Raw genomic sequence first — 288,358 nt, 5'->3', positions numbered from 1 at the left:
ATGGACACGAGGGCACATTGCTGGATCATGGTCAACGTGGTGTCCACCAGGACCCCCAGGTCCTTCTCCACTTGCCAACACTATCACCTCCAGTAGTCTGGCCAACACCCTAAAATAAGAGTGAGATTCCTCAACATCAAAATACTCTCTTAAATTAACTAAATAAATATTCAGAGAAATAATATGGGCTTGCTTTATTGGCATCCTGAGTTTTCGTCATTAGGCAAAAGTAAGATAAATATTTTCTGGCTCTTCTAGAGACTGAGCAGGACATAGCCTGAGGCCTAGATCATGGATATCTCCTAAAAATCTCTGTGGATTTGAATCTGTTTTTGTTGTTTTTCTTCCTTCTTATGAAAGATTATCCCTGAACCACAGGGAATTTCTGGATAAAAGAGAACATGTTGCAATACTCACAAGAAAGTCACGGTGGCAACGACTATCATGTATTAGAAGATGGCTCACCAGACTAAAAAGTTGTGCCTCACTCTTCTCCTCACTTCACTTTGATCTCCTACACCAGTGCCATCAGCAATCAGTCCTGAATGTGTATATGGACCCCTCCAATGTCACTCCTCTTGCAGTACTGTGTGAGAATCATCCAGCTTGGGAGCAGAACTGGTGTCTCAGATGCACCACGTGCCCATTTGAAACAGGATCGATCCCACTGACCCCATTGCTGGATCTCTGCAGACCCTCTGAAGAGTAGAAGTAGTATCTGATTGCAAGAGACAGGGTAAAGGTAGGCTCAGGACCACTTCCTACTCATGAATGATCCAAAAGATGCTTTGGCTTCCAAGAGGTGTATTTCAGGACAGGCTGGTCAGGTTTAATGGGGGCCAATCCATCTGATGATGAAGCTGAATTTCTCCTGGACTTTTAGAAAAGCCCATCTGACCATTCCTAAACCTATCAGTCCCTGCTGATTGCTCTGAGTGGTGTCCAAACCAACAAACAAGCTTCTGCTGGAGCTACCTCTGTCTCACCTCAAAACTGGAATCTGATAGATTTCCAGGGGTAATACCACCATGTTCCTTGGTCAACATAGTTTGTCCAAGATTTGTGCTAGCATTGAAGGTGTTCCTTGCTCAGGACTGGGTCCAGTCTGGACTCAGATTCAGTTTTGTTCATTCTGCTGCAATTGCAATGCAGACAGGGGCAGCTCCTGATTTCCCCAGCCAGACTAAGACAGAATGCTTGTTTTACTACGACCTAAACACTCCATAAAAACCCTGTTAGTAACCATGTTATCTTCCTCTGCTAAGGGTCTGTATGGCTGTCTGACAGTCAAAGGGCTTTAACCAAAAAATATATCTAAATGATGTCTCAGCAAAAGTGTGTCCTACGTGTTACTTTTGCAATAACCACTTTAAGGAGAAATCCAATTGCTCTCACATCACAATCTGCCTTCATAATCCTTTTAATGCTCAAAGGTTTTTTTTGTTTTGTTTTGTTTTGTTTTTCCAGTGCCCGGTTTCCTCCCTCACATCCATACATTAAGTCTCCAGGCCATGCTGACCTCTCTCCAGCGTGGTGCTATCTCACATCCACTCCAACCAGTCACATTTCCCAGTTGGGTACACGTCCCAGAGGAGCTGCAAAATGTAGCAGTGGAGAAAATCATGAGCTGGGAAGGTTTCTTAGAGAAAGTTTTATTCCTGTGTCCATCCCTTGAAGAGTCTCCATGGATTTCCTCCATGGAACCATAACCCCATCCCAAACTTCCAGGCTGAAAGAAGACTTTACATCAGCTGCAGCAGGGTAAATCATATGTCTCAGAATTTAACACAGCTGTGTTGGCTTTCAGCTCAGTTTGCTTCATTGCAGTGAGGAACCTTCATAAACCACTAATCTGGGTTCATTGAAGAGGTGAAAGTGGCTTCTCCATGACATTGCTTTAACCATTATCAGGAGTGGACCAAAGATCTCCCAAGGCAGCAGTCCCTGTTTCACTTCTTACTGCCACAGACTGATGCCAAATTTACAGCTTCACTTTGCCTGAGAGGCAGCTGCTTCCAACTACAGTTTTGTCTGGGATAGAGTTAGTTTTTTTCATAGAGGCTATGGTTCATCAAAGTCAGGAGGATTGCTGACGATGAGCCATTCTTCAGTGGACCACCACACAGACATAAGGGACAGTGACATGGGAATTAGGGTGAGCTGGAACCTTCCCTGCCACCAATATAGCCACCAAGCACCACTCTCAGTCCATAAATCCCAGGATCCCATCTTTGCTCTAGGCTGTTCACCCCAACAGACGTTTACCCCTATCAAGCTCTTTCTCCAACAGTTCTCCATTCCTCATTCAATGCTCCAACAATTCTCCATTCCTCATCCCCAGCCACGTTTGCAGAGAGGTGAATAGCCAGGGCCCACGTGTCCTAAAGAAGGCCCAAGATTTTTGTTTAATTTTAGATTTGCAGTGACAACCACAGGAAGTGTAACAAGAACCAGCAAACTTTTCCCAGATGAGGTTTGGTCTGAGATTTAAACAGCTGTGCTAGAGGAAGGTCTCCATTATACGGGGGGATGGATCTGTCTCCAGATGAGAGAAAAACTCATGCTACAATTTATATTTATCCCCAGCCATCCTGCAGATGGATGATTTGGGTGCTAAGCCACGGGCCTTGTGCTGTTCCCATCTCTGCTATCAATACAGACTAATCCTTTGTGGTTTTCCCCAGCTCCCACTAACATAAACACAGAGATTTTCAGGGGGATAACAAGGGGTGTCAGCAACACCGCTGAGCCTCCTTGGAACTTCACTTCCTCAGCAGTACAGCCTGCTGTACTCACAGGGGAGCTTCGTTTGTTATTCCAAGCAAGAAACATTATCTCATCAGAGGGACGGCATGAGCAAAGGCCAAAGTCATCGTGCTCATACAGGTGCCATTAACAAGCACAGACACAAAAATCAATGCAGAACACTTCGTGCCTATAAGTGTCAGGACACGCTGACCCTTGATATCTAACTCACCTTTTAAGACCCTCTCTGCTCCCTACAAATAGAAAAAACTCCCCACAAACTGGATACCCCTTCACACAGCCCTGCTCAAGTGAAACAGCCAACTCTAGAAGAAAACAGGCATGTAGTCACCAATGTCTGTAAGAAGAGAAACAAAGAGACAGAGGCTTGCTTGAAATTAATGTCAGCCCTAAGGGATGGTTCTCCTGTCTCTGTAGTTCAGATTTACTGTAGTGATGCCATGTTTCCCACAGCCTCTTGGAGTCAAAGGGGACACAACTACTAGGAGAGCTTCATTGTCTTAGGAGCTGTAATTAGAGCAGCTACTGATGCTAATCTGACTGTAAAGGACATCAAAACTGCCAGCTGATCACCCCAAGTGCTGCCACAGCACGATACATGAGATTTGCAGCCAAAACTGGATGGTGGTGAATATGTGGCTGAAAATCTGGTTTCAGTATTTTCTTTGTTGTTTTTGTTTTGTTTTGTTTTGTTTTGTTTTGTTTTGTTTTGTTGTTGTTTGTTTGTTTTTGTTTTTGTTTTTGTTTTTGTTTTTTCTGTGGATGGACAGTTTTTCCTTTTCTGTGATAATCTAGTTCTTGAGTAATGCAAGTCCTCCATGGCCTGGGTGACCTCAGGGGTATAACAGTTTGCAGGGACTGGTTGAATTCCAGGATAAATATGTTTCTGATGTTGATGGCAGGTAAGGAAACCAACAGGTGTAAAAGAAAATAATCCCACAGGCACCAGCAGCTGAAGCAGCCCATTGCCCATGAGAAAGTGTTGAGTTCTGGGCTATCCAAACCTTGCAAGCAAAGGTGGGTTGGAGGTGGTCACCAATCATCCTCCCATACATACATGCATCTTCCTTAAACACTGTCTGTTTTTACACTACTCCTTGTGCAAAAGTGGGATTTTATTGACAGTAGAACTATTTGGGCATGAGTCTGATCCTCAGCTTCATTCAGCTTAGATCAATTTATGTCTCCATTTTGGAGCATGAAAACCCCTTTCGTGCAGTGAATCCTGGCTGTTCTGTCAAGGGCTTCTTCTGGATCCTTCAGGAGGCTTTTCCTACAGAATATTTCCGTCCCAAATACTCTTGCAGTATGATCTTTCCATTATTTAATTTATATCCTCTCAAAATCAGCTCTTAAACTTGAGAGCAAATCCCTGACTTTTCCCCCTTTTCCTTTTCTTCCTCATCCCTTCTCATGCCAGGAAAAAGAGGCAATCCCTCGTCTTTCACTCTGAGTACTCATGTTTGCACAGAGTGAAGTGCTCTTTGGATTTCTGTCTCAATGTTTCATAGTTAACCTTTTCTGAGCTAACTGAAAACCTTGAAAAGTATCAAGAGCTTCACAACAAGCAACTGAAAGAAATAAAGCCACCTCCTGACTGCCTTCCATTTTCCGCTGGCGTCCCTGAGATGCAGGTGCAGGCAAAGTGCTGCTTAAAATCCTTCTTTCTCCCTCTCTCCCCTACATTTTTCTACAGTTTTAATTTTGGTGGGTGTCTCCAATGTCCCACTCTTCATCTACAGAGTGTTTATTTCTTTTGCTTTGCTCCAAGTACCACAGACTGCTCAGAAATCTCTCAGAGGAGAATAGTTTAACAGAGCTTTGACTTCGCCCTCAGTGTTGTCAGTGAAGTCTCAGTGCTGAAAAGCAGAAAGGAAAGCAGATAGCCGTGTGCACTTTGTTTAAAGGGAGATATTGATCTGAAGGGTCACAGCTTCTTTTCTGCTCCAGCATCCCATGCACCGGGTCTGGCTGGCCTGCACACCCCTCAGATATGCTGGCATAAATGTCTTGGAGCAAGTAAGCTGCAGGTGAATGCAAATTCCCTGGTCACAGAGTCGCACCAGACCTTCATTCAGAGCAGGAGATAAAATGGATTCTGTTGATAAGACATCAAGAACATCTCTGGACACCTCCTTCAGTGCTAACTTAGGACAAGAAATTGAGATAAAATTAGGGAAACAGTCAAGGAAGGCTCCACTTCAGTCGCAACTCATCATGAGGAAACAGCCCGTTGTCCCAACTCTGGGTTTTCCAATGAACTATCTGTCGTCACCAGGTCACAGGTCTGGGAAATGGATGGACAGTCCTGGGGTGAACTGCCCCACCTTTTATCTAAATCACTTCATAGAGAGCTTGGACATTGGAAGAACTGTGTGGTTTGCTGGGGGACTTCCATTCAGAGACTTTTTCTGGATCTTCCAGCAGAAGAAGCAAATATCTCAATGGGAATGCTACTTGGGTGGCATGAGGAAGATCTGAGAGGAGGACTGAGAAGCAAGGCTTGAAGGGATGAACGGGATTTTGGGGAGATGATATGTACAGGAAGCATTGATGGGATCTGGCAGGATAAAACAGGCTTATGAGCTTGTAAATTATGGTAATCTGAAGTACGGCGAGCAGTCTCCCTTCTCCCTTATTTCCCCACCTGGGAGCTACACACACCTCTGTTGTCCTACCTATGGAAGCAGAAATAAGAATCTGTTGTGTGGACAGGTTGAGGTCCCTCCTCATCAGTCTGAGGCACCCTTCAACCTGCTGCTCTACAAACTGTGACTAGTATGGATTGCAACCAACCCCCAGAAATGGGTGTTGATTCAGAAATTTCCCAACTATTTCCAACATATATATATATATATTTATTTCTCATCTCTGCTCCTCCCTTCTAGGCCCCCATTGAACTCCACCAGAGGCTGCAGTCCATAAGGTCCTGGGTTCACATGGGGACATCATCAGATCAAAGTACTGATTTAGGACCTTCCTAGCTTCCAGCAACATCTCTAAGAGCAAATGCATCATGCTATTTTATCTAACATTCCCTTGGGCTTCTCCCAGCACACTCCTCTTTTACTCAGTGATTGTGTCATAGTGATGACTGTCCCTGTTCAGCCTCACCAAGATCCTGTATTTTTTTTAGCTTGTCCAGAGGCTCACAATACCCACACTTTGCTGAGGAAGAGCTGTGGGCCTCTCCTTTCTCAGGCAGACTAAGATTAAATACTACCATCAGTTATCCCTGCTCTAAGACACCATGAGTACAGACCTGTGTAGCTCTCTTTAGGGTCCACGGTGGTATGTGGATGAAGCTATGATGTGGTTAATGCCTTCAGAACTGTCCCCCACCTTCCTAGAGCTGCTGTTCTGATGAACCTACCATTCACCACCTTCATGCTAAATCTGGGCACTCAAAATTATGCTTGGTATCTTTCTCTGAAGACAAGAATTAATTATAAACTCTCTGTCTCACCTGGAAAAGCAGAGTTTATTTGGTTTCCTTCACAATATTTCATCAGGCTAATATCAATGCAGCCTACCCAAACTCAACCCAAAGGTATGATTAAGCATGTGATGATTAGCAAGTCCAGAGTAGGAGTACAGGAGATTTTTTTGGGCAGACATCTGCTGTGATTCCCTACTTAGGGTCCCCAGCCCATCCCTCAGCCTGCTGTCTCCATGCCTGACTGCTTCCTAAGCCCATCTTTTGTGATGCTAAATAATAGCAGGCCTTGTTCCTTGCCTTGCCTGCTTTTCATCTAAATTAAAACTAAGTTAATCTCATTATCGAGCCCACCCTGGTGCCACCATGTTCTTCAGATACCCCCTAACATCATTAGAAACTTATCCCATGAAAAAAAAAGGCAGGAGGGGGACACATTATTCTATACAGGGACTGAAGAAATATTGCAGGGGTAGGATGTGCTTTGCAGTTGTCTCCATAATCACTCATTTGTGTGCAATTAGTGGCTTTAATCTCCAGCTCATTGCCACTGTAGCAGAATGCAAATCTGAGCGTGGGTACAGTGGATTAGAGGGGGCTCAGTGTTAGCATAAAACAAGAGATTTAGGTGTGTCATCAGTCGGGATGCCCATCGGTGACAGAGCATTGCTGGCAAGTACATTGCTGATGTAGGAAGAGGTCAAACGTGCTACCTGGAAGGGCCAATAGGGTTTCCTACTGTCCTCCCAAGAGATGAGTCTGGGTAAAGGTGTGTAGGGTCATAAGGCACTGAAAGATGGGAGATGGGATTTATTAGGGCTCCTGAGCTCTTAACACAAAAGCAAGGCAATGTTGAATACCAAGGAAAAGGGGGAGAACAGTCAAAAAAAAAGTAAAGGATTTTTTTATACTACTTCTGCAATTTTACTTAGGAAATTAGTTACCCTGATATCTCACTGATCTTCCAGTCTTAATACAGTTTAACTGGTTAAACTTCTGTATGCAGAAGTCATAAATCTTCCTAGACAACTCAGTCCCATGTCTGGATTATCTCAGAGCTAATCAAGCCTCTGACTGATACTTTTCAACAATACCACTCCGTGCACCACTACCAGCTTTCATTCCTTTCCAGCTACCAATTTTACCAAAACTGTAGGAACTTCCCATTTTGAGCAAGTTCTCTGTTGTTCTGTGAGTACAAAAGTTAATTCTAAGAGATAGAAATGACTAAGAGCACAAATGCATGTGTGCACATGTGCTTTCAGAACATGACAGCAAAGGCAGAATCACCTCCTGAAAAATGTTGAAATGGGATTAGATATGGACACAAGAAAAATTATTTGAAGTTTAAAAATGTTATAAGAATAGGAGTATAAGTCCACAGACCTGTGACTTGAGGAATACTCTGAGTATGGGGGATCAGGAGGAAAATCCTTGGGTAATGCTGCCTGTCACCCAGTACAATGTCCAAAACCTTCAGGAATGCCACTGAAGACATGATGGTTGATTGCTTATTGATTATTAATTATCTCTTTCTCTCTAAGACTGGGAAGGTGTTGGGACATAAGTGAGTGGATCAGAGGACAACACCTCTGAGTTTGGGAGTAGGATATTTGGGATTAGGGGTATTTGTGTGATGCCTATCAGGGCAACACAATTTGATCCATCTGATTGCCAAAATATAAAACTTGCCCAAAGTCATATAATCAAACTGTGGTGTCCAGGTGCCCATCTGTTCCTATTATTCCCATCTAATTCATTGATGGCACTTCCAGTCTTGAATTCAACAGTTTCTATCAACAGCTCCTCTGCAACAAGTGCTCTTCTCCTCCTGTCTTTTATCTGGAGAATATTTGTTCCTTCCTATTCATTCAGATAATTTGAGAAAGGTGTTTCTTTCTTCTTATCTAACTAGACTTGGAACAACGTAAAGGAAAATATTTTTCTCTTTCAGGCTCTCCTCCTGAGAGAGGGGTCATTATAGTCATTTGTCTCCAAGTTTCTCATTTTAGTTCAGGCCTGTTTTCATGGTAGCTCTGTCTTTTGTGTCCTTGGGTGAAGAGGAAGGAATAGGTCATGCGTGGGTTTTTTTTGCTGCTTAGAAAAAGCCTGCTGAAGTGAGGCATTTGAGCACTCATCCATTACAACCCAACTTCTTGTTTCCTATCTGATCCTCCCAGCACCCCACATATTGGATTTTTATTATTATTATTATTATTTTTAGGATCTGCTCCCAGGATGTCAAGCGTATTTGTCGCTCAGTGGGACTGCCAGCATCAAGCACTTCAGTATCAATGTTGCTTTGTCTTGGAAGTGCAGCTACACAGGAGTGGAGTGTGTTTTTTATTGAATTTCTGGTTTTGATCTCACAGGCCTTTGTGACGAGGGGAGAGCATGTTGCTTTGACTGAGATCAGAACCACAGCAGCACTTTGTATATTGATTAGCTGAGGGAATTGCTCTGGCTTGGCTTTGTAGCCCATTGTGGAATAGTTTCTAGACAGAAGCTGCATGCAGGTTTGCTGTTTTGGGGAAGTTGGGATAGTGGTAAGCTCAGTTTAACCAGATTTTAAAATTGGCCATCCCCAAAACTTCTTTCCTTAAAATAAAATTAATAGTCTTACCATATTGGGATGTCTTTCTCTGGATTCCATTGATGCTGGCAGCTCACAATCAATCCAGAATTTGGCAGAGGTGGCAGAAAGTTTGGAGGGAAATAAGGCAGGAGCCAAGAGATGATGAAGAGAGAGAAGGACAGTCTGTCTGCGATGGGTTCAAATACTGTTTGAGCAAACAGTGACTAGTGAAGCTGTCAAAACAGGGCTGTAAGTTGAAGGAAGGTCTATCAGTATCAACCCTTTTCCATGCAGAGAGGTGTAATGCAGCCAGGAGTGTATGAACTGTGGGATACCATACGGGGATGTGTTTTACTGGCTGGGGATCTGTAGGGTGTGTGAGTGGGGCTGTATAAGGAGGACACTGCTGAGACACTGTGTGTACACTGTCATGTGGAAAAGTCAAAGAATATGCCTTAGTTTGCAAGCTACGATCATGCTGCTCCTTTCCAGTTCCTCTCCAGGTGCCCCTCCTTTCCGAGACAAAGTATTAAAGCATGGGAGAAGTGATACTTAACATTGAAATTCATCATTAAATCTTCCATTTTTTATTGTCGTAACATTAACCATAATGAACTCTTCTTGCATTGATGTCGATTTGGTGTGTCACTTTCTCTAGCAGTGCTTCATAACTTCGCATTAATTAATGATGACTTACTGCAAATTGTGTTACAGAGCTGATAGCATTTCTGGGTAACTAAGTGTCACCAACTGCAGCCGTCAAACTTGCTGCAGGAGCCAGGCATCGCACAGGATTAATTGCTGTATCGCACAAAGACATCACCTTTGGATCCCCACAGGAGAGGAAGGAAGGTCCATGGCTTAGGATTTTAACTTGGTTCAGTTCTCAACTCTGCAGTCAACCTCCAGCATAACTTTGGACAAATCATTTAAGACATTTGAACCTTTCCATACAGTCACAACTGCAGCTGCATGAGGACTGGGGCAGGCTGAAGCTCCAGGTGGTGACATGATTTGGCCCCAGTCAAGACCTACTCAGCTCCTCTCCATAGCTGGCTGCATTTCAGTGATGTCCAAAAGGTTCCCCCAAGGCTGAAAGGTGTTGTAGACATGAAGGTGTCTCCTCTTCATTGAGCTTTGGCTTCTGGAGGATCTGCCTTGCTTTGCTCTTCAGTGTGTCACTGCCTATGTCCAGATCCATCTGGGTGCAAACCCTCCACTAGTAACTCAGTCAAGGGGGAAGTAAAACCACCACAACATTTTAACATGCTAACATTTTAAATTTCTTAGTGTTGAGACATGTGGCTCAGAAACGATCAGTTACTAGAAGAGAGGCACTGTCAGAGCTGTCCGTCTAGGATGTAAAGTCAGTAGCTTTTACCCATTTAAAAGAACAGCTAAGATGTTAAATACTCTGAGAGATGCCCAGATTCAGCAGAAATGGGAGAACTAAAACAGCTAGGAAAAGACAGACAGATGAAAAGACAGTGAGTTACCAAGTAAAGCAAAAAGAGACGGGGACTGGCAAGGAAAGGCTGAAGGATGCTTGAATGGACAGATCTCCACCAAAGAGCTGCCAAGTATCCTCTGCCTTCACAACCTAGGGATGGGATGAATCACAGAGGAGGGTTTAATATCAGTCAAGTCAAAGAGAAAATGAACTTCAAGATAGACAGGACCAAACACTTGTCCTGGAGTAAAATACTGCAGTGGCTCATAGGAAATGCTTTGAGCAACCACAGGCTCTTCTCCAGGACCTAAAAAGCATGCAGAGAACAGATGCACCAGTGCAAGCAATCCAGCTGAGTGGATAAAGAAACAAAACTCTACCCATGTCAGGTCTTGGTGGTTTTCTGAGCTGCCTGGACCACTGGAAAAGGAGACACGGGAAACTAGCTTCCCAAATCTGTTTCCTTCAGACCCCTGTATCACCACCAGGGTTCAGATCACGCTAACAAAATACAAATTTACTCCAGAGGGAACAAAGTCACATCTGTACATGTTTTGGAAGGAGATGAGGAGAAAGGCTCAGATGCAGATGTTTGCAGTTTCAATAACTGGGGTAAGACTTGGCTCCCAGGTGAAGACACCCACCTGTGTCTTTTTAGACCCCTTTAGATCCTCAAGGAAAGACACTTGTCTATTTAGATGCCTTTTTTTTGAATGCTAGGTCACAGGCCCACGATTGTTCAGGTAACTTGCTCTCCACTGTGAATTCAGCAATTTTCAAAGTTAACCCGGGACTCAGTAACTCCTCACATGCGATAACTTGCCTGGGGCTAAAGGATAAAATAAGAGACACCAGCTTCCAACAGCAATAGGAAAGACCCTAAAAGAAAAGGGTGTACTTGATTATTAATGACAGCACAGTTTAGCAGACCAAACTTGGCACAGTGGGTTCCAGTCCCAATTTTAGCATAGCTGTGTGTTTTAGATATAATATAATGCTAAGCAGATCAGCTTTCCTCAGAGAAAAGACTCAGCCACCCTCTTTGCAAATATTAAAAAATGTAGGCAGAGGCTGGTGTTTAATGAGTTGACTTGTGAGGTACTAAAGCCAGCTACCACCTGTCAGTGTCTTCTGATGTGCTCCTAGACCTTAATTAACAGCTGCCCTTTGTTTCCTTTCTGTCCTCCGCTCCCCAATCCCACCCACCTCCTTCCTCCCCTTCCAGTTTGGGCTCTTTCAGAAGACAGAAAAGGGCCCCAGGGAGATGCTTTCTGAAGTCAATCAGAAATTCATTTCAGGACAGAGCCCAGTCAGAACTTCTCATTTATTCGTCACTGGCTAGTGACTTCTAAACTAATCGGCGGGACAAAAGCAGCCAGCCAAGCATGCAAATCAGATTAACAATTTGCACCTTTGTGAAAGGGATTAGCTGCTCTGCCTGGTGTGGATGCTCTAAGAAATCAATCTGCATCTGTCAAAAACTGTAACCTTACTTGTGTCCCTGACTCCATACTTGGGTTGGTTAAGATAATAATAATTAATTAACAGCCTGCTTTAGATTGCATCTTCTCCCGTATGGGATTAATCTTGTATTTCCTTAGGGAGCTGATTTTCCAGGCTGGCTGCGAATTTATTCTTCACTGCTGTAATACATGATGGTGTTTGCATGCTTTCAGGGTCACAGCTACAGCAGGGAAAGCATAGTGGTTAAAGCAGTGGAGCAGGTTTAGGATTGTGTCCAAATCCCATAAATGCCACATGTGACTTCAGATAAGTCACTTAATCACCCTTTCTCACACCCTATATTTACCAGATCAGTCAAGGCAAGCGGATTTACAAGGATGATTCATCCCCAAAAGGGCCAAGGGACACCGCTTCTATTCCTGACTCCACTCTGAAACTTGGGTAAAGTCATTTAACTGGCACGCCTCGGCTTCCCAGCTGCAGAGGGAGGGCAGCATCCTCTCGGTGCTGAAACACCAACCTCAGTCTTAAACCGAGGTACTCACTCGCAGGCATCCCCAGCCTTCAGCATCCTTTGGAAAGGAGGTGAGCTTGGTGGTCAGTGGCTTTTCAGCGGGGTGTTCAAACAGGGAGGTGTCAGCTGCAGGCTACAGCTTTAAATTGTATTTCCCCAGAGCGATGTTTAGGCAGTGCTCAGGTAGTAGGTAAGCCCTAAGCAGCAAAAGTAGAGACAAACCTAAACTCCTGTAAAACGTAAACAAGCCTTTTTCTTAGAAATTGCCCCCCTTACACATGAGGAAGGAAGGGGTGAATGAAGCTCACGCTAACACTCGCATTGCACTGTCTGGTGCTGCTGCAGAAAACAGCTTCTCCAGGGCCAATTTCCAAATAAAACAACAACCTCTGAGCTCATTAACTGAAGTATTTGGGCAAAGCAACCAACAAAGGTCTCGCAGAACCAATAAGCCCTCTCCTTTTCTGTTTCCCTGTTGACCTTCGCAGACTAATTCCCCCAAAAGGAGGGGAGCTGCTGAAGACAGCAGCCGTGCTTTGAAGGTGAAGGCTCCTTTCTTCCATGCCCTGCTGACATGATAACCTGTCTAAGGCCAGTAAAAGTCATTTTCCACAACACAGCTTCTCATACCTTGGAAAACTTTTCCCCGTGAAGAGCAGGGGAAAGAGGAGAGGCTGGCAGGAGCAGTTTGTGGTGCCTAGCATCTCCCTTCGGGTGTTTCAGGGGTCGGCTCAGCTCTCCTCCTCTGCCTGCCTCCGGTGTGCAGCCAGGCAGAACCAGGCAGCTGCTGGGAGTTACCGGCATGAAGACCTGTCAGAAATACTCTAGCCCTATGACCACGTCTTAATAAAGGAGTTGCTGAAGGGATTTGCATCTCCTGCCTAAATAGGTTGGTGGATGCAGGAGCTAGGGGTGAGGTGGGATGGCAGCATTCAGATGGCTCACTTGAGAGTGGCATTTCCCAAATCCTGTAGAAAAGAGTCAAATATCCCTTTCTCCTCCCATTTTTCTTCTTTTTCCTTCCCAGCTCTCCTAACCTGGCCTACTTCTCTTCCCAGTGAAGCCAGTCCCAGCAACACCCGGGATATGGATTATGGGTCTTGCCATAACCAACAGACATCAAAAAGACCTTGGTCCTTGTCCCACTAAAGATCATCACCATGTAATTCTCCTTTAGCAGAAGTCCCTTACAACACTGCAATAACAGAGTTATTTAAACACATGCACAAAGACTTCATAGAAAGCTCCAGTGATTCAACCCATTTCCTTTGCAATCACAGCCTATGGCTCTTATGGGCTCAAAATAGCCCCCAGTCCTCCAATTGTCATTTCCCTCTGACGTGCTCACGCTTCCTTCTTTTTGCACAGTGCCTGGATTAAAAAAAAATAATAATAAATAAATAAATAAAAGAAGAAGAAGAAGAAGAAGAAGAAGAAGAAGAAGAAGAAGAAGAAGAAGAAGAAGAAGAAGAAGAAGAAGAAGAAGAAGAAGAAGAAGAAAACAGTGTCTGCACAGGGTGTGGGCTGGTCTCCTGGGGCTCAGAAGCCCTGGAGGGAACAATTCCTTGGGTCCCTTCTGCCTCACCTCTCTACTTGGCTCTCTCGGGTTCTGTCTGCACTCACTGTGGTGGTCCAAACATGATGGCCCAGGGTGGTGATCTTTGTCAGGCTTTGAGATGTGTCCTGTGCTTCTTAGGGACATCCCACAGAGGTTTCCAGTTAAGACCTTCTGCCTTGCCATTGCACATGGTGCAGTGCAGGGTGGCAAAGAGATGCTGGGCAGCCTGTTTGGAGATACTCTGGGCAATAGAAATGGTCTTGGTGGTGGGGAGTGGCACTCATCCCCATCAGATTTACCCCATGTCTAATTTAAAACCACTTTGGATGAGGGAAATACTCATCCGACTACATCTCACAAAGGGTGGGCACATCCTTGGTCTCAGCAGTGAGCTTTTTTTTCCAGGTTGTACATAACCCTTGGATTGTCAGCTAATTTTCTGCATATTAATCTTTTCAGCCTCTCCAGGCAAAGTCTTACCCACAGTGCTGGTTAGTTGAGGTGACCAGCTGGAAAGTTATCTCCTAACATGACTTGAACCCTCCGAAATCTTTAGTTTATCCCTTTTCCATGACAGTGTTTCCCAGGGGAAGAGTTGTTCACGCCACCCCTCAAACATGGGAGGATAGAGAGGGAACTTCAGCTCCACATTGCCGCTTTTGGTATGAAACCTGCCATCTCCCATCTCACTCAGACCACTAGTGCCTTTCTGTCCTTTATTTGCTTTCAGTGGAAAGATGCAGGCAGTGCTGCAGTTCAGGCAATACCCCACTGTCACAAGCCCACGGCTTGTATAGCCTTGGGCATGTCTGCTAATGAGGACAAAAGCACTCCTCCCTTGTACCATGGTCTGCTCTCACCATCCTGGGATCAGCGAGTGTCTCTGCTCAGCATACATACACACACAATGCCTGGCACTCGTGTTCCCCTTCAGCTGCAAGAAAACAAAAAAGAGCACTGCAACATGGTGGGCATGGGGTAGAGAGGAGGGAGGAAAACGAGGAGAGCAGAGCTTGTGATGCACGTGTCAGATAAAGTTGTAACTTGGGTTGTATGTCCAGAAAGAGCAGACAAAAGCACAAGGGAAGTCCTGGGAACATTCATATGTCAGGACATCCAGCCCTTCTGACGATTTAGATCTCGACAAGCAAGAAATGACATCTCCCTCGGAGCCAAGTCTTTCTTTGGAGCTCTGGCAGCAGCCCATCAGTGTACATCTATTAAGCAGTTTGTTATTGTGACAGCTGACACGGTGACTGCTCGGTATGAATTGCAATTACTGTCCAAGGATAATGCATTTAAATATTTAAAATATTATTTATTTATTTATTTTTAAATAGGCATCTTTAACTGACAATTCTGCTCAAAGGGCCAGGCCTCCTCCTGGGAGAAAGAGGCTCCTGAGAAGCAAATATCTCTTCTTCCAACAGGGACGTGTGCCCAGACAACAGCAGGGCTGGGCTTTTGTGGGGAAGGATGCTCAGGTGCTAAACAGAGAGGATATTCTTACTTGTTCCTTTGCCAAGCACTAAGAGAAACAGAAGTACTCCTGGAGCAGAGCCATCCCACTCAATAACCCTACAGCCTAACAGGGAATGTCTCCCCCGTATTTTTTCCCCCACACTGAAGAAATCAGACTGTAAAATCTAATAGGTGTTAGAAGGAATTTTGTTGGGGAAAAAAAATAAAAATATGTGAAACTTCTGATTTTGGTGGTTCACATTGTGTTCTCTAGTCCTGAATACACATAAAGGTCCAATCCCCAGACCCCTTCCTATGAACTCTCACTGTGGGGCAGAGAAAGGAAAGGAATTGTAATCCTTGGAATAAAAGAGTCCAAGGGTGTCCCCAGGAGACACCCCAGAAGGTTCCCATATGGTCCAGTAAAAGGCTAGAGCTGATTTCCTGGCAGCAGCCATGGTTTGCAGTTGGAACAAACCTGGCCCAAAATGCCTCGCCGCCCTCCCGCCTGCTGGGTGCAGCTGAGCTGCGATCCTGCCCAGAAGGAGCAGACGCCTGCCTCTAAGCTGGGACCACAAAGAAGCTTTTCCAGAGCCCTGAAGGTGAGCCATGAGCTGGTTTGTCTGCAAATGGTTCTCCAGCAGATGGGAAGGCTTCTCACGTGGAGAAGACTCAAGAGTACAAGGGGAGTGTGGATGTTTCAAGACCTTCTGATGGCTCTCCTTCCTCCAGCAAAGCCACAGCCCAGCTGCTAAATGCACCCTGTGCATTTTCAGAAATAAACAGCACAATCAGCACTTTCTGGTGTCCCAGATCTGAGTTTGCATCTCCAGAATAAGTGGCGAGTCCAGTTTTTAAACAGGACCAAAATGGAAGGTGGTTGTCCCTCCTTCCTGGTGTCCTGGTATGGCCCCAATTTGTGGCACATAGGCTGTTACTGAAGGACAGCAGGAGCACTGAACACGGAGAAAGAAACTGGATTTGCAACTTCTGAGCGGTTTCATCTTGCTCTCTATACAGCTGCAGTTCAGTCTCTCCCCTCGCCCATCTTTGACAATCATGGTGGAGATGGAAAATGGTTGTCCTCTTTAGAGGACCTATGCAGGTCTCATGTCTTACTCTTTTTGCCCTCTTCCTTCCTTCTACATTTAAAATACAATTCCTGGGATAATAATTGCCAGACAGCATGTACACAAAAAGATTTTGTCCTTTGACCTGATACCACAGCTCCTTAAATTCCCTCTGCAACCCTTTTAGTGGCTGGCCAGCCAATTTTAACCTCCTTCTTGTAGCATGCAAAGCCCAGTGCTGTGATTTGTCTCATGGGATGGGATTCATCTCACCTAATGCTAGATGTCTACTATGTTGATTGTCTGCAGCTCAGCTAGTCACCTTCAGCTCCCTTTATAGTTTGCAGAGAGAAATAAGCACTGCCAGGACATGAGTCATCTGACCTCTTTGAGATGTCTACTTTCGGATGAGATTAATCATGCTCTGGAAGCACCTGTTTTTCTCCGGCTAAAGTAGGAGTCTAGACAACCAGCTCGGATGAATTCAACCTCGGTGTCTTTTTCGCTGCTCATCTCCCCAGGATCATTGGCTGTAATGAACCCTCCCGCAATTTTCTCAGCCCTGCTTTAACTGATCTGTACTTTGGCCCATGCTGTGCTTCAGACAGCTAATGATGATAACTATGACCTAATGAGGGCGAGGACTGCTGTTGTCTCTGCAAGAACAGTTCTTGCTTCTGCCCTTGAAAGGAGCTGGGAGAAGGAGCATTAAGGTAGTTGGGAAGGCAGGTGCTCCTGGAAACTAGACAGAGATAGCTTTGGGGGTACTTTTGTGCTTCCCAAATGAGGTAGATCCTGCTCTATCAGTGCAGAGATGTGAGAGAGGGTGGATAACTTCAGGGTATGTTTGAAGTGCAAAACACTGAGGAGTCTGCTAATGCTCTTTCTACTTCTGCTGACCTTGCTGACTTTCAGCCTTTCCAAAGTCAGGGCTCAGACTGGAAATCAGGAGGAAATCCATGGTTCCAGAGCTGAGCGTGTGCCTGGGAACATCTCCATGGATCACACAGTGTCCTGACCATGCCCCATTGCTCTTGGTCTGTTGTACTCCCACTTCCCAGATGTCCTCGTCACAAAGATGAGTCCCTCATCCCATCAGCAGAGAACAGGATTGGCTAATTCTGGTCCACAAAGTCTATCTTTTTTCCCCTTTTCCAGAAGAAACACGGAGGCAAAGCACTACCGAGTAGCACTCAACCCTTTCCTACCTCTACTTGGAGCTGCACTCGCCAGATGAGCATGCTCTATGCTAAATTTACACCACTCATTGCTCTTGCAGCCAGCCATGAATAAGACGATGCATGAACAAGACAAGCTTGAAATTCATGCACACACACACAGAGGAATGCCCTGCTTCTCTCCTGGCATTTGTGATTGTTGCTTCCTGGAGAGGGAAGGAATTTCACCAAAGTGCCTGACAGAGCCTTGTTCTCCACTTGCAAAAGCAAAGCAGCATTTAACTTCAGATGAAATCAGTGAAAAGGAGCACAGGAGTGGGGCCAAGGGTGAGGTGTTTTGTGATATAGTTAAGGTATTCAGTAATTGCAGTGTGTGGGGACAGACAGCATGAGGAAGAAGGTTTCATGTGCACCCAGATTTTAAGTGTTGCTGTTCTTATCAGAACCACTCATCCATTTGGAGCAAAAAAAAAGCAGTGCAGGACAGGCTGCACTCACACAGCATGAACAGAAGCAGGGCTCAAGCCTCTTGCCCAAGAACTAAGGTTTCAAGGCAGCCCTCAGCCATGGCAAACCAATGCCAGTGACTTTGAGTCTCTCCCAGGTGCAATAAAACCCAAGCTAAACCAGCCAGCTCTTGCTGGCCTCTATTTCATTTCACACCTCTTGTTTCAGGCAGAAGGAGGGACATAAAAGTGAAGCGGCAGAGGAAATTTGGAAGATTAGGAAATTTGGAAGAAGGACAATGTGTGATAGAGGAGATCCTGGAAACAGCATGGCCGAGAGCAAATTCTGGACCACGAATTTCTTCTCTGAGCAAGAGGGATCAGACCATCTGGCTGCAGTGGTTTCACTCACTCCTGAAAGAAGCCACAATCCTGAAAAACTACCAAGAGCACAGGAAGGAAGGAAGGATGTTGCCCTCAGAGTCCATTAAAATGACTGTTCTGAAGCCCCATGAAACTGGGCAATTCCCCTCTGTTTCCCTTGGCTCTATCCTTATGTTTCTACACTTAATATTTTAATTGAGGTGTCTTCCCCATGCCAGGAACTCCTGGGAAATTTCTTTGACCTCCCTCGAGGTCAGTTTAAAGATGCTTTTCTCCACCTTTGAGCTCCTGCAGGACAAAAGCTGCAGAGTGGTGGCTGCAGCCAGAAGCATCCAGGTGCATGAAACTGTGCTTCCCAGCACCAGCCTCCTCCTGAATAACCACCCTCGGCAATAACTTCAACCGCATTAATTAGTCACTGTTTACTCGCTCCAGGTCTGGCGTTATCGCTGGAATATGTCTCATCTAAATCTGGTGGCCAAACAAATTAAAACTAATGAGGCCATTAGGGTCATATTAACATACAAGGAAAATGGGAGAGCTTCCGGGGGAGGCTTTATTGCCAGACTGGGCACGTGCTGTGCTGCATGCTGCTGGGAAAGCCTGGTTTCTAAACAATATTGGAGAGAAAAGAAACAGATGAGCTAGATGCGGGATTGAAATAGCACCAAATCTGGGATGCGGCAGGACAAGGCTCCCTGCTGCCTCCTGGGGTGTTTCATAAAGGCAAACGTGGGGGGAGCAGTGGGCTTGGATGAAGAACCAGTGGCAGAGATTTGAGTAAATGGTCAGGGCTTGGCACACAGTACCAGGGGAGGATTCATGTCTCAGCTCCCTGCACAAGTCACTTGACCTCTGCTAGCAAACAGGTTTAGTGCTTCAACAGAGGCTTCAGGTAGAAGATCATCCAATTCCTATGCCTAGTCATCAAGCCAGGGAATGAGATGCAAAGCCAGCCATCCTGTCTCTCTCATACTCTTTTGGCTCCACAGATGCTTGCAGAGCATTTCTGCAGGCACAGAAGCCCACCAGGGTGGAGGAGAGGTCTTAAGTGCAAAGGGGAAGGTGTCTTGGGCTGCACAAATTCTCACAGATGCTAGAAGGGCTGCTGGGATCATGCAGCCATGAAACCACATGCCAGGTGATGGGCACAGAATATCCAGATGGTTATCTGGATATCAGTTGGACAGACATCATAAAGGGTTTTTCTTTTTGCCAGCTTTTGTGAAAAGGAACAAGAGAGAGAAAAAAATTGTCTAAGGGTCAAGATCTGTAAGGATAAAGCCAAGCAAGGTGAGTCTTTAGAAACTTAGACAGCCCTTCCACCTTGGGCAGAGGAAATGATATTTGCAGTTGGCAGACACACAAAGCAGGTTTTATTAATTACTTGTCACACTGCCTCTGGAGGATGGAACGAGGACAGGTGTCTCAATAGGCTCCATGGACCAGCACCAACCCATCCCCAAATCAGACATACACAGGATGGTGGCAGCACCTGGAATAGAAATTGAAGAAGATGAAGAATAAAATCACTGCAAACAACATCTCTGGTCTTTGAGTAAGTGCTGAGAAAATGGACTTGCTGAGGACTGGTCCATCAGCCTAATCCAGGGTGGGGACAGGCTGCAAACGTTCACCACTTGTCCATCTAGCTGATCAGTAACGTGACTTGGTAGAGGAAATGTCAGGTGTTTTAAACACTTTTAGCTTCCCTGAGGGACGTCTACAGAGGCTTAGATGGGGAGGAGGAGATGGAGGCAGCAGCTGTAGGAGTAGGGATTTCTGTTTAAATAGGGTGAAGTTGTCTCTCAGACAAAGGGACACGAGGGTAGGTGGGACTTCAGAGGACCATAACCAAAACCCAAAGCTAACCAACTAGAAGGGGCATCTCAGGACCTGCTCAAGTGTTGCAGTCTCGATAAGGACTTTCAGATACCTCATCATGGAGGTACTCTGCCTGTCTCTGCTCCTCCTTTTCCAGGTGCCAAAGGAACAATTGCTTGGGAGAGGCAGGAGAAAGACTTTTAGGAAAAGTCAGGGTCTTCAGCCAGGCTCAGAAGACAAGAGAAATGTCTTGGCTAATACAAGTGAATTTGGTACCCATGGTAGACTTGCCAAACCTGACAACCACCTGTCTGGGTCTCTGATCCAGTAGCTTGTGACTTGCTTACCAGCAGCATTTGGAGCTGGGTGGCTCCAAACATCTAATTTATTGGACATGGCCATATTTACCACTTGTGAAATATCAGGCAGGAGGATGTTGTTTTCTGAGATGTGTTTATTTTATCACTTTATTTAGCAATGAATTTTCTTCCCATTGTGGAGGTAAGACAAAGAAGTGATTATTTGTACTTCAAGCCAATGATATACCAAACACAGAACATCCCTGGCATCACTTCTGTTTTCTTGGATAGATGAAGGTCACTTTTAGGACCTCTTTCCTCAAGAATGAACTCTTAAATAAGGAGTTTTAAAATCTATTTTGTACAAGTGTTTATACTAAAGAAGACAGAGTTTTTACAGAAATCTCTGGAAAAGAGCACTGGATCATCCCTACTTGTCTTGTTTTCTGGAGATCATCCAAGACTGAGCTAATGCTTACATTTCTTTGCAGTGTTAGAAGGTTTTAAAAGCTTTTTCTTTTTCTTTTTTTTTTCTTCTTCTTTTTTTTTTTTTTTTCTGCTTTCACCACTGCACTTGAAATCTAGGTATTAAAAAGTAATATATACATATATATTATTTTATAATAAAACCACACATAACCTAGGTGCCTGGGTAGCTGAGGTGATGGTGCCTAGGTCACTAAGCTTTTCACCTACATGCTGCCAGCCCAAACTTGGCTTCAGGTGACATAAACAGGAAGGTGTCGCCATCTCATGATACAAGAGTGACATTTTATGGGACACTAACCAGCTCTTAGCATTAATGCTGGTTAGCTCTAAGATGTTAATGGGGTAATAGACATCCAGGAATGAAATTTTATCTCACTAACAGACATAGACTGTGGCTTTAAATCAGCATCAAGGCTTGAAGATGACCCAGTATTAAGGGATGTATTTTCAGTTCTTTCCAGAGATACACATGGGAATATGGGACCTACACATGAAGAAGATGGGTCATTGAGAGAAAAAAAGCCAGCTTCCCCCAGCCTTCAGGATAAGACATTTTTCCAAGACTTTAATTGGGAGAAAAGCAACACAGAGTTTAGAGCATCTGTGAACGTCCTCAAACCCTCCATCTACCCATCCACTCTGCAGCTGCAGAACAATCTCCAGATGCCCTCAGCTTGTTGCATGGTGGAGCTGTGATGAGTGTTTTGTACCTGCCTAATCACCCTGCCCTGGCTCCCTAGCAACTTTAAACGAAAAGGAGGGAAAGAAAAGAAATGCTGTGATGGGACAGAGAGTTAACTTTTAGGGCTGCATAAGGAATAACTGATCTGGATGTCATTGTGCTGCACAAGTGACCTACTTCAGCTTTATCTGGCTTATCTCTGTTTGCATGGGTTTATTGATGGCAGGAGATACTGCTAAGTGAGTGGTGTTTCTGGAATATAAATGAAGGTGGAATGCAGCCCTCCTGCCTGGGCAAACCCTGGCAGAGACCAGGAGCAGTACCTCCACTCAGCTCCTGGCAATTAGTGGGTAGAGCTGGAGCAAGGAGGTGACAGGCAGTGACCACAGCAGTGTTACTGCCACGCTTTCTAATAAGCAGGAAGAAATTCGGCAATGAGCCCAGCAGGCAGGTTCTGAGAGGGTGAAATAGTGATTTAGTCCCTCAGGAAGTCTGGTCCAGCTGGGGTGGAGTTTTCCTCCATCATTCCTTGAATTTCGTTAGGCTGGGAGAGCAGGGGGAGGAAAGACTCGCTGGAAAACAGCAGCTCCAAGTGAAATACTGAATTTTCCTCTCTGGCTTTAAGGCAGGCAGACAGTGGAAGCCCACGGGAATGTTTCTGTCTCCCAGTGCCTGCCACAGATATATTAGCCCCCTGAAGGCATGGTTCTCCATGTGAGCAGGAGGATGTGCTTCTGCCGTGCTCCTCACTCCCTACAAAAGCATCCTTGTCCCCTACTAAACCCCTGAGGTTTAGCACCTAAAAGCACAGGAACTCAGCAACCCCTTGCCTTTCCACAGAGGCTGAATCCCCCAAAGCAGGGAGGCAGCCCCACACTCCAGCCCCCTTTGCAGCCTTCCCAGGCACCGAAGAAGCACCAGGCTGGCCCCATGCTTGTCTCCAGGCTCCTGCTTCTCTCCTGCACAGGGCTGGTGCCACACTTGGCAATAAGCTCCTCAGCTCCTCTTCTTCTCCTTTTTTTCCCTTGCAGGAGACAGTGCCTGCCACACCTGTATTTGCTAATCAGTTCACAGCGTGCTCTGTAATTGCCCACCAGAAAACATGGGTGCAGATGTGGTGGGGAGCCGGGGCGCGCACACGAAATGAGATTCTTGTTTTCCAAACAGAACCAAGATTTAATTACAGCCTCAATGAACGGTTATTAAAACCCTCTTTGCTTTGTTGTTTTTCTTCCCCCATTGTCTCCCAGCCCTGTGCATTATTGAATCATCAGCTCCCGCTGTCTTGTTTGGATGCATTCATAAAAGGAGACAATGCAGAAAACTGCAAACACGGTTTGGACCCAATTGGCACCTTCCCCCTCTCTCCTCTTTTTCTTTCACCACAGATTTTTCCTCTTCTTCTGACAAAAAGAGGTTTCAGAGAGTCATCACCCATCTCTTCTGTCTGGATTTTATTCACAGTCAATAAGGAATTCCCAATCCACGGTACAGGGAGCAGAGACAAGGAGGGGAAAAGGGAAATTGCTGCTGCCTGTAGGGTGAGGTGGGCCCGTGAGATGTGTAGGACACCACCAAGGGGTATTACTTCTGTAGCTCTCTATGATGGGCTGATCTCAGACAGGTCACTAAATTCAGCCCCTGCCATGACCAGTTTCCCAGCCATGTTTGTCCCAAGGGATGTTCCAAGAGCAATGCAAGTTCTCTGAGGCAAGAGAGCATCTTCCTGCTCTGATCAGTACCTGATCCACACAGTCCTGTTCTGTCTGGTGAATAATAACCATAATAACCTCAGCAACCATGGCAGACACCATCTGGGAAGGCTTGGATGTCCTTTTTCCTACCAGCCCTGCTAACTGCAGCAGCTCAAAGAGTCCTAGCTATCTGCAGGAGCAGCTTAGAGCTGCCTTCAGGATTTGTCCTCGCTTGATTTGCGGGGTGAGAGAAAGGACTGGCCCCTCCATTGCACTCCTTGAGGGGGTGAGGGAAATAATATTCATCCCCAGGCTGGAAGCTGGTGGCTGGCAGGGCTCCTGGCATAGCTAGACAGCAGAGCTGCCACCTAGATATCCCCCTAGCCAAATATCAACTCAGGATGCCAGGTACTGATTGTCTCCATGCATGGGAGAATAGACACGAGGATGGGTGCTTTCCTTTCCCCCATTCTCCTGCACCATCCCTGCCCTCCAAAGGGTCCATCCCAGCTGTACCTAAGAGGCAGGAGTTAAATCCTGTCTATATCTAGACTTACTGTGAGGATGTCCAGTGCAGAGGGCACTGAGAAAGGTTTGCTACTACACTAGCATTCCTTAGCCCTCCGTGTTAACCCTGGCCATGCATAAAAAAGGTTAATTGTATGTTTTCCCCCTTTTTCCTCCCCCTCAGTTTTAATTCCTCTATCAGGATTCGCGTAAGTTTAACATATGAACTCGAGGGCTGCTCACATATCTTGGTGTTATCTCTGCCTCCATCGGTGAGGAACCAGCCAGTGCCTAAGCTCTCCTGCTATCTGCTGGGTTTTCATAGCTGATTCCATCTACTTTCTGCATAATCCCTGCTTGTAATTACAAATATCAGGCATGGGGGGCCATCTGTGACCAAACCGCTCTGTTTGCTGACCAGAGCAAGCGGAGATGGCTCCAGCTGTTTGCCAACTCCATTTCACAAATCCAGGGGGCCTAAAATCGTGCATTCACATAGCACCTTAATTCTGTTCTTGCTGAAGGCAGTCTCACAGGGGTGTGTATTGGCACCAGCTCTGGAGTCTGGTTTATAACTGTCTCTGCCAGTTATAAAACCACCAGATGGATGGTTCCTTATCTCTGTTATGCCACGGACCACGATGGGGCCAGTTCTGTACTAGACTGTGTGCAGACACACCAGAACCCATCCCTCCGTCCCTCAGTTCCCAACCTTTTACCAAATGCTGCCAGACTTTTTCTAGTGCTCCCCACACCGTAAACTGCACGCTGGTATCTTTTTCTCCCCATCCTGATACCAAACACTCCCTAAAATTATTCACCAATGGACCATCATGCCTCACTAGCCCCATTTTCCCAGCCATGTCTTGACTTATCTCTGCTTCAATGTCCTGATGGGATGCACAACTCCTACCAATGCTATGGTTTTGCTACCAGAAGAGCTTGTTACCTCTCCATCAGCTGATTGATAAAATAACCATGGGCCAGCAGGAGCTGCTGTGGGGCTACTGGCCATCTAAACCATGCAGCTTTAACAGGTAGGGATGCTGCTCTGAGACAAAATGATCCCCTCATGCAACAGGAGGGGTAAGATTCATCTGAGTACCTTCAGTGTAGACACTGGTGACAGTGTAGACACAGTTTAATTGTTAAGCATCCTGGCACAGATGGAGGGACTTGCTAGCACTCTAGCAAAAAATACCAAGCATGAATCAGACTGGTCCATTTGCCCTCAAGGCTGAAGAGCAATCCCTGGCTCCATTTTGTTTACATAAAAACATAACCTTTGATTCCCTGCAGTCCACGGAGACCTCTCCTGTGCAACATGAGGAATTTACAGTGCACGTTGCCTCATCCTAGAACAAACACCTACTCGTGGCCCAGTGACTCACTCCTTAAATCCTGCTGATGATATTAATTAGATCCCCATTGTGACAACGTAGATGCCAGCTCAAAAAGCACACACGTGGCAGACATTTAAAGAGGTGAATTCCACCTTAGCTCTCGGTCTGAAGTGGCAGCACAAAAGTAGGGTCTTCTTGATATTGCACATCGCAGCGGGGACCTGGTTCTTGCCCCCAAGGGAGGCACAAGGAGACATGGCTTACACTGAACAAAAATTCCCCTTGGTTTTGGATCTGTTGCTCTAAAACAGCAATAAAGAGATGAGAGCATCACTCTGAGCAGTCGCCAGAGATGCTTCCCAAGTATCCCCATAATCTTTCCCCCTCCCTTGCTCCAGAAGTTCTAGTCCTTTATCACACTCATTTCCACCCAGCTATTTATTGTGCAATAACTCAGCACTATTCCTCCTAGGACACCTTTAATAAAAGCCTGTGCTTGCATATTAAATATTAAGTTTATAAGATGTATAATCCTTCTAATTAAGTTGAATTTAATCTAGAGCTCTAAATTAGAAGGAAAGGAGCAGGAAAAATAATAAGAGGAAGAAAAAAAATTAGAAAAGCCAAGTGTGGCACAGCATTTCTCTGTGTGCCAACCACCCTGCTGCTACATTGTCTGTGAGCAAAGAGCGGGTGGCTGGCCACCACTGGGATGAGAGAGGGCAGGAGATCCACATAGCCCTTTGAAGACTCGTTTCATGCCACTCATAGGCAGCACAGACAGGGGTGAGGTGTCCAGCGATCACAGCCCCAGCCTGTGGTTTGGCAGACGTGGTTTGCCTCCTGCTCTACTACAGATTCCCTGCTTGAACCTGGGCATGGCAGCAGGGTCCAGACGCACAAAGGGACTTGGGAGCTCTCTTATTTGAGGCAGTTTAGCTGCCAGTGAAGCCATTGAGAAAGCTCCTGGCTTTGGAAAGTGTAACTCTGTGTGAATTTCCAGCCTTTGTTTTTCATATAAAGGTTGGCTTCCTCATAAAAAACAGAGAAAACCCAATACCAAGGAGTTTATGCTTTGCCTTGGTCCTGTGCTGCGGTGCCTGGCCACAGGGGAGTTCCTCCTGCATCTCTTTCTCTGTGACACCATGAAAGCACCCACATCCCTGGGTGTTAAGTGATGTCCAAACAAATGACGGAGAGCCACACTGCCCTATTACTGATCACAGATAATAAGAAAGATCACCTTTTCAAACCTGCAAAAGTCATGTGTAGCTTCTAAGGGTCTACAGCTTGAAAAGAAATAGGATCGTGCCTGGATTCTTTAGGAATAGGAGCTCCAACTTTTGCCCTTTGGTGTCTGTATGCTCTTCTGATATCCAGAGGAAAATACACGTCTGCAGGGACTGCCATTAGTGAATGACCCTTCTTACTTGCAGAGTACCTTATTTTGTTATGAAAACAAATGAATTTCCCACCTTATCTACCCCGCAGATATCCAACAACCTTTGCTCAAACACATTCCTCACAGATTTAGAGTATTTCTTGAACACATTTCTGAGGCATTTCCATTAAAAATTCCAGCACTACTTAAAAGCAAACTCATAAGGTCTCCATCATTCCTGGCCAGAAATTACAGAGGTATTAGTTATAACCAGACTCTGTAAGTGCCAGTGCACCTCTGCCCAAGTTGAGTACAGCTTTAAAAATGTGGTGACTGGCTGAGAACAAGGGATGGAGAACAAATGGCAGATGAGGCACTGAAATTCACTGTCTGGATTATAAGTGTCCACCAGCACATCTGGTGGAATGTTCTTCTGACCTACTGGCACATCATCTGGAAGAAAAGCCCCGAGGGATGTTCCCAGCACAGCTGGAGGAGTCCTGTGGTATATCGGCAGCACATCTGGAAGACAGATTCCAAGGGATGTGCCCAGCACATCTGGAGGAGGTCACCAGAATGCTTTCAACACATTAGAAAGAAAAGACGATCATGATGCTCCCAGCGTCATCTGGCAGCGTTTAAGGAAAATCCCACCAGGGCACAATGGCACAACTGGAGCCACATTGTACCAAGATGCTCTGAGCCCATCTGGCAGCACTGGAGGAGTTAAGGAGCACAATAACTGGAGTGCTGAGAAAGGAGGAAATGAATGAGCTCTCCCAACAGCTTTATGTTCCTCCCTCCCCACAGGGTGAACAAACCCCATAACTAGAAAGGAGTCAGTGAAACCTCCCTTCATGTTGACTGTATTCCACCCAACTTTTGCTTATGCCTTTTTTTCTGCTGGTAGTAGCCCCTTACAGGGCCAAAAAAGAGACTAACACATTCACTGGCATTTTCTTCAAAGTCCATATTGTATGCATTGCTTTTCACAGGGAATTGGATTTTCAAATTCACAGGCTCTAAAGGTCAAGGATAACAGGCTATCAGCATTTAATATGCATTCCAGGGAAAAGAAAAAAACTATAAAACTGGAAATAAAGGCTGCATGAAAATTCATTTCCAGAAACCCAGATCAAAATATCTCTCTTTCCTCCCTACGAATTGGCATCTGTTCTTTGTTGTTGTGTCTGAAACATATTAAAAGTCTCCTGCCAGCATTGTGGCTAAGTCAACATGTGTAGCACTGATCCCTGACACACAATCCTGAAGGTGATGCAGCAAGGAGGGGAGCAGAAGCCAGCCTTTTTGTTCTGAATCAAAACAACAGCAACAGCGACAAAGATCTCTGTGGCCTTTCATGGCATATATGTGTGTATATTATGTGCTTGCTAGAGTTGCTGAGGTGGGTTAGGATGGAGGAAGAGCAAGGAGCTTTTTGGCATAGATTTCAAACCACTCTGCTCTGATGGGGACTGTGGGGAATAGAGAAAAGGAAGAATATGAAGCCCTAAAGCTGAGAGTGGTCTGGTTTCAGTCATTTTAGCCATTCTCAGGAAGGGCAATCACCTTGAGTTCTTCCATATACCAGGATATGAATCAGACAGGAAAGGGAAAAGGAAGGAATTTTACTCAGAATCTCATATTTGGACTGGATGACAGCCTTCTCCCTCAGTAGGTTCCAGAGTTAACACTTATGTAGTTTGTCATTATCTTACATTCTGCAAAATGTAAGATCTTATAAAAATATCTGAAAATCTTGCTTTTACCAGAAAAATCCGTCACTGCTTTTCCATCAAAGCCCACCCTGTGACAGATTCCTTAACAACAGTTAAACGAGGCCCAGAAGGCCTCGTTTCCCTCAGCATGGAAGCAGGGACACGGGACTCACACATCCAAACACAGATTTTGATACCAGGAATGAAGAAAAGCCAAAGCCCAAGCCCTCCTCACAACTATTATTATAACTACAGGGGTACCACAGGCATTAAACCATCTTGAGCTAAGGGAGAAACAGAGGCAGAAAAAAAAGAACCCAAAATCTTCTAATTCCCCATTCACAGCCTTATCCACTGTGCCCCATGTCCCATAAAGCACTCATCATGAGGAACAACCATTCAAAATGTGCTGGGTCTTAAACACCAATACTTCCCGTACTACTGAATGACTCCCCAGGGCTCAGTGCTTGGTGGAGAGCAGGAGAGGAGGAAACCTTGATTGAGAAGACCTTGCAGTCACCCTACACAGTTAGTGGCAGGGGTGGGATCGATCTGCTTTGGCTCCCTCCATCTGAGCAAAGACGTGCATGGGTATCACCAGCTCTGCTCCAGCACAGGAGCTGAGTTACAGCAGTCGTTGGGTCCTAGAAACAGATTCCTTAGGGGATTTGGGGTTTATTTCTAGATCCCTTGGGATCTCCTCTCTGTTACATTTCATCAAGGCCCCCAGTAGCCTGACAGCACGTGTCCTGATCGCTGCCCATCTGACGGGCTGGAGCCCTGCAGCAAGGCTGTGCAAGGCACAAGGACAAGCTCTCCTACCATCCACAACACTTGTCCATGGGAGTTTCCTTGGGGGCACCTCTGAGGACATCCATCTTCCATGGGGGTGACACTTGGATTTAGTTTTCAAGGGAACTTTGAATCTGTGGAGCCTCACTTGGTCCCCTCCACCTACTGCTTCACCTTCCCTCCTGTCCATGTGGCTCCTCAGAGGGAAGCCAAGGCACTCCTCAGTGTGATCACCCACAGATGCAATCCAGGCTGGTTTGATGACAGCAGCCTCACTAATCCATCATCTCCAGCAGCCTGTACCTCCTTCCCATGGAGAACAGCCCTTCTCCTTTCTGACGCCTCCATGAGTATACATCGCAGGGTGCTCGGAGGTCTCCACATGCCTGCAGGGAAGGGGTTAATATGTTCCTCTCCAAGACGAGAACCAGACACCCCAAATCCATCTCTCCGCAGCTGATACGAATTAAGTTTATTTCTGCAGTGAACTATGGGAGACGCTGGTGGCTGTTAAGGGAGCATTTATGAGGGTGTTTGGAGGAGTTATTAGATTGGAAAGGCTTCTGCTACCCCAAGATCAAGGACTTGGGTGTTCAGAAAGGCTACAGCCCGAAGTACTACCTGGCTTTGAGGGAAGGTGGCGGATACCAAACTGCAGCAATCACGTTAGAAATCAGCAACAGCTCCAAAAAGGGAAGGTCTGCAGAGTCAATTGAGTCAGGTTGTGCAGCACAAGACTCTCCAATGTAGGAAAGAAACACCTGAGAGTTCCTACAGACTGGTCTGGTGGGCGAGCTGAAATAAAATTTGACCCCACCATGCAACAACTAGAAGGTTTCCAGTGAATGGCCTTAACTCAAGCCAAGGGACTCCTTTTTTCATAAAGCCCCAGATTCACCGGAGGAACCTCTCATTTCAGGACATTAGATATTAATAAGTCTGCCAAAGTGCTAGTTATTTTCATCAGCCCTCTTTAATTCGGAAACACACATAGCCTGCTGTTCCATTTCCAGTTAGGCACTCCCTTGAAAGTGTGCCAAATCTGGCTGCATTCAGAGTCAACGTTTCCAGACACTTAGGGATGTTTGGTTCAGGAAAATACAGTTTATTCAGGAAAAGGCATTTCCCTCCCTCGCTCCTTCCACTTGCTTTGAATTCTGCCTGGAGAGATAATTACTGATTGCTTCAGTGGCTGAAGTCAAGAGGCACAAAAAAAAAAAAAAAAAAAAAAAAAAAAAAAAAAAACAGCAGCGAGGGAATGAGTTCAGATCAAATTACCCTGGAAGAAGAGTTTTACTCAGCAGCATCATTGCAAGGCTGAGAGACCCATACTGTGCTACCCAAACACAGACCATGGCTCCAAACTCCAGAAGTAGGGCAGAAGCTAGGGCAGAAAATGGTACCGAATAATATATAAATACCCAAAAGCAGTGCCCGACAGTTTGCTCGTACCCACCACACGTGGGATCCAGGCTCTCATGGACTGAGATTACTGCACCACCAACCCGGGGACATCAGCCTCCTATTTTGTGTCTCAGCCGCTGCCTCCTAGCAATGTGATTATGCCGTACAAAGTCGGGCAGAGCCTCTCTTGAATGCTGAGGGAAGCATTTTGATTCACCGCCTGACAATTTGTCTCCCTGATAAAGCCCCTGCCCTTTCTGCCTACGCAAATTTCGTAGGAAAGCTTCTCCAAAGCCAAGGTCTGGTTGTCGCAGGCTAACACCGCCTTCATCGCCTTAATGCACTTTCAGCATCCTTACCTGGAATGGAAAATTCTAGGAAATACGTTAACAGCTCTGTTTCTTCATCTCCAAGCTTTCTCTAGCCTAGGTCTGCCCAGGCTCCTTCTGTGCATTTTCTCTGTTTGGATCCGCACCCTTTTCTATGTTCTGCCTATGTACACACTCCTCCAAACAGTCCTGACACAATAGGCAGAAAATTTGAAGAGAGAATTTGGGGCATGAATGTAGAACGCTCCGAGGTTGAAATTCAGTAACATAAAAGCAAAAATTTTTGTGGATGTACGAATGAGAACATCTCAGTGTTTCCCAGCAAGCGTGCTTGGTACAGCTAGAAGGAGTACAATTCTTTTCATTTGTCCTGAGGCTGTCCAAGAAAGTGAAGTTGCTTAGTTGGTTTAATTTGCAGCAAGGGTTGCTGACATGAGGGAAATTGTCCTCACAGCCAGGCTGTGAAACACTGGAGGAGGCTTTTGGGGAAAATACCAGCATCTTTTGTGCTGGGAAAGGCTGGCCTATCTGCTAATATCTGCTCAGTCATCAATATTACCTCAGTGGACTCTATCTCACATGCACAGGGAATCGTGATATTTTTCTGGGATTTCTGGGTATTGGCCACGTTCAGCTCTGCCTGGGCTGATGGACAGCCAGAAAAAAATGAAGAACTCCTATGGGCACATCATGCTAGGCAATAGCATAAGGTCTTTTCCTTGCCTGTGTATTCATGAGGCTACCATAGATCTGCTTGGATGATGAGAACAGTGCTAAATATCTCAGTGGCTTCCTGTGATTGCAACCAGGCTTGCTTCACACTGGATATGTTGAGCTAGACACAAACAGTACCTCTGTAGCAGAACACTTCAGGTTACAGCCCCTAAGGCGCTTACCTGGCCCTGGTGTGAAATAGGAAGGAGGATGTCCCTTTGGTTATCTCCTTGTCTTGCCCCCGTGGCCCATTTTCAGGTGGGGAATGCTTCCTGCCACCTTCGTGTGCCAGCTTCTGTGCTTCAAGCTTGCCTGAAACTCCAAATTAATCTCTACTGTTACCGTTATTGCCTTTTGCATGTGCTTTAGGTGAGAGAAAAGGTTTAACCCCTCCTCTCCCTCCTGAAAAGCAGACATCTTCAGTGAAAAGTTGCAGGTTTTACATTGAAGTGTGCTCTTTGGGAAGGACCAACTGGGAAGGACCATGGACATCACAAACCAAAGGTGGATGGGTGGGGAAGCAGGCAGATAGTTGTTTTTTCCATGCTAGACAGAAGTCAGGTCTCTGTTCCCTGCCCAAGCAAGGGCATCCACACAGCTCCCAGCCTTGTGCACCCCATCTGCTTGGAAATGGTCCCCGGAGAAAAGCCTCCTTGCCCTCTCCTTCACTTCACTACCTTCTCATCGTGATACATGGAGCAGAGTGAAACAAAGATTATTTCTCTTGATATTTCCTGAAGAGGAATGAGGCCACAGGGAACAACCATTACCTTATGCACCCCAGGTACTCTGTCTGGATGCTGCTTTAAGCCTTCTTCTTCCCATGCTGGGGATGTCAGAGCTGGTTCCTATCAGATGTAGGACAAAGGACACCAAGAAGACATCATATGAACATTTCACAACTGGCCCTAAACACGCAAACCAGAACCTCTCACCTCCATCAGGCTTCATCACAATCCTTAATTTTGAAGGGAGCACGGATCCTGCCACCTCCTGCTCCACCACGCTTCTGTAGTCTCCCCCATTGCAGAAGGCAAGGGGTAGAGCTATCCTCTGTGCAGCCAGAAGGAGATGGCATTGCCATATTTTGGGGCCAGACAATGCTTGGTAATCCCTCCATAGATGTCTCTCCCCATGGCATCCAGGAGAAGAGCCTCTTTACAGAGTTTTCATTTACGTGGGGAAGCAGAGAATCAAGCAGTAAGAAGTGGTGTTTTCTTGTTTGGGCAATTGGGCTTTTTTCAGTTGCTTTTTTTTTTTTTTTCCTGAGCAATAGCACAGCCACTGCCTGCATACTAAGCACCCTGCAGCACTCTAATTATCCTAGCAGCACACGCAGCCCCTGCTTTTGCTGATGACTGGAGGGAACCACTGGGAAGGCAGGCAGAGATTAGAGAGAGACCATGGGCACTGCGAACAAGACGCAGAAACCAGCCCACCAGGTCAAGCCTGAAAACCCTCAGCAGTGTTGGGCAGAGGCTGAGGTTGAATAGTCATACTGGAAACAGGAGGGTCTTGCCCTGGGTCTGCTCTAATCTGCCTGCACGATGAAGCCAGAGGCTGCATGAATGCTGCAGGCTGGGACAGGAGGAGCCGGGAGGACTGAGATGAGAGCTGGACCAACACTTTTTGATGGTGTCCTCTGTGAGCTGTCTTACGGCACTGTGGTGCTTGGATTTCAGCACAGCACAGACCTCCAAAATGCCCACGGGCACAGGTATTATGGAGCTCTGGGAGCAACAGCCAGGAGCAGGGAATGCTTTGCCAGATTGATAGACCAAAAAAAATAAATAAATAAAAAGTGAAATGGGGCCATTCTCTTCCCTCTTATCTGTTACTCAGCAAAGGCAAACTGGATCTCTGCAGTGAATGTTTCTCATTTAATCTGCTCTGCTTCCTAAAGCTTTAATTAAGGCCCTGCTGGGGTCTCAGAGGATCCTCACAGAAAGTCACCTCAGAAGAGGTCTAATGAATTTCCAGCCTTAGACAAAAAATAATGCTGAAATGAGGGAACTCAGAGCTGAAATCCCACCAGGTTTCAGCCAAAAGAGTAGACAATGGAATCCTTCTTCATAAAAGGATGTATTATGGATGTCTGCCAGAGAAAGCCAGGCCCTGACAGCAAAGGGAGCATGGCCAGAGTCCAGTTCTGTGTGATGGAGGTCTTCAAAATGAAGACAGCCCCTGGCAGAGGCAGACCCAGCCACAGGGGATGAAGGACCCAGTGGAATGGCAGAGTAATTCAAAGCTGGAAAGGACCTTTCAGATCGATGCAATCTGAGATCCTACATCACCCACAGCAGGAAATCATAGTCAGTGCTCTCTGCATAAACTATGTTGATTTCTCCAGAACTTCCTTCTACATCCATTTTTTTGATTAGGGGACAACCCACTGTCCATTTGAGGTGAAGAATCCAGCACCTCCTATTGCAGGTTATTCCAATAGTTAGTTTCAGTCTTTAAATTGATTGCCCTTATTTCTACTTTTTGTTTGTCTACTTACACTTTCCAGGAAGAAGCAAATTTGTTTCAGTGACAAGGGATACAAGCAGGCCACAGCAGCATTTTGTACTATTTATTCATCTATTTAAAGCCTATTATGCCCTTATGTCCCAAGTTTTCTTCCATCTGTGGCTTTGATGACAATAATTAGGGACTGGATGAACCTTGAGATGTGTTATCATTAGTGCCCATCCACAGCCCCACCTGGGCACTTCCAAATTGATTTGCACCTAATCTCCTTTGAGATTTCTCCAGACCTCCCCAGACCATCTATTCCACTGTTACATGAGGAAATATATTCCAGTTCTTGATTTGAAGCTCCCTTGATCTTAATGTACAGCTTCATGCTCCACCCCATAGAGAAAAGTATACTCCTTTCCCCTGCGTTCCAGTCTTGCATGGGCTGAAGAGTGGTGCCATGATTTCCTCCAGTTACTTCCTCAATGAGCAAAACACTCCTACCACCTTTCCTTGCAGAGAGGGAGCCCTCCGATCACTCTTCTCTTCATTCTTTCTTAATGGACCCATCTGGATGTCATAATTAAGCTGAATGGCTTCCCATTGCTCTACTGAGTAGAAGTAGCATTGAGATAAGTAGCCACAAACAAGGCAGCTGTAGTCAAGCTCCCCTCCGTGGAGGCATCAGAAGCCTCTGCTGTCATCTAAGATGCCTCTAACTATTTTAAAACACAAAGAGATGTGCATTTCCATCTTCATAACCAGCCTTGCATGATGCATCCAAGCTACCGTTTATTACACTGGCAAGAGCAATCTACTGCAGTACCAACAAATGTAAAACAGACCATGTTTTCTTTTTTTTTCTTTTCTTTATTCTCTTTTTCCTTTTTTTTCTGTTTTCATTTTTTTCCTTTCCTTTTTTTTTCATAAAAGCAATAAGCTCTGAATAATCTCAACGTCACCATTGACTTTATTGGTTAATCAAAAGCCTTTTTTTTTCCTTCTGAACCTAAGCCAAGCTCTTAACTTCATATTTAATGGGCAGATATTTTCTCCAAATGCTCTTTTTTCATTCTCATAAGCTAACTGCGCTATGGATAATGGCTTCTTTTTCCTGTTGAAGTGGGCTCTTTATCTACCTATAGGTTCCAGCTGATTTAAATCTCTCTTTTTCAAGATGTAAAGACAGACAATTACTTGCAGGAGCCAGCCTACATCTGTCCTGAAGCTCTCTGTCCTGGCTCTCACTAGGGATTTTTAACCCACTGTGTATGAAAATATGGACATTGTTTTTTGTATATGATCATATCTATCTATATGTATATACATGTGTACATATTCTGCTTAACTCCCAGTCTCCCAGTGAATATCCGTCAAACCTTGAATATGCAGAGCCCTCGCATTATCTCAGTAAAGAGTAAAAACCTCAAAATTACCTATCTGATATATCAGTGTGTGTGCCAATAGCAGGGTGGTGGATTCACAGTGCAGCATTTTAGAAGAGGGATAGGACAAAATGGAAGTGCTAAGGAACAGCTCTTCTAGACAGACTTTCCCAGCAGGTGAACTCCTACCCCACTTCTGATGGGCATGAATTATCAGGAAAAAGGGGCTGGCTAAGGGTCCTTCATGCAATTCCACTGGATCGGTCCTTGTGCAGCTTCTTGCATCTGTTCCTTTTGTTCTCTTTTTCCTCTGTCTGGCCAAAGCCACCCACTTATCTGACAAGACACTTAAGAAGATTTGCTGGGACCTTCTTAGCAAGAGAATTCCAATGATAGATCCAACAGTCAAAGACCAGTGTCACTGCCCCATCATCTGGATAGAGAGTATCAGTCCCCAAATCTTCTTCCAGCTTAATCTGGCCAAAACACACATTGGCTCCAAATTGTCCATCTGACTCAGGCTCTCCAAGGCAAGCAGCAAGAATGTCAGCTCTTCAGGTGGTTTCAGAAGTACCCATCTTCTGGACAAAGAAAAATAAATAAATAAATAAATAAATTTAAAAAAAAAAAAAAAAAAAACACTTTACAAATGAATGTTTTTCACTCCAAGCTTGGATTATTTTCATCTCCCATGCTCTTTTTTTCCTGAGCTCATTACTGGCTTGGCTGTTAATCCCTTCTATGGCTCTTTCCTCATCTTCAGGGGAAGTTTAGCAGTCCCTTTGCCTGTGAAAGGGCCTTCAGATCTGGGATCACAAAGCATTAATTATGGATCTGCAGTATCAACTCCGTGCCACTTGTCACATTTGCAAGCTGCAATAAATCAATGGGCAGTTTATGACAACTGCTGGCTGTGATTTAAGGCTTCTTCACAAGGAGGAGTCAGAAAACCTCTGCATGTATTTTGGGAGAGCAGTCTGAAGTGTGGGAGGTCACAGATGGTTTCTGACACCATTATTTGGAAGGGAAGGGCTGGCTTCCCACTAACCAGCTCAGCCCACGTGTGATGCAGTGGTGGGGTTGTCTTGGCACTTGAGCATCCAAGGCCAAGCAGATCTTTGGAGCTGGCAGCCAGACTAGTGCTGCAGTCAGCGTGGCTTGGAGGAGCAACCTGCTGGCCCTGTGAAAGTGAGGTTTCACAAAGCCAGCAGAATTGGTCTCTGAACCTTTTGACCTTGCCCTCATACCACATACATGGTGTCAATCTGTCTCTTTTACAATACACCTGTGTGCCAGTCCATACATCACAGAGAGGAAGAAAATAAACTCAACCAAAAAGAAAGATCCTTTTCTACCAAACTAATGTCTTGAACTGGTTCAGCACAGAGCCAGACAAACATCCACATCAGATCAGAGGAAAGTAAATCAGTACACATATTTTCTCGATTTTATTTTGGTTTAATGTAGTTCTTTTCCAAAGCTGCTAAGAGTGAGCAGACCCTCCTGCCTGGTGATAACTGGTCCCAAAACCCTTCCCCAACTCCAAAACCTTCCTTCTGCCCTCAGGTCTCTAAGGAAGCTCACAGATAATACTGAGGAAGGTTTTACAATACATGTATGCCCAGATAGAAAGCTACTGGCAAAGGCAAGGCCTGAAACCAAGTCTCCTGATTCCCCATCCTCCTCCTCCCAGACAGGTTGTCACAAGGTCCCATGGGGACAGATAAACACAGCAGATCCTCAAAAATAAAAGGACTGTGTGGGGCTTTCTGCTCCTCAGACCAAGGTTGGCAATGGGCAGGCCTACCCAGAGGGCCTGGTGGAGGGTATCCTGTGTAAACCCTTCTTGGGCTGCAGTGCTTGCCCACAGGCCTGTGCAGTAGGACAGTAAGAAAATACTTTATGGGGTTTGTCCCTAAACTGATTCCAGAAGGAAAGCTTCTATCCATGGACACTACAGGAGGTGTAAACCTTCATGGATCTGTGCTCAGCACATACTGAAGTTAGGCCACAGATAGGGTGTTGCTGCCCTCTCCTGCTTCAAACGTGAACCCACTTTTCTCTTTGCTTAAAGCAAAGGTTACAGGTGGAGCCAAGTCACTGGTGTCCTCCCCCCTTAGCTGTGGGGCTCCCAAAATTAACATATATCTGCGGCCTGCTTCACACAAAGCCACCCACTGCTTTACACTTAAGCAGCAGCCCGCAAAAATCAAGGGTCAAGAGGCAGGAACCTCTTGGGCACATCCCCCCAAAAAGGGAGATAAATCCTCCGTGAAAAGCTCTGTTTGGTGGGGCCTTTGCTTGAAGCAAGGAGGGAAGGTCCCTTCTTCTGTCCTGTGCCTGCCTTCACCTCACCTGAGCTTTGTAGTCGCTGGGATGAGGCTCAGTTGTCTCCTGAGCATTGCCAGCCAATGTGCCCCAGGGAAGGATCAGGATCTCTCAGGAAGACGCTGAATTTCTTGGGAGAAGGGAAGCCACCACCCTGTGTTCTCCTGTGCTCTGCTGCAGCACGTTGCTGCCATCGTGAGTTCAGAAGGAGAGACTGTGCAGGGAGGAGAGACACCAAACACCTGGGCAAAGGGGCTAAATGGCTCCCAGAAGCAGGAAAGGGTCAGCATTCTGTTGACTCACAAGGCCTTGCAGAAGCAGAGGGATGAAAGGAACAAATTCCTTGTCCTAAGGAATCGCCCTAAGTCCAAAGGAGTGCAGAGGAAGATCAGCAAATCAGCTTCGCCAGTGTCCCCCCCTAATGCAGGTTCTGAGACACTCTGATTTGGTTAAAACATCTCAAGAAGCAACAGAGGCTGTCCCACAGTCCAGTGGAAACCTCTTGGTAGACGCTCCTCTGGTACCCCACTGTCTCTCCAAGCAGCATATCCTGTCATTTGGGAGGAGAAAATCCCTATGTGGAAGAAACCTTCTCAAACCTCACTCTGTCCTTTCTCTGCCCTTCTTGTCTCTCTCAGATCTCCACACATAAACCATCTCCTCCAGGCCACATTTCGTACTCTTATCCTACATTTGTCATTAATCCCTGCTCTGAGGGCAGAGCCTGTGGTGGAGAATGATGGTCCAGCTCCTGGTCACAGAGGGAAGGATCCAGAGTCTAAAAAAGAGCAATGCATCATAAAGTCCCCTAGTTTAAAAAGACTTTGGGATCAGACCAAAAGAGCAGCAGTGCTGTGTCTGTAAGAGTGAGCTGGAAAGAAAATCAAAATAGCCTGGAGTATTTGTTTCTCCTTTTTATAGCATTGCTTTCATATCTTTGTGTGTTGTTGTTTTTTTTTTTTGCCTTTTTAAACTTGAGGAAGAACAGGATTGTATCAAACTGTTTTTTTGTTTGGGGGAATGTTGCCCTGAAAGACCAAAGGCAGAAGCTCTTGATGCCTACACAGTCCTTAACTCTGGGAGCCAGTGTGCTGGGTTTCCAGCAAAAGTGCTTTTCCTCCCAATCATTCAAGAGGCATTTCTGTTACATGCAGGTAAATGAAGAGTGCAAATTAAACCAGGGCTAAGAAAAATTCTCCATCCCTCAATATTAGTGCCTTCACACTTCTCAGTGTTCAATATCGCAGCCCCATCAGTTTGCCAGTCACCCGTGGTATCTCCCAGGAGTATGAGGCACATACAAGCAGGACAGGAGAGATCAAAATTATTTCTAACACAAAAGGCAAATGGGGAGAAAATCATAACCTTTCACATCAGTCTCAGACATCATAAGAAAGCTGCAGAAGGGATTTAATTCAGTCCTGCTTTTCCTTCAGAAACAACCCTTAAACACAAGAACTACCTGTGCTGATTTACCTGGGAACATCAATTAAGCATACTGATTTGCTGTTTAACCATTAATCCAATTACTTCATTAGACAGAAGCGTTTTAGTGAGGGAGCCTTGGGAGGTTCAATGCAGATAAGTCTGAGAAAGCTCAAATACATTAATGACATGCACTGTATGTTCAGGCGGTAGATGTTGAACAAAAGCCTCTAACCAAAGAGCAGATCCTGACACCAGCACAGAATTGGGTCCGGTACCAACTCACAGCTCTGCAACTTCTATCTGAGCTGAAAAAAGTTTCATAGGGTCTTCCCCTCACCCTACCCCCTGAATATTCACTTTTTCCCCCTGGAGAAGGGAAAAGTAAAATCCCATTCTGGTTCCTACCAAAGCATCATCCCTTATGTGACATTTCCTGGGAAGCTTGAACTTAAAGACAGTGCTCCTGATGGCTCCTTTGGGGTTTTCTGAGAACCCTGCTTCTGGAGTCTTGTGGATATTTTCAGACTTTCAGCTCTTATTTATTTAATTTCAAGTTTATAGCTTTGTGGTTATGGTGAAAGCCTGGAAATGTAGGCATTAAGGGTTAGTGATTATCCATTGATAGTTTGTTGGTTTTCTTTGGAGGGGAGGATGCTGAAAATTTCCTTTTTAGCCAAACATCCTGCTGAGTGCCCGTTCTCACTAAAATCCCAACACCTCACTCAGTTTCTTCCCAACCACACATGAGACCACAGGTCCACTCTCACAAAGGGTCTCCCTGCTCATGCAACTCAGGAGCAACTCCATCAGGCCTTGTGACAAGGAAAGAGCTTGCCTAGAAGCACTAGGGCTTCTTTGACCTCAGGGCAGCCCAGCAGCCTTCTCCCACACTAGACAAAACGCCAGGAGAAATATTGTTGCTATTACAACATGGATCTGGTCTCTCAGCTGTGTCCAACACAGAGTCCCAGAGCCCATGGGGCAAAGGAAAGAGTCTCTAAATGCAGGTGGGAAGGAGGAGCTAGGGTATACGTCTCTGTGTGCACCCCTTTTCAGGGTATGAGACTCAAATGTCTTTGAAAGTCAACCTGAGCAGTTGTTTTGCTCAAGAAGCCAATTTTTCACTCTTGCTTGCACTTTCATAGAGTGTTTGGTCTGTCTCGGCAGAGAGGTTTTATTGCTGAGATGGTTACTCCAGCCTTGTCTCAATTTGCTTTTAGACTAACAAGCAATGTAGCTGCAAATTAAAAAAGATGGAAAACAACAATAACCAAACCTCTGCCTTTCTCCCCATCCCTCCGCCCCTCAAAGAGGACGCTGAAAGATTGAAAAGTGAGTCATTTAAAGATCATTCTAGGTCACAAAGACCTTTTCCTAATGCACTGCAAACAGAGGAAGGAAGGCTTTGTGATTACAGCACTGGGCTGGGACCTGGGTTCAGATCCCCGCTCAGCTACAGGCTCACAGAGTATTTTGCATCTATTAATTACAGAACTCCAGGGGATTAATTTCTACATAAATAGGTAAATGGCTCCCCTCTTTCCTGACTGTCTGTTCTATTTAGATGATCATTCCTTTGGGGAAGAGATTATCTTTCCAGGGAGAGGAGATCACCAGGTACCCATGCTATACCCATCAGCAGGCTGTAAATCACAGCAGCAATCAATAGCAACAGTTGAACTACAAGAGCATGACACACCACTCCCCGGCCCACAACCACAATCCCTTGTAATTTTGGCCAAAAGAGAGCTCACTTTCATGCATTAGCCATTTGTGACTGTGATCACGTTGATTGTACCTGGGATGACTGAAGTATCTATAGGAAGGCTCATTTCTGTAGGAGCACAACCTCTGTACCTAACGGAGGAACGTGCTTTTAGCACAGTCTGTTCTTCAGGCTGGAAACAGAGCTCGAGCAAAGCCCCATTTGGGATTGATTTAGGAGAAGGAGAGACTTTGGTGGTGCAAATGCTGAGTTCAACCAGCTTTCCATCCCTGCAGAACCAAGGGAAGGTTGACAAGCCGAACGCACATGTGCTCTGGCCAAATGGTGATGAGCACAGGATCACCACGATGGCAGCTGAGCGTGAGATGGGTGTGGGCTGCAAGTGGAACTACTTGGGAAAACATGAAAGGGGTTAACAGGTTAATAGACAACAGAGTGGAGGAAAAATATTCGGTGGCTGGGAAAAGCTTCCTAAACAGTCTCTTGGATGCATAACTGTTTTCAAAGGGAAATGCTGGAAGCAGCTGTTCCTGGAGATATTTTCAACTTCGGGGAGGCCAAATGCTATGGGACATGCTGAAGGGAACATTAACATCAGCAGCGAGAGTCGGGTCTTTCCCATGTGTTATTTATCTGCTTTGCCCCTCTCCCACTAACATTTTCTCCCCTTTTTGATTTCAAATGCCGAGACACAGCTGACACCCAGCCGTGTGGAGAAAACTCCACGAGGAGATGTGTTTGACAAACCCTCTAGCCCCTCAGAAATGGTGTTTCCAGAGCCAAGGCAGTATGTGGAGCCTCAGGACAGTGTAATTCATGGGCTGAGCCATGGAGGTTGCTCCTGGATCTACAACCTCAGAAGTTCTCCATATCCAATGGGTGTCATTAGGGAAAAATAATAATAATAATTAAAAAAAAAAAAAAAAAGGCATTTCCCACTCCCTCCCACCTTTGTTTATAATTTCATTGCTTGTCACCTGCTAGATCTCACTGCTGCAGAACACCTGGATGTTGTGGGCTCCCACTGAGGCCAGTGGGAGGCAAAGCTACCTCTCCCTCCAGATGACGATAAAGAAGCACTTAAATTCCTCAGTGAACACTTGTGATTAAAAAAAGTAAAAAAAAAAAAAATGTGACCGCCACTCAAAATGCAATCATGCAGTGAAGTCAGAGCAAGCAGTCAGCGATGTGGCTCAAAAGGTTTCCATGGGAGCTGCCTGCGAACACATGGCTGAGGACACTGCCTCTCAGGCAGAGAAATAAATGAAAGGGCAGAGAAACTGGAGAAATACATCTTCCTCTGAATGTGATCCTGATAAGAGCATAAGAATGCCTATAGCCCCCCATAGAAAGGGAAAGCTGAGAGCAGGGAAAGTAGCTCCTGCAAACATTTGCCCCGTCTTGTGTCTGGGAGGGTGTACACTCAGCGTACATCAAACCCTGTTGTACACCTAACAAACCCTTCTCAGAGTATCCTCTTGGAAAGGGGTGATGGGATTTTGGAGCCTGACTAACTCGTTGGGTCAAAAAGGTGCATTACCAATGGGTAAACTGAGGCACAGAGCACTTAGAACAGGGTCTGGGACAGTGGCAGGGCTAGGACTGGGGATCCACAAGTCTTGGCAACCTGCCCTCATTTCAAGCATCAGCCTCATCCTCCACCAAAGTCTCAGCAGCAAATACAGTCTGCAAATAACAGAGCTTAATGAGACTTTGCAAGATCATCTAAACCATTCTCTCTGCCCAAAGCCAAACCCTCTATATGCCTGTTGTTCTCAGCTACTATCAATAATAGTTGTTTATTTTCAAGAAGCTCCAGTGTTAAAAGCCCTCAATCTGTCTGAATTTTCTTCCCTTGTTCCTGGATTTTAATTAAGTTAGATGAGCAGCAAGCACATTTCCTCTCATCTTTGGCTTTCTCCATTCTGCCTCAGAATAGAAGAAGCAGCCAGAGATGCAGGGCTTTTTAATTGTCCAGAGATGCTGGAGACAAATTGGTTAGTTGTTACTGACTCTCAGTTTCACTGCTGTTGGTTTTTCCTATAGAAGAAAAGGCCATGCCTGAGGAATACTTATGAGTCTGAACAATGAGGAAATGGCTTGTAAAAGTATCTACAGCAAAGCGCACCACAGACATGTCTATTTGCTAAGGAGCAAGACCAAGCTTCTGAATCTCAGAGCCACTGATGTATGCAGTAATAGCGTGAAATCAAGCTCCAGAATAAAATGTGCAGTCAGGCAGAGACCCGAGTGAAATGTCATTGCAGGATACAAATGAAAAATTATCAAAGGATAAAATGAAACCCATCAAAACACAATGTCCTTCAGTTTGTTGTTTTTTATTCTAATTCAGAAACATTTGAGTTTCATCTCCAGCCAGGCCCTAAACAGAGGCAGACTTGTATGTTGCATTTCAGGCATTCTTTCCTCACTCTTTTGTTCTTCATTTTTTTCTTTTTAAGTCAATTTTTAAAGTGAATTCAGAAAAATAAAAAATAAAAAATCCTCTTTTGTTTCTAATCCGAGCAATTTGCCCATTGCCTGCAGGCTCAGCTCCCAAACGGCTGCCTATATTCAGACCCTGCTCTCTGACCTCCCACATAACATGTCCTGATCACTTCACCTCCAACATCTTTTTGTTAAGCCCAGAGCTTGAGCCAGGACAAGAGGATCTGTGCAAGAAAGATACACCAGCTTTCATTCCCAAGAGGAAAATCCACATGGTTCTTATCCTTTCCTTTCTCCTATGCCCTCCATTGGTAAATTGTTTGAAAGAGTAATTGCCACAGATTTAAACATTTACACGTGTTACTCCTTTTGCTGTGGATGCCAGGCACAAGGCTCTGATTACACTTCTGCCTGCTGAATTTCTTAGGAATTTCTTAGGGCTCCCTGTTCTAAGCAATCACTTCCTTGCATCCACAAAGGGGCATGCAGAGAGGAGTGCAGTTGAGTTTTAACCCATTGTGTGGTTACTAAACTGAACTCTGTTGAAAGGCAGAATTTCTAGGACTGGAGACCAGTCTCGTATCGCTAACAGACACTGCCGGATGAATCCCTTGGGCAAGGAGAGGAGAGCTGGTTGTGTTTGACTGACAGACAAGGCAAATTATTTGCTAGAGGTGATTTAGCTAATCGAGGACATTTGGATTATGCAGATGTCCTTCTCCCTGCCTGTGCTAGTCAACCACCTGGGACTTAGGCTCGGCCTGCCAGCAGCCTAGCAGGACATACCTTGAAACATCGGCTTTTGGTGCGGGAAGATAGAGAGATTTGGGGGAAAATTTCCATTGCGGAGTGTGATGAGATTTCCAAGCCCACGGAGAATGAAAGCTCTGTAGCATTCAGCAGTGTGGTTGTTGGGTGGGATGTTGTTTATCGAACTGAGTGAAGCGCACTGTGAACACACCTTGTTTTCGCTATGTCTTGGACCAGTCATACTCATTACAAAAAAAAAAAACCATGGGATTGCCTATGTTGAAGTCAAGGAGATTAGGATATATTGATTTTTTTCTGCAATGAGGTTTTATCCTCTGGGCATCCCAGAAAGCCCCCAAGAGCCGCCTCGTTTTAAACATGCTTCTTTGTATCTCATTTTATCACAGTCATTTCTTAGCTCTGCTGGCTAAGATGTTCATATTTTCTGCTCTTTTTGACCACAGAGATCATTTCCAGCACTTAGTATTGCGTTGCTATGGTTATTTTACTGTTGCAGTTTGCCTTTGTATTTGGTTCAAACCCAAATCCAATTCTTCACATACAACCAAACGTTAACATAAAGATATCAAAATTGTGTTGTTTTTTTTCTAGCCAATATCAAGCACCACATTATCCCTTCTAGGTAACAGGAGAGCTGAAGTGTACCAGTCTACCCTAAATTCAATTCACTCCTATGCAGCAAACTTTGTATTCAGTGAAAACTTAACTGATTAATTATTAGGTAGGAAAAAAAATAGGAAAGATGAATGCTGGCTAAAGCCCACAAAATATATTTCCAAGAGAACATGCTATCACAGGAGAACATAAGATGTATGGTGAACAGTTGCTGCAAAAAGGGTTTGGGGATCAAACTATTTAAACCTCTTTCATTTGGTTGGTTTCCTAATTAACTCAAGTCCCAGCATAGGATATGGAAGAAAGCATTTTTGTCAGAGATTCAAAATGCTGTTTCCTTCTGTTAAGGTGAAAATACATAAAATAACTAACATGATCTAACAAAAATCAGGGGAAAAATGAGGCTTAAGAAACTAAGTGTGAAGGCCAAGAAGGCCAAAAATTAGTCTAAAATAGAAAGTCTAAAAAAAAAAAAAAAAAAAAAAAAGGAACCCTTGAACTGTCTGGCTTAAAATTAAGGACTTAAGTAAATTTAAGAACCTTTAATGTACATCATATTGAAGGGAAGGGAAAGGGAAGGGAAGGGAAGGGAGGGGAAGGGAAGGGAAGGGAAGGGAAGGGAAGGGAAGGGAAGGGAAGGGAAGGGAAGGGAAGGGAAGGGAAGGGAAGGGAAGGGAAGGGAAGGGAAGGGAAGGGAAGGGAAGGGAAGGGAAGGGAAGGGAAGGGAAGGGAATATGGAATCCCCATCTCTTCTCTGATTTGTTTCTGTCTTGTTAATTAACCGTGTCCATCAATCCAACCTGAAGAGGCAACAAAATGCTCACAAAAGTTATATGAATCATGGGAATGGCCTGGAGAAAGAAAAGACATTCTAGCCGTCCCAAGGTATTTTGGTTTTCATACACAAGTAGTAATGCTTATTTTACAACAAGAAAACCAACAGGAACTAAGCAATATTAAGTAGTCTCGAGGGAAAGCATGGTAGCTGTATCTCTGAGAACACCATGTCTGTGCTTAGGGGCACGTTAAACAGAAAATGAGAGCCATGAAGCCCCCTGCCTAACTTCCATGCAAGGCACAATAATAATAAAATAAATGTGGAGAAGTGAGCAAAAGGAAGATTAGAGTGGAAACAGGAATCTGTCTAACCAGTAGGACTGACTGGAAGGTGAGATACAGCAGGTGTTGAAGGAAGGGGTTCGGATGGACATATTGACAACAGATTCATCAGAGGCTAATTTGGAAGTGTAAAAAGCTTGGATGATCTGGGTAGGACCTGTTATCAGTCATGTGTGAGCTGCTTAACTGAGGGACTTCAGTTTCTTCAGCCCAGAGCAGAGCAGGCTGAGGGGAGGCCTCATGGCGGCCTGCAGCTCCCTCACGAGGGGAGCGGAGGGGCAGGCGCTGAGCTCTGCTCTCTGGGGACAGTGACAGGACCTGAGGGAACAGCATGGAGCTGGGACAGGGGAGGGTCAGGCTGGGGGTGAGGGAAAGGTTCTGCACCCAGAGGTGGTCGGGCACTGGGACAGGCTGCCCAGGGATGTGGTCATGGCACCGAGCCTGACAGAGTTCAAGGAGCTTTGAACAATGCTCTCAGACATAGGGTTTGGTTTTGGGTGGTTCTACGTGGAGCCAGGAGTTGAACTCAATGATCCTTGTGGGTCCCTTCCAACTCAGCCTATTCTGTTATTCTATGGTTCTTTGATCCTATGAGAGGCACTCAGGTTGACCCACTCATTGCAGCGTTGCTTCTTTGATCTAACAGTGGGGTTTTTGTTGTTGTTATTTGTTTATTTGTTTGTTTGTTTCAGTCTAGCACTAAACACTCCCCAGAGTTTGAAGGTCTAGAGACATTGTTGGGAAAAATGTCTCAATATCATACTGTCTTTTGTTATCCTACAGAGACCATGTCCTGGCCTGGATTAAGGAACTGAGAGCTCACAGAGTCACAGAACTGTCTGACTGGCTGATTTTGGAAGGCACCTCTGGGTCCATCTGCTCCAACCCCTGCTCCAGCAGGGCCACCCAGAGCAGGGTGACCAAGCCCATGTCCAGTTTTTGCAGGAGGAGCACCCCAGCACCTCTCTGGGCAGCCTGTGCCAGCGCTCCATCACCCACACGACATGGAAGTGCAGCCTGGTGTTCAGACATAATCTCTTGTGTTTCAGCCCTGGGATGTTCAACACCACCACTTCTCATCCCAGCCACCCCGCAAGCCTTAATTTGGGATCCATCTCAGCTCTGGAGCTTTAAAAGAAGGGGAAATGTGCAGGAGGCACACTCAAGGAAGTGCTGCTTTCTTCTTTCCCCCATCTCCCCCTCCTATTTCACAGCCTTAAATACATGCACAAACATCCAACTAATGCATGGGCTTCTCCTGCCCTCAGCTGGCTGCACATTGAAATGCAAAGTGTTCAGTGCTCAAACACTGCTTTTTTTTTTTTTTTTTTTTTTTTTTTTTTTAATGTCATTATGATATATACAGGACTGAGAGGATGTGGTCCTTGAGACTGGTTGTAGGTCTAAATAATTATAATCATTTGGAGAGGATGTTAACAGATAGCTTTTTGTAGAATTTCAATGATATAATAACTTAGGTTTTGCTAATAAAATGAATGAATTCATGTCTTTCTTTCTTTCTTTCTTTCTTTCTTTCTTTCTTTCTTTCTTTCTTTCTTTCTTTCTTTCTTTCTTTCTTTCTTCCTTTCTTCCTTTCTTTCTTTCTTTCTCTTTTTCTCTCTTTCTTTCTTTCTTTTTATTTTTTAATGCAAAAACTACTCTCTGCTATAGCTTTACACATAATGTTGTGTGAAAGAAACCCAGCAAATTGAACAATGTAAAAAGTCACTATCAATCATTACAATGTTTTTAAACACGGTTCATTCATTTTCCATCCAATTCTTAGGGCAAGGTTTCCCCCTGTGCCTTGGTTTCCCTTTTCTGTGAAAGGAAGATATATTACACTTCTTTTTTCAGTGTATTTAGGTAACCAGTGGAGACAAGACCTCTTCATGTTGCTGATCTTTAGGTGGAGAAGCACAGCACTCATCTTCCTGGGAGAGTTTTCAAGAAAACCCGTTTGGATAAGGAGATGAAAGTGCAAACTGTTGCTTAAAGTTACAGGCTCTTGCTGGTGCTCCTGGTGGTCTAGGTCATGACCAATTCTCATCAGATCTTCAGGTGTATCAGTGTGGGCATTCCTCTGGCTGTTTTGGGTCACATTAGCTGATAAAACAGCCACACAACACCCCATTTGTACTGAAGACCCTGCTTGGTAAGTGCACCTAGAATCTGGGACATGCATAAAATCATGTATTCGTAGAATAAAATAGACTGGGAGAAACCTCTGGAGGTCTCCAGCTCAACACAGGGCCAGCTTTGAAGGTACACTAGGTTGCTCATGGCCCCATGCAGTCCAGCTTTAAATAACTTAAAGAATGGAGTTTCTATGAGCAATCTGGCCTCCTGATTTGAGCACCCTCATGGTAATTTTTTTCCTAATATCTCATCAGAGCTTCCTGTTTTCCAACTTGTGTTCATTCCCTCTTGTCCTATTGCTGTGCCCCCTGAAAGAAAATCCTCTTTTATCTTCCCTACAGGGCCCCATTAGGCATTTGCAGATGGCAATAAGCTCTCTTGTGAGCCTTCTCTTCTGCAGAACAGGCAAATCCAGCTCTCAGCCTCTCTATGTACATCATGTGCTCCAGGTCCCTGAACATCCTGGTGGCCCCTGCTGGATTTATTTCAGTTTGTTATTACTTTTCTTGCCCTGACAAGCCCAAACTGGACACAGTCTACAGATACAGTCTCACAAATTTTAAAGAGAGAGAAAGAATCACTTTTCTCAGCCTGTTGGCTGCTCTCTTGTTAGCACAGCACAGAAAATGCAGGTGGCATCAGTGCAGGAAATAGGAGATGGATCTCCTCACTATTTCTTATGCCTCCAGAGCCCAAACCATGTGGTGGCATCTCTCAAAGGCAAAGCACAGAAACCCCACCACACTCATCTCTGCAGGAAATTCAGTTGCATGCTCCCACAGAAAGGACGGCAGAGCGGATGTGCTGCTTGTTATCAGAGACACCAAGTCTCCCTGTTGTCCCATCCCCTTTTCCCATGGTGGGAAAAGCAGTCTGCAGACCTGCAGGAAGGCCCTGGCAATATCTGTTGTATATAGAGGACACTATGACCTCACAGACACAGCATCTGTCTGCACAGGTGTGTCTGTTCCAGGTATAACCTGAAGCTATTTCAGGTCCTGCCATTGGTTCAGTATCTTCAAATATTCTGGCAAAACTCTTGAACCCACAATGAATTGAGTTTACATGGCAAGGTTTTGGTAGCAAGGGGCTGCAGGGGTTTTCTCTGTGAGAAGAATCCAGCAGCTGCCCCATGTCAGATAAGGGCCAGTTTCCAAAGGGACATGCTGCTGCCCAGAGCCGAGCCGATTACTGGTGTTTGTGCCATTGTGAGAGCAAATTTAAGAAAGGAGGGAAAAACAACTGCTGCACAACAGCAGCTGGGAGAGTGAGGAGCCCAAGGTGGGTGCAGCAGGAGGGCAGGAGGTGCTCCAGGCACGCAGCAGCAGTTCCCCTGCAGCCTGTGGAGAGGCTTCTGGTGGAGCAGGCTGTCCCCCTGCACCCATGGGTCCCACATGGAGCAGATCTCCACGCTGCAGCCCATGGAGGAGCCCCCGGTGGAGAAGGTGGATGTGGCCTGGAGGAGGCTGCGGCCCATGGAGAGCCCCCACAGGAGCAGGCCCCAGGCCGGAGCTGCAGCCCATGGAGAGGAGCCCACACAGGAGCAGGGGGCTGGGGGAAGCTGCCGCCCGTGGGGGACCCGTGCTGGAGCAGTTTGCTCCTCCTAATGGATGGATCCTGTAAGACAGAGCCGTGTGGGAGCAGTTCTTGAAGCTCCTGAAGAATCAGTTCAGGAGGAACTCCACATGGAGCAGGGGCAGAGAGGGACCACAAAGGAGAGGCAGATTGAATGCATGTGTTAATGATGAGCTGAGTTCTGTCCATTCCTATGGACTGCATCAACTGGACATCCTCTGGCGCTAACAGAGATCAAACTCAGATTATATGGAAACACCCTGAAGAAGAAGGTCTTCTTCTGTAAGCTGAATTTCAACCACAGCCTGTAAACATCATTTAGGCAACTAAATCTACTCTCCGGTAACTCTTTGAGATGCCCTAGCATACCCAAAACTTTTCTTTGGATGGTGTGGCTGTAATACAGGACCTTGTGATATTCTAAAATTATAAACTTGAGTCAAAAATAAATAAATAAATAAATACATACATACATACATTTTATGTCACCTATGAAGCAGCAATGTAAGGGCAACTGCATCACACCACACAGATTCTTAGTAGGCCAAGAGAGTTGGCTGTAGGACACAGCCCTTGTCCCAAAAGAGAGATCTCAGGAAGAGCAGGTGGATCTGCTCCTGAAAGACTGTCTTTTCTAAGGACTCTCAAACCTTTGCCTTCTCCAGATGTGCACTGGATCCAGGCTTATGCCCAGGCTGGTCTCCCACTTCTACAGAGGAGAATTGATTATTTTTTTTGTCTCCACAGGCCTCAGTTAGTTCAGCCACGGAGGAGTGCCTCTGACGAACTAGTAGCAGCAGACTAGACATAACAACCAAGTCTGTGGGGGTCCCTTAAGCCATGCCTTTAGCTGAGGTGTTGTTTATTCATCTTGTGTTTGCATCTCTGTGAAGGAAAATAAGTATGCTCCCATGCACGAAGTAGCTGAGACCACTCCTTCCAGCTTCTCCATCTGTTACTGTCGCTGTGGAGAAGCTGCTGTGTTAGCATGAAAAGAGCTACAGGTTATAGGCAGGAATGGCTCTCATCAGTTTGCCCACAGTCAGGTGCCAATAGCCCCTCTGACAATACAGCCTGTGGTAATTAACTGCAGTTCTGGAGGTCTCACAGCATAAAGGGGAAAAAAAAAAAAAAAAAAAAAAAAAAGAAAAAAAAAAAAAAAAAAAACAGAGTAGATGTCCCCGGAGGAAGTGTGATAGCAACACATCTGGGGAGAGGCAAAGCCCTTCAGCACCACGAGGAGTCCTCCCTCTCCACCCATCCATGTGGGGTCAAATGCAGAGAGCACGGGCACCAACAGCCAGAATTAGAGGGCAGAAGAAGACAGTGCCTTCATGCTGCCCTGCTTCATGTTGCAGCTGTTATTCAAACAGAAGGAAGTTCATTTTAACATTTCTTAGAGGATGCAGGGAAGAAGAACAGCTCCAGAAAACAAGACCTACAGCTGGAGAGCCTGTCGAGGGCCAGAGGATAAAATGGTAGCAGAGCCGTGACAAACCTGAGTCAGGCTATACACCTGGTACACCAGGACAGTGCTACAAGAGGCATAACAAAGTAATGTTGAATACAAAGGTTGCAAAGAGGGTTCAATATTTTGGGAACACAAGGTGGTACCTTTGACACTTGCTGAGACCTGATCTGCTTTGCTTTGTGAAACTCCTCCAATTTTTTTTTATTTATTTTTTTTTTCCTTTGACAGATACTAACTTGGAAATATGTTGCTTTCCTAGAGAGCGATTGTGTTATGTTTTGGAAAAGGAGATCGTTTCGCTCACCTCTTCAGTCCCTAGTGCTTCTGGGCTGAATGGAGACGTGACCCAGGGAACCCCCCTCCAGACTTTCTCTGTCCCTGGGAATCCTCTAAGCCTGGAAAAGCCAGGCGTTAGAAAGGGATGTTTTGGTAAAACACCACGCGAGGGCAGCCTCTTCCACCTTCCCTTATTAGAAATCCCCCTTCAGCCTCCCAGATCCAGGATAAAGGCTCTTCAGCTTGTTTACGGTCCCTTGCTGATGATACTGTTCCAGCAGTACTGGCTGCTGGATGTTTTTCAACAGGAGATGCACGACTATGGTTCCAATATTTAAAAAGACAATCAGTGTCATCATAGATCTTCCAAAAAGGATGGCTGGACCTATAGCGATATTGCTTAAAGGGGGAGTTCATGAAACCCCATCACCTCAGGCTGTGAACACTGAAAATATCAGGTTAATGCAAACATGGCTAATGTTCTGGCTGCTGGGGTGTCTGCAGTGCTGTGTTCCTGAGCATACCACCTCCAACAGGAACAAGAGAGTCTTCTGGCTCTCACAGCAAGAGCCAGTACCTACAGCAAATAATAAAAGCTGATTTTGTAACCCAGAAGCTGCAGCAGATTTATCAGCTGCTGTTCCCTGCAGTCACCGCTGGATGGGGGGAGAACTTCTTGCTGGAGGGAATGAATTACACTCATGGGTTAAATATTTGCCTTGGCTGGTGTCCTTTTCTGCTGCACCCTGACCCCCGATTTGTGCACTCTCACCCCAGCTGAGGTAAAAGATCTCCCTGATGGAGCAGCAAAAAGACCCAGAGCAGTTCCTTTCAGTGCTCATAACACTGCTGTAACCCTGATGTGTCCAAGCTGGCAGCCCTGAGCAAGGCTGCATGCCTTACTGACGAAATCTCCAGAGAGAGGAGGACTAGCAGTGAACATCATTAAGCAAACTTATTTCTGTGAATGCTCCTTAAAGACTGGTCCCAGATTTCTCCCTGGGGTGCCGTTAAAGAATGTGGTGAAATGCAGAGCTTAAGCTGTGTGTGATTAGCTTCTAGAAGAAATATTCCTTCACCTCTCCAGAGAGAGAGGGTGCCTTTTTTTCCCATGAACTGGGCCTCCATCTACCAAAGCGTGAGGCATCCTCCCATGCTTGCCATGACCCATGCACAGCAGATTTGCCAAAAAAACAAGACCAGACCCTAACCTGATGAACTATCACAGTCCCAGCTGTATCATTTGGCACTGTGTAGGAGCTGAATTTGTGCAGAAAATCAAGCCTTGAGCTTGATTCCCTGGTGTCCCAAATCTACAGACTGTCCCTGCAAGTTAATCAGGAAGATTACTAATTTACACCCACTTTGCTTGAACATGAGCAGTTGGCTGAGAATCAGAGCAGTAGTGAAGCTGGCACCAGCCTTAACATGTTAAGCAAATTAAAAGCTGGAATAAAAATCGTTGTATCTGCCAGAGCGATGCATGGATCCGGAGATGGAGTGTTCTTTTTCTTCATTGGCAAGAAGAAGGGCAAAGAAGAAGTCTCTGTAAACCCAGTGATAACTGCTGTGTGGTTTATTGTGGTGCCAATCGATCCAAATGAGAAAGGAATCATCAGGCACCTGCCACAGACAGATAAACATGCAAAAGAAGAATTGGCAGTTTATTGCAGCGAGATTAATCATTGCCCAGCACCACGTGGAGGGAAAATTATGCATGGTCTAAAAGAAGATTATTGTCAGGCCACCCCAGGAACACATCGTGCAGACTGAAGGAGTTGCTGTCAAAGTCTCTCCTACCTGCTCCCTTCAAGGTTCATAAGGTTAAAACTGGAGGAGCCAACATGTGGAATGATGTCCTGGGCAGGAGTGATGGAGAACTGGTTATTGGCTCTTCCTTTGACCCTCAAATGCAACAGAAGACACCTTGGGTCTCAGCTTACGTACCCATCATCTGGGTGGGAGGACATTTATCAGTCCCAGAGGTAAGCACTGATCCTTATTTCAGCATTATCATGGCAAACTTCTCTTTATGGGAGTTTCCTTTGAGGCTGGGAAAAGACCAGTTGTCATATGAGCAGCAGGAATGTGTTAGCTTTTGTGCAGAAGCACAGCTATTAAACTTAAAGAAAATCAGTCTGGTAATACTGATAATATGACTGCAATGAGTTTTTCTTGAGGAGAAGAAAATAATTCTATGACAAACACAAACAGAATGCGTGCTGTGGCAGAGGAAATCCCTTGAGGGTTTCTGGACACAGCCAGCATGTCAAAAATCTTTGTTTTTTCTCTTTTCTGAATCTTGCTTGAGGCCTAGCTGTGCTCGCAGGAACTGCATCACATCAGTTAGGTTGCACAAATTGGGATAGATCTGCCCCCCAGTGAGGAGATGAACTTACATTCATAGGGGAGAAAAGGAAAGTTGTTGGCCACTACATCACCAGCATGAAGGACGCAGGAGGAAATTCATCAGCCTGCCCAACAGAGCAGCTTCTAGATGTCTTTTTTGAATATTCAGCCCTTTTTCTTGTGCTGTCCCTTCAAGCCTGAGACACCACTGAGGGCTGCTTTCAGCCTACAGCATCGTGATGGGAATTTCTCACAGTGCACCAAGGGCTGGTGCAGAAGTGTCCTTTGACAAAGAGGACACGGGAGTCCTCTGTAGCAGCTCTCTCACTGCTCTTTTCATTTAGGGGACAACAAAACCTCAGGCTTCGCAAAGGTTAATGTTCCTTACGGAGGGATGTCAAGCAGCATGGAGGTCATGAAAGGTGTCTCAAAACCTCTGCAATATCAGAGGAGCTTATTTGAGTCAGGCAAGAGACAAGAAAGCTCAAACCAAGCTGCCCTGTGCGTTACACCTCCCCCTCAACACGTGGCAATCTGAAAGGTCTGAGCTGTTGGTGCTACCCCAGGGTTTCTCTCCTGCATTCGGTGCCTGTAAGATGTCTGTAAGGGGGAGGCGGGGACGGTGGAGTATATTGCTGAGAAGTGATGTGCTGGAAAGCAGAGGGGCTGACCACAGAGGATTGGCACCTGGCTGTTTTCTTTTTCCAGCTCTGAACCATCATATTGAACAAATTCAGTCCAACTTCTTCCATCTATTGCCCTTCCCATAAGCTTTGTTTGACATGACCATGTAATTAAAAGCTTTGGGGATGCTATATATGCCACAAATATACATATGCAGTACCTTAAAGGTGCTGTCACAAGAGCATTAAGTCCCTTGGACAAGAGGATGACGTTGGCTGGTGCCGTTCAAAGGCTTCTCTCCACTCAAAAGTGGGCATCTCACATCAGTAAGTGAAGAACATCCCCTTGCAGTGCCTTTTTATTTCGTGGTGAAAGGCACTTCTAAGGCACATCATATGGTACCTGCTGGCCAGAGAGAGATGCACTCAGCCTCTTGTTCTGCCAGCATGTTGTTCCCAGCAGCAGAGATCAGCTCTGTTCGTGTTTCTGCCCAGCACAATTAATCATGGTGACACGCTTGCCTGGGCAAAGCGCTGCTTAACTTGAAAGTAAAGAAAAACTAAATAAACACACATGTACAGAGAAGTGTAGGCTAAAACAGAGAAAAAGTTTAGCATCTGATCAACAAACAAGACAACACCCTTGATACGGGGGAGACAATCTGTAGGATTTTAAGCTCTTTGGCCTTAAACCCATAAAGTTCCAAACACTGGAGTGAGAAGGAGTTTGTAAGAAGCCCATAAGGTTTTATTTACAGGCCTTGTGTCAAAAGCTGAGAGAGGGATGAAAATAAGAGTGTCTTCTGCAAAGTGTCAGGGCCGGGAGAGGACAGCAATGGGGACAAGAGTGGGCTTTCATCGTATTCTCTACACCTCTGGTGTCTGGGGAAGTTCAGCCAGGGCTGGATTAAGCCCCAGCCAAACCCCATCATGATACCCACACTGTGGGAGTGGTGAGATACCAGCAAGGAGGCAGTTCCACCAGGAAGATGTTGGACATGGGACATTTCCAGCATTTTCTCACCCCTGTGCACCCTGGAGGATGGATATTCAGATGTTTTCATGCTTTTATTTAAAGCAAGCCAAGGCTTCCCTTGTCCCTAGTTTACCATCAAAGAAAAGATGCTCATTTTATCTTCTTCTATAGCCAACACCTTTCTCTTCCCCACACTGGCACCCTGGCCAGGCAGGTGCTGCAAGGAGAAGGCCCCGTGAAGCTGCACTGCTTTAGGAAGTATCTAAAACACCTCTATATCATTTTGATACACCCAAAGATCTGAAGCTATCCTGACCTCATGGGACATAGCCTTCTTTTAGGAGAAGTTGGCTCGTATTCCATGCCAAAGGAGGTGGCAAATGAAGAAAGAAAAAAGTAGTGACTCTGAGAACTCATAAATCACTAAAGTCCTGACAGAGAAAAAAAAAAAAAAAAAAAAAAAAAAAAGGAAAGAAAAAGCCCAACATGGCCTTTTTGGTTTGTAGATAAGCACAAAGTTTGGCAGGAAAGAGATTAGGACTTTTTCCAGTCTACCTCGCAGTCGATAATCCCCACAGCAACGGAGTTGTGGGTTGCAAACAGCAGCACGTGTTCCCCTTGCAGAAAACGGGCAAGAGCAGTGGGGCAGGGGGACGGATGCTGTTTAACTCTGGTTATTTGCTGGCTGTTCCAGGGAAGAAAATAAAAAGTCTTTTCCACCACAGAGACCACTGGGGCCATCCCTAAGGGAAAGCCCTCACTGATCCCTCCGGTACTCTGCAAGCAGGGCTGTCCTCTAGAGGAACATTTTTACTGTCTTTGCTAATTCAAAGCATTTGGGACCCCTGGGATGCTTCTTGGGAAACTCCACCCTCACTCTATCAACTCTTGCCAGCAGCTCGGAGTCGTTATGATTAATGACAGAAGAAAACTGTCAATTGTAGACATGAAGAATTAAGCTGTCACTAACATTTAGAAATCAACATCAGGCCACGATGGGGATGGGGGTGGAAGCGGACGGTTGTACTATATCAGCATCTGCAACCTCTGAGCCTCTCCACAGTTCCTTGCTGAGTTGGCCTCAATCCATCCTGGAAAGAATGCAAAAGAAATAATGGGATGATAATAACTTTTTTTATATCAAAATAAATTTAGAAAAAAAAAGTAATTGTTTTTTTTACAAAGACTTGCCTAGCATCACTGAGGATGCCTGGGTGTCCTGCCAGACACTCAGCTTCTGGCACAGAAGGCTGCAGGTCTCCCATGGGTCTTGTGTCACCTCCACCAGCCTAGGAGGACATCACAGGGACATCTGCAGTGGCATTAGACAGCTACTTTGTGGTAGCATGGTCAAGTCTCTCAACAACATAAAAGGACTGGGGAAGATGGATAAACACAGGTGATAAATTTAAGCTGAGAGAAGTCGAAGGGGATCCAGAGCAAAGCATCCTCACACTCCCTAAAGCACCTCCCCTCTGCCCACCAGTGCTGAGCCTGGCGATGCTGGGAGGTAGAGACAATCCTCTTAAATCAAGCATCAGGATGTGTGCTCAGGGCTGGGAGATAGCAGTGTTAAGACCTTATGATGCCAGGGAGCATCTCACAGAAACAGAGTAAATAAAATGTGAGAAGTGCGGCCAGAACAACAGCAGGAGTTTCTGGTGCAGATACTTCTCACACCTCTGCATGCTTCCCACCCCTACGTTGCACATGGGATGACAAACCCTCCCAAAATCCATCCTGCCCATCCCCAAACACCTTGGGCGTGATGAACTTCCCACCTTCCAACCTTCACCCCATCATTCCTGACATCCCCGACTCATGGAGAGGAAAGGGGAAATGGAGACGGGGAAGTGTACTGGGGACAGGACCTCCCCTTCCACCACGGGGGGTATTTTCCTATCTGAAGCTGATTAGATTTGGGCAGAATGCTTCTTTTCAGAGCACTTCAGTGCTTTTTTTCCCTTCCAGCCATGGTGGGAAGGGGGCTGCTGGAGGTGGCAGCGGTGGCCGCGGTGATGAGGGCAGGCTGCGGGACGTCAGGTCACACTCTGTCCCCAGAGCGATCCCGGCCCGCTGCAAGGCACAGATGGCTCCTTTTCATCTGACCTCATTGTTTAATCTGACCTGATCCAGTGCCGTAATCTAACGGCCATGTTAATCACCACTACGAAGCTGGGATTGTTTTCCCCCGGCTCCACCCCAAATTCCTTCCCCGTGAGGGTAAGGGCACAGCCCAGATGCCATCCATCCAAGGGGACGTCCTCCGCAAACTGCTGCGTGGGAGCTGCTCCCAGCACACAAAGGGGAGATGCTGCTTCCCCCTGCCATCGCCACAGTCTGCAATAAGAGGAAATTTCCATTTCGTGAAATCAGCAAAAAATTCTCATGCAGTTGCTCCAGGAGATGTAACACCCCAGAAACACGTTCCAAGGGTTTCTAAGACCCTCGGGAATTTTTGTTCAATGCTTCTGTAGCATTTTAGAAAGAAATAGGGATTAGAAAGTTACCTTGATCGCAGAACACTTGGGTTTGCCTCTTGACATCTGTGCATGACCTTGGTCAATTCTTTTAGCATTGGTGACAGCACTGAAACTGTAGGCACCAGAAGACTTCCCCATTTCTGTGACTGCATTTTTGCTCCGGTTCTGCTCTGACTCTGTGTTCAGACTAAGGCACAAGTGATCCCCAGCCCACCATGGGAAGGTAACAGACAGCATATCCCCCAGGGAAGATGCAGAGGTCTCCAGTTCCCTGCCTGCAGGTTAGGACCTCAATATCTCAGTTCTCCATGAAAAGGCTCAGCCAAGCCTCTCCAGATTTACATCGATCATTAAAGCAGCAAGGAAAAGATGAGCAGGCACACAGCAAGCACTGAAGAGTCCCAAAAAAATGCACCTGCTTCAGGTCTCAGCCCACACCATAATATTCAATCTGGCATTGCTTGCACCCAGCAAATACATCCATATGCACACACACACACACCATATAGCTCCATATAGCTGTAGGTCAGAGGAGTGCACAGAAAGGATTTATTCCACACACACCCCCTCTGCCCACAACCTCAGAGGGTGGGAAGGGACCTGGAAAGGTCACCGTGTCCATTACGTCCCCCCAGGGCAGGATCAGCTCTCCGATGACCCCGCTGACAGCTGTTTGTGTAACCTGCCCTCAAAGACCTCCTGTAAAGGGAGGCCCACGTCCTCCTCCCAGCTATCTTCTCCTCGTCTCTCTGGGGTATCTCAGAGGATTTTCCCACGCTGTCCGAATTACGCTGCATTATCCCAAGATATGGAAAGCTGCTCTCAGGGAGGGCAGTTGCTGCAGCTCTCTTCCAAGACTGAAGAAGTAGAAACAGTTTGCTAACACCATTGCAGAGAAGGAAAATCTATTCTAGCCTTTGCTTCACATCAGCAAACAGCCCCTAACTCACAACCCTGTCAGCATCTAGGAGAGGACATGGCTCCTCCAGGATCTGTTTGGCAGCAGAAGGCACTCAAGTGGCCCCAGCTCTTGCTCCCCTGAGGTGCAGAGCCTTGTTCCATGCAATAACATAGGGAAAAAAAAAAAGAAAAAAAAAAAAGTGAGAATAAATTCTCTCTGCCTCTAATCTTCCCCTGCCTCAGACTGATCTGGGACGCCCCCTTATTGAGTTGCCTTGTTCTGAACATCTTGCTCTGCTGAGGGCTCCCCACGTATTCTGTTTCGGCAAAATTTGTCTCCAGCCCTCTCCTCATGCCTTGTTGAAAGGGTACCAATAGCTCTGCTCCATGCTTCCATGGGATACAGCCATCAGGTGAACATTACAAGAGCATAACATACAGGGAGAAGTCCAGCTTCATAAACACCTTGGAGCTCTCCATCCTTCCTTCTCCTCCATGGACAATTTACTTTTCTTTAGGATTAAGAAGGTTGGCAGCTAACAATCAAATATTTATGCCTAGATTGATAGCTGTTGGAAAATCCTCTGGTTGGGGTTTGAGATAGCACTGTGATGCTGGAAGAAGCCCCATCTGCAACGTAGAACACCTCCTCTACCCCCAGTCTAAGTTTCACTGCTGCCTATTTTAAGTAGATTGCTAAGACCATGCCCGAGACATTTATTTACCTTCTGGCTGTAAAGCTGTCACATTTCTCTGTTTTTCTCTGTAATCAAGTGTGCTACAACTGCAAGGCAAATCTAGGCATACAGCAACACACCATTATTGCAGCAGCTGAAGCTTTACCACAAAAAGCATACTCATGATCAAATTGAAAGACTTAGCAATACCAATTCTTCTATTTCCTACAGTATTACATTGGCTTCCTTGATGAAAAAATTTTCACTTCAATATTCTCACGGTGAAACTGCTCCCAGACGCCTGAGCTTAGACTGCAAATTTGTCAGAGAAGTCAGTTTCACAGATTCTCCCAGGTGACTTTCTTTAAAGAATGGAAATCCTGGAGGGTTGGTCTGTGGTTGTGGGTTTTGTTTTGTTTCATTCTGTGGTTTTTGTTTTTTTTTTTTTTTCCTGTGTCAAATTCATTTTATTTGATTTGGGAGGGCTGAAAAGCAGAAACAAGATCTCTCAGCGGCCCTATTTTAACCGTGTTATTTAAATGTGCTGTCACATTGGCCTCAGTATTGTTTGAGAGCCTCCTTGGAAGGAGGTGACACCCAGGGAGTGCAGACAGAAGGATAATTCCTTGGTGCAGCGCACCAAAGGATTTAAATGCAAAGTGCTCCTTCGGTTCTGAGGCACCACACCTCTAAATTAAGGTCTGATTAAAGTTTTGGGATTGTTTGTTCATGTACCCATTATTTTACAAGGACTGGTCCTCTGCCAGAGCTGCACCGGTTCCACCCTGAGCATTCGGAGACCTCAAGTCTAGGAGGCCAGGTTCTTTTAAACATGGATGGATTTTATTTGGAGAAGTGGTTTCACAGCCTCTCTTTGCCTCTTAGCCCCGTAGCACAGTTTTTGTGTCTTGAAAAAATCATCTTGGCCAAAACTACATATGTCACAGTACCTGCAATGCCTCTCGGAGTTTGGTTGGAGCCTGGGCTAGGTCTGTGGGACATGGGTATAGCACAAGCTGCAATTCGATATTAACCCATACGAGGAGGAAGATGAGGGCATGAGACCACAAAAGGGATTCCGAAATGGCTGTGCCAGAACCAGTGACTTCTCTGGATCACCATGGAGAATGAAAGCCATCTCGCAGCAGAGACACAAAGATGTACTGGCTGGGATAGATGATCTTAGAAGCCTTTTCCAGCCCAAATGACTCTATGATTCTGTGTCAGAGAGGTGATGGACTGGGAAAGAGTGGCCATGGTGAGTTTGTCTCCATGATCACCAAGCAGAATGCAAATTTTACCTGCTTCGGAAGCCCTCAGAGGACAAAAAACATATTGGGTCCATTCTCTGCAAAAAAGCAAGAGCCAAAATCATCATAAAGCAAGCAAATAGTAAGCAGGAGACAGGAAAAGCAGTCACCCTTGGACACGTAGAGAGATGAGACACAACACTGGTGTAACTGGTTATCCAAAACACCGCATTCTGAACCCAAAAGAAAATCAGAGGAAAAACCCCTGCCTTTCACTGGCTTCTCCCACCTGATTTTGGGTCAGCCTGACACCTCCACACCACCCGGGCACGTTCCCAATGCATGGGCCTGCCCACGTTACATGGATGGCAGCCACAAAACTTCTGCTCCCCATCCTGCACAACATCTGCAGTGGCCTCATATCATCTCCTAACACACAGCAAATGTTTTTCTCCGCTCAGCCTCATCCATCTCGTTGAACTGTATCTGCTCTCGCATTGTGGTGTTTACGTTCTTCAAAGAACCGAAAGCCATTATCCTATCTTCGCCTTAGTCATAGTTTGGCCAGGATTTATATATATATTTCTTTCTCCCTTTATTTTCTAATCTGCTCTCTCAAGTCTCTCCCTTCAGGAGACTGGTCTCACAGGCTGCTTCGGTTTCGCTGTTTATCTTGGATCGGGAACAACTTTTTGAAATCCTAATAACGTCGATTTTGCAAAGCTAGCTGCAAAGCAAAGGACTTTTGCACTCAACAAGCTCACAGGTGGCAAAGTGCCGCGGGACAGCTGTTGAACTGCAAAAGGATTAGCAGAGCTAAGCAGATGCCCTTGAGACATTAAACTCCAGTCCCTTAGGTCTTTCTTCTCAAGAGGAGTGACCCATGTGGGCTTCACTGTCCCTCCCTGATCGAAATTAGCCAGCAGGATCATAGCACAGATCTTGGCAAGAAGCTCCTGTGAAAGCTGCTCCAACAGCACATCGCAGGGCTGTGTAACAGGCAGGGCAGTGCCTGGTCTCTGGGCACCAGGCTGCAGGAAATGGCTTGTCCCTAAGAAATATGCCTTTTTGTGGGGCTACGTGAGATCAGAGTTTAGATAAATGGCACGTCAGACTCTATCCCTTCATCAGCCATCATCATTAACATGCAAACAGGCTGGAAATCAGAGCTCACCCAGGCTGCTGCATCTGGCTACTGGGGCGTCAGAGGGAAAGGAATGCAATAATAATGGGAGAAAAGAAGGAGGGAGCCAGTTCTGCAAGCCTGTCTCTCTGTGTGTGATGTATGGCAGGTCTGATCAGTGACTGGGGGGAATATCATGGGGAAAGGGCTCTTCTTCTCACTTTGGGATAAAGCTAGATCAGACCCCAGGGGAGTTAGTGAAGGTAAACCACTGCCAAAAAGGGCTGGACCACTTGGGGCTTTTTAGGATGCCTGTGGAGTTATTGACATTTTCTGGCTATGCAAAGTGAAAGCTCTTGGTATTCACTGGAACTTCTATCAAGTCTGAAACCAGGGTGAATGGTACCTGTAGGTCCCCCTTCTTACTGCTCTGCTCCTCCACAGCAAAGTTTTTTGGTGGGATCAGCAAGGGGAAGAGGTTTTACAACCTCAATGTGGTTGTGCCATTCAGTCAGGCCATCAGGAGGAAGTATGTGCTTTATGTGTAGGGTTAATTTCAGTGAAAAGAGAGAAACCACAAAGCATTCCTCTAGAGACTGTTTCTCTCCCAACGCATGTAAAAAAAAAAATGGACAAGAGGCCACTCTGATCCTAAAGAAACAACCAGGACATGGTCTTGGGACACCAGGAATCCTGTTCTTGGCTCATCACAGACCTTCATTGAGGCTTTGGCCACCTCCACCTCTCTTCTCCACTTTGCCTGTTGCCCTTGCATCACTACATTAGAAGTTCACAGGAGGGTTTTTTTTTGTGGGTACGTGGAGGTGCCCACACGCGCACAACACACTGAGGCCTCTCGCTACAATGGCAATATAAATTATATTGTGCCAAATTCTTGGAGCAGTGGCATTGGAAGAGTTTCCTCCCTTAGAGGCTTTGCAAAATAGCTACCTGTGAAATTAAATTAAACTTTGCCTCTCTTGGGGTTTAAACATTACATTCCCTCTAGCTTGGGATGAGGGTTTCTTTTTATTATATTACTTTATAGATTAAGACAGCACAGGAAATTAATTACTTTTTTTTTTTTCAGTAAGTCTCTCTTTTTTTTTTTTTTTTTTCTTTCCAGATTCTAGATTTTTCAATTTACAAAAGAGAACTTAGCGGGGACCGTGGGAAATTCCACTTATGTGAGGAATGCAACCCTAAGATCTGGTTCCTGGTACCTGGCCTGTTCTGCTCCTCGGATCTGCTCTGCCTCCCCCAGCTGATAAGAGCACTGCTGGGTCTGCCTGCCACGTCCATTCAATTACTCTTGACGCTGTCTTTTGTCTCCAGTGGATCCTGCACAGACACAAATCAAAGCTGTCACATCCCGAGGAGCCCTGGCTTGGCCTGGAGGGCAGAGATCTCCATTCTGCCCTGTCACAGCCATTTGTTACGTGGCAGGAGAGGTGCAGGGCAGGAATTCAGATGCTGCTTTTGGCTCGTCCTCCGGCCTGGGACAGAAAGCTTGAAGGAAGGGGTTTTGCAGCACTGTATTGACCACAGCTCATCCGGTGGTCCTGAGAGTGCAGCTGGGAGGGGAAGAGCAAAGCATGATTAATATCTACTCGTGGCAGGGGAAGAAGAACAGAAAAATCCTTCTGAATATCTTCATTGTCTTTAAGATCAGCAAATCTTGGGTAGAAAACCCAAAGGAATGCACGCACACAAATACATTCATTTGAGTGTATGCATATATAAATACGCATGTATATACACATATATATAAAAAGAAGTAGTGGAAAAAGGTAGGACTGAAAGCAAATCTTTTCAGAGCTTTAATCCTAGCCTGGTGCCAGCACTGGGGTTGCATGTCCTATCCCCACATCCCCAAACCTCTTCTCTGAGATCCCCCCCTTCTCCAGCCCTTTACAGGTTTTTGATGCAAGCGAAACCAAAAGCACTAAATCCCCTCAGGAAAAAATCCTTCCTCTGCCCTCTGTCTCTCTTTGCCAGAACTTTTTTTCCCCCCCATTTCTTCCTCTTTATGTTATCACCCCAGGCTTGAAACCTTTCTGGGAGCAGCTTTCCCAGTGAGCTCGGTGCCTACCTCCACTGCCCCCTCGATATCTCTCTCCATGAGCAAAGCAGTGAGGGGGATGCACGAGCCAGGAGAAGGCAGCCCTGCTGGAAATTTGGCCAAATTCATCCCTGGCCACTGACAGGCAGGCAGGTACCACCATGTCCCTCAGGTCACTAAGCCATTGCCAATGTTTTCTGCGCAGAGCGGATTCGGGGAGGATCTTTCTGAAGTGCAGAGGGCAGCAGTTTTATCTGTTGCAGCTGGCTATCTTTAGACGATTTTAATAAATCAGGGAGATTAAAAACATTCCTTCCTCCAGCCTCCTCAGAGGTGTTTAACCCCATCAGGCTGGGTGGGGAGGAGGAGGAGGAGAGCTTTTGAAAACCAATTGCATTAAGGATGGAGACCTGGAGGAGTGTGCAGCCAAGTTATCTCCTCTTGAGCAAGTCCTGTGTTAAAGTGATGGTCTCAGCTTCCAAACCACCCCGCAGAGGGGTAACCAGCCTTAAAGAAAACAAAGATTGCAGAAGGTGCCTGTCCTGCCCTGTCTCCGCTGGATCTTACTCTCATTGCACACACTATTAGAGATCTTCCATTTATTTAAGTAGCGTGAATCATTCCAACACCTTCTTCCCTAGACGACACGACACTTACATTTGTTGCTTGATTTCGGCAGTTTTGGAAAGGCAATCTCTCTCCTCAAGGGTCCCAGAGATAACCCTTATCCCCCTATCCAAGGGAGTCCCAGCTAGATGGGCATCCAGCTCCTGTCCTTCTGCACTCCTGACATGTCAGGCACAGCAGACCCCATAGTGCTCTACACAGCAAGCCTGGTGTCCTTCAAAATGACCTGAAAGCCAAAATCTACATTAATCACTGTTGCAGGGATACCTGCAAGCCTCACGAGTCCAAACCTTTTCACCTAGTGGATCAGGACAGAGGCTTTGAGTGAAACACCTCTGTGTTCCCCAGAGAAAGCTGTAGTTTGAGTGATTTGCTGCCAGCAGGGTATTTGCAATAATAACCCACACCAAGGTCCTCCATGAAGCATGACCCTGAGCTTGCCCACCCACCCGTAGGCACTATCTAATCACTCCTAGAGATTATTCCCTAAGGAAATGTGCTTCCCTTCCCAGCAAAGCCTTGTCCATTGACAGAGATGGAGCACTGCCTTTATGGTGGTTTGGGAGGTGCAGAGCTGGCTGCAAAGAGCTCTCACCTTCCTGCCTGAGTCTTTATGGAGAAGAACTTGTCAGTGTAGCATTTTCTTTTCTTGTGCAGAAATCTGGACCTTCACAATCCATTTTCAGTTTTAAAGTGCAGCTCCCACAGGCCACTTTTCTGCTGGGGTCAAGTGTTTCTTCGTGCAATGACAATAATGCCATCTACATTTCTAAATTTACCCTGGATTTTCACAATGAGAACAATTTTCAGAAGCAGTCACTCAGCTAAAATGTGCCAGCAAAAGTATTTCCAAAAAACACATGCACATGGGAAAGAAAGGGCACAGAAATATGGATGGGATCCATGGCTGCATCACACGATCTCCTGGACTAGCTATTGCTGATGGGGGGCCAAAATGCCAGAGACTACAGGTTAAATCCACAGCTATGAATGCCCTAAAGGACACAAAAGCTCCAGACAAACAAGAGCACTGGATATGCAACTATGTCAAAAAGAAAAGTGGGACCTGGGCCAGGGCAGATGCTAGGTAAAGGCAGGATTCCCTCCTCTTTTCCCACAGATCCTCAATCTCTGCTCACAGCACAGTTGGTAAACAATGGGTAAAAGATGGTCTTGAAACCATTAAACACTGAAAAATCACCTGTGATCTCTGCCCACAACAGTCAGACTTTAAAGTAATTCAAACTTTGACTTCACTAGATTTTGCAGTCAGCCTTGCATTTGTTTCATTGTTATTTTCCCCTGAGAAATTCCCATTTCTTCACAAATAAAAACAAAACTTGTACAAGAGCCCCGGGGCTGAAAATGAACAGCAAACATTAACAAATTGCATCAGAATTTTCTGGAAACATCACCCATGGGATTCCTGCCTCACTTTCCCCATTCTCAGATTTCATGAGGCACTATTTCAAACTTCTGATGTTGTCTGGGGGCATGAACCACCTTCTGCTCCCACTTACCCCAACAGGTGATAGAAGGTGAATTAGTCCTTGAGCTCAGGGTGCATTCTGAGTTTAAAATATGGTCCAGGTGCGCATGCCCTGGACTTGTATTTTTTAACTGGCTGTAAAAGGGTATAAAGCCTTGAAGAAGATGCTTTCCTTGTTGCTGCTATCACCATTCTCTATCAGATGGGGTCCTAAGGGGACCTGCAAGGTCTGGAGAGCTGCACTGTTGCAAACACTACTGCAAATGAGTCAATTAAAGGAGTTTACATGATTTTAAAATAAAGGAAGAAAGTAATGATGAAGCTTTACGTCTGTTTTTACTACCCATCGCCCTAGGTTCATACTCAGATACCAACAACATGTCTATGGGGATGGATAGATCCCACTCCTGTTTCAGGTGCTTACCTCCAAGAATGAAAGATGCCCAAGCCAATGCCACAACCACATTTGTGAATGTGGATAAACTGGTAAACAACACATTCTTTGAGTGTAATAAACTGCTTCAACATCCAACGAGGTTGCAGCACGTAAATCCTCACTCTTAAACAGGATATAAGCATAATTTATTTTCCCTGTAGACCTCTAATTCAGATGACTCCTCAACCTGGAACCCAATGTAACTTCTGTTGGTTTTTTTTTTGTAGTGGAAGCTCACATCCTAATTAATTGAAAGAATGAGGAAAAACAGCTGCCTTCTTGAAAAGAGACCCTCCTTACAAGTCTTGTGTTAACAGGAGGAGCAGGAAGATACCAACAGCTGCATGAAATCACTCTAATTAAAAAAGAAAGAAGAAAAAAAAAAGAAAGAAAACTTCCCTGTAAGCAGATAGCTGTGGGCGTCCTGCAGCAGGGAAAGGTTAATTCCAGCCTCATCTCCCAGCTGGCTTCATGAGGACAGAGGTTAAAGCTGAAGCTGTAGGATACACGTCAGCACATCTCAGATCTCTAACTAACAGTCACCCAGACATCCTCCTGGAGTCTGCCCCAACTAAACCTCTTCCTCTTATTTGATAAAGAGAATCCATCTTCCAGCATCTTATAATGGAGTTAAAAATTATTGTTATTAAATATGAATGCTTAAGAGGTTGTATCTCCACTTGAGAATGCTGCCCTTATACCTTAGGAAACTAGTGCTAAGAAGAGAGATCCCGTGGGAGCTACTAGATAGGCAGACTACTGAAAATAACTGGAAAATGGAGAATATCTGGAGTGGGGGATTATATATGCTTGCTCCCCCCTTGGACTCACCCCTTGGGTCCACTTGCAGCCACTCTTCTGCTGGCTTTCCTTCTACAAAAAGGGTCAGGCTGCCCCACAAAAGCCAAATAACCCTTCCTAGAAAGGGGAAAAGCTAGAGGAAGAGGGAAAAATGAAAAAAAAAAAAATAGTTAAAGCTCAAGTGATCCAGGAAATGCCCAAGGAGAAGGTGCTCTGGGTAAAGTCCTGGCAGGAGAAGGGAACAGAAGTCACCTCTGTCATTGCTGGGATCTCCCACCTCAGTTTGCTTGCTTGTGAAGGAGACTTTGTGATTTGTGGTGGCCTTGGAGGATGAAAGTCTAAATAAAAAACTGGGGGAAAAGCACAACCAGGACCTCAGCAAAAAGCTCTGGAGGAACAGCTGTAGCCTGGCTCATCTGATGCACTGCAGAAGAGACAAGGGTTGGAGGATGCTCCAAAGGTTGTTGTGAACATGCCTGTACCCATTTTGGGTACATTGGTACCCCTTTTGGGTGCATTTTGGTACATTGGAGCTTTTACCCTGATATGTGCACCCTTCAGGGTGCTTGAGTCAACTTGGACGTATCAGTGACGGCTAAAATCTCCTGGACTGAAACTTAGGCAACATTCTCTAAATTTTAACAGTGTATAACACAATTCCCCATTCTGTTGGTAATTCCTTGCTGTACTGGGCGTCTTTACTGCCCACAAAACTTGCACCTCATCAGGAAGCCAGGATCCATCCCCTGTTAAAACTTTCTTCCATGCGACTCTTACAAAACCTGCCCTTCTCCCATACTTCACCACGCCAGAAGGCTGCTGTGTTAAAATAGTGATATATCAAAGCAGCAGTGCTCAGGCTGAGGTACCAGGAGGCCAATGCCACTCTGCTGGAAATCCCAGAGCTGTCCTTGAAATGACTGCAAGGAAAGCAAATAAACCAGCCCTTATGCATGCATTCCCCCAAGGTTAGCAGGGACAGGACAGTGCTGGTTCACAGGCAACGGGATGTCCATAAGCAGACCCTGTGCTCATCCTTTGCAGAGGTGGTGTGTGCTTTTTTTTGTTGGTTTTGACATTTGTTGTAGGGTTTTGTTTTTTTTTTTGGTTGGTTGGTTGATTTTGGTTTGAGGTGTTTTGGTGGGTGGTGGGTTTTTTTGATTTGTTGTTATTTTTTTCCCCCAGGAAAATTGAAGTGTTCTTTCATTACCAATCTTAAGAAATGCAATTTAAGTTTGGATTTTGGAAATCGCACCAGAAATGTACAGTATAAAACCACCAGTATTCTGCAGAGAATAGTGCAAGCTATGGGGCGGACTGAGAAAGACATTTACTTAATCCTTGCTAAAGTGCAGAGCACCATAAATCCTGTACCTACTTGAAACTTGATTCCCTTCATGGGAGGTCTGGGCGACCTTTATCTCTGAAGGTTTCCTGTGGGCTTTCAACCTCTTTTGCTTTGAGCTTTGGACAGCACTAGCCAAGGAGTTGATTTTTGCTCCCTCCTAAAAATTTTGTCAGAAATAAACGGGCATTTTAAGTGACATTTTCCTTGGCAAATGTGTGGATGTTTTCTAATGAATGCTTTTGTTGTTTTATTGGTGAAAAGGCTTCATTACAGTGTTTTTTCAGTATGTTTGTGTTTGTTTGCTTATCTTACAAAGGCCCAAGAAAGGGGGGGGGGGGGAGGGAGGGGATTTTTTTTTCACCAAAAAGGCTGAATTCTCTAACTGAAAGCTTTAGGGGTACAAATCCTGATTTCGGAAAAGAACATTTAAAAAGCTGTGGTTGTCATGAAGTGGTTGTGTGCATTCTGTGTGTATGAATGACCAACCAACCACCCTCCATACCTACAGCTGTACTGCTAAACCAAGTTTCTGTGCCTGTGTCTGTAACCTGCCACTTTAACAGACAAATCCAGACACAGCCTGCGAGATGGGTAACCATACGCATCCTCGTGAGTCTTAGTATCCCAACAGCCAGTGGAAATTTGGTGATAATTTAGTGTTTTAGAAACAGCAGCCTTGAAGTCTACCCAGCCACGCTTTCCATGCTCTTGGTCCTCACAGCACATGGCAGGTGACCACAGGGCATCGCCCTTTGACACACAGCTATAACCACAAGGAATGCTTTAATTTGAAGACTTTCTTGAAAGAAGATTTGATTTTTTAGTTTGATTTTTTTTCATTTGTCTCCCCAAGAGAAGAAAACCTGTTGTTAGAGCAAATAATTCAGACCCACACAAGTACTTTTACCAAGTGTGCTTAAGCCCTTCTATAAGGAAAAAAAATATATTTTGAATATGTGCATGGTCCCAAAACAGATGAAGTAGTGTTGTCTTCAGGTTCATGGCTTCACAGGGATGTTTATATCCCTGTTTGAGGTGAGGGAGCAAGGCCAGCCCTTTTGCTTGACAATAAAACCAGGTCTTGGAGGATTCCTTTCTCCACCACTTCAGCCTGTTTACTCCATCAGAGTGAACCAAGGGATGTACACATGGCATTTCTGAGCCTCAGTTCTGTGTCTGGGTCTTCTCTTTCACCCCCCAAAAGGAAGGTAGTACAAAATACAAGGAAGAAGGTCATCCCACCATGACAGCATCACAGGGACAGGAGATCCCAGATGAAGAAACTGTTGGGAAAGACTGTGGGATGAGCCTGGAGTGGGGAACACTACTTTCTCTGTCACTTTATTTTACCCCTCTGAAGATCTGATATCACTACAATGCCATTCACAGGTGTGGTTGGCCCAGAAAGCTAAGGAAGAAGTTAAGAGGGAGTAACCCTTCCGATTCAGTTGTGATTGAGGAAGTCTCCAAAAATAACAGCCTAAATAGGATAAATGGTGAAAAACTGCAAAAGTTATCCCTCTTAGAATTAATTATAAGGGGGGAGAGCAGTGATAAGAGAAGCCCTCTACACTATCATCAGGAAGAACAAGACCTTGAGCATTTAGACATGCTGAAAAGCAATTGCTTCACCAGAGTCATTCCTAGGATCTCTCTCCTAACACCCTGCTCCCTCCTATCTCTTCATTATTCCCATTTGTCTGGTTTGTTATCTCATTTATTATTCAGCTCTATTCAGCGTCTAGACAGCCTGATCTGGTTGGCAGGTCTTGCTGTGCAGGGACTTACACCAGTATTTTGGTGTCCCACCGATGTCTCCTAGAGGACAAACCCAGTCTCCATCTCATCCACTTATACACCCCTGGATGCCCAGAATATGCATCCTTCAGGGCTTGATTCTCTCCCATGAAGGGTGAAGAGCCATGTACTCACTCCTTCAGACAGCATTTCTTTTTTTTTTTTTTTTTTTTTTTCCTGTGTAACTCCCCTTTGGTTAATCTAGCCAGGAGGCCTGACCCCCCACCTTTCCCCTGGATGAAGATGGTCCTTGGGTCATAAAGACCGTGGCAGAAACACAACATCTTCTCCAAGACATTCCAAAAAGCGTGTGGCCTTAACAGAGGACAAGAGAGTTGTGACCTTATGCTCCTTCCTTCCTTCCCCTGGGCAACCTCATCCTGGCCATCCTTAGCCCACCCTGGGTTATCCTCTCCAGTGAAGAGACGTGGCAGATGATGCAGTGTAGGGATGAGTCAAGATACACGGCTCCCTTCCTCCCTCACCCATCCGGGTAAACCTTACCTTGTTATATCACAACCATTTTCAGTTTTCTGTTGAATTCTGAGTCAGTGCTGTTGTTTTTACTCAATATAGGAAATATAAGGGGTGGGCTTGCCTTTTTTCTCATTTAATTGAGCCCCCATTTCCACCAAAGCGAGAAATGAGAACTTGCATCAGACAAGCACACTAATGCAGAACAATAGCAAAGATCAATAAACAGTTCAATCCTTTCTGAGAAAACAAGTGTGAGGCAACCTCCGGGAATCAAATAAAGTACACACACACAAAAACAGCAAAAAAACAGACGCTCTGCATATTAATTCAAGCCAACTGCTTTTCCAAAGTGGAACTTGAAAAACATAAACAAGTTACAACAAAAACAGAGGAAATTGGCTGGCATTTCCCAGTCTTCCTTTCACAGCTTTTGAAGATATTTGATAAGAGATCCTCTTGGTCTTTTGAAGTCAGGGACAGTCCATTTCCAATGCCAATTGCAAGGCAGTCATCATTTTCAAAGGAAATAATGGTTTCCATCACTGCTACATAAAGACCAAATTCCATCTTATGGACCACAGCTCCTCCTCCGGTGGGACAATGCAGATCAGAAGACATCTGAGAGCTCCCAGGCAGAGTTCTTCTGATGAAGGGGTCTAGTTAAAAAACAAGTACCCAGAGGAAATGGATTCAGGTTCTGAGAAAGTGGCCCCTTCTGAAGAGAGCCCTTTTATCATGAACATGACATGTTCAATATTTAGAGCCTTCAATACTTTCAGCCTCAAGTCCCAGTGGCAAAAGAACACATTTTGAGCAGAAGTCTGACTCCTCCATTTGGCTATTTCTATTGATTTTCCTTGGCAGCTATCTGGATATTCCAGGGATTGAGGCCACTGGGACTGGGGCTCAACTCAGCAGTTCCCCAGCTGTAGACAACCTTAAGGCAATCATCTAGACTCCTTGCAAAGAGCAAAATGGGCAAGTCCAGAACACAGTTCTTCTCGTACTACAATGGGTAGCCAAATCTGGGTGGATGAACTGATCCCTAAAAATGTCTGGGTTTGTTCTTTGAGCAGTATGGTAGTGGGGATTAGCAGATTAAACATAGGATTCTGAAGTTAACCCACACAGACCCCTTCCCATTTTCCTACCAAGACTGAAAGCTCTTCGCCTCTGTAGGAGAACTTGGAAGTCACTTGTAAGGCAACCATTGGAGATGCCTATCAAAGAGAACAAGGCAAAATATTTCTTCAGTTTGAAATATTTTCCATTTAAAAAGAAATGTATATCTCAGTTGCTGTTATAAGGGTAAATCTGATGGTTCAGCAGAAATGATGGAGATGACAAGTCACAAGCCTGTAACATAAACTGATGCTCGTGCTTACACGACATCTTGTCAGGAACTGGTCAAAGGACTGGTAAGACTAACAAAGACCTAAAAAAAGAGCCTTCACTGGGGTGAATCATCTGCTTTAATAGGGACACATCCTCCCCAGGGCTACTGGGAGGACCAGTGTTCAGGAATCTTTTATTCTTGGAGGAAGTCATTTCCAAAAAATGTACTAGGAAAAGGTGTGGTCACTACAGCAAGCTATGATGTTATAAAATGGGTATAACACCTTTCTTTAACCCATCAACTGATCTGTGGTAATTAACTACATGAATGTGTAGTCTTACCAAGCCTCTGTTGCAAAAAAAAAAAAGTGTATCAGCCTTTAAAACATCCATCAGGGCTGGCACAGGGCATTAGTATGGGCAGTTACTGGGGCCTCAGCTGACGGGTTATAGCTTGCTAAACCCCAGTCCCTCAGTCACTTCAGTCCCCATGTGTACCTGTCCACCCAACACATCTGAAGAATTCATTTGAGGAAGAAAACTCACTGGGGATGTACAGTTATATGTACTACCCACACTTGATCAGTAGGACACGCAGCACTAGGCACAAAGACATTCTTAATTTTAACTTCAACCTGCTGATATGCACAGAGGAATGGTCTGAGTTAAGGCATTGCTGATAGCTTGCCTACTTGAGATACTACCAGTGCCAACACAGCAGCAAAACCATAGCTGTTAATTGATAAACCCTTACCACTGTGGCATGTGGGCATAGAAGAAATTGTAATATTGAAGAGTACAAGGCTAGCAGCCCTTATGCCACTGGTGCATTGATAAAAGACTGCTGAGCTCTGACTTACATAAACTAATCATTCTTTGTGTGGCTCAGATACATGGGAGGTAAAAGAGAGGCTCTGGATAGAGAAGATGTAGGTTGCAGGCTAGGCAAGCTTTTGGGAGCTGTTTGATCTGGGCTTTGATGCTTTATTGTGCATTTCTCATCTATCTAACTGTACTCGTGTGGCTGTAAAATGCAAGATTCCAAATGAGAGTGTTTTCTTTGTGTGTGAAAGCAAAATAAAAGCAAAGATTGCTGCCCAAAAGCTCCAAAAAATTTTAAAAGATATTATTCATATTCAAGAAGGATTAAAAAGAAAACAATGGCACACCCAGGTATGGTCAATGACGAAGGCAGGAATTGAGACCAGCTTTCCTGACAGAATATGTCTTTATTCTCATGCCCAACCTGGCTGACAGAATCAGAAGCTGGAGGAAGGGGAGGGCTTGCACATTACAGAAATAGGCAGACGTAATTTTTAGGAAGGACACTTGTTTGCATGACTACCACATTTCCTTATCTCATTGACACTTCTGTTCTATGGACATAGTTGTTCACCTCCCCTTCTACTACCAATAACAAAAGCGGTAGAAAACCACTGGCCCTCTTCTTCTGTGTTTCACTGTTTCACATCTCCATCTATTTTCTCTTGACATTTGCTGTGAGTACTGAGTGTACCGTCCAGTCAGAAAGGCAATGTCGTACCGTGATGTACGGCATTTCACTCTGTTACAAGTATGTTTGCTCTGCCAGAGATACAGCCCTGAATTGGGCAAGAAGCAACAAAGAGCCCACAGACGAGGTAATTTATCCTTTCCTCAGACACATCCATGAAAGCAACTTATCTTCCCCTTCATCCACCCAGAGTCAGGATGTGGCTCTTATCTGCCTGTAAAGCAGACAGAATGGAGCGTGTTGCCCTTTAAGGTCATGCTGCTGAAAAAAAAAGAAAAAAAAAAAAAGAAAAGAAAAAAAGAAAAAAAAACTGAGAAACATTTTAATTTTTTTTTTCTCTCTTTTTTTTCTTTTTTTTTTTTTTTTTTTCCTAGCAACCTGCAGTGTTGACCATGCCTATCATCATGGCAATCACTAGGGAATGGGACTTCTGCCTGTCTTTCATCCTCCTCTGGGAGTGCCTATCCCAAGCATTTCAGCTCTGTCTGCAGGCAAACCCACTCAGCTGCCAAGCCAGCACAACATTTTCTGGGGTTCAGCTGTCCAAAGGTTGATGTCCACAAGCCTGCAGTTGAACGAGCCACACTAGACCCCTTTTGTACACACAAAAGAGCCAGCCAATGCAGTCAGTGAATGACAAGGTATGATGCATCCTCTGTTAACAGGAATGTCTAAAGTGGATGTGATTCATCTCATGCCTGCCACTATCTTTCTGTTGACCATAATTGGAGCCTGAGTCCACAGAGGAGAAGTGGCCCCCAGCACAAAAAGGTGCACAGTTCAGTGTATCCACTCTTAAAGCTAGGTCAGATGAATCCCACCCCAGTGACTCAGAGATAAGGAATTGCATTAATATGGGCTTGTGTGGTGAAATATTTCCTTTGTTTTGTTTTCAAATCTGACTCCTGGTCATTTTACTTGATGCTTCCTATGATGCCTGTACTATGAATAATAGTGAGTAATCATTCCCTACTCGCCTTCTCCATTCCTCCTCTATTGCTCTACTGCATGTTAAGACTATCTTAACATGGTTTTAGAACAGAAACTAAGTGATGCCATAAAATATTACAGAGGCACTGCTGCTATACGTAGCTCCACGATGTTACTTTCTGTTTTGTTCATTATTCCCTTCCTGTAATTCCTAACATTCAATTCCCCTGAGCTTTCGCCTGACATTATCATCCACGCTGATGATAAGATCTCTTCTCTGAGAAGAAATAGCTACTCTGGAGACGATCACTGTGTATAAACCTTTAGGGCTGCGTTTCCCACATGAGCATTACTTTGCATTTACTAACACACAGTTTCACCTGTCTCTTTGTTGCACGTTGTCTCAGGAGTTCAAGACTCTCCTGCAGCTCCTGATGGGAATATTAGTTTCGATTATCATGAATAATTCTATGTCATCAGCAAGCTTTACTGCTTCTTTATTGTCAGTCTTTTCCAAATCATTTATGAGTGTGTTAAAGAACACAGACCTCAGCGGAAACCCCTTCAGGACTCTCCTGTCGATGCTTTCCATTATCAAAACAAAGCAATTTGTTGTTTCTTACCTTTCAATCAATTAATAATCCACAAGAGTAATCTATCCCACAATTTCACTGATTTTTTTGTTGAAAAATTTTCTGAGAACACTCCCTTTTCTACTACACCAGCTGGATCATTCTAAACCACATGTTCACAAAGGCCTTGAAAGCTGTTTGATTTGTGGGGAATAATTTCTCTCTAAAAGCAGCATTGCCTCTTCTTTGGTATGTTGCGTTTAGCCCTGAGACTGAGGATGCTCTTCCTCTTTGTAGGGTCCACCAGTGTATCCAATACAGATGTCGGTGCCACTCAGCTGCAGTTTTCTAGACCCTTCATGGTTCCCTTTCAAAAAGGCACAACAAAATGTTATATTTTATACGCTCCTGTAGCCAAGTCTGATATGAGTGACAAGTTGCATACAATGATTAATAATGCAGTGGCTTTGTATCTCCATTTCCACGGGACTCTTGAATCACATTTCCTTTCTTTTCATTGATATTTTAAATATTATTTTACTATTCCTTTTGTTAGAAGTTGTTCCTCTGATTGACCCCTCCTTCTTTCTCCCTAAGATTAGCTCTGATCTAGAAACCATCTTAAGTTACTCCACAGTTCAGATGAGTGGAAAAATCCATCAGACCTTTCTGTACACAGGAGCTCCACCTTCCCGGCACATCCCTTTTACTCCAGTCATGTCCAAGTCCCACAGACTCCCTGGCAGATTATTTCACCAATAACTTTTTGAAAGGTTTTATTACTGTTTCATTCCTTTAGCAAAATGGTTCTCAAAATCTTTTGGAATGGTTTAAGTTTTACATTAAACTACCAGACATTAAGCTCTTTTCATTTATCTTTTCATTTTTTGTCTAAATATTTCTAAAGGTTCTCTTTCACTTAAAATGATCACTTTTACACTTTTGCTAACAGATGACTTATCTATCTAGGTATAGTTCTTTTCAAAACCTTTTTAATATGTGGCATATGTTTATCCCCTGAGACTCCAAGTGGTTATCTTTAAGTACTTGCTATAGCATTTACAGACATTTTGTCCATTTTGCTGTTTCATTTGGTTTTCTTTTTGAAAACTTCCCCATTTTGATTATGTTTAACCCCTTTTAGACTTAAAGTTTCATTAGTAGAATCTTTAACTTTTTTTCTTCTTGCAAGTATTTTAGCTGATGTATGTTGTGTTCTCTATCACAGTGCAGTGTAGGTTGCCTTTGGAAGCTGCTGGAATTCACAGACTTCAGAAACAAGGAAGGAAAAATCCTGCAATCCCCCCCACTATTATTACATTCTTTATATAACTTTTTAACTATTTTTTATACCACTGGTAAGGGGCAGAAAAGAACTGGACTCTGACAGTCATTGACTGGGACATATTTGCAGAGCATCATTCAATCATAGCCTGGAAAGAACCTCTGGATGTCTCTGGTCCAACTTTCTGCTGAAAGCCAGGCTAACTTCAAAGTTAGCTTATGTTGTGCAAAGTCTCCTCCAGTCAAATTTCAAACATCTCTAAGAAAGAGCTTCTACAGCTGTTGCAATACTCAGCCATGGCCATGGTGAAGAATTTCACCTTAAATCCAGTCAGCTTTTCCTTTGCTGCAAGGGTTTGCTCTTCTCTTGTCATCTCACCACAGAAGAAAATGAAGTTGTTCTCCTGTCCTCAGTAAATCACACTGGACGTTTGCAACCATCTTCCTGTCCTTCATGTGCCTGGAAAAGGCTTTCAAGGGAATTTTCTTTATAATTTTCCCAAGGACCAAAATGAGGTTGACTGGCTTTAAATTCCCTGGACCCTTTTACTTCCCCCTTTGAAGTTGGCTTTGATGTTTGCCTTCATAGTCCCATAGTCCCTAGTTTCATCCTCCTCTGCTCTGGGTTGTAGTTCTCTCTCCCTGCTACTAGGCAGGTAGTTCCAGGAGGGGTGAGGAAAGAACTTGCCAGTAATTACTGAGACAAAGAAAGCACTGTGTACTGATTTCCATATAAATAGCCCCGCAGAGTTTTGTGGCAATGGAGGAAGCAGCTGCATCTATAACCTTTTATTGGAGCAGTTTCAATCAGAGACACCCACTTCTAAGGGCAGCTTTTCTGTGCAGTATCATCATTAGAACAGAGTTAAGGGCTACCTGATGATGATATCAGCTGCTTGTTTTGGAGCTAAAGCTGTTTTCCTCAACACATTGTGCGAGGCTGCTTGCTCAGTTAACACTACCCTTTCCCACAGATGCCAGAGGGTTAGCAGAGCTGTGTTACAGACAGCTTCACCAACCAGCCATCCAGCACTGAGTGGAGATAAAGGTGAAGAGCAACCTCTTCATTACCATGGCAGGACAAGGGTTTTCATCCGTGGGTTACCATTTACCCAGGGTTCAGGATCATAACCTAATGTGTAACAAATATATGCTGCCTGGAAAGCTGAGCTGAAAGGATGGAGTAAGGAGTGTTGCTGCTGTCCATGCTCTTTGCAATTTATAGGATCAGATTCTTCAAATCCTGACCATGGTGTAGCTCAGCCTTTAACCCTGATTCATCAAGTACCCAAATGCAAAATCTGGCTCTGCATCTCCAAAGGGTTGCACGTGGTAGGAAGGTTAGGACTGAGCCACGTTTGCTCAGAGAACTATGCCTGGAGCTCCTGGGCACTACCACTAATATGGATCATTGCTAACAAGGACAAGGGTACATTTTTAACCTTCTCTCTTTCCATGGAACTGACCTCCATCCTTTCCCCTGGCCCTAAATCTCCTGCCTTTCACAGGACATGAAAGTTCAGATCTCTCCTGTAGAGGCTCTGGTCTGAATTCAAAGTGCAATCTGCCTCTCACTGCTCTGCCTTGCCACATGCCAGTCTCCCTCCCCTCCTTACACTCCCCATAATTTATGTTCTCCTGCCTCCTTGATGGGATTTTACGTTTAAACAAAGTTCCACCATGTACCAGTTCCTCCTGCTAAGTGAATGTCAGTAGCAGATTGACTCAGCTCCTTGGCATGCAGGTAATTTCTCCAGCTCCCTCCCATGGCATTCCTCCCCAGTGCCTGCATCTGAAGGATTCCCAGTGCAAGCAATTAGATGTCCATGTGTGTCCTAGATAGCTAGAGAGCTTTTATTTGTATTGCACTTAGCCTACAAAGACATAATATGTAGATTTAAAAGAAGTTTTCCAACAGATCTGTCTTGAAAATCTCCTGTTGTCTTGTTAAAAGTTTTAGTCCAAACACCTAATTTGTTTTTCAGTTTTATTCTAGGACTACCTGTGAGCTGGGAACCATCCAGAACTAAATCTACTTGGTGGTAATAGCTGTGTCTTGTATTCAAATAGGAGCTCTACAAGCCCCCGTGTACAGAAGTGCCAAGTCCAATAGACACAGGTAGTTACGGCCAAAAACTAAAGCATGCAAAGAAATGAGGAAGCTTCCCCTGAAGATCAGCAACTGGAAGAAAAATCCAGGAGCCTCAGAGCCTCACCAGGGCCTGGCTGGGACAGGTGATGTACACACGTACCAAAACCACAGCCGTCATCTTCCGTGTTGATACTACTTAAAATAAGCATTCTTCTCTCTGCAGATACCTGTGTGGTGGCCTTTGTAATCCAGAGAAAGACAGAAGTCAAAACCTGTGCACAGCATGACCCTTTTCCCTGCCACCCAACAGCCTCAGAGAGCCCCTCTTTGGCCATGCCAAGCCACTGGCTACCATATGGGGCTTACTCAAGCTCATCTGATAGCCAAGGCTAGGCTGGGTACTTGGCTTGTGGCATATGTATAGCCCTTTCTGCTCCCTTCTCCCAGCAGAGAGATAGGTCCTGGATAATCCTTTATCTCTGACACATGATTCTTTACACTTACGCCGATTAATTTTGAAGATGTCTCTGTGGCTGTTTTGAGCTGCCTCAGCCTTCAAATGAGCGGTTGAGATGAGTTGGAAAAACACCACGGAAGACACTGCCAAAAGGAGTTCAACTTCCCTACAGAGAGAACCGGCCTGGCTTACAAACCTATTTGTTCCAGCTTTCTTTTTTTTTCAACCCCCCCCCCCCAAACATGTGTTCTTCTTATTGCCGTAACTGGAATCAGCTTGTGGAAGGAGAGCCAAGCAGAGTGTCCCAATTAAAGTCATAATTCACTCCACAGGTCTGATGGGTTTGCGTCAGGATTACGAAGGCAAAACCAAGACAGTTACAAATCCATGAAGTAACAGCAGGCTGATAAAAAAGAACGAGGGAGGAGGATCACATTCCTTGCAGCTAGGTAGGCGGGTAGCACGGACGAAAATAAGTACATGTAGTTCTCTGTTCAGTGATGTACACTGAGTTCTCTGAGTTCTTCGTCAAAGCCTGCGTGAGCCTTATCAACTGAACGGGGCCTTCATATCTCCTTGAGAACTTCACTGAGCCAGGTCGTGTCCCTGAGGTTGTAACTGCTCAGTGCCATGACACCAGCCCTCCACCCTCTCTCACTATCTTTGCTGGCTCTAAAGGTCAGCATTGCTCAGCTGGACACCTCCCCACCCCAAAAGCACATAAGAAGAGCTAAAATTGCTTTTTTATTAAATTATTTCAGAAGATAATCGTATGGGTTTCACCCCAAGGTGGTGGCAGCTACAATAGCTACAACCTTGTCCATGTTCTCTCTGCCACCACAATGTCTCAAGCTGTCACTTTATCTTTTGTTTTATTTTCTTTTGTTTTGTTTTGTTTTGCTTTTAAAAAAAAAAAAAAAAAAAAAAAAAAAAGCTCCAGAAGTCTGGGCTTTGAACACCCACAGACTGCCTTTTGTAGGTTGCCTAAGTTATGTTGTATAAGGAGAAGGGACAAAACTGTGGCCTTGCTATAGGCTTACCCAAATGCTGGCAGATCGAGGTGGTCCAATCTAACCACACAGAGACATCCTCCTGCCCCAGGTTCAGCCCTGGTGGAGGGCCCTACAATAACTGCTCAGAGAAAAACCTTCAAGGAAAAAAATAATGGAGGTGTTAAAAAAAAAAAAAAAAAAAAAAAAAAAAAAAAAAAGCATGTTCTATTGATTCATTTCCAAATTGAAGTCTGAAGTGTTAAATTACAAAAATGCCTGTGACATCAGTTGACCTTTCTTAACAGTTTGAAGGGATAAGCAAAAATCCACCTGACTCTAAGAAGTGTTTAGTTTTAAGTCAAAGATGAAGTGACGACTCAACCGGACATGATTTTTGCTTACCTGTCTAATTTTATGAAGACAAAAAACAAGGACAAAACATTTCACTTGGGTTCAGCCCGTACCAGTGTTTTGACTCTGACTTTTTATTTTCTGCGTATAGCTTCTGAGCCAAAAAAGTCTCCCCAGATGAAGAAATAGCACGCATTTTGACACTATGTTTTTCTATTATTCAATGCAGGTTACTAGCTGATAACCACTGGACGCTGTTTCTCTGTTCTTATGGAAATCACATACATTTACATAGCTATTTTTGGTAAATATATGAAAATGGAGACTTTCTTCCCCTGCATCAACAGCAAAATCAGAAATTCCTGCTACGTTTCTGGGACATTTCCCTGTACTCATTCTGCTATGGGATGACCCTCCATGGATGCATCTGCACATAGGGAACCCCCAAGGGCTTCCAGGGAACCAGAAAATCCCCTACATTGACTCCCCTCATGTAATTAAGATGCCCTTAAAAATGTGGATGTGCTTAAGAGCTCTTGGCCATGTCAGTTCTGTATTCCAGGAGGGACCTTGGATCAGTTCTCACATCTCAGCTCAGCCAGGTCCAGCTGCAAAGACGGGATGATTTTCAGGTAATGTTTCAGGTGATGCTTCACACATGCTTTAAACCACTAAACCTGAAGTCTGGGATCAACATTACAAATCTGTGTTCAAATTTTACATCATTAGTCTATCTGGACAGCAGGAACGTCATGCTGGTGCTATCGATCCTTGTCTTCATCCCTTGAATCTCTACAATAAATCACCCACAAGTCTTCCTCCCTGTCTTCTGACTGAATATATGCTTAGTATCCGAGCTATTTTTAAAATATGAATCTCTTGTGAAGGGAAAACTGAGTCTGAAACATGACTGGAGAAGATATGGTCAACTGTTCAGGAAAAAAATGGTGTCTATATGCACATTCACTGCCTCAACTGATGCAGGGCTCTCGGGGAGAGGTATGGAGGAGGCGTGCTATTTGCCTAGAAGAAGCATAACATCAGTGACTATTTGCTTTACCTTTGTACAAACAGGTTCCTGCTCTGAACCTGACTCCTGGTCGCTTTTAGCATCCACCTTGCACTCAGTGTAGACCCAAAACTCACACATTAGCACAGAGGTAATAAGGTGGGACGTGCTTTATGACTAGTCACAAAGAAATATCAAGGCCCTTGGGCTCAGCTTTCCCCATCTGGCGGCTCACAGCCTGTTCCAGCGAGGAGGCAGGTCACTGCAGCACTTGGTGACAATGCTTGGCAGAGCAACATGAAACTGGATCACACCCTCTGAGCTTCCTGCAGCCACTGGCACAAAGCTAGCTCCCCTGCACCAGGGCAGTATAGTTGCTCCTTGAGCCAAGCTTGAATGTTTTTTCTTAAATCCTCCACTTTTCCCACTCCTGGGGAGGACTTTAGGTGTGAAGCAGCAGAACGGTTTGCTGGTTGGGGCAATGATATGGGTATGTTGTCCTTCCATCCCCATGGAAAGAGGTGAGAGAGGATACATCTAGGTTGGTGACTGCGGCACAATGTCACTCCATCGGTTACTGCTTTGCTCTTCTGGTTCCCCAGGTTTTGTCCCTTTCCCCAGAGCTTCTCCATCCATTAGGTCTCTCAGATTCTGTGTCTCATAAAAGGGCAATTTCAGAGACTTGCACACTTGCCATGCTGCTTCCATGAAGCTTTTTGGGTCATCTGATTAATGAGGACAGGTAAAAAACACACTTGGCAGGTCTGTTGAGCTTCTCCAGCTTCAGGTCAGCAAGAGGGCTAACATTCTGGTCATCTCAAGACTAAACATCTCTGTTCCTGATTTACAAACAAGGGGAGGCCAAAGTAGGCATGTGCCTCACCCAGATCCCATCACACATGACAGACCTAGGAGGAAGGCCCACCTTATCCAGCTCCTTGACTCCTTGTCAAACCGCCACTATGCCTTACAAGACCTCCCACCATGTATATTCTAAGTACATGGCCATGTTTTGGACAAAGCTTGATCACACTATTTTTTAACTTCCAAGCTATTTATATGATGTTAACACAGAAATTTACATGTCCCATCCCAGAGAGGAATGGTGGCCTAACAACACCTATCACTTTTTTGTGACCCTCCTTGTTTGTATGGCCAACACAAGAAAAGGGAACCCATGCAGAAAGACCTCAGCTCTTTGGCAGCACTGTGCTTCCTTCTTAACATGTTCCTCAACAATTTATTCAGGCAGTCAAATCATGGGGCTATTATTTGTGTGTAGTAAATGTGATGCCTTGATTTGCCATGCTGTTGTGACTATTATTTCACTAGTCTTCCCCAAAACTTCACTTCTCAGTCTACTTTTTAACCATACTGGTTATGTAAAAATCATTCTATATTTGTGTCCTTGCCTTTGTGTTTCTCAAGAAGTTCCCCTTTCAAAGACAGGATGTACAAGTGGATATAAATTATTTCCTTCTCATGAATCTAATTTTATTTGATTTCATTAATATAAAATTGTAAAAGTGTAGACACATTATCAGAGATCAATGTATTTCTTTTATTTTCATATACTCTTATATTAGGAAGAACATCTTTTCAATTTATTCAAAAAAGAAAACTCTACTGATTACCTTTCAACTTGAAACTTCTTTCAAGCAGCTCGTATCCACTGATTTCCCCTAAAACAAAGGTTTCTTTTAACAAAGCATTTCATTATGTTCTCCAACTCTCAAGAGGATGTGAGTGTATAATGAAAACTCTGGCTAAACAAAAGTTTATTTTTAATAGAAATATCTATAGAAATTATCAAGAAGGATGTTCCTTCAAACGTCACTGCTCTTGCCAAAAATATATCTCAGCTAGCATTGTATGATGCTCTCAAGCCCATGGAAAGATCTGTTGATGAAGACAAACAATGCACTTCACTGTGCTCCCAGGCTGCAAGGCAAGTAGTAACACAGAGGCTGTTAGCTGTGGATGAAGAGGAAAATCGAAAGTCCTGGAACTCATGACAACGAAGAACATGTTGGAACTGATTATAAGATAAAATATTTTAATTCCGATGTTTTGCCAGAATTATGTATGAACACACTCACCATTTCAGGTTCATTAGTTGCTGTGCAACTAGCGAAGCCTCAGCACTAACCTGGGCTATTACTTCTAGGTGGAATCAGGGGATTTGCTGGCCAAAGTCTTCAGTTTATAATTCCCTAGTGCTGTTGGATGATTTTTTTGTTAGGTTTCAAGTTTCTGGGGTAGTAGTTCTACCTCAATATTCTAAATTTGACACTACAAATGTTTTGTTTGGTCATGAAGACCATATGGTGTCTTTTAATTAATCAGGTGGGTTTTCATGACCTTTAAAACAAGCATCCATTGCAAGTGCATAGATACTCAGATAAATATGGCAAGACATAGTACTTTTGAGCCCATTTCTGGAATTTTCTTTCTCTGAATGAGTAGAGGCACAAAGGTTCACTTCATGGTTGCACCAAACATATGCTGAATGAGTTTTGAAGAACATTGCCATTCTGCCCTAGCCAGTAGTGTCAAGCTTCCTGACCCAACAGTCTTTTATTTTAGGATCCACTGTGACAGAAGTCAGTGTGAGTGTGAGGAATTAGAATGCCTCTAAAAGAAGGCTTTGAAAAATAACCTTATTTGCAACAATTCATCACCGTCACTCAAAATGAGTTTCAGTGAGACAAATACTTTAGGACTATCAAGGATTCCTTGCTTGATGTCCTTTAATTTCAATGATGTTTCTAATTTAAGCATATAAAGAGAGTCCTAAATGACAGTGAGTTATCCAAGCACAAGCAGAGGACAAGACACAATGATCCAGTTCTTAGAGGTTTCCTTCACTCTTGTCCTACTTGCCTGGTGAGCTCAAGATATTCTACAAGATGACAGTAGATCAAATGCTTCCTGCAGGTGGAATCACAGCATGCCCTAGAAACATATTTTCAAAGACAATTCATTGTCATAGGGTGTAAATCTCGGGAAAACGGTAGATGTGTTGAGTTTGGGGATTCAGTTGCTCAAACTTCCCTGTGGAGCAGGCAAGAGTAGGGAGCCTGTGAGATTTGACAGACTTCAAATAGTGTTCAAGGCAGATTCCTTTTACCCGGTGATGCAGGAGAAAAACTTTTAGCTATGTATTCCTGCCCAAATTAAGTGGTTTTCAACCTTACAGACCTCCCCAGAGTAAGCTTGGTCAAAACTTTTCATGGATGACTCCAGATTTTTCAGCAGTGTGCTCAGTTTTGCAGTGAGGACAGAGGAGTTTCCCTTTTCTACTTTCACAATTGGCTCAAAGCATAGCCCAACCCCAAGAATGGATGCTTGTCCTTCTTTCCTTTCCTCCCCTCTGCTTCTCTCTCTGTCTCAGTGCTAGTCCAGCCATGACAAGATGAAGCTGCAGCAAAGGTTGAGGGGAGAGTAGTTCTGAAAGTAGTTCTCCAGATAGCACAAGAACATCTGGCTGCTGGATGCATCCAGCCACAGACACACTGGAGCTCTGCACCTCCTGTTTCCCTCTCCTGAGGAACTCAAATCCATGATCTAACCAAATGGTCTTCACAGAACAAAACTGTCCCCCTTAGAGGACCATTTAGTTCAAGCACTCCTTCTCTACAATCCCACTGACAATGGGTGAGAGTTCAGCATATCCAAAGCCAGATAGGTGTTGAAAAGGAAAAGCAAAAGGAGAAAAAAGATTGCTCATATCTACACCAAATAACAAGTCTTGCAAAACAAAAACAAAAACAAAAACAAACAAAAAAAAAACTTCACTGTTGGCTTTTCTCTGCCATGATAACCAGACATCAGATACATCAGGGGCTTGGGGCTATGTAGTAGATTTAGGCTTTGGCACAAGTACCTGCACAAGATCCCATGTAGTTATGCCTCAGTCACCATGCATAGTCTTGGAGAAGAAGGCATCTGGGAGCAAGCTGCCAGAAGTGGAACCACTTCTGTGGGTCATCCCACCCTAATAAAGCATGTGGAAGATTTAGTTCTGTCTATAGCTCAGCAACAGATAGAGAGTGCGCTATCAGCTACAGACTAGGAAATTGCTCCTCCCCGATCTCTTCATTGCTCTGAAGGAGCAAGCTTGAAGCCAGAGGTTTTAAGCAGCATGGAGTGAGTCAGATGTATGGTGTGGACAAGTTAAAGGTAGGGAATTAGGCAATAGGAAGAGGTGGGGCACAAGCAGGGTATGGTGCAGGTGAGCACACAGGTGATAAGCCTGTAAGCATTCAGGAACAGGAGGTACCAGAACCTCAAGGACACTCTGGAGACATTCAGGATCCTTCTGGACCATGACTCAAAGCTTAATCAGGGTCCTTCCAGCTAGACATGGTTGCTCCATCTCTCAATTCCACCGTGAAAACCATCTCACTCTATTACCTAATTGACACCTCTAGAAGGTCCTTGTGACTTACTCCCTTCTTTCTCTTCTCTTCCCACTTCTGACCTCTCCTTCTAGCACTTAGTTTTCCTGCTTCCTCTTCATCAGTTTTATTATACCACTTAGATTACAGCCTCACAAGAAATATTGTCAAGACCTTTCTATTTCCTTGGTCCTACATGATTTGCATGTCTATTGGTTAAAAAAAAAAAAAAAAAAAAAAAAGCCTTGGTCTGGGAAGAATATGGCAGAATGTGTCCCATGTCATACTCACATGCCCTGTATAGATTCTAGGTCTTGCACATCACAAGGTGGATCTCATGTCCCTGGGCACCTCTATTTAGGAAACAGAATCCCAACTTTCTTAACACCTGCATTAAGACAACTGCAATTGCATGCCTCCTTGTGAGCTGGGTATCAAAGCTCGTGTGATAGTCAGCAAAGGCTCAATTCAGTTGTCTAAACATGGAGCTGTAGCACAGAGATACTCTAGGATATCAATATCTGCTCTAAGATGTTCTAAGATACCCACATCTGAGATACAGAAAGCTTGCAGATATATCAGATACCCCACTGAGACAGCCCAGTTGGCCCAACAAATGTATGATTAGGTAAGGGAATCCTTCCTACGGTGGGTGACTGGAGCAGGAGTCTGCAGTAAATACCAGCCTGAGGACCAAGTGGAGTGGCAGATGGAGGACTGCCTGCACCAGCTACGAACTTCTTCACAAAGGGAGCAGATACAGGTCAGGAATACCAGACATTATATGGGATTAGCCTGTGTAGCCGGAGAGCTCCCAAAACAAATCCAGTCTGGATCTCATGGCTCTGCAGGAGGCTGATGCAAAGAAGTGGTTAACGGCGTGATGAGATGTTTGCTGGGAGCACATCCTTGTCCTTCCTTGTCCCCATCCTGCCACGGTCCCCATCCCTCACAACCCATCTCGTAGGCAGCACCTCAACCTAGGGGTCTGGGCTGTGGTGGTGTTTTGCTGCTGTCTGTTAGGCATCAGCAGACCCCAGCCAGCAGCAATGGAAACTAAACATAAACTGGCTCAGGCTCACGGATTTCATTATCGAGCTCAGAAAAGGAAACACCTGGAGCGAGGGGAGGAGGGGCTGAGCCCAGCACGGTGCTTGCAGGGAATACCCGCCCCAGAGGCACCGGTGTTCCCATCACTGCCTCGTAACAAACAACAAATAGATATTGTTTTCCATTCCAGTTGCACGTCCCTGTGCAGTCACTGTCCAGCCTCAAGCCGTAATTCCTGCAGCAAGAGCCAGCCCATCCACCAGCACCAGGCTGCCTGCAGATGCCTTATGCTGCCCATCTCTCCTAGAGGGACTTGGAGAGACTGGGCAAAAAGGATGCACCCTACCCTCCAGCCTAGCATCTTCCATGGGCCAGGATGTCTCTCGCAGAGGATTATGATGGCTTACAAAGTATGGTCCCCCACCCCACCGTTATTTGGGGCAGTGAAGGAGGGACAGCACCCAACACACGGTGGTTGCCTCTTCTCCCCTCCCAGCTCAAGCCACCTCCTCCATTGCCAGCCTCATTGCATCAAAGGGCTCTTTGCTGCTCCTCTTGCTCCTGTTGAGGTCTCTTCTACAAATTATAATTCTATTCCTGCTGAGGTCACTGCTACAAATTATATTTTTATTACTATTTATTATCCCAGGGCAGCACAGAAGTCCCTGTCATCCCCTCCACACACTCCAAGCTCAACCACAAAAATAAATAAATAAATATAAAGATTTTTTTTTCCCTATAAAGAACAGTCCACCTGCTCCAACTTTCATCCCCACCCCGTTTTCTGCCTTTTCCCGGCGTTTGGCCTATTCTCACAGGCAAACATTCACAATGGAAGAGATCAGCGGCAGCGCGGAGGATAACACATGAGCCAGTGTCCATCCAGACAGCTGCTCCTGGCTCCACAAGCAACCCATACAGATTTTGTTTTCCCCTTTCCCTTCACATGCTAATCACCCAGCAGTGATTAGACACCGAGGAAAAGAAATAGAGCGAGGGGCCGAGAGGAATTTTTCAGTGCTAGGCAGCATGCAGGAGAAATAAGGGAAGGAAAAACAAAACAAAGCAGCAAAAAAACAAGACATGCAAGGACTTGAAGAAGCCTCATTCCTTATGGTTAGTCACGTTCACCCCTTTTCAGCTTTCACCCTCAAAGTGGCCAGGCAAGGGGTCTATTGAAGATGCCTGCTTTCTTATTAGTATTCCTCCTTCCCAGCCTGAGGAGGGAAAGTGAGATGCAAGCTGGGTTTGGGGAGGGCGCTGGGAAATTCCTGGCATTTTTCTGCCTTTGTGTCTGGGGGCTGAACTGAAAGGGAGGGATGCAGAGCTGCCAGGGAGGGCAACAGCAGAAAGCCTCCTGCACCCTCCAGCAGAGAAGGATCTAGCAGAACTGAAAGCCTATTTATTCCCTTTGCTAGTCAGCTTTTTTTTTTTTTTAAAAAAAAAAAAGTATAAATTTGGGTTTCTTTTTGGAGGGAGACCTAGCCCTCAAGGGAACTTGGAGGTGTCCCTGCCATCTTCCTTGAAAACACGGACTCCTTCTGATCCCAGTGGGAAAAGTCTGTTCAGATCTTCTCCCTGCATCCCTGGGGGCAGAATCCCTTCAGGTTTTTGTCTGGCCTCACTTTAAAATTTGGGCTCCGCTGGCTCCTCTTTGGACACGACGATACACTGCTTCATTTCACTGTTAGACCCCGGTACCATCACATTCCCCAAGGCACAACAACAACCACGACAACCACAGTGGGTCGGAGCACTGCTCTAAGTCACTACTGTGTCCCCAAAATAACTAGAGGTGGATAATGAGGGAGAGAAGGAATATTCCTGGGGAAGAGCATGAGAATTACAATGACAGGTGAACACCCCAGGAGCTGCAGAGCAAGGGTGTCTATCCAGAGCTTCCTCAGCCCCTGATTGACTTGTCCTCCAAGATTTATTTTTTTTTTAATTTATTTATTCATGCTTTTGGTGTCCAAAGCACGCTGAGGCAGCACCAAGAGCCACACCTCAACTCTGCCCAGCTTTTGTTTGGTGAGAGATGCCGCCCAGCTCCCAGTTATGGGAAGGGGTGAGTGCTCCTGCGTCCTCCCAGCGCCGTATCACTCCGGATGCTGTGACCCAGGGGCCGGTCTCCGGCTCAGCTTTCTCTTTCGCAGACAATGGAGTCCCCGTCTATTCCCTAGGTGGTGCTTACACAGAGGCTGTGCGGGGCTTGTGATTGTTCCTGGTGCTTTTACCTTTTCCAGTCCCATTGTATCCTGTTGAGGTGGGGGGATCAGCATTGTGTGCACCATGCAAGAGGTCAGCGCCCCAGAGATTTACTCAATGCCATGGGGTTCTTTGTTGGTTTGGGCTTTTTTTTTTTTTTTTGGAGTGGTGGGGAAAGAGAGATTGAACTTCATTCTTCTAAAAAAAAAAAAAAACTAACAACAAAAAAAATAACTTTTATTTTACCTTTTTGATTCTGGCTGAGTGCAATGAAGACATTTCACTCATCCTTCTCCAAGGACACAAAGATGTCACTCTGGGAATGGTTAATTTGGGGCCCATGTATAGTTAAGCTGCTTTTTTTCCATGTACAGTCTCTTACACCTTTCAACATCAAACACGTCGCTTTTCCCACTTGCTTGCTCTACACTAAAACATCCTTCTGCAGTATTTCATGCTGAGATTTCAATTGCATAAATCTCAACTGGTTTTATTATTCAGCCCCCTTGCCAGAAAAGACTGACCTGAACGAGACCGAAAAGAAGCTGGGACCTGCCAACATCACATCCCTGCTGGGAAAGTCAGCCATCCATTCCTGCTCTTTCTTCCCCAGCTTTGAATCTCTGATTAACCCATGGAAGTTTGTGAATAATAATGATGATTGATCCAGTTTCTCAGAAACTGGATCAATCCAATCCAATTGGATCAGACCCACGTGATATATGACCCATCTCATATTTTATTTTTATTTTATTTTATTTTATTTTATTTTATTTTATTTTATTTTATTTTATTTTATTTTATTTTATTTTATTTTATTTTATTTTATTTTATTTTATTTTATTTTTGTCTTGTCTTGTCTTGTCTTGTTTATTATTTTATTTGATGGAGCCCAGCAAAAGAGACCAGAAAGCCCACATGACCTCACTGTTGATGTTCACCCTATGTCTTACAATTAGCCATGAGACAGCGATCCCAGAAGAGACCTCCCAGTAGTCCACATGATCCCATGAGAAGCTGAACGTGCCTAACAGCATAAGACCCAGGCACTGAGATACTCCCCTGAACTCTGCTCTGCCCCAAGTGACTCTTCCTGGGGAAGAAATGATGATTTTCCCCACCCAGCCCTACTGCACAACACAGCTCTTGGCCCTTCTCCCCACCTCCATCTGACACCAGGAGGGAAAATGTGTGGGGCTTTGCATCACGGAGACCTATAAACCGTGTCCAAATCTGTCACGTGGAAAGAATTACGATGAGCCAGAGCATCCACACGCCATCTGATAGCTAAAAATAGGGAGCATCCATCTGAAATCACCGAGCCCCGCCTTGGAGCGCCCAGCAGGACGTGTGTTTGTGGCAGCACAATGGAAAATGGTGAGTGCTAAATATAGGGGTGGTTGCTTTTAAGCACAACTAGGTGGGGTGGACAATTGTGCCAGTAGCTCAGCTTTTGGCTAGTAAGCGAGGGATGACTACAGCCAAGAAACTGAGGCAGGAAGAAGTTCCTTTGTCCATGAAGTCTTGCGGGCTAGTACTTTTCCCTCCTGTCTAGAGTAACCTTGAGGAAATGGAGAGTTCCTCATCACCTCTTCCCCCTCTTCTTCCCTACTTCTTTTTTTGCTTTTGACTGTCAGTTCATCATGGTCAGAAGATGCGCAAGCACCAGGGAGTGAGATCCACAGAGAATATCTCTCATTGACAAAATCGCTTACCAAAATCAGAGCTCATCGAAGAGGGAAAACCCTGTGGATAATGCACCGGTTGGGGTTGGAGGCTTTCATTTTCTTTCTCATTATTGCCAGTGATCATTCGTATGCGATCCAAACAAAAATGGCTGCTCCTATGTGCATGGTGTAGGAACCAGGAAAACAGATTCAGACTCAGAGATGTTAGATCAAAAATAGCTGAGAGACCAAAGCTTGTGCTAAGCATCACTGAGACTTGGCTCCGGTTCTCATTTATTTGAGTTTAAGCATTCAACAAAGACAAATAAGTTGGGAACCCCCTCACCTAAATTTGAGGGTGAGCCCAGGCCTGATATATTTTGTTTTGTCATTTGTACCAAATAGTTAATAATATTTATTAGCCTTTTTGTTTTCATCCTTGTCTTCTAGGACTAAGTGTCAGCTGGCCCCTTGCAGGTCTGAATGCTGTTCTGTTCTCCGTTGCATGCAGACACACCAGAGACCAAGAAAGCAGACTTTGAAGAAGACAAACAAAATGTTTTCCACCATAACAGAGAAAACAGTTTTTTGTTTTGTTTTGTTTTTATTCAATATTTGGACTGTAATGTTACAGCATCAACCTCTTTTTTCATCTGGCATCTTGAAAATATCATTAAAGATTCAATATCAAGTTTTGTCATCTACCTTGTGACTTTATTTGCTTTGAAGGAGGTAAGGCTCTTTCTCCAGGGAAGATTCAGAAAGCAGCAGTTGTTTTTACATTTCTTGTTTCAGAGAGGCTTTTGCCCTGCTGTGTAGCAGGCAGTTTGCATTGGTCCATATGGAGCTTTATGCATTAACTAGAGGGGTTCCTGGAGTCCTGGATTTTGTTCCCAACATATTCAAGTCAAAAGGCTGGAAGCTCTTGTAATACCTTCTGACTCTTCCCAGTGCTGCAGCACCCCTCTTGCCCTTGTGAACCCATCAACCTCCTGCCACCCTCCTACCAAGTTTCCAGAGTATTGATATCAGCAGCAGGGCCTCTACACATGTGAATGGATGGATGGACAGCCCTGCCTTCACCAAAGTTATTCAGTGGTCTTCTCAATGCTCAAATCCAATGTCCAGGAGCTTAGAAATATAGAAAAAGAGCTAACTTGTATTTTCTTTGTTAACTTAGGATGCCAAATATCCCCAAATATCAGTGGAAGTTAGTATGCAACCACATTTCAGGGCATGAGAGGTGAGCTGTAGCATTAATCACAGGGAAAAAAAAAAAAAAAAAAAAAGAAAGAAAAAAAAAAATCCATGCTAATCTCTCTCTATTCATCTCACCCAGTACAGCATAAGCTTCTAAGACTGGTGGCACATATCATATCCAGGGGAACCTCTCCATTCCTACAGGCCCTAAAAGGTGGTTATTCTTCACTTGAAGATGGCCAACTACTGGTTGACCTATGGGGCCTTTGCAGTGGGACACACAGCACTTTCTAGTTGGGTGTTGACTGAGACTAAGCCTTCACTTTGAGACCAAGAGTGCAGTATAGATTGCTCTTGGCAAGTCTGGGATCTGGTTCAGATCATCTTTTGGGTTAAATAGCCATCATCTTGTCTTCCCAACTGTCTGTGGATTTGCCAAATCTGTAAGCATGATCACTCATCAGAGCCATGGGATCTCCCCAGCATGTTCACTGATGGTGGTGGGTTTAGTTCTGGCTGATTGCAAGCCTGTTGGGAAGGAACTGCAGGTTATCTTTGAGTGGATTTGTCATTTGTCAGCAGGGGAATAGATCACCCTCAACCTGCTACGGAGTGGCCAAATTTTTGCGTGTCCCTTTGCATCTTTTGCAGATGTTCTCCTAAGTGGACTGTAGCTCACTCACATACAGGATGCAGCAACATAATGTGAACTTCCTCTGGTCCCAGAATTTTCAGCGAAGTGCTCCCCACAACGGGGGCATTCCCACCATGCTTGTTACAGAGCTAGCAAGGTCTCTGGATCAAGTCCAGCCCAGCCCCCCGTTCTTCCCGGAATTTCCTTTTATTGTTAATCTCAACAGCATGAAACATAGACCTCAATGGAGTTTTCCCTTGGACTTTCAACTTTCTAACCAGCAATACTTTTTTTTTTTTTTTTTTTGTGATGTCTGTTCCCTTCCTTGCAAGGAGAGACTCAAGCTGCCTCTTTGGTTAACTACTATTTTAACTGACTCAGGAAAAATATCTCTGCTTTGCTGTGCCCTACCTTGTCCTTGGCACAGATCTAAGTCTTACAAAGCCTTCCATCTCCCTCTCTGCAGTATCTTCAGATCTGCTGCCCTTCTGTACGCATGCACCATTGCACAGGTTGCTTTACACAAATCTCTCTCTCAGATGCAGAAACATGCACAAAGCAGCCACATCTTTCACCTCCAAAAGGCTTAGAAATACAGCAGCCCCAAGAGAAGGGGATGTGTCCCTGGTAATCTCAAGAAATATATCACCCATTTGAGAAGATGCCCCATAGAATCCCCCATGGCTTCCAGCTGCTGCTCCAAAAGGGCACGTGTCTCCTCTGGCTGCTGGGGGATGTGTCAGTCTAGGTGAATATCTAAAAATTGGCAATCTGAGTGACACCCCACCCTTAAGCTCTGCCCCAGAAGTGGTTGCTTTTCAACCAAGGGCAAAGGGCTTCGCTGGGTGTGATGAGCATCCTTCCAGGCTGATCCAATATAACGGCAAGGACTCTGCTTCATGTGGACAGTACATATACTAGGAAAAGGAGACCACAGATTATTGGGCATTTGTAAGATTCTTTGTTTTTCTTCTTTTCCTTTCTACTCTGTCTGTTAGCTCTCCTCCCTTTACTATCTTAGTGGACCTGTGGTCTATCACACTGCAAAGTGGGTGGATGTAAATGTGAGGGTGCATTTGCAGAACTCCCTCCTTCAGGCTTCTCAACCACAGAGGCAAAACTGACATTTTTAGGACAAAGCAGCTCCCCTGACACTGCAGCCTGCATCTGTAAGCTGAATTCCTCTTCTTGCAAACAGCAGAAAACTTAGAGGTGCCTGCTGTAAAAGGCAGGGGAGTATCTGATGTAAAATAGCGAGGTGAAGTGTTGTGAATGCTGCTAATTCTCCCTTTCAGAGCCTGGGAACAGTCACAGAATGCCAGTTCCCCAGGTACCTAATTAGCATCCTTAGACCAGCCAAGAGGACGTGCCTTTATCCTATGCTGGGACAAGGGCAATCTCCAACACTTGTTTGCACAGCATTTAGCAAAAGACAGCTTTGAATCCATTTGAGCTTTCCAAGAGCAGCCCAAAACACAAGAACAAATAATAATAATGCTCCTTAGCTCTGGTATGTCCCATTTCATTGCCAATGTCTGTCTAAAAGAAGCTTTTGGCCCTTTATTTTGCTGGTACAAGGACATAGGCAGACTCCCTCCAGGCTGGCTTGGTCTCAAGAGGGTGAAGTGTTCACACAAGGTGGTCTCCTGGCAAATGATTTCCCAGAGTCTGGGTGGTAGATTTGGAAATGGCTTAAGCTGAGTCAACAGCGACTCCATCAGAGTGCGGTTAAGTCACTGAAGACTTTGAGGAGCCCTTTGAACATGTGGCAGATCCCAAGGGAACAGGATTTTCTGATGCCAGTGGGCTGGGGTCTCAGAGGGGATGGCTACTCCTGGTGGGGCTGAGCAAACCCAGCCCTGCACTAGCCTAGACATCAAAGAGGCTTTTTCCTTACCTCTCCCTCCCTACCATGAGCAGTAGAGGAGGGAAATTCAGAATATGTTGGGTTTGGGGCTCTACTGAAGGATGAGAAAAAGGTTGGACTCAGCTCTGGGGTCCTGTCCCAACCTCCTCTGCTTCTTTCAGCACAAGGTCAGTGCCTGGGACAGTTGGGGTTAACAGCTCTTGCCTAACTTTTCCTAGACATGAGCACCAGGAGGGTCCAGAGGGAAAGTGAGACCCCATATAGGCTGCCAGCACCCATCTGCAGCTGGAAAACATATCACAGACCTTTCATAGGGTGCATCCAGGTCAGCCTTTTGATGGTTATCACTTCAGGCACTGTGCAGAGAGTTGATGACAGGACCTCACATCTTCAAGGTCTTTCCTTTCCCAGTTCCTGGATGGAACTGAGATACCTTTCAATTTGCAGACACTGTACAGAAGTGTCAAAAAGGGTTTGTGTTGATGTTTCTGGTGCACACTGTGCTGGAGTTGGGCACCCCAGGCAGAGCACAGGCCTATAAGAAAGGTGATGGACAATTTGACTGGATTGAGTTTTTCCCATCCTGTAAATAAAGTTGGCAAAGTACACAGTTGCTCAGCTCTGCATGTCACACAGCGTCTGGTCTCAGCAGAAAGACTCCTGCTCAGAAGTCCTACACCAGTATCAAGGTCCAATCAGTCCCCGTGTACTGTCTGCATAAGCAAGATAAATTCAATGAAGACCTGGTTGTTTATTATCCTGTTGCAACGGATACCCATGATATACAGCTTCAGCTCTTCTAGTGTGGAGTTAAGTGTTTTGGACTTACTGTATGATGCAAACAGCAATTTTCCTGTCTCCTCTGCACTTGTACAGGTCGGAAATGAAGAACTGGTATCTCCATTGCTAACAAATTTTGGTGATGCTGCATTAATCTAAAACTGGCTTAATTTCTTCTCCTGCCTCTGAAAGACACTGCCCAAGCCAGTAGTCACCAGCTACTGTTAAGATTCATGCCAGAGAGTGAGCCAGCGTGTCTTGCTGAAGCTGTTTAGTGGTATTGTCCATTAAACATGCCAAATAAAACTGAAACATGCTGTGATTTGTACTTATCTTTCTTAGGCTGAAAAGATTTAAGGAGGTTCTTTGAGCAACCGATGGTCTTCTGTAATTCCCATTACTGCTGATGAGAATGACGCATTTCCACTAACTAGGTGAACGTCCCTTAAATTAATCTTCACTAAAACATGGCAGAGGGGAAATAAAAGGGAGGCAGTGCTTCAATTAGCTGCCAGTTTGGTTTTATTCTTGTCTTTAAATACAGAAGAGCTCCATATAAAATATAAAAAGAAAAAACATTAAAGGAGAATCACAGCCGAGTTTATCCGTAAAAATCTTCAGTTCTTGGAAACAGTGACATTTATTGTATTTACAGCATAGATGTCAAACACAGCCTACTACTGTCTTGTTGATCTTGCTGAGATGTGGGATGCAATTTGCAACTTGCCTTGGGAAACTGAGGCACTGGAAAGCTCCTGGTTAAAAACTGAATTAGCATCAGGATTGGTAATGAGATTTAGGAGCGGGATTCCCCTTATCTGTCTGTAGTAAGTGATTCATCTGACCTAGCTGGGGTTCCTATCAAAGTGGTGACCTCCCCCTTCAAAAAGCACTCCCCTTAGTCTACCAAAAATGCCAGTCCTTCCCTCCTAGGTAGGACCATTTTTCCCCTCAAACAGACTGTGGTCAACAAAACCTGACCCCACACTCCCAAATCTGCGGGGCATCCCATGGCCATTGCCCAGCAGACCACTCTCAACAACAATGAGCATCGGGATTTTCCACAGCAGCCAGCCAACAGCAGGGACACCATCAATCTGAATGGGAGCAGAGCATGGCCAGTGCTGAGTTTTGTCAGAAATCCCCCCCTACCCTTCTGAGAAGAGGGCTGGGGCTTTGTTTTGGTTGAAAAGAGGATGAGTGGATGCAGGATTGTGCTGAATGCCTGGCGGGGCAGCTGGGAGGTGGTTGAGCTGGGCATAAGGAAGCCACATGGTGCAGGACACAGGATTTACACCAGTTCTGATGTCCCAGAGATGAATTTGGGAGGGAGGAAGCCAACTGTGGTGATTCACATCATGGCAATCTGCAGTTTGCAGCACGAATAAGGGGAACAGCTCACAACTTGAGCTGGGAGCATCACCCCCTTGGTTGACATAGGAATAATGAAAGAACCATGAGGTGTTTGATGGCACTGAAGGAGGTGGAGGGGTCAACCACTATTCTGGGGCATAAGGTTTCCATTTAACCCACGCTTTACTCTTTATTTTTCAATCACATATAAATAACCATGAGGGGAATCAGGAGGACATGTCCTGAAATGCTTGCAGTCCAGGACAAGACCAGAAGACAAGCACATAGGACTTGTACAAGGCTACCCAACCCACCCATCCTGACCCCCAGCTCACCATAATTGTCAGCAGCCCTCACTGTCCCCACAAACTTCCAAAAAGCCCTAACCAAGCCCCAGATCCTCTGTGTTATCAATGGATGTTTCATGGAGGAGGTACATAAAGAAAACTCACGTACAGAAAGCTTTCCCCCATCCCTTTCACCATTCCAGGCTTCGAACAGTTCCTCTCATCTCTAATAATTCAATGAGCTTTGTTATGACAGTGCAATGCAGTTAATGGAGAGTGAAATTGAAGAAGAATGTGTGGAAGTTGCAGCTTTTATCTCTAAAACAAATAGTGAATTCCTCAGGGTGGCTGCAGGCCCAAACAATGATCAGGCCTGCTGGGCCTTCGCGTGTTGCCCTGGTAACTCCTGGGCTGTTAGGGGCAAATCCTTCTCAAAGAGGGCATAGAAGGTGGCAAAACCTATGGGAAGAGTTGTGGAGATGATGTTTGGAAAGCCAAGTGGGAAGTCTGAAAGATATTTAGGTTGGAGGAACACCCTGAATGCAATGCAGGACCAGCAGGTCCAGCCCAGAGGACCAGCCTGGAAAAATACCATCAGGTCCAGGGGGTTTGGGCTCCAAGGAGTTTCCCCACTGCAGAAGGAAGAAAGTAATGCCAGTCCATCATTCAGCAAAAGAGGGAAATCCACCTCAAATCTGTTTTGGAGATCTCCACCAGCCCACAGACCTCTGCAGAAAAGGCTAAATAGGAGACTTTGGGGCAGGAGTGATACGATTCTCCTCTCACTCTGGGCTTGAAAAAAAGATGTGCCTTTTTAGCTGGAGATGTGCAGAATGACAGGTTTCCACCAGCAGCTATTTCTAGCAGTGGAAAATGTGTGTAGCTGATTGCCTCTCCCTTCTAATGGGCTGTTTGTTTTTCTGTGACTTTCCCGCATCCATCCACATTCTCTTTTAATAAAAACCATTACGCAAGGTTGGGATGAAAGACAATCCCAGACAGATGCAATATGCAACTTCCAGACATATCTATGAACATTTATTAGTCCTGATGGGGAGAGTTTTGCCTCTCCACATTGCCTTTCCCAATGCCCCCACCATAAAATGACCATGAATGTCCTAAATTGCAGCTCCACATCTCTCCAAATCAGTTGAGACCAAGAACATGCTTCTTTCCATGAAGGCATCTCCAGTACTCAAGATACCTCAAGGCACCTATATCTAATCCATCCCAACCCCATCCCATCAGTAGTCTAACCAGGGCTGCAATGCAGCCTCCAGGGCAGAGAAGGGTGGCCATTTATCCAGGAGCACATCAAAATAATTTTTCTTCACAAAGCCTCAGTGATGTGTGGGCAGGGCTCGGTACTTTCCAAGCACAGAGGGAAGCCTGCCCTGGAAGGTCGTTGGTTTGGATCTCTTTGTGCAGGGCTCACTGAAGTATTTGGAAAGGATTCCAAGAGGAGATGCTAAGCCTCCTGATATATGATCTGGTGTGCAACACGGGCTCCTCCTAAAGTTTGTTTTGTTTTGTTCTTGAGCTGCCTGTGCAGCATTGTTGATGGCAGCACTGCTCTGTGCACCATGTATGGGGCTCAGCCCCAGATTCAGAGTCCTCAGGCTCAATTCAGCTACCTGATAAAGCTTTCTAGGGCCACCTGAAATGCACTATGTGGTCTGAGATAACATCCTGGGGCTGGTTGATGTGACACAGGACATGTGAGACACCTGTACCCCTCTGGACCAGCAGCTGGTGGCTGGGCAAGATGCTTTACCAAGCAGGATGCTTATTTTTAGGCATTTGAATTGAACCCCAAATCAAGGCAGTGACTAGGGTTTAGGGAATGGTCCAGCTGGCTTGGTGTCCTTGTGTCATTCACGAAGACAACAATGGCTCACCTCGTCTAGAGCTGCTCCCTCAGAGGGCTTGGGTTTCACAGAAGCCTCATCCATCCCCATGAAGACATCTCTACCACTTGAGATGACTCCAGGCACCTATGTTTAAGCAACTGCACAAAAGCAATATTTCCTTTTCCATTGATGATAACAGCAGCTCCAAAGCCACTGCAAATGGAGACACCTAAACCACAGACACACAAATGTGGTTGCCATGGTCTGGACCCAGATCTGCCTAGATTACTACTTATGTGCATCTGTGTGCTTCTGGAGCATGTACATTGTAGGAGAGCTCTTAAAATGAACTTCCTCACTTCTTTCTCCTTAAAAAATAAAACAAAATAAAATCAAGAGAATCAGAAATTACACCTGACTGAAAGGCCAAGTCCAATGCAAAGCAGAGGAACAGAAATTATATTGACCTTTAAATATAGAGTCAGAGCTGAGAACTCTGATTTTGTAAGTGTTTTTCTAATATATTAATTGTAAAAGTACTTTTACCTCTTCACTCACATCATTTGGAAAGCCACTGATTGCACTGCAAGTGTTATCCTCTTCTTAACTTTCTCCCAGTTTCTTCTCCCAAGGAAAGATGCATTTTGGTTCATATTGCTGGGCCACATCTAGGCTAAGGAATAGACCTCCCCCCCATGATACTTCTGACTTCCCAACTTCTGAAATACATGAAAATAGCCTCCATTCCCCATTCTGTACACACCACAAAATTTCTCTCCTCCCCCCCCCCTCCCTTTTTTTTTTCTTTTCCTCATGAACAGCCTTTTCCCCTTAATTTGGATATAGCTACAAACTTCACTCCATCAATGGTCCCATTTCCTTGAGGCTGTCTGTCAGGAAGACATCAAGCCATCGGTATTTTTGTCTCTTGCTGGAGGGAGGGTAGATAGTAGTTTGGGATTGCTTTCCTTCCTGAAATGGCCACTACTGATGTTGACCCCAGGAGCCCCAGTGATGTTGTTGACACTGTTACTCATACTGGAGGTATCAGACCAGCATGCTGCTGTTCATCTTCCTATCTTAATCCCAAATTTGAATTCCAAATGTTATTACTTTATGCCCCATTGCACAAGGAAGATAGGTGATGACATTCAATAAAATCGGATTACTGGCAAGTTAAATGATCCTAAGCTGGATTTCAGCCCAAAGATTTTCATGCTGCATAGGCTTTCCTTGGTTATTTTCTGTGAAAAGAAGTAAATATTGCAAGGATGTCTGCAGACGTCAGTCAAATGTTATGACGAATCGGAACACAGCTGAGAAGGAATTACATGGTGGGGAGAATACAAAGCTCTCTCTGGGCATTGATCCCAGAGCTGCAAAGCACAGGAGCATTTCCTACATTATGCTTTCTGCGCCTTTGTCCATTTTACTTCTAAATGACAGAAGAAATGGCTTTTCCCTAGCTTCTGGAGAACCATGAAAGCATCTTACGATTTACCCAATGTGAAGTCTTCCTCCTCCTGAGGCAGTTTCATCCCAGCTTTGTTACATACTTTAAAACAACTGGCTCCTTTTCCTGTTTTTTCATAGACCTAAATAAATATTTAGCTGTGATGCAGGGTTGTTAGGAACCAGGTATACCTGAGCCTGCATGTATTATCACATCAACATCAAGTTTAGAAGACACCTGACTGACTAAGACCTGTGAGAATTTAAATAACAATAATGGTAATAATAAACATTAGGGTAAATTTTTCTCCTTTTAGTGTCTGTTTCTCAAGCAGATGTGCAAACTATTTTTCCAAAAGGTTTCTTTGCACCTCTAAGGCATGCCGTTTGTGTTTGAAGTTGAAAGCCAAAGCCCTCCTGCAATTTCCTAACCATGGGATGCTGGCATTTAGGAAAACCTCTGAAATCGGGAGACCTGTGTTAAAGCTCCCCTTCAGCAGTGCTGCATGGATTTGAGTGTAAAAGTCTTGTTTATGTGTTCCTCTGAAGCATCAGTGCCATTTTGACTCCCTGTGGAAGTGTCCAGGTCCCCAACCTAGCACTTTTTCTGACCTTTTCTCCCAGCTGATCGTTAGGCATCAGAGGAGGATACGTGCAGACACCTAGCTTTGGAAGCAGTCATGCTAAATATCCCTTTCTTTCTTCCTTCAGCTGCTCCATGATTCATAGCCTTGATCTGACACCCTCTTGGTAATTATCCCCTTGGAGCAGAGACGAGAGGCAAATTCTGAGCTGATGCAAGTGGGCAGGAGCCAGTACCCTGCCAAGCAGCAGAAACAGCATGGGTCCTTTCTGCTACCCCCTTTAAAAGGAGGTTTAATCCAGAATTTCTGGATGAAGCAGGTTTTCCAAGAAGTGGAGACCATACTGCTATTTTAGCCACCATGGTTATTGCAAGCAGCCAGGGCTTGCAGAATGGGAGGGCCAAGCTGCCAGGAACAGAAGGAGAGGAGGGTGGAGACCCTCAGGAGATAGCCCAGCTGGCTGTGAAATAACACCCCTCACGGACGGCAGAGCCGTTATAATTTGTGCATCCCGTGATAACCACAAAACCCCCAAAGGAAGCCTCCTGCACAGCACACCCCCTTCCCCTGCAGTGACTGCCATCTCCTCCATGTCCCTTGAGGCAAAAGGCACTCTGAGACCAGCCCCCGCTGAAAAGGGAAAAAAATCTCTGCATAAGTGGCAAAATGCCTGTTCTGATCATTTAAGAGAAATCCTACAGTCCAGATCAGCAACTACAGATGAATGCACCAAATACTCAGGGAATGAGGTTCCCTCCTCCCTGCACAAAGCCAAAGCACCCGCACAGCCCGGATCTGTTGCTGAGGCCAACTAAATGAGTTTCTTCTCCTTTAACTCCCAAAACAACCATTGCAGCAAAAATCCAGTGGCCACTGAAGCCAACCTGATTTTTAGGCAGACCTCTATGTGCCAGCTCTAATTGCAGCCAGAAGCTTTCAGGCCGTTCTGCTTTCCTTCATCTCCCGAGGTCTTTTTTAGCTGCTGCCAAGGGAGCTTTGCTCTGGTCTGTTCTTGCCACTGCACTCACCCAACATGAAGACCCACCACATCTTGAGGGGGTCCCAGTCTCTCAAGCACTATTACCCCAGAACAATGTGCCATGGGTTGTTTTTGCAAGGTATTATGGATGCTGGTTCATTAAAACAAGAGTTTGAGGAGCTCAGCATCACTTTCCTCTGCTCCAGCCTAGGGACACCGTTATACTGATGCAGCTCAGGTTTTTCCCTAGACTGTCTTGTCTTGGCAGTTAACATGGAAATATGCTGATCAGCAGAGCGTGTGTGTGTGGGGGGAAATGTGATCTGTTATTAAAAAGGGAAATATTTTGCAGGGAGAGAAGGAACCACCTCTCTCATACTGGCAGGATTAATAATGTGCAGCCTCACATTCATTCATTTATTGCCACTCCGGTTTCACGGCTTTTAGGTGCCGCATAATGCAGAGTCACAGCAAGAGGAGGTGAGGCTGGGCTGAGGGACATGGAAAGTCTCTCTCCAGGTCTGACCCAGAAGCTAAAATCAGAACAAGGAGCCTCTGCTGGGTGCAGAGCAGGTAGGGAGGGCTGAACAAGCTCGCCCAAGCCCCGTCAGAAGCCTTCTCAAGGTGACCTTGCAACAAAAAGAAAGTTAATTTTTAACCAAAGCCATCAAGAAAACCAAATTTGGAGAGTCCATTTGGGTGCAAGGGCTATTTTTACCACTTTTGGGTCCGGGCTGGGAAGGCTCATGGTTTAGCAGGATCTGCCAGTGCAAGGGGGAGGATTCGGTGCAAAGCTCCGAGCTTATTTTTAGTCTCCTCCTAGCTGCAGTGAGCACTCCTTGCCTGAACACCAGATAAAAAACTTTCAGCACCGTTCCCTCTTGCCACAAAAAGTGCAAAGATTTGATAAGAATTCAGTCTGTGTTACACCGTGGTGGTGGGGTGCTGACCCCCACCAGGGCAATGCCCCCCCCCCGAGCCAGCCCCTGCATTGCGCATCCCTTTTGATTCCCCATCGCCCACTCCAGGTGGGAGGTGACCTGAGAAGAGGAAACGGAAATTTTGCACCATGGGGGCATGGATGGCAGAGGCAATATACCCAAACAGAGAAAATCCCAAATTCAGCCCCCTCCAGGTAAGAATCCTAAATCAAACCTTATTTAGATTATAATCTCCACCTAGATGGGAATCCAGAATCAATCCCCAAACTCCCATTCAGATGGAAATCCCAAATCCACCCGCAAATGCACAACCAGATGAAAACCCCAAATCGACACCAACTCCCTCTTCCAGATGCAAATCCCAAATCCCCTTCCCAAACTCTCATCCCTATGAAAACTCCAAATCAATCCCCGTCCATATGAAAACCCCAAACACACCCCGAGCCCTCATCCTGTTGAAACCCCCAAATCTCCCTCATGCAGGCGGGAATCCCAAATCTCTCCCCAAAATCCTTATCCAGGTAAGAATCTCAAATCAACACTGAAACTTCTTGCAGATGAAAATCCCAGATCCAAACCCATCCTGACAAAAATGCCAAATCCTTCCATGCTAGTAGGAATCCCACATACCTGCATGCAAATCCCCAAATATAAGGAAACCCCAAATTCCCTTCCATGCAGATAAAAAACCCCAAATCTCCACACAAGCCTCCATCAAGCTGAAACCCCCAAATGCACTGCCATGCAGTTGGGAACCCCCAGTCAGGTCCAAACACCAACCCCAATTAAATCTGAAAGCTGCCCCCATGTACATGTATGTGAGAACCCCAGATCCTCCCCAAACATCCACCCCAACAAAACCCTCAACAAAACCCCCATTTGCACATGAAGATGCAAAGCCTAAACTCCTCCAAATTGTATCCCAAGGAACCCCCCCAAATGCTCCTTATAGCAGGTGGGAATCCCCCGCCCCTCCACCTCCATGCTGACAAAAGGAACAAAACCACCTCAGCCCCCATCTCAATTAATACCCCAAATCTCCACAAATGCAAATGGGAATCCCAACTCCCCTGCAAGCCCCCTTCCTGAGTAAAATCCAACCTCCTTCCCCAAACTCCATGAACTCCCCAGATAGCACCCAATAGCAATTGGGAACCCCAAATCCCCCTGTAGACCCTCATCCCAAAAAAAAAACAAGTTCAAAATAAAACACGAGCTCCAGTCTCCCACCCCAACAAAAACCCCAAATCCCTCCACTTGAATCCCACCCCCCTCACACCCACATCCCGAGGGAAACTCAACCTCCACCCCCAGACTCCAGGAATCCCCCAAATCTCACCCAGTAGCAGGACGGAACCCCAAATCCCCCTGAAGACCCTCATCCCAACAAAAACACACAAAGAAACACTACCCCCCAATCTCCCACCCCAACAAAACCCCAAATTGCTCCACTTGAATCTCACTCCCCTTAATCTCCCATCCCAATGAAAAAACAACCTTCATCCCCAAACTTAATTAACCCCCCAAATCAGACCCAGTAGCAGGAGGGAACCCCAAATCCCCCTGTAGACCCTCATCCCAACAAAAAAACAAACAAAACAAAAAGAAAACACCACCTCCCACCCCCCAAAAACCTACATTCCTCCACTTGAATCTCACCCCCCCATCCCGACAAAAACCCAACCTCCATCCCCAAACTCCGCGAATCCCCGATCCCCCTTTCTATCCAGCAATCCCCCCCCAAACCTCCCACCCCAAAGAAACCCCCAAACCCCCTCCAAGCCCCCATCCCCACCAACCCCCCCCGTGCCATTCCCCTCCATCCCCAGCCTTGCGGGGCGGAGGCGGGGGCGGGTCGGGACCGCCGGGCGCCTCCCCCGGTTGTGGGGCGGGGGGGAACCGGGGCCGGCTCCGGGACCGGGGCCGGGGGAGGGCAGCGCCCGCCCGCCCCAAACGGGGACAGCGCCCGGAGCCGCTGCGGGGTCGGGGCCGGCCGCACCAAGGCACGATGCGGGCACCGCTGCTGCTGCTCCTGCTGCTGCTGCTGCTGCACGGTGAGTGGCACCGCCGCTCCCCCCCGGCGCTGCCTTCGCTTTGCTACTTTATTTGTCTATATTCCTATTTTTTTTTTATATATTTCTATTGTTCTATATTTCTATTTTCTGTATTCTTCTTTTTCTATATTCTTCTTTTTCTATATTTTTCTTTTTCTATATTCTTTTTCTACATTCTTCTTTTTCTATATTTTTCCTTTTCTATATTTTTCTTTTTCTATATATTTTTCCCATATCTCTCTTCTTTCCATTTATTTTTTTCTGTATTTTTATTTGTACTCTTTTTTTTTTTTTTCCCCAAGCGTTTCGGGGCTGCGCGCATCCAGCATCCCCCCCCACCCCTCCCTCTCTCTCTCATCCCCTCTACTCGGGAAGCTCTTGGCGAGTTGAAACCAGAAAAAAAAAAAAACAACGAGGGGGATGCTGAATCTGGCTCTGTTAACCCTCTCGTTCAGCAAAGAAGTGTCGGGAGCCAACTGGCAGCAAAACTCAGGGCACGGATCCGTAGGACGGCGAGCCGCAGTGCTCGTTCCTTTATGCAGCTGCCCGCGCTGCTTCTTCGCTCCCTCGTGTGGCTTCACAAAGCCCCCCCGGCTGGGCTCATGCCCAAATCTCATCGGTTTGTGGAAGGGAGTGCAGAGCGCACGCAGCTCTTTTGGGGTCCCACCAGGCGAGGGAGAACTTTGGGTTGGCGTGGCGATGGTCCAGCACGCAAGGTGCCGTAGGTCTGGAGCCCTCCACCTTCTGTTTGAGGAGGTGGCATGGGGAGATGGGGGGTGAAAGGTGATGGAAGATGGCAAAGTCAACGATAGAGCCATATAAAGGATCGGCATCTGGAGACCCTTCGCGGTGAGGTGGGTTTGGGGCATTTTGGGAGAGGAGGTGGTGATGCTGCCTTGGGTCGTGCAACAGCACGGGGGGCATGGGCGCTGCGAGACCAGCTGCGGGTACTGCAGAGGCTGCAGGAGGGATGATTTAGGAAGAGAGGGCCGTAAACTGCTCCGAAAAGTAGCGGGGAAGGGAACTGCACTGATTGCTTTCAAAGTGAATAAGGGAAGGGAGGAGTTGGGGGATTTCTTTGCTGCATTCAGGGAGAAGGGGGGGAAAAAATTAAAGGAGAAGGTGAAATCTTGCTCTGGGTCATGTCACACAGCCGAGCCTCTGCGGAGCTGAACGTGCTTTGATTTAAGGTAACAAAAGCTCAGGAACTCTCCAGGGGTAAAAGCAGGGCAGGGGCAGGGCTCTGGGGTTTGAACTCGGGGGGAATTGGCTGAGGTCAGGCTGGAATCTCCGCCTGCCCTTTTTTTATTGTCCTGCTGCTCTCAGGACTGGCGTGTGCTGGCGGCAGCGATGGCAGAGGGGAAAATGTGTGCTGGGGCTCGGTGGGCGAGCAGGTGGGAAGTCCTCATCTCCTCCTGGCGCCGCCGCGGGAGCTGCAGGAGATTTCTCTTGCCATTAAAAAGCATCAGCCTCATTAATATTGGCACGAAGCAGGAGCTGTTAATGCAGTTTTTCTTGCACCGGCCAGAACGGAGCTGAGTTTAGCTGAATTTGGCTTCTCAGACAGTTTTGTGTTGTTTTTCAGACCTGAGGGCTAAATATGTTCGGACTGGCACAAAACAAGCTTTCGGCTCCAGGAGAGTGCCCTGGGAAGGAAGGTGGAGGGACCTGTTTCTGTAGCGCTCTCGAGTGATCCTATTACATATTTCTCGGAAATTATTTGATTAAATCCTCCCAAACAGCATTTCCTGCCATAGCTGCTGCTCCGAAGTTTTGAAATAAGCTACTTAGAGGTGGTTTCGTGTTGCTCCCTGGGTGTTGGCACCAGGAATTTCTTCCTCAGGGGTCAAAATAGTCACCCTTAGCCGCTGGGTGTTTTGGCTTGGGCACTGCGGCTTGGCCAGGATTATGCTGCTGGTCACAGCAGTGCTTATCTGGTATCTGCTGTGATCACCTGAATTGCTCAACCCCCAAAGTGCATTGTTTCCACCCCCGAAAATAGGAAGAAGTTGGGTTTGTAAATGAAACTGCAAGTTTTTTGGTGTCTTACAACAGTAACTCGGATGGGGCTCATTGCTTGCCTCCCGCCTGCGTGCTTTTGATGTTTCAGTGGGATGTGAAATGGGTGGGTGAGCAGGGAGCTGGGATTTGGGAGGACAGTTTGGGGTGTCCTGAAGAAGAAGGTGACAACATCGTGCTAGGGGTAGAGGAGAATCGTGATGGAGTTTCTAAAAGCAGCTACTTGGGGTACAACTGCTTCCCTACAAATACTCATGTCCAGGTTTGTATCGGATTCTGGAGAGATTCCCCCCTGTTTCTCCCGCTGTACATCAGAATAAAATCAGCCTCAGACAAGGCATGGCCAATCCATCCAAGAGATGCAGCAAATACAGCATCGGGTAAATAACGTCTTTAAATCCAGCCAGTTTGCAAGGGGCTCAGAGTTACCCATTCTGGCATGCTCCCAGGCCATTTGATTTTGTTTATTCCTTATTTATTAGATCTTCTAGCCCACTTGGGGGCACGATAGCAGAATTGCATCAGGAAGAGAAAACCGATACGCTTCATTCTCAGAGAGAGGATTAAAAAGAGCCACAGCAAAAACCTGTCCTGGGGGCAAAAGGCAGGAGCAGGTCCTGCCCTTTGTCCAGCTCAAAACATACCACACACCTCCGGATTTTAAGATCTTGTTGCCAAAACAGCCCTTTTCATTCCCAAAAGCTGCCTTGGCTCCCCACTACTCGGGGTTCATGTTTGTCCAAGACAGGCTGTCAAAGACGTGCATTTTTTAAATCTATCTAATCCATCGAATACTAATCCAGACATGGGCAGGAGCAGGAAATTGGGGCCATGCCAACGCGAGGAAAAAAAAAGTTGTTAGCCCAAGTGTTACAAAATCAGTGCTGAAGCAGAGCGTATCTTCATGTGCTGCTGCTGGAGGAACTTTGACCAGGTTTTTGCATCCCGTTTCCAAACCTCTCCTCGCAAAGGCAGTGCCATGCCTTTGATTCCCCGGTGGCGAAGCAGATACAGTAATGATACCCCGTGGGTCTGTTTAGGCAGCTTAATTAAAGACTTGTTTGTAAAGCACTTGAAGATCCCTGGATGAAAGGAGCTGGAACCATGCAATGCACTGATTTAATTCCAGAGAGTTGCTCGAAAGGCTTATGAGGAGGAGGCTGGTGATCACTCATGTCGGCGGTGACGGGAGACCAGCCGCAAATATCCGCTCTCAGCATTTGTGGGGAGGATTGGGCTGTGCTTTGGTTATTATTCGCCCTATAAATTCTGTGTCTTCTCTCCCCATCTGCACCCTCCAGAAGACATAAGCACAGAAGACATAAGCACTGGCACAGTGCAAGCGAGCTGTGGGCTGTTTTGGGGTGCAGGTTTTTGGGACTAAACCCTAGTCAGTGAGGATTTCCCAGGCTGTGCAGCAGTCCCGTGTTATTTTGAGTGTTATATCGCTATGCAACAGCAGAGATTTGCTCTCAGGGGTTAGGTGCAGGGCCACATCCATCCCATTTGTTTGCACCTTGAATTTTGCCCCTTCCCCGCAATGCTGAATCACTACGTTGCCCCTTTGCCCTATCCCTGAGGACCCACCATGGCACTCAAAAGCCCATCTGCCTTCAGCATCTCCACCTCCAGATGGTCCAAGCAGCAGGACCAAGCACAGTGCAAACAACCCACCCACGGCTGCCCAGAAATTCCCAGCTGAGCATCCCCTGCGCCTTCGGTCCTGAACATCACAGGAGGGCTTGAACTCTGCAGGAATCCAGGTGGCCCAGTTTGGTCCATTCCCCGTGTGCAGGCATGTGAAATCTCACAAGCTCTGCGAAGCGTTTTCACATGTTTCTACCAACTTCCTCCTCAAAAGCCTGTTTACGTGCGCTGCTGGCTGCATAGCTTCTCCTGTAAGCGGCCAAGCTCCACGTAAGGATGTTGTTCCTGAATTCTTGCAATGCCTGCCCTTCCCTTCAGAGAGCTCCTGAGCAAAGTTTGCCTTTTTTTTATTTATTTATTCTAGAGGATGCACAGTCATTTGGCATTTGTTAGTCACAGAACCACAGAATGGTTTGAGTTGGAAAGGACCCTAAAGCCCATCCAGATCCAGCCCCCTGGACCAGGTTGCTCAAGGTCCCAGCAGTTGTTCTCCAGCAATCTGTGCTCAGCTTTCCACACCCCCAAGGGCTTCACCCTATAATCCCCAAATTGCAAAGAGCATCGCCTCTGGGTTTGGGATTGCCAAGGAAAGCCACTGAGTCTTTCCCCCTGTGGTAGGTTGGGTGTAAGCTGGGGTGTAAGAAGGGGCAAGGTGCACCTTCCTGCCCAATGTACCTAGATGGCTCATGCTCAATAAAATATAAATATCCATAAAATGGAGCTGTTGGGGTTGAAACCACAGGGCGTTTGGGATGTGGTTAGCTGAGCCTAGTTCTTTTTGGGGGTCCCACTGCATGGTGGGGTTTGGGGATGTACCTCCAGTCTCCTGCTGAAGCCCTTCCATGCACTGTTGGTGCTCGACCAAAAAATCACTGTCTTTTCCCCAAACTGACTGGTGTGATGGTGTCCCACATCCCAAGGGTCTTTCTTGTGCTGCTTCCTTCATTATTTGGGAGGAGGGAGGCAGCTCATCTTAGCTTCATCAGTTAATGGCTCCAATTGTTTATTTTCCTGTTCTAGCACTGGGCTAAAGCCTCGTGGTGGTTTTCTGGAGATCCCTGAGGAAGATGTAGCCCCAGTTAGAGCTGGGAGGAGGCAGAAGGGCAGTGCTCTTCCCGTATCCCGTAAAGGGACCACTTTTGAGGTCCCTAAGCTCTGGCTAGCGTAAATCTGAAACCGTGTTACTTTAGAGTCAAACAGCCCTTTCTGAGTGGAAAAAGCTGGAAAGAAAAAGATAAACTTCCCCATCATTGTACAAAAATCATATGTGATCTGCTAATATGCTGCATAAGGACTGGCCGTGCTGTCTTTTTTTTCTGTTTTTTCTTATTTTTTAGAGAGACCCCACTGTGAGTGTTCAGGGACAGGGAGATGCCCTCCCTGGGGTCTCCAGGGCCACTGCAGTACAAATGGCACTGACAAAGTCCTGGTGAGCAGGGGGCTGAAAGGTAACAGCAGCTTTCCATGGCCAGAAGCTACCCCCTGGCAGCATAAGGGGAAGGTGGAGAAGTCTCACGGCACATTTCAAGGGTTTTTATCGTGGCATCTGGTAAATCTGGAGTTCAGCCCAATGATGAAGAGGAGATGTTGACTTTGCTCTGTCAACACTCCTTTACATTGTGACCATGCTGATGTGCTAATATTTTTCTTCTCTCGGAACTTCCCGGTGGGCAGGATCGGTGGCCTCACCTCTTACCAGAGCCAAGGTGAAGGGATGGGCTCCTTCAAAGGTGACTTAGCCCACTTCAGTTTAGCTTCCTGCTTTGAATTGTAAATAGTGCTGGGACCAGTGAGTGCTTTGGGCAGTCCTAGGAAATACCAATAGTAACATTACTGCCCGCTGGGAGTGCAGAGCTCTGGGGTGGGATGTTTGGGATGACCCACATAGGTGTCTGCATGCACAGGTTCTCTTGAATAAAGTCGTTGCATGCCTCAGAGTCAGCCTTGGCTCCTGAATATTGCTGAGAGCCATTGGGAACCAGCAAACACCAGGATGCCTCATCAACCCGAACAAGAAATTTCCCTCTGGCTTTCAAGAGAGAAAACTAAGTTGCTCCAGACCCTGAAGGCACCAAAATCCTCCATTGACCGCTCGCTTATTGAGTCTTGTCACTTAAGTTTTCTGATCACTACGTCTGGCTGCTTTTTTGCAAATCTTTCTGCCTTTGCAGCACGTGCTGCTCCACGTGCTGCAGGCACCTTTCCCGTCCCGTAAATAACGTACGTGTCACGGCTTTCCTGGCCACAAGCCAGGACTGCTCAGTGTTGTGTGCTCTGCTGGTGACAGCTCGGTGACAAAGCATCGCAAGGAGGCAGGGAGAATGCAAACGACTTATTGAAATTAACTCCGTGCAATGCCTCGACGCCCAGCGTAGAGCAGAAGGGCTAATGAATGGGAAAGAGCCCCCAGCTCTGCTGAAGCACCTGATTTTAGATGTGCATATGCAATAAAGAAGCTGCAGGAAGGCAGCCTCTATAAACACGCAGCACTCCCTGGGTTGTGATTTGCATCGTTCGTGTGCAAGGCAGCCTGATGAAGCACTGGGGCCACCACTACCCCCAGAGGCACTGCTCAAGTGCACTGGGCCGTGGGGAGGGAATGGGCCCAAATTGCTCTTTTTCTCCACCTGAAGGACCCAGATGAGTTCCAAGTAGGCTCAGATACATAACCAATGTCTTTAGGGTTGGAGCTGAGTTGTCCTTGAACCCAGCTTCTGTTAACGGAAAGAGAGGCATCTTCTGAAGGCAATTCAGGTGTGTCTTGGGATGGTTTGGACACTAGAGATGCTTGTGTCCATGCACGGTCCTCTTCAGGGTCTGATGTTACACCAAAAGTGTCCAGGATCCGTCCCTGGAAACCTTTACGTTGCATAACAGTATCTGCTTTAAAATGGCCAAAAAGTTAGGTTTCGGGATTTGGAAGAACTTCTTGGTGGTGTGTTAGGTGTACAACATAAAGGTTGCAACATGGAAGGGGAGATAGGAAGAGCAGACTTTGGGTTTAAAACAAGTCTGTGTTTGCAGCCAGGTGGAGGACAGATGCCTCAGAAACAGGCAGACAGGAGCTGTGTTAAGATCTCCTCCAAAATTGAAAAGGTAAAGTTTTATTTCTGAGTTGTTCCAGTTTTAGAGGTCGCAGACATATTAGCATCTTCAATAAAAGATGGATTAATCCAGCAGATTTTTCTCTGTATTGCAAAGTCTACGTGCAGGAGTCTTCGGTCTTATAGCACATGGCTCATGAGACTGGTGAAAGAGAGGAGGAAGGTCATTTTGCAGTGTTAGAATAAAGCCATAGTTATTAAAAAATAAAGGCTGAATTTTTCTCTCTCAGCCTTAATTGATTTTAGTAAATTTAACTAGAGGAGAAGGTAGAAATTGGCTTAGAGTTCTTAAGCTGCAGTACTTAAAGATACATTAAATCTCCATGCTGGCTATTGTAAGAAAGGAGGAGACACGCTTGTCAGGCATTTATTCTAAGTGGCTTCTGCTCGACACAGGCAAAGAGAAAATGCCAGATTCCTGACTTCGACAAAGGGGATTTGAAAGGGTTTGCAGAAGGGTTTAGAGAAACTGTTTGAGAAAGCCCTTCTTTGAAGCATAATAGCAAAAATGTTGTTTTTATTTTTCCCCCCGGACTCTAAAGGCAGGAGGATGAGATAAGACATTCCACCACGTACACAAATGAGGAAAAAAAAAAAAAGTAAAAGTTTCAGTGATACTGCGGCAGCCTGCAGAAAATGGATAGCTTTCAGGGTGGCTATTACACGTTGCTTATCAAGGCACTGTATTCCTCAACTGTGAGAAAAAGCAGAGTAGTTAAAGCGATGCACTGTGTTCTCCAGCAGAGATGCAATTAGAAGTGGCTATATTGGTGTAACTTTTCCCTGGATAATTGCAAATAGTTGCGGTGGTACCAGCAGCTGAAATGGATCCATGAGTGGCTCTGCCACGATGTGCCTCCTAGAGCTCTGCAATGCTCCACAGGAGGATGTCAGCATGTCTGCTGTGGTCCTCAGCTGTTCTGTACCTTTCTTATTGAGGAACCGTATACATTTGAAGGGTGTGATTAAAAATGTTCAATCGATTGTTTTAGAATTTAAGAAAAAAATATTTGAATGGGTTCTGTTAAAAGAAGTCACCCTCCCAGCTGAACTGCAGAAAACTCTTCATTTTGTAATGGAGGGTTCACATGAGGTTAAAGGTCTGTGATCAGTATAAAACATACATTAGTTTTCTGCTTATTTCATTGCATCTGAGGTTTAGCATTATTGCTGATCATATGCAAGTATACTTAGAGCTTCTGAAGAGTGTTATTAAATATATATATTCTAAATAAGCAATTAAAATTGCTCATGTTGGACATTTCTAATTTATTAAGCAACACAAGAGTTACTTAAAGCGTGGTTAAGGGAAGCAAGTTTCTAGCAAGTACTAGATAAGCTAATATCGAGCTTCTTCCAATGAGATGGCAATCGCACGATTTCAAACCCGGCCTTTTCTTTCACGCATTTTTTTAGCCATCTTCTCACTCTCTAGCTGCTGGTGACCTGATTTGGTTTCAGAGCCTGCTTCTGTGTTGTTGTTTTTTTTTGTTTTGTTTTGTTTTTTTCCCCACAGGTTTCTCTTGGCAAGGTGAAGAAAGTAATAGCTCTCAGTAAATGCAGGAAATAATCACTGAAATAATCACTCTTTTTTTTTTTTTTTTTTTAAATAATATCGGGTTTGTTTTCAGATGGATCAATTCCCTGATCCAGCCTGACACACTGCTGCAAAGTGTTAGTGCTCTCACAGGGGCAAATTCCTCCATCAAAGGGAACATGGATTGATGCCAAATTAAAGCAATGCCATAAGCACACCAAAATCACCAGTGGCAATCAAAAGCTGGATTGCAGCAACACAATGTGCTGCAAATACGATGTGCCCACACCAGCCATGGGGCTCCCGATAAAGCCTGACTTGGCCAAAAGACAACCAGGGCAAAACATGAGCAAAACAGGACATGGCTGTGGGTACAGCAAGCAAAAATCACACTCTTGCCCCATTTTTCAGGCATGCAGGATTTAATCTCAGCACACCTTGGTGGTTCTCAAGATCATTGCTGCCACTCTCACCCGAGTCTTGGGATAATTCACATGCCAAAAACTCAGTGAAAGATGCTGACCTCTGGTTTAGGTGATAAATTTTCCTGTCTCTAACAGTCATGTAGAATATTTTGGAAAAATAAGTTTTGAGCTTCTTACAACACCCTAGTATAGAAAATTACTTTGTTTCCTTAAGATTTTCCCAGACAGATTAGAAAAAAACTCTCCACAATCTCTGCAATTTTGTAGGCTTCTAAGATAGTTCCTCCAGGTAGCAATGAATCCCCATTAACGGCATGCAACAGGAGAACGTCCCTTTTCTCATTAAAGCCTCACACAGGGTTCAAAACCTCATTTTATGGCAGGGTGCTTTGATTTAAATCGATGTGGCTTAAATTATGAATTTTAATCATGATTTAAAATAGGGAAGCATAAAGTCTTAATTTGAATGATTTGATTTTAACCATGCTTTTCATTTCCAATTCATAGCTCTATCCCTTAAGCAAGGTTGATTCCCCTTGGTTGCTCACTGTAAAACATGGAGATTTACAGCCCACTCTTACCTTTCAGCTGTATTTTCCATCCAGGTGGACACACTATTAACATACTTATTTAAGTAGCTATATAGCCTGCCACAGCTCTATTTTGATTTCTAATGTATTCATCTTTGAAGTCTTCCTAGGTAATGATGAATAACACTAATTTTGGGCTTGTTGCAGGCAATCACTCTTTACTCAGGGATGAAATTTCTGTTAAACTGACAGATGCAAAGCAGCATTTAAATTCCTTTAAATACATCAAGCATCCGAGGTCCTGAATACCTAGCATATAAACTTTTCAACGTGCTTTTGAGGTTAAAACCAAGCAGTTTATTGAGCAAATCTCAAGCGTCAATCTTAGATGAAGTTAGTGACTGAAATGAATTGTTTCGTGTCCCTGGAGGGTTTTGAATAAACAGGAGTCATTCTCTTAAATCTCACTTTTACTGTTTAAAATGGGAGAGGAAGCAATTTTATTTTTCAGCTGCCAGTTCCCAATTGCTTTCACAGCTTAGAATTAACCATTGATGGCATGGCTGAGTATGTCTTTCCAGGATGTGCAGAGGGATTTTAAATGGCTAGCCGGGGTTTATATGCGCAACATTTGACCACCTAACTGAAGGCAGAAGAACCCCATGCTTGGTGTCTGGATACCCTGGATTTCTGCCTATGGTGAGGGCAAACAGAAACTAAAGGAAAGAAAACCAAGATTTTAGGAGACTTTCTTTAATTTGCTGCCCACTTTGTGACCCAGATCCAAATCCCATCCCATTTAGTGCCGAAAATCCAAATTCCTCAAGTGCCGTGGATATCTCATTTGGGTTTAGACCTAGTACAATATATTTAATCTCCCCGTAGCTGCTAGAAGACAAGTTTGGCCTTTCAGAAATTAAGAAGAGACCTGACTTTGCAAGACTGTGGCCCATGGCAGTGCAGATTCTCCTTCCCCATGGGATAACGCCAGCTTGGAGCAACCTTCCTTGTGTCCAGGAGAGCAATGTAGCCTGGCAGATCCTAGTGGACCTCCATCCTTCCATGCTGCATGCCCATCTTGGGAATCTGGGGAGCAACAAACTCAATTGCCCCCCTTCTTTCTAAAGTAAAACACTGGTAATAGACAATTCTGCAAAACCTGCTGGAGCCTGGATGCCCTCAGCCAGACCATTTAGATACATACCCCTGATGATCCTGCATTAGAGAGCACTTTCTCCAGCAGGCCTGACAACTAAAACATTACTGTTTGAGGCAACAATCACACAAAAAGAACAACTTGACGAGCAACACATCCTTGTTGCAGCATCCTCAACCCCTCACCATAGGAGGCTCCTCTCAAAGGGTGTTTTCATTAGGCCTGCAGTTGCTGAGCATGGCCATTGCTGCCAAGATGGCTGTGGTTGCTCCTTCTGCCCTCACTGCTCCACATGTACGTGTGGCAGCTTTGGGATATCTCCGCCATGGTGTGGAGGCATCTGTCTCTGCTAAGACACATCAGTTAAGGCTGCTGAAGATGTCTGATGGACCCAGCTCAAGGTGGAGGATGCACTAACACCATTCGGGCCCTGCCCCAGATCCTGCAGGCCTCGCTCTGTGTTTCCTCCAGCCCATAGGCTGGCTTATAATTCACCATCTCACCCTAAAACACTTTTTCTGTGAGGTTTTCCAACAAGGAGAAGGCTGACTGCTGCCAGGGTGGTGTTAATAACTCCTGAGGGCCAATATTTCTACCACTGGGGGCTTCGTGACCAAGGACAAAGCCTATCACCCATCAGAATCCATGTTCCCTATGTCAGGGTTCCCCCAAACCATAGCTTCAACTAGTGAGGGTAATTTAGGACAGCCAAACTGGGGGAAAAAACTGTTCTTTTGGCTAAGCAAGTGGCACAACGAGAGGAAGGGTGGCCTGGTGGGAAGGGGTCAATGAAAAGTGGGCACCTGAGGTTAGGTTTGTAGCAAGATGTGCTGCCTTACAGGTGGTATATGGTTTGTAGGGTCCAGTAATGTTCTTTATGAGGAGTTGGGGAGAGAAGTGCAGAGATATGATAAAGGGAAGAGCTGTTTTTCTGTTAACTACAACAAAAATCCAGCTCTTTTGTATTAATATGAAGCATGGCCACAGGTAGCTAACAGCTGTGCAGGGTAAAGTTTTGGGGGTGGTTAAAGATTTTTGGTGGCACAGCAGCCCCTGGGGGAGCAGGGCTCTCCTTCCCCTGATCCCATTAGAAACAGAGATTACGGCGTCTTGTCCACATCGCTGACAGCAGCACGGAAACTCCATCTCAGGGCCCAGCACAAACAACTTGATAGGTGTTGGGATGGGGGCAGAGTCACAGCACAGTGCTTTTAGGGGGACAAAGCAGGAAGGAACACAGAGAGATGCTTTTTGGACAAAACCCAAAGATGCTAAGCTCTGAAGTGGTGCTTGTTGAGGTCCTGCTGCATTTTGGATGAGAAAAGGAAGGCAAATTTTGATGCTGTGTGATTGCACTCTGCTTTGCCAGCTTCTCTTTCTAATTGCCTGCATTGTGACTGTGGAGATGCTTCCAGCCCTAACCTGCAAACACCTGCAGTGTACTGCCCCAGGAGGAGGGCTGCTGTGGCTCTAAGTATCTCAGCAATACTTTTAGACAGAAAAAAAAAAAAAAACAAAACATAATAACAGTCACAATAAAAACCTGCAAAAATCCCTTGGAAAAATACAGATTTTGTAGCTCACCAAATTCACATGTAGCTTGTGAATTTGATGAGAAATTCTCACTGTACAGCCATGCCAAAGAAATCCCAGCAATTTTGGGGCTGTGTGTGTGTTTGAGCCGGAGGAATTGGGTGACAGCTCTCTGCTTTGTCTTCCAGGAGAGCGTTTTGTGGGGCTGGCAGGGCTGCTCCAATCTGCGGGGACATAAGCTGCTTTCCCAACAAGCAGCGCCGAGGGCTGCCCCCAGCCCAGCTGGCTTTTTGGGGAGGGGTTTCCCACTAATCCAGCTCAGAAGCAGTTTTAGGGGCAGAGCTTTATCTCCATCTCAGCTGGGGAAGGGGAGGGTGAGGAAAGTTCAGCCTGTGAGCTGTTTTTATAGGGACATCAGCTCAGTCTGAACTGAGGAGAGAGCAAGGGGTAATAAGATTTTGCCTTTGCCCCAGTCTGGCAGGAGCAGATGCTCACAGCCTGCCTCTGAAGTATGTAAAGGTATTCCTGCTACAGGAATTTATTTCACAGGGGACAGGGACAATATGAAATTCATTTAATATTTTCACAGGGACAACTGCAGCAGATAACAACCTCAGGTATCTCAGCTCCTGTTTTAAGCAGCAAGATTGCCCTTTGCTGCAAAAGGCAGTTGTCTGAGAGGTGCCCATGGGCTGATTTTCCATATTTCTCACCCAAAATGACAAGGAATGGCTTGTTATAGCAGCTTGCCACCTGGGCCTCGCTGCACTTCCTAAAGCCCAAGGGTTGCAAATTGTCCTGGCCATGTTCAAGCCATAGCCACTACCATGAAGCTACCAAGGCTGGGGAAAAGAGGTTCCCTCTCCTCAGTAGCATAAATTAGGACTGATGCATTGGTTTTGTAGCAATAAATACCAGCTTTAGGTCCAGCTGGAGCTGGTCTGGATGTGAGCCAGCTCCCTTGAAGCAAGAGTCTGTGTATGCAGTGAGGTGCCTGGCATCCTGGTGCCAAGCTCATCTCCATCACAGGTGCATTCAGCCCTCTTGTTTCCCCTTCTTGTTTCTCTCCTGTGTGGTTCTTCTCCTGTTTGTGAGAGCTGGTCCAAATTCCATGGCAGCAGACTTGGCCATTCACAAGAGGCAATGGGTACAAATTGGAACACGCTGGCACAGGGTATCCAGGGATGTTTTGGAGTCTCCCTCCTTGGAGATCTTCAAAAACCAGCTGGCTGTGGTCCTGGGCAGCCTGTGCTGGGTGGCACTGCTTGATAAGGGGTTGGACCAGATGGTTTCCAGAAGTCCTTTCCCACCTCAGCCATTCTGTGATTTTGTGGCCTGCTGTGTCCAACATCTCCAAACGCAATGCCTGGCTTCCAGGGCACATGTCTCATTTATTCTGTTGCTGTGCTGTGCAGCAGCTTGCAGGGTGAAAGACCTGGTGCTTTTATTTCTCACCTTTCAAGCACTTCAGCCTCTCATCCATGATGCTGTAGCCCACATAGAAAGGTTCAGGTGATGGAGGGAACAAGCAGGGGTGCCCATGTGCTGAGTGGCCACAGCTAACAGAGGCCAGAAACACACTTGGCCCAGGGAGTGGTGTCTGGAGTACACTTTCTTGCTAGTTGTTAATTATTTAATAACAACAATTCCCAAGCATTGCTAAAAGTCACTGTTTGCTTTTGATTGATGCCTTAACTCTATCTTGCCTCTGTGGTCAGAGGCCTTATCTCTGAGCTGCCCCAGCTGGAGTTAAAGGATATTTTGCCCTGAGAGTAATAACCAGATACATCTGGAGGAGCTGGTGGTGCTTCTCTGAAGGTGGATTTAAAGTCTGGGTGGGAATTTTCAATTGTCTTTTCTGTCTTTCTGTAATCAGAGATACTGTTTTTCTTGTATCTCATAGGGTAGAATAGTTTCTGCTGTCTCTTGCAAGCACTATGGGGTTGTTCACGTAGCAGCAGTGGAGTAAGTTGGATATTATTATCAAGCCCAGCCCCACGTCCCCCTTCTGTGCCTAGAGCTGCGGGTCCCATCCCTGATCCCCTTCCAAGGTAGGAGCTGAGCGTGGTGCTCGCAGACCTGCCAGCCTGGTTAAGGCGAAAGAGGAGGATGATTAACAGCAGGGAGGGGATGCAGCTCCTTCTTCCTTCCTGCTTCCTTTGCTCCCTTCCCTTGCCCTGCCATGGCCTGCCCTGACGTGTGACCTCCAGACTTGTGCCACTTTGCAGCCAGGAGGGAGAAGGGTTTTGGTGGCAGGGCCATGTCAGCAAAGCCCTGAGCTCTAAATCCAACACGGGTGCAGGTCCTTTCCATCCAGAGCCCCAGGAGTCAGGGTACTGCAAGCTCTCCTTTCTATTAGATAACATTTAGTGTTTTTCTCCCTGACCGGTGAGTCTCTGCATGCTCAAACCCACTACCTAGACCTACCTCTTCAGGGATTTGGGGGAGCTGAATATGGCCACTGTTGCATGCTATACTCGTGTTATACATTATGCTTCTCAGCACACAATAATGCCATTAAAACCCACCACAGCCTGCTTGCACTGCATGCAAAATGCTGGGTCCCTGACCTAGTGACATCCTACAACTTGCTGCGCTCTTCTGCTCAGCTCTAACCACGCAGGAATCCCACTCCTTGCTGGGAGGACAACATTGTTCCCCTATTGAGTCATAACAATGAGGTCACTGGGCTGGAAAGACAATGTCATTCAGCAGCCAAGAACCCAGCTGGCTGGTCCCGGTTGTGTCTCATCTCCTATGACATAGCCACGTCTGATTTGACTCATTAAAGCCGTTGCAGGTTCTGTCTTGGAAGGGGTGACCAAAATGTTCATTGTTCTTCGTCAACATTAAGTCAGGACACTTGGCCAACTTATTAGCAAGAGCCTTCTTCCTTTTCCACCTTCACTGCTTGCTGTGTAAGCTCCTGGCAATGGGAAAACCTCCCCGGAGATGTGCCAACATGCTTTTCAGAGCAAGCTAGCTGCTTGGAGGAGGACCCAAGGCCCTCAAGACGTTCCACCCAGAGCCTGTTCTGCTCTAATGTGCACCAGATCAAACCACTTTGGGATGGCCAGTCTGCATTGCCAGCCCTGCTTTTGTTGGACACTCAATATTTTGGTGTCCCAGCTTCCCAGTGTGGTATTGCACTTAAACCAACAGCATTGGGGTTTTTCCATGCCCTGTATGCTCTACATGGGACAATTTTCCTGGCCCACATCCCTAGTGGATGGACCAACTTCAGCCCAGGATTGGCTGTGGACAAGGAGAATTTTTCTGCCCATTTTTTATGGGTTTTCTTTCCCTTTATGCACCTTTTGGGTGGTACAGGCACGTAAGCAGAGAAATGCCCAAGCACTCTGCCAGCAAGCTGTACGTCCACCATAAAGCTCTTCTTCCCTTCACTCTGGCGTGGGAACCAGGACTGCAGCCTTCACTGCTCCACGGATGAAGATGTTTTGGGTCCTGAGACCAGTGGGCACTTGTTCTCTTGATGTTTCTAGCTCTCATTGCCATTCTGAACACGATCATCCTGTAAATAGTGAATAAATATGCCCTAAGGGATTTCTCAGGATAAACTCTGTTTAGTGCTGCCAGGTTGCTCTTTCCATTGAACCCCCCAGTTTATTTTTTTTTTCCTGCCCACAATGTGATTGTCTTAAATCAGATTTATCTTTTTTTTTTCACTGCCCAGGCCCAGCTGAGCAGGAACGTTGGGTGTATGTTTACCTCCGCTGGTGTCCCAGCCCTAAAGCACAGCAGCCGCTTCTTTTGAAGAACATACAAAGCAAGGAAGAAAAGCAATTGTTTGGGAGGAAGTTGAACTATAATGTAATAGACTCTCATGGGGATTAGTATTAGTAATTATTTGTATTGCTGTGGCACCTAACCAAGATTGGGGCCCCGGGTAGCAAGGTGCTGGGCCAGCCCCTAAATGAAGACAGCTCCTCCATCCCAAATCTATCCCCTCCTGCATGTAGAGATGGGGAGAACTGAGGAAGGGAGAGGTTAAGAAACGTCACCAGGGTTGTGTTGGAAGGCTGTGGCAGAGCAAGGATGTGAGCCACGGCATCATTCTTAGAAGAGCATCCTTCCTCTTAGAAGGAAATGGTTAGGGCTCCTCTGCTTGTGCTGCTTGCAGCTATATGTAAGGCACCACTGGGTAACAAATATGCTGTCCCGCATTAGGACAGCTCTGAAAAAGATCATCTCTCATTGTCTGCGCATTTCATCCATGATCCCTGTGTTCATGTGTATTATTTTAAGGATGGACAGAGCAGGAGCTGTTGAGTTTGAAGAACAAAACTTCCTCAGATGGAAACTGAGTCCCGATGCTCTTAATATAAAAAAAGCTAAGATGTATATTCCTTTTTTCCCTGTTAAACTGACTGCTGCTGGATAGTTAAATAATGAGGCAATTACGAATTTGCCAACAATAGATGTTGATCTGATTACACGGCTTTAAAGCCAGATCGTCACTGGAGCCATTTGGTGGGAAAGCAGCTCCGTGCCAGACAGTCTTTAAATAGTTTTGAATAGGAGGGAGGGTGAGCTGTGTCCTTCCCTTCCTAGGCTCTCCCCACCTAAAGAATAGCCCTGAGCCTCCTGCCAAGAGCGCCGTGTCCAGCCAGCACCCGAAGGCTCAGCTCGCATGCACAGCTATATAAATATATGTCCATGCATGCATATATGCATGTGTGTGTGTGTATATATAGAGCGCCGAATTATCCGGGAAGACCCCACCCTGAGGGAGGTGTGGGTGGGGAGCCGAAGAAAAAAGGTGGGACCCAAAATAGCAGCGAGACACAAAGGATCTCAAGGAAATGTGGAGCCCTCCTCGCGGTGCTAACAGGAAATCTCCGGGCTGCTGGCTCCGTAACCCTGGCTAGCCAAGGTCGTGGAGGGGACTGGTCACGGCAGAGGGCTACATCCAGCTGTCTTAAAAGTAAAAAAGTCCAAAAAGTTGTCTTGGAGACACGTCTGATGGCAGCCTTAACGTCAGTGAAGGTTTGCAGATGCCCCGTGAAGTGTCTGCAGAGCAACATGTCCCCAGGCACAGCCCAAACAAGCAGCAAAAGCAGAAGGCAATGCAGTTTGTATTTAACTAGCAATCGCCCCAAATTTTACTGAGGGAGGCTGGGATGTTTGAGGAGGTCACCAGTGCCTGTTGGAGGTGTCTCCTTTTGTCTTTGGATACTTATCACAGCACCCTCCACCACCTTTGAACCTCAGAGGGACAAAGACGAGTCCAGTTCATCATCTCTGCGACCACCTCCGTGCTGGGAATCGTGTGATGGGGTTGGGGAAGGCGACGGGATTCACGACCCCGAAAAGGTTAAAAATTAAAGCTGGCTGGCTGGAGCAGGGCAGAGCCGAGGGCGTAAATTTGGGCTGGCAGCGTGACTCACCAAAGGCGCTGGGCGCACAAAGGAGGGCGAGGCCGCGGGTCTTATCACCGCCTCGCCATCGCTTTTCCGCTGGCCCTTTTTGCCCTCAAAATGGGCGAGCATCCTCCAAGGCCTGCCCCCAAGCAAGGCTCTGCCGGAGGCTCCAGGAGCCAAAAACCTCGGTGGTGGGAGCGAGCAGAGGCTGTCACGGGAGGGCGATTCCTGCTGTAAATCTTCGGGGAGGAGGGGAGGAAAGGGAGGTGCACCGAAGGGGGGGACAGCACTGCGCAGTGCCACGGCGGTGCCAGCACAAAGTGACCTTCCAGATGCCCAGCCACATTATTTTTTTCCTTTGCCCTGGAGCTGCCTGTGATGAATCTGAGATCTTGTTCCTCTAGGTTAGGTGTTTTCCCTCCGTATTGCTGTAGATTAGGTGTTTCCCCTCTTGCTTTCCCACCCATAGGGCCTCCAGCTAGTGGCAGCCTCCAGCAGAGGCTGGTGGCTTTGCTTTTGGTGACGTTTATTTGCAAAACCCTTGTGGCCTTCATCTCTCCTGGAGCAGCTCTAGACACACAGCTGATGGCACCCAGCTTGAGTGGCACCAGGTGGGGCAGCTGGGGGAGGTTTGGCCACCAGGGTACCAGGGTTGTGTCCTTCCTCATTTTGCTTGGTATTAACCCAAATCTGAGTCCGGCCAGCTGGAGAGGAAGGCAAGATGATGAGTTCAGTCTCCCTGTGCCACCCAAAAAGGATGCTGTGGACCTACAAACCCACCTCTGCTGACATGGGACTGGGAATTGGTGCGTGGCACAGCTAGTAGAGGGTCCCATCCACTGCCATCTCATCGCCCTGCCTTTCTCCAGAATAAAAACTGAGTGAGCAGCAAGAGCTGCTGATGGGACACCAAATGCAGAGCTTCCCACCTGCAGGGATCAGGAAAGGCCAGCATCAGCTGGGGAAGCAAATGTACCCCATCACTGATTTTTGGTTGGCATCAGTGCAAAATATAATATTTGGGGGCTTGTTTGTGTGGGGAGCATCGTCAGATTTCTCCCAAATTAGCACCCTTAAACTGCATGTTCTCCCCCCTCGCCCTGCCTCGCGTTGGCTTTCGGAGCTAAGGAGACTTTAATTTGATTTAACCCACTTCATTTTGGCTAAATTGAATGAGAGCTGACTTAAAGCTGAGCAAGAGTGGCCACCTGGTGGGTTGTGTGCACTTTGACTAATCCACTCTGAAATCATACCTCCTTTTAATTTTAGATTAATTTTCCTGAGTACTCACTCCTGTGCAGACAAGCCATCGGGATGAATGAAAATCAGTTTCCTTCTCACTGGCTCCTGTCCTCACTCCTTCTCCAGCTGTCTGTAGTAGCCCTCCAGGACAAACCAGGCAGGGATGATTCATCTTTTTAGGGCAAAAAGCGCAGGGAAGGACTTCTGCTCCATCCCAGCGAATAAAATCCCCCCCTTTGGGCATTCTCAGGCAGTGAGCATCAGTTCTGTGACAGAGAAAGGTCAGGTCTCCAAGAGGGGAGGCTTTGATGTGGCAGTTCAGCCCTCAAGAGATCCAAGATCCTTCCTTTTGAAGTCCACGTGGGCCAGCCTTCAGCCCTGGTGGTGATGCTGGGCGTTCTCCCGGGGGAGTCAAGTTGGCATGGCCAACCTGGGAGCCCTACACAGGCTCTCAGCCCTTCCTGAGATTCCTCTCCAAATTGAGACAAATCTAGGCTTTTTATCTATTTACTTTTTTAAAAGATAGGCTTTTTAGCACAGACAATAAGCTGCAAGGACATCTTGAAGACTGGCAACCCAAAAATTACACAAGAAGGACCCCGCAAATGGTCTCTGTACAATAAAGTCATGCAGTTTTAGGGCATTCTCGTGATTTTCAGTGTCATTTTGATTCATGGCCGCTGCTTAGGGCCAGAGGTAGCTGGGCTTTACGGAGCAGCTGCTGCTGCCCATTACTCAGTGCAAACCTTGAGTTTCTTCCAAAGTCCCTGGGTGATTTCTGCAGCGACAGAGGGCAAAATGTACCCGGCGTTGTGTCCTTCGGCTGCAGGTTGCAGGAGGAGAGCTCTCGTTTGCACGAGGGAGATTGATGCTCGCCTGATCCAGCAGGACATCATGCCGCCACAAATCTTGCCTCAAAGAAACAAGGACATCGTGGGATAACCCCACACTCGTGGCATGAAGGAGAAGGGCAGGAACGCGGCTCTGCTTGAGCTGGGAGGCTCTGGTCAGGCTGGGACACGCAGATTTTTTGGCTGCTGCTCCCAGCGTTTCCGCTCCAGCAGCTCCGCTACCGTTTCCTGAGCGATGTGGGGCGTTTCTGCCCGGGCTGCAGAGAGCCCCTGCTCCGTTCCACAGCCTGGGAAGGTGCTGGGATGGAGCCGGGCCCCTTCCAAACCCCCCCAGCCCCTAGTGGAAAGAGGATGTTTCCAGGCTTGGTGATAAAAATGCCTGAGCTGAGTGGATAGAGATGTGCCTGTCTGTGTGTCTGTTTGCCTCCTTGACAACCTCGTGTGAAGGATTTTGGAGCCTTCATTTTCCACACGTGTTTTCCTGTCTCTTTTTTCATTGTTTTTTCCTCTTTCCCTTCACTTAGATAGCTACAGACTGTCCGTGGGAAGAGGAGTGGAGACTCCAAAATCGGATGTCCCACGTTTATTCACAAGGGAGGCAGACCAGGGCTGGCCATGCAGATGGCACTGCCTGGGACGGATGTTTTGGGGCCGTTTGGGTGGAAGATGCCACATTTTGGGTGGATGATATCCACGTTAGGGTGGAAGATGGCAATATCTTGGCAGCAACCAGTCCTCATGGGGAAATTCAGGAGAGGTCCAAGCGTGGCATGAAGGACAACTGGATGACAATGGTTTTGAGAAGAGGAGGGCTGAGATACTTCTGCTCACTCAAATCCACTGGCTATTTGTTAATTAACACAGCAAATGAACCCATTTCTGCCTCCCCAAATGCAGCATTTGGAGGGGCCAAGGGAGTGAGGAGAGAGGTCGGGGAAGAGGAGTGTGTCCAACAGGGAGACGTGCCTTGGGATGGTGATTTTTAATATTTGTCATGCTTCCAAATGAAACAGCAGACGAGCTGAGCTGGCTGAAATACTTGCAGAAAGAGCTGATGGGGAATTTGTTAATGAAGCATGTTTCTCATCAGAAAGTGCCAGTTCATCAGAACCTGGGTTTCAGGGACGTGTGTCTCAGTCCTGGCAAAGAAGGTGCCTCAGGACACGGGTGGGTTTCTTGGTCAAAACCAAGAAGGTTTGAAGACCATCATTTGAATAAAATAAGTGAGGTGGATCTCAATGGAGGGATGGAGCAGCCAAAGCTCACACAAGGCTTGGTTCACATCCTGCTCCCTGAGCTGCTGGGTTACTTCCACTGGATAAAACAGGGACAACTGAAAGTTTCACCTGGTCTGGATTAAAGCAGAACAGCTTTTGGCTACCGCAGGGACATGAGTGGCTGCAAAAACCCTGCAGCTTCATAAGAGCCCCCAGGACGATGCTAAGGTGCTGTGGGGACCTGCTCCAAATCCCAGCTGAAGGGTGGTGGTGCAGCCACCAGCAGGAAGCCCTGCACGGCCTTCTCCGTGTGGACGGGTGTGATAAGAGCAAAAAAACCTTCAGGGCTTGAAGCACAACCACATTTTCCCCATGTGCAGCCAGTAAGGGCTTATTGGGTAGATTTTATGGCTGTAGGTTCGTTTCATTTGACAGCAGAGAGGATGCTGGTTGGTTTTGCTGCCTTGATTTCGCCGTCACTCATGTGCAAGAGCTGAGCAGCACCAAACAGCACCAGTAAAGCCTCATCACAGCAGCATCAAGGAGGTTTCCCACAGAAAGCAAGCCCTAAAGTGGCTCTAAATCAAAGCCCAGCCGTGCTCGTTTCCTTCCTGAGCAATGCTGTAGCACAAATTAGCTCCAGCCATCAGGTCTCATCTTTAATATTTTACAGTGCAATTCTGTCAAGGGCGTTCTGCAGCACTTTTTCTTCTGGCAGGGTTTTGGGCAGGATCGAAATCCATGCATGGGGTAATTGGGCTGATGGGTTAGAGCCTGCTCTGGTGGACCTTTCCCCATCTTCTCACCTGGGAAGCCAAGCTGGCCTGGGTGAAGGCATTTCATAATGCTGGCGGTGAGACTGGCAGCAAAGCAGCCAGGAAATGCCAGTTTGGAAATGTATTTGGGGAAGTGGAGGATGCCTCTTTGCCAAGGGGAAGGGTGGTGGGAAGACTATCGGAGTCCTCAGGCCGAATTTCCCTTGCTGAAATCCCAGCAGGGAGCTGGGGAGGACGATGCTGTCGGATCCCATCTCACCCTGAGCAAAGGACAGAGCACCTTCACCAGCACAGTTTCGATCTCAGCGAGGTGTCCGCTCGCTCTGGTAGCCCAGCTTAATTCCAGCATAAATAACTCCGCTCTGTGATATTCTGCCAATCTGATTGACCTCATGGTTCTAAAAGGAGGTGACAAATTTCCTGTCCTCTGCAGCAACTGTGCACTGTTCCTGCCCAGACAGGGCTGCGTTTCAGGGATAAATCCCTCCTTTTGACCAGGAGCATCCTCGCTGGCGCTGGTACACCCCGTCCCCTGGCAAACACCACCCCTGCAGCTTCAGCCCCCGCTTTCCCTTTGGCAAACTCAACCCAATGCCCCTGTTGAATTAGGAAAAGCTGCAAAAAGGGGAGGCAAATAGGAACTTCCTAGGGCCTGGCTCGTATCCCCTCCCCTTCCCCGGGTTGCTGGGTCTCCGTAGCTTTCTCATCCCGCCTTGGGAGGAGCAGGAGCCGACTGGCGCGAGGCTTTGAGCTGGGCTCAGCCCCGCCGGCCTGGGGTGTGTCGCCCACCATTTCCTAAGTTATTCTTTTGGGCTTCCTTTTCTCACTATTAATAGATTTTTCAGCCAATCTGAGCTGTTTCAACAAGGTGGTCAGGGCGGGGGGGGGGGGGGGGGGGTGGAGGGGACGCATTTCTGAAATAGGAAGCGGGAAGCTCTCGGGCAGGGAATTAATTTAACAAGAGGGGCTGTGAGGGGAGGCGGTGGCGTTGGATGGACGGGACATGTCCTTTCGCTTTGCGTTTTGCACCGCCGTGATTCTTTTTTGGTTTGTGCTCGAAGCTATGACCTTTCCAAGCAAGCTGCTTCCCTCCAAGCATCCTCCCCAGCTTGCAGAACACGGCGCATCCGCTGCACCGTGGTCAGGACCTCTGCGTCTCTTCGTGGCATGGTTGCTGGTGATCCATCGACTTGTCATACAATGAGAACCATCGGCACAAATCACCACATCATTCCCTTTATACTCCGGGTGCATTTTCACGTCCTAACCGAGCCCTTCAACACCAACCCCATCCAGGGCTTTGGCACATCCAGCCTCCCAAACCTTGATCCCGTGGGGCCATACAAGCCCATCCTCACAGCTAGCCGTAAGGGAAAGTTCTCACCCCTCTGGGGTTGTCCCCATCACGGAGACACCGTATCACCAGCATAGCCATGGGATATACACACGAGGAAATGAAATCATGTTTTTGCAGCGTGCTCATTTCCTCCAGGCCATTTGGCCACTGTGCACGCGGATGCAAGCGGGGAAGGCTCGAGCTTTGCTCCTGCAGAGAGGTATCACGCAGATTGCTGTTGCCCAGCACAGAAATGAAAGGTTTTGGGTTGTTTTTATCAGTGCTACCTGCAAGAGGAGAGTGTGCACTGAGTACACTGAAACCCATGGTGTCAAAATACAGCGATAGCTGCTGTGCTATGCTCGTTTTCCTTAAAATGAAGAAGTGACGTTGGTCCAAAAAGTGAAACTAAATAATCAGCCTTGCCCTGCCAAAATGCAGCCAGGAAAGTCAAGGACAGGTAGGGTGTTGTTTTTTTCTGCCTTCTCAAAAACAAGGGTGAGGGAACCTGGCTGAAATTCAGGTGAACTTTCAGGCTTTGGGGAAGGACCTCATGCTGGTAAGGAGTGCGATAGCCTACAGGACTTCTTCTCCATCCTCTTTCTCTCTCTTAGCGTGCATTAAATCCTTTTATCTCTGGAGCTCACGGCATGAAAGGGCCTTTCTTTTCCCGCAGAAGGACATACTGTATCTTTTGTGAGTAATCTTCATGCTAAAGTGGCACCGAACATAATCCTGTCCTGTCTGTCCTTTGTTGCTGTCAGCCTGTGCTTGCAGGGGTTTTCTCTCTTCTGTTTCAACCAGATCCTATTCATTTCTTCTTTGGAGGACACTCATCAGGCCCCACTGGCCACCAGCCCAGGCAAACGGGGGCTCATTACCAGTTATTACCCCTGGGTCCAACAAGGAGATTTGGAAAGGGCATCTGGGCAAGAGGGAGGGGAGAACAACAGTTAGATATAGCACACATGGTAGTAAAGCAGTCACCCCTGGACCTGCAGTGCTCTCACTGCTTGTTTTGTATTCTTTCTGCTTTGGGATTAAGTATTTGGTAAGCTTCCGAAAAAGAAGAGCCTGCAGTATGAATAAGCCATGCCTTCTGCTGGCGGTGGACCTGTAAGACACCAAAAATGTGATTTGTTTTTCCTCAGTCTAAATAAAATACATTTTATACCAATGCTGCCATGAGGCACATAACCTGGGCAAACAGCTAATACTAACCCCAGAGCAATAAAACCACAAAAAAAGCTGTGCAGCCCTGAGACCACAGCAGCATCTGGCACCTTGTGCAAGAGCAGTGAGAAAACAGTTAAATTTTATGCAGCTGCAGAGCAAAGGCAAATTTCACTGTCAAATGGGTGCCTAAAAATCTGTGGACAGATCTGGGGATAGGTACAGGTGCCAGTCCTCCATGGAAAGAGGGTCTCACCCAGCTGTAGCCATGGAAAGTATGGTGGCAGCTCAGCTGAGCTAGGGTGGAGGTTAGGAAAAGAGCATCACCTTCAGGTCAAGTTTGGGATGGGACATCTCTTACAAAGGGCTTCCCAGTGGTCCCATCCAGTCTGTACCAGCAAGCACGGGTCTGTAGGAAGGAAGCAGTGTGATGAAGTGCTTTCTGACTTGCTCTTTGTGTTGCCACTTGCCAAAGGGATGCAGGTCTCCATGAAAGGAAAGAAATTTCCACCGCTGTGGCACTCAGCATCTTCTAACATCGAGTGATAAGACACAAGGAAATGGCCTCAAGTTGTGCCAGGGGAGGTTTAGGTTGGATATTAGGAAAAAATTCTTCACTGGAAGGGTTGTGCAGCATTGGAACAGGCTGCCCGGGGAAGTGGCTGAGTCACCATCCCTGGAGGTCATCAAAACATGTGTAGATGTGGTGCTTAGGGACATGGTTTACAGTGGACTTGGCAGGGCTAGATTAACGGTTGGACTGGATGATGTTAGAGCTCTTTTCCAAGATAAATGATTCTATGATTCCGTAATTCTGTGATTCTAATCTTTTAACATCTCTTGACCTTAACAGGAGAGGGACACTGAGGCTGAATGGAAAGATACAAACAGATGAAGTCTGTTTACGCTTTGTGGACATCAACTCAAGTCTTGGTTCTTCTCCCAGTGCTTTCTCAGGATGTATCTTCCTGTGTGAAGGAAGGACCATGGGGGCAAGCCTGAAGGATCACACAGTTTTTCTCTATCAGCAGAAAGATGCCTTGCTTTAGGCTTTTTCCCCCATTTTCTGCTGAAAGTGGTAAAAGCACAGCTGCAGCTCCCTGGGTTGGGACGGAGAAGTGATGGGACAGCTTCACATGGTTCATGGGGTCCCAGCTGGCCACCAGGACTGTCCCAGAGCCAAGGCATGGACCTGCCCCTTTCTCTTTTGGACAGAGTTGAATTGAATTGCCTTTCTACTTTTTCTTCAACACGTTTGCTTCCTGCCTCTCTGGGACAGGGACAGGTTAAGAAAAGGAAGTGACAGCAGTGGGAGATTTCCTCCACCTTCCTTCCGACCCTTTCTTTATTGACATCTCTTCAATACTCTTTCTACCACTAGGGTGTGGGTAGTTTTCCCCTTGACATCAGAACCCCTGTCTGGCTTTTACGTTCCTATTTATGGGGTAGATCCAGTTTGTGGCTAACTGGATGCCATCTCTCTAGCTTGCTGCAGCTGTCACCGAGAATTCAAGCCAGGAAAGTTAAGCTAAGAAGGTAGCTGGAAGAAAACTCCCTCCTGTCTTTTGCACCTGTCTCCTCTTCTGGGTGCCCACATCTTACACCTGCGTTTTGCTTTCTCTCCTTTTCTTCTCCTGCAGCCAGTGGTCAGTCCAATAATACCTATGACTTCTAGGTATTATAATATTATAAATTATAATAATAAATTATAATAATAAATTATAAATTATAATTATAATTAAATTATAAATGATCTTTTCCTGTATGTGTAGGGCAGATGTTTCCTTGCAAGCCCCTAAAATAATTCATGCTGTTTTAGTTTGCTAAGCTCACATCTCAGTGGTGTTTGCAGAATGGCTGCTCCTGGTGGCTGATGGGGAACCAGGAGTAGGAATGGCACTGTCTACACATCTTTTCTCCTGCCGTTTCCCTGTTCATATGAGCCCAAACCTGCCACCGCTACCCAGCCCAGATCCCATTCCCTAGGTGCTGTCTGTGCCTCCAGCCTCCAGGCCTTGACTTGGCAGGGTTGATCCAGGCTAGATTTCCCCAGTGGTACAAATCTCAGAAACTTGAGCTTCCATCAGATCTCTGAAGCACAACCAGTGCTAATAAACAGGCTCTGCAAAAGAAAAAAAAAAACATCATTGCCAGTAAGCTAGCATAGAGGAATTAACATCTCAAGAGCAGTGCCTGGAAATTGCTAAAAATCCATCCTGGGAAGTTTCACTCCTACTTTGGGCAGTTGGAAACAATATACACGGGGGGCATGGGGCAAAAATATAGCCCTGTTTTGAGCTGTCATCAAATGTAAGAAACATAGTCCCCCAAAATCGGGTTGGTTTCCTGACTCCGTGCAGGTGCACTGCTGCAGGGCAGTCTGCAGTTTCTGGAGGGTGAAAAATTAGCTGAAATTTTTCCTGGGGTGAATTTGAGCAAGTGCCCAGAGCTGGGAGTTACTGTGTGCAATGGGGAAGGTTATCTCCGCGGCGACTGATAGAGCTCCTGCTGTGATTACAAACAGAAAAAAAGGACCCAAATTTTGCATCCAGTCTCGTGGTGTGTATAGCATGTTTGAGTGTTGCAGCACGTTGCTGCTGTTGGAGAGCTCTTTTGCCATGTAACCTGTCCTTCGGCGGTGCCCCTCACTTCAGAAAAGGATTAATAATTTGAGAATTTAAATTATTCTTCAGAAACCAACTGCAGATCTCGTTCTGTGTGATAACCGAGCAATGGGCAATGCTCTTTGCAATGAGACTGAGCTTCGTTCCCACTGAGGTAACACCAGCTCTCACAGCTTTCCCCAAAAAGAACGAAGCCACAACACGAGTAGCATTTCTATATCATGCTTTGGGATGTACAAATGTGGGATAGAGACCGCAGGAAAACACATGGGAATTTCAGGGTTCAGGCTGTGCTTTTGTCATGGTGTTCAGGATTTGCATGGTACGTGTAGATGGAGCCCTTCCTTTCCTGGTTTGCTTTTCCTTTTTCTACCCAAATGAAGCATTTGATTTTTTTTTTTAACATTTCCATATGAAACTGAACACTAACTTTTAACTTTTTTTGTGAACTTCTTGGGTTTTTTGGAACAGCAAAAATAAGCTTAACAAGCAAATGATTGTAATTTGGTGATAAAATTTGCAATGGACAACTGAATCGAACAGCCTTGAAATTAAAATGATGTGGCTCCAAGTAAATGTTTTTTTGCATTTAATTGCAAGCTCAGTCCAGTGTTGACCCATTCTTTTGGAGCAAATAGGATAAATATTCTTTCCATAGTTCACCTAGGTGGGGATTTCTGCCTGTACGAAGTTTGGCTCTGTGAGTAGATGCGTGTGCCTATTTTGTGTTGCTTTTCATAGTAACCATCTGAGTTTAGGAGAAAAATAATTTGAAATGTGAACAATGAAAGAAGCAAATGCTAAGCTTGCAAAAATAATAAAACTTCCAAAGTGGTTGGAAGGCTTCACCTCATTTATCTGCAGCTCCTCGCCACTACAGAGACCTCTGAGACCCTTGGGGTCAGCCAAACAGCACCCATTGTGTCCCTTAGCTGCTCTCCTAGAATCATTAAGGTTGGAAAAGCCCTCCAAGATCATCTGGCCCAACCATCCCCCTACCACCAATGTCACCCACTAAACCTAAGCACCACGTCCAACCTTTCCTTAAAGGAAAGGTTTTTCCTTAAAAACGTCTCCTAGAAGGACTGGATATTTTTTGTTGCTGGGTGTTTTTTTGTTCAGGAACAACCTGTGTGAGAGGTGATGCACCTTGCCTGAAGGCAGACCTGACTTCTGGGTGCCAGCAGGTCATGCCCTCCTGCTCTGCTGGCTAAATTGATGCCATAACGCAGCACCCTGTGAGAGTTTAGAGAGCGTGAGACAAGCCCCGAGTGGATGACTCATGGTTTCTGTTCAGCTTTTTTTTTTTTTTTTCTGCAAATACCTGTTTTGGGTGGAAACCGAAGGAAGTTCCCCTAGCCCAAAGTTTATCTTGGCTTTTCTGCTTTTCCCTAGATGTCAGCTCTGACGATGTTGCTGAGACGACCACAGTGATCCCAGGAGGAGATAAGCAGATCACCACCGCCGCAACCACCAGCAACGTTCAAGGGACCCTCTCCACGACCAAGCCGAGCACCCAATCTCCCAGCCCCGGGGTGTCGCCCTCCGCAGCTCCAGGGACAGCCTCCACAAGCAAAACGGGAAGCCCAACACCCTCTACCGCTACGATGTCACCCACAACTCCTCCAAAGCCCACCACTACAAGCCATCTGACGAGCTCACCCACCACCCGGCAAACAGCAGCCACAACTGCAGCCAAAGACACCACAGACAAGCAGGGTGGCTCTTTGCTTACCACTACCGTGTTGCTCAGTACTCTTCAGCTCAGCACTTTGACCAGCTCCACGACCACCCCTGTGGCATCCACCAGCACCACCCAGCAGAACACCGCCACTACAGCCACCTCGGGAGCCAAGCCCACGGGAAACCCTGTTCCCACCCAGACGACCAGCCCCCCAGCCACCTCGAGGGGCTCAGTGGCTACTGTCACAACATCTCCATGCAGAGTGGGTGATGTGAGCTGCACCTCGGGCCCGTTGACCAGCACTGTTGGGAGCACTTCAGACCCACAAGCCAACCTTCCACCCAGCACCAAGAACCACAATGTCTCTTCTCCCCCATCCGTCACCAACCAGTCTGACTCTTCTCCTGCTTCTCCAGTCCACGGGCCGGCCTCTTCTACCCCTTCTGCTGCACCCGTGTCCTCTGCCCCTGGTAAAACATCTCCGTCTTCATCAACTGGCACCACAGGCAAGATCTCAGATGTTGCCACCACGACGACTCCTCACGCAGGTAACAGAAGACTAGAAGCTTGATTTCTTGGGGAAGGAAGCCGTTATGTGGTCTTTTCCTTTGGCTATCCTATACACCTCCTGTCACAGTGGGGTGCCATCGCCTCGTCTCATTTCAGGACTTTCCAGCATAGTTTTTTCCATGACACCTAGACATTTAGGTCCCTGTCGTTAGTGAGGTCAAGTCACTGTAATTCAAGGCACGGATCATCTGAAAGTGCCTACATCTGTTTTCAGGTGGACCAAATCCCAAGCATCGCTGACTGCGGTGCCTCGATCTTCAGTGACTGCAAAAGGGAGGCAGCAGCGATGAGTTCAGAGGCAGGGCATTGACAAAACTGATTGATGGCACCCCAAATGCTGAACGAGGAGGGTGCCTAATTGGGCTAACAGCTTAGGGAAGGCTGTCTGGGCAGGCACAGAAAATAAGCTTTAGATGATGACTAAGGAGATTTTGTGGCTCAACTCTGAGTCTACAGCCCCAAAAGACTCTCAGCAGTTAGGTAGGATGGCCGCAGGGTTTTGTCTGCTGACTTCTGCCTGAGTAGCATTAGCAGTGCCCACGTGGTGTTTTGGACCTTGCTGAACACCACTGATATGCTTGCTCTAGACCTCTGGAGCTTTGTTAAGTCATGTTAGTTCACTGCCAAGGCACAGCTCCACCTCCCCTGTGGCATTTTGTTGAAACCTTTCATTATCCTTCTCTGGGGAATATCTAGTCAACCCAGTTTCCCGTTATCTGCAATGCAAAAGCCACTCAAAAACCCATCTCCTTCCCTCTCAGCCTCCCAGCTCCTTGCTGCCAGCATCACGAAACGGGCCAAGGTCTTACTGCAACACCAGCTGCACTGGCTTTCTCCAAGCCATGTTTCAAGCTAGCAGTTAAGGATAGGTGACATGAGTCTTGAATTGTCAAGAAAGAAGAAGGTTCCATGAAACTTCATAAAGGATTCTGGATAAAGGATAAAGGTTTCTTTCCCCTCATGCTTCACAGGACTATTCTCCAGTAAAGGATGGACTAGGAAATGATTTTGATTCAAATTTGGCTTGAAACAGTGAACATGAAGGGGTTAAGAAATCTTTGCATTCAATAAATAGGTGAGAGAATGAAACAGAAATAAATTTTTTGAAATTAATTCTCCCCTGGAGTCTCCACAAGGTGTCCAGAAGAAAACATCCCTCATCTTTGCTAGGAAAGAGGCAGGAATCTGAAAAGGAAACAGGCTGTAAACAGGATGCAGTTTTCTACTTCTCTTTGTCACCATTTAAGGATCAATTAGGAACCTGGGGATGTAAATCCTTGAAAGGCTCTGTGGAGGCAGGAGGTTGCTGTGCTCCTTGCATTACTCCCATTGCACAAGAAACATTGGTCGGGGGTGGCATGCTGACCTCCATTAACTGGAGACCCTGGGTAGCCAGCTCAATCTACCTCTGTTGTAGACTTCTAGATGTTGTACAAGAAAGAAACCCAGATAAGGTGAAATGAGGGCCATCCCATTTGCCCAGCAATACCTCTTTTTTTTCAGTGATTTCCCAGCTATCAATACACAGCCATCAAAGAGTCTGGTGGCTTTCAGCAGTAGAAAATATCATCAACAATGCGATTTTTGTTTTAAAACAGGAGCAACCCAAAGCTTTTCCATGAGTTGCTAGGAGTAGTGAGGAGCTTCAAGGCAGGGCAAGAGTTGGAAACTCGTTTTCAGCCTCTCACAAATGGAGCTATGTCAGCTGTATCCTCTCTGCTGTATATCAGTGTCTGTCTTCTTGGTTTTTTTTTGGTGTATGTTGGGGACCCAGAGCGCACAAGCCAAGGACGTGTGCCAGACAAAACCAGAGCTACTGAGCAGAGCCCCACCAGTGCCCAGCCATCAGCACCAGCCCAGGGGGACCAGACGATCAGCAGCAGTCCTGACCAACAGCACCCTAATATTTCCTTCAAAAATGAGGTAATGACACCCATGGGAAGGTGGGCACTTCGTGGTGGTGTCCAGAACACGGCTAAAAAGGGGGCTCGCTTTTCCTGAACCAGCTCTGTTGAGTAGGGAGCACAATCCCAAACTCAACTTTTATCCCCAAGTCACATTAATTTGTAGCTGGCATCCCATGTAGGTGTAAAACCTGCAGCCCTTCTCCCTGTGTGTGCCTGTGTCAGAGAGATCTGCCTCTGGAAAACACGAGGCAGCAAAATAAGAGTGGATAAACTCTCTCACGCATCACTTTCCAGAGATGGATGGAGGTGAAGGTGACCATACTTCGGGTGCTGACCAAAGAAAATAAGTGAAATTTGGGAAAAAAGGGGAAATGAAATGAACATGGTGAGAGGGCAAAGACTGCAATTCAGTGTAAACCTTGCAGAAAATGGCTTGGGAGGGTCTAAAAATGTAAGCCAGGATAATGAATGAACCCTGGTGCTAATCAGGAGGGAAGAGGATGTTTCTAGATGTTCTTTTGTGGGGTAGAACTTCATCACAGCCCACTGGCATGGATCTTCCTGCTGCCTGAGCCAATTCCCAATTTGTCCCATACTGCAAATCCTAAGCCAGGTGTGGGAAGTGAATTAGCAAGCATCCCCCAGGCAACCATACGAGTTACCCAGGAGAACTTTTATCACACAGTGGAGGGCTGCTGGGCCTGTCCTGCCCCCAAAAAGCAGATCAGGGCTTTGGTTGGGTTGGCTCATGGTTTGGGGCAGATTGTTGTATCAGTGGTCAATGGTCATTCAACCTATGCCAACAGTTTGACAGTTGCATTTCTTGCGTCTTTCCAGATCGTTTGTAAAGACCAGATCCAAGACACGTGGCCCATCATAAATCTGAAAGAAGCTAAAACCTGTGTAAGTAGCATCCTTTGGGATTTTTCTGTAGGATTAGCTGCTGGGCTGCTGTTAGTGATCAGCTGGCAAGCCGTGGCACTCTGAGCATGTGAGCCTACAAGAGATCACAGTAATTCGCTCAAAATAAGAGGGAAACACTTTTGGAATGTAAAATGGTAAATGCAAATCCACGCTCATCAGTATCACCCAGTGGGGGACATGGCAGGAACAGAAGAAACCCATGAGGACTTCATGTGGAGGGACCCACTCAGCCAGCCTAGGTCTCAGAACAGAGGCAATGGAAAGTTTTAGAGGGTGAAACCATCTTTCTTTAAAGCTAATGGGGAAGCATTGCCTTTGACTTCAGAGAGGCCTGAAGTTCACCCCAAAACTCAAAAAAAATATTAAAAAAAAAAAATGTGAGGTCGACATCCAGCTACAGAGTGACAAAGAAGCACAGTAGGTGGGAGTCTGTTGTGTTTGAATTTTTTTTTGTGCTCCTTGATGCTAAATCAGCTCATAAATCCCTAAAGTAAGAGCAAAAACCTTTATTGCATTTGTTTCAAACCCTCTGTAGGATGAGTGAGTGGTAAGATGTATTTCCAAGGTAAGGGAAAGTCAAAAACCAACCCAAGAGTGTAGACCAAGACCCCTTTTCCTGGTGGGTACCCAAATTCTTGGTGTTTTTTTCTGAGGGATACCCACCTTCAGAAACATTAGTATGGAAACTATGGGTTTCCTGCAATAGGGAAGATGGAATTTATTAATAATTTATAAATAGGTTGAGTTTTTAGCTTTATGGCCAGGAGCAAGAGCCAATACCACGCGGCTGGTGAGATCTTAAACGCTGGTGAGATCCTGACTGCTGTGCATTTGGGGTGTTTTAATGGTTTGGGGGTTATAATGGTCTGGGTTTTGGACCTCAGCACTGCCAGGGCAATGTAAGCACTGGGAAATTGTCACCCCAGGGCTGTTCTCATAGCTGATGCTTCACAGCATCAAGTAGCTGCTCAGGTTCATGAACCTCAGCAGGCCCCAGAGGGACTAGCGCTGACTTCACCGTATGGTGGCAAGATGCAAAGAGCAGTTTTATGAACCATAGTCCTAAAAACACTTGAGATACATACTGAGAGCAGCACAGTGGCTCCTACTGACCACAGCAGCTTTGAAATTCCCTGTGGCTTTTTGGTGGCCCTGCCTGGCAGCCCTGGTGAAGGTTTGTATCATCTCCCTCTAGCACCCGCTGAGCTCCTGGAAGAGGGAAAGCCCCTGTGCTGCCATCTGATGGCCATCACCTTCCTGCTTCTGACACCAGAGGAAGCAATGATTTTTTTGGCCATGTTGCCCTGAATGCTGAGGATGAGGATGTTCATGGCCTGGATGCTACAGCAGGAGAGCCCTTCCTGAAAGCATCCGCTTACCAGCCCCACGCAGTGCCCAAACCCACTGCCATGTCTGCCCTGGGAAAACTTCTCACCAAATTTTTCATGGAATATATAAAAAATATGATATCAGCTTGACCAAATCTAATTTCGGAGCCCAAAGCATCAAGGTGGCCGATGGTGTTTACGGCTTTATTCCTCCTCCTGGGTGCAGTCTCACTGTGTGGAGCTGCTCCCCATCCCATGGCTTAGCTCGAGCTGTGCCACAGGGCTTTGTGGAAATGGGGCTGTAAGGCTGTGAAACGATGGTGCACGGGGATGCACCAGCAAGCTACAGGGTGAGCAGACATCACGGCTTGGCATCATCCATGGTCCTCTCTGGGCATTCACTCCCTGGAGCTGGTGAGCCAGCACATCTCTCCCACTCTTTTCCTTGGATTCCCTTAGGCATGATAGTGATCAGCAGCCTCATTAGTGCTAAATGACAATTGCATCCCGAAATGGCCACAGAAAGGGTGCATCCTCCCGTAGGATCAGTCCACTCCTGCTTTCAGAACACCTCCCAGCCATTAACTTCCCCTTTCGGTAAATTCCCAAAATCACATTAAATGTTATGCCTCCCTAGCTGAGCAACTAGCAGAGAAGTGGCACTATCTGGCTTCCCTGCTTTGTAGGTCCCGTAAACAAGTCTCTAGCCAAAGCTTGACAGCAAAGTGGAAAAAAAAAAAAAACTTTGCATTTTGCAGCCCGTGGGAAAACAGGAAAGTGTGCGCTATAAGGAGAAGTGTTCCAGAAAGGGCTCGGATCCTGGGCCATGAAACGAGCCAGGATTGGGGCTGCATTGTGCAGAAAGCTCAGCCCCAGCTGGGTGAAGCATGGTGACGGTGATGCAGGGGTTGGGGGACGTGCCCATGTCCCACCTGACAGAGGAGGGGGCAATGCGGGCATCCTCCCTGCTGCTGCGTTCTCCTGGAGCATCCTGTGCAGTGTGGGGACCCTGGCAAAAAAGGTTGGGGCTGAGCCTGAGAGCCATGGGTTCTGCACCTCAGTTTCTTAGCTTCAGTGAAGTCAAAAATTCAAAAGAAAATCATTTATAAACTCTTAAAAATTAAAAAAAAAAAAAAATCTAGTTAGACATCAGGTACCATGCAGGTGAGTGAAGGTCCTTTACAGGCTGCTCGGTTCCAGCACCCTTCATTTCGGGGTGATCCTTTAACTAGCGCTGAGCTGTTTGGTCCAGGTTGTCCCAAGCTCCCTGTTGCCCCTTCTCCTTCCTTTGACTGCAGCAGGATCTTAACGAGTTTCTTAATGAGGTTCGTTAGCTCGATGCTTTGCATTATATAGGGTGACTTTCCTAAGGTCTAGCTCCTGTATCCTCAGCTGGGTTTTTGGTTGCTGCTTGGGGTGCTCCACCCCAAAACCCATTTGGTGCCACGGGAGGTGAGGATGCCAGGGGTGCCCAAAGTCCCTGTGAGCTCCATCAGGGCCACAACGACCCCTCAGCCACCTCCCAGGGCTCCTCCACCACATCCCCAGCTGGGACATGGATATTCCCAGCTCAGAGGATACCAGGGGGGCACCACAACCTGCTCCAGCCAGCAAAACGCACGGCGAGACCCCCGTACCCCAACCTCTCTGACCTCTCCAGGCTCAGGACAGTCCCGAAAGGACCACAGGACCCTGTGCCGAGCAGGGTCGTGCCCCCCGCTCGCCCCACCCGGCTGTTTGTTGACTCAAGTGCCGTTACCTCACCCGGGGATGTTGGTTTTAGGTCCCCGCCAGTGTGGGAACCGGATCCGCGCCGCTCGGCAGCGCCTCTCAACTCCGGCCAAGGAATGCGAGCGGCTCCGGCGGGGAGAGGGCGCGAGGCCGGGGCACCACCGGGGCATCCCCCTGGTCCCGTTGCTGGGAAAGGGCAAATCCCTCCTGATCAGCACGTTACGGGGTGTAGGCATCACTGGACAGCCAGCAGCAAAGCGGTTCGGGGCTCATCATCCTTAAAATGCAAGGGTTTATGCTCTCCGCCCACAAAAAAAAAAAAAAGAGTTTTAAAGGTTTTTGCTTCTTCATGGGGTGCCAGGAGGAGGAACAGTGCTGGGAACTGTAAGGGAAACCCCAGAGAAGGCTTTGCAGGGAGGCAGCAGAGAGGCTTTTAAGGCTGCTGCCAAACAGAAAGTGCTGTGCGTGCTCAGGGACCGAGAGCTGCAGGACGTGCAAAGCGTAGGAGCACAGCCCAGCGTCCGAGCAGGCTAAAAACAGCACCCCGAGCCAGCCAAGGCCTCTCTGCCCTCCCCTGCTGCCTCATCCTGCTGCCTGCAGCTTTTTTTCCTGATGCTGCTGGGGATGCAGTCAGGACAGCTCAAAGGGAGAAGCTTTTCCCCTTGTAAATGGAAAGGGAAAAGTTCCCAGTGCCGAGCTCGCCCTCACGCTGCACCCAGGACCAGCCTTCCGCCCCACCACGTGCATCCTGGCTCTGCTGCAGCTTCCAGGGCTGCCTCCCAAATATTTTGATAATACGGGGTGAGATTCAGGGCTTTCCTTGACCAAGGGGACGCTGGTGGCCGTCAGCACAAGCAGGACCTGGAGGGTTGCAGAGGGAGGAAGGTTGGAGGTGCTGGAACAGGCGGGAGCTGGGCTCTTCCCAGCCAGGGCAGCTCATTTCCAAAGGGTGTGCGTGGAAGATTTTTGCCTGCAGGATCTGTGCATGCAGGATCTGTGCACGTAGGACCTGGGCATGCAGCTCCCATGCACACAGGACTTGCACGTGCAGGATTTGTGCACACAGGTCTGTGCATGGAGCATCTTGGTGCAGGAGCCATGCATGCAGCTCCCGTGGATGCAAGATTGTATCCACAGGATCCGTGCATGCACAGGAGCTCTGCGTGCAGCATCCCTGCAAATCAGACCTTGTGCACGCAGGAGCTGCTCGTGCAGGATTTGTGCACGCTGCTGTGCAGGATCTGAGCACACAGCATCTCTGCAGAGCAATCAGACGTATTTTAGTGATCTCCCAGCTGCTGGAGAGCATCAGGCAGACGCAGAGGGTCTCAGGAGCACCCCAGAGGGGCCAGGGGCTCCGTGCACCCCTCCGCAGTCATCCCTCCAGTCCTACCCAGCCTCACCCCTCCAGCGATGCTCCTGTTTATACAGAAGCCAACCCCTTTTTTAACTGTCTCCAGAACCCCAGGGAATGCCCGGGGGGTAGGAATGCAGCTGGTGGGAGGGATGCAGATGCCCCTGGGGCACCACAGCCCTGTCCTGTTCCCGCTGTGGCCTCAGCTCCCCACCCTGCTTCCCTCGGGGACCTGCTATTCCTGGAACACCAAAAGCTGCAGCTCGCAGATAAGACCAGCGCAGGGCCCCGGTGAGGAACGGCAGCCAAGAGCTCGGCTTTTCCTAAAGAAATGACTTTTGAACTTTTCCTGTTCCCTGGGAGGGCCAGCAGCAGCCGGACACGGAGGAGGAGGAGGAGGAGGGATGGCTCCAGCTGCAACATCCGAAATCGCGGTCCCACGTTGTGCCAGGGGAGGTTTAGATTGGATTTCTTCACAGAGAGGGTGCTCAAGCAGCAGGATGGGCAGGAAATATTTCGGAGATGAGCAGAGGTGGCACCAAGGGACGTGGTTTAGCGATGGGATGTGGTGGGTCGGGGTGGTGGCTGGTGATCTCGAAGGTCCTCTCCATCCCCAGCCGTGCCATGACCCCGCCACCCTGGGGAAGGGGCTTGATGCTGCGGGTCTCTGGGTGCATGGGCGGCGGTGCCAAGCCCCTTTTTGTCCCCACAGACCGACTGGATGGCTGCCAGCAGAAACGAGTCCTTCTTCGAGCTCTTCTGCTCCATAGGGCGGCAGGCGTTCGACGTCCACAGGGACAAGTGCACCGTGACGCTGGCCTCCTCCACGCCCCAGCGCTGGGCCGTGCACGCGGTGGTGCACCGTGAGTGTGGCCCAAAACCCTGCTGTGGGGAGGGTTTGGGGGGGGGACACGGGTGTGGGGAGGCTCAGGGGGGTCTACCAGAGCCCGGTCAGGGTCTGCTTTCCTTGGGTTGCCCTTTCTCATGGGCTTGGGAGAGGCACAACAGATGAGTTTTGGTCATCAGTGCAGCCTTGAGTCCACCAGATCCCTCTCCTTGTCCATGGTAAATCAAAGCGGGGACCAGTCTCCAGCAGAAAAACACCTCCCACATCCTCAAAACCCAGTGCCCAGCTCAAATCCTTCCCCAAAAAAACACGGAGGGGATCTTCTTGGCCATGTCTGAGCCCTTGGGGTAAATCCAGCTCTGCCCATGGGTGTTTGCACAGGGGACAGTGGGGACAAGCCACCAGCCCTCCCCATGTGGGCTTTGACCCACCAGGTACAGCCCCCATCCCCAAAACGACACCCGAGGGAGGGAAGCCTGGACCTTTCCCCCATAGCTCCCTTGATGAGACTTCCAGGAGCGATTTGGGTCTTTTTGGCTGGCTTTAGAGGGACCCTCAAGGTCCCTTCATGAGGCTCCTCCCTTAAGCAGGAGGTGGTGGCACAACCCATCCCCTCTCCATCCCCGTGCTCACTTCAGCTTCTGCCTTCCCCCAGGCCTTTTACACCCCGAAGACGTCTTCGAGGAGCTGAAGGAGAAGAGGAACGAGCTCGAGAAGGTAAGCAGCTCCCCAGGCACGGCGTGGGGACGTCCCCGAAGGAGGCTGGCACGGGGTGGCCACCCCACTTGGGATCCTGACCCCGTCCTTCCCTCCACAGCTGGGCATCGTCAATGTCACCTACCTCAACCAGGAGATGGAGGAGGAGGTGAAGGACCAGTTCAGCACGCCCCTCATCATCACCATCATCACCCTGGCCTGCTCCCTGCTGCTGGTGGCGGCCATCTACGGCTGCTGCCACCAGCGCTTCTCCCAAAAGAAGAACCAGGTGAGGTGGGAGGAGGGATGGGACGGGCACCCCGAGACAAATCCCTGCCCCAGGGGCACCTCGGAGAGGCAAGGAGCACCCAAGCTGCTCCTCTGCTGGTGCCACTCGAGGGGCTGCCATCCAAAATCTCAATGCAAGGTGCCCAAATGCCACAGGTGCTTTTGGGATGGGGACCAAGGGCAACCACCAGGGCAGCTGAGCAGCGTCCTCAGGTCCAGGCATAATTTTGATGAGGCTTTCTCAACCCAAATCCGCCCCCCTCCAAACCCATCCCCTCCTCCCCTTCACCCTCCCACCCCAAAAAGAAACAAAAGATCGATCACGAAAAATAAATATGGCACCAAAGGAGAAGGGAAGCGTGGGGACAGTTTTTTTTTCCAACTGCTTGCTTAGGAAGTCAAAAGCATTTCTCCTTTTTTTTTTTGCATTTGTTTTTTTTTGGACGCTTTTTCCATTTTTATTTTTTTTAAATTTCGCTCCTGCTGCTTTTCAAAAATGACTTGAAAGTTTTGTTGTGTTGTGTTTTTTGTTTTTTGTTTTTTTTTTTTGTTTGTTTTTTTTTTTGTTGTTGTTGTTTTGTTTTTCCCTTTTATTTTTCTCCCTTTCCCCCCCTTTTCAAACCCTGCTGTTGTTTCACCTTGGAAATAAGCAGCACATCCACCCTGACCTCCCCGGGTTTGATGATGGACGTGCCATCCTGATCTTTAATGTGAGTTAAATTCAACGCAGGGGTGGGTGCTGCATCTGTAACCCCCCCAGCTCCCCAGCTTTCACCCCCCCCCGTGATGGTTGGCAGCTTTTAACAAGACTAAAGCCTACTAAAGCCCAGCTTGGAAGCCCCCTGCCCCTTGCTGTGGGTGCCAACACCACGGTGGGGAGAGAGCACTGCCTGAGCATCCCTCAACCTGGGGGGTTTTTACCAGCATCCCTCAACCTGGGAGGGTTTTACCAGCATCCCTTGACCTGGTGGGGTTTTACCAGCATCCCCCCCAAACCTTGAGGGCTCAGGGTCCCCCCCCTGCTTCCAAGCATCCCCTCCAGCTCCGCCGCCTGCTCCTGCAGTGCCTGCTCGCGCCAAGCCCTCTGGTTTCGCTTCTCCACCCTTTTCCCTTCCCAGTGTTTGTTAGGAGCGATGCAGCAGCTGTACGGCCAGGAGGACACGCACAGAAAACCCTAAAAAAATAAGAGAGGGAACGCAGGAGTCTGTAAACACAGCCCCTGTAAATCCCCAGGGGTTGGGATGGGGCTGAAGGAGCCGCCCGTGGTTAATTGGGACTGGGACGAGGTGGGGATGCTGCTGGCAGTGGAGATGAAAGGAAAGCACCCACAGGGCTGGGATTAGCAAGGATCTGAGCACCAGGTGATTCAGTGCCTGATTCATCCCTGAATCAGCCCTTTCTGAGGAGGGGGAGATGATGCCCCAGCCAAAATTGTGCGTGGGCAAAGGGAAGGAGAGGAGGGTTCTCCACCAGGAGCTCTCCAGGACAGGGCACGGGAATTATGCTGATACAAGGAGAGATGGACTGGTGGCATCTGCAAGCTGGGAGATGTCAGGGGGGTGAACGGAGAATAAAAATAAAGGGACAAAGCGGGCAGAAAGGGGAGCTAGGGAGGCAGGAGCAGGGATTCAGGGTTGGGGCGAGCTGAGGATGCTCAGCCTTCGGTGCTGGCCTCCTCCCAAGGTTGTGTGACGTGAGGACACAGCCACGTCACCCCAGCTGCCCTCGGGGAGGTTTTCTGCAGGTCTCTGGCTGCTCTCCCCCCCCCCTTCCACCACCGGCAGCCTCTGCCTCCAGCCCCGTGCTCCCCCCTCGCTGTGCCAGCGCTGCCTGCAGCCCCCAGCCCCTGCTGCCCCATGGAGCCTCCCTCCATGAGCAGCAGCCTCGTCGGGCTGGGAGGCTGCAAATACTGCCAGGGGAGGACCCGAGAGGGCACGCAGGGCACGGCCAAGCTCTTCCTCACCTCTTTTTTTTTCTATTTTTATTTTTTCTGGGTTTTCTCTTCCTCGCAGCAGCGCCTGACGGAGGAGCTGCAGACGATGGAGAACGGCTACCACGACAACCCCACGCTGGAGGTGATGGAGACCTGCTCGGAGATGCAGGAGAAGAAGGTGAACCTCAACGGGGAGCTGGGCGACAGCTGGATCGTCCCTCTTGACACCATCATGAAGGAAGACCTGGAGGAAGAGGAGGACACGCATCTATAGGATATGGAACTTGATCCCGCAAGAAACAACCCCCCAGAAACCCCCAACTCCCCTTAAAAAAAAAAATAACCACAACCCCCCCATACACACGCACAATTCCAAAACAAGGCAAAATTCCCAGAAAAATCCCTCATGAGCTCATCACAGCCACCAGGTGGGGTGCAGGATGGCAGGGGGAGGGATGCGAGCAGACAGCTCCGTGGTCACCACAGCACCCGCATCGGGACGAGCGGCTCCGTCACCCATGGGTGCTCCTCGGGACCAACCCCACGGGATGGCTTTGCTGCCCTGCTCTCCTCCAAGCAGGGATGCCCGAGGTTTGTTTTTCCCAGCAGGGATGCTGCGTTCCCTCCCATCCATCCAAAAGCAGCCTCCAGCTACCGAGCGACCCCAAAAATAAAAAGAAACACCATGAGGATGGGAAGCGGAGCGCAGCCCCCGACGGCAAACCTGGAAACCAGAGCTCCAAAATTCCTCCAGCCCATGGTGTTTAATCATCACCCTGCCCTCCCCTACACCCTTCCCTTGCAGAACGCCCAGGTATGGAGCAGGAGGAGCCAAACCAGCCCCTTTGCTCCCTTTCCAGCCAGTTTCCATCCCCGCCGAGCTGCTGGATGAAAACGCGCCACGGCCGCGCTTTGGGGCACAAGCAAATGCCCGGGGATGCCAAATCCCACCCTGCCTTCAGCTGCCCCACAACGGGCTCCAGGGCTGGGGCAATTTCTTGTTTCAGACCAGGAGAGGTGACGGGAAGGATGCAGCAGATTTTGCTTTAATGTTAAAGGGAGAGGAAAAGGAATCACTCCTTGATTTCATCCTTCCGAGGAAGAGTTTCATGAGAACCTGGAGCGGTGCCCGATCACCAGCCCAAGCACACAGTTATGAGTTGGTTTTATTTTGCTGTAAAGGAGCCCAGCCCAGCTCTGCGGCTGGATTTACCTCTGGAAGCATCTGATCACCTGCCAGGAACGCTGCAGCAGCACCACACATCCTCTGCCAGGGCTGGTGGCAACGTGCACGGCAATTTTTGGGGGGTCACGGTGTCCTGCGTGAGCTGCAGAAGAGATAAAAGAGCAGCAGAAGCGCGAACCAGGTGGCTCGGGGGCAGCTTTCCACCCCCCCAGCCCTTGGTGTTTCCTCCCCACGAGGCTGATCAGCTCAATCCACATCCTCAAGCTTCTCCTTTCTTCTTGAGCAAGCGGCCGAAGGAGCAGCGATGCGCAGAGCAGCCTCCAGCTCAGCTCACCAAGCCTCATCCCACAGCCCTCAGTCTCCTCTCAAGGGCTCCTTTCGAAATAAATCTTTAGAGGGGGGCAGAAAGTGGCTGAACTGAGGCATTCCTGGTTTTCCCAGCTCCTCACTGGGTCTGGAGGGATGGGGAGGTTGCAGAGCTTGGGACAGAGCACAGCACCCACGCAGGGTCCTCCTGCCTTGCTCCCATCACGGCCTGGAGGTTTCCTTCGGGTTAACACCACGGGGAACCCTTCCCGTGGCCGTCCCCGAAGCTGGGTAAAGCAGAAGGGATGGCAGATGCCTCGCGTCCTCTGGGCCAGCTCTTCTCCCTTCGCTCCTGCACTGACGGACAGTTGGAAGCGTTCGAGCCTGTTTTTGTATCTGTTTTTGTCTGTAAATAACTCCTGCTGCCCATTAGCGATGTACTCAGCGCACTTCACTTATCACCTGTGCACCGCACTACGGGGAAGTGATTTTGGAGGGGGGAAAAAAAAAAAAATCAGAGAAAAAAAAAAAAAAGGAGAAAAAAAAAAAAAAAAAAAGCTAAAGGCCAATCTGGGAGGGGACCAAAAACTTGCCACGAAGCAGGAAAACGCCTCCCTGCTGGAGCTGGACAGCCCAGGGCCGGTGCCTCCGCACGGGTGGCAGCGAGCTCGGCTCCTTAACATCCCAACAAGCCTTAACGAACCCTTAATGAAGCTCGCAGCTGCTTCCCGGATCGAGTGCCCAAAATCAACGACCTCGCGGCTCGGTCCTCGGCGGCCAGCAGAAGCCCAGGATCCCCTTCCCGGGGCAGAGATGCCAAAGTGCTTTAAGGAGTCAGGTCCAAAGACTTTCCAAGAGAACCCTACAAAGGCTTGAGGTCAAGCAACCTTAAAATCTTTCAGAGCAGAGACCGGTGGAGATATCGACTGCTCGGCAAGTGCTTATAGTGATTTATATTTGAATAGGAATTGTACATTTATTTATTTTTCCAGACACCATATTTTTAAACCACTAATATTTTATAGTAGATCTTCCTTCCCCTATTTAAAGAACTATTTCCTTGGAAAAAGAAAGAAAGAAAAAAAAAAACAGTAAGTTTTTATGTTGGTAACATTCTTTTTTTTGCAAAAACAAATAAAATAAATCAGGTAGGAAATGCAGCGACGAGCATCTTTGGCCTTAATACTTCCCTTCGTAGACCGTAGCCATAACTGTTAGACCAAAAAAAAAAAAAAAGAAGAAAAAAAAAATAATAATCTCCCCAGGCATTTCCTCCCTCCCTGCCCCTCTCCCCTCTTCCCCTGGCTTCTCTCCTCTTCCCCTACCACAGCTTTAAGGTGGGAGCCGCCGTGCGAAGCGATGGGGACTCGTTACCTCCTGGCGAGCCCTTGGGATGCTCTCGCAAGGAGACGTCTCCACTCGCAGACCCTCCGGGAGGGTGGACATAGGTTTAGGATCAGTTTTCTCCCGCTCACGGCGCCGTGGCCCCGCCGAGGAGGACGCAGCCACCGAGCCCCGCACGCCTCCCGCGGCTCTCGCCGTTGCCTCCGGCGGGGACAGGAGTCTGACGTACACTGGAATTTAACCGAGGATTTAACTGGATCGCGGAGATTCTTCTGGCATTTTCCTACAAATATATATATTTTGAGAGCATCATGTATTTCTGTCAATAAAGGTTCGTATGGAACAGGCTGGTTTCTTGGCTGGGGGAACGGCGGGTGCTGGGTGGGGGGCTGGTGCAGGGTTTGGGCTCCAGGACCAGCAGGGCTGCTGCAGTTTTGAGCTCGTTTGGAGACCCAGCGCAGGTTTTGGACGGTCCCACCAGCAGGAGGATGTTAAAACATTGGGATGAGCAGGAGGAAAATCAGCCCAGGCCTTTAGGGATGCCCAGCTTGCATTTCTGCTGTGCCAAAAAAAAAAAAAAAAAAAAAAAAAAAAAAAAAAAAGAAGCAGGATAGTGATGAAGACCTGCCCTTAATTAAGGGGAGGAAACCCAAAAGGGAGGGATGCTCAGCTGGTGGGGGTGAGGCAGCCCCATCGCAGCCTGTTGGAGTCCCCAGTGCCTTTAAAAAGTTCCCAGTGCCTCTGAAAGACCCCAAAATGCCAGCCAAATCTATGCTAAGCACCGCAGTGCCAGCATGTGCATGGTGTGCAACTATCTGAGGTCGAGATGCCCGGGTAGCCAAAGCAGCTACAGCATTCATGGGTACCTCTGAGCAAGGAGGAAAGGGGGAGATGCCCGATTAGTGCCCCTAATTCTGCATTTTGCCCCCCTCACGGCTGGGTCAGGCTGCGAAAGCAAAGCTGGTGACCCCGTGCCAAGCATCCTCCAAAGGAGGGACAGCCCGCAGCATTTCCATTTGCCTCCAGGTGCCCAAAATAAAACATTTTAGTTTTGTTCTACGTTGGATGGAGCAAGTTTCCAATCATGCAAGGGGGAGAGGAAAAAAAAAAAAAAAAAAAAAAAGAATTTAAGTATTAAAAGCCAGTGTTTTGCATCAGCCTCTGTTCCAGCTGCCCGTTCCTCCCCGGTTTCACAGCTCCGGCACCGCTCGTACGAGGTGCTCGCGGCTCCTTTTCCACCCTTGGAAGCAAGCGCTGTTAGAACAGATCTAAGATAAACACCCCTGCTAGCATATACATTTTTATTAAGAAAAATGAACAAAATACATTCTCTCCTTATGTACATTACATACAACGTAACTACAGTAGGTGTTCCTCGCAGCACTCGTCCACTCGGGTACAGCATGAGGCTCGCACGTCAACCCAGCACGGACCAAAGGTGACTTAATTACGCCAAGGAAGCAAACAAACAGCCCAGGCTGAACAGAAATAACCCATTTAGCTGGAAGGGGCAGGATGGGGAATCACCATAGCCCAGGAATTAAGTTTGCACCCACCAGGTGCATTTGTTTAACCGAGCTCTTTGCTCTGGCTGAAGGTCTCCCCAGCATCCCATCGCTTCTCGCTGGAAATACAGCTGGTTAGGAACAGCTCCTACTTGCTAGTTTTTTTTTTTCCAGCACCACAGCTTCAGAAGTGAAGGTGCTTGGCCTGTCAAAACATCAACGGGAAGGAGAGAGAGGGAGGAAGGCTAAGGAGGAGGAAGCGAGGAAATTCAGCATCCCCTGCTGGTGTCCCTTTCCACTTACCACGGCAGACAAGAGGGGAAATTAAGTCAAGCCACTGCCTTGCAGCTGAGGAAGAAGAGATTGATAAAAAGACACTTGCCTCTTAAGAGCTGAGATTGGTGTTGTGTTGTTTTGTTTTCTAGGCTTCAAAAAAAGTCACTTTTCAGCCTCAAAGTAGGTTCTTCAGTGTACAGACCCGGTCACACGCTGCAGCACTTTTCTACGCCGTGAAATATGAATTGATTCAAATCCCTTGGGCAGCTCATTACAAAGTCAGGTTATTTAAAGTTTATTTTCTCATCACTGGGGAGAAAAACCTGCCCACTGGTATTTGGGAAGTTGAGAAGACTGCAATCATTGGGGTCACCGTTTTGGTCTGGCCTTCCCACCATCACGTTAATTAAAAATGTAGCTGAAATTCCCATAATCACCCCACAAGAAAGCTGAGAGCATTTTTAGGTTCTAACAAGCTTTTAAGGCCACAAGACGTGGTCTGATAGTCAATCGTGCTGCACAGCCCCGATATATTTAGGAGTTTGAGCCCAGTTGGCTTCTCCTTCAAATTGCTGCAGAGGGACTTGGGGGGGACAGGGGATGGGGACAGGACCTTAGGAAAGTTTATTCAAGGCTTTTCTCTCTCTGATGCTGGTGGGGCTAAAGCCCAGGATGAAGCTCCAGGACTAGAAGATGTGGTACAAGACCAGGATCTATTTGAAAGGGAACCAGAGGATCCAAGTCACGTGAAAAAAAACTTGCACAAAATACCCGAGCTGCTTAAGAACCTTCAATTTCTTCCACAAAAGAGAAATCATGCCCTAAACATGCGCTCTCACGAGCTACTACTGCATTATCCAAGTCCACTTCCCCCTCTGTCCTGCTACACGGGGGAAATAAAAGACTCCCCAGCTACCTGCTGCTTGTCTACAGCGGTAAAAGATTCAGGATTATGCAAGTGGGAGGTAGAAACCCTACAACAAGGATTGGGGTGAAGCTGGGAGGGCTGGTATCATCACCTTCTCTTTGCTAAGATGCTAAAACAAGAGGGCAGGCTCACCACAGCCCTGCACACCGGCATGGCAAAGGGGACAAAAAATTAGGAGCATGCTGGAGCTCAGCACCCTGTGCTCCCCCTGTGGAGGAGGATCCTTGAATCCTTCAGGAGATGCTGCATCCACTTTAACCACGTACCTTAGGGGAATCTGGAGGCACAAACTGTTTGGGTTGCAGTGAATAATCACGTGGGGGGGGGAAAGAGTGAATAGGGGAACACCCAGAGGGGACCACGCTGGACAGCAAACGCATGAGTGAGATTTTCCTTTAAATCAGCAGCAAAACCCAAAAGCTAACCGGGTAGAGCCAGTCTTAGAGCAAACAGCTGGAGGCCAAGACAACACAACCCTTCGCCTCCACCAAGTATAAATTCAGATTTCAAGGTGCTGGAGTGAAATGCTGACAGCTGCTGCAAGTCCGTGGCTATATTGGGAAGGAAAGCGCTGAATTTGGGTCACAGCAAGCATTCGGAGCCCATCACACCAACAAATTGAGTGCAGGTATGTGAAAGCAAAAGGGGACAGCAGCAATATGCTGCCTTCATGAACCGATGCTGCCCTGCAGACCTCCAGTCCCAAGCCATACAGCTGGCATTACATACAGCCCCATGACCACTATTCCCCTTGTCAGAGGTTTCCGTATATAACCAAGGCATTCATAAATAACCCCAAACTCCATCCAGCTCTCTGAGCTCTGCCAGAACACCAAAAGATGCTCGCCTCCTGGCGTAAACTGTGATATTTTCTGGTGCAACCCTTTCAAACGGCAAAAAAACAAGTCGTTAACTGGCTCCACAGCCACTCTGAAACTGGGTTTAAATGCTTTACCTACAGATAAAAGCACGTGGAGTCAGTTTATCTAAGCACTGAGCCACGTACTATCGTACCAGTCCCAGTACAGTACGCTACTCATTCCACTCTGACATCTCACTACAATAAAAGTTTTCAGTAAATCAGGGGTTTTGCCCAGAAGTCACGACCACAACTTGAATTTCTAGCATGTTTTCCACGTCACAATATGATCAGAGCTACCATCCCCAGAGGCATTTAAATACACTAACAAGCTTCCAAAAGTACATTGATATTTTAACAATATTTACACTTATGTACTACTAAATTTTCCTAAGAGCAAGTCACATCGCTGTTGTTCTTAAACTCTCACAAAAATAAGACATCTCCAAGCTGTCACGTACACTTACTAGGATGGCCAAGCTCAGTTTTTGTCATTGCTAATTTTTCCTTATCACAGCAGCAAGAATTTATTTCAAAGTGGGCCCACCTCTGTTTGCGACAGCTCCAGCTACAAAACAGCACGAGCACTGCCAGAGACGTACAGGAATTAGTTTTACCGTCAGGGCATCTCTTGACAACAGCCAAATATTCTTCAACCCCAAGACAATCCTCACGAATAAACTAAAATTCAAAGCATACACCGGGACTCAAGGTTTCACGAGACATCTTCCCACTTCTAAATACAAAGGTACCGAATGGAAACGTATCTGGGAACGTAGATATAACATTTTTTGCCATTTTTCCTAAAAGCATCACAGCATTACATCAACAGAATTACTGCACGAATGGAGATGTAGGAGCACCCAAACCCAAGGCTGCTCAGAGCTAATCCACACTAAAAGTTTAACTCAAGGAGCTCTATGAAGTCCGTCCTTCTCCATCCTGAAAGGCACAGCGTTACAGGCACCTGCCACCTCCCTGCCTTCAAAACAAGTGGCATTAATGCTTTTCTTAGAGGAAGAGCCAGCGGAGACAAGCGTTCCCCGGTGCAAGCTTCCACAGCAGGGCGAGATGGGCGCAGAGCGCTGCAACAAAGAAAACTCCCTTCTAAAAATGTGCAGGCATCAGGAAAACAATTCAGAAAGCAGCTGTTCCACAAAGCCCTGCGGAAAACACTCATGCAGAGTAATTACCCTGCTGTGGAAGGAGCCTGTTCTGGAAGAAGCAGCTAACGGAGACCCTGGCACTTGTGGCTGCTTATTAAGGAGAAACAGAGATAAAGCTATCACCACCCCTTGCCACTAGCCCCACGCCTCCGAAATTCCCTGCACGGCTGCAGGTAAGGTGGGTGTGAGGCATTTACTAACAGACTCCTCCGTCATTAATTTTTCAGGCTGGGTTGTTCTAGTTAGTGAGCAAAAAAAGAAAAAGAAATCAGCAATCTAATTTAGGCTCCTCACTGCAACCTTATTTCAGTACACACTCGATGCAGGTAAGCTGCAGTAAGTTCTTTAGGAAAGTTCCCCTATTTCAGTCTACTTGCTATAGCACAAGGCTTCGAGAGAAAAAACCTTTTAAATTGGGACTTCACAGCTTGGTTGGCCAAACCCTGCCCTTATTTTGAAAAGGGCAGAAAGTCCAAGCTCGGTCCTTGAGCTAGCACGTGCCTGTGTGCGCCCAGGGCAATCCTGGGCAAACAGAATCAGACCCTGATGATTATTTACGTGGCTGGGTATCACTGCCTAAATACGCCTCCGGGATGCTGCCTGGAGAAAGGGCAAACTGGACTTGTCCAGGACAAAATTTCTCCTTCCTCATTATGCTCAGAAAAAAAAAAAAAAAGGAAGAATAATTACATTACAAACATTGCATTTAAAACAGCCAGAAAACTACAACTCATGTTATGATAGAAGCACTCACTCCTGTAAGTCACTCTGGAAGAACCTTGAAGGACTTCTGCCTTGGGATGACCATGAGGAGCTGTATAAATATTAAGAAACTCATTTTTTTTCCTAATTAAAGTGGCCAAAACCAAACCCGACGGGCTTTATTTCTCAAGGACAACATCACTTCGCAGGTACAGAAGTGAAGAATAAAGAATTCTTCCCGTAAAGAATACTTAAGTGTTTTCCAAAGAGCTGATCCACAAAATAATAAATTAATATATTAATTTAAACTACTGTAATGCGAAATTATGCAGTGTTAAATCTATAGACAACGTCACCTCTTTATATAAGCTAAAGGCAAGCAGTGTGCTTGTCTTTATGCTAAGCAGCAGCCCCTGCTACAGTGCACTGTGCTGGGAAACATTTTCAGGCGTCTCTTTTCAGATCGAGGAGATTTCTGTTCTGTTTGTAGTTCAGCATTTCCCTAATGGTCACATCTAACACTTTCCTGAATCACCACCAAGATCTGCGTGTATTTAAAGTCGAACTCTCTGTTCCTGCTCGTTAATAACTGGCTTATTTTGAAAGGAAATTTACACTTCCCTGCTCAGAATTTTTTAATTGGTTTTAAAATCAGGTAGTGTAGCATATAGCAATGCAACGAAATAATTCAATTTAAGGACAGGGGACCAGGAAATACCCTTGGCAAAGCCACAAAGCAGCCTTCGCTTGGGATTAACTTCCCCGGCCACAGGGTGCCTCTGCTGCTCCACGAATACTCTGAAGCCGAGCAAATTGTTCCTGTTGGTTAATGACCAGCTGCAATCCATAAACTGTGCTCATGTGAGATGAGATCGATCGGTTCAGGATAAAGGTAGGTCAATATTTGATCATCCTGAAGTGCTCTCGTTCGCTAGGATTGCCTGTCCTACAAAAAGCAAGGCTCGCCTAGCTCAGACTACGCTGCAGCACGGTGACCGAGCCAGGCTCTGCGTGCACCCTGATAAAGTGAGTTTTGATCGAGTTTCTCCAACACCAACCAGCTCAGCAGCCACTCTGTTCACACAGCCTTTAGCATTTCTCAACTCCCACCACCTACTTGCCACAGCTTCTCAGCCCAGCTATTTTTTATAGGCTCGGAGGTGCGTGAATATAAGTACGGGCTGCAGCTTTTTGGCTGGTTGTGTCAGGTGGGCTCGGTTCAACCTCGGTGGAAAACTCAATTTGGAAAACTCCCCCAGGGTTAGCACCACTGGTTACTACATTCATATCCCAAACTGTAACTAGTTGATAACAAAACATCTGCAAACCTAGCACGCTGGAAAACCTTGCAGTGACCTAAAACTTTCCATGTCACTGGAAAAAAAAAATCCCGTGTTTCAAAGAAACAATTTAATCAGATTTCACTTTATGTGCTACGTACAGAGCGGATTCTTCCACAGACATCTGATTTGCCATCCACCGACGTATACAATTTCTAAACAGCCTCAAGTTACAGGTTACTTAAAAGCATTGCATCTGGATAGCCCTCCCTGCAGACAAAGCCGAGCCCAACCTCTATTTGCGTTGTTCCTTTCTGGGCGATTTATCACTGGTATGGGGGTTTACAATTTATTTCTAATGCGCCAGACCTACGGAAGTCACACAAAGAACATGATAAAGAGGCAGTACAATGCAATCAAAGCAAGCAGACACTCGAGCTCTGAAAAAGACACTTCACTAACTCTTTATTTCAAGAGTCCAAATCGTCTTTGCACACACAGGACTTCCATCAAGTTCAACAGGAGCCGTGTAGCCATAGTGAGGGCAGCAATGACACCCTACCGGCATGAACATTTCTGGACATCAAGCTTTGCAGTCACACAAATATTTATATCAGCCAGTTTGTACTGAATGCTTACTGACACTGAATGCAAGAAGTTGCTAATGCTGGGTACGCGCGTCCTTCGTTCCACTTCACAGTGCAGCACCAAGCCCTTACCTTATTCATAAAGAAGGCTTTCAGCGAGGAGGAATATATTTTCTATACATATGCATCAGCTTGTTTTTGAAGAGGTTTATGCTAGAAAGGCCTCCCTCGTGCTCAGACTGAGGTCTAAAATGCGTTTAAACGTGAGTAAGCTGCACTACACAGAGAGGAGACAAGCTGTTTGGAGCAGACCTCTTCACATTTACACATTGACAAACGCACACAGAAGCGTAAAGGTGGATGTAAACGAAGACAATCTGCTTCAGAAATCCTACACCCAACCCGGGGTCAGGTTGCAGAGGTTGGGTGTGCGCGTGGAAGACCCAGTTCTGCAGAGCTCTGCGAGGACCTGCACGGTTTCTCAGCAGGAGAGCACGGCAGCAAGAACAGAGCGATCCCTGAAACGGAGCCTGTGCAGACAAACCCCAGCACTCCCATTTTCTGACAGTTTCTCCAGAGTTTCTCCCCCTTGTCTGTCAGGTCTAAGTGGAAGGCTCCAGAGAGTGGAAGCTAGGCGTTCAGGTATTTAGGTTTGAAATGGATATCAAATGCGATTTGACATTGCTGCCAGCCAGGATCTCAGACAAGGAGACTGACAATTTGTAACACATGCTCCCTTCACATGACACGCTGCGATTACAAGACTGGAGACACATACATTACTATTACCTCAACACACGCCAGTGTCCTGCTGCCAAGTTATTCAGCTGCTGAGAATGAAGTTGTAGGACAAAACAATATATCATGGCTAGCTACATGAGCGAAGAACCACCACCCCCTCTCCCATGAAACCCAAAATAAAACCCATCATCTTTAATTCCAGACAGCCCATGAATCTCAATTTTTCCCGACAGGCAAAAAACAATCACCGCGTGACGGGGTTTTATTTTCTTCTCTTTCCCCCCCTCTTTTCTCCTTACATTTGCTAACTCAAAAATTCAAAGTCAGAAAAAATATATGTATTTAGTCAGAAGTATGTCAGTTACATTTTTATTAACCTACTCCAAGGGAAAAGCTTCAGGGATTCACCATACAAGTATAAAACCCCTCTCAAACACCTAGGGGTTACTATATTACTTCATCCCAGCAGTCAATCAATGCAGTAAAAAAATTAAAATACTGAAAATGGATGCTTTTCCCCCTCTTCCATGTGTCCAGTGATTGCTCCGTTACAGCGTGATGAGGTCTACCAGGTTGCCTTTCGGAGGGGTCATGTTGTCTGGAAAGAAGTTGACTAGTGTATCAAACAGCTGAGTTCTCTGCGCGTAAGTGTGATCGACGTCTGAAAATCCTGGGGGAGGAAGAGAAGGGAAAGCTCGTCAGCACTGACTGCTTTAAATGGTTTAGCTGCAGAATACATCAGTTTCTGATTCTGGATGGCTGTTGGCTATCTGCTGCTTCTGCTTTAACCCCTTTGCCCATGAACATGTTGCTGTAGCCAGTGCTGAGTGTTAATTAACAGCTTGATTCCCCATTGCAGCCCAGCTCACATCTGTAGTGTTGTACCAACAAGGCTCCCAGCTCCCCATCCCACCTACTACAGGCCTGCACACACAGAGCTCGTGTCACCCCAAGCCAACACCGAAATTAAAACTCCATAAAAAGCAATAAGCAAACGGCTGTCAAGCCCGTGGACGTCCCTAAAGAAATTGGGGAAGTGACAGTCCTCAGGGGACCGTTCTGATGTCCCAGAAAACAAGATCTCTGCAGCTATTTTTGTTTGGTGCCTCGTTTCTTCTGTCCTCAGGCTCTCCTCATTATCTCACGGCTGTCTTAGCCAGAACTGGTACTTGTGCTGCTTGCAGTTTTTTCTCGAGACAAGCTCTGCTGATGGTAGGAGTCCCAAGTTAAGAGCTGTTATTTAATCCCTGGACTGCACTGAGGTCCCAGCCTGAGTCTTGGCACAGGGTCTTCGCCAACTCGATTTGTGAAGTGCCTCCTCCCGACAGGGGAGGGTTTAGTCTACCGCAGCAGCATTGTTTATCCAAATCCCCATACTTAAACCATCAACAGCAAGAACAATAGAGCGGGCATGCAACAATTTCCTCTGCTTTGTATTTGCTTAAATCACTGGTATCTCAAAAAGAATGCTTTTTAATTCACTCTTCAGTTAATCAAAGCCAACCAAGTTAATCAAATCAAGGAGGGCTTGGTTGTTTTATTTCAGCAGCGCTACTTGATGTATGATGTCCTCCTATCTGTAAAGCCAATCTCTTAATACAGCATTGTACTGTAAAACACAGCAGTGTTACTGCAGGATAAACTAATTAATCTTTTAGAGCACTTAGACCTTCAGAGGGGAGGGCAAGCATTCCTGAATCAAGTGCTGTCTTTCTTCAAAAACCCGTATTTTAAGAAATAGCATGAACTGGGTAACATCCTCCAAAGCAAACAAGCTCACCAGAGCTTCCTCATCCAGCAGGGCAGACAGAGCAGTGGCCTTTTCCTTCCCTCAGTTCCTTAGATTGGGAATTACACATTTGTCAAAAAAGTGAAGTCATCCATGCTCCCAAGAAGAGCTCGGTAACAGGATGGCAACACAATCACAGGAACGTGAATTATGCCAATGGTCTTCCTATAGCTCGCCCAGGATTAACAGCTGAACCCTAAAGAAGAGTTAACTGGATAGAATAGCAAAACAAATTATGGCTTTGGCTCAGGCCTCCTGTTTTCAGACCTACACGCCACTGCTGTCTTCAGTCTTGACATCCTGCCCAAAGAACTCGTTTTGCAAAGAACAGAGCGAACCAAACTACTCCAGGAATTGCAGCTATCCCAGCAAACAGAGCCGTAGCCATGCTGTGAGATTCCAAAGTGACATGACAGGAGTTACTTTATTCTGACCAAGGCTTCTGTTTATTTGGGTAACAGTAAAGCTTCAGATGTAATAAGAGACACAAAATACTCCCCAGAGGCATGGATTTAAAACCACTGGTGACAGATGTTTTAAATATGGGCTTGAGGCATTGGACACTGGTCATTATACTCCCTATCAAATGCCTGTAATGTGGCACTTTGTGTATTCAAACCTAAAAGGGCTCACAATACTCCTAAGAATTTTAAGCTTTTGATATATATATATTAAAAAAAAAGACCAGAAATGAACAGTAATGATCTTTACAAGAGGGAACATACTTAGTATGATTCTTCTGCAGCACAATACTCACCAAGAGTGGTGAAATCCGAGCCAGACTTAAATAACGCTGAGGCAAGAAGCTGAAACTGCAGAAGAGGAGGTGGGAGAAGAAACAAGTGTTATTAACTGCGTGGGGAAAAAAAAAGAAAACACCAAAAGATTCATAGTGGCACAGGTGGCTTTACAGTTGCTGGGTTTTCTTTGCACAACCCTCAGAATCACTGCGATATGCATACAAATAACAGCAGTGCTTTCATATGAGCAACACCGTTTGTCACCTTGGCAGCATAAGATGGATATTTTTTCCAAGATATTTTTTTTCCAAGAGGTCTTGGTTAGACCAACATCAGTACAATGATCAGTACTTGACCAGGAGAGCGTGAACGTTTAATTTTATATGTGTTTTTAACTTTTTTTTGCCTCTTTGGTAGATATCAGAGCACAAAAGTCAGGTAAACCCTCTTTCAAGCAACATTCATAGAGATGAGTGTGGTACAGCCTCTGCAAGGGAAGATTAGATGGCACAAAAACAGGTTAACTGCTCAAGTGCAGCATCAACTTCTTGAACACAGGAAAAGCTCTTAAATGGTGATAACCTTTCGGAATTGCCAGAGCAGCTCCCATCACAAGCTTGTTCGAAGCAAGGTCTTTTTAAGTTAAAAAAAAGAAGAAAAAGTCCCTTGCTTGGCAACATCAGAATCAAGAGTGAAAGTGGTTGAAGTAGCACATTCACAGCTTTATTCTCCCCTAATGCCTCCCCGATAGACAGTCAGCACTAGCTTCCCTCTGCCCCCAGCTGCTGTTTGCAGTTCCTGGTGTCACAGCAAAGCCGTTTTGTCATGTTTCTTCCAAGAATTAGCCAACCCCTTAAAGGTTTGCAATCTTTTGTCTCCTGCCTGTGTGTCTTTACAGCATGCAGCCCAAGCAAAGGAGGTTAAAAACAGTGGAGAAGCAAATATGTTGAGGGAAAGGGCGGGGAGAACAGCCAGGAATTACATATCCATCAGTGTAACTTCAATTTCAAGAAGAAATGGAACAGAGTATGGAGAAGGTGACAAGTAGCAGCCAAAGCAGATTTGGCAACTACAGGTTGCATCACTTCAATCTAGTTTATTCTGGAGCAGGGCAGCAGGTCCTAGGGATGGGACTCGGACATTTTCCATCTTGACTTCCATAGCACTTTGTATGTTTTTATATGTTATTTATGGTAAATTAGTGAGGATTTGCAAAGATTAAGCGAGCAGGGAGTGGCAAATAGGTCAAATAACTTCACTGGGGGTTGCCATCAATCCTCTGACACCGAAACAGTGCCATGAATGGGAAAGGGACAGCTCTCTAATGAGGACCCCAGGGCTTGCAAGGGTTACCTGGCTTGACAGGACACCTTTGCTCAGTCTGCAGAGCTCTCACTGTGCCCAGACAGGCTGCCAGCAGGGTAGCAGGCAGCCTTCAGCCTGTTCTTCCATTTCATCCAGGTTACAATGATGGATCAAGATGCAATTCACAAGGGCCAAGCGCAAACCAACAAAACCAGGAATAATCAGACAAAGCAGGACACGTTCTGTTGGATCATCCTATTGCAAAAGTGGCAAATCTAGTAGGAAATGCATGAGAAGGAGTAGGTCTTCAAGTAAATCAAGTGCTCCTTCTGTTATCAAGGCTCTTAAGTTCTCATCCACAATAAGGTGACCACTTTCGGATGCCCTATATCAATTAGCAGCGCGCAGGGAAAGCACTAGAAAAATCAAGTGGTTTGAAAATCAAACTCTATTAATCAGGTTAAAAGGAGTCAGGGTTGCACAGCCTCCACGGAAGAATGTCCAAGAACGAAACAACAACAAGTCACAAACGTGAAAGGCACCTACAAAAAGGTAAATCTACAACTAAGTGCAAGAAGACACAAAAATCAGTAAGATCAACTTCAGTATGACATCAAGAAAAAGAACAGCCTGAAGTAAGGCCTTCTTACTGGTATGCTGGAATAAATTTGCAGGTTTTTGTGGAGGCTATTATTGCAGAAAGCAATCAATAGCGGCATTTAAGAGCAAGTTAGGAAGATACAGAATTGACAGACTGCAGAATAGGGGGAAGAGGTTGATTAAATACCCTCTTCAGTGAGGTCTGATTACATGAAATCAAAAGGGACTGCAACGCTACACGAGTATTTGCTGCTAGAGCAACTTGGCTCCACATCAGTACCGTATGTAAACAGAAGCCCAGCCTAAACAGCTCCAAAATTCCTATAAAACCAGTGGCTGAACCCGTGCTCTTTCTGACTGCGAGTGCCATGTCCTGGCCACCTTTCCCTGAGCACACAACTGCCTTCGGGGCCTGCTGCCAGCTGCCTGGTGATATGCTAAGCCAGCTCGGCAGGGACAGGGCAGATGCCACGTGCTTCGAGGGGCTCCTTCCTCCCCCAGCAACCGCAACCATCCTGCTGGAAACAGAAGTGAAAACAGAAGTGAGCCCTGCTTGGGGCCAGGCCTCAGGATGCCCAGCTCTAAGAGACCAAACAGCCGGATCCAGGTAGGAACTCGCTGAACTGAGACTGAAAATCAAACCCTCTGCCAAGTATTCCTGTCTCTTCACACCATGCGTGACGAATTTCCACTGCTACGAGTTCCTCTCCAGCTTTTTGGGGAAGGAGTATCTTGTCTCCTTCCCCTGATGCCGCTGCACTTCAGTTAACCTTGAGTGCTGTGTTTTCATTGCCTTTAAAAGGATGTTTTATGCATCATCTCACGCTTTCAAAGCACTTTCTGATAGAAGAGTCAAGCACACAAGTTATGAACATCAATTACGGACAGCACTGATGCTTAAGCTGGCTCACTCTGCATTTGCATTACAATGTCAGCTAGCCCTGTGATGTTTTCCCAAAGGGCCCTTTCTTTTTTCTTCCCCCATGCATAGCATGGCTGTGGCTTACTCAAGACCAGGTCTCCTGTGCACTCTTATAGCGCGTATCTGATGCAGTTGTTTGTTTTCTTTTCCCCATGCAGCTCAAACTGTGCTCTAAAGCAATTAATTTCTTCACCAGTTTTTCTACCGTCTTACCTGCTATCCTGTCAGACAGCACTTTAAGTTCTGATTCTTTTGGGGTCTGCTATATGAAACTACCAGCATTTGATTTTTCAAAACATTTGGTATCAAACACCTTCCCCTGAAATCAGTTAGAGCCAGAAGAGCAAAGCCCTCAGCAACCCACCCATCAGATGCCTCCCACTGGGTACCGGAATGAAAGACCCGATTAGTGACCATCTAGGAAAAGCCATTTGCTTAACGTCACAAAGCATCTCTCTAGAGAATTCAATTAGAATTAGAACTCAATTATCCAGCAGAAGCATCCAACTGCTTTCGTCACAACTCCACCTATTTTCTTCTGACATCCTCTTTGCTCACTGGCTGCAGCTACTCCAAATTAAGCCTCCACTCACAAGACAAGTTTCCTTCGTTACTCAATTAACTTCTCTATCCGAGATCCAACCCATCTTCTGAGCTGGGATTAGGGTTCCTTAGAGATAAACAGATCTGGTTAACAAGCGGAAGGTGCATCAACCACGTTAAAGACAAATTAAGACAACACCAGTAATATTAATTCCAGCATTTTCTGACTTCCAGCCTTTGTGTTTCCATTGTTATCGCTCTTTTAGTACTGCACATACATAACCTTGGTTTCTACCTGAAGCAAAAAACAAAAAACAATTCCACTGTGTGGTAACCCGTGCAGGTTTTAGCCTATTTGCTCAGCTGTTTGCACCAACAGACCCATTAACACCAAGTAACTCCCGGCTGGGATACCTGGCGGGTTGCATGAATCAGACCTAATTCCTCCTCCCCGTGCTCTGAGCGCTCAGATCACAGCAGAAAGCAATTTTGCTCCGCTTTGACCCATTCTGTCGGGACGGTGCCTCGCAGTGCAGGCACAAAGAAGAAGCAAGAGGCTCAAATTCTTTGAGGATGGAGCCGTCACAAGCTGAAGTCTGGGAGGGCTGAACACTTTTTTCAAAGGCTCCTTGGCTCCAAAACCTCTGTTCCTGCAGCACTCAGGCCCTGAGGCTTTACAAAGAATCACAGCAGGACACGAAGAACAGAAGCGTGCTTTTCTTAGCTCCTTCCTAGAACTATTTTTCCTATTTGGGCTTAAATTTTCCCAGAAATTTCAGTCTAACGCAGACCCAAACAATACTTTTGGGCTCCGCTGGCTTTATCTGGCAAGTTTATTAAAGAAAAGGTCTCAAGAATGGAAAGTATGAAGCAGCCTCGAACAGGGGCCTCCAGCCCAGACTACGAGCTAGTCAGGCCTCAAATTGGCCTCCAGGTCCTTGCTCCTTCTCCTCCTGTTCTCCAAGAAAAACAGAAAGCAGCTTTTACTTGCACTTTGGAGGCAATCACAGGGTCCAGCTGAAATCTTCTCTCCACCAAACGCAGAATTCTCTACGCAAATCTCGATCTCGTTGTACAAAATCATCTCACTCCCCTTTAATTGGGCAGCACTGGTCATTTTTTTCCAGCACCACTGGTCATTTTTTCCAGCACCTTCATTTCTTCTGCAGACCGCTAAGCAGCAGCAGTGTTCTGGGTGTGATCGCTCCAGCATTCGAGGAACATGTTGTTCTTAGCCTCATATGTGATTGACTGATGTTTTCCTGCTTTACTAGCACATGTTTGTAAGTTAAAAACTTGGGAATTCACTATAAATTCCCATTTTGATCTTCCTTATGTCTTTAAAAGCTTCTTCTTCTGAATATCTAAACCATCACTGAAGGTACATCTATTTGTATATGAACTAGAAGAACACACCCATGCTGGCAGATTTTATTTATTTTTTTTTTAATCAAGAACTACCAATGCCAGCTTTTTGTACAACTTTCATCTTTCCATGAACTATAATGCAGACAAACTTCCATGTGCCCTGGGGATCTATGCTCCTTACATAAAGCATCAGAGCTATTAATCCACAGCCAGTAAATGACAAAGATCTGGAAGCACTGAAGAGATTTAAGTCATTTCAAGCAGAAATACAGTTAAAGAGAACTGGATCTACATTCGTGGGCAACAGCCGAGCTGGAGCTGGCATCCAGCCTGTGGCCACTAAAGCAAGCACCCATGAGACACCTATTGCTCACAGGCATCTATGACTTCCTTTTATAAAAATTAAAAAGGAAGCAAAACTGCCATCCCGTTAACATTGCTAAAATTCACAACAAAGAAAGGAAAATCTGGGGGTATGTTCCTCCTGTCAATCATTCATGCTACTTTAAACAAAATTGGTTACTAACGCCAAAGTTAGCTTCAAGAACAGTCTGTTTATTTTCTTTGGCATCCAACTCAAAACAGCTGAAGAGACTTGCCTAACAAAGTTAGAAGAAATTACTTGTATTATAAAACAAGCAAGCCTTACCCTGCAGTGAAATTCTGCTTGTAATATCATACCCCACAGACCAGTCTCTAAGAGAACTGTAACACAAAGTCAAGGATGAACTCATAGTTTTGTCCTTTCCAGATTTAACAGCAGGCCTGGAGAGAGGGAGAAGAACACGCAGAAAGGAAGGTGATTTCTTTTAAAAACTTGCCACACTGAGAAGCCACACGGTGTTTGATGGTTGCACAGAGCAGGACAATTAGATATTAATCTGGTATTAATTACGACCATCTCAGCTACAAATAAAGACAGAGCATGTAGGTGTCTGCGCTGAGATGCACAATCAAATTGCTGCTTGAAATCTGATATGGAATCCAAAAAGCCTGCGTCAGTCCTCTGGAAAGCACACGAGCTATTTGAAGATGTAATGCCAGAGCAAAAAGCCAACCCGATGTGATAACCGGAAGGTAAATTGACGTCAACTGGAAATACACCCAGTCGCTACCAGTGCGGCGGCTGGCCCCGTGCCACTGACCAGGCAGATCTGTTCCAAGGCAAAAAGCTCCAGAAGTCCAAGCTTTTTCGACCAGCAACTTTTTTGCAAAATAAACAAACAAGAAAGACTCCCAGAAATTGTTAAATGATTTTAGGAGACTGCTGGAACCGAGCTCTAAATTCTGCCGAACAGCAAGCGTAGATCTGGCAGACCCACGGGACAGACAGAAGCTATTGAATTTTCCTTGGGTCGGGCATTAGGATTGCAGAGGAAGGGGTCACCATATTCACCCAGCTGGTTTGAGCTACCTCGGCTCGTATGTTAGATCATTAATGTGCAGAACACCAGTAAGTCCTGTGAAAAGGAGTAATTAGTTTTCAACTTTTTATTCTGTTTAAACCCTGCATGATAAAGCTACTTTTACCCCAAATCTCGACTCCACGCAGTCAGGAAATTCGTTCTCACAAGGTGGACAAATTCAATACTAAAGACTGAACTGGGAACATCAAACACGAAGAATGAAGGGACTCCCTATTCCTTATGTACACAAGGTACAGCCTTAATGGCAGTTCCTTTGGGCTGCTGGGTACAGTACTCAAGGCAGAGGAACTTGTTGGTCGTACCACAAACATTTTCTGTTCCAGCAACAGAAAGGCACAAGCAGCCAAGAGATGTAGGATATCTTTGGGAGTAGCTGACCAACGATACCCATGGCCTTCACAGGCACAAGGAGGCTACCAGAACACATGCCACAGGGAAACGGAAAGCACTGAACACAGAACATCATCTTATGTCCCAGGTGGCAGAGGAGAAGATAAGAGAGCACCAGAATCATTGTTGTGTGTTATAGGTTATTACAGGTCCAAACTGGAAGAAGAAAGTGCTGTGACACTGGAAAGATTGGGCAGAATTAGGCTGAGCCTCCTCGAAGTATGCTGCATGGGAAAAATCTCTTTTTCCAGCTGAAGAAAATGAGGAATAATTATGTCTTTCCTATGCTAGAAATAGCTAGAAAAGGTGTGAAAGTACTTGAGATATGGGACAGGCTCAGCGAGAAAGCACCAAACAGAAAACTTGCAGGCACAGCAATTGCACGTTTTATTGGACCAGAAATTCATGAAGCCTAACCAGAATTTACAACAGTCAAATGTGATCAGTAATGTTTGTAATTTTTTTTTTCCTTAATTTCAGTAACTTTACAATTTTATGCTGTGCTTATGCAAGAAGGCTATTCCCCTTAAAATAACCCTTAAAATTCCCCTTAAAATAGCTTTTTGTGCCTGTATAAAGATCGTTTCTCTTGATCTGCACTCTCTTCCTCCTCATCTACCCAACCACAGCACCGAACGCTTGTGTATTCTAGCTGGCTGCCCCAAGTTCCACGTGGAAATTAATGGCAGAGTCAAGTCAACCACCTTATCTGACACTTTACGCTACTTCTTTAATTCCTGCTGTAAAGTGACACGTACTGCGGTACTGGAATCAAAACAGGAAGTGGGAGCAAATTCCTGGAACAAATCAAAGAACATGCCTACAGGATAATATTCAAAACAGAGGAAATAAGAGTTTTAAGGTTTAGCGAGCAGCTTGCATTACAACCTACTTCCAGAAATGGATATAATCGAGAAAAAAAGTTCCTTGCCTCCCCCAGAACTATTTGATATTGACAAGCCAAAATGCAGCGTGAATAGCAGTTTCTATTCACTTTCTACCACACAACCAACCACAGACTCCTGACATTTCAGCAAGTTTATGTTTCAATTAAAGCTCCCAAAATACACACCAGCACGCTGGAATTAAAACAAAGGTCTAGTCTTCGCTATTAAGAGCACAAAACCTATTTTATCTGGATGTGTAGCTGCAAAATGCCTGTTTCTAAAGCAGTGCAATCCTTAGCATGGAGGAAATGATAGAGCAAAGTATCGTGCGCTGTTTGAGCTTTTCACACTGAATAAAAACAAAATGTAACAGGCTTAAAATCTGTGCTAGAACGTGAGAACACAGTTTACATTTCTTTATGAGACAAGGATCGTTCCTTGTTACCTCTTTTGTCTCCTCAGGGTCTGAGTGATCCACAGTTACGTACAAATCATTCTGTAGGTACTTCAGTGCACTGAGAGGATCAGTCTGAGCTTTCTCTTCAAACCTGCAACGAAGAGACACAAAACTTGAGCACAACTACTTCCTTTAGGGCTAAACACAGCTATTTCTACACGGAGCAAAACCCACCCTACAAAACTTTCAGCCAAATATTTCCAAACAAAACAGTATTAAGGGCAGCTCAGCCTCATATTTGCTAGAATGCGTGCTATCGAGCCAGCCTGAAACACAGAGGAGTGGTTTTAGGAGCTTTAAGGGAGTTACTAAGTATTGTACTCTTACTTAAAACACCCAAAAGCGTATTTATTAAGAAGGTGCTGTATATAAGCATAAAATATTTAGTATAGTTAATTTTCCCATGAGTAGAAGTATGCATAGCACCTCACATGAGGAGCATGGTTCAGACAGACAAGCCTCAAGCACTGCAGCCCCAGGGATATTTACATTCCTGACCGCACAGGAGCCTGGCTACAAGGAAGGGATGGAGAACGCTCCCCACTTCTGCCAGACAACAAAATAGAGAAGAATGGGGGTGAAAAATAAGTACTGTACTTCGATATTCCACCTTTCAAACAAGCATACACATGTAAACATTGGGTATGCATCATCAGTATTATATTCTCGCTTTCTTTGAATAAGGGGAAACATTAACTGCTGTGAACTCCCAAAGAAACACGCGCAGCCATCTACACTCAGAAAAGGACTCTGGGCTCAGCATCCTCAGCAAGCAGAGCTGCTTCCCTAGAGCACTGAGCTGGGTGAATAATCCTAAAAAGGATGAGAGTTAAAATTATCTATTTTTCCTCCTATCACCTATCTGCTGAGTACAGGATTAAACTCCGTGTTGTCATCTTCGGAGAATCACCAATGTGCCTTTCCTTGAAAATAACTTTGACAATTTTGAATTCCAGCAACAAGGACCTTAAAAATCACGTTCTTGGTGGCTTAACTGCTGTATATCAATTGTCTGACAAGAATGTAATATATTCATAATATACTTTAATTACCTTTACCAGATTGACAAGGTATTTCAAGTAAAAATGGGCCACATTGAATAGATTAAAGCTACCCAACTGATAACACAGTGGACATCTGTAGCTGACACTCCAAAATCATCTCAAAATTCAAGTTACTTTGTCCACAGAATGCAAAGACTATGTCTGTTACCTGATGTATATAACATTTGGGTAATTAAACACTACTTCCTCCAAACATTGATACAGATTTTTTTAGATGATATTGTCACAATGCAGAGAGCTCCAGCAATGCAGCCGTCATACCAGCTCTAAATTGGCATGTTTGGCTCCCTCACATACCCCAAGAAATGGGAAAATGGTGCATTAAACCTCAACTTCTGCCAGACAATATGTAACAATATTTACTCTGAGCGCAATTTATGCAAGTGAAAACAAGTAATTCAGAGCTGTCTCTGAAGGCAGTACAGCTGCATTTGCATACTACCACGGGAGTTAATAAATCTCACAGATTACTGGCAAGACTTGGATTTGTTTTTGTAGGTATTCTTATCTAATGCATCGCTAACTTGGAAAAAGCCTCATCCAGCTGCAGCGACTGAGAGTTGAGTATAGCAATTTGCTTGCTGCCTCAGAAGATACCATTAGTAAAAACTGACCTTCAACTCTTGGCAGGACCTGATAACGAAGTACTCTCACCAAGAATGCAGAAAAGAAGAATTTATTGGTTTCAAATCATTTGCTGAATCCTGAAAGGTCCTAACTGCTAGAGTTTCTTGCTTAAGGTAACCACAAGAGCTTGATTTTAAAAGCTGTTGCCCCTTAGCAAATATAAGGCAGCTCTGAGACATCCAGAGTGCAAGCACCACAGTGCAGCTGAATTCTGCGTAAGTGAGATCTTTCAAGAGGTTCTGAAAGAGAAACACTTGATGACCTCACCGTGGAGGAGTCTCAGATGTGCAAAGGAATTCAGCCCCCAGACTTCATTAGCATCCCTGGGAGCTGTTACTATCTCCTAGCACACTGCTTCGGAAGCACTTCCTTTTCTTGGGAGGTGACAGTACCAAAGCACATGTTGATGAGCAGCAGAGTGAAAACGGAATCTAAAAATTCTCCATTACTCCCCACACAATAGGCAGACTTGGTTTTTCAGTTTTAGAACAACATAGTAAAACCAGAGTGAAGTCAATGATTCCAATTTTGTTGTTTAGCCCTGCTCTACTGCTTTTAATGTTGAACTGTTCTGGTTTTTAATTTTTTTTCTTAACTGAAAATAATCAGCAAAGTTGCAGATCACCATTTAATCGGTGAAGTGATATTCACCAAAACAATTTACAAGGTATTTAAGTTTTAGAAACTTGAAGGAAAAAAAAATAAAAGGACTTCTGAGAAGAAAAATGTGAAACATTTTTTTTCTATACCTGTGCTTTCTTATGAGGTATTTGCAGTGTCTTAGCAGGTATTCCTTTGAAGGTCGACAGAGCTTCAGAGACCAGAAGTCATCTAATCTCATCTTTGGAGAGCAGGACTTGCCGGGATTCCCTCCAAACAAGTAATGAACCTACGCAAACGAGAGGCAGATGAAGAAACTGGCTGTTTATGTACATCCATTAAACAACGACTGTGTCAACATATTTGGAGAGGTTTATTCTGGAAGAACTCTCCCTTTTAGATAAGCTGCTCCATTTTATTATGAACCTCATTAGGTTTACTTTATCCCTTAGGAAATAAAATTCTCTGAAGTGCTTATATTTTAAGATAATAAAACATCCACAAACAAGGCAATCTCTTTCTTTAGGAAAAAATTATAAGCATAAATACTCAAGTACATAACATGAGTCGAAAAGGATCCGATTCAAATCTTGTTGCCCTGTTCCAAATCCCTGATGCAAACACCACAAACTGGTGGGTGACCAACCTCTTTTCCAATCCTGTCCTCAGAGAGGCCAAACTACCATCATCATGAGACCGTAAAAATTAAGGCACCTGCATTAAGGCCTTTCACCATTTAGGGTGAAATGGATTGTATACATGTAATTGTGAGGTGACTCCAGCAATCAAGACTCAATCTTTGAAGAAGAAAATTTTAAGCTTGTTAGGTAGACTGAGAAAAAGGGATTTTGTAGACTAATGCACTGAGTCCAGTCAGAGCACTGTCAGTGAAGGTACAATACTGAAGCACCAACTCCAGGCAAGCAGCATTTTCCTTGAGTCAAAGAAGACCACGATGATCCCCAAAAACAAGATCCACCAGCCAAGTGAGTGGGAAGTCTTAAAGATGCTCAAAATAAAGTGACAAATCCAGTCCTGCAAACCATAATCTTGGGAGATGACAATAGGCCTGCATCCCCCTCAAGTCCTGTAAGCTCCAGACAACCTTAATCTGTCTTGCAGACAGAAATATTTTCATCTTCTCTAGAAGGACAGATTTATTTCACCTTAATTTGGCAGCCTAGCTGCAAGATGTCTGATATAATTACTACCTGAGTAACACAAGGGAAAGATCTACCTGAATAAAGAGTAAAACAAAAAAAGGAAAACAGTAATGCTAAGAAGAGCTGAGAAAGGAAAACCTCAAATCTCATTTGGAGTCAGTGCCAACCGTTGCTGTGACTGATCATCTAGCAATCCGGAGACACCAATCATGGAAAGACTGACTACAACTGTACACAGAGTTCATTAGTTTGAAGGTAGCTCAAATGAAGTAGTCTTTAACAGCCCATCTGATAGCTTCAGATGCAACATCTTTGAAATGCAAAGCTATATTTGCAGAACGAGGCAAATCTCAAGGAATGTGGAAGCGTTAAAAAAAAAAAAAAAACGTTTCTACACTTTTTTTTTCTTCACATCATTTCGTATTTCAGGCTCTGAACTGTTGATATTAAACAGACACAAAGGGTCTTCAAATTCTGAGGTTCAAGAAGCTTAACAAGCTACCTTTCTACACAGCTTTAAAAATAATCACTCAAAACAATGTATTCCACATCCCACTGATGTAGGCTCTCCTTATTTATATCAGAGGAGTTTAGAAAGGTCATTTGAACAGAGGTTTCTAAAAATAAGACTCTTCAAAACAAGCACATCAAACAGCTCTTCAGATAAAGCTGGGCAACTGCCACGATTTAGAAACCTTCACAATAATTTACAGAATTCTGCTCTCCATCTCATGGTACTTTACACTTCAAGGATTGAACAGTATTTACAGCCTATCATTAATGCATGCAATGAAGACAAACAACGCAAGGTCTCCATACAGAAGTTGCACCCCTTCTTCCTCAAACTTCCCCCCTTCACCTACAAACCTTCCCGTATTTAATTAACATCCTACAGAATAATTATATTTGTCTTTTTCAGTTCAGGCTGTTTCAAACTGAGTTAAACAAATTATTATGTTTAATCACATAATATCCCTGAAATTTGAAGTAAATTTGTCACTAATTTAAATTCATAGATAACTGAATTACAGGAACATAATCCTTGGGTTTAGGTTTTATCAGTTAACTTGCACAATGCCCTAAGTTTGCTCATCAGTCATGCATACACTATAAACAACTTAAAGCATAATTAAGCAAGTATTTGTCCATTAAAATCAGATAGTTCTAAAGAATGATCCTTGCTTCTGACATGCAGGGGAAGGTAAGGCACTTCCTACATTCTTAACAGAATGAAAACAGTGTTCAAACACGCTTTCTCATAGGAATGTAGAGTATCTGGAAGGACGAATGCAACAGTTTTTGTTTTCTTTAATTTAAAGAAAACTCCAGTTGCTAGCAGGTTTTTAGATCCAGCCCTGGAAGATAATGCACAAAGCTTCAGGTGTTTTCAAGTACGAGAACAGTCAGTAGCTGGCTGCTGGACAACATCTGCAGGTTTAGTAAAATTCACTGCCTACATTTTGATTGCGTGTAGGAGATATCACAGTTACTTTGCATTCACAGAGAAAGTATCTTAACTGGTTATATCAAAACACAATAATGAGTTAACCGAAATTTACCCATCAGATTAATGCAAACACAAACATCAGACAAAAAACTGTATTAAACTGTACCACCTGTGAAGAATCAACCATGGTGGATGAGCAACAAAACTGAAATCAGTGTGTATGTATCTAAACCCACATACCTTGTGCAACTCATCGTATACCAGTTGATGGGCAAACCTTGGGCAGGGCTCCTCCTCCTGAAGGCTTTTACCTGGATTCTCTTTTGCTGCTTGGTCATTTTTATAGACACAAGACCTGTAATATATGACAATAAGTAATGTTTAGTACCTCGGTGGTATCTTCAGATGTTGCATTACTTGGGAGCAGAATGGTCACTATGAAATATTTTTCATTATGGAGAATAGCATCTTGGACACGTTACAGATACGGGAAACCTAGGCCACAAACTTTAACAAAACTATGATTTCAATCACTGATTTCCATGCAGGCTTAAGGTTTTTTTCTTCCAACTGAAGACCCATTTTTAAAAAAAAGGCACATGTGCCTTCAGAGTGACTGGCCTCATGTTAGAAGAGAACTTAAATACAACAATGCTGCCAGCTCCAGAAAGGGGCAGTGGCGACCAACTACCATACAGCAAATAGATGGAGGTGTTTTCTCAGAATACCAAATCTAGCAGCCACCTGATTTAATACTGAATCCAGACAGGAAAGAGCTGATAGCTCTAGCATGAACTTTTCTCCATCCCCATTCATAAAGAGTAGAACAGTTTCCTTCACTTCTAATAAACAGTACCACGTACGCTGGAATTAACAACTTCCATTTTGACTGAATTTGTTGCACTGACAATGAACCCTGGCCTTGAGCATTTCCTACAGGAAAAACTTAATATAAGGACTTCTCCTCCATCCTCCGGTAAAGGAAGAACTCACACAGCTTCCCCCTTTCATGCATCTTTTTTTCTAAAGACTCTGGGAGAGGTGCCTGAAAGGAATTCAGTTGTCTTTAAGATTACCAACCGCTGCATGGTTATAAGTAGTTACTGAGTTACTTGGGAGGAATGATTGTGTAGGATTGCTTTCTAAAGAAATCTGCGTGGAGGTTAGAAATAGTACTCCTTTCATCGACTTACCAGCTGTTCCTGACAATGTCATAAATCCAGAAAGAATTCCTTACATTCTCTTCCCGCTTCTCCTTGTCTTTACTGAGCCCTGACAAGACATGGATTTCGTTCAGTTCCGGATCAATGGTAGCCCTTTGAGTGAAACCTGTCATTGGAACTGACAAAAAAAAAGAAGTTACACACTAAAAATGCAGGAGGACACAAGAAGGGATCCGAGCACCCGACAAAAGCATTTCCCCCCCTCTGAACTTCAGCAGATTTTCCAATATCCAAGGTACAAGCACGAGATTTCATTTAACTAACTTCTGGGGTAAAGAGCATCTCAAGTCCAACCTCACTACTTAGTTTCCCTATTTTCCTTTTAAGTACTTTCACCTCTTCATCTTTCGTATAAAGCCAATACCGATGGACTGAGTGAAGCCAAGCCAGTATTTTTTCTCTCCTTCAGGGTTCTTGTTAATTGCCACAACTTAAAACTGTTACAGCACATTTCTAAAGAGGAGCTGTATAAGTCACCAAGCAAACCATTTACTTCTCGCACGTGCCTTCCAAAAACCACGTGAGAGGGACCAGAGGAAGAAACATCATCCAGAGGCTGACTCCTTCCTTCCCCCATAAGGACAAGTCCTGGGCAACTTCTCTGATTCCCTTCCTATTTGTGATGCCTGGAGGCACAGAAAAAAACATCCAGAGCTGCTGTTTCCTAGGGCAAGATTTCGGGAAACTGCTGTCTCCAAAATTAGAATAAAACTGCATTGCAACAGAGCTAGGCAATCCCTGCAAGATATGAATGGAACAATTATTATTAGCTCATCTGTAAAAGGAAGCATTGATTCCCACATAAATGAAAAAGCTGGAAACTCAAAAAAAAATTCAAGATGAACTCACAACTGCATAGCTCACAGCTTTGTGTTGCTTCTTTTAGGAAAAATATTTCAAGGAAAGGGTTGTCTTGTTTTGTTTCTTGTATTTTCTGAATAGTCGTGGTATAATTACCAGGCTATTCTTCTGCTCCACCTTCAGGTTTGGAAGTATGGTGAAATACTGAGGATTCCAGCAGTTTTCATCATAATTCCCCGAAAAAAGGTCAGCAAATTTGTTTGGCAGTCCTTTTTGTTTGTTGTATAATTCCCATTTCCTGTTTCCCTAGGCAACCATCCTTCCAAAATGTATTTGTGAAGAGCACGTGATCTTTGTTTACAGATCCTGTTTGTCTCATTTCTCTTTCTGGGTCAGTTTACAAAGGCTGGTAAAGGGTCCTGGCCTCCGATCAAGATTTTGGCATGAAAAATTCTCAGAACTCTTGTATTTTGCAAATTCTTCCCTGCAATTAACTGTGAACGACACACACGGCCTAGCAAACAAGCCCTGTGCTAATAAAGCCATTTAATATCGCTGTTTAAGAATACACAAACCGGTGTTTTTGTAAGCCTCTTCTGTAATAGGTTTTGGTCTCATGCTTCTCTGTTTTCATTCGGTGCGCCAGGAAAGTAATAAATGTCAATGTAAAAATTCTGGGCAGCATTTGGTTTTCTCCAGCGTAAGCCCTTACCAAAATCTTTAGTAAAGCCAAAAAATAAACATTTCTTAAAATGCTTAATTCTTATGTAAACGCAAGTAGAAACTGAAATATATTGGGGTATTTCGTTTTCAGAGCCCTGTTGGCAAACTCCTTGCTCATTGCTTTTATGGAAAAGCCTTCAGAACCCTATTTTGACCTTCAATTTTGCCATGAAGTTTAAAGGAAAATTCATCCAGTTTACAAGCAAATTGGTACAGAGCAGAGGAAAATAAAGCAGGGAACAATGCTGGCACGAGAACATCTACGTACCTTGTTTGAGCTGCAAAACCACAAGGAAGTTTTTTAAATCAGACTAAAGAGTACTGTGAAAGTCACCCAATAAAGAAATCGAGAGCAAGAAGACAATCAAAGACCAAAGATTATTAATTTTTTGGTAAGTATCACGTAACATGTTTCTTTGCATAGTCAGGGAGTGAATCGTTGACCCAAAAGGATTAAATCCGAGGCATATTTGAGATATTTCTGGCAGGAGAGCCATCTAAATTTGATCAGCAATGCTAATGCAGATGGCAAACGTCTACGCAACCCTATCTGCTGCTTTGAACATTCGAGACCACGCCGTGTTTTTAGAAAAAAGCATGCAAATCTTCAGAGCATTAATACCTCAGGCTCACTGAAATGAAAATTATTATAATCACGAAGAATCTGGTTAGCACATTACCATTGATACAGAAAGCATATGAAACCCGTCTACGGAAGTCTCATCCCTCCTCCTGAAATATTGTTAAATAAATGCATTTTGTACGTAGCTTTCGCTTGATTTTTCTGAAGCTGAAATTATTATTTAAATAACGAAGGAGGGAAAAGTCTCCAAAGTTCAGTGCCTCTGTTTTTTCAATCTTGGTAATAAAATATGATTCATCTGCAGTAACTGCAATCAAAACCAAATTCAAGTCGAGTAATTCCGAGCTTCCCTAAGTAGTACATTAATCTCCTCTTGAGACTGTTCCAAATGCAGGAAGTCTAGAAAAAATACATCCAAAAATATATATAATATGCATTTAGTAGGGGCCTAAGATGAGGAACAACTTGCATAAACTCTGACCTAAGTAACTGCGTAAAGCCCTACTGAAACAGTGCCTTAGCCCACACAAAGCTGGAATCCAGTCTTTTGCAGAAGCCTACCAAAAGTTTGATGCAATACAATTAAACAAAAACCCCACAAATTTGGTGAACAAGTCCCTAAATATAAATCAAAGGAAATAAGGCAAACTACTACACAGTAGGAGGGAGATGCTACGGTATTTTAAAGACAAGAGAAACATTAAAAAGACGTTTGCCAATGAATTCCGAGCCTTGATAGAGCAAAAGGGCTACAGAAAATCATGAGTGACAAACACTTCCACTAGGGGGTAAGAGAGCTTCATCGTTTGCAAGTGCAGCTGACTTGCAGTCGATGCTGGATGGAATTCAAATGATTGAGGTCAGCATATTCGAGAGGGACAAGGGCTGTAAACTTGCGAGAAGTCCCCGTGATATTTAGCTAATAAAACGTATGCTGGGATGGAAATTCCGTTTCGCATGCGAGACGTTCAATTGAACCTGTAACGGATTGCTTAGGATGTTTGGGTTTTGTGTTTGTTTTTGGCGTTGGTTTTTGTTTATTTTAAATCTTAAGGCTCTATAAGAAGTCATACCGCAGGATGAGAATCAGACCCAGTAATGCCAGGGGCTGCAGGAACTGCTGTTTGCAAGGTATTGAGTCCAAGAGCAGTACGAAGGGCTGCGTGGCAGTGCCCTCACTCTTCCACTTCTCTATCTGCCAAAATAAGTCAGATTTGGAGCAAATCTCCCCAATTTCACGCTGTTCGGAGCGCCTCTCAGGCCCCCCTATCACTCAGATCAGCTGCGGGCAGACGGCTCCAAGGACATAAAACAGCAACCGAGGACTTAGCCCTGGCTGCTCTGACCACGACGCTGGCCCGTCGCAGAGCGCTATCAACTTGGCTCCAGTGACAATACATCACTGATTGAAGAGGAAAAGCTGTACCAAGGGATTGCTCAACAGAAAGCAAGCCCAAAAGCAAGTCTAAAAGATGGAGAACGTTTTTCATGTGCTGTTGCATCTTTTTCCCCCATGATCCCATTAACCAGGCCAGCATAGGAAGGCAATAGCTAAATGAAATTAAGGGGTCTGAATCCTCTTTCCAAAACTTAACATTTCCTTTTATTTTTATGTAAGAAAAACGAAGAGCTTGTGGCCTCCGTATGTGAAAATAACAAGCAGCTACGCAGGCCCTGAGTTTTGAACACAGCCAGTTACATAAACAAGTAATAATTCCAGAAAAAGCTTTGATAAGATGCTGTGTAACCGTGTACAGTATAATTTCTATTTAAATAATAATGCACGGGAAATGCTTTTCTAAAACAGTGACACCTAATCATGCGACAGGTATGTTCCCGCTACTACAGTCCCTACTTACAGGCATTTATTTGATCATAGTGATCATTTCAGCAAGCTGAATATTTTTTGGCTTGTATGTGCAAACAGCCACAGTTGTTTCGAGCGCAGCGTTGGCTGCTGCCAGCATCTAAGCAAAAAAAAAAAAAAAAAAAAAAGAGCTTTTACAGAGAGGCAGAATTTGCAAAGCAATAAATTGGAGTTCACGCAGAGGTGGTGCTCATAATACCAGGCAGAGGTTTGGAAATTAAATCTCGTCTCTCTCATTGGAGGAGGAATTATGGCATGTTTTTCAACACGCTCCGAACACAGAGCGATGGCAAAACAGTAATATAAACCCCGTAGTCTGCAGAGCACTTCTGCAGGATTCACAAAGAATAGTTGAGGGAAGCAAGTTCATCGACAGAGCCCTTCAGGGCCACCTAAATTATGATCGCCTCCAAACACGTTGCTGCTAATCTCGCTGCAAGTGACTCGCCGGCATCCTCCTCCTTGTGATGCCTCATGATTAGAAGAGCAGGAGAAAGCTACATCACGTGGACAGCGCTGCTCACCAGCACCTGACACCTCCCTGATGGATTAATTGGAAAGGGGAAAAAAAAAAAAAAAAAGCAGTAGGTCAGCAAGTTACTGCATACCTCCACTTGTAATTCATAAAGCTGAAGCAGCACCCCTCCTGGATTTTAATGGAGCAGCCCCTGATGAGTGATAGGGAGAGCGTACGGGCCAGCTGTTGACACAGCAAGATAATGATTATCCTCTTGGATTTTTCATGATGAGACTGTGCTTGGAAGTTGGCCAAGGAGCAGCCAAGGAGACCGTTTGGAGCTGTTTGGTCGTCGTGTTGAAAAAGCAACAACACGGTGTTCAGCGCACAAGTTCTCTCCCAGGCTAGATGGGATTTTGGAGAAAACGGGTCATTTGGTAAATTCCAGTGGAGTTCTGCTGCTGTGCCTTCCCTGTAAGGCACCTCTAGGATTTGGTGTCTGCCTGGTCTCCTCTTCACCTCCATAGAGGGAGCAAAATATTTTGAGATGGGTTCAGCAAAACACCCCATGTTAAACGAGCATAGAAGGTCCCTCACACACACACCAAAAAAAAAAAAAAGAAGCTTTCCATGGCAAAATTCACCATGGCCACAGGCAATGCAGACCTTAAATTGAACACAGGGCAAGACAGGTCAGGTGTCAGAAACAGAAACAAAATGGGATATTCAGACCACTTGTCTGAATTGGCTCCTAGCTGTGTTTTCTAACTTGATTAATGTTTTTCTGACACTGTCTTACTTTACATCAGGATTTCCTAGACTGGGCAGCGTCGTCTCTGTCCGTGGTACTTATGCACGAAGCCTCAGCTCTGTTGGGTGCATGGCTTCGTGTCTGGAAGGAGCATCTGCTCCAGCAGGAGAGCTGGGAACTTCCCAGGTTGATAAAACAGGGGCAGTTTGTCCACGAGAACTACTTCACCATTAAAAGGAGCTGGAAGGACACATAGGGCTTGATCTCATTTGACTGTGGAGGTCGCTCAGTGCCAAGGGATAGGAGGTGATCTTGGGTCTCCAGCAGGAAATTCTCCTTCCAACCAAGGGCTCGGACATCATCTGAGTCGGGGCCAAGCTGGATTATCACAGGAACCTTGCCCACAAGTGTTCCCATTAGCTCCGTTGGACCCGAAACGACTGCCCGCGATTAGTCACGGGTTGCGTGCTGAGCGAGTCAGGCAAGCTGTCAGTGCGGCCTTCAGAAGACATCTGACACCGGTGACATCTCCAAACCACGCATATGCCTCGTAGATCTGCTCTGGCGTATACACAATGGGCTTTTTGTTGTTGTTCAGGGCTTTTCTTTTGGTTGGCTCTTTTGGTTTTCCCCATACCTAAAAGGGTATGTTCCCTGCCACACGTTTCAGTCTCTTCTCCAACCACAGGCTCTACTCTTCCACCACGCATCCTCCAACTTGTAACAGCACAGCCTTTCTGCATATCAGACTCTTTATCGCTGTTGCAGTCTTTTCCTCAGTCCCATTTTGGCCATTTGTCCAGCTGACCTGACAAATTCCTTGCTCCTAACACCTATCACAGGAGGAAGATAATCACCACCAGTGGCCTAAATCCATTTTGGTGCCCTCCTCTGGCAGCAGAGAGAAGGCACCAGGGTGGGGTTTTTTTGATGCAGTGAGGAGGAGAAAGCACCAGTGCTTACTCTGCAGAGAAGGCAGACACCAGGAGCTGCAAGGATTGCCCACGCTCAAAGCAGACTGAGCCACGAGAGATTTGCATTTGGGGATGGGACCAAATGATCTTTCGAGGTCCCTTCCAATCCCTAATACTCCGTGATTCTGTGATTTTTAGTAGCAAACAGAGCTTGTCAAAATTTGTTTATGTGCAAATCTATCTTTCAGAAGCTGTACCTTGGTCAAATTTGAACCTTTTTCCAAGGAATGAAAAAAATATGGCTAAACTTGCTGTAGTTCTTGCCCTGTATTCCAGAGAAAAGGAAAATTTCGGTGAGATGTATCACCCAGTAAGTGATAAGCCCCTCTCTCAAGCACATCACCTACACTAGAGACCTGCCAGGTTCAACACTTACAGCACAACTAAGAGCAGAAAATCACTAAATAGCATAAATACCTCATCCAGAAGGTCAGACAGCAGCAAAACCAACATATCACCATAGTTTTCTAGCGCTGTAACCACTCCATATCACCGATATGCCTTAACATTTACTACATTTTTTCATGTTCTCACTACTCTAATGGAAATTTTTAACAAACGACCAATTAAGTTTTCAAAAAGAGTAAAAATCAAAATAGCTCAACTAAGAATAGAACTGAATGCCACGCGCGAGCCAGGAACAAAATGTAATCACAGGACTTTATCGGAACATTTAGGTCAGGCATCCTCAGCTCCACTCATCGCACCGAGCGGCGCGGGGCTCTGCAGCAGGCAGGCAGGGAATCACTTTGTTCAGGCAGATCAAACCTTTATATATCATCACCTAACAAGAAGATGCTAAAGACTTGCTCTTTGGGGGTGAAAATAACGCTGTCAGCATTTACTCTCTTGTGTGTAACAGGCATTTTGTTCTCTTCCTGTGAAAATGCAAATATTCTCAGCGTTTTCTTTCAAGGGCTAGGGAAACATTCAAATCCGTTTGTTTAACTTTCCGCACACAGGAGAACAGTGAACTGAAAATCTACTCGTGAATTATTTCCAATGAGTCATTTTCTTACAGAGTGTACTCTTCACCATCCTGGGGCCCGTGGGAATTTGGAGGAGAGCTAAATTTTCCATATATTTTCTCTATATTCTCATTTGCTTAACCGAACCTTGCTGTTGGTGCTTAGAAGAAGAGCTTGATGTCTTCACTAGCCATAAGGCAAGCTTAATATATCTTTAAATCTGAAGCAAACACAGGGGCCACCTGAAAGTCACATATTTTTAAAGCTTCTGGCTACCAAGAAAAGGTCGTTTTTGTAAAGCAAAAATGGCAGAATGCTAGCAATTCCAGGTGGGGAAAAAAATAACCAATTCTTTAAATGCTCTAAGGACCACAAGCAGTGTGTGGGCGTGTGCAGAGCAGCATCAGGCAAAATGCAGGCACCTTATTAAGTAAGACTGTCAACAATACAAGCTGTTTCTTTCTTGGAAGCACTCAAGTAAATAAGTCACTCCAGAGAAAAAAATGTTTGGGTACTCTTCTCCCTCATTGGCATACCTAAATTAAATGAGCAAACAACTCATAACCATCAATAATTCACTTCAGAAGTTCAGCAAAATTACTTGTTCAAATTAAGCCTGATCAAAATGAGGAGGGAAGCCTACATTTCAAGGGAAATTGGCTTCCTGGGATTTTGGTAGCTGGAAGAACAGCAAACATGATCAGGCCTAAATATACATAATTTGAAAAACATTAATAGCTTGTCTCATAGCAGTACACAGTGCAACACAAGTTTCAGCTTCGGAGGCACAGCCTCAAAATCAGGATATCTGCAAGGGAGGAAAACGTGTGCTAACATATGCAGAGATCCTTTTTGGGAAAAGTTACCGTGCTTCTATGTCATATTTTAAAGAGAAGAGGTATAAAATCAATTCTTCATGCTTGTGTTACAAGGCCTTTTGGGTGTTTCTAGAGGGTTCTGGTGCATACAACTCTGGCATCCATTAGTTCCAGCAGTGTGAACCAAGCAGGACTGACACTTAGCTCCGGCCTCCTACTGTTGTTTAGCCCCAGTTTAGCACAGGAACATCAGCACAACGAGCAGCAGCAGCCTCATCTTTCTCGTCAGCTGTCCAGGCAAAATAACCTCTGCCCCTCTACTCCAGTTCTCTGTCTCCAGCCATCCTATCTGCCTTTCTGCATCTCAAACTGAGCCAATTACTTCTGTTTTACAGCATCTTTCACATAGAGATCTTTTTTTTTTTTTTTTAATTTTTGCTTCTGTTTTAGGACAGTTATTTTCCAGCTTTTTTCTTGTCTTTGCTGAAACTGCAAATAAAATACACTGTTTTTAACCATGCTGACTTTTTTTGTTTGTTTGTTTTCATTCGACGGGCATATGGTTTCACACATCAATTATTTGTACTGTGCTAAAGATGGCGAATATCAAATGTCACGGAGGACAAAAGAGCTGGCATAAGTTTAACCTATATACCAGGGAGTTCACTTGGGTACACGGGGCTAGTTAAGGATGCTAACCTGATACCACAGGACACTGCAGCTGGCCGCTCACCTACTTAACAACACGTTTCTCAGATGTACCAGTAAGAGGAAATTACTACGTAGTCATAGACTTACCCATCCCTGAATCCTTCTTAGTACCATCTGATATGATGTCCACGTGGTCGCTGTCTACATCGTAACTGAAGAAGTCATTCAAATAAGTCTTCGATCTCTGGCCACCAAATACATATAGGCAGCGATTTTTCTAGAAAGGAACAAAAGTATTTCTTTACTAAGTACTTATTTCTGTTTCACAGAAACACTGATAAATCAATGAGCAACAATTCTTTTTCTTCTAAGTTGAAAATCATGCCTGAGCTACCTGAGTTCCATTGATGTTCATTTGGTAAGTATTTTTTATTTCCATCTCTGCAAAGATTTGCAGTGGAACAATTGTGCGGAACAGTTTATTGTTCTCAAACTCAGTAAAAACTTTGTAATTCTTAATTGAATTATTGATCTTTCCATGAAGCCAGTCTGAGGGAGCTGGGAGTGCTCAGCCTGGAGAAGAGAAGGCTCTGGGGAGACCTTCCAGCATCCTGCCCATGCCTGAAGGGGCTGCAGGAGAGCTGGGGATGGACTGTGTGTCGGGGGGTGTAGGGATAGGACAGGAGGGAATGGCTTTCAAGTAAAAGAGGGGAGATTTAGATTAGATATAAGAAAAAATCTTTACTGTGAGAATGGTGAGGCCCTGGCCCAGGCTGCCCAGAGGAGCTGTGGCTGCCCCATCCCTGGCAGTGCCCAAGGCCAGGCTGGATGGGGCTGGGGGCAGCCTGGGCTGGTGGGAGGTGTCCCTGCCTTAGGGTCCCTAAGGGTCTTTTCTACCCTTAACGATTGTATAATGTCAGAAATCCACTAGATGGTAATTTCTCTGTTTAAACCAGGAACAAAGAAGAACTGTAAGAGAAACCATCCAGATAACCGACACACTTAGAACATAAAAATAAACAGCAAGTCAGGTTTATTACTTCTTTCAAGCTTGCCAGGTGGAAAGTCCTTAAGAAACTGATTATTTTTCTTTCAAATGGTTGTGAAAACAGTGAAGACGATCAATTGCCATCAACCATGCTTATAAAAACCTACCTTCTTACATTTACTGTGGACATTACTTTGCAAATCCTCTGGTTCTACACATTAGTTTCTGTGGCAGTGGTTTTTGAGAGCCATTAAAAACAGAAATGAAATTGAAAGCTGCGAAAGCACAGCTTTCGGTATGAAAATTCTGATCTCCTATTTGGAAGGGACAGAGGAAAAAACTCTGTAAGCTGTTCACACTGGCAGTTTTCAATTGGTGCTATCAGCACACATGTGAATGCCACACTGTTCGTTTCAGCTCTCTTCCTCACCGTTCTCAAGTTGGAATTCAACATCAGCACAACTCTGCAAACTCCACTTGCTGCCACTAAGAAACCTGCATGTAAATTCAGTGCAAAAGTGCCATTGCACTGCATCTGCCTGTGTAAGCAGGCAGTTGATGCAATTCCCCTCTGTAAGGTAGCTTTCAATAAAATAACACGTGGAAAGATAACGCAGAGCATACAAGATACTGACCATCCCTCCTTTATCACCCTGATCCTGCAACTCCCATCCTGCACTTAAACATATGGCTGATAAGCCCAAGTTGAAAAGGAATGGAAGATTTTTATTTTTATTTTAGTATACCCAATAATAATAAAGTGCCACACAACTCCCACCCCCCAAACCTCTGCTTTTCCCCATCAGGTTCTGGATGAAGAGCCAATAATGCTGTCTGTAGCGAACTTACCAGCTGCTCAGGAGAACAAGCAGCAGCAGGGTGCCTGCACTTCTGAAAGCACAACAGGTAAGCCCTGCACTAGCCAAGTTTACCATTCCTGTAACTACACGGGGTATTTTCTAGACCAGAAGATTCTAAGACATTTTACCCATTTCAAAAGGAAAACACTTTAGATTAAATTGAATCGGTGGCCTCTGGTTCAATTGCCACTATTAAATTAAAATCAACTACTTAGAATTCACCTTGCTTTTACTTGAAATTATATTCAGTTGAAGTCATGAAAGCTCTGCCTAAGACTTGAATTAATACCACCTGCACTTACCAAAAAAGCATCAGACTGTCAGTGAACATAAAATCAAGCGAGACAACACACCACTTGGGAGATTAAAGAGCTTCAGCCTCGCAAAAAAATCAAAACCAGATGTTCTCCTTAAGGTCAGGCATAATGAATCAAAGTATTGCGTGGATACTTACAGAATGGAACAACATACAGTGTCCTATTCGAGACTGGATATCCTCAGGTCCAGCGTTACAGGAATCCTCTCTCAAAAGCTTCCATGTCTGACACTGGCAGTCAAAAGCAAACAGCCCGCTGAACTGCGGTTCACTGGCTCTGCTGTCATCGACGCTGCCGTTGCAGGTCAGAATTCTGCCTCCAAAGGTATATATCATGTGTTTTTCAGAATCCATGCACATCTGGAAGGACAAGAGAAGTAGTTTTAAGCCAGTACATTAAGAGTTAAACACACAGGTTTAAGCATCCCTCCCTGTAAGTGCTATCTAGTTAGACAGTACTCTGCACACCTGAACCTCTAATAGAGGAAAAGAGCGAGAACATCTTCATGGTTGACAGGTATTAATCTCAGAAAACAGCTTCTTAGTTTAAAGTGTGAGTCTAATTTCAATTTGACCATTTAATGAGCAGAAGAGGGCTATATGTACACTATGTCATCTAAAAAATTTGCCTCTAGTCTCCGGGATCCACAGCCAATTCTGCCCCAAAGTTATCACCTTTGACAATGACTATGCAAGAGCAAAAAAAATCAAAGTCAAAAATCAAAGTCACTGCTAATTTACTGAATACCACACAATTGATCAAAACCCAACCTGTGATTTGTTGCTTGGATTTCATCCCAAGCATATATTTACTGTTATCCTCATTGCTTTAACATAATGAGGGGCAGGACCATAACTTGGCCGAAGATCCTTGATGAGACAGCAGCAGCAAAATGTTTATCCCCAATGCCCCAATTCAGGTTATGGCACACACAAGATGCACCACGGTACAAATCAAACAAAACTCCAAGTGATGTTTTTGGATGTGGTGCAATGGAGAGGGTTATAAAACACCAAGGGAAAAAAAAGAGCCAGGACTGCAGCAAGTCAGAGATGTTACTCAGAAAAGCCTACATAAAACACTTCTTGGGCAGCACATTTTTTGAAGGTTAAACAAAAACGGCTATCGCAGTAGGTACTGAGGGAAGGAAAAGGAAGAGCCCTAGACTGATAAAGAATTCAGGGAGTACATTCTTTCCTAGGAGACAGCAGGGAAAAAAGAAACAATTTCAGAAGCAGGCAAATGGTACGCAAAGCAGCCTTGCCAGCTGATCATTTACTTTTGCCTTTTGCCCAACACCTGGGAGACTGATATTTGTTATTAATAGAACAGAAAGACTGATTGGCTTTTGTTCTGCATACAACACACCTTATTTTTGGTGTCAGCAAAAATGCATATTGTGCTGGCAGACAGCAGCTTCGGTTATAAAACTGCTAGTACCAATAAAAAGTTCTTGGGACGCTTTAAAAATGAATACTGATGTGCTATCTCTTGGCCACGATTTATAAAAACAATTAAGAACAAAATACCTTTTTCAAGGACAAAAAAGCCATTGAGCATCAAATCAAATATTTTTTTTACTCATGTTTTAACACAAGGAGAGGTGCAGCTTTTCAAAAGGTTAGCAGCTACTCCTGTAAGATTTCAGTCTCTACAAAGCAAGCACATTCTACAAAATTTAAGAGAACTTTTAAGAGAACTGCTTTTGAAAGAATCTTAATCCTGTTGGCCTCATGTCAGTATCTTGCTTCCAGTATTCTCCTGAAGGTAGCACACCCAGCTTTGCAAGTTGTTCCCCAATGTCTACTCAGGAGGCTGGATCTGCAAAGCCAGCTCAGCAAGTCTGATTAAAACCAGATGAACTGTGCTTTGAGCTTTAATAAAATATGCCTTAATAAATAAAATGAATTACTTTGCAAGGGTTTTTATGGTTCTTCTGACTCAATTTGATTGGAATACCGGTAGTCAATGGCATCAGACAACGATGCTATTAAAATTTAACTGAGTGCAGCCCACAGCTTCCCTCATATCACTGTAACATTACCTGGTATAACAGTCTTAAATTTTAGGAGTCTACGATCAAAATCACGATCCATCAACACTGAGAAGGTGGTGCATAAACAGGAACTTATGCTAAAATAGTGCCGCTGACCTGATGATCAAACACCAGCTTTGGACCTCCATCCGCTGCGGTGTCTTCACTTAGTAGCATCCATGTGTTCGTATCGATATCGTAGCGATAGAAGTCACTTTTCAGGGACTTGCTGTTCCTCACGGAGGAATCCAGGTAGCGTCCCAGCGTGTAGATCTGCCTTCGCTGAATGTCAATGCACATTTTGTGACAAGATCTGGCACTGGGACCACTCTAATAAAGAAAAGAACCACAAAAATAAACAGTATAATACATTTAATACTGCTCCGGGTAGGTCTCTGCCCACCCACTCAGGGTGAATCAACATTAACAGCAACTGGAAATCCTCTGAGCATTCCAGAAAATGTGTATCAGGCAAATACAGCATTAATATATAAATAGTGATATAACAGGACGTTCTGTAGCTTCTGTGCTTCAGAAAGGCAACGGCAAAATAAATAAATGTTTACAAAAAGGTTTTATGTTAAAAGTTTATTGTAAGATTCCTCGGAGATCAGACCGTTTCCTCCAGAAGCGATTCTCAGAGGTACGCGAAAGCTACTTGATCTTTTAAAATAACAGAAGTTGATGCACATGAGAGGCAAATTAAGATGTCACAGCCTATAAATAACTGCCTAGGAAGAAGATTAAGAAGTGCTCTCTTGCATGAAGCTCTGTTTTATTAATAGGCTGTTTTCTAACAGATCATAACCAGGCACTCCCCCAAGCAACCAGATCCGGTAATGGGGCTGTGAAGGTAACAAAAGCACTCCCTGTCCTTCACCAGCAGATACGGCCACTCCAGCCTCCAGCTACAAGGAAGTTTCCCACGGTAAGCAAAATAGCCGTGAATTATGATCTTCAGAGGAGCACAGGGGGACACTGTCAAATTATTATGCACTTAACCACGCAGGGGTGCTCAACTTAAATGACAGAGTAATTTACTCGGTGACATGAAGACATGAAGAGTGCCTTCGTACACTCATCTTAAAGCACATAAGTGATGTTGTTGTGCTCCAAAACCCCAGAAATCACAACGTTTATTTACAAAAGATCGGATAAAAGAAGATAAATGGTGTCACACTTATGGATAAATCGTATTTGTTATATATTTCATCTTAGATTATGTAATTTCAGCGCATGTTTAAATGAGTGCCAGAACAAGGCTGAGCAGCTAACCTTGAAAATATTCAGAAGAGTCTGGAGGAGAAGAAATAGAAACTGCATGGAAAGTGACCAGAAAGTTTCAAAGGTCAGTACTGGGAATCTGAACAGGCAGCCTGGAAACCAACGTGAAAAGTGAGAAGATTTCATGTGCCAAATCAAAGTGGTAAGATCTACATACAGAGCCCAAAGTACGAGAGACTGAAAATCAACTACTACAAGTCTATTGAAAAATAAAGACTGCCCAGCTATTCAAAGATGCAACATAAATTACCATTTGTTAGAAGCTGTACGGTTAATTAGTCGTGCCATACCGAATGATCACAGTATTTGCTCCACATGCTACCAAATAGTGCCTCACTTAAAAAATCGTCCTAATTGTACATTTCATGTAAAAATCTACTGAACCTATTACTGAAATTAAAATATACTGATGGGATACACTTAACTAAGTTAAATAAAAATACAGGAAACGTTACATTTTTGTAATCAAATAGCTTTAACGTTGATGTTAGAGAATTCAATTTCTTGATTAAAGGATATTTACAGGAAACTGTTGTTTGAGTTAACTGTAAACAATCTGAAGAGGTGAACTAAATTGTTCATATTTGGTAAATATGAAAAATTATGTCAGTAACAATTACAGCTTTGAGGATTAGTTACTTCATGGTAATTAAGATAATTTTCTTTTCTGAAAAAAAGTCTAATAGAAGTGAAGCATTAGCATGAAATCCTGAAATGCAGCAAAAGTTCATTCATTGCCGTTGTTCACGTGGAAGAAGCTGCCAGAAGACTGCAACGTGCTTCACCTTGTTCCTAGAAAATACAGATTAGCATCTTCCACCGAACCCTGTTCAGAACACGTGGGATGGTTTCTTTCCTTGCAGGAGCAGCACTGACATGTGTATTCACAAAGGTTCTCTCTGATTCCCAAGAGAGGAACCCCTGCAGACAAAGTCCATCCATCTCCTGTTATGCAACCGGGACACTTAAGGATACTCCACTGTCCCTCTGCCAAGGAGCACGTTATTGCCTTGGCACAGCTAGCACGTAGATGAAATATTAAGACCTGCCCGTCTGATATTGGGCCTTTCCAACTTTCGTCTCTGTCGTGTCACTGCATTTTTTTTAATTGAAGCTGCTGATTTAGGATCTTTCCACACTCCTGCAACGCTGTATGGTCTCTGTGGGCTAAAGTAAATCCTACCAAATTTGCTCAATCATGTCTTAGGCGCTTTGAGGAATAAGTCTCAAAATTGTTAATTTCCAAACCTGTCTTGCCTTGAAGAAGAGTTTCAACTGAAATTTGTCTGAGCACAGGCGTGAGGCTTAGACACGTAGCCCCTGCAGCACCAGCTGCAAGATACTGGAAGCCACAGCCCAGGTACTGCATTGGGGAAGTAGAGAAAAAAAGTTCAAATCCTAAGACTATGTTCAAATGAGAAGAGAATTCAGGAAAACTGTGTTATTCATAAGGGTAAGAGTTATGTATCGGTCACGTCTCTTATAATAATAACAACTAAAAAAAACCTGTAAGTCTGACCGTTTGATCTATACAGAATACAGGCAGAAAACCTTCACCTCAAGTTAATTACTTTGAGCTTCAACTTGCAGAACCTCCCATAGCATGGACTGTCCCTTGTTGGATAGAAAGCTTCCTCCAATTCATCATCTATTCTCAAAGAAAACCCAAGTTACTCTTCTATACCACTTACAAGGTCACATGGAACCTGCCAACAGCTTCCAACTGAGCCTGCAGGACTACCAATAATAAGTAAATGAGTAAATAATGAGTAAATAACTCCCTTAAGCAATGCAGTTCACATGAAGGCTTCTCGATTTGCCTACAGAAGCCACTGTAGTACGAACATACTCCAATGGGAGACACAAAGTCCATTTACAAAGACAGAGATGGGCAGCCACTGAGAAATGAATAAAAACTTCAAGGCACATGTGGTTAAATGAATCAAGAGCCCGTGGGCGGTTGCAAATGTTCGTCCAAAGCGTACTTGACGCAGCTACAATAGGGAGCCTGTTGCTCGAACAAAGAACACACTGCTACAACTTGTCATGGAGAAAGTGACCCACCAAATTCAAATGGGAACGAGTTTGTTGATGCCAGAAGTGTTCAAGGAATTTGACCCCTTATAAAGTAAGAAGTGAGAAAAATGGACTGTAATAGCCACGACTCTCTTTATTTATGGTTGAAGAGATCAAGTACGGTTAGAGAACAGAACAACCTTTTTCCACTCCTACCAGGATGCAAACTGGTCTGTGATCCACCAGTTAATACCCCCCCAAGGTGAGTGCGTTGTGCTAGGCATCTCTACATCCTTGCTAAAATCTGGGGCCTTATTACCAAAAATAAACTGACACCATATGAAGCGTTTATTGTGGGACCTGTTACTCCACAAGACATACTAGCTACCATTCCCAAACATCTAGGGTACTAAAGACAGTTTCACCTGCACACTGATAAACAACAAGAGAAGATTAAACAAGCTCAAGTCATCTTGAGCAGAGCAGAAGGGAAATAATTTCGACTAGTTTGTGTTTACCTGGTTATCCCAAGCAACAACAGGTCAACGCAAGACTTTTTATTAAGTAATTTCTCTTTAAACGTAGTTTCACTGAACTCTATTCAGAAGTTGCTAGCACACAGGATCTACATCTTTTGCAAACAAAGCTTCAGGAACTGATGGGCTGATTTAGTAGAGGTCTTACTTTCCCAGCAGAGCACATCCAGTTACAACAGGCTCTAGTAAGTCACATCCAGGAACAGCGCCGAAACGCAATCTGAACAAATACTGCCTTTAGGAACTCTTCCCAGTTCTCATCATGAAGCTCCTGGCATGCACACTGCAGAAACCACACGTGAAAGAAGCTTGTGACTAGGCTAAGTCCTTATTCAGAGGGCAAACAATGAGTTACGCCGCTTCGGCCGGTCCCTCCATTTCTGCCAAGGCTGTGGGGGCAATAATAAAGCATTAGCATATCACATTTCCAACCTACGGGACACCGAGCAACACCAAGCTCGGGCACTTTGGTCTCTGTGCGGCTCAATAAGCGCCCGCTCGGAGCTAGGACTAACCTGAACAAAGTGGCTCGCTGCCACCCAGCACCAGCACAATTAGCGCAGCATAATGACAGCGAGGACAGATTAAACGCTAGGCACCAGTCTGAAGGGGTGCCAAGCTCCTGTTCCCTACTCTAATGCTCCTCCTCTAGCAGGCTGGGCTCGACTGCAACTCCTCCAGTCTCTAAAATAAGAGATAAACCACCTGGAGGAGGATTTGGGTAGGGAAGGGAACAGTATGTCTAGCTAGGAGGCCCTAAGACAGCCTGGCAATCCTTTAAGTGCCCAGGTTACAACCGAGGCCAAATAGGATTTTTGGGTTTCGTCAGCCCTCCGCGAAATTCAATTGTGCAACGCCAAGCGCATACACAGTATACTTTATGAAAAGCCTTCTCAACATGCTAAGCCACTTTATAAAATCTAATTAGAGCTTTCTTCATTTAACTTGCAAATGCTGAAAGCAATTATCCCACTTAAGGACTAACTTACAAAACGTTTTCAAAAAGCAACACAACGGCACGGAGAAACAACACTGCCTCCTTAGAATAATTGATTTGTTCCTATGCAGGAGAGAAAGGCTTGGGACTCCTCAGGGTAGGGCCTGCTCAAATAACTATTTATGCCAGAACCACCATGCATCATCTTAGCAACAGCATCCTGGCATGCTCTGCTAAGGCACAACCATGATAGCTTTTATTTGTCTGTTTCGTGTTTTAAATAAATGTCCTACAAACCCGCCTGAACGTGAAGAGGACTGCGGGAAGCCACCTCCACTGCCCACCCCCCGAACAAAAAAAACTCGGGGAGTTTGGCTTCTCTCGGTTATCATAACCTTTTGCAAATAAAGGGTTTTCGGTTGCAAGGAAATCTGTTTTATTCAGACCGATCCAGATGAAAAACCTCAGGAGCGAGCCTGGAGCCCGTTCAAGAGTCAGGGAAATAAAAACAAAGAACAGCTGACTAATTCTCCCTTCTTGGTGCTTTAGAAGACTGAATGGAATGTGAACATTGCCTCCAGTATAAAGTTCAAAAATAAGCGTCATGAGGTAAATGCTCTTGTCCTAAAGCAAACTGGGACGAGGACATATAAAGACACAAACAACCTACTTTGTTTCCCATTCTGAGAGCAGGCTGTCATGCAACAAATAGTCCCTCCTGCCTACACACAACTGCAGAGATTAATTGGGCTCATTTTCCAGCTTCAGCGTGCATCTCGGCAGATGCAGAGGATAAGCCATTTCCTCCTCCCCCTGCACCACCTCGAAAAAAGGAGCAAGTTCTCCACGATGGTGAAAATAAAAGGAATTGCATGTTAGCCCTGGCATTCAATCAAGTCTATACACTTCTTCAGATGCTTCTTAGTGCTTTAACGATGCCGGCGTTCAGGTGACACGTACTCCCCAAATGTTTAATCGAAGCAGTAGCTCAAAAGGATTTGCTTTACTTCAGATGAGCGCTGAATTCAGCGAGAGAAACAGCTACAGCCATACAAAAGAAATGCAAAACAAAAAGAAACCCTCACCCTTTAGTCGCTCACAGAAGGCATTTTAAGTCCCTCATAACTTCAGATGCCAGAAACCTATCAAAAGAATAAATCCAGTGCTTTTTATGGAAACACAGGGCATCTGCGTTGCCCATCAGCCCAAAACACGAGATAAAAGTGAGTGGAGGCTGACGCATTGCTCTGAACGCCCGTACCATGACCGAGCACGTGCCACCAGTGCCAAGGCACGCAACAGAGCCCGGCACGTGAGCACCCCACGGGTGGGTGCTGTCTGTGATGGTTCCTATAGGGTGCGAGAGCCTCCCACGAACAGCACACCCCAGCCACCCATCCCCACCCCATACGGTGGCAGAAATCAGTGCTGGGTCTCATTTCACGTCCGTGGCTTGACAGCTCCACCACTAGACTCCAAATCCAACCTTCAAACTTTGCTTCAAACGAAGAAAAGGATTCAACTGGGATCTCAAATGTTTAGGAGCACAAGAGAGCTCCAAAAAAAAAAAAAAATCCTGGACGTTCAACATGCACTCCATTCATTCAATTATTCTGTGAGTTTGCCTTAAGCAAAAGCTTTAAGGAGCAATGAAGCTAACAGCTACGCTAGGTTGGCAGCCGCTCGTCTTCACTTTAACCTTAAGCTACTCTTGCCCCTATTTATAGGGGATAAGGGATATTCCAATTTGATTTTATAGTTGCTGTGCCAGCCATAAAGAAGATCCTTTGAGAGTACACGAGTTACATATGTTCTGCCAATAAATATTTTGGGAAATCTATTAAGTGGATCAGAACCTGGCTAAGAAGCACAACACTTAAAAACTCTGACCAGTGTTGGGAAGACAAGGATCTACATCACACTTCACACAAAGTGAACTTTGTTATGACAAATATTAGGCTTGGATATCAGGAAGATTCTGACAAGTATTTGCAAATAGCTGGCTATTAATAAATGGAGTCTCAGCTAAGACAAGGAAGCTCTCCGTCAGTCAGACAGTTGACATAGTATTTGAGCTATGGCTAATCTGCTTACGAGCACCCTCCTATAGCAATGCAACTAAATAGATTTAGTTGCAAAGTCCTTTCTGGGCATCTGACTCAGACATGATGGAGCAGATTAAAGTCAGAGGCAGCTTTTAGCACACCGTTTTGATTCATCTGTTCCGCTCACTTTAAACGGGGGAAAAAAAAAAATAAACAGGATTAAGCTTTTTTTTCCCCGAAGCATGTACACATTTGGGATAGTCAGTGCTGAGACTACACAGCCTCAAGCTAAACATTCCCTAAAGAGACTTTCTTCGCTTAAAGCGCAATTAAACGCTCCCGTGTGCTATTTTTGAAAGGCAGTTCAATGAGCTTATAAATCAAATGATTAAGCTCAGAGATGCGCGGCGTGACCCTTAAAACAGGGGTGAGTGGGATTTGGTGACCCGCGGGCAGGCCAACCCCTCCTGCCCTGCGGAAGAATTGACTCAGGCTGCCTGCTCCATCCCGCGGGGATCAGCGCAGGTTCATTACAGCACGGATGAGCACAGAGGCTCAGTGCAGCACAGGAACGTGGCTATGAAAATGAGCAGAACCTCATGTTCTCCTCCCATGAAATTACCTGTTAAAAATTAGTCTCCTGGCAGGCCTGCTTGAAGAAATAACCAAGGGCAGGGTGTTTGCAGAAAGCGAACGAACTGGCATGCGACCTATCGGCTTCCGATGAACCCCGATTAATCCAACTCCGAAGAAATAAAACATGCCCTATAAATTGGCTCATGGATTATCCGAAGCACGGATATCCTGTTTTGACAGCTGTATGGCATGGGTTTAGCTACTGTGCAGAATGTCTTTGGCAACCTGTAGCTGCGACACTGCCCATGCAGGGAGCCACGGTCCTGGGTCAGTGAGCAGCGTGCTCTCACCTGGCTCGCTCACATGCCCAGCTATCATCAAGGACTTCCAGCACTGCATAACTTCACGTTACAGCAGACCACATCATCTTATGACCAAGAGAATTTCTAGGAAAGTTAAAAAGCAAAAAAAGAAACAAATTCAAGCACGCAAAGAACAAGCAATAATAATTCATTCATTTCTATGAAGCAGGTTGCAAGAACACGTATGAAAGTCTTGCTTAAGCTCCAGTTTACAGTCAAAAATGTCATCCAGCCTACGTGATTCAGCTCCCAAGTACTAACAGGTGAAGTAAGCAATACCTTTCTACAAAACAACCTTGCAATGGAAGGACATTACTGTGCTACTCCTAACAAAAGCCACAATTTACCTGCAAACCAAGCGCTGCTCACAGTGGTGAAATGTGAGTAGTAAAAACTGCAGTTTATTAAATTTTAACAAGCAAACTGTAGGTTTGTTACACATTATCTGCTCAGCTTTGCTTTCAGTAACACTGCTGAAATAAAACAGACGACCTACCAGAGAAGCAGAGCTTTCACCAGCTCCGAGAGCCGGGCCCTCAGGACAACATCCCTCGTGTGCTGAATTTCACTAACCATTAACAATTGCAGGATGTTGAATGAGGTCATGTTCAAACGCATCCTAAGTTCACACTGTCCTCTCATTACCCGTAACAAAGGTTCGCAAAAAGAAAGTCCAGCCAAGGGAGGGATTCTTCTATAGATGCAAATTATTCAGCTGAACTGCAGACCCACAGGCAGGGAGGCTGAAGATCCTTTAACTAGTCATTTACCGACTGTTTAACCAAAAACGTGAGACATGTTAACAGTTTCCCCCTGTTCACAAGGACATAGCAGGGCTAGAAATAAGAGTTTTGTTCTTTTATTATAACTATCTTTGAAAAGCTGGCGATAGATCAATATGAACTTGTCAGCCTAAGCAGTTTATGACAGCCACAGGCTCTCAGACCTTTCTGAGAAAGTGAAGACAGTCTTAAAGAGAGGACCAAAGAGTAGTTCGTACCTAGATGTGTTAAAACGTCACTAAAGTGGCTGTATCATTTTCCCCTCGAGCTAACTCATGGCTGAGAGATTGCCATCCAAGGGTACAGGTACTAAGTAGGGTTTAACAGCAAACAGATGAAGTCTGTATAACAACATGCAAAGAAATATACATATAAATAGTCTGCTTTATGTTAAAAAACAGCGCTGTGGAGATGGCCGTGCCTTCTTTCAAAGTAAGTGACAGCTGAGGAAAGATGCAGCTTGGGAAATTTTTGTTCATATCACCTTTCAGCTCCTCTCAGAACACAATTTGGTTTTCCAGCTGCAGGAATGCATCAGTTACCACTGAGGGCAGCACACCGCTAGTCTCTGCTCTGTCACGGCTTCAGGAACAAGGTGTCTTCAATTTCTTCTACTAAACATACTGAACGCTTTCAAGTCCAAAAGCTCAACATATCCATGTGCTATCCATCCTTTCAGCCAATATTTGCTGTACAGACAGTCCAGAAAGTTTAAGTCCTAATCATCTTCGGAACCTGGTGGCAGAACCATAAAAACCGACCAGATTTTCAAATATGTTATTATCCAGATGATTTAGCTAAAGATGCATCTGTGATGCTACTTGAGAACGTTTCCCGTGTTACCACACTGGGATAAAAACTGATATTTCTTTAGAGATTCCCGTGTTTGTACAGCTTGAGGAGTGTTAATGTAACAGAAGCCTTTCCCAGGCTGCTAGCTGAAATAAGAGTACTCCCAAGGCAAAGTTGACTGGTGTATGAAGTTACTTTCACCTTGTTGGCAAGAGATCACGCTTACCTCCCACCTTCCTCTATTTAAAATCATTGTTTCAATCTTTTTTTTCTACATGCAGTCAATGGGGAACACGGGGTTCAAGCTGGCTTTTGTCTTACAGCTGCATATTTTAGTGTCATTAAAACCCAAAAGGATGTAAATCAACATTTCTTAAGATCAATATCCTTCGCTTTACTAAGTCCTTACCTGAAAGTTCTGTAATACTTAAAGCAGTTTGAAAACGTGTAATCTTCCCCCAGATGCATTCCCTAGCACATCTCTGCATCGTGCCTCATCGGTAATTCACAAGGGACTGGATGATGCAACACCTTCCTAACACAGCCATAAAAGTGAAATTCCAGATAAGGGAATCAGCCCAGTAAGCCCATTGTAAGGTAGTCACCGTGGTGGGCTTTGTTTTGTTTTGAACCACAGCACAAATGCCACAGATCAGCTATTCAGGAGACGTTACTCCAAGGTTTAGAAGTAGTTCTTCGCTTTGCAAGCCACGAACTTTGCAACTGAAGGCTTCACGATGCTTTGGAAGTCCACGTATAATCTGAAGACTGGCACAGGCAAGCCCCAAGACTGCCAAAATTTCGCAGCCTTCAGAACCCCGTGCATAATGCATTTATTTAAGTACTCCCTTCTCTACAAGGCTGGCTTCAAAATCCGAAAGGGACCTCCACACATGAAACATCTGGTGTTAGGAATAACTCAAGTTTGGCCGGTTTTCTGCACTTTTTGCATGCTGGAAGCAAGAACTACAGGCACTTAGCAATGGAACTCAATACCTTAAGGCTCTGAGCTGTTTTAAAATAAGGATTATCTTTTCTTTTTATAAAAATGCCAGTTAAAAGACAAATAAACAAGAGCTAAGAGGACAGAGCTCTTAGTCACACATGCTAGCATAAACAAAAAGTCACCTTTAAAAGTGGAAAACATTTAAAAATTCTGAAAATAAGAAACTGTTGAATAGGGTCTTTTTGTTTTAAGCTACCTATGTGGAAAGCAGTGGAGAAGCCAGTCAGATGTATCTAAAAGTTTCTCTGACATTTAGGAGAATGAATACAGGCTAGAACATTTTTATATCATTATCCTTCTATGCTGGGGGGAAGAAATAAAACAGGAATATTTAGGATCAGCCTAGAACACGTTTCATTGGGTTCACTTCGGCATCTGCCTTCTTTGTCCCTAATTTTGTAGGCATTTACACTATTTAGGAAGTTGGCTCAGAGGTATACCCGCAGGATCCAAGTTTCTATTGCAGGCTTTTTGGGACAGCTGCTTTCTCCCTATGTGCTCCTGCAGTACCAGGCATCTCGTACAACCAAGCATCTGTACAACTGGAACTACTTGGATATGGCAGATTCAGTGCATTAGATCTCAAGCCCGTAAACATTAGAGTATTCAAAACAGAAAATCCTCAAGTTGCTCAAAGCATCTTCCAAACTACATCACCATCTGCAGGAAAGAGTCAATATTTGAGACTAATTCAAGTTCTACACTTCAAAACAGCAGAGAGTAAAGCTTTACATGGATGAGCTGATGTATTTGAGCATCACGCCACTCCACAAAAAAAAATAAATCAGGTGTCAGAAACATTTCCAAATGCATCAAATGCTTGTGTGGTAATATGACATAGGAAACTTTGGGTAAATGCAACTATGTCAACAAACGTAAAGCAGTGCATCCATACACCATAAAAAATTTAACTGGAAATACAATAGCAGATGAAATTCGCCCTGGCTCTCACTACCCTAAGATCTTTCTACCTTTGTCAGCTTTTATTGTCAGTATCCTGGAAAAGCATTTGATGTCAGCAGCAAATTGTCACCTTAGCATATGCCGATTTTCTGGATCACTTTGAACCTCCTGAACAGCAGGCACTTGTTGACCTACGCTTTCCTTCATTGTGAGAAATGATTTCTTCTCTTAACCAATTAACCCCTGAAAAGACCTTGTCTGCTACCTAAGAGTCTTAGACAAGAAACACTTAAAAGTTTGGGAAATACAGTGTCACCTAAACCATCTATGCAATTTCCACGTCCTTCACAGAGCTTGTGTGCGAGCCTAAGAAAGCCAAAATGTGGATGAGTCAACATATCATGCACAACAAGCTACTACTCTGCACAATAAAAATGTTTGAAGGAAGATCCTTCATCTCTTCTGTTATCTAGGAAGTACTGAAACAAGGCACAGGAATAACAGTGACATACAAAATGCCTACTATCGTGCTTCTAGATTCTCATTTATCAAATCTCCAAAGCCATAAACATGTCTCAGCATTTTGATCCTGTAAGTCCATGTAACTAGTAATTTACTCCAAATTAAGTTTTTCCTACAGTCACCTATCCACTTCAACTGTGCTCCTGTACTGACTTTCACTGAATTACCCTTTCCAAAAGCAAGCTACTGCTTGGAAATTAGAAATATTAGACACCAAAATATGCACGTTAAGTTTCTCTATTAATTGACACTGGCCTAGGACCAAAACGCCCAAAGAATGACAATGTTTGTTTTCTCAAAGCTATTTATTCCCAAATCCTGAAAAGGTCTACTAATCTACAACCACTAACAAACCCTGGAGACAACAGCATTTGTCAGAACATTCCACTCAGTTCAGAGTACAAACTCTTAGAGGCTCTTAAGCTTCATGTATTTTGGCCATGCCTCGTGCCAACTGATTTGTAGAGCTGCTGCATGCCCAAGCACTCCGAGGAGGAGACAGAAGTTGTGGGGCCAGTTAAAAGGTCACAGTGTACCTCCCTTGGAAGGATGCAGTCGTAGAGGAGGACTTGACAAGGACTGCAGAAGCCTTGCTGGCTCCATACACTGGAGGGATGGTGGGGAAGGTCAAATTCAGGTCCGTTTGTCCATCGGCAGCTGCAATGTGTATACTGGTGGTTCAACCCAACACCACGCTCAAGTCCTTAACACTTATTTAAAAATAAAAAAGAACGTGGGTGATCGGTTCTTCCAGTAGTGCTGTGAGCATTTTTCCAATAGAACGGCTATGGAAAATTAGCATTGGTTGTTGAACTGTTAAAATTCACAAATGCAATTTAAGGTGGCAAAGAAACATTTCTCCAACTCGCTAGCAAATTCCGAAAAACAGCAACAACACGGTTTACTAAAAGGTCACCACAAGCTTCGTAACGCAATGCCAAGGGGAAGATGATGATAATCTGGCATCGCAACAGAAGCTATCAGTCCTTTTAGCCCAAAATGTTGCTCTGTGTTACCCTTAAGACGACGCTGGATAAGATGCAACTTCTACCGTATTATGCTCTTGTCCAAGCTTAATTATTCAGTGGCTAATTTCACCAGTGTCACTGATTAATTAGAACAAAAAAAAAAAAAAAAAAGCAAGAAGTAGAACAAACACAATATAACACAAAAACAAGACGAAGTTCTACTGGAATCTACTTCGAATATTTTCAGAAATTCCATGTCAACAGACATTTCCTTTTAGCAAATTGTTTGTGAACAGTTGATGTTCCTATTAGAGAAACATCTGGAGTCTTTGTTTTTGAATTTACTTCTCCATTTGAGATTGACCTTTTCATTTCTAAATCAAGTTTTATCCAGATCTAATTAAAACAAAAAATACTGCTGGACTGCTCTAAGTGCTAGCAGCAGCCAGTTCACAGTACCTCAGTAAGTCGCCAAAATCCTGGACTATGCCTCAGTAGTCTGCCTTCTGACATCTACCAAAGATTATATCCACACCTAAAACCTTTCTGGAACTCCATTTCTAAATCTACACGCTTTCTTCCCACTTTCCTCTAGGAAGTCCATCAATTTTTCAAAGTTACCCATGCATTTAATTCAATCTTCGTTTTTTTTTTTTTTAATTCTCCTACCTTGCTTCCTCTCAGTCCAAAACCCTTCCATCTTCCACTTGAGTTTCTGGACCTGCCATCGCACTTTTTAATTTTTTTTCCTTCCAAAATCTGTGTCTCCTCCATAGCTGTCCTTTTTTGTATTCCTTCGTTCCCATCCCAACATTACCCTGCTAGAGTCAGGCATGAGGAACTTGGAGAAAACATACGCTGTTTCTGGCACTGCTTGATGCCTTGCATCCCAGCCAGGCCTCCCAAGCTCTACAGAAGCTCAACCGGATAAGAAAGGATCCCAGCAAAAAAAAGAAAATGAATCCCTTAAAGAAAAGCCAGAACTACCCACCCTGGTGCAGGCAGGGAGAAAGCACGGCCATCCTTTTACGCAGGAAGGCCCTATTACGTTGCACCCTAAGACAAACGTACACGCTAGGTAGGTACACAAAGCAAGAAGGAAAGAAAAAGAAGAGACAGTTAAAATTGGTTTTGTTCATTTTTAATATTGCTGGTTCTTTACTTTCTGGAGCAAAGGAAGGTCTAGCTTTATCTTAATCTCTTTTGTCAACATGTGGTAAAGTCCCAATTTCCTCGTAATTATGTCGCACACAGCCTTTGTTATCCTAGGGATGTTACCCATTAGGTGACAACTTCTCGTCAAGTGAAACCCACAGCTCCAGATGTAAACAGAGGCAACACAAGCCCAGCCTACACAGCTGGACCCTGAAAGACCAAATCCAACTTGAGTATCTTATCACTAAACAAGCGAGGAGCCACGAGAATGACAAAGCTGTGAGCAGTGATGAAAAGAGTAAAAAAAAATTTACGCACAAAGATATGAAACATAAGGACAATTTTACCTTTACGTAGCAACATGAAGATAGATACTAGAATATCACATTCAGTTTTGTTATAGCCCATTTTGTAAAGGATGTTGAAAACAGTATGTGCATGACAAACAGGTTTAAAGGCTAGGGAAGTGCCTTACTGCGAGATTTTCAGCTCATGCTATTTGTCCTACTTGATTACAACCTCTAAACACCTTTGCCAGGAAAAAAAATGGCAATATTCAAGTGTTATTTAATCTAGCACAGAAGCTCATAAAATAAGCTAGTGACGAGAACGTGGAAAAATTCAAATGGGAAGACATGTTTATGCCTTTTTCAAATAGTTGGGGAAATCAACTCCTGAATTTATCTGTCAAAAAGCAGTGGAATCTCAAACTTTTCAGACCTTCAGGAGGAGTCTGCAGGAATTTCCTTAAGTTATGCTCTGACAAACAAGTAACGAACTTGGAACACAATAACCACAGGAAATTTTAACATTTCACAGTATATAGTAATGTGAATTACATGAGCCAAAGGTTCTGGACTTTTTTTGTTACCTTCTATAACCCAAGCTACATTAATTTCAGAGGTTTCATACATCAAATAGCAAGCGAAAGAGGCCAAGGAAAACTGCTTGAATGCCACAAAAACTCTTAGGATTGTGTGGCCTCTGGCAGTTACCCTCTGTTCTCTTCATTTCTAACTCCTAGCTGTCTATTTCTACTCACATTTTTGACAGAAGCTAAAAAATAATTTGTTTCTGAAGCTCAGCACCAGCATCAGGTCTGAAATGTTTAATCAGCAGTCTGGTTATTCAGTCCTATCAAATTATTAAACTCATGTTTTAATCACTGAGCTGATTTTGGTTGATCAGTCTGCTCTTGAGAAATAATGATTACTGGAGGGGAAAGGCTTAACACTTCAAAATCACATCCATTTCACATTTTCCCAGGGTGAGCATTTCAAAAGTCTTCAAAAACTTTATGGTCTGAATTTTGTGGTTCTTTCAGTACACTATATATCAACACGAGCACTTAGAAGCATGACATTTTTCCGTACAATAACGCATATATTATCATCAGAATGGATGTAGAACTTGCCTCTTTCTCAGTATCTCTGGATATACAAGTCCACTGGTTTTCCTTCACGCTATACGCCCAAAAGTCAGCCAGGTCTTGAGTTCCATCCCAGCCACCAAACAAATAAACAGTTTCTAATTAAAAGAAAAAAAAAGAACACGTTAATTTTTTTTTTATTTTAAATAGAGAATGCCTCTAAACAGGTTAATACTTAAAAAACAATTTAGACAAATAGACTGTAGGTCTTAATGACCATTGGAAAAGAAAGCGAAACCAATTCTTACAAAGTACTGTTCCTCTTTGACTGGAACCAGTCACCAGGACAGAAAGAAGTGTTGATTTTCAGTATTTGAAGTTTTCAGGACTGATATACTACCAACTCTTGAAGAATCATTTTCTATTTCTACTTTTACTTACAAGGCAATCAAATCCACAGCTTTCTGATTAAAAAATCAAGACAGGCAAATTAACAGCATTTAACATTTTGGATGCCATGCGTTATTAGTCCTTGTCAGTGAAATCGCAGTTTGGTCCCTGATTGATGCAAAACCTACAGCCCAAGACAACTTCTGAGAGAGCAGCCACAAAGCTTTCCTGTTTAGTCAATCCCTTATAAAGGAAAATTTACTTCGACTATAAAATCCTCTTCAAGGGGAATAGCTTGCATAATGTAATTTACCTGATGCCACAAAAGCCTGCCAGTAGAACAGTAACAGACGTAATTCAGCAGTACAGGCCTATCCCTAGAGCATGTTACCTTAAACTCATAACCACTCCAAGCACGCCAAGTTCAAAGGCTTCCCTGACTTGCTGATCAAACTAGATGAAGCCCCGAACATGGGAAGCATCTAAGGAAGAAGTCTCTGTTCTGACATCGAGAGATGACTAAGCCACTTCCATTATTGAAACTTCACTATCTGGTCTCAAATATTAAAAATACTGCGTCTTCTGACTGCATTAAAACCCAACATACAACCAAGTCCAAGAAGAACAAGCCACTGGAGACTTGCAGAGCTTTGAAAAACTCCTTTAAAAATCCACAAGCCAGTTCTATTATGAAGGTAACGGCCAATTTTTAATCCAACCCCAATTAAAGAGCAGAGCTACAAGTGCGATTATAAACCGGGAATGGTCCCTGACCCTCACCTACCATCAGGATAGTGGTCATCACCATGGAAAGGTTACCCTGGTTCATTAACTTTAATTACCCTTCCTCCTGGACTCAGGGCTCCCAGTGTTCCCTGCAAAGAGCAGGTCCCTTTGTGCGCATAAATTCTCACAGCTCACAAAACCCACATTACCACAACAGCTTCATTGATAGCCGAGGAAAATAAAAGATTTGGCACCAGCTAAGTATCCTACTGGGGCCTTGCCAAAACGTCATGCCTGCCTGCAAGGCTTTGTCGTCTCGGATGAAATTTAATAGCAAACCTGAATGAATTTCATGAAAACTCAGATTTTAAGTTACCTAAACCAAGCTGGCTGAACTAAGTGGCATGTAAGCACCGAAAAAGGAGAAGAATCATATATTTATAGGGTGAACCATGAGCATCCCCAGAGTCCAAGAGCAACACATGAGGGTACATGGACTGTGTACCAAATTTATTTTTCATCTTGATATAAAAACACAGTCTAGATGAAGAAAGGCTCCGCCACTACCTAGATCCAGAATGACTATCGTTGTGAATCTTATTACAGAGTTGCATACAGTTTTATGGCAAGTTTCTGTATTTTTACAGGAACATTTCTGAATATATTAATTCATCTGCTGCTGGTAATGCCAGGTAAATAGCTTCTCCAGAGTTCTTCTGAAGTTCATAACTCTTCTCCCAAAGTATAAGGAAAAATTCGTGGTTTCTTCTTTTCCCTCCAAAACCAGGTTTGAACTTTGCTCTGTTCCACTACCAGCATCATACCTCCCACTCTGTTTTTCAACAGATTTTGTGGAAAGGGTAATCTGTTCGCTCTTCAAGCAAATCACCCAGCAGGATGGACCCAGAGTACACGTCCAGTATTCCCATGCATTTCCACAACATCTCAACAACATTATCAGCACATGCTCAAAGAGGAGGACGGGCAGAGAGAGGGAACAGAGCACAAACTCAGAGGCAGCTGGAGTGTGAAGCTTGAGGGGAAACATCAGTCTCCCATCGATGTAATTATTTCTACTTCGGTAGCACTAGGGAACTCGAGATGCAAGCACGGCATCCCTCTCTTCAGAGAAGAGATTCTTCCTTGTACCCAAGTGCTATGTAACACAGAAATATTGATATTGCTTTATTAAAGCAAGCCTCTCTTCTGCTTTAAGGACAGACTGGAAGAATTTTCAGATCTACCTGCAAGGCAACAAGAAAAACATGAAAGCAGTTATGTCTACCCAAAGCTGTTACCAGTTCTCCTCCAGCATCGTAGCCTTATCTCCTGCACATTCCTTGTTGAGCAAAAAATCCAACACTTTGAATTAAATACGTTGGAAGAAAATTTCTCAACTGCTTGTTCAGCCAGAAATGTTTCTGGAGTGTCTGAATTCTTCTCTTTCCTTACTCCCCAAAAGACTGGAAGGTACTGGAGCAACCCTCAAAGTATCAGAGAAAAAAAATAACCTATTTCCCTATGGCCTCCCTGCAAGTTCCATTTTTCAGAAGAGTAGATTAAGAAGCCTTCCTCCAATCCCTGTTAAATCCCCCAGACCACATGGAATTTCAATGTGCGTGCCAAACAGTCCTCTGCAGGTTCAAAATTATTTCATATGTGAAGACCTCTGGAAGTCATCTAGTTCAAGAGTCCTCTCCCCAAACTCTTGGAGTAGAGCAGGATGCACAGACACATTCAGCTATGCTCCAAGGATGGATATTTCAGAATACCTGGACCCCTGCTCCAATTACTGACCATCTTCATTATGGTATTTTTTTGGTACTATCTAACTGGAATTTCTCTTGCTGCCATTTGTGTCCATTGCCCCTCATCCAATCCCTGCACACCCCCAAAATGAACGTCCATCTTCTCCACCCTCTTCCAGCACCTAGTTGAAGACAAAACATAAATTCTCCCCTAAGCCTTTTCTTCCACAAGCAGAACTAAGCCAGCTCCCTGAGCATCTCCTTATACATCAGGTGCTCCAGCCCCAGCCATCCTTTCACTGGACTGAGTTTCAGGAGGTCACCTTTATTGTACCACAGCACTACATAGGCAGCCAGACAAGTACCACGTAGAGGGACATCAATGTGTCCCAGCCTCCTGGCCCTGCTTCTGCTAAGCCTCCCACAGAAGCTCTCTCCTCCAGCCCCTGATTACAGTCCCATCCTCCAGTTTATTATCAGCTCCCTCCGTGGTTTGCTATCACCCCAAACTTGCCAAGGGTGCACTTGAGAATCAGCGTTCTCAGCGTTCCTAGATCTGGAGGACTTGTCCCGGGAAAGCTGGGTGCAAGGCACCTGAAAAGCCTTCCACTAAAGGATGGCACCTCCTGTAGTGAGCACAGCTTTAGTTATCTGCAAGCTGCACACGTAAGGGAACACTCAGAACAAGTGCACAGCCAGACAGGCACTGGGACGGGTTGCCCAGGGAGGTGGTGGAGTCACCATCCCTGGGGGTGTTCAAGGAAAGGTTGGATGTGGTGCTTGGAGACATGGTTTAGTGGGAGACATTGGTGGTAGGGGGATGGTTGGACCAGATCTTGGAGGGCTTTTCCAACCTTTGTCACTCAGTTTCTGAATCACTGTTCAGTGCAGATGCTGGCTGGATGCATTTTTTTTTTTCCAGGCTCAGGCTGGTCTGGGTAGGCACACAACGCAGACAAAGTCTTCCCAAATGCAAAAGCCCCATGAAGTTGAGTAACCTCCAGGATGCAGCAGCTGTTTGTGTTTCAGAGCTTAGAAGCCATCTGTGTTTTGTTTCGGAGATCTCTTCATCTTGTACACAAGCCCTGTCTTTAAATAAAATATCTTATGGATAGCAGTGTTTTCCTCAGGCAAAACAGCATCTTTTTCTCGTGTCTGCTGCTCTCACTTCGTCTTTTTTATCTCTCTGTGCTTCTTTTGGGCCAGTCTCACCATCTCCACGTAGACCACAGGCATACCGTGCCCACCGTTTTCAATCTCCCACTGTTTCCAGCCTACAGATTTCTTTTCACTTATCTAACATAATGAAGCGAGCAGAATTCCTCACAAAAGGGAAAGGGGAAATAATGTACATCTGAAATCACAAATTAGTTTCACTTCAGAGACCGAACAGAGGTAGCACAAACACTGATAAAGATCGCTTCGCTAATATTTTCCTTCAGAAAATGTTTCAGTTGCCATAGCTAGGAGAAATGCAGACAGAAGTCATACTGGTTGCTTAGCTATTACTTCTAACGGGCTAGTCAGAAAACATACGGAGGCTTTATCTAAATGAAATAAAGATGAACCTTGAAAAATAATTAGAATATATCACGGAAGAGTCTCTTTTAAATAGAATAACTTTCATACTAGTTTGTTTTCTTTTCAAATCCTAAAAACATCGTTCTATTACCCAAACAAATTATGTGGCCTTAGGGACTACACTATCATTCATATAAAATTATACTTGCTCTACAAGAGAGGAGGAAAAAAACCACTTTACCTATGGAATTATAAACCAGACATCCAAAATCCAGTCTGGATATTCCTCTGAAATACAGATGGTATTCCTTAAAGCCTGAATAGGGCAGTCTGCTTACCCATTCCCACTTTCTTCCAGGGTAAGGCTTGGCATTTCGTAACACGTCATATCTGAACTGCAGAAAGGCCTGAGGGGGCATAATCAGCCTTGTGATAATCAAGGTTCAATGCTAGACAGACACCTAGACCTTTCTCCAAAACTGCATTTGGGCAATCATTCTATCAGCACTTAATGCATCCGTAAAGCACTGTGCTATACCAGCCTGCCCTTTAGTGCTTGGGTATTTCACCAGGACCTACATAAATTGGAGGTTTTCATGACAGATATCCAGCTCACTTAACGCAGAACGCACTTGTACAGCTTTAGGGTTGTTTTCACTTTGGGTGTTTTGGGGATGCTTTTTTGTTTAGGGCTGTGACTACCCTAACACGTCTCCTTCCTCGTAAAAGAGTGCAGGAAACTCCCCGGCCTCCTATAGAGAGCTACACGAGGCATGCGCCTTGCAGGCAAAGCAGAAGCATAAATCTTCTAAATCTTCTGTTTTCATTTACAGCCCAGAGCCTTAATGTACACACCAGCGGTTTCCAACTGTAAGTAGGAATGCCTCTTTGTAAACGTTTCTCTATAGGCATACCAAGAACAGCTTCCTAATTCCGCCACCCAGGGTCATTCCAGTCTGAGCACTAATGCAAACAAAAGCCTGGAAAAAATTGTGAGAATTAATGATTACCACATTTTTGACATGGGACAACAACAAGCTGCCTTCTCAGTTCCGCATCCGAAAATGCCTGTGCCCTCGTTTCCATATGCTATGGAGGTTTTTCAAAGCACAAAGAGCACTGTGCTTATTCCAAGACAGCTGCAGCAAGTATTAAGTGCGTGAACATCAGACAGAAACCAGCTACACCACCACAAGTCACTGTTTGCCAGCAGAGATGCCTTAACTGCTCTTTTAGTTACTTTCAGCCTCCCCTAACGGGAAGATAAGACATGCTTAAAAGGCAGTTAAGGCGAAATTAAACTATATTCTGCCTGAAACTTAGAGCATAAACAAGAGATGTGGTGACTCAACTGGCTATCAGTAACCTGAGATGTAACTCAACTACTTACCAACCCATATCCCTATCCTGACACTAACACGTGCATCTGGCAGGCTCGGTTCTATACAAAACCTAGTAAAAATAAACGTTTGTCATTGTAATCAGTAACAACTGGCTCATATTTCTTTGAGGTTAATCAAAAAGCAGAACCTTCTGCAGTTATATCCAGAGCTACAGCAGGGCTTGACATCGGAGATTAAAGTTTGCTTCCAGAATCTGTTCTGTGTGATATGAAACATCAGAGCCTCCTTATGAGTCTGATTTTGTTGCGTTTGCTTACAGGGGATTAAAGTTGAGGAAAAGAGTAATTTCTGAAAAGGACTTCCCCGATCTAATGAGGAATACAAAGTGAACTACTACTTCACCTCCTCTGAGAATACAGCTCAACAAGTGTGTGGGTAAGGAAGGGATGATTTCTCTGAGCGTGCTGCTGCTCCTTTTTCCATTAATACTAGATTTACTCAAGACTGGCCAGGGAGAACAGCTCCAGTCTGCAAAACACATCCTGACATAACTAGCCAAATCCCATGGTCTCGTTTAACGCTACCTATGTTCAAAAGGAAAACTCAAGCAGTCAGCAGCAGCTGGGTTTAAGGATTCAAACAGCACCAAGAATTCCCCTTGGTCTGTCCGTAAGCTGCATTACACTGCAAACCTTTTAATTTCAATAACATACGAGCTTTTACAAGCCTCAGTGGGCCTGGAAGCAAAACTAAGGGCAACATCCCAAATATCCCACTGCAAAACTTCCTGAAGGAAGGTATCCTGCCCCCACTGGAGAGAGCTGCAGCAGGAGAGGATTGATGTCAGAGGGAGATCCAGTTCTGAAGCGTTGGGACTCCTTCTGCACGTGCTCTCCAGCCAGTTTCAAGTCAAAAAAAAATAATTAATTATCAATGTATTTTTCCTGCCTTATTTGAGCAGAGTAAAAAACTAAGTCTAAGGCAGAGATGATATGCTTGTTAAGACTTAAACAAACCAATTTGAAATGAAGACACAGTATCACAGCTGTATTGCTTTCAGCAGGTCTAAAGGACTGCCCCTTGCCAAGTTCACATGCCTCCTCTTACTTCAGCACGCCCGTCAAACACTGCTACTTATTCATCAGGACCACTAGGGAGCGTTCACAGCTTCTTTTGCAGGCAAACACCAGCAGTCCTCCAGCAGCATTTTATTCTAATGAATCTCTTCCACCGAAAAAGTTTGATTTCATCTACAAAATAACTCGGGTGCTTTCTCTAGCCTGGTAACTACATTCTGAGTAAAAGCCAAAGACTGCAGCTACTGCTGCATTTTTGCTTGTTCACTATGACTTAGCAAATTACTCTTGAAGGTGCTGTTCTGTCACATGCTTCAATCCCTTTCCATATGACCACAACAGATATGGCCACAGCAGTGCTTGTGCCAGCTCCCCCAGTGACACGTTTTTATTTCTGACGACCCTGATCTTGTTTCTCCTTACCTAAGGAAAGTTGCTTTACTCCTACAAATCCTTTGCTTAGAAAAGATGCAAGCAGGGCTGCATAACTGAAAGATTACTTTAGTACGGTATAATGTACCAAAAATCTGATTAAATAAAAGCAAGACAAAGCTATGGAAAATTATGGGATACAATATCCAGCAGAATTGTTACCAATACCCCCCTTTCTTCTCTTTGTGGGCTCTTTGAAACAGAAGCTGAACCATTCTTTAAACTGCTATAGAAAGCATTTCCATAAAAAGCCTCAAATAATTTATATTTAAATGGTTTCTTGCACAAAAATAGCGGAAGGTAGAAGCCACCCTAACCAAAACAGAATGAATGTTTCAACACATCAGTTCTATTGCTTGAGTGCTATTCCAAAGCACGCAATATGTAATAGATAAGGGAAACAATCATCCCTAATTTCTTTTCTCTTGTCTAAGCATCTGCTCAAAAAGAAGAGGAAGAACAACAAGAATTAAAACCAATTGTTCTTGGTTTCTTAGCGAAACAGGCCTAAAGGAGAACGAGCAGGAAGAAGTGGGTGGGAAAAGCAGCTGGAGTAGAAATGAAAGCATACTATTTAATATAACTACTAAAAAGTGCAATTTTACCTCAGAAATTTAAATTAAGACATTCCCTGAAGAACACTTTTGCACATTTACATGAAGAATATCTCATTAAGTAATTAAGGTAGTTAAGAAACCCAGCAACTACTCACCGGTCTGAACATCTATAACCATCTGATGGCCTCCTCTCATCCCTGGCCGGCTGTCTTCCCCATCACCTTGTAAAAAAAAAAAAAAAAAAAAAGACTCTACATTAAAAATATACAGCTTAATATATAATAACTTAAGTACTATAAAAAAGCCGAGCAACTTAACAACATGCCATTTAAACACTAACAAAGCTTTCTCCAGGTAGCATTCTTCCATGCAATATAAAAATACTCAGTTTGGCTTGTATCAGAGAGAGCTAAATTGAATACAGTGCCACACTGCAATTCTGCGAGCCTTGCATCAGAGCTCGGGAGCTCCTGAAGCATGCAGGTCCCCACAAATGAGGTCTGAGCTCTCTCTGAAGCTCTCCAGTGCCAGGGACACGGAATCTTTTGCTCCCCTTTCTTCTCTCACCCAGAGCTGCCTGAAGGCAGATGAGTGAGAACAAATACTCAAATGACACGGCCCCGTACCCAAGGGATGGAAGCAAAGAGCTAATGGTATGGATACAGAAGAGTTGTTAGCTTTGCACCAATTATTTATTCTCACATAAGGGAATTCCAACTGTCCAATTAAAGCAGCTTCCCAAGCACTTGAAATTTCTTGAACATTCAGGACAGGCATCACCCGTGGGAAGCAACATTAGAAAGACAACCCGCGTTCTGCTGCAAGAGAAATCTACTTGTAGTCATAGATAACCCTTCCCAAGAGGTTTGGGTACGGGCCTCCACGTTTGGTGATTGTCACTTTGAATACGAGGGTTGATATATGACAGTGATTTTTGTATTTTGTAGTCAAGGCTGCTGTTACGAGACGCTTTTTCAAGGCAGAGAACACCGGAGATAAACCTAAATTGCAGAATTTACTGAATGACAGGCAAAGATTTCATAAGATGTCTCAAGTTTAAAGTACTCCATGTTAAGATAAAGCATTTATTTACCACTCTTAGCTGTACGTTGCCCTTTAAGATGACTCCATGCATTAAATCCAGTCTCACAGCTAACTGTTCTTATGCTTAACCTACATTCTTAGTTTCGTTTTTGAACTGATTAGCTATGCTTAAAGTTACAGCTAGTGTTCCTGTTGCGTTGCTTGCTCAGCCTGAGACCAGGCTGCTTTTCACCGACTTCACAAATGGCAAAACTTTCCCCTGAACAGCTGTCAGACAGGAGGCTTTCTTGCTCTGTATCCAAAAAGGAACATGATAGAACTAGCAGTATGAGCCTTATATCTTAAGAAATATCCTTACCTTTGGTGCTTTTGGGGATAATCTGCCCCCAGCGAGGTTTGTATTCCTGTTGACTGATGTACTGATTGAATAAACCATCTGCAAAACAAAATTTCCGCTGTATAAAACATTCATGCTTCCAGTATAGCAAAAATTCACTTTTAAAGCAGGTTATTTCAGCCACACTCAATCCAGTATGCTTCTCCAAAGTCTTCATTTTAAATAAATTCTCTACAGACATCATTTAGTTTGTTAAACTCGATAATGAACTAAATGTGTAAGCACTATAATAAAAAGAATACATATTACTAGATCAATCAAGAATTACCCTGTTTGCCTGTCAGGTGACGCCAATTATCCATAAATCTCCAGTGTGGTGTATTTAATTCAGATTAGAATCCCACCCCCTCACTTAAGGGAAAGAGAAGTTGCCAGTGCATGTAAAATTCAACCTTTCTAGTACGCGTCAAGTTGAAACTAGGTGAGGCACTATCTCTGGAGCTTCATCCAAGAAGAAAAGGGAAGAAAAGCAGGTTGTTTAAATGCTACAACATGAGACAACCAAGCAGCGGATGAAAAACAAAATATTAGTTTACATTCTTTTCGGAGATTTAAGCAATTAAACCAAAGCACCATTAGGTCACTGGCCAGATATGCCAACTGCAGCATTTCTGTAAGAAGCATTAATTGCACCACTCTATCCACATTCCCCATGTGCCTTCCTCTCCCTCTGTGCACCTACCACACATTTTTTTCCCAGCATCCAGAGGTCAGTTCTTAATTCTGATCTGTGTATGTCATCGGTCTACTATACAAACGTTTAATTTTTTTTGAAGAGGGGATTCACAACACCCACGTTCTCCAGGACTGCCCTTTAGTCTGGAAAGAGCAGAGCAAGAACTTGGGGAACCTGTTGCTATCAACCTTCCGATGACTCCAAGAAGACAAACTTCCTAACTTTCTGCATGCATAACAAACCCTTAGCCTCCTAAGGGCCAGTCCCTCGATCACAGCTTTCCTTGAGCCCTCACTTGCCTATATTCCACCGTATCAAGACACGAGCTCTTTATAAATGCACTACAAACACTTGTCATACAGTAACCAAATAAAAAAGTGAGTTCAGACAGCCAGTTTTACACCAGTATGCTATGGTAACTAACACAGACCAATTCAGAACTCCAATGTCAGATTTGCACAGCTCTGTAGTGAAAAAGCACATTGCACGTCGGCTGCTCACTCAGATATAGGATGAGTTCAAAAGCCCTAAATCATGTAATGATTTAATGATTTAAATCACGTAATGATGTAATAAGATTCACAATTCAGCAGGATGGGACCCAGCAAACTAGTTTAGGAATCAGTTGTATGTTCCACAAAAAAAAGAATCACAGAATCACTGAATTCTGTGATTCTGTGAAGAAATGGAAAACGTAGGAAGGAAAAATGAAATTATTTAGTTGTATATGATATTTCTCAGTTCTTCCAATCCCAGTAATTGCGGCTTTGAGGTAAGAATGTAACAGATCATGAATGCCTCCATTTATTTACACAAAATCCCTTGGTAAGCACACAGATGAAGAAAGAAAATTCCTTAGTGCATTCGTACCTATTTATTTACCAAAAGGTAAGAATCTTTTCCAAACATGACACAACATTCAGAGAATGTTTTAAAGCATTTCCTGCTATCCTGTAGTTTGTCATGATGGTTATTCATGATGGTTATAGGTGTTTGGGTCCCTGCCCATGGCGGGGTTGTGGAATTGGATGATTTTTAAGGTCCCTTCTATTCTGTGATTCTGTGACTGAAATCCAGGTTTTAATTAAACCCAGGCCTGCAAGGATTTCCTGGGAGAAGATGAATACTCTATTTAAAGACCATCTAATAGCAAAGTAAAGGCACTCAGGAGCTCCTGAAAGGTATTGAATTCGGTCTCAAAATACAAAAGTGCTTTCAACTTTCATCAACTCAGCTCTGCAAGTTGTTCAGATCCAATACGCTGTGAAAGCAGGGCAGACTTACTTTCACCTGCCTTGCAGCCAAAAACAGCAGCTCTCCCCTAGCATTAGGTAATTGAGGAAAGCCAAAAGTTTGCTCAGCACATGTAGGAGGGCTTGTTTTGGTTTTAAGACTAGGGCTCTTACTCCGACTTCTTCAGGACTTGCAGAGCTGGGACAGGACTCGAGAGGCTTTAAACTTGAGGTTTCGTGAGTCCTGATTCACGAGAGCCAACTTCCAACAGAACAAATGTATGCACTGTAAGAAACCCCACACTGACTCAGATTTTTCTAGCCACAAACCTAGATAGAAATTCAGCCTTTTGGTTATCGTTAGCGTTGGGTCTTCAAGACGGAACGCAAAGCTGTATTCATCCCCACGGCAGCCAATGGATAATTGGACATAAATAGCTCAAGAGGATGAATTACACCACATAGGATCCGAAAGGGTGATTTAACCTCCCTCCCATGCTCAACACCCACAGGCTGCACTTGTCAAGATATGACACTTCTCCCCTACTGTGCCTTCAGCCTCTTTTAATAATGCTTCTTGTCTTCCATGGGACGTTGGTTTGGAAGCACTCCAGCTTGCTTCCCAGAAATGTTTCTTTCTGCTGGGAGCCGTTCCACGTTCATTCCACTTGCACCGCAAACCAGAGGCGGCTTGTTTTGGAAGCTGAATCACCACCTGTCCGACACCACAGGGGGAAGAAAAAGGAGGATTTCGAGGTGGATTCTGTGTCTGATGCCAGACCTATTCGAGTGCACTCCTTCTGCTTCTTGCCAGGATAGCACTGCTGACCGAAAAGTCTCCAAAGCTTCTGCAAGGCACTGAAGATCAGAACTAAGCCTGCTCACGTCTGTCAGCTGTTTCCAATGAATCGGTAGTTTAAAATAAATTTCAACTCCACTGTACAAAATGTGGTAAGCTCCAGTCTTTAAAGGAAGTCGCTTCCTTAGCCTCTGAGGTCTCTCATTTCAATGTCCATGTTTACTCTGTAAAATTGCAGCCAGACAACTTTTATTTTGTACTATTTTCAAACACTTCGCAGCGAGTTGTGACGCATTTTGCTTGTGACAACACCAAGTTCACAGTAGTTAAGGCCTAGTAAATTCCACCTCCCTGATAAGTGAAGGTTTTATTTTGTCAGCCAATTACACGTTACCTAGAAAGGATTAAAGCAAACATTGCAGACAAAAATATTTGACTTGGCGAAGCTGATCTGGAACAGGTAGAAGCTGTATTAGGTTTCACTTCAGACAACACATGCCTCCAGAGGGGGTTACTGAATTCTGTTCACTTTATGGCTAATGGCGTGAAAAAATTCAGAGTAACATTTAGCCCATGACTTCTGGTTTGGTGTTTTCTGTTTATTTGTTTTATTGATGGTTCCAAACAAAATCTGAAGCAGAAAACAAAGAGGATGCCAGGTAAGAGTCCAGCCTCTAGGTAACTTCCACAAGACGTGGGCACAACAAGGAAATACATGAATTTTTCAAGCCTCAAAAGCTGTCATATCACCTCATGTTTACATCTTAAGGAAAATGAAGCAGGATCCAGGTTCGCTCTCCTAAAAGATACACTTCTTCTAAGCAAACCCTACCATCTACCTACACAGGCTTCAGATTCCTAGCAAGCTTCTCCCTTCCATATAACCCAGTACTATAAAAGCAGCAATCACTGTCTATACTTTCTCAGACATGAATACAAAAGTATTTGAAGATAAAAATTAAAGTGTCAATGTCAATAACTTCCAGGAGAATACAGCTGTTCCCATATATCCCAAGTCTGGGGAGACATTTGAGCCTGCAGGTTTCACCTCACATCTCCTGGTTCGTCGCTCTATCTGTTGAGAAGTCAGCCCCGTACACGTCTCATGTGGACATGAGAACTGCCAGAAAGAACACCTCGGTCCCTGGAATACTAATAGGCAGCAAACCCACCCGATCTTCAATCCATTTCAGGCAGCTTTCTGTGTTTACAGTAGTTGCAAACAGTCCACCAAGTGATTTGCACGCCGCATGCTCTCTGTAGGAATATTAAGCAGATTTTTTTTCCCTTCAATAATATAGGCTGCTTGAAAGCTATAGGAATGAATCCAAATTTTAAGCATTTGAACCAAGTCTGTGAACCAGCTGAGGTTTAGGGAACCTTTTTATTTTTCAGAGGAAGTCAGGCAGCTGCCAGAGTTTCCATTTGCCCATTTTCTAAGTGTAATGCACAAGTCAAAAGAATCTGCGGGAAAAGTGTGGCTGCCTGCCACTGAGCTCTCAAAAGAAATCATCTGGTGACGTGAGGTGGAAGACAGCGTTCATCATTAGCAATGCAAAAGAACAAGAGTTTAGCTCTGCTAGCGCTAATTCTTGACCACCTACACTTTTTCTACATGACTAAGCCTATGGAAATAGCCTGCAAGAGATGCATCACTTCTCACTTCTTAAATACCTACCGCAGCAAATATCGGCCTCTACAATCGGGATTTTATGCTGCGTGGAGCAAGCAGCATCTCCGTCAACCTCAGGGCACTGCTGTTTGTTCCTTTAAGGCTACGGGCTCTCAGAACAGCAGGAGGTCAGGAGTTCACATATTCACGTCCAGCCTGTCACAGAACAGTTTGCTCTTCGAACCATTTCAGGGATAATTTAAGGATCTGTGTGCCTCAATTAACTCTACACTTGAACTCCACTGCACTTGCCCTACACAGGACTGAAGTTAACCTGCTTTTATTTGAGAGAACACCGCGCCGGAGAGGAGTTCAGCCACGAGAACACCCCGCATCCTCCAGATTCAGCTGCAAGCTCCGGAGATTTCACAACGAAGCTGATAAAAAAAATGCAAAACACTGGGTGCAGACAAGCTTCTTTCAAACTGAGCTTCAGAGACGTGCAGGATGGAGCAAGGACAGGTAACCACGGAGGGCCACAGGGAGCAGATGGCAGTGATGCTGTAGGAGAAAGAGCTGGAGACTGAAAACACCTATTCCATCCTACCAAGGAGAAGAAGGACCCAGCTGTTAGGTACCAAATACATCCAGTTACTTGATTTACAGTCATCTGGTACAACTCAGGACAAACTTAGCTGCAGTTTCAGGTTCTTTTTGTGGCAAACAGAGGGGTTTTCCTGCCCTCTCCCCCATCCTAGCTGGATCAGCTCCCTGACCTGGTTCGCCACGTGGCAGCACGAGCACCAGCGCCAGGGGACACGCTGTCCTGAGCAGGGGCTGGATTGACCCAGTTAGGCAAAGTTCTGTCAGCTTACAGCATGAACGGGATGCAGCCTCGGTGTCTCGGGATAGATAGCACTTCCCTCCAAAGGGTGCTTGCTGGGAGGTGATAGAGCTTTAAACGGGTACAAAAGCTGAAGACAGCAAAAAGAATCGCAAAAGGATAGGGGAAGGAAGGTTAATGTATTCAAAGCCAAGCAAAATCATTAAGGATAAACAACAGAGCAATGGGAGATGCACAAGCTGACATTTAACTTCAGGTAGCCCAGTGCTAGATTAAAAGATAGCAATATAAATATGCCCATGCATATTATTCTGTCACTCAGAAGCGGTGAGGAAACTTAACCGTGCTCCTTGAAGACTCTCCTGCTAAGTTACCCATAGCCTGTTACCAAAAATACTTGCTTCTGTACTTGCTGGGACAAAAAAAGGACTGAAAAAACAAACTACAGCATTTCTCTAGGTTGCTTAAGAGATGCAGAGCTCTCCAACCTCCAAGAAGGGACATGATTACAAGAACCAGGATTATTCACATCAAATCTGACAAGGAGAAAGCGTCCACCTGCCAGCCAGCGCAACACAAGACAGATTTTTCTACCAGGCACGTCTACTGCCAGTACTTCCACACCTGGAAAAGCTGAGCACTGCAGACAGCAACCCCGCTCTCAACGAACCAGGGAGACACAGAAGCACCACCTCGATGCAAGCCCTAGGGAAAAACTGCTGGAGGGAATAAATGCAGCATGCTCGGGAGTGAAAGAAATGAACATGTGACAGACAGCAGAGAAAATAAAGCCACAAACATTCAATTCATTAGCGCCCGTGGAAAAAAAAAAAAAAAAGTCAATTTTTGAGGGACCTTATTCAGCACATTCTGGACCTCTAGTGAAATTCCATTCAAGAAACAGTTTCTACTACAGCCTGCGATGAAGTGGAAAGAGGATGGCCTCTAGGCACTGATGAGATTAAGCCGCCAAGGCAGCAGACCGATGCGTTGGCAAAACCATCCCCGTTAGCATATAGCACCCCTTGGGCTCTCAGCAGATCCTGACTCAATTCGGTGGGCTCATCGGCTGCCCCTGACGCTCGTGTGCCTAACACAGCAGCAGCCAGTCACAGCTCCCTGCTGCTTTCTCCTCCTGCAACCCTAGCGTGCCCTTAGACTCGGGAGAAAACTGCCGGTTGCAAAATGCCCCTGCATTGCAGGAAGCTGTTTATGCTCCCTTCCCAGCCAACAACACTGTGTAGTCTCAGGAGGGCAAGCAGCACTCCGAAGGACAAGGATGAACGTAGTCTCAATGCTTGCAGCTGCTCAGCGAGCTCAGCACAGGGCAGAGCTGAGCTGTTTTGCTTCTACGGTTGAGAAACCTGGAGCCAAAACTCACAGAAAGCCACTTACTGCAGTTTTTGACAACCTGTTGCAATAAACTCCTTAACACCATGCTCTGCTGAATGGCTTCCTCATGAAAACATTGTGGTTTTCATGGAATACAGACCTTAAAGCTATCATTTCTATCACATCCCAAGAACCACTCGCAACTCCAGTGGTACAAAACGCACGGAGGTGGCCAGGCAGGCAGACTGCCATCTATCCAAGAGAGATTCCAAAATGATTGATTAGCCCAAAATTAAAAAACAAAACTCTGGTGCCAGACACCCATTAAATTGGTGCACTAAGTCTGTAAGTCCGTAGGCACAAGGAGCTCTCATGCCAGCACAGATTTCCCAGGAATAGCAATCGCACGTCATCAAAACGCTCGACACCCGCAGGCATGAGGACCTCTGTTTATCCAGCTGCAATCCAAATGCTGCACTGGCCTTTGGAGACACCTCACCGCAGTAGCTCAATTCGTGCATCCCATGCCATCAACAGAAAGTAAATCTCACCCATCTTAGGGGTTGAAAGCTGTTTGTACACAGTGCTTTTCTAAGATGAAAAGTTCCAAGTAAAAAATTAATAGTAGTTAGAATGAAACCGGTAAGCAAAGCCAGCCTCTGCTTCCAAGCACTATGACTTCGCCTAAGTTCTCCTCCAGGGAGCATTGTTCCCAAAGAAAGCGTTCACAAACTCAAGTTCTGCTGAAATACCAAGCAGGTGGAAAGCCCTGACCAGAGATCACGATGCAGATCCTTGCGGAACACCTTCCTGATAGCTGTGCCCACCTTCAGCTTTCCAAATACTTACATGCAGGACCTATCTTCATCCATTAAGTGCACCACGTTGTCATTTTAGGGGAAAAGAGAGATTCAAAAGTAGCAGAGATAAATGATTTCATAATTTTAAGCCTACATCATGCACGTACAAGTCCAGAAATGGATAGGACACCACACGCTAAATATGAATAGAACATGGACTAGACAATCCCGCTGCTGCGTACGTTAACATGTAAAGCAGTAACATTTCAATGCCTTTTTTTTTTTTTTAATTAATATACGCGACTGCCTCCGCTTTCCCTTACCATTCACAGCTTTTTCTATCAGCTCCTCACAAGCGTCGAAGTCTCCCTTCAACACCAGCTTGTCATGCAGGTCTGTCAACATGGGGTGCTCCAGCGCAATCTTGGTTTTCTTCTGCAGCGACTCAAAAGCTTCGGTGTAGTTGTGCTGACGGAAATGCTTTAGGCAAAGGCGAATGGCTTCCTGTTCACGGTACTACTGGAACACAAGAAAACCTATGAGACGTGTAGATTTGCCTTTGACGGGCCCTGCTGGGGACTACCTGTGAATCTGTCTGGAGGCAGAACAGGCTCTTAAATGCTGCACATAAACCGTGCGTGAGCTTACAGAGGAACGCTGTATGAAAGGCATTAGAAGCTGTGCAGACATTTCCTTTCCAGCAGCACAGAAATTATACAGCCTCTTGCCACCCAGGTTAACAGGCACACAAGAGGAGGCTGCCCAGCGTCCCGGATCTCTGAAGTAACCATTATCTCCCCCCCCGTCCGCCCGGTCCTGCTGTTTGAGGCCTCCATGAGGCAGAGCAGGAAAAAGCCTTCGCTATCAGCGTTACATAATTTGATTGTATGACTCTTATGTAACAAAATAATTTAGAAGAGTAAGTAGGTCACAGCTTTTCTAGAAGCAGACGAGAAAAAAAAAAAACACACACATTGGAATAGAAATACCGGCAGTGACCGCTGCTCCTGCCGTGGAGCAGCAGAACGTATGGCTGACCACAAAGCTTGCAAGGGTTTTGAATCCACGACAGCAAGAATTTACAGTCAGGCCAAAATTTTACCTTCAGAACAGTTCCAAGTGCCTTAAAGCAGAGCCCCTGCTTTCATGCTACGGATCAGTCAAAGCTGTCCGTGTCCCACTCGACTGGGGGAATGAGGATGGCTAGAAAAAACCCTCACTAGATCTCAAAAATCAAGGTACAGAAGGAGGAGAAAATAGTAAATTCTGTTTAAGAACTACAGCTTGTGCAGTTAACCTACCAAATCCTCCACTGCATATTCAAAGCTGCCAACAATATGCACAAGCAACAGATTTTTATGTTAAGCAGCTCAGACCTTCAGAGCCACTTTTTTTTTTTTTTATGTAGACCCTTCAAACCCAAGTTCCAAGGCACTAAAGAAAAACTTTCAATTTCCATCTTTAAGACACATCATGGAGTGCAGTCAAAAACAAATCCAAGTTAAGAACCTCTAAGACTGATCAAACTACAGATAAAAAGATTTTATTCTTCAGTGGAAGCCACTGCTGAAAGTTCAGTTTACATTTAAATGAGCAGAATCCTTCGGAAACCCTGAAACTAATACCAACATTCAAAACACATTAGTGCTCCTGAAGTAATGGCTCTATAGCAAGAATCTCAAACTGAAACAGCTAACGAGAGCACGGCCACGAGCTGTATTTTTAGTTCTTAATCCATCAGTATTTCACAGCTGCAAATAGCCAGAACCATGCATTTTTAGAAAGTCAGTTCCCAGCCCACACGAGAAAGGCCAAGGACATGTACCAATAAAAAACGTGGGATACGCTGGCAAAGGAATAGTAAAGCTAAAACATGGCTTTACAGCACAAATTAAAAAAAAAAAATGGGTTTCTTGATTTTTTTTTTTCCCTCCTTTCTAAGAGATACCTAAGACACTGACTTTAAGCAAATGTTCACTTGAATGAGTCAAAGCCAAAAGCACCTTGGATTCTTTGTTGGGCCAAGGGAGCAGAAGGATAGCTGCACATCAGTAATAACCACCTTAGTATGTTCAGCTCCTCTAGTTCAGCCATCAGACAAATTTGAGACTGTGTGTATTTCCGCTGAGCCTCTCGTGATTGATGGATTTGGCTCCCGAAACATCAAATGACTGTTGGATGCAGGCTGGCCACTCGATGTAATGTAGAAGTTTGCATGTGATTGGCATCACAGTAGTACTACAGAAGCTAAATGTAAAAATATTGTACGCAAATGGTGTCTAAAAAGTATATAAAAGGCTCCTTTTTTACATGCTGTCATGCAGCTTTAAAGAGATGACAAACCAAAGAATGGCTTTGATCTGAATTTGTAAATAATTCCTTTGGTTAAAATCTTAATGAGAGCATGAGACTAAGACATTCACGCTGTCAAACACACAGGTAGAATTAAAAATATTTCAATGCTCATTATCAAAACCAAAAATGATAGTCATCGCTGAACTGCCAAAGTCTGCTTGCTCTTCAGTAAAACCAGAGTAGGAAGGCTTTCAGGAGGCTGTCGGCTGAGCCAGGCTGTAAGGAGGCAGGAGCAGGGAGCCAACTGAGGAGCGTGCCTGCTGCTTCCCTGTCCTCATCTCCTGCACCTAATTCCTATTCCTGGAGGGAGTGGAATATGTTGCTGGTTGAAGCACACACCACAAAACGGATGGGCAACTTCGTGTCGAGCCTTCTTGTCCAAGGCCTCAGACAATAGAGGATAATTATTCGATTTGCAAAGTTTTCAGGCTTCCAGGAACACACGAGGTAATACCCACACTAAATCGAAGGAATGGAAGGAAGAGCTCAATCCTGGCTTTTCCCTACCTAAGGGTCAGCACGTACCCTCTGACATGGCTCTGGCAACAGTGGCCTGAGGACCGTGAGAGAAGAAAACATCAGTGACACACGCTGATCACCCAAAGCTTGGCAACTCATCCAGACAGTCATGACTAAGTCCCTGCCTCGCTGCTTTAGGGCTCGGAGCTTTAGAAGAACAATGCTGGCACCCCTCGAAGAAGCTGTCACTGCAGACACGCTGACCGTGAAATGTGTTGATTCCATGGGGTGAGAGAACAAAACAGATGTTGACATCATCATCAAAGAAAAGAAAAAAAAAAAAAGAAAACCCATAGCTTCCTACTTGCAGCAGCTAGTCAAAAATGACGGAGACGCCACCATCGGGAAGCAGCAGCACAGAAAACCATCAGCAGCTTCTGTCAGCTGGGCTTTTTGGAACTGGACATGAGTAAGGAGCAGGGTAATGACCACGATGTCACATTACGATTAAAGCTGCTATTGACAGCTTCTATTGTGACTGTTAGTGCTGCTTTTAAATCCTCCACGAAGTCACTTGTGATGTTGGTGCAAATGTTTATGAGCCAGATAGCGGGGTAAAGAACCTTGGGGCCATGCTAACGGCTCTGATAGAGTCAGCAGCATCACATCTACCACCAGTCTTTACCCCCTTTTTGACTTTTTCGTTCTGGAAGCAGAGAGATGCTGCTCCACCACTCAGTCGTATTTAAAAGGGAAGGATGTCTTCTCTGTAACGCACCACATGACTTGCATGAATTGTTCCAGAAGATCTAGGCATTAAAAAAACAGCACCAAACTGATTTCTCATTGTGAGAGTGCGCTTCCCGCCCACAGAACAGGCGTCTGCTGTGCTCAATTAAAGACAGCTTTTACAAATAATGTTTAGAGCCCTTTAAACTTGCTATCCATCAAAGTGACAAATGGCATAAATCATCTCATCTCAGTCCAGCGGCGTCAGCTCCCCTCCGTTTCAGGATTTTCAAGAAAAAGCCAATGAGAGGTAAACATCAGATGTGCAAAGATCTGCAATAGGTTAAGACTCTGAAGTGGGATCTCTACAAACAACCTCACCCCTGTTGCATAAAAGCTGCATATATAAACCAGAAGCCTCTAGACTTGCATACGCAGCTCTGCAGAAGGACTAGCATGGTAAAAGAATGATTATTTAAAAGGCAACAAGAGGGAGAAACGGGATCTTTAATATTTATTTCCCTTCCACGACAAATTATTTTAATAACATCTTCCCCTTTTGACTCCGTGTTCCTTCGTGTTTTCCTTGCAACGTCTACCTAGCAGGTTTTTGTTTGTTTCTTTTGCAAAACCTACAGGCGCAAGGCTCAGAGTCCAAGCCAGCCATGAGGTTTGAGTTTTAACTACGCGTGTTTGTTGTTTCAATTGCAGATATTCAAGGAATGAAAAGGTCACATAATTCCAGCACGAGAAGTTTCACCAGATTCCGAGACGACAAATCCTCACGCAAACAGGCACCTAAAATGCAGGGCCTACCTTGCTATACCAGTTGAGGCACGGCTGGACCACATCTGGATCATCAATGCCATTAAGTTCAACATACCAGATACTAAAATTGAAGCTAGGTCCCCAGGATAAGAGTGGAACTGGAGGAGAAAGGAAAAGGAGAAAAAGGAGGCATCAACATCAAACAAGTGTTGCATTCGTCTTATCAGGCTATACACAGTGCTATTTCAACAGAATGCTTTTGAAGGTTAAATAAGATTCAGTACTTATGATTTTACATAAGTTTAGGTTTAGGAAAGCTTAGGAAAAAAATCACCACGCATCACAGTAAAGCTGTCATTTAAAGCAACCTGTACTAAGCAACATTAACGCAGCAGATCATGGCAAAGCAGCAGCTCGCTTTAAGCAAAAGAGCAAAAATCCTATCATTTAAAACAGCTCAGAGAGGCAACAAGCTTTGACATGGATGGGAATCACGAGCATCTAAGAGACAGTATTTGCTCCTCGCAGTACATTTATTTTCACATTTGTCAGCAACAATTATTTTCCCTAATGGTGAAGACAAGAAGCTTTGGGTATTTTAAATTTTACAAAATTAGGAACGTCTGCAAGTTGTGGAGGAGGGAAGGAGGGAAAACTGTCAGTCTCCAATTTAAAAACTGTATCTAATTTTTATTATTTTTTTAAAATCTCAAACATGAGCAGCTTTTTGGCTAATCCTGTTTCATCTGGCTATCGGAACAAACATTTAAAACACTAAGTGACCTGTGAAACACACTGCAGCCTCTCACTTAAGGCCTCTCTGTGGTAACATCCACAGTCTTGCATCGATCTATCGATTAGCCTGCAGATTAAGAGTTTGTTCTGCTTCTCAGAGCACTGCCAGCCCCCGCACTGCTTTTACGTGAGCGCTCGCTCCTGAAAACTGCAGTGAAATCAAGTGGCTTCTCTCAAACACTTCAGTTTCCTCTCTATTTGACCGTAACTGATAAACAGGAAAAGATAGCACTGGAGATGAATGAGTAGTAACCAGCAGCAGCGTGGAGTCCACTGCTTCCTCCCTTCCACAGAAGCTGTTCTTCCCACGGAGAAGCTGCTTGTTACCCCTCAAACCGCCACGAAATGCCATTGAGACTGCTGACTTGTTCAACTAGGGGCTTTCTGACCCACCCCCGGAAGAAATCGAAGCCAAGATTTGTCTTAAAGTTGTTCCTGTTAAAGGTTCAGAAGTATTTATGCTTCCCCAAGCTACACCCCTTATTTGCCACAATGCATGTGGGCACAAAGCATATGCTCAAACGCACAATACCCTACAATTTTAAAGGGCGTTTCTACAAACCTCTTGCTAAAGACTTGTGACAACTTCTAGGAACAATCATCAGGAGAACAGATTTTCAGAAAAGATCCAGACAGACTCTGCATATGCAGTTCTTAACAGGTTTTAAAATCAGTACGTAGGTACTTCGTATGTTAACATTTCTCAAATCACCCCAAATAATTCCCTTCTACTTGATCCTTCAACCTTTCGGGTGAGATGCTCTCAGAGCAGCCCCTAGGAGATTCATCTCAGTGGAGACAAGAGACAAGGGAACTGGTAAAGAAAACCAAGCCTGTCTTCCATGGGACAAAGCTAAGCATGGTATTTTATCTCGATACCATAAAACCTTACTACCTTTAATTCCAAGTGCATCAGCTTAAAGTTGTTACCACTGAGATATGGGAACTGATGCAATAACTGATGCGTGTTCTGTATGAAAAAATGCTACACCCCTTGCACAAAGACACAAAACGCCATCAGCAGCAACCACACGAGTCTTTTCTCATGTTCCTTTGTAGGACAGCGAACTGCCAAACCCTAAAGCTCATGGACAACCCAGGGCATCCCACCTATTAGGATGACAGACCAAGAAAATACCACGAGTACAGGCAACCCCTTTAATTTGTCCTCAAACCGGAATGCACAGCCCAAACTGAAGTTAAATCTGGTGCTCATTCAGCCATAAGGAATCCCAATCTGTTCACCAGCTCCTTGCACTCAAACACTGAACCAAACCACAGACCACCTCAAATGGGCTGAGGCCATCGATTTCCTGACGGTGAACCTGAGGCCAATCTCGTGGTGTTGACTTTACTGGGTGGGAAAAAAAAAAAAATCAAAAAAAAAAAATCAAGCATTACCACTTTACCACCTCTTTCCGGGAAAAAAAAATAAAATAAAATAAAGCAGAGGTGTCCACCTCGATTTCCTTCCAGCAGAGCCTCTGGTATAAATTCAGAGAACTTATGCCAACTTCTACCAGCTTGAGTAATCAACAATTCATCAGAAACAGGGATTTTTACATCACTATTTCTGTGGTACAGAGGTAAAAGTAGCCTAAGATGCTGGAGGAAGCCCTCCTAAGTGCAACTCCATTTCTCTGCTCACGTCTCCCAGTGGCTGCTTTTTTATTTGTCCCCCTCAAAAAAAAAATATAGTGGAAACCCTACTCTACAATACAGTTGTAGGGGCCAAACCTTATTCTTCACATTCTTTGCCATATTGCTTTTTTCCCTCCACAGACGCACACCCTTAAGGGAGAAAGATGCTCCCATTAAAATTGTTGAATCTGAAACCTACCACTCCAGTATTTCTCCAGTTTTTAACCAAAAAGCGACCTCAGCTTGGTTTATTTTGCTGTATCTGTCCTGAAATGCAAACGACTGTTCAGCCCACCGTGCTACCACACGGTGAGAGGTGCCCAGCAGAGAGGAAAAATAATAATAAAAAAAAAATCAATAGCCCTTTAACAGAAACAAAAGGTATTTAGGTCACTTAAACAGTTTTTTTTTTATTTATTTATTTATTTTTTTTTTTAACCCGCACAAGACTGATTTTAGGGGATATTTCTCAATAATTGTAAGCTATGCCTGGGCAAGGATTACAACCCCGTATAATACAGAAAACAACAGAGGCACTGAACAGTCCATTTCAAATACACCTCTCAAGATAATTTCTGTATCCCTCATCTACCAGCAGCAGTCACACAAACAGGGCATGTTTGGAAAAATGCAGGTATGGATGTAGTCAATCCAACTAATACTGGAAACATCCATAAAGGAGCACTGCTCTTTTTTAATACAAAAAAGCTCAAAAGCCTCAAAGCAGAGTTAGTAATTCCCATGCTAGTAACAAACTGGCATGGGAACTGCACTCAGAATCTCTTCGAGCTCCTTCATGGCAATCAGTCTTCACAACACCTTCTGCTTTCAATGGCACGATATAAAAATCTCTGCTTGGAGGGACCACACAAGCAAACAGCCAGAAACGAAGCTCACAGCATTATAAAATTGTTCTTCACTGTTTTGTCCAGATAAACATCTTTTCCCCTCCCAAGCTCTTTAACGAGGTGCTACATGAAACACAAAATTACTTGTCAAGTAGGTCAGGAGCCTGTACAACTGGGCATTTCAGTGCTGAGGAACTGAGGTTGAACTAATTAAACTGCAAGAAGTGCAAGCCTCATCTTGACAAAAGTTGAGAGAAGCAACTTACTTCTTCTGCTTCCTACCAGCAGAACGTCACGTGGGCAATGGAAGTTTTAGGAAGTTTTTCCCCTGCTTTTCACAGATCTACCCATCATATTTCTCCTGTTTCCCTCCCAAAAAATATATTATCCTCCCTGTTGTGCTGTTAAAAGCAGCGTACAGATCTGTTTATCTGCAGAATTATAAAGAAAATGCCTTTTGCAAGCAGCTGCCGAACTAAACAATGCCTCCTCCAAACACGCAAGCTTCGCTGATAACAGTAACTCGTGTGGTGTCAGCCTCTCCGAGTCCAAAAGGGCAGATTTTGGCCTCGTGTTTACTGGCAGCATTACAAGGAACACAGCACGGTATTTCAAATTTTGAGTTACTTTGGCTAGCAGCTTGGAAATTTTAACAAACTGAAAACATCTTCACGCTGCGAATCTGAAAAATAACAATTTCATAACATCATTTTACAGTTGTTTCACAGTAGAAAAACACTCGCAACTTTATAAACAAAACGATGCTAGGAACCAACTAGAAATTAACAGGGTTTGGTCAAAAAAGCATTTCAATTTTTCTCCTAGCACAGGAATTTCCTTCGCAGAAAATAGCTTCAAGAAATGAGAGGCCGTAGATAGAGCTAAAATGGAAAACTCAAAACATAACTGGTGAAAAAAGGACAAATATATACGTATTTGTCACACAAGAATACTTAATTTTACGTTCCTTAAGTAAGAAACCCATCCCAACAAAACGAGCCATGTAACTTAATACCCACTCACGTCATGTCAGAGAAAAAATGCTGGTAGAATTAATCAACATTTCACTTTCCTAACAAGTTCCAACTTCATGCTACGCTTCGTAACATCTGAACGTATCTGCAACATATTCTGCAGGAATATAACTTAAATCTTCCAGAGCAGTAGCTAGGAATCTTTCCATTCAACCCCTTAGCCCTACAGTAACCATTTGCTGCTTGTTAGCCCTTAAAAAAAAATATCATGCCCCCAGAAAGCTAGCACAGAAAGCTTCAGAATACATTCAAAATCGATTTAACTTCCATGACCTCAGCCTTAAACCATTCATTTGCTCCACTTCAGGATTCCTCAAGCTAAGTGCTACAGATGCTTCCAAAAGTAGCAAAAAAAAAGACAAACAACCAACAACTCACTTCTCCACTTGCCTAAACATGGGAAACACCGTGGTTTATGACATACAATTACTTGATTCCTAAACAAACTTTCACACAGAGCCCCTACACAGCCACTGTCATCCACATCTTGGCAAAGGAATTACCCAAGTCTTCAAAACGCTCCTAAATTCCTTTAAGTCAACGAGATCTCATTTCATTTTTCAGCAACTATCTCCTTGCTCTTAAAAAAACAAAAAGAATTAAAGAGCATAAAAACAGTAGTTCTTTTACTGTCTCAGCAGGTAGGAAGGGGAAGATAAATCTACTCAGCCATGTAGAGATGAAAGGCTCTAAACTATTGGATTAAAACCAACCAGCATCAATAATGGCAAGTGTAAGACACTTTTTCTCTCTAGCCCATGCAAAGCAAGAAAAGAGCAGCCACCCCAGCTCCCATCACAAGTCATAGTAATTAGTACCCTTTCTAGCATGCCCCACCAGAGAAATTACACTGGTGGACATCACGGAGCATAATTCTTCTCTGCTCCTGGGCAGCATCTTTAGCCAGAAGTGAGACTTCGTGATTAGAGCAGCAAGAAGGCAAAAGGAAAGGCTTCTGCTATTGCTTTATGTTGCAAGCGTGTTTGGAGGAAAAAAAAGAGGAAACTTCTTCAAACTCCAAGGTTACCAACGCTGGAACTTTTACTAGTATTTAACTTAATTATTATCTTTTTTAAAGTTCGATATAGCAAGTTATAGTAGGACAGCAAGCAGCTTCTCCAGCAACTAGTTGGCTCAACAACTGCGTTTCTGGAAAGTACAGTATTTTGCTTTCGGTCCCTAGGAATTCTATTATTTCTTAGTAACAGGACTTCACTGTGTTCCAATCTAACCAACCTAAGAGATCATGAAATGGAACAGCTATATTGGATACTTTGCCTGAGTACAATGAAGTCACAAGTGCCAAGACTGGCACAAGTATCAGAAAAGATTATTTTCTACTCAGAATGCCGAAAAAATGCATTTACCTATCTTAATGAATCGACAGGGGAACATCTGTTCATCAATTTTATGCTTCAAGGTGAATGTTTCTTTGTTATAATCATTCTTTAAGCCACTGTGGGAAAAAATAAATAAGGTTACTAAATCTTACCTTGTATTTTAGGACTAGCTAATAAATGCAATCTAGGTCATGCCTGAAATGCGACGCTTGTTTCATATTGCTATAAATCATCAGTACCCATGCTGGACCAATGCCTGGACTGCTATCCACCATCTTATCTCCCTGGGAGGCAGCACTGGCTAGTGGTTTCAGGGGGAACTGACATCAGACCAATGCTGCTGGTCTGTGCTAGCGTCCCTGCGACTTCAGCAAGCGATCTGAATCACGTTTTCCTGGGTAGGTTGGAGGCAGACTAATCACACTGCCAAAGCGTTTTGTGATCCATTTATGAGCAATACTTTATAAAATACCAAATACTTGCTATAACTTATCAAAACTCCTAAGTCCATTTTTACTGAAGATGCAGCTACAGGTCCCAAAACAAGGATTTTTGTTGAATTTGTGACATTAGGTATCGGTAGTTACTGTGCTACTAAAATCTCTTCCCCCAAAATTTGAGCAGCAGTAAAGTGAAGCTGCTAGATTGGTCTACCTAAAGAGAGGGAAGGGACAGGGAAGGTTGTGACTAGTCTCTGTATGGCTTTGAAGGATACCTACAATGAGATCATCCCATGTTTCCCCCGGCTGTTCTAATTGAGTAAAGATCACGTACCCCAGTACATTCCCCAGAGGTGGAGCTTCCTTCTGTAGGCCTCCAAAACTAGTTCTTGCTCCTCATTGCTCTTGTACTCCTAGATAGTTAAGCATCACTTCCCTTTCTAAAACAGAAAACCCCTTAAAAGGCCCGTGAAAATTTCTGTTAGCAACTACTCGGAAGCTCACGATCAGCCTCAAATATCCAAAAAGCTCCTTCATTTAAAAAAAAAAAAAAAAAAAAAAAAGGAATACAAAGGTTTTCTATTTTCTTATCCTATTTATTTACCCATTTGAAGCGAGGCAGAGCAGCTGACCAGCCAGAGCTTTACAGCTGCAAGGAGGTTCTCAACATAGGCAGGTTACTTGTGCTTTTAAAAGCTTCTTGAAGTTACCCACACCTGGGGAATCATTTCTACTGCGCCTCAGGCACAAGGAAGAAAGAAATCGCAAACACAGCAGTGTTGAACCTTGCTCTCAGCTCTTTCAGACCTCCAGGAGTTCACTCTCCACAAATCCTCTGTGGTTAGGGCAGGATAAGGAAGGCTTCCTGGAGCGAGCACAGAGATTTGTTGCTCACTGACCTGACCACAAACACAGGGGCAGCTAATTGTAGGATCACATAAACAGCTCTGTTACACTGCCTGCTCGGGAGTGAAGGGGAAGAGCTTTTTGGTCCAGCCTTTCTGCTTCCCACAGCTGACGAAATCACGTCTTACCTCGATAAGAGATCTGTCATGTTTTCCTCATTCATCCCACCAAAGACTTTAAACTTCTTTAAGTTGCAGACATGCGTTTTCTCGTACTTGCCAAACGTGATGCTCTGGACTATGGCAGGTCTTTCAAGTTTCAGAATCAAATACTGTGGAAGAGAGAACAGTGAATTTCAATATTAAAGCCAAGGCTGCACAACACACCAAGGGAGAAGCAACACAGCCTTCAAATATTCAGTTATAAAGCCAAAAAAAATGAAAATTAAGACGATTCCTCCTCCCCCCCCCAATTATCATATTTTCTCCCTAGTTCTTGGAACTAACCAAAGACTTTTTAGGAATATTAGTTTTTTAAAAACCTATCCAGGAAAAAGACTGGGTTGAAGGGCCTATTCCTAGCATTGCTATTCAAGGCTTACATACATTCCTTCAAGTTGGATGCAAGACTTCCTGAAATCTGGCAAATAGGATCGAGCTAAGGAGGACGATGATTCAAACGCCCACTCCAGCCTGAAACCTAAACTGAATGCACAATTAGATAAATACAGCATGTTCCACATGCTAAGAGAACATCAAATTACTTTTCCTCTCTAGAAGAGACTATTTAACCACTGAACACAGACTACGTTTGATTTGTGGCTAACGCAGGGGCCAACTGCTTAATAACCATCCCAAATAAAACCCAACCACTTCGCTGACAATAAAGGGCTTTACACATATAATGATGAAAATGTTCTCACTTCGAACGTTTTCTCCCCTTTGCACAGATGTCCCCCCACAGCACACAAACCTAAGTCAAATAATTTATTTTCAGGCCCCAGCTACCAGCTTCCCCAGCGCTGCTGGAGGAAAAGATCTATTCCCCTTGAAAATCACTCGCAGAGAAACGTTTGCACCATCCATCAGGGACCATCGAGCACAATGTTTATTTAACCTTCCCCTACAAAGCAAGCCTTGAGGGAGCCTGGAGACACCCTGCTTTGCAGGATACACTAAAACTCATACCTAAAAAACAAGGTGGTTAATTGTCTTTTTTAATTTCTCAGAAATAAGCAGCACACAGCAGAGAAATGAGACAGAAAGCAGAATCCCAATTACTCATCGCCCTGGATTTTGTTACAAAACCTTAGGATCGAGGCTACGTTCCCAGCAGACAGCTACGGCGCTGTGGAACACCTCCCACTGCAGGCACTCCTGGTGGCCCCTGCCTCCGAAAAGGGGCACTGCCAAAGCAGCCAAGATGCGGTATTTTGGGTCTTTCATCAGCATTTAGCAGTTATCTGCATGCTTCTGTAGGTCCTCGGGAGATACAAAAATCATTGCACCACTCTGCTTGTGCTGAGCAGCTCCATCAGTGGGGCAAGCTTACCCTCCAAGTGCATCTTTGGGGTGAGCAATGGAAGAAGCTTTCCCTGCTGTTTATTTCTTGGTCCTTCTGCCACGGCCCTATAAAGTAAGCAATTCTGAACCCAAGGAGCAGTACTGATAATGTTTGAGAGCATCAGGATAAACGTGGGATCTCAAGGAATGGACCTCACTATGTTTACAAAGAGCTTAGCTTAGGAGGAATACTCCCCCAAACAGCATTTACCCCAAATAATGCAGACAAGACAGGTACCTAGTTAGAATAAGGAGGAATTGCTGCCAAGGATCTCTCCAGCAATTCATTTTTTTTTCCAGATTGAAGAAACAAGCCAGTATCAGCAGCGTTAGGATGCAATGGAAGAATGTTTTGGTGCTCTTCCAGATATTTTTAAGTATTTCTGTGACCACTTTTTAGTGTTGTGCTACCCATCCAAGTGTCAGAACCCAATGTCTGTTAAACTAGCAGTAAGCCACGCTTCCATCTCAAAGTAATCACCAATCTTCTTAAAGAAAAAAACAACAGTTCTATGTAAAAAAGCTGCTGAAACAGAAAAAAGGAAGGGATGAGCAAGTGGATGGTCCTGGAAGAGGGCAACAGCAGATCCATGGCACAGCCCACGGCCAAAATTCCTGTGCAGAACAGCCAGTACGCCCCGATGTCTACGAACTCCTCCTCCACCACCGTAGCCTCCCTGCAGCTTTCTCCTGGTGATGAAGAAGTGACGCCAGCACCACCGGCAGCAACGACTGCAGTGCTTTAATCTTGTTGGAGTCGCAGCCCTCACGCCTGGGTCACAGAGACAGACTTTCTCAGCCACCCTGCAGAAGCTTGGCACGCTCTTCATCCTGCGTTACTCAATTCTTACCCTAAATCAAGGGAGAGAACTCCAGGGCTGCAGTTAAATCCTCTACCTTGGCATGCAGGTCTGAAACGGAGCAGGGCACAGCAATTATTCCCCACGGCCAGCAATTAGTTCCCGAGCCTACGGACAGAGGGGGGGAAATTCTGCAGCCGTCCCCAGGCTCCCACGCAGCCCAGTGCTGCTGAGTCACGCGGGCATTAGGCACAGAAGCTCCAGCCAACCTCTTTGTGAATTTATCTCACTGACAGGGAACCAAAAGAGAGGTTTGCTTCAAAGCCTGCGGCCTGACACCTGAAACAATCTGTGCTTTTTGTATTTTAATAGATCGGGGGGTGTACGCACCTGTATGCTTACACAACATATATCAAAATACATCCACACGTGCACGGTTTCATGGATGTGTCTATACGCACACGCCACTCTGGCTGCGGGCTGCACGTCTCACAGATGCCCAAAAATGCGAAGTGCTGCCTCGAGTGCTGCAAACAGCTGGCTGCAGGGATGTTTTGGACTCTTACCAGGATTTCAGACGCGACAGACTATTCTCTCCAGCTTTGAGAGATGCGACAGAAGAGCACGTAAGTTCAAATTATTTATTAAGCCCGGGGAGAACAAGTTATATATATATTTGTCTGAAACCTCACAGACTTAACCTCGTAACCTCCGAGTTATATAACACTTTCCAGTCCTGCTGCTCTAAGCGACGTCAGTGCATTTAACACCCGAGCATTCAGGAAGCAGTCCAGCAATCCAAATTGGAAGCTCAAGTGTTTGTTCATTAGAGGCACGGCGCACTGACATTAATTGGAGCAACAGCACAAAAAAAAAAAAAAAAACTCAGCCTAATTGTCGAGCCTCAAATTACCGCCCTTGCAAACAAGATGCTACAAAGCATCAGAAGAGCAAGACTTCTGCTCGGTGATTAAACACATTTGCAAGCGGAGATGCACAAAGAGCAGAGCACGGCGAGTCACATACGGCCCTTCAGCACCTCGGCAGCCACTTACAGGCCCCCAGAAAAGCGAATCCAGCCCCGTGGCACCGGGAGCTGCAACCCCTTCCAAGCTTTCCCGAAGCTCTGGTCTGTGCTACCATTTGATGACAACCATATGCATCGCTTCTGCATCACACAACCGAGTGTAAATTTTATTAATGGATTTTAAATTAGTTCCTGATATGATCTACACAGCAGGATGGAAATCAAGAGGGGGAAACTGCTCTTCTCAGATACAAATCCGGCGCTGCTACAGCATGTGTAGGATGTTAGCGGCTCTCCCCGAACAATTGGTTTCAGTTTTCCATCTCCGAATCAAATAAGCTCGACCGGATTCCAAAGCGTACTGTGCAAGCTGCCTGGGCAATTAGACACGCATCACATTATAATAACTTATTTCTCTTTAGCATTTTCTGCTCATCAACCTTTGCAATGCAGCCCTGCAAACTTGTTTTGTGTGTGTTTTTTTTTTTAAATTAGGGAGCAATGACATTTGTGAAAATAAAAGCAGAAAATAACCCAGCTCCTCGGCAGGGGCTGTCAGCAGCCACTAGGCAAACCTACCCAATGTTTTTGCAATTAAGCTTCTGTCTTTTAAAACAAAAATCCCACCCTTTTGTTCTGCACGTTATTCATCAAGCCACTATGGGTAATTAGAGGTTCTCCTGCACGCAGCCTCCCAGTTAGACCACGGCTGCAGCCGTCAGGACGCACACGGATGGCAGGGCCGTGCTCTTCGGCATTACCAGCCCTGCTGCTTCACACTTCCCATGTAAGAACTCCTTCAAAAATAGAACTACCAGCCCTCTTCTGCCCGAATAGGTTACTACATAACAGGTTTGTTATTGAATATGTAATTTCTGGGTCATTCTATTTCAAGGCTGAAGATAGATATCTAGTTTAATAAACAGAAAAACAGCTGTCCTGCTTCCTTCCACTGGCACTCATTCATAACTCGTGGCTTTCATGGCCTCAGGAATGATTTAACTCTACCATACCCACAAACTAGGCAGACCCTTTACTAAATATAGCCACGGGGCAGTACTTCAAATATCCGGACTTCCACTTTCATTTTCTTTTCCCTTTTCAGAAAGTTTTAGCGTGGGCTTCACCACGCTTGCTGCAAAGCACAGATCTTCCCTGAGCCACGGGACAAACTCAGAGCTTTATAAACTCATGTTTAGCAAGGGGAATGCTCCCAAAGCAAGGTGCCTAGAGGTGTTACGGCTTCAGTCAATAAAGAAAGGGGATCACTTCATATTAGGCAGTGCTTTTTACCTCTCAGGCAGCACAGAACATCACCTGGGCAGGGAGTTAGCAAACCCTCACATTCCGGTGAGGCACACGGAGGAGACAGACACCAGCGATTGGGGCTGCAGCGTATTAAAATATCTCACAGCGTGTGCCAGCAAGCATGAATGGCATTAGTCCTCATGCTGAGTCCTCGCCTTAGCTTCAGCTAATAAAGTTTTGAGACAAGGCAAGCTTTATGGCGCTGAGTTTTTGTGCACTTCCCGTCCCAGATGATTACGGCCGCCCACGCGCTGTAACAAGTGCGTCACTGTAAAAGCGACCGGTTTTGAAACGGAGCGGTGCCAACACAAAAGCCATAAAACGCTTCGCAGCTTTATTTCCCATAGGATGCTCCCTGTTTATCTTGGGGATTAAAAAAATAACGTGCGTGTGTACTTATTAGTGCTGGAATCTGAAATACCCATTTGCTAGCGTAAAGTGATTAATCTCACCCCAGCCTCCCTGCCCACCACGACTATAATTCAGTCAATTATTATTTCAGCTGACGCTTCCCAAGCTGAGATTCTGCCTTTAGAGCTTTTGTGAAAACAAGGAAGCAGAACGCTTGCATAAAAGTTTTACCTGCATTATAGTGTGGCAATCTTTCACTGCTCAGAGAAGAACAACTTAAGATTTCACTGTTTAGAGGTGCAAAAACTCAAGATGAGCAAAATCTTACCAAATGTGAAGTTCTTTGGTCACCTATGAAACAACGTAACTTGGAACAGTTTCTCCACGTGCACAGGAACAGCAGAAACTGCATTCTTTGCACGAAGGCTTCCACAAATTTCAATTCCCTGTTCCCTCCTCCCAGCTGTTTTTACAACAGGTAAGTTACACTGGCAAATTTGCTTTAAACGAGTGATGAAACACTCAGGTGAGAAGCACGAGAATTCACTAAAATACATATTAGGAGGCACTGCAAATACATCTTCTTTCTCAGCACTCAAGATTGGGCTTGCTGAATACACGGACAACTAAGCAGTGTTTTATATTCTCGCTGCTGGATACAGAGAGTCAAATAAGAGGAATCCAACAGGACCATCTTTTCCTCTTAGGCAGCTGGGTTTTTTGTTGTTTTTGTCTTTAAAGAAGATAAAACACAACACGGACACTGCCTTATCTCAGCTGTCGCTATCTGGATATCCCCCATACATCTAAATATATATATTTCATTCGTAACTCTTCAATCAAAAGCTTGGTTTGCATTACTTGCTTAGCATGCAGGGCAGTGCCCAGCTCTGCAGGGCTGGCTTCAGTAGATCTGCAATAGCATCTTCATTCATGCCATGTTCGATGAACAAACTTGCTGGAAGATCTCTCCTGAACAAGTTTATGTAGTTTGTATTTAAGAGATTCTGATTATTCCTCACTTAATCTACATGCTTGAAACAACCTGGATCACTGCTTGGCAGCTTTAAGCATAGGACGGGAATATGTTAAAGCATCCAGCCACAAGAGATGAATTTCTGGTCCAGAATCAGTTTAAGAACAGAACAGAACATTTAGGATCCCTCAAAAAAAACAAAAGGCAGACCTACAAGCACCTTGGGTCAGTCTAAAGCTACACCACATCCAACCTTGCCTTGAGAACACAAGAAAAAACCCTAAGAAACACGTGTTTTCTGCACAAAAACTAAAAGGATGGCTCAGTGAGATGCAACACATGCTCAAAACCCATTACCCTGCAATCAATAGTTCCTAGACAGATTAATCCATAGCTTGAAGCAGTTTTAAACTCCCTGGCTGTTTAACAAAATATTTATATTTAAAAAAAAATCAAATTAAAAGAGCAGTAGATGCACACAGGCATCAAGGGGATCAAAGCATGTGAAAAATTATCAGCCTTGACAAGCGGGTTTATGAAACATGCCAACAGTATAGACAAGATAGTTCTCTTCCCATATTAAAAAAACCCTCACTTTCACAAACAGCAGTATAGAAAACAATCATGAAAATTCGGGAGGAAATCTTTCAACTGGATGGGATGACCCCGCTGTGATCTGCAGCTTCCAGTGAAGAGTACAGATTTTTAGCACATCTTCAGAGCAAAAGCAAGATTTACCTAGAGGAAAATTCCCAGGGCTAAACTCATGAAGAATACTTGAATTAAACGTGCTTATGTTCTGTGCACAGCAACTCAGTGTGAGAGGTACCCCCAACACATTCTGCTGTGCATCAGTACTTCAACAAAAAAAACTTAAAACACCCAGCGTAACAGATACAGGAGAAGCTAAGCAAACAGGACCAGGGTGATAAGACACAGATCTGCCATAATGAGAAGGGTAACACATTTATTGGGGGGAAAAAAATTAAGTGAAAGGGTAAGTATATTTTTCTGGATAATCTAACAATGTAATTATAATGAGAAGGCAAATTAGAAGCTAAAAATCAATGCATATTCTGTTTTAATAATCACCGATTAACCATCGGCAGAGGTGACATTCATGTCTCTTTTTAACAGAGGCTACATTTCTAAGCGTGCTATTAGGGGAAACAAATACAAGCTCCTTAGATCTAGGACTCAAGGCCAGCAGCCTCCAACAGTCTCCAATAGCACGAACAAAGAGGGACCTGCACGCCTCATTAGCAGCTTAATCTAACCGTAAGGTTGGATTATTTCCAGCGTGACTGTGATTTTCAAGGATGAAACGCGAAGCTCTTCCCCTGCAAAAATCTTTCCTTGACAGATCGTGAAGAGATTGCTGGAAAAGTAAATACCTAACATACCAGCACCATGTATTGAAGTGAGAGAAGGTAACTTATCAAGGAATCCAGTACAAGTAGTAGCAGACTGCATTTAAAATAAAAAATCCATTGTACCTGAAGTTGCACAAGGCAGCTGTACAGGAGCAGAGATTCGGGTGCTTACCTGGGGAGGATAATTGCTTTCAGAAGACCATCTCGAGGACTGATCATTAGGCTTGTCCACCAAAATATTCCTAAAAAGGAGAAGCCAGAAGTAATTTAAAGTAGCTGCCACACTGTATTTACATCGCCAGTAAGAGCTGTCAAACACGGAGATCAATAACACTCCCATGCAACTCCCCAAAATGCTGGGCAGAGACTACGCTGCTCCCAGACCCATTAAAACAAAGTCTCCAAGCCATGTGGTTGGGAAATGGAATCTCACGTTGCGAAACAAAAATCTAAATTGTGAAATAAATGTGAAACAGATGAATTTACGTAGGCCCAAGCCTGCAGTGAAGTGGAAAAAACGGTCTCATTCACCTCGACGGGGTAGGAACTTTTCAATGAGGTTAAAACCGATGAGCAGCAAGGCGGTGAGCGAGCCAAAATCCGTCCCTTACTAGACGGGCAATACTGGAACAGGGAGAGCGAGCTGCTAACCTACTTAAGTTTTGTTGGGAGTGTGGAAGATGACCGTCTAACTCATGCCAAATTCAAACATGTATTTTTCATGAGCTACAAGCCTAGAGCAACGCACAGGAAAGCTGAAGTTTAACTCTTCACCTAGCGAAGTAAATCCCTTAATTGCCCGCGTACAGCTTGAAATAGCACAGCGTTGGGGTAATTAACCAACTCCAAATAGTGTTTGGGCCAAAACAAAACACATTCATCAGGATAATCCTTATGAAGGACCTCCCTTCCTCTTTCCTGTAACAGTACAGTAAGGCTCTTCGAGTTCACCTCCAAAAGAAGTTAAAAGCTGAAAACTAAATTAAAAAACTAAAAATATGTAATTATTCTGTTCCCTGCTGGCAAGGTAACAACGCACCACCTGCTGGACAGGGCTTACAAAGCCCTACCAAGTCCAACTAACGAACTTGCCAGCTCGTAAAACTTATGTAAAAAGAAGGACGCAGTCATCAAAAGGCTTATGCCATCTCCATCTGCTGTGTAGGAGGAAAAGAACACAAGCATCTGGATTACTACAAAGGACCGGGGGAAAAGAAAATGCTCGTATGAAAGCTAGGAAGGGAAAGAGGTTAAGTCAGAGGTTGAGCGTTACCAGGCAGAAATTAGCTCGCTCTTTCCACATCGGGCAGCCCAAAATCACCACACCAGCAGCGGGATCCAGGCAGTCCCACACCACAGGCTCACCACTGAGCATCGACCCAGCGGCTGCCTTCTGCAGGACATGAGCCACGACTTCTTTTTTTACAGCACTGGAAGAAAACCCAACCTCCCTTCTGCTTTAGCTAGCTGCCATCACAGCGGGGCACTTCCTACCAGCAATGCCAGCTGATTGAGTCGTGTATGCACAGAGCGTGCACGGGAGCAGCTACGGCCACGCGCTGCCCTCTTGCTCAAACCCCAGAACAGGGAAGGTCAGGCCGTTACACTGCCAGCTGGGAACATCCAGTTTGCAACACAAAGAGCTCGTCTCCTAAAGAAAACACAGCTCCTGTCTGTCTTAATTCCAGCAGGGACAAAAATCTCCCAGGAGAGGAGAAGTTGGAAGCTGCTAAGGCGTGCTGATTTCGACCAGAAGTTGCCAGCCGCATTGCTGTCACCTCCAGAAACCAAAAAGCGCTTGGAAGAAGAATCAAACCCACGGCCATGCCATGCCACAGGCAAGGTGAAATGATACTTTGAAGTGTTTTAATGCCTTTTAATAGCTAGAGAGAGAGAAAAAGCTGTATTTGAAGGAGATGTGAATCTCATACTGATACTTAATGGACGTGAAGGCAGACAAAAACACGACGCTGTCCGGCTTTCTCCTCTTTGAAACTTCAGCTCAGCATGCAAATGCCAATTCACCCTATAGGATATGTTTTATTTATATTGCATCTGTTTAAACATCACGGGATAGGCCCTTCATACATTGAGCAACATTTGCAGGAGCTGGCACCGTCACGCGGTCAGATAACGCCCTGCTGGAAAGAGGCATTTTCTAACTGGGCCAGATCCCAGAGATCGTATTTTTAGAAGTGGATTTGTTTGCTTCTCCGGGTCAAAGATCAGTTTGCCACAATCAACGAGGAGCTCATTGAGGACAACCAGACAAAATAAAAAAAATCCTGCAGAGAGAAGAAAGCGTAGCTCTCACAAAATTAAGGCTAAAAAGAAATTGAAATCAGAAAAGCCAGCAGCATCGAGAAAGTTATAAATATGTTTAAAAATACATGGGTTGTTAGTTTATTAGGATTAAACAAACATCGAAGACAGAATTTGGTATGCACAAAGTTAATCTACCATCGTGGTTCGGGAAAATTTATGGGCTCAAATACTTGGAGGAGTTCAGGCATTCCTGAGACAGCAAGAAACGAACGTCTCCTAGGGACAGATGCCTCTCGCCACGTAAAGCCTTCACTCCAGACACCGCAGAAATCCTACACGGCACCTAGAGGCAGGCTTCCCAGATGTGACACCTCAATTAAAACCTCTGAGAAACTTCAGAAGTGAGAACTCCACCAACTCCGCGACCGTCCACGCCATTTTTAGGAGACGTTAAAAAAAGGTATTTGTAAGCCCTTGAGCTACTCCACGCACCGGTACCGTTGTGCCAGCTTTCTCCATGGAAAAAAAGGGAACTCATTAAATGTGGTTTGAGATAATTCATAATCAGAAGCTGTAGATACAAGAGCTAGTCTAGCATAAATCCACAACGCTGCCAAGAGGGACTAGTCCACCCACTCGTGCTTGATCCTCCCCCTCCCTCCACCAGCAGCCGTCATAAAAAAAGACTGGCAGAAATAACTTCTTCAGTCACATCAGCTCTCCAGTTCTGCTTACAGTTAGCGCCAGCATAAAATAGGGAAAAAAAAAGAAAAGAGGATAGGATCCGCTGGCATAAATTCCCAATGCCACTCCCCCATAGAGGAATGAGTTCTGGAGAAACTGGCTGGCCCGGCACGTCAGCTACTCCGTGGCTACTCCTACCCCAAACCAAAAGCTACGCAGAGGGAGAAGCTTTATTTGCACACCACCAGCGAGAACACGTGAGGAGGCATTCGGGTGTGCCTTAAATCCCTGAGCCAGCTTCCTTCAAGGCTATTCGCGTCTCAGGTTTTACTGCAAGTGCTCCCGTCCCCAGTAAGAGAAGAGGATGGTTGTGGCCATGCTGAAAAACGCTCCTGGAAGAACTGAGGGGAAGTTTCTTTTTATTACCCATGCACACACTGCTCTCACAGCTGCTGGAAGCAGATAAATTCTCCGTTTACCAACCGCTGCACCAACCACGGGCTGATCTCTGCCGGGATTATGTCGATGTCCCCGCAGTTGGCGCTTCCAGAGGACTTTGCTGGGCAAAGCTCGGTGGTTTCTGACGTGGCAATCACCAGGGGTGAGCTCGCCTTTGAGGAAGGGGGGTGAGAAGGGAGGTGACTTTGCAAAACGTGCAGCAAATTAGGCTTTAGGCTGATATAATTTGCACCCAGCCTGAGTATTTTCATGAAGCTTCTATTAAAGAAGCCGATGACTTTTGAAAGAAGTCCTTAAGAATAAACAACTCCAAAATGTTAGCTTTGCTTGGCACGGCCAGAGAGCAGCTGGGCAGAAAAGGGCACACACATCCCGAAGAGGATGTGGAAGGCGGACGTAGCCCTGCTGGAAAACCACGAGGCACCATGCCGGTACATGGCAAAAAGGGGTGGGAGTGCTGAGCAAGGAGCAGCTGACCGGAATCCGACTTAGTACTTATGTCAGGGTTGCCTGCGTCTTTTTTATGTTATTTTTTCCTAGAACCATCCCAGGGCAGAGTAGCAAGAGTTCAGCAACTAAGAACGGGGACTAAAATTTCCACCCAGTCCACGGAGGACTGAGATGTGCAAGGCCAACCACATAGAACATGAGCCCTGCCAACACAACGCAGCAACAGAGATGCTCTTGCCCAGCCCAGACACTAGAACTGTCTTAACCAAGAGGAAGAACCCCCCCACATACACAAAAACCACCACCAGAAGCCCTAAACCCTATTCCATAGAGCTGGAAACAACTTGAGAAATTTTTCTCCCTACAGCTCACTGCAGCTCCCACAAACTTTTAATTAACACTGATTTCAAACTGCCCTGCCGCGATATTTTAAGAGCAACGTGCACCTACAAGCTCCCCCCTAAAGCATTTCAAGAAGCTTCCTAGATTTCACTGCAAAGTTTCTTTCCTTTCTGTTGTGAAAGTTCCCTGCCTCACATGGCAGAAGGGCGTGAGGATGTGGAAATTTCTGCGTTGGAACACAGTAAGCCACGCACAATTGCTAGGTAGTACAGGAATACAGTGAAGAAATGGTATTTTCTGTTTGAGGCTTGGTTTAAATAGTTAACAGAGGATTTCTTAGCCCCAGCACGAAGAGCTGAGGAAGGACCTCTTGCTTAGTAAGTCAAAGGAAGCTCGAGACAATAGTGCACGTAAGCACGCACCCTGAGATACTATGTTGTTGTGAGGTTTGCCAACTTAATGCTCAAATTTATTTCCATCTTCTCAGCAGCCGTTACACAAACGCGTGCAATTTATTACAAATGCACTTCTGTCAAAAAGAAAAGCAGCTAAGCAAGTACAGCGTATAAAGACTTGCATTTAGCACCCACCTTACAGAAACGCACTCGTCAGATCACAACTGGCTGTGCTGGACAGCCAAACAGGCACCACTGTGCCCTGGTATGATAGCCATGAAAATCAGTTTCTCAGTTATATCTTCCAAGGATCAGTTGGTTTCGTGTTTTTTTAAACTTCTGATACCTTTATAATTGCCATACAAAGACAGGCGAAGGCCTTTGGTACAAATTAACCTCTCCTTAAGTGCAAAATGATGTGGGCACAGAAATCCCCATCGTTCCTCCTCGCCCCGCATCCCCTCGTGGCTTCGTCCTGCTGTGATGGTTCTTCCTCCGGGCACGCCAGGAGCTGAGCATTTTAACAACTGTACCATCACAGTGAGTGCCCCAGTAATTAATTTCTGTTCCAGTTGTGCTCAAGAACCCTACAGCACAGCCTGAACTTCTGACTGCAGCAAGGCACCGAGCAACCCAACTCCTGAGCAGCGAGAGGCCTCGGCTCCAGATTGGGAATGTCAGAATTGGTCTTTTCCTACCTCAGCAACTCTATGATGAAGTGCTGGTTTCATGATGATTTTATTTGCAGCTGACTAGCCAGCAAATTGATGTAGTTAGCACACGAGACTACCTGGAACCATTTCTTCTCATACTCAGGTGCTCGTTTCTGCACATCTAAGACTCAAGGACGTTTGAAATCCGGCTTCCTAAGTGATCTACACACTACGAACAAAAGCATCACAGCGTGCAGGCAGCTTCAGTGACGTTCCTGGAGGGTTCCAGAACAGAAATAAATCCCAGGCCTGATAAGAAGACTAAGAATAGCACAAACTCTACCCTTCAATATTCAGCAAAGATGAGGAGATTATGCTCTGCAGCTCATTGGATCTGTAGTCGATAGAGGAAACACTGCAGTAAAAATTCGCTAGAGTTCAGGACATCAACAGCCACTGCTGCTTAATTACAAAGTTTAGTTTTAATTTAAAAAAAACTTGCACCCTGCTAAGAAAATGCAGTTTAGCTGGTATTTGAACATGGAGATTGCTACTGATGGCATTTAACAGAGAAGTCCCTGACCTTGCACTTTCCAAATCTTGCTGAAATACCGGTAGCAGAGCCCACTAACGCTACACAAGGAGGTTGGAGGACAGCAGCATCAGGCACGCGTCCGGGTGAATCCCCTGTGCTGTCCCTGTGCTGTCTTCTGAAAGCAACACAGCCTTGTTGGGAGCGGTGTTGCTTAAACTAACACACGTATGGAAAAATCTGACCAAGGCCAAGAAGCAAGCTCAGGACTCCCATGATTTCACAGCACCGCAGCCATGTTTTTACGTGCCACTTTGCTTTTTCACCCAAAGGAGGAATCCACAGAAACCAGACTGACTGCATGTAAAGATGTAAAGCCACGAAAGAAGCCATAAATGCTTCTCTAATACTCCTTAGTGCTGTAACTTCACACTCAGTAAAATGTTCACCCAAAACACTGATGCCTGTAAAAGAAGTTAAAGAAGGCTACGTTCAACAGAACAGACTGAAGCCCCTCACGTCCAAACTGAGGTCAACCACAGAACCTTTTTTTTTTTTTTTTTTTAATCTAACTTGGATAAAAAAGTCCTCCTGGTTCCTGGCAGAAACACCTCCACTGGGTGAGCTTCCCTTTCAAAATTAAAATTTTGACATTTTAATTCAAACTCGGGGAGTTCAGAAAACAAAATCCAGGCCCAGGAAAACAACAAACCACAGAGTGATCTCAAGAACTGGCTGGTCAGGGAGCCGTGCTACAAGTCAGAACCGTTTGCCCGTGGAGCTGCATTATGGAATAGCTCCTTATTCTGCAGCACGATACATGAATCCATGCTCCAGCACACGACAGCTCCCAAAGCAGCCTTCCTTTCACGTTTGGCAGTCTCAAAATCCTGTACCAGACGGCAGGTTTTTTTAGAAGACAAACCGAAAGTCAGCAACAGCACTCCATCATGAGAGAGGAGAGCGGGCACTCAGTCAGCAATTCCTTACTCACGGGTCACATTTACCTAATCCAGCTTTTTTTCCTTCCACCTCGGGCTGCCTCCCAGGGCTTGACAGCAACACCAAACACAGGCTGGGGAGGAAAATCAGTTCGGAGAGCACACCCAAACCCAAAATGACAGGCACAGTTTTTACCCCCCACCAATTTCAGGCCATTTTCCAGGCACAGCGAGCCTTCTCAACCCACCTGGAACACAGGCTGCTGTCCTCAACTCACACACCTGGTTGTGTTCCTCGACCGCAATCAATCCAGGGAATAATTTCTCCAAGATTATGCGTGCTGAGTGTCAAGTAATGGCTAAAAGAGCGACTAAGTAAGGTGACAAACCACTCAATGTCTTCACTGCTCCTTCCTTTTCCTCCCAGCAGCTGTATTATTGAATTCAGACCAAGCTACACTTAAAAGCCATTGCTCCTACAAATTTCTACAGGCTGTAGTCAAAATATATACATTTATCATTAGAGGTTTATATTAACATGCAATTAAAATAAATCAAGCACTGGCTTGCTTTGGAAGCTGACAAAATTTGACCTCCAGCTAAGTACTGAATACACCACTTAGCCTCAACAGAAAAATCTTGATCACATCATAAAAATCAATCGTGGTGATAAAGTTAACAGCGCATTTCAACAGCGATTTGCTAAAAAGATGAATGTGCAGGATACGAAGCTATATTCCTTGCCACAAAAAAAAAAGAATCAGACTGTACATGCTGTCTCAGCAGTAACAACAGTCACCACGAGGAAAACGCGCTCTGCTCCAACTAGTTTTAGTCCTTAAGCAACTAATTAGTAATCACCATCTAGCCAGCTTTCATTAAGCTTGAGGGATATAAGCCATACACAGAACGAATGATCCATAATCCGGCAATGTTAACACCTCCTATGAAAATCTTACAACCTTAATGTTCCCCAAAAATGCCAGGGTTGGACGTTAGAGATCCTGCCAGCTTCGTCACACCGTGGGACCACAGCAATTAGCAGTTTACCTTCAGCCTTCTGCCAGCGAATAAAACTGCCCAGCCTCCTAAATAATGGCTGTGTTTCAACAAAAATTTCTTCACCTGACACAGCATTTGTGCCTTCACCTGGGAAGAAACTTCCACAAAGAGCTATCAGACTCCTGACGCCAATGTAAGGCATGAACTTGATCATTTTGTGCTATTTTTCACTTTCACCCTTCTGATCTTCTTCTTTTCTCATCACGTTTTCACTGAGCTGTCAGACAGAAAATCACCCAATATTTGTGCACTCAGCCTGGAGTTAACTATTTGCTGCAGAAATATTTTGTATCTGAAGTGCTCTATTTCAGCTCGCAGAGGAGAATTCTAGGCTACAGACGTGATGCAAGCAAGGAGGAAAACGCCTGGAAGGAAAAGAAAACTTGTAGAAACATCCAAAAAAAGCTACACAAGTGAAAAAACTTTTCAAATAGATGCTGAAGGGAAGCAGATCTGGGGATGTTTCTAGACATGGGGCCACTCAGCTCTCTTCATCAGTCAGTGTTTGCATCCCCAGACTGTTTTAGCAACTGGTAAAAGTATCGATTAACTGCAAATACTGCATGAGCACGTAACTCCAGACAGAAATGCTGACAAATTAAGTTGAAAAAATGACATGCAGGCTTAAAGGTGCAAAAGTTGTGGTTCTACAGCTGATGTGGAAGTCCTCGGGGCTACGTAACCAGAGGTACTTCAGAAACGAGCTGCAGCATTAAGGCGTTCAGCAAATGGACGAGGAGCAGTTTGCCCTGCCAGGAAAGCTGGACCCAGCACTCAGCAAGCAGAAAACAGAACAGAAAAGCCAACCTTTGTGTTAGACATTTCCCACCTCAGCTCAAGGGCGAGATCCTTCAAGACCTGGATCTGTAACAAGATCTGTACAAGATTTATGAAGCCACGAGATACAGACCTGACTCACCGCTGTCACCTGCTTGGAGTGAGGACTCGCAATCCCCTCCCACTAGCCTCAAACTCACATTTTGTCCTGCCACAGCTAGCTGGAATTCAGGATATTTTCAGGTTTTGATTGTTTGTTTTAAAATCCTACAGACCTTTCCCAAAAAGCAGCTCGTTAGACACATTCTCAGCACCTGCTCGCTAATGCTCTGTAATATCCTTGACTTGGAAACACGAGGGAGTCCATCCTTGGTTCAGGGTAAACCAGCAGTGGATGGTCGGTTTGTCTGAGCTGGAACTTTCTGCCATCACTTAGTGAAAAAGAAAAAAAATGCATTCTCACTTTGGAAGGCTCCCAGTCACTCCTAATTTGACAAGCAAAGTATCTTTTGCTTACTTTACTTTCCCCTTATTTCTCCAGTAAGCCTTTTAGGAAAGAAACAAGAGTTATGCAGGCTTCAGCACTCGATATAGCACCTCGTGAAGTGTCACACTGGAAAAGACTGGAATTGCTGGAATAGCTGAAGTCCAGAGGGAAATAAATAACAAGGGGTTGCAACAAAAAAGTGACTGACTTTTAGGAGAGGGCCAGTGATGGATTGAAACATCAGCTGAGAAATTGAATCATCAGCTTCGAAACCCATCTTACAGTCTTAGGAGTACAAGAAATAACTTAGAGAAGTGTCAATAAAAAAAAAAAGTCCGAAAATATAAAAATAAATAAATAGATGTTTTGACCTTCTTCTACAGAAGTATCACACAGGAAGACCCAAACGACTGGAGATCTGAGCAACAGCAATGGGATGAAAGCTCCTAGCAAAGCTGCATGACCGGAATAATGCAGTTTTGTTTTTGTTTTGTTTTTTTTTTAAAAAAAAAAAAAAAAAAAAAAAACTCTTGTTAGTCCGTGTGAAAGTGCCAGAAGGACCTGGGCGCATTTGCCAGCTGCAAGATGCCATGAGTCAGGAATCTGATGCAACCACTGGAAAGCCGTGGTCCTAGGACAGAGCACTGAGGCACTTTCCAGCAGAGAAGGGCACATGATTGCCACTGCAGGGAGCACGGCACCGCTCCTTGTAGTCACCAGCAGCGAGTTTGAAGTGAAGCAAGTACAAAAAGCATCTTTTTCTATTTCAAGTACAAAATCTTTTCTATTGGAAAGATCGGGATACAGAGTGCTTCTCCCCAAAAACAAAGAGAGAGCTTTTGGTCCTCTCCCTTACCAAAAAAAGGAAGATTGAACGGGGGTTATATTACCTTCTATAAATTGTTTATTCCCTCCCTGTCCAAAAAAAGAAGCGCCTGAGCTCATCACTTTCTGCAGACAGCCAGAGGAGAGAGAAGGGAATAAAGTCCAGGTCTGCCTCTCTCAGGGCACGTGGAGCTACACCAGAATTTTGCGTGGCTTGCACCAAGTGACCACACTGCTGGTGGCTGGGAAATCCTCAGGGTGGTTCCTTGTGGGACATCAGGCAGCTGTCTCCCACGTGGCTCCTTTATTTTGGGGAGAAACCATGAAGAAGCAAGGCAAGATCCGATGAGGAAGCGTCAGCGACTGGCTGGGCTGAACGGTTTCCAAGCTGGACAGGCTGAAGCCTCTCGCTACGGAGTGCTCCCTGGAAACACCACATTTCAAGAGCAGATTTGCTCTTGGACCAGTTTTCTTCCCAAGGAACAACTTGCCCCAAAACTCAGGCTAAATTAGACATCAGACCAACTCTTTCAGATCAGCACGCATAGTTTTAAGTGCTTTCTCCAAGCCGGTGTAGCTGCTGGTAGCTACAAGGTAGCAGAGGACAACTCCAGCCATCTGTGAACCCCTAGGGCTGTTCTTCTGCAGACTGGAGAAGGACAATCCTCACCTGACGTGTGGAAAGGTTTGTGCAGATGAACGTGGCACTGCTAACGTGGCCAGAAATTGGTTGGGCACTTACCAGTCCCCTTGTACCAACCAAGCACAAGAGAAAAATTAACGCTCACTGCGAGAAAATGCTCAGCTGCTTACAGAAAACCGGCGGTTATCAACAGATTGCTGATCCTAAACGAGACAGGTGTGTGAAAAACAGGGTGGGTTTTTTGTTTGTTGGCTTTTTAGTGAGGAATTGCAGTTATTGGGTGACTTTGGGTGTTCTGAAAAGTTTCAGTGTCACCCCAGCATCCCAAACGCAGAAGACAGACACTGGATATCCAGTTCCTTCTACGGACGGCAGCGATGAAAATTTTCTATCTCAGTTTTGGGTTTTACATTTAAAACCACAAAACTGTTTAAGACACGTGTTTAAATCACACTTGGCTGACATAGGGAATGCACTCCACTCCCAACACCACAGCAGCAAGCTCCCAATGCAGGCCACACACTGAACAGAGTCGCGTGTTCCTACGTATGGGACCATCAGAGAGCCTTTAGGGTTAGAGTAGAAACACTAAATTCTTAGTGAAAACCCCATAACTCCTTAATAGGCCTTCCCCTTCAGGCCACGTTCAAGCTTTCTCCCAGAAAGAGCTGGAAAACAGCCCCAGCATCGCCGGGACTGCACGGCAGGTGCCACGAGAGCATTAAATCCTCGCAAGAAGGTGGCAAAAAGGGCTAAGGGGAGCCTCAGAGAGGAGCATCGAGGAGAAGCAGAGTTATCTTTGCGTGTTGCATCAGGGAGATCAATACTGGACTGTCACCCTTCCTTCAGCAGCCAACAATTTCTAACTACAAGCAGGATAGCAGAGCTGGAAAAAAAAAATGCTTTAACAGCTTTTTAACATAAAAAAAAGGCCAGGAGGATTACTTCATTATCGCCAAAAAGAATTAATTAGAAAGGAGCTCGGGTCGTTTTCATATCTAAAGAAGCAAAGGTACGGGAAGATAAAACCACTGCGGGTTGAGGCAGCAAAACTTTTGTTAAAGTTTCACCTCCTTTTGGCAAAGGGAGATAATCCGTGAAATTAACAATTAACAGCTAAATTACCCGCTGCTTGGGGAGCCCGGGTGGCAGAGCGACCTCAACCCCAGGTTACTGAACTCGGTGAGCCGAGGCTCCGCGGCCAGCACGGTGCCCAAATGAAGCATTCCCCAAAATCCCCCAAGACCTAAAGGGCTGCGGGAAGGGGCAGCAAAACCCAAACGGCCAGACCGCGTTGTTTTCATCCCAAATTTTGGTTTCAGTAAGCAGGGAAAGTTAACAGGCCCTGCCAGGAGGCCGAGGATCCCACTGAGGGTGGGCACACGGCCGCAGTGCAGCACTGAGCCATCGACCCGAAGCACAACCCCGGGCTGCCCCTAAATCCCCCAAAATCGCAGCAAGCGGGGCGCCAGGTGGCCCCTTTCCCCCAAAACCCCTCATAAATCACAGCTCCCCCCCAAATTTCTCTCCACACAGCCCCAAGCTCACCACTGACCCCAAACACAGCCCCCCCCAAGCTGCCCATCACCCCACAGACCCCCAAATCCTACTAAACACCCTCCCCATTCACACAATCTCCCCCAAAACCTCCTACTTCACCCCACGTAACCCCCCAAAACCTTTTCATCACTCCCCCCAAACTTTCATAGCCCCCAAAACCCCTCCCCACACACAGCCCCCCAAACTCTTCTACCACCCCTCACTCTCACACATATTCCCATGTCCCTACTGAGCCATACACAGCACCCCAAAACCTTTCCAGCTCCTCTCCCAATCTCACACAACCCCCCAAAACCCTTCTGGACACCCCCTTTCCTACACACAGCCCCCCAAAACCCTGTTGAACACCCCCTTTCACACAAAGCCCCCCAAAACCTTATTGAACACCCCCCTTTCCCACACACAGCCCCCCAAAAACCTTTTTACCCCCTCCCTCTCACCCACAACCCCAAAACCCTACACAACAGCCCCTCCTTCACACAGCCCCCCAAAAACCTTCCCACCCCCTTTCTCCCACACACAGCCCCCCAAAACCCTACTGAACACCCCTTTTTCCCACATAGAGGCCCCCCAAATCCCTCCCCACACAAAGCCTTCCAAAAACCTTCCCGCACCCCTCCCCTCACACAAAGCCCCCCAAAAACCTTTTTACCCCCTTTTCTCTCACACACACACCCAAAACCCTACTGAACACCCCCTCCCTGTCACACAGCCCCCCAAAATCCTTTTTATCCCCCTCTCTCTCACCCACACCCCCAAACCCCACAGAACACCCCCATCCCACACAAAACACCCCCTATCCCTTTCCCACACAGCCCCCAAACCTCTTTTTATCCCTCTTTCTCTCACCCACAGCCCAAAACCCTACAAAACACCCCCTCCCTCTCACACAGCCCCCCAAACCCCACAGAATGCCCCTATTTCCCTCACGTGCATCCCCAAAACCCCACAGAACACCCCCTTCCCTCACAAACAACCCCCAAAAAACATTTCTACCCTCATTTCTCTCACGCACAACCCCAAAACCCTACAAAACACCCCCATTTCCCTCACCCACACCTCCCAAAACCCCTTTTCACCCCCCCCTCTCTCACCCACCACCCCAAACCCCTAAAAAACACCCCCATCCCGCCCAGAAACCCCCACAAACCCCACAGACCACCCCCTTCCCTCACACACAGCCCCCCAAACCCCTTTTTATCCCCCTTTCTCTCACCCACAGCCCCAAAACCCTACAAAACACCCCTTCCTTCACACACAGCCCCCCAAACCCCACAGAACACCCCCATTTCCCTCACACACAACCCCAAACCTCGTCAGAGCACCCCCATCCCCCCTAAAACCCCCCCAAACCCCACAGACCACCCCTATTTCCCTCACAACCCCCCCCAAACCCCACAGACCACCCATATTCCCCTCACAAACCCCCTCAAACCCCTTCCACCCCCCCTCCCTTCACCCCCATCCCCCCCTCACCCCCTTTCTCCCCTCAGCGCCCCTTTTCCCCCCTCAGAGCCCCCAAACTCCCCTCAGCGCCCCCCCCCCCCCGCCAGGCCGCAGCCCCCCAGGGCAGGCCGTACCCTATTCCCCGGATCCCTCCGGATCCCCCCGACCCTTCCCCGTCCCCCCACAGCTCCCGGGCCTCTCCCCGGGCTCACTCGGGCAGGTATGAGGAGGAGAAGCTGCTCCAGCGGTGCAGGCCGTAGCCCAGCACCCGGCTCTCCGGGCCCGCCGGCCCCGCCGCCGCCATCTTGGAGTCGGCGCCCGCGGCCCGGCAGAGAGCGCGGAGGGGAGGGGAGGAGGCGGGGCTAAAGGGGGGAAAGGGGGAGGGGCTTGATCTTAAAGGGGCCGCGGCTCTGATTGGGGTTATGGGTTGGGGGATATGGGGTTGGGGGATATGGGGTTGAGGTTGGGTATAGGGAATGGGGTTAGGGGGAGGTTTGGTGTTGTGAAGGGGATATGGGGCTGATGGAGTTGTGGGGGGAATGGCTCGTGGGGTTGTAGGGGGATATGGGGCTCAAGGGGTGTATGGGGCTGTAAGGGAATGTCCTATGGGGCTGCAGGGGTATATGGGGCTGCGGGGGTATATGGGGCTGTAGGGGAATGTCCCATGAAGCTGTAGGGGTGTATGGGGCCCAAGGGGTGTATGGGGCTATAAGGGAATGTCTTATAGGGCTCAAGGGGTATATAGGTCTGTGGGGGAATTGCCAATGGGGCCCAAGGGGAATGTCCTATAGGGCTGTAGGGGAATGTCCCATGAAGCTATAGGGGAATATGGGGCCCAAGGGCTAGAAAGGAATGTCCTATGGGGCCCAAGGGGTATATAGGGCTGAAGGGGAACGTTCTATGGGGCCCAAGGGGGATGTAGAGCCCAAGGGGTATATGGGGCTGTAGGGGAATGTCCCATGAAGCTATAGGGGTATATGGGGCCCAAGGGGAATGCCCTATGGGGCTGTAGGGGGATATGGGGCCCAGGGTGTATATAGGGCTCTAGGGGAATGTTCTATGGGGCTGTAGGGTAATATGGGGCCCAAGAGGTGTATGGAGCTATAAGGGAATGCCCCCTGGGACTGTAGGGGGATATGGAGCCCAAGAGGTATATGGGGCTGTAGGGGGATACAGCCAAGGGGGATACATCCCATGGGACTGAAGGGAGATCATGGGGCTGTAGGGTTATGCCCCATGGGGCTGTGGTGACCTATGGTGCCCAAGGGGCCTATGGGGCTTTTGGGGGTTCCCCATGGGGCTGTAGGGGACTATGGGGCTATAGCGGGCTATGGGGCTGTAGGGGGATGCCCAGTGGGGTATGGGGCCCAGGGTGTGGGGAAGAGGGCCTGTCAAAATCGCTCCTGCAGTGATCCCCGTCCCCCTTTTCCCCGGCTCTGTGTGGTTAGCCGGGTGTTGCTCCGTGTCTGCTTCGTGGGAAGGCCCAGGAGAAGCTTGTTTTGACAATCCTGCCAGTTTTAACAGGCTGTTTGTTGCCTTTTATTTATTATTTTTTTCCCCCAGAAAGGAATTGGAGTAATTAAAGCCCCCATAAATAACAGGAAACACATAAACAAAAGTAAATAGCGAGTAAAAATGAAAAGGCACCGGGTGGTGCCCAGATTCAACGCGTGACCAACAGCCCCAGAATTAGTCAGATTTAAATTTTTTGGGGGTGATTTTTTTTTCTCCTTCAGGCCGTACAACAGCTCGTCTGCGTGCTTGGCGGGGAGGTAGCCTGGAGGTCCAGACGGTGGGAAGGAACCCAAGTGGTTTCCCAAGTCTTGCACATTGTCATATTTATTAACTTTATTTTATTTTTTTTTTTTTTTTTTCTCTCAATGCTGCTGAGGAGCTCACCATCAGTGCCAGGACCTCTGGGTGTCTGCGCTGTGCTGTCCCTGGTTTAGAGGGAAGCTCCCATATTTTCCCCAGCCCCATATTTAGAGGGAAGCCCCATATTTTCCAGCGCTTTTGCCTACTGTGTGGCCGCGCACCGGGAGGCTGGACCTGAAATCCCAAACACCTACATAATCCCAAACACCTACATGTACATAATTCAGCACATAAATCGGATATTCCTTGACAGGTTTCACTCTTGTTACCCCTTTTTTCTTGTAAGAGGGGAACGCTTTCACCCAGAGCCCCCATTAAATCACAGGGGAGGCTTTAGGACATCCTGGGGCAGCTCTGGGATGCTCAAGAAACCAGAAGAGATATTTCAAGACCGGGGGGGGGGGAAGAAAATAAACCACCAGCAACTAACCAGCTGTCGGTTGGAAGTGACAGATTGAGGAGATGTTATCAGGCAGGACAGCAAGATGCCTGGCTAGATTAAATTAATGCAAGGATTTTTATTTTTTTTCCCCCTCCTTTATTTTAGGAAAGCGAGTGAGAACGCGGCAACAAAACCCGGCTGCGGGTGAAAAATTCGACCAGCAGCCTCAGAGGCTGAACATCAGCCGAGTATTTAAAAACCAAGGGGAAACGGTGAGGGCTTCATCTCCAGACCCCTTCCCAGGAGCAGGGGGCACCGTGGTTTTGGTGCATCAAAGCCCCATGGTGCTGAAAAAGCACAACAAAAACCTGCACACGATGCACCACCTTCCTCTGCTGCTGCACTAATGAGGATTTTAGAAGTTCGTAGCCTTCCTGTGGCATTTAAGCTTTCACTTATCTAAAATTCTTCTAGCCCGTGGGTCCTTTTTTATTTTATTTTTTTTTCCCCTGCCACTTACTGCAGGAGCATTTGAGAAAACAGTTCAGCAAGGACCTTGCTGATAATATTCTCCCAACCCCAGGGGAAGGGATGCTACCCCAGCGTCTGGGAGCCTGGCTAACAAGCAGCCCGAGAGGAGCGATGCCATATGAGACCTGTAACCTCCGAATGTGAAATTTTGGAGATGGCAAATGAGCGGTGAGTGCCAGCCCTGCGGCAGGGAGGAGGCAGAGGCAGAGCCAGCAGCTCCCCGCTCGCCGCTGCACGGAGCAAACCGCCCCGGGATTTTCTCCGCCTGGCGTCCTGTTACCGCCTGGATCAGGATGCGGACTCCAAGCCAGCTTATTTTTAGCACATTTTGGGCTTAAAGCGCAGCAAAAGCTGGTGAAATATGCAGTACTGACAGCCCTGGAAAAAATAAATAAATATCTTTATTCGTCTGCAGCATGGGAAGGCTGCGAGGAAGCAAAGCGACTGCAAGCTGCAGAGCTGCAAGGCGACTCTCCCAGCTTCTCGGGCTCAGCCTGCCCGGCTCTACGCAGTTTTAGGCGGTGGCAGGAGAGGGTTTTTTCCACGCTCAGAGAGGGCCTTGCACGGCCGGGAGGAGCCCGGTGTGCTGCGGGTTTGGACAGCTCGCGAGGCTCCAGCTGAGCTCGCTGCATCTGCCCCAGCTCAGCGGCGGGGCCGTAAAAATGGGAGAGACTCGGAAAACATGAGTGCCTGACCCCGCTCTGCGAGGCTTTTGCTGCGTTAATACAACACGGGATTCACAGTGATGGCAGGGATGCTGTCCTGTGCCAACTCCGGCAGCCTCTCAGACCCGCTGCTTTGGGGAAAAATAATGCAGAAAGGGCACTTAGGAAGCAAAAAACGTGCAGGGCCGGTCCTGTCCCCATCGCTTGGCATCTGGCTGAAATCCTCCAGCAGGGTTTGGTGTCTGCAGGACCTGATGGATGGGGCCGTGGAGCAGAACTGAGCAGCACGTGGAGGAGCATGCCAGGAGGTCCTTGGATGGGTGCCTGGGACAGTAGCTGGGATCACCCGGAGAGGCCAGGGTGACCCCAAAAGCTGTCCCCTGCCTCCCTCTGCCAGGAGGATGCGCACACGGCGGTAACCTGCTTGTCGTCAGCCACGGACAGCTCAGGGATTTGAGGATTGCTTGTGTCTGCCTCGAGACAAATACCTCGTGTGTGTGTGTGTGTGTGTGTGTGTGTGTGCGCTCCTCTGCTGCGCGTGTGTTTCGAGTTTCCTCATGCAAAACCTGCGTGGGTGTTGAGATATGTAATGAGCGCATAGTTCAGGATGAAAACAAGTTGCGTGGAGGAGCCAAGTAACGCCAAAAAAATGAAAGCAACACAAACAACAACATGGCACGCAGCCATACCAGCTAGACCGTGGGCCAGCCGGATCTCACGTCCTCCCTGGAGCTGCGGAGCCCATCAGCTGTTGGAAAAAGAGACCTTTAAAGACGAGCGGGAGGAAATAGCATTGGCAGCGCTGGTCACAGCGTGTTTCCTTCCAGCGCGGGACGGAGCCAAGGACATGAGGCAGAGCTGTGTAACGTTTGGGGTCTCGTTGCTCAGCCCTGAAGTAAGGCGAAAACCTCCAGTGGGTTGCAGTTGTGTAAACTCCTATTGTTCTGCGAGCGGAAGGGGAGTGCTGGCCTGATGGGGTATTGTCACACCAGATTTTGGCAAGGCTTGCTCACCTCACCGAGCTCCCTCTGCAGAGCCAGGGCTTGGTTTTAACCCAGGGCTGCAGGGGGTAGAACTCTGCCTGGCTGTGCTGCAGCCTTGGCATCTCCCAAAGCCAAATGTGTGCTCCCTCCCATAGGATCTTCAAAGAAAAATACCTACAGGACAGAGCAGGAGCAGGGGCAATTCCAGAATCGCTCCCCAAAGCGGCCTCGCTAATTATTCTGTCTCATTTTGATGACATGATGGAGGAAAAAAAAAATGGGAAAGCTTATTGAGGTTTGGAAAAAAAAAACTGGAAAAGTTTACCCATCTTCTGCGGGGTCTGGATGTGTTTCCATACTAAAAAGGGGTGAGAGCAAGCCTCAAAAACAGGTTGCTTCATTTCTCCCTCCCCCATTTGGAGAGAGGGATCACCTGTAACTCCTTGTAACGCAGTAAAACCATGCCTCCTTCAGCATAATAGCAGAGCTGCTCTTATGGAGGCCCTGATCCAAGCATCTGCTCCCAGGCCGTGCACTTAAATACCTGCCCGAGCCCTCTTCACCAGCTCTCGCAGCATCTGTCCTTTGGTTAAAGGCTTAAATCAGCCCAAGAGCTCGCTGGCAATCCGGAAGATTGAAAGGGGCCTTAAATACCAGAGCCTCCACGTGCGTATTGGCATCGTTCTTTGCATAAAAGCCAGCTTGAAAAGGCTTGTTTTACAAAGCACAAGCGCACTTTTTTTTTTTTTTTTTTAATATTATTTGCATCAAGGTCAGTAACTCAGCTCCATTCATCCGTCTCCAGCTGCAAAGCAACGTGCCCCAGACAAGGGGGGAAAGCGCATCTGAGTCAGAAAATAATACTTAAGGGATGCGAGCGGCTCTGAGCCGCGTCAAGAAAAAAAAAGATCCTGGTGCCCTGGCATGCTCAGCCCTGGCTGAGTTGAAACAGGCTGCTGGAGGGCAGGAAAAGCTGCGGAGATGGGCACAAATGTTGTCCCGGGTGCTTTGGGAGGATGTGCCTCTCGAATATCACCCCCTTGTCACCCTCTCCAGCGCTCGCGCACCCTCGGTGCCTCTTCCCTCTTCCAAGAGCAGCGCCTGGGCGTTGTGATTATTTCTCTGAATCACCCAGAGAGGATGCTCCGGCCTCTGTTTCAGATGCAAAATGTGCCTTGGAATTCAATAGTTGCTATAGTGCCGTAATTACGCTTTTTATGGAGTACTTAGTCACAATGGCTGGAGCGCCTGTTATTAGGCTTGGACTCCTTCTGCTGCTGTATTTTAAAGACCTTTCTGTTAAGCACCTTCTCCCTGCTTTAAAAATAGCTTGTTTCAGCACTTGTGTGCCTCCAGAGACAGCCCCAGCTCATGGCACTGATGGAGCACAAGGGCAGGGTTTGCAGCCTGCTCTCTGCACCCCAGGAGTTGCGGTGTCCTGGCCTTGGGTGCTCCAAAACACACTCCAAAGTCAGCTTAAGCAACACCAGCAGGATATTTCCAGGATCTGGGCGCTGCTGAGCACTAATCCTGGCAACATCTGTGTGGTTTGGAGAGGGCTCGCAATGCCTGCTCAGGGCACTTGCACCTTCCCTTTGGCAGCATGGAGAAGGGTGGACTCCTTGGGTGCTCCTCCTGGAAGATGATTGAACCTACAGCAACAGGACATGATCTGGGCAAAGATTAGTCCTTCTGGGGTGCTGCTCTTCTGGTGCCCACTCCAGAAGAAGCCCAGCTGCAGTGCAGGCAGCTGAGATAGGTAAGATGAGCACCGTGCTCCACGCCACTCCTCCGACCAGCAGGGATGCTCTCCGCCCTACACCACGGGATCAGCCTTTCCCCTTTCTTCACCTCTTTTTGTGCCCGGGTTTCCCCATCTGGAGAGCGGAGCCAACTGCTTAATTGCCTACTTTCTAAGGAGTCAGGCGGGATAATTAGCTGGTGTTTGGGTAATGCGTCATAGGGCAGGAGCGCTAAGTGGTGCTGCTGTCAGCAGCACAGTGGGAAGCGAAGGGCTCAGTCTTGGTTTCCAGTCGGGGATGTCAGGGTGTCCCCGGGATCATCGCTCCCACTCACTGGTCTGCTGGGAACTTGGGCGAAGAGTTTAAAGGAGGAGGATGCCAAGGGCAGCAGTGATCCAGGAGGAGAGCTGTGACAATAGCTCGGTGGACTTTGGAAAGAGAATGATGACAAAGGCAGGGAACATGCCTGGGGCAGCACAGAAAGGGCTCGTGTATGCAAGCACAGCATAATTCTTGATCAGCAACATCCTCCGAGTCGTAAAAGTGCATCGGAGAAAGTTTTCTTACCATGCATTTATTGCGTGTGTGCAGCACGGTGGGAAGCACAGGACAGAAACCTTTCTCTGTCTCCCCGGAGACTGAAGTAGCCTCGACCTAAAAAGAGATTTTGCATCTTTAATTTTTATTATTCTGCAGATTTCTTTAAAGATGAACTTTAAGCCTTCCTCATGTCCGTTGATGATAACTGATGAGGTTTCAATGGTGCCTTCTTGAGGTTAAACGTCCAAGAGACGCTTTGGTTAAGAGTCAGCCTTTCAGAGCGGTGCCTTATCTCTCTTCTGCTCCCGTCTGCTTAATTTGGAGCGAGTGCCCAAGAGCGGTGCAGCTAAGGAAAGAATCCTGGGCTGAAGCTCTCGAAGCTTTCAAACGACCGGCAGACCCTTCAGCGCCGCCTTGTTTTCGCCGTGGCTGGAACAGCGCTTTCCGTGACTCACTGCTAATTACACTGGGCTTTTACAAACAAATGTTTTTAACCACGTTGGATTTGGAAAAGAAAAAAAAAAAAAAAAAGAAAAACTCTTCAACCCTCAGCTCTGTCCCTGCACCATCCTGGAAAAGCTGCTGTGATTTGGTGTCCCACCTCTGCGAGCAATGCTCCTGGGCTTTCTGGCCATGCCAGGGAAGCCCATTCTGCTCCTCCTGCCTCTTTTCTAAATGAGCTGACATTTCTCACGCTCTCTATTTATTTTCTCATCCTGGAGACGGTCTCACACTTTGATCCGCGCAAAAGATGACTTTTCCAGGGAGGTTCTTGGGCTCTCCCTGTTTCCTGCCAAGTGGCCAGCCACAGGCCACTTGGAGAAGATGCCAGCTCCCTTCTCATCTTCCCAGCAGTGCTGAACCCGCCGCAGACCATCTCAGCAGCTTCTCTGCGCCCTGCAGGGACGTCTCCGCATCCAGGAGCGAGGAGAAGAGGAGCACGGACAGCCCGGAACCGATCCTCCCCGCCGCTTGCATCCACCCCTCTTTGCAAGCTGCCCGTAAGGATGAGTGATGCCTGACCTCCGGAAAAGCAGAGCATCCTTTCGTTTGCCAGCCCTGACGATATGAAAGCTGGCAGGCACGCCGCCGTGGGTGAGTCGCCGGCCGTGGAGGAGCCGCGTGCCAAACCCGCCGCCCCATCACGGCTGCTCCCCGGGGAGAGACCGTGCCCAGCCTCTGCCTCTGAAGTCTCTAAAAGCCTGCTTTATCCTCAAGAACCGCTTCCTGTTGTGTCTGTTCCTGTGTTTGTATTAAGGAGGTGGAAATACTGGCAGCGCTTCTGGGAAGGGCAGGGCTTGGGGAAGGATGTACCTATTTATCACGACCGTCCTCCGAACCGTGGCTTGGATGCTCTTTCCACTTGAGACCCTCGGGCTCAAGTGGAAAATAAAGGGGACTCGCTGCTCCCATGAAGTGGGATGAGTTTTTTTCAACCAACAGATAAATTTATATGAAGAAATAAGCATCTCCTTTCAGGGCAGGGCATTCTGGGCATCACGAGTTGCACATTTTTTCCTCCAGACTTTGCTCCAGCAGCAAATCCACCCAAACAGCCTCATCTGTCCTGTCCAAACCCCAACCCTAAGAGAAACCAGGGGCAGCAGCTGCTTGCAGAGGGGTGGCACACGGGACAAGGCCATCACAGCTTCTCCTGTGCCCTTCACACTGGGTCTGTATGCGCAGGAGCAAGAGGAAATGCTGCTGGAGCCGGGGGGCTGCCAGGCTTGGGGGGGATGGCATAGGGATGGTCCAGAAGCAAGATCCAGCTGCTCATGTTGCGAGATGGCCATTATTTCCTACAGATCCCAGCGTTTTTAGCCCATTAGAGGGAAGCATTTCTGTTTTCTGGAGGCAGGAGAGCCGCGTACCCGGTGGGAGGCTTTGCTTCTCACCACGCTCAGCTTCTCCTGCTCCATAGGAAGCTGCTTCCCAGGAGCCACAGATGGGCATGGAGTGGTGCCTGAGCCCGTTCCGATACTGCTCGTCTCTGTGGTTGTGTGATTTTGCAATCTGCTTCCTGGGGAGAGGAGGGACACAGAGGCCTGTGACTGCTGAAGGCTTGGGACAGGCTCCTGCTTGCAGGCAGGCATCAGCGTGGGCTTGGCAGCCAGCGCTGGGTTTGTGGGCAGCCGCCTGAGTGCCATCCCTGCTGATTTCCTGACCTGCTAACGGGGTCTCAGGGACCTCTCCACATGGCTGAGAATGAGGAGATAAGAGGATGACCCAAATCACCATGTCCTTCAGTGTGGGCACCTGGAAATGCCCCGTTCAGAGAGCGTTCGCCTAACATATACTGGAGAAAGGCAGGTTCCTCATCCAGCGTGGGTTTCCCCTTGTTGGTTTGGATCAGGGGACGGGGTGACATCCAAGCAAGGAATCTGTTTGCCCCGGAGTTGTGCTGCATTGCCATGAGCCAAACAGATCCTGGTTTCTCCCAGTTCTGGGTGCACAGCAGGAAGGGCAGCTTGCCTGTCTCCAAATGGGACACCTCCCAAGGGACCTTGCTTCCTGCACAGGTCATCACATTATTTACTGATATACTCATGCCCATCCATGAGGGAAAGTCAAAATCCTCAGTTCCTGCAGGGAGAGAAGACATTTGTTTTGCATAAGCCCCATGGTAAGAGCCTTTACATGGGCATTTTGATCCCCAAATCTGTCTTGCTAGGGTCTAAGGCTGCCCATGCCTTTAAGGTGAGGCGCTGAAGCCCATGGGAGCCCTCCAGTTTGTCCTCTTACCTTCTCCAAGACCCTTATTTCTGCCCTTTGCCATGAAACGGGTCATCTTTGAGAAGAGTGGGGAATCTGGCTCTGTGAAGAACTGGAGGGAGCCTGAGAGTGTGCCATAACCTCACCGAGTACACCCCTACACGTTGCCCAATGATGCTTGGGGAGCGCTTACCAGCAGCTGTCGTGGCTCCCTCCAGGAATACACAGCTCCGAGGATAAAAATAATTCACTCTAGAAATGGAAAAGGGCAACGTAAGAGGAGAAGAAAGCCAGAACCGAGCCAGGTTTACACAGGAAAAGGGAAGGCGATGGGAAAAGCAACAAGAGAACGCTGAGCTTGGTGCTACAGAGCACTTTCAGGGAGGGGAAGGGTTTGCCAGAACACCAGCCTGAGAAAATAGTCAAGAAATGCCAGCAGGCAGCAGTCACATCTCCCTGCGTAGGCATCTGGAGTGCGCAACAGCGGCTAGCAATGAAAAAAAAGGAATGCCAAGAAAATGCTCGGATGTATTAGCAAGGACAGCGTGTCCTCCGGATTGCCAAGAGAGGGAGAGCAGCAGCAGCGGTGACCTTTTCCAAGTGATGGAAAACCAGGGAGATAGCTGGGAACTTGGGAAAGAGGTCGGGGAATGGAAAGAAGAGCAGTCTTGGAAATTTTTACATGGCAACTCTGACTTTGGTCCCAAATGCAGCAAGGGAAAGGCCCTGACCTAAATCCCTGGCTGTCTAAAGGAGGAGGGAGCAATGAATGCTACGCCATGGGGCCATGAAGACCACGTGGATGGAGGTAGTGTTTTTCTCCGTCTACAAAATGAGCGGTTGTGAGAGTAGAGTAAAGGCAGTTTATCCACTCGTTTGTGAAGGATTTGATGCAGTGTCTCAACAAAGCCCTTTTTTAAAAAAATTAATTTGTCTTGGATCTAAACACCACCGCACAGGCTGAACAATTTAAAGGCCCTCTCAGATGACCAGGCAGCATCTCGATGCCTCCCAGGTGAAGTCAGAGTGCCTCTGTGAATGACCCCAAACCTCCCTTGAAGCCGTCTCGCTGCAGACCCGAAACCTCTGCATTCATCTGCCTCCGCCAACCTTGGTGCAGATAAGGCTCGGCAAAACACCGCATCCTCCGGGATGGAGGCGGGGGAGTGAGAAAGCCAGCAAATGACTCATCGAGCCTTGCAGGCAAGATCTGCCCGGGATCTGCGCCGTGCAGGAGGAGAGGAGCCATGTAAGAGGCTCGCAAGAAGCTGATGCTGGTCCTGCAGGACCCCAAGGACCACCCTTGTGGTCAAGACCTGGTGGAAGTCCATGCCACCCTTGACACATCCTTTTCTCCCTCGTGTCCTGCAGGTCCAGGAGCCATCTCTGTTGGCTGTCCACCAACGGAGAGGTCCCTTCCTCCAAGAGGAGATGGCAGAGGTTTGTTTCCAAAACCCTGAGGGGTATAAATGTTGGCCACGAGGCACCAGAAAGTGGCTGTCCAACTGTGCATGGCCCCCTAATTAGGGAACCAAATGCAATCCGTCGAGGCCGTCCCTTGCACCGCGCTGAAGACCTGATTATGGTCATTTTCCTCCCTGCTCCCACTGCATGCCTGAGAAAGGGACGCAGTAATTAAACTTTGAATCTCATTAAAACCCAGAAAGTGCTTGGCTTTCTGAGAATCCAATTATCACAAATGCTATGTAACGCCAGTCAGGGCACGGCTTGTTTTTGGTGTTCGGAATTATTCCTGCTAAACGTACAAACACGGCGTGAAATCACATTTGCCAGGGGGTGTTGAAAACCCGAAGAGGGCACAGTTACAAAATCAAGTCAAGGGCAGGAGAAGACACCTTGGGGATGGAGGGAGAGGCTGCAAGAGGCTTCGCTCACCAGTAAGAGGAGGAAACCCTACAAAAACACATGGTTGGAAGCAGAACCCTGCCACCCCCAGAGGAAATTACTCTTTCTAACAAGCAGTTGACCATGGATAGAGAAGAGTTGGGTCCTCCATCCCTTTCTATTCCCACCTCCAGGCTAAAAGCCTTCCCGAGCAACAGAAGATGCTCTTCTCAACCCACCTACAAAAGGGAGCCCAACCAAAACATCCTCCATCCTCCAACTGCCCTCCTCACCTCAGGGTTAGGGGTCCCAGCTCCGGGCAGGGAGCATCACCCCTCTCCAGAGCTGGCGGTGGCACAAGAGATGCCCAACTTTGCTGCGTGCTGCCTCGACTGCTCCCTGCCTCAGTTTTCTCAGCTGTAAACTCGTATTAAAACAATAACCTAATTTGCCGGGGTGCTGACAGCCTCCAGCAGCGGGAGCAAGGAGCTCTGCCAACCTGGGGTAAAAGGTGCTAGTTAAGTGCAAAATACTATTATGCTTTTTTTTTTTTTTTTTTTTTCTTTTTTTGTGGCACAGTGTGTCTGCCATACCTTACACTTATGTAACGTTACTTAGCACTTAGTCGGCACTTCACATCTTTAACTAATTACACAGAATCGAGCCATTTACCAGCGTGAAAAGAAAAACATCCAATAAAGGCTGATCCTGAGACGTTGGACTGATTTCCAGGCTCCTCCAGGAGTGAGAATTGCAGAAGATGCAAAACGAGGTTTGGAAGAACGGCCAAACAAACAAACAGATGCACGAAATGAGAGAAGAAAATCAAACCGTGTGACAGCAGAGAAGGACTTGCAGAGGAAAATAGCCCACTGCTTTTTTTTTCTTTTTTTTTTTTTTCTCATGGAAACAGCCAGCCAGAGCTCAGCCTGCAGCATCTCCAAAGCACGTTTAACATTCACCTCCTCCTCCTTTTTGCAATTAAACACATATTCTTATGCACCTCGACTTTTAAAATAAATAATGACAATTTTTAGCGCTAGCAATTAAAAGCGGTGCTGTTTACATTTTAATTAGCTCTTTCAGTGCGACTAGCTCAGCTTCTTTCAATCAGAAATGGATGTATTTAGAAACAAGACAGCTTTAAATGCTCTCCCTTTTTTTTTTTTTTCTGTAAACAGTAGCCCTGCTCTGCTTTCAGGTTCTCAGGGTAGAGGGAGCAGAGAGGCAATCTGCTGGATGGAAAACTCTGCACAGCTTTTCTTCCCGGTGGTGATTCTCTGTGGGAGTGCAGAAAAGGAAGTTTATTTTGGAAGTGAGAAAAATAAAGCGAGGTTTTGTTCCAGGAGAGCGCAAAGATAAGTAGCATCTGTGCGGCTGGAAGCGCTGTACGTGGCTGGGAAGACCACATTTACAGCTGCAAAGTGCCAGGTACGTTTTTTTACCTCCTGGTGAAGCTCCAGAAGGCAGCCAAGTGCTACCAAGGCAGTCCCCGGGGTGGATTTTCCACCCACCTTTGGCTTGCGCTTGTAAAATCACCAGTCGTGTTCCTGCTCAGTGCCGTCCGTGGGCCTTGATGCAGCGTGGCGAGTCGATGAAAACTCTGCCAGTGGTTTCAGCACGAATAACAGCATCGTCACAGCACAGAGAGTGCAGGTGATGTACATCAGGACCCTCTGTACACCAAACCTGCTTGGGCTGAACCTCCTTCAGCAATCCGCTGCTGTACATGGCACATCTGCGTCTCGGATGCAAGCCTCTTGGAGGAGACGCAGGTGTCAAAACACCATTCGGGAAGCTTTTGCCACAAAATAATTCTTCCTAAATAGACAGCAACTGTAAAAGCATTGCGAAATGGTGCTGAGGAGAAGCAGGTTCCAAAATCCATGGTTAGCAGGTGATTTTAGCAATGCTCTCCTGCCTGCACCCTCACGATGCTCAGGAGGAGGCAGCGTTATTTGTGATGCACAAATAAACTCGGTGGCTTGCCCAGGGCAGGAGGGGAAAGTCTTTGGACATAGGTTGTAAACACAGTGTTTTTCTGGGGAATGTTCTCCCTAAGTATTTTAATTTTTCCTAAGTACTTTTATTTTTTGATTCCCAGCTATTGTTAGGATGGTGGAGGAGAGAAAGTTGGAGGAGTCTCAAGTCCTTGACATTGAAAAATTCCTTTACCTTGTCTCTGCCTCAGTTTCCCTCACTATAAATGACGGCAGAGCTCCCTGGCATGGGCTAAATGCAGGGAAAACACCCGCTAAGGACCACCTATTGTCATGGAAAGAGAAGGGAAAAGGCTGTGATTTGAAAAATAATAGCCCATCCCTGCCAGGGCAGAGTTTGTAAGGAGCACTGATGGAGTATTTGGGGCTCGTCTGGGTTGTTTCCTTGTGAATTGACCTCCTTGTCCAGCAGAAAAAGGCTGCAGAGGTTCTGTTTTGGGGCATTTCTGGGGTTTTTCTCCCCCTAGAGCTACAGCCAGGGTTGTGGTGAGCTTGTCCCTGCCAGCCCCAGCATCCTGTAAGCCCGTGACCTTCCCTTGCTGCTTAGTCTCCTTGAGCCCCAACATAAGCAGATAAAACAGTAAGACCTTCAGGGGCTTTGCATGAGCTTGCTCACGTCCCGCACCAGGATCCGCTGGCAAAATCACACCCAGTTTCTGCGATCCTTTCAGGGAAATCCCTTTGCAGGGAAAGGAGAAAGACCTGGAAGGTAAAACACAGGGAAAGCACCGTTGGCAAGCGTGCAGGTTGGCATCTTTGCTCTGTTTGCCCCGCATGGCCATGGCAATGATTTCAGCAATGATCGCAGGGCTGCACACTAAGTCATCGTGGGTTCTGCAGTTAAGCACAACGGTGTGTATGAAGGCAAAATGATTTATTTTATTTTTTTTTCTGGTGTTGGGGCTTTCTGTGGGCTGCATCTGCACTTGAACTGCTCCTTTCCCCCTTCCCCAGCCGCACATTTGGATGGTGAGCACAGAGACACCGGTTCAAAATGGGGTATTTTTGCAAAACAAGGCCAACATGGGGGACACCTGACCCCCAGCCAGGTTCCTCCCTCTTATTCTGGGGACAACCCTCACCAGCAGCTCACACTCAAGGTGATGAAGCCATCAGAAAGGGCTGATTCCCGTGGGACATGGAGCACAGCCAGCGAGGATGAAGACGAAGCTGTCAACCTGCTCGAGCTGCCCGTTCTTTGGTGCCAGGGGATGGCACGGTGCTTCCAAAAGGAGCCTGTCCTTGGCCATCAGTGAGCCTGATCAGCTCCATCTGTTGCGGTGGCCTTGTGGATGGCTCAACCTGCAAGGCTGAAGGAGCACCCTAACACTAATGGCTCATGTTGGCTTGCTGTTTCAACATATTTTGTATGATATTTTGTATTTTTCCAGCCAAACCTCCAAAGCCTCTCTGCTCCTCTCCAGCTCAGCACCCCATCCCAGTGCAAGACCCCACGGCACGCACCCATGCGATGGACGGGTTACGCTTTGGAGCCCTTCCTAAATGTGCTTCTTAGAGGTTGGGAGTGGATGGGAAACCTTGGGTGTGCAGCATGGACCGCAAAGAGGATTGCTAAGGGCAAGAAAGCAAAACAGGAATCTGGATTTTTTTAAATCTCTGCTTGAAAGGAGAGCAAGAAGAGCATGCAGAAGCCAGTAGTGAGGGAGAAGGCTGGAAAATCCCAACAAGGCTCTACCCATGGCTGAAGGCCAGTTGGGCGTCCAACATAAAAGCTGGCCAAGGCTGAGTCTCAAGAGGCTGCTCGGGGATGGGGAGCCATGGACAGATGTGTGCTCCTGGATCCAGCTGTGCCACTGGCCCTGTTCCCCCTCCAGCCGTCCATCCCCACCCACCAGCTGCAGCACGGAGCAGCACCACTTGGAGCAAAGGATTTGGGGTCAGGATGATGCCGTTGACACTGCAGTGAAGAGCATTGAGGACATCAACGAGTGGCTGGGGCACGGTGACATTTCCAGCTGGCACAGCCCTCTGCCTGGTCAACATCTGCCCCGGGGATGGAGAATAACCGAGGGAGCCAAGCGGGAGCTTTCTGAGGCAGCCAAGGGTTGCTGGGTAAGGTCAGCAAGCCGTGCAGCAGGACTGGTTGTATTTTCATGGAAGAAAGGCTTTTACACCCAAAAGTGTAGCAGGGAAGCGAGTGAGGAGGGAAATGGAATTGCTGGCAAGGCAGAAGGGCCAACACTCGGTGCCCTCCTTACAGTCCTGTCCTCCGAGTTCTCAAAAGCAGGTTTTTGGGAAACTTTAGATTTAAGCTATCAACCTGTGTAGGTTGCAGACATCCTCTGGTATTCATCCTCAGCTGCTAATGGCAGGATCTGTTAATGAGCATGTTGATCCTTGGGTGGCTTTTTTATAAAATCATTGGGCAATGTGATCCTGAGAGGCAGCGGAAAGGAAATGTGGTGGTGATTTAAAACAGAAAAGGAGAGAATATAATTTTGGCAATCACCAGCCTATAAAAATAATAGAACAAATATTTAAGAAAAGATCATGATGAAGTATTTAGAGCTTGGTTCTGTCCACACAATTGTGTCAACAGGGAGAAACTTTGCAGAAGCCAGATGCTGAGTAAAATTACCATGAGACAAGAGTCAGACTCGAGGGATGATGGGCACAGAAAACGGCCAGGTTTTCTTCTTTTCCAGCTCTTTTTGGTGCAAAGAGGAGTGCTGCTGGAGAATGACAGAGCCAGAGGATGTAGGGAGCACAGCCTTTGCGAACATATGTTTTTATTTTGACTAATGCATTTTGCTTTGTCTTAGGAAATAAAAAAATTAGGGAAAAAAAAAAAAAAAAAGCACTGGTCTGAAATATGGTTTGTGCAAACTGAAAACACATTGAAATGCAGCAAGTAATCCTAAACAAGGGTGTGCTGCATCGAGCAAGGCGCGTCGGCTGGCGTAGAACAAGAGTCGGGATTCAGGAGCAAGCTTCATTAACATCTTTGCTGATGATCCAGGAGGATGAAGCTGATATAAAACGAGGTTCACAGAGGATGGAAAATCAGCAGCAGATTAATATCTAATCAGTTTTCTGAGGTTTAGATCCAGTTCTGTTCCAAACACCTGGAAATTTCCACCCAACACAAAGCAGCACTCCGTGCACCGAAAGAGCTCATCTCGTGGAGTGACGCTTTCATTACTCACTGCCTAGCCCACTCAGTCTCTTTGTAACCCTCTCAATATACTCCTGGGCTTCTTTCCTGGGTCTTTCCGCAGCCCTCCTCGTCGTTACCTTGTGTGATATTCACAGGCATGTTTCTGGAGCAAGCCCGTGCATCCCAGAGCACGCAGCCACCCTCCAGGTTTACAACCCGCCCGCTGTCCCCGTGTGCAACAAAAATTGCTTGAAAAGCCGATGCTGAGCAGCCCAGCCGGAGAACAGCGTTGTGCTCTCCAGCACGTGTCCCATCTCCACGTGGCCTTCAGCACTCTGACCTGCTAACAGGGATTAAACTGAGAAACCTCCCAGGTCTGCGCCTGCCTCCACGCTCCCCTGGCGCTTACAGTGCTCCCTGACCTCCTTCTCCTTACGCTACTTGGGCGATTCGCCGCTGTTACTCAAGACCTTTCCATCCATGAGGTCTTGAGTAAGAGCCGTGGGTTGTCTGAGCAGCGTAAGCCGCGTCCCCGGAGCGCTGACCTGGGCTCTCCTGGCCGTCAGGAGAAAGGGGGCAGCGGAGGACAGAGAACAAGGAGCACCCATGGCTCCTCTGAGCACACTGGAAGGATGTGGGTAGTTTCTGGTTTCCTGATTTCTCGTCTCAGATACAGCTCGATGGTGCAAGGAAATTGGCTGGCAAGGGGGATGGTGTTACCCTAAGTGGAGAGAGGAGCCACAGGGGGACCTTCAGAGCCTTCATCTGGGACCTTCACGACCTTCATCAGGGACTTTCATGTCTTTTGTGCGTCAACCATCTCGGGATCTGCCGGGGATGGAGCATGGAGGAAGAGAAGGAAGACCTGGAGCTGGCAGGGTGCTTTAACTGATCCAGGTTGGATCCCATAGGACCCTCCATCATCACCCACACAGGGTCTGAAGTACCCCGAGATGTCCTCTGCAGGGCCATGAAAGCCCCAGGTGAGTTGCCAGGTTATAAACTCATGGAGAAGGACACCTAAAAGAATTGTGACCCATGAGTGTCTTGAGGTGACAGATATTCGTGTGAGCTTTCCCAGCTCTGTCCAAGGACTCCAGGGATGCATCAAACTACAGACACCAAATCTGAGGTCTTTTAACATGCAGACTCAGGTGCTTACACCTGAGTGTTGGGTGGCCACAGCAGGACACCCTGGGGACACCCAGGGGTTGCAGTGAGGTCCAGTGCAGCAGGAAGAAACCCAGAGAGAGCAGAAAGGATGCTAAGGAAGGATGCACACAGCCAATTCAGGAACCGGGGGCAAAATTACAGGGGACACGGTCTGAAGGGGTCAACCATGGAGGATGCTCGCTGTGAGGGGCAGGAGCAGGCTGAAGCCTTCTGGAGAGGCAATATTTATCCGCTTTGCTTTGTGGCTGCTTGAAGCCTGCTGGAGAATTTGCTCCCAAACAAACAGAGGAAGAAGCAATGCATGTGAATGGATCCAAACGTCTCCTTATGGCGTTGTTTTTTTGTTGTTTCTTTTATTTTTTTTTCTTAATGAAATGTGTTGGTTTTGCATTTGCAGCACGTCAGGGCTAATTTTAGGAACGTGCAATTATTTTTTTTTTGTTGAAAACCCAAGGGGTTGCAACCCCCCTGAGGAGGATAACGCCGTGTTGCTGAGCGGCGATTCCCGGGGTGGGAGAGCAGCCTGGCTGCGAGGCGGCCCCAAACGGGGCAGGAGCCCAAAGAAAAATGCTGTTTCCCAGCCCAGAAAGCAGGGAAAGCACAGAGAAAACAGCTGTAGGGCTGCCAGGAGCTTTAAGACCTGGTGTCAGGTGTCTCTTGCTCCAAAAGGGTTGAGGGGGACAGCAGGAGGCACGGCTCAGCCTGTCCTCCCCCTCTACAAGCAGCTCGTCCAGGCCAGGCTGGAAGCGGCCCCATCCGCCTCCTTCTCTGACTCAGCCACTACACCCAGGGAATTTATGGCCTTTCCTTCCTGCCAGCCTCAGTAAATATCCCCGTCATCTGACCGGGCTTTGGGGACCTACCAGGAGCGGGAGCTTTGCAGGAGGGATGGGGTGGGGACCTGCACCGTGGGGACCCACAATGGGACCCTCACCCCATGGCATCGCCATCCCCATCAGGACCCTCACCCCATAGCATCTCTGTCCCCAGCAGGATGAAGCCCATGGGGCTATCCCAAATCAATCCCTATTCAGGACAGTGGCCACTGACCCATCCGGGCAGGTGCACAGCGGGCACAACGTTCCCAGCACGACCCAGCTTGAATTTCCCTTTTCATTTTAAGGACATCTTCTGAAAATGGGAAGGGATGGAGCAAGGGTCTGAGACCACCAAAAAAACAAACAAACAAAAAAAAAAACAACACGTATACAGTAGCCACGTGCTTCAGCTCTGCTGGTCCCTCTTTGCTTATTTACTTAATTAGGATTTGCTTTTTTCAGGTGATGCCCAGGTAGCGAGGTGCCTTCACCCCATAGTGCCTGGGCTCCCTCAGGCTGAGCAGAGCAGCAGGACGTGGTCTCTGATGGATTCCTTGATGCTCCCGGACCTATTCGGTTACCTATATGGCTTCCCTATAGCTAATTTAGGGATCCTGGCTTGCCCCCTGGAGGCAGCCCCACGCACCGTTGATGGAGGTGAGAAAAACGATGCTAGTGATAAGGGTGAGGGTAAGCTGATGGAGAAGTTTAAGCACGTCTGAAGGGCTGCAGGAGGAAATCTGCACTTCTGGGTCATTGAAGCAGCTATTTTGGGTAGGTTGGACCATCTGGGCTGGAGAGAGGATGAGGCAGAGCCTAAATTCAGCACCTGAGTTATGCCTCGCTGGGTCCCCCTGCACTCATCCATCCCAGGAGCATGTTCACCGCCACAGGGATGGAGATCTCTGCAAGGCAGGTGAGAGATGCTTCAGTTCCTCATCATTGCAGCCTCTGGGGATGCCAAATCGTGACCTCTGGGCCAGGCATCGTGTGCTGCACCCTCCTGGCATGGCCATGGTGTCTTCTCCTTCCCAGCTCTACACTTCTCCCAGGGTAACACGACCAAGAGAGAAATGTTCCCAGAGCCACAAAGAGTGGGTCTGCTTGGTAATGTGGATGCTGGGCGCATCCTTTAACAGCCTGAAGCCCACACCACATTCCTGGAAGGGTTTTGCAGGAATTGAATTGGACAAGCACTGTGGAAGAGCATCGGACCACACGAGTGCCCATCTCCAGCCCGTGGAGTGCCTGCGTGCGGGCTCTCATGAGCCAGGCTACGAGAGGTGCAAAGTGGCCTCTGTCTCACGTCGAGCATTAATTTACCTTTACTAATGGCTGGTGGCAGATAGCAGGTAATTGCTTTCGAGGCCAGCGTGCACTTATCCTGTCTGCACGTTCAGTGCGTCTGGTGGTGAGTTCATAAATCAAAAGCTCTCAAGAAGTCTGTCCCTTGATGCAGCGAGCATTTTTGTGCATGAGGCATCCCCACGTGGCCCCACGGTGGTGACTAATAACCCCCATCTTTCCATTGGCTTTTTTTTTTTTTTAGGGCAAGTGTGAATCCAGGTCCTCGTTGGACTGCCACGAAGCACGTTGGTTGTCAGAGTGTGGAACAAGGCAGGGAACCCAAACCGGAGTGAGGCAGAGCCGTGTGAACTGTGGGAGTCAAAAACCCCAAATAAATGAATAAAAGGATAAATAAATAAGGCGGATCGCTGGAAGCCTGGCAAAAAACATGCAAGACAATCTCATAAACACAATCAGTAAATTGCCACTGGGACAAAAGCACGGTGGCAGTGGCTGGTGGCTGTCCCGCTGCAATGCCACCTTGGTCGTGCCATATCAATGCCCTCAGCTGGGGCCATGAACCACAGGCACAAACTGCTGGTGTAATGATGAGATGCCAAAGGAGATGCTCTTGCCACATGCCTGGCAGTTTGGGAAGGTGATGGTTTTGTCCAGGATATAAAGTCATCTCCCAAACACCCCACGAGGGAGCACTGCAGAAGGGGTTTCTCCTTATGAATGAGCATCCTCCACTTGCTTTTTGAGTGGGCAAGGGGCTGCTTGAGTCTTCGCCCACACCAAAGCAGCCAAAGCACATCAGGAGCAGTATTTCGAGGTCCTCTCCATTGCTCCATTAAAACTCTCTCCATGCACTTTGATGCTTGACCAATTCTTGTTCCCCTCCACATCGCCTGTTGAGCCAGAAGAGCCAAAATTCCTGCACTACTTTCCCTCTGTGCCTGGATAAAAAACAGGCAAGGAAGCTAATGAAGGCAGCCACGGCTCGGGGCAGCCCTTGCTCGGCTCTGTTGGCAGCAGATGAGCGGCTCCAGCTCGGCGAGGGGCTGCAGCGCGCCCTGGTCGCTTTGCAAACACAGCCTGCAGCAGCCACAGCCAAAAACCCAGGGCTCGCTGAACAACACTGGGAATTAACCCACGCTGCACGGGAAGGCGTGCACGGGCTGAAAATAACCCCATCTCCTCTCTGATTTTCTTAGCAGGGGGCGGAGGGGGGGGGGGGATAGATGCTGCTGCAAAAGCACCGCGGCGATCCAGAGCAGAGCGAGGGAGAAGCCGGCGCTTCCGCTGCCAGGGAACGAGCTTGAAATGGATCCAGCGGATAAAGAGATATTCAAAGTTCAGCTAATGAGCAAGATGACTCACTGCCTCGGCCAGACAAAGGTTAGGCTGGAAAATAGAAAGGCTCGCTGCAAGGGGCCGGTGGGGATGCGAAGGGCTGAGCGCTGCTGGGGCGGGGAGGCTTGGATGTGACCCCGGGTTTGGGCTGGCTTTGCCCCAGGCTTTGCGTCGGGGTTGCACAACGGAGTGGCCTGAACCACGCTGGCAGGCAATCGGGCATGCGGCAGCTGTACCTGAAGCCCTTCTGCAGCCCTTCTCCTGCATAAGATTTTCATCCAGTGGCTCCAGCAGGTGCTGCTTGAAAATGAAGGCAAACAGCCCTGCCTTCGTCCCCTTCTCCAGGCCAGCACTGCTGGGGATGGACCAGCTTCAGAGGATGGTCACCAGCCAAAATGTGCCTGATAGTCATCTGGAGACATCAGCCTGCTTTGAACACTTGCATCGCCACCGCTGTGCCCGAGGAAGAGAAATAATTTGGTAAACGCACGCTGCTCCAAAGCATCCAAAAGTGAGGCTGGAAAACCAGCACCTCTCTGCTCACTGGCTGCCTTTGGGGTACCCCAAAACCCTCCCAGGCCATCCCTCTGTCAGGGCTGGGCAGAACAGATCTTTTTCTTTTTCTTTTTTTTTTTTTTTTTTTTTTTTTTTTTCTTCTGGTTATTATAGCCCAGAAACATGGAAAGCTGCAGCTTGGAAGCCTACAGACAGTTTTGATGGTGACCTTGGGACTTCATTTTTTGGATGTGCTTTTATTTCCTTCACTGCTGGCAGGAAGCTGAGGCTGGGGCCAGTTCTGGAGCACAGCTCTGAGCTTCCCCAGGACGTGGCAGGGCAGCACGAGCGCTTCCAGCCCATACACATCTGGGCAGGCAGTTTGGGAAGAAGAGGGGTGGGTGCAGATGGATGGGAGCAGCTTTTGGAGAAAGCAGGACGGTCAGAAAGGGAAAGGGGAGATGTGGGTCTGGAGGATGGAAACGCCCTGCCCTGTTCTTCCCAGACATGTTTTTCCCTGCCTTCATAGAGTCCTCCTTGCCCATGTATACGCTGGGTGCTGGCCAGGAGCTGGAGCTCCACTTCTGAGCAAGGAGGTGACAAGTAGCAGAAGATGAGGAAACGGCCTCAAGTTGCACCAGGGGAGGTGTAGGCTAGGTACTGGGAAGAATTTCTTCCTGGGAAGGGTGGTGAGGCATTGGATGGGGCTGCCCAGGATGTGTTGGAGTACCCATCCCTGGAGGTACCTAGGAGATGTGTGGATGTGGCACTAAGGGACGTGGTTAATGATAGGACTCAGTAGGTCAGGTAGATGGTTGGGCTTGATCTTGGAGGTCTTTTCCAACCTAGACAGCTCTATATTTCCACGATGCTCTCCATCTGCCCTTCATTTCCACGGCCACGGGCTGGCTTCCCAGGCCCAGGAAGAAGCAAAAGGCTGAAAAAAAAACCCTAACCCCCCCTAAAAAGGCTTCAGCAAAAGCCTAAAACCCAAGGCAGCATGCTGGGCTGGAAGAGGACAAAGGAACTACTTGTTCCTTTTCCATATCCACCCTTGATCTCCCCGCAGTCCAGGCATGGCTGAGAAATCAGAGCTGGACACTCTGTGCCCCTGTGTTTGGATGCTGCTGTCCCTGTCCTCCAGGGCACAAGGAAATTACCCAGCTCTTGACAGCGTGAGGCTGCTCATAGGTCTTGTAATGCCAGGATGAGTTACTTTCCGAGGGATGCATCACGCAGATATTAACTTGACTGCACCTGTGGACTTTTAAGCTCTTCAATGAGCTTCTCAAGCATTAATTAACCGGTTACCAGCTCTGCCTGGCACGTCCCCCACTTGCAGGTAGCTCTGCCAGCTGGCTCGCAGCCGAGCCCTGCAGGACGGGCTAGTGGCTGTGGCAGAGCTCACAAACCCTCCATCCTGAGCAGAAGGCAGCCCGGATCAAAGGTGGGGTTTAGGATGTGACCCAGGAGGGTCCTGAGCAATGTGATGGGGTGCATCACCTTGTCCTGGGTTTGTGCAGCACCATTGGGGTCTTGCTCCTTTGTAGGGTTCCTGGTTGTTAGTTTCAGGCTGATTTATGGTCTTGACGTTGATTCATATGGAGAAATGGAGCAAATGGCCACTGGGATTCACAAAATGCCTCGGTGGTGTTAGCACAGCCAGCCAGAGAGGTCCAGGCTTCATCCAGCCCCGGTGCTGTCATGGCCAGGAGCAGTGGCCACCAGCACCTCGCAAGGAGTGAGGGATCGGGGGGTTGGATGGAGGAAAATGCATCACGTTATCAGCAAGTCACCGAAATGGTGACACGACAAATTGCCTTATAAATTATTGCCGTTTAAATGGTCAAAGACTGCCAAGGATTCCTCTCAGAAGTCCTACTGGAGGAGAGTGAATCAAAATAAAAGCATCGCTATTTCTAGGGCTGCGCAGAGAGGTCGAGCCTGCTGTGAGATGATTTATTTCAATTTTGATTGAAATAAAATGACCCCGTGATGGACTGATGCTTGCAAAACAGAAGCACGGCTAAAAGGGAGCTGGAAGGTGGAGTGATGCTCCTCACACAAAAAATCCTCTGGACACGTTCATCCTTCCACCAAGGGTACTGAGCCTGCAGGACCGAGCAAACCCCATGGCACTGAGCTCAAATCCACCACGCCTCCAGTGCTGTGACAGCCATCAAAGCTCTGCTAACTGTGCCCAGCTGGAGGCACCCTTCCCAAAAACACGACGGAGGAGAACTGAAATTAAAGCACTTTAAGGGCTGTCCCACCTTTGGAGGACGGCACGTTTGTTATACCCTATAAGATGGAGGAGCTTAGCTGGTACGTAACACTGCCTGCCTCTGTCACCACGCACATCCCACTGCAAATTGCGATGATTTGGCTATTTTGGTAGCAATCCCAGCCAGGCTTTAAACGAAGCAGTCCCTGGCAGAAACACACGTGCAGGTGGGGCTCGGAGAAAGGTCTCCTTGCGGTGAAAAGTTTTGGCCACACGCATATTATGGCGCCTCTCGAGCTAATGCGTTCCCAGAGCAGCACTCAGGTGCTTATTAATTTTACAAGAGCGAAAAGCAACCAGAACACCCTGCTTGCTCTCACCCGCCGGGCTGTGGTGTGCGTAGGTAAAGTGAAAGCAAAGCAGCTTCTGCAAAAGGCCGTGCAGCGAGGTCGGCGGTGCCGGCGATGTGCAGAGCATCGTCCCAGCTGCCCCAACCAGAAACCCCCAGGGACACCAAAAAAAAACCACCACCACCTCCCACTAAAGCTTTTAAAACACACGAAAAGTGGGTGGGTTTGAGCCAGAGTGAGAATAAGACAAGAGGTTAAATGAGCCTGAAAAAGAAGCAGAATTTTGGAGCTCCATCCCGGTGGTGGATGCACTCCCTACGCATGCCCCCTGGCCATGATGAAGGACAGGGACCTTGCACACGTCGGAGGCGCTGTGAGTTCATTCTGAGTCACTTGGGAACATTTAATTCGTCCAGGAGATGCTCCCAGGCCAAACAGAGCTATTAGCACAGTCATCCCTTAGCGTGACATCAGCTGGTTGCTGGAACTCCACGGGTATTAGCTCGGGAAGAAGCTTTGCAAGGGATTGCCAGGGGGATAAATGGGCAGAGAGGGGTGAAATGAAGAATGTGTGGGTTAAGCACTGAATTTCCTCCAGTGGAGGAGCTGGAAGTTGCCCACAGCACACACACCGAGAGGGCTGAGGAGCAGTAAACACACAGAACAGCCCCGCGTTGGCAGGGATGAGGGCTGATGACCTGTTATATATTTTCTACCTCCACCTTCAGAGCAAAGATTTGGCTTTAATTGCCTTCTAACCACCTATTGAAGTCACTTCTATCGATCCCAGCACTCCAGAGCCTGAACCACGGCCAATCTTTTAGTGTGCTTATCCTCACGCTGCCCTGCAGGGGTAGGAAAAGACCGAGATGTGATTTTCACATGGGAAACTGAGGCAAGGAGAGATGGATGGCCTTGGGCACGGCTTGGGAGGCTGGACCTGGGGGGTTCTGGTGGGCAGCTGGCTGAATGTGAGCCAGTGGTGGGCCTGGGTGGCCAAGAAGGAAAGTGAGGGTGGAACAGCTTCACCCTTGGGCAGGACACAACGTCTCCTCCAGAGACACAGCCAAAAAATGTGCACACCTCGGAGATGGGGAAGGACAGGCAGAGGACACTGAATGTGGCCAACTTGGGGTGGGTGCTAGACCTCTGTGTATCAAGGAGGGACACATGGAAGAGGGTATTGCATCCTTCACTGTCTTTTGAATAGAAAAGAAGATGCCCTCGTGCATTACGAAGACAAGGCACAAGGGCACCTAACTCTGCAGGAGGACTGGGGCTGTGAGCATGGATTGAGCTAAGTCCCAAGAGGTTCTCTTCTCTCTTCAAGTGTGGGCACCAGACCACCACCTCCTGTGATTTAACCCTGAAATAACCTTCTGCTGTGGTTATGGGCATGTAGATGCTCTCCATCCCTAGCCCTTTAGCTGTTAATTAAGCATGCCATGTACACCCTTATAGCTGAGATCTTGCTGTGGTGACCAGATCCGTGTGGCCATGGTGGAGCCTTCATCCATGGCCTCATCTCAGATCTTTAACCAGATGGCACCTTGGTGACCTTTCTTGTTTGTAATCCACCACATTCAAGGTTGATCAAGGTTTCTGGACTAGGCCAGATATCAGGGGTGAACTTCAAGGTGTTGTCTTACCGTGTGGGTTCACCCAAACATGCCGCGTGTGCAAAAAGCGTGAATCCCTGCTCCACAGCCTGCATAACACTGCCTTCCTCCAGACCCTGAAATGTGCCTGACTTCACACAATTAACCAATCACGCTCTGGCACAGCAGAAAAAAATTATGTTGACAACTTGCACGGAATACCTTGAGCACCTGTGAGTCACTTCGGTAACATCTCTCCCGGAGATATATAACAGCACAGTTGGATGCAGGGCTATTACAGCCAGATTTCATGTCAAGTTACAGCTTGTATCACCCCTGTGCCCCCCTCAGCAAGCCCATCAAGGACATTGCTCTACGGCACATCCAGCAAACACCTGCCTGGAGAGCTCTGCTCGGAGCTGAGATAAATGCATTCTTCGCCTCCCTCAACAGAGCAGCTATTCACTCGGATGTTCTGCATGACTTGTCCCGCTGCCAGATTTTGAGCCTTGGTCCTCATCCAGGAGAAACAGAGACTGAGTTGGGCAGCTTTTGCCTCGAAGCATCCACGCGTGGGCTCCAGGTGTTGTGCTGACTGCCCGACGGGAGCCACATCATCCGCAGAGCCAAGGTTGCTGAAGGTCACTTCACCACCACCGGCGGATCCTGAGCAATGCATCAGTGCTTCTCGAGCCCAGGCGGTGATGGCACAGCCCCATGGCAAGGGGAATGTCATTTTTTGGGGAGCCTACTGTATTGGGGAGCCGCTGTCCCGTCACCCCCGGTGGCCTCGCAGTCATGGGAAGGCAGCTCTCTCCGCGAGGTCCCAAGGTGATGGAGTCATGCCATGGGGAGGACTTCGCTCCTGCTCCGTCTTTGCAACTTGACCAGGACAAGGTTCAGCGTCCAGACGGGGCTGGCAACAAAACAGGATTGCTCCGGGCAGTCTCTGCAAGTCAGCAGAGGCTGCGTTTTGGCAAAGGGAACGGGGGCGAAGCCTGGCGCAGGAACAGTCGGCGACACGGTTGGTCAGCATCCCCTGCAGCCCCACGGGTGACCTTTTCCTTTGCGCAATGAGAAGGCAATGTCCTCCCTCCATCCCGGGGGGACTCCGCCAGACCCCAGGCAAAGGGACGTCTTTCTTCTCCCACAGCTTTGGGTGCCAGCAGCAGGCGCCTACAGCCACGCTCCTCAGCCTCAGCTCCCTTTTATCACCTTTTACTGGGCAAATGCAGTCACATCTAGAGACTGTTCCATCATTTCTGATACAAACCTTAACACGAAGCAAATCAAGCCCTACTACTATCATGACTGTCATCTGCAATGCTATGATCTTTGTTTCTTGTGAATTAGAAAGGTACTGAGACACTCCACAGCCCACCCTGTGAGACCTGACTTTTTGCTCAAATGGCCCTACTTGTCCTAAAAAACATGCCCAGGTCCTTCATAAGTCAAAAACTTGGCAGCCATGTAAGGGGTAAGATGTGTCTGATGAATTTTGGGGATAATATCTACAATAGCTTTTCATTGCTGGAATGGGAAGTATATCAACTTACACATTATTGCAAGTAACACTGTTCAAAAATCTGTTGGTGTGGTGCCATAAATAAAAAAAATAAGGTTCCCATGAGCCGTTCCCACCAGAGAGCTCCATGCAAAGCAAAGCTGGTGGCTTCATTCATGTTTTGCCCCAAATACTTTTTGTGGATCTTGTATATCCCCCAGGGCTTTGGTTTCTGCCTCCAGCACCGTGCGGGTGACATTGGTCAGCATCACAAAAAGGACGGGTTTGTTGGCAGATGTTCCACGGGCAGTTCTTGAGTTGGCTTCAGATGTCTTCTGCATTGTGGCACCGTCTGTTCTGCATTTCCACACCACACGAGGGATGGGAGAGGGCTTGTGGTGAGCAAGGGATCCCTGCAGGACCTCACAGACCACATCTGATGTGCCGGGAAGTATTTGTATTTTTTGTATTACCAAGTCCCAGAGTCATCGATGACATGGCAGCATCCAAGGGCTTTATTCAGGCAAGCTGCCCGATTCGTTCAGTTTTCCTTTTCCTTAGCTACTGGGTTGATGAAAGGCTCACCTAGCGAGCTGAGACCCTACACTGGTGGGATTGTAGGGGTGCAGGAAGACACAAATAGTTCCCATGTTTGTAGTTGGCATTTCTAATCTCAGTATTTCCTCATTGTCCTTCATCTCACCAGGCTGTGGTCATGATCTGTTGGTATTTCAGCAGTTATTTTCATCTCCTGAGCTCTGCAGAGACCCTGAAAAAGCTGAATGCTATGATTTTCTGGGATCTTTGATGGGTTGTTTGTTTAAAGGAGCTTTTGGGAAAGAACAAGGGAACATCCCTGAGCCTAATCTGGAAATTGGATCTTTTGAAGTGTTCCCTTTTCTCTTTGCCAGTAAGCTGAGCTAAGCTGCTCTCTCCTTCAGAGCAGTTAATGCTACTGAGTTGTAGAAACATGTGGTTTGAAACGTCTAGGTAGCACTTCAGGGAGGGTCAGGAAATCATCCAAGTCTACCCACTGGATGATGCATTGCCTTGCTTTTAATGTTGCAAACTCTGAAAAAATCAGGCAAAAATTTTCTACGCTGAGCATTTTGTACCACTTCTGCCTAATTTTCAGCCAGCATCACTCAGCTGTTTCTAAGAACAGGGGTGGGGAAATGTAAGCTTTTTTTCTCCCTTTAAAGAAAATATCTGTGGATTTGTGCTTTGGAGCTGGATTGCCCGTTGGGTTTCAGTGAATGTCTGCCTGTATGAAGCCATTTGCAAAAACATCAACTGGCTCATTTCCAGGTGAGATGTCTTAGATGAGAGCAGTGAAACCCCCCAAATACTCAAAGCTCGCTGGGTGTCCTCACCTGGAGGCAGAGCAGGGCTGACCCTGTACTCCCTGGGCTGTTCTGGGCTGCCAGTTCCATCACCCCGTCCTGTAGGGCTCAGCAGGGAGCAGCCAAAGAGAAATGTTGATTAGCTGCTCATTAACAGAGCTGTGCACATCCTGAGCACCGAATGAGGCAGCAGCTCTCTACAAAGAAAAAAAAGAGTGAGTGTGTCATTGAAGGCTATCTGGATGCACCCACATGAGATGGATTGCTGCAGGTTTTGGGATATTTTTAAGCCAGGGTCTTCCCACCTTGTGCTTGCTCGTCTTTGGCCAGCTAGGGTGCTCCTCAAATGTGTCTGGGTGAGAGCTCCTGTTTTTCACAATGTTTTTGCAAAAAGCCCTAAAACTACAGGACAAAATAAGGTGAACCCAGTCTGTTATTGGTAAACATCAACATCACCAGCAGCAATTTCTCCTTCCCCATGGCCAGAAGGACCCTGTGGCACCCACACACCTCATGGCAGGGCAGGGGTTTTGCACTGCCAACCCCAACCCAACCACGCCACTCACTCCCAGCCCACAGCAAGGCAGGGCAGACATCCTGACAGCGCCTGCCCCATCACCTCCAAACATTTGTCACAAGAATAACATGACCCTGCCCTCGCTCATGGGGTCCCCAAATCCTCCCCATGCCCCAGTGTTGGGGTGGCCACGTGGTGCTTGCACGGGGAGGATGAGGTAACCTTCCCGTTGGCCATGATGCCATCACCTTCCCCGTAAAGCTCCTTCCTTATCGCCCTCTCTGTCACGTTTTCCTGGCAGGCAGCCCAGGCATGGGGCAGGGTAATCTCCCAGATGGCATCAGGCAGGGCAATCAGCTGGTGCTGGAGTGTCTCACTGCAGAGCTCAGGGTGACAGCACGCACCCTTAGGTGCGGATGAAGGCCAGCAAGCCAAGGCAGGGATTTCTAGCCCTCTTGCCACCCTCCTTCCCACCTCCCCTTGTTCCCTGTCTCCCCGTGGCTCCAACCTTGGCCAACGGGCTTTCTCTCCCTACTTCATAGGATCACAGCATGGCTCGTGTTGGAAGGGACCTCAAGGATCACCCAGTTCCAACCTCCTGCCATGGTCAGGGTTGTCCGTGCCAAAGGCACTGCCTAGCACGGTTTTTCAAAACCAGGTTTGTTTTCCCTCAGTTTGAGTGTTGCAGGTTTCAGAGTTGCTGACTCGTGTAGTTTTATTCCAAAATGGGATATTTCATGATGCCTTTGGTGTAAGGGTTCCTGGCGCCGCGTGGCTCTTCAACAAGGAGCTTTTATTAGGGGCAAAACAGAATGGCACATTTGTGGTCTTCACACGACAAGGAAAGTGAGGCAGTATGTCCCCTAAAAGCTCAGAAAGCAGGCACAGAAAAAATAATAACATAACATAACATAACATAACATAACATAACATAACATAACATAACATAACATAACATAACATAACATAACATAACATGCCACCACCCAAATCTCTGCTATCATTTCTTAAAGCCCCACGATTTGTGACCTGCCGTGATTTTTCTGGTTCTGGGTCACTTCTCCTGCTCTCCGGGGGGCAGCTGCTGCAGTGGCTTCCAAGCTGTTCCCTGAAATGTGGAAATCCCCCTTACACAAACAATGGCACTGTTAGTCTTGCTGATTTTCTGGAAGCACAAAAACATGTTTGTTTTCAGCCATGATCCACTGAGGGAATTTCCTCACTGATTTGGAGCTTGGGATATTTATTTCTCATTCCTCTGAAAGCCATTTTGCCAGTTTCCAAGAACCCCAACGAACTACAATTACCAAGATTAGGAGCGTTAAGCGGTCAGCGTCCGACGGAGAAACAGACCCCGGATTGTGATTATTTTGGTGGAAATGGCCAGAAACAGCTGAACGAAATGACCCCTTTTCCTGCAGGGAGCCTGAGAGCTCGAGACGAATGTGCCCCTGTCCAGGACAAGAGGCTGCCTTTGGCAGGAGCGTCGTGCTGATGGAAATCCAGGCAGCTGCCCAAAGCTGCTGGCGGGCAGGGAGACCTCAATTTGAATAAATAAATAAATAAATAAATAAGGGTTCAGGTTGGCAGGAAGGATGTTCAAGGGCATCTCCCAGAAGATAAATACACCAAGAGGAGGGAAGGGTCCAGCAGCTCACTGATGGGGGGCACAGGCGTGCTGTGATGCCTCATCACCAGCACTCGGTCTCGAGGTCCTGGTGCCTCCTCGCAGCGCATCTTTGCATCTTTGCAGACTGGAAGATCTGAAGTGAGGTCTGACCCTCCCCGGGGATACAGAGATAGGAGTCCCACGAGGCTCCCGCGGGAGGAAGGAGCTCCTTTGTTGGCTCCACGCACAGATCTTCCCCGCGGGGAAGGCGGCAGCTACTGAAGAAGGAAATCTTTGAAACCACGCTGTGCTGCAAGTAACTCTCAAACACCCTGAGCGACCCCAGGAGGAATACATAAGGAGCTGGGTTGTCTCGAACAGCTTGAAGGATGTGAGGAATTTCCTAAAATCATCACCGAAGGCACGTCCGTATTAATTGGTGTGACTGCAGAGCCTTGATTAATTACCGAGCTGCACATCCACTGGAGCACGGTGGCTCCTTCCACCCCAGCTGCTCAGCGGAGACCCAGCGCCCACCAAAAACTCCCGATCACCCATCCTCATCCAGCATTATAACAGCATATATATGTTATAGCAGTAGCATTATAACTTCCATGCCTGCCCTAAAAATTGCTCCGAAGGCAGCATTCACCACTAGCTCCTGGGATCCCATCCTTGATGGTGGGATGCAGGAGGACGAGGAGCCCTTACCCCCTTCCCAGCTCTCCGGGGTGGCCCCGAGGTGTTGAGCATCCATCCCCATCCCAAGGAGGATGTCCCACCAACAGACACACCACTTTCCCCTGTGCTTTTTTGTGGCTTTTTTTTTTTTTTTTCCAGTATGATGCTGCTGTGGCTGCTCGGGAGGCAGGACTTAATTGGAGAGATCTGGAGCAAGGCAGATTTTGTCATGTAAATGATTCCTGTCACAGGACACGATCTAAATTTGGATTCTGAGGCTGGGGCTGAGCAGAACAATCTCTGCCGTAGCATGGCAGCTGTCAAAGGTAGGGAGAAGCTTTGAACACCTACAGGAGTGATGGCTGGTGCCTTTTATTTCACTGCGGGGTACATTTCATCCTCTGAACACATCGAGTGATTATATATTGCTGGACAGGAACGATCCTGGGAGACAGGCTCTATTATTCCCACTCCTTTTAGCTATGGTAGCCAAAAAACCCAAGCACTTGTGGGCAATAAAAGGAGTCGTTACCAGGGACATGATTTGATCTTGAGATTTCCACGCTCCCAGGCCTGTGCTCAGGCCACGAGCCAACATCACAGCCTGTTTCTGTTTAGTGTTTTCGCTCTCTGCTCTTCGGCATCACAACAGGAGGCAGCGCTTTCTGCTCCGCTCCACCTGGCAGTGCTGCCTCTCGCCGCGTTGTCCTCCTGATGCTGCCCCACCAAGTACCTGCTCCTTTAAAACAACTACTTCTAAATAAAAAAATAATAATAATAAAATAAAAAAAGCAGCAGTTCTGACAGCGATGGATAAGTCTCCGGTAAGGATGGCTTTTGCGTGTGGATTCTCTGGTGTCTCATAGGGTGGGCAGCTGAAGCTTTGCCTGTGGGTTTGCAAGACTTCATGGCCACCTGGATTCCCAAGTCTTGCTCTTCCCTGCTGCTCCCCTCTACCTGATTGTTTGCTTTCATTATCAAATCAGAAATTTCACACTTGCAAGTCCAGCAGTTCTCCATCAAATTCAGCTGAAATTGGCCAAGCTGCGAGAGAAGCTGGCGAGACAGGTCCATAAAACACGAGCCCAAAGGCATGGCACGTGAACGCATTGGCCTTGCGTCCCTGGGGAGCCAAGCTAATGGGGAACAGCAAAAATTCACTCTGGAAAATGGCTGGAACAAATCCTGTTGAATACATAATGCGAGTAATCTTCCAGCGGCTGGGAGAAGCGCTACAACAAGCAGAGCAGGGAGGCAAAGTGCCTCATTCATAAGATCCTCCAGCAAACACGGCGCCTTGTCACGCTCATGCAAAATACATGAAGAAACCACGATTTTTGGTGGCGTTCAGTGTTCACAAGTACTCGGTTCAGCAGTTGAACTCTGCACAGACCCGTCACGGGCACCGTGCTGGAGCGGATCCCTTTTGGATGGGTTTGTTTCGGCTGGCCAGAGAGTAGGGCTGCTGGGGTGGAGTGATTATTTAAACAGCTTCAGCTTCAATGCAAATCCCTCAGCTGTGAATATTCAGTTGTAAATTTGACATACGGTTTCTATATGCCAGTAAAACTTGACCTAGACCGGTAAAACTCTTAATGAGCTAAAGAAACACACCCACCCAAACACAAATCTAGAAAACCTCTTGGAACACATAAGGAAATATGGGCAGAAGGCTGTTGGCAGCGTTTGCCTTCATTTTGCTGAAGGTCTTTCATCAGCTTTTGATTTTGTGACCCGGAGAGCAGTTCCACGGCGTATTAAATTAAAACAGCCCATCCTAATAAATCTTTTTCAGGAATAACAGCACCGAGGAGCAGCTCCAAAGGGCAGCCTGCTTGCAGTGCCATCACGTAGAGCGATGCGCCCTCCCCAAATGTAGGGCATGTGAAGCAGCAATTAATTGGCTGGGGGGAGACCCCAGTACATGAATTTCGGGCGGGGAGCTCTACCTGAACCCCCCCTGGTAGGAAACCTGCCTCAGGTCCATCTGGCTACCCATGGGTTGAACTCTAAGTGTTAGGATGAGTTTGCAGAGCGTGCAAAGCCGCCTGCCCCTCTCTCAGCGTCATGGCCACGTGCCGGGCTGCAGGACATCACGCCTGGGCTCTGGTCCATCTCCCGCTCGAAGACGTGGTTCTGATTTTGGAGACCTCCTCCTGGCTTTGGCTCCTCTCCAGGATGGAGGAAATGACTCAAGTGACTCTTTGGCAGCGGCAGTAAAGAGGAAATATTAAAGAAATCCTTGAAAATGAAAGAGGCACAATCACGAGCAAAGCCCAGTGAAAGCCCACTGCTGTTATTATGATTTTCTTTTTGGTAAAGCCCCTGTCTTGGGTAGTAATTGAACCCAGAAGGAAATAGGATATTGTTCACATCCTTCCCGTGTTCAGGGGCTGAAGGTATGAACCAGGGCTCGGATGTGCAAGGAGCTGCACGGATCCAGACCACAGGGACCAGCCTTACCCCAGCGGCACCTTCTGCCTCCTGCGAGTAGCTCAGGAGGGAGCAGATGGACTCAGATTTAGGGACAGATAAATGAATACGAGATTTCAGTGACAAAGCCATCTGTCTCGCCAAAGTCACCCACTTCAGTAGTCTGCGAGGCTTGGATCCACCCACTTGTGTTGTAGAGCCAGACTCCAAGCTCGGGGATTTTACTTATGGCTAAGTGTGATGTCTGCTTTGCGGGGAGATGAATTGTGCCCTAGGGGTAGATGCTTCTCTGCATTAGCTGCAAACACAGAGGAGGATTTAGCTTTGGTTTTGTCATCTAGAGTCAACACGTCCCAGGCAGATGCTCAATGGTTCAGCTCTTTCCTCATTAGAAGGAACTTGGTTGGTGTCTTGGCTCACTTGTAGTCAGGGCCGAAGTGATGGGCATGCAAAGGGCATTCTGATGACACCATGGCAAGAGAACTGGTGCTCAGAAGGACCTTTCCTCACCCACTGCCACCTGATGGGGTCTTCTCCTAGCTTAAAGTCCCCATAGGAGCACAGCCAAATTATCCCTTTAGTATTTTGGGTCCTCAAAGACGCACCACACTGCTGCAGGTGGAAAAGAGATGAAGTTCTCTGCCGTGCCTCAAGTTTTCTTGGTGTTTGTGTACTTCAACATGAAGAACCACCTGGGCCATTGCCCACTCATCGTGGATCAGCACCTCCTTTGAGCTCTGGCACACCGGGGTCTGGCTGGGACATCCCAAAGGCACCTGGGGACACAGCCAAAGGGAGAGAACACCCGCTGGGGCATCAGAAACAAGGCAAGAAGTCCCAAATACCTTTGGGACTTAACCTTTGGGTTAAATTGGCTTTGCAGAGCAGCTCCCAGGAGTTGGGTGCTTGTGCCCAGGTGCATTTTTGGGTGCATTGACCCCAGGAGCAAACTCTGGACCTCGGTCAGAGCCCTGGTGTGGGTCAGGCTCTCTGCCTTCCTCCCCATCCCTGCCACTTGCAAAGAGCTGGCTGGCAAAGAAATTAAACCCATGATGGTTTCATCTCCATGAGCCCCTAATTTCTGCTGACATAAATGAGAATCAGAGAATCATGACCACCCTGAGCTGGAAGGGACCTGCAAGGGTCAGATCATCAAGTCCAGCTCCAATTAATGTGCAGCCCCGATTAACTGGCAGCCTGCTGCACTGGGACTGATCGACTCTGCGGGCACCTCCACGGGACAGAGGCTGCTCTGCGTGCCAGGGATCTATGCTCTGGCAGCACTTCATTTGCTTTTTGAAACTTTGAAATGTAAAAGGCCACCCGGGCAGAGATTTTTGGGGCTGCAGAAGCCAGCTGGGCATCCGTGCAGCATCTCAGCCGTACAATAGGAGAGGCAGCTCTGCTTCCAATGTGTTTCCTTTGCTGTCCTCCCACCCTCGCTCCTACGAGCGCCTCATCATAATTCCTCCAGCACAGCTGACAATTCTCTCTTGTGTTTTCTGTCCCTGAGAAGTCTCTGCTCAAAGCGCCAGGGAGAGCTGCCGGGTATTCAGGCTGAAGGCTCGCGCAGGTACCTCTCACGAGCTGCTTCCAGGCTACTTACCTGCCTTTTTTGCAGTCTGGCGTGGGCAAAGACATATCCACCCTCTGGGCTCCTGGGCTTTTTGTTGGAAAGAGCATCAAAAACTCCATCCTTTGGAAGCTGTGCTCCTCGAGGAGCCATCAGCATCCTCTGGCACAACACCATCAGCCACTGCCTCGTTAAATCTCAGCTCCCCGCTACCTCCAACATGACCGGGGCTCTTGCAGGTGCCTGGTGAGCCCCACACGTGTTTCTCCTGCAAATGCATCAAATGCATCGCTTTCCTTTGGTCTGGCTGATTTTCCAAGCCTTGCCACAGCCATTCATTGATCCTTTGTAGCAAACTGCAAAGCAAACAAACAAACAGAAACAAACCAAACCACAACCCCCCCAAACCACAACACGAGACGCAAGATAAAACCCCGAAGCCTCATCAACCTGCATAGCTTAAAGCCAGAGAATATATTAAAAATTTCCATCATGGAAATTTCCTAGCTCAGCATGGAGATTTCCCACTATATTAGACTCTTCTGTTTTTCAAGGCTGCAAGCAAAGAATGGAAATTTCCAATTACTGCATCAAAGGCTGCTGCTCTCCTGACAGTCTGCTTCGCAGGGGTCATCTGCTCCTGTAGGACATTAAATAATTTAAGGGAGGGACAGGGAGGGTTTGCTCAGCTGCAGCATTTCCTGCGAGAGGCACCAGCGTTTCCTCTGGGGCTGGGTGGGAGGGAAGGAGCCCGCTGGCCCTGCCAGGGTCAGGACCTGGGGGGCTGCTTGTGCCTGGTCCCGGCACGCTCAGCGGGGAGCAGGGGGAGCCCAGGTGCTGTCGATGAGCTGGAGCTGTCCAACCTTCACCCTGCTGCTTCCTCTGGATGGTCTCCATCCCATCCCATCGCATCCTGGAGGGGAGGAGGGAAGATGGAAAAGCAGGGAGGGATCTTGTCACTCCCCCCCCGCAGCGGTAACACCAAAATCTCTGCTGGTCAACGGGGCTGTGGAAAGGGGTTGGAAAGTCTCTAAGGGACGTGGTTTGGTGATGGGACGTGGAGGTCAGCCTGATGGTCGGACTAGGTGACCTTGAAGGTCATTTCCAACCTGGACAGCTCTGTGATTGCTAAGGCAGGAGGATCTGAGCCACTTCTGCCTCCCCCCTGTGCATGGGGTGAGCAGAGCAGCCCCAGGCTGGTGGCACACCCTATCTGGCAGCATTTCATCCATTCCTGCTAGTGGACGGCGCTGGAATTCCCTTCCAAGGTATGGTGTAAAAATGCAAAGTAACAGCACCACCCAGGTGATTTTCTTCATCAAACCTCAGCACCGCAGCATGAGGCATGTTCAGGATGGTGCCATCAGCGTCTCCAGCTCATCTGCCTTGGCATGAGCACAGGGAAGGAGGAGAGGTAGGAGAAATGAGTACGTACGAGTCCAGGGAGAATTCTGATTTGGCCTCGCTGTGTGATTTTTGCAGGCCATGCCTTATCTGTGCCTGTAAATCTGGCTCTGTGATATTTATGGGAGCGCTCTCGGATTAATGCGTCTTCTGAACTCCGGTCGTTACAGAGTGTTTTCTGCTGGTCCCAGCTCATTACAGAGGTAATCATGTGAGCCAGTTTATTTAAAAGTGGAACTGGATCTGAATGTTCTCCACGCTGAAAGGCTCTTAAGAGCACGAGCCTGCAGCAGTAACTGTCCGTACCTCCGCAACTGCTCGCATCCGAGAAATTCAGAACTCTGCAAAGCAGCATCTACGTGGTTGTTTCCTTTACGGGGAGGCAGAAGGAGACAAAGTGGGTTGTTTTAAGGTTTCTCTATGAGTTATTGGTAAAACCGGGATCAGAGCCCTGGTCTTGAGGCGTGTTGGCCCTTATACCTTTTATATCCCCTTGGTTTGAAAAACAACTCATCCTGGTTGGTGTCATCAAGCCAAAGAGCAGGTATTTGCTGTCTCAGAGGATCTAGATGGGTCACGGAGTTACAGAACAGGGTAAAATGAGGTTTTCTGTGAGTCCGTCTTCATAATATGTTCCAGAAAATACAGCTGTTGTTAAGGGGAGCGTCAGCGTGAGTCAGGTATGCGATGAGTTTCAGGCAGCCAGCACAGGAAAACATCAGCAAAGCTTTCTGAAAATTAGAGGAAATAATTTCTGACACAAACGGTCTTGCACCAAGCATGAGGCAACTGGTCCAAACCTCATTATGACAAAGAAAATTACATTTATCACCGGACCAGAAGCTGGTGGCTGCGCACAGACCCACAAGCATCACCTGCAACAGCCCTTGGTAGGAGCTGGGAGAGAACAGCCCCAGAGAAGGATGTGGCAGCTGGCAGCACGGTAGGGGCTGTTTTCCCAAAGCTGTGGAGATAAACGGGATGAAGCACTGAGATGAAACCCCAGGATGGGAATGGGAAGGTTGCAAAGAATTTTTGGGGTATGTCCGAAAAGCTGTAACGTTTGTCATGGTGTTCATCTTGGCCAAACAGCAAGAAGAAAGCAGCAAGAAGAAATAAAAAGTAGTGTGTAGTGAAAGGAAAGCAGAGAAAGAGGGGATATAGATAACAGGTGGAGGGTATGCTGTGGAGGGAATAATTAGGAAAACTGCAGCTGGCACAGGAAACGTGGATGACTAAGGTATGGAGGATGTGGAGAAGTTCTTAAGGTGTTTGATGAGCAAAAGGAGTCCTTGCAATGGAGATATTAAATGCAGAGGGGACAGACACATTCAGACACATTTATTTTCTTTATCTAGAAAGAAGCAGCGCCATGTGTTTGTGTCAGGAGGGTAAAGGAACTCCTGCTTTGCTCTGCAGGTGGGATTTGGTTCATCCAACCCAGCTATCAGGCTTTAGCACCCAACCCAGCTGGCTTTTTTGCCTTCCTAAGCAGCTGATGGAGAGAGACATCTCTTCCTGAGGGTGATTCAGTCACTCTGGAGATGGGTGGGCTGAGCCGCTTTCTAAAAGTGCCTTTTTTATTTTATTTTCTCCATTGACGAGAGAGGAGGAGGCTAGACGCTTGGCTCCCGCTACACACCTGCCTTTTTGGCAGCTAAAATTAGGTGAGATGAGTCTCATCTGTCGGTAAAACCAAGAGGGGTGTTGGATATCTACTACAGACTTTTATTTTTAGATCAGTCATCCAGGAAATGTGCATCAAGGGGCCCGTAAGAGCTGCCTCCAAAGGCCTCTGGACTGCTGTTGGTTTCACTGCCGGCCTTGGCACAAGGAGGAGCTCCTGAAGGCCAGGGGAAGGGCAAGGAAAAAACTTGGATAAAAAGGTTGGCAAAATGGTTGACAAAAAGGCAAGAAGGACAGCATGGGAAGCTACAGCATCAGTCCCACACAAAACAGTGGAACCGCTGACGTACAATTCAATCCATATGGAATTAAATGAGAAGAAAACAACTAGCATCAATCTAGCCAGTTTGGGTAGAAAAATGGTATTTTCAAGACGTCATTTTCAAGACTGGTATTTCAATGGCTTGCCATTCTTCAGTGAGATTACAGGTTTATTTGACAGAGGCAGTTACAGCTCTACAGCATGCTGTCCTCATACCCCAAACTCCATACTCACTTGTCGGTGATACATTTTCATTAAAAAACTGGCACTCTAAATTATCAGACAGAACCCATTTGTAACATGGGTTAGAAACCGGCTGCCCGGCAACCTCAAAGACCATCCTTGGCTGGGAATTCAGCACCAAATGCAATTTTGAAGGCGAGTTTCCACAGGGATCAGAAGGAGGCCTGACACGTGGAGGCAAAGCAGGGAAACACATTGGCTCACGGTCTAGGAAAAGCCCCACCAGATGTCGAAGGGAGGAGGACCTGACTCATGAAGGCTGCTCCTTGTGAACGAGTCCATCTGCCTCCCTGATCTCCTGCTCATGCTCATCTAGAGGCTGCTCAGTGACTGCAGGGTTTGGATATTTTCCTTGTACCAGCTCCTAGGACTCAATAATATATCCCCAAATCCCACCGGCTGCAGATATTTTAATGCCAGCAGCTGTTGGGCACCGATGCAGTCAAGAGGCCAAGGGATGGGCACATGGGAGCAGGGAGGTGGCACGTGAGGGAATCAGGAGGGAACGTGCTCCATCCTCGCTATGTCCAAAATATTGGGTGGCAGCAAATCTGTCTGCTTATCCCCCCAGGTTCCCTTCCTATAAAATTTGACCCTATAACCTCAGCGAGCAATCCCCAGGAGACCTCCAGGTAAAATAGCTTTATCTTACAGCTGTGGTAGGAAGCAAATGTTCTGGCCAGGGACTGCAGAAGGCCTTGTTCTTCCAAATCTTCTCCTCCTTGGCCGGACCCGCTTGTTTTTTCAGGCGTGCTTTGGATACGTGGCCACCCAGATGCAACTTCTCTGCAGCCTGCACGTGGAAGGGAAGGGGATTTCTCCTCAACAGGCAGGTTGCACGTTGTCTCATTGCTCACCACCCAGTGGAGGATGGAAGGCTTTGTGTATCGATGTAATCTGGTAATTAACCAAGCTAAATAATGAGGAGGTAGCTAGAT

At 46.1% G+C, this 288,358-nt stretch overlaps 2 protein-coding genes across 9 annotated transcripts; one reads left to right on the top strand and one right to left on the bottom strand.

The window, feature by feature from the left end:
* The first annotated feature begins 104,295 nt into the window (after positions 1-104,295).
* PODXL (podocalyxin like) lies at positions 104,296-147,470 on the top strand. 6 transcript variants are annotated; one of them, XM_082762704.1, is made up of 9 exons: positions 104,296-104,478; positions 132,425-133,261; positions 135,058-135,206; positions 136,028-136,093; positions 141,240-141,390; positions 142,030-142,091; positions 142,192-142,359; positions 143,009-143,068; positions 144,371-147,470. In XM_082762704.1, exons 1-9 carry the CDS (start codon positions 104,433-104,435, stop codon positions 144,563-144,565), a joined length of 1,734 nt encoding a protein of 577 aa, XP_082618830.1. In that variant the 5' UTR covers positions 104,296-104,432; the 3' UTR covers positions 144,566-147,470. The 6 variants fall into 6 exon arrangements, with proteins under 6 accessions (XP_082618830.1, XP_082618832.1, XP_082618831.1 ...); XM_082762706.1 differs by having other exon boundaries at positions 104,297-104,478; positions 144,374-147,470; XM_082762705.1 differs by having other exon boundaries at positions 104,298-104,478; positions 143,012-143,068.
* A 770-nt stretch (positions 147,471-148,240) lies between these two features.
* MKLN1 (muskelin 1) lies at positions 148,241-248,781 on the bottom strand. Of its 3 annotated transcripts, XM_082769124.1 has the most exons (18): positions 248,684-248,781; positions 235,123-235,192; positions 227,742-227,884; positions 226,295-226,383; positions 220,658-220,767; positions 216,622-216,814; positions 208,965-209,042; positions 207,718-207,783; positions 199,815-199,927; positions 184,634-184,846; positions 182,619-182,840; positions 180,464-180,593; positions 171,694-171,841; positions 170,741-170,855; positions 168,040-168,179; positions 165,588-165,690; positions 157,718-157,772; positions 148,242-155,841 (listed from the first exon to the last, which is right to left on the bottom strand). In XM_082769124.1, exons 1-18 carry the CDS (start codon positions 248,773-248,775, stop codon positions 155,720-155,722), a joined length of 2,202 nt encoding a protein of 733 aa, XP_082625250.1. In that variant the 5' UTR covers positions 248,776-248,781; the 3' UTR covers positions 148,242-155,719. The 3 variants fall into 3 exon arrangements, with proteins under 3 accessions (XP_082625251.1, XP_082625252.1, XP_082625250.1); XM_082769125.1 differs by lacking the exon at positions 157,718-157,772 and having other exon boundaries at positions 148,241-155,841; XM_082769126.1 differs by lacking the exons at positions 226,295-226,383; positions 227,742-227,884; positions 235,123-235,192; positions 248,684-248,781 and having other exon boundaries at positions 148,241-155,841; positions 216,622-216,817; positions 220,658-220,766.
* Between the last annotated feature and the right edge of the window lie 39,577 nt (positions 248,782-288,358).

This window comes from Aythya marila (assembly GCF_965140915.1).
Source record: "Aythya marila genome assembly, chromosome: 1".
NCBI classification, from domain to species: Eukaryota; Metazoa; Chordata; class Aves; order Anseriformes; family Anatidae; genus Aythya; species Aythya marila.
Note: the sequence above shows the minus strand (reverse complement) of the source record. Positions and strands in the feature narration are given on the sequence as shown.

Excerpts from the sequence above, each read along its gene's own strand:
- PODXL (XM_082762704.1), top strand. The coding sequence starts at position 104,433 with ATGCGGGCACCGCTGCTGCTGCTCCTGCTGCTGCTGCTGCTGCACG. Across the intron at positions 136,094-141,239 it reads TGAAAGAAGCTAAAACCTGT|ACCGACTGGATGGCTGCCAG; the intron begins GTAAGTAGCATC and ends TTGTCCCCACAG. Across the intron at positions 143,069-144,370 it reads GTGCCATCCTGATCTTTAAT|CAGCGCCTGACGGAGGAGCT; the intron begins GTGAGTTAAATT and ends TCTTCCTCGCAG.
- MKLN1 (XM_082769124.1), bottom strand. The coding sequence starts at position 248,775 with ATGGCGGCGGCGGGGCCGGCGGGCCCGGAGAGCCGGGTGCTGGGCTAC. Across the intron at positions 226,384-227,741 it reads ATGACAGATCTCTTATCGAG|TGGCTTAAAGAATGATTATA; the intron begins GTAAGACGTGAT and ends TTTTTCCCACAG. Across the intron at positions 180,594-182,618 it reads ACTGTATGTTGTTCCATTCT|AAAAATCGCTGCCTATATGT; the intron begins GTAAGTATCCAC and ends GTTCCTTTCTAG.